At 37.7% G+C, this 243,549-nt stretch overlaps 8 protein-coding genes and 1 long non-coding RNA gene across 11 annotated transcripts; 4 read left to right on the top strand and 5 right to left on the bottom strand.

Annotated features, from left to right (window-relative positions):
* Window positions 1–5,679: 5,679 nt before the first annotated feature.
* Window positions 5,680–20,828, bottom strand: LOC139151335 (zinc finger protein 569-like). The gene is made up of 2 exons (XM_070724039.1): window positions 20,691–20,828; window positions 5,680–7,045 (listed from the first exon to the last, which is right to left on the bottom strand). Exons 1-2 carry the CDS (start codon window positions 20,715–20,717, stop codon window positions 5,816–5,818), a joined length of 1,257 nt encoding a protein of 418 aa, XP_070580140.1. The 5' UTR covers window positions 20,718–20,828; the 3' UTR covers window positions 5,680–5,815.
* A 515-nt stretch (window positions 20,829–21,343) lies between these two features.
* LOC139151337 (gamma-glutamyl hydrolase-like) lies at window positions 21,344–28,602 on the top strand. The gene is made up of 8 exons (XM_070724041.1): window positions 21,344–21,527; window positions 21,630–21,792; window positions 22,839–22,923; window positions 23,518–23,656; window positions 23,821–23,933; window positions 24,531–24,621; window positions 24,856–24,999; window positions 26,410–28,602. Exons 1-8 carry the CDS (start codon window positions 21,458–21,460, stop codon window positions 26,544–26,546), a joined length of 942 nt encoding a protein of 313 aa, XP_070580142.1. The 5' UTR covers window positions 21,344–21,457; the 3' UTR covers window positions 26,547–28,602.
* A 2,708-nt stretch (window positions 28,603–31,310) lies between these two features.
* On the bottom strand, window positions 31,311–52,007 carry LOC139151336 (nuclear pore complex protein Nup85-like). Its single transcript, XM_070724040.1, has 19 exons — window positions 51,960–52,007; window positions 46,551–46,668; window positions 45,248–45,364; window positions 44,079–44,139; window positions 42,408–42,478; window positions 41,827–41,940; window positions 41,298–41,419; window positions 40,814–40,900; window positions 39,635–39,799; window positions 38,738–38,869; window positions 38,113–38,216; window positions 37,444–37,527; window positions 37,023–37,088; window positions 36,767–36,817; window positions 36,164–36,264; window positions 35,294–35,512; window positions 34,806–34,905; window positions 34,353–34,512; window positions 31,311–33,949 (listed from the first exon to the last, which is right to left on the bottom strand). The coding sequence occupies exons 1-19, from the start codon at window positions 51,993–51,995 to the stop codon at window positions 33,848–33,850; spliced, it is 2,010 nt and encodes a 669-aa protein (XP_070580141.1). The 5' UTR covers window positions 51,996–52,007; the 3' UTR covers window positions 31,311–33,847.
* A 4,541-nt stretch (window positions 52,008–56,548) lies between these two features.
* On the top strand, window positions 56,549–81,631 carry LOC139151338 (uncharacterized). Its single transcript, XM_070724043.1, has 5 exons — window positions 56,549–56,716; window positions 62,257–62,536; window positions 63,919–64,104; window positions 73,621–73,773; window positions 76,300–81,631. The coding sequence occupies exons 1-5, from the start codon at window positions 56,711–56,713 to the stop codon at window positions 76,449–76,451; spliced, it is 777 nt and encodes a 258-aa protein (XP_070580144.1). The 5' UTR covers window positions 56,549–56,710; the 3' UTR covers window positions 76,452–81,631.
* Window positions 81,632–85,675: 4,044 nt separating this feature from the next.
* LOC139151339 (uncharacterized) lies at window positions 85,676–95,890 on the bottom strand. Its single transcript, XM_070724044.1, has 6 exons — window positions 95,759–95,890; window positions 92,170–92,365; window positions 91,212–91,349; window positions 89,907–90,164; window positions 89,132–89,311; window positions 85,676–88,810 (listed from the first exon to the last, which is right to left on the bottom strand). The coding sequence occupies exons 1-6, from the start codon at window positions 95,759–95,761 to the stop codon at window positions 88,734–88,736; spliced, it is 852 nt and encodes a 283-aa protein (XP_070580145.1). The 5' UTR covers window positions 95,762–95,890; the 3' UTR covers window positions 85,676–88,733.
* A 9,518-nt stretch (window positions 95,891–105,408) lies between these two features.
* Window positions 105,409–114,731, top strand: LOC139151340 (uncharacterized). Its single transcript, XM_070724045.1, has 5 exons — window positions 105,409–105,526; window positions 109,491–109,719; window positions 110,456–110,644; window positions 111,573–111,701; window positions 112,208–114,731. The coding sequence occupies exons 1-5, from the start codon at window positions 105,518–105,520 to the stop codon at window positions 112,348–112,350; spliced, it is 699 nt and encodes a 232-aa protein (XP_070580146.1). The 5' UTR covers window positions 105,409–105,517; the 3' UTR covers window positions 112,351–114,731.
* A 6,124-nt stretch (window positions 114,732–120,855) lies between these two features.
* LOC139151342 (uncharacterized) lies at window positions 120,856–190,421 on the bottom strand. Of its 2 annotated transcripts, XR_011556403.1 has the most exons (4): window positions 184,340–184,460; window positions 165,169–165,398; window positions 139,919–140,276; window positions 120,856–121,313 (listed from the first exon to the last, which is right to left on the bottom strand). It is a non-coding gene; the product is annotated as an uncharacterized lncRNA (long non-coding RNA). The 2 variants fall into 2 exon arrangements; XR_011556404.1 differs by lacking the exons at window positions 165,169–165,398; window positions 184,340–184,460 and adding an exon at window positions 190,023–190,421.
* Window positions 179,372–183,152, bottom strand: LOC139151341 (uncharacterized). Its single transcript, XM_070724046.1, has 2 exons — window positions 181,709–183,152; window positions 179,372–180,234 (listed from the first exon to the last, which is right to left on the bottom strand). The coding sequence occupies exons 1-2, from the start codon at window positions 182,421–182,423 to the stop codon at window positions 179,918–179,920; spliced, it is 1,032 nt and encodes a 343-aa protein (XP_070580147.1). The 5' UTR covers window positions 182,424–183,152; the 3' UTR covers window positions 179,372–179,917.
* Window positions 190,422–219,911: 29,490 nt separating the features above from the next.
* On the top strand, window positions 219,912–234,120 carry LOC139151343 (uncharacterized). Of its 2 annotated transcripts, none has more exons than XM_070724047.1 (5): window positions 219,912–220,111; window positions 224,699–225,002; window positions 226,437–226,625; window positions 228,041–228,238; window positions 228,578–234,120. In XM_070724047.1, the coding sequence occupies exons 2-5, from the start codon at window positions 224,699–224,701 to the stop codon at window positions 228,658–228,660; spliced, it is 774 nt and encodes a 257-aa protein (XP_070580148.1). In that variant the 5' UTR covers window positions 219,912–220,111; the 3' UTR covers window positions 228,661–234,120. The 2 variants fall into 2 exon arrangements, with proteins under 2 accessions (XP_070580148.1, XP_070580149.1); XM_070724048.1 differs by having other exon boundaries at window positions 219,953–220,134.
* Window positions 234,121–243,549: the final 9,429 nt, after the last annotated feature.

The following is a 243,549-nucleotide window of genomic DNA, read 5'->3' on the forward strand; positions in this document are numbered from 1 at the left end:
AATACTTGAAACAACAACTCTAGACATCTCTGAGAAATTCGCATGACCCAATGCATGGACATAAAATACTGGAAACAACATGGCTGACACATGACCATATTGAATTGTAACACAAAACAAATTGACCTGCATATACATGATATATGGAGTATTCCTTGTACCAAGTTTGAATGAAATTCCCCTGGGCATCTTTGATTCTGAATCGTATTACAAAAAAAATTGACATGCTTATTTATGATATAGGTAATAATTCTTTTACCAAGTTTGAATGAAACTGCTGCAGGCATCTCTTAGAAATTAGCATGAACAGACCCATGGATGGACAAACACACACAAACATGACAAAGACTATAAGTTCCCCTGGACATACGTGTAAGATGAACAAGACACTTGTAAGGACAGTAGATACATTCAGCGACAAAAAGCGCTCTGTAGGGTTCAAATAGAAACTATGCACAATCTCTAGTGGACTGTACCCCAGTATATGGTTCTCATGGGAATCCTACGTACTCTCACACAGTTAGTGAGGCTTAGCCCACAATTCTCCATGATCCGTACACACGGAGATCACTCACTGAACTGAAGCAAATTTCTTCTGTACACAGAACAACTTGGTCCATATTTCAAAATTCTGGCAACATAGTTTTGATAATCATAATTTTCTGATTTCTCACTGTGAATAATGAGAAGAATAACCCCTTTTCTGCGGAGGAGATAGCAATTTTGTAATTTTGTTGACATAGATTTTTGACAGCCATTGACAATATTTCCAAGGAAACTAAGGGAATAAGTTGCATCTGTGTTGGCAAAAGAAAGGGTATTGATTTTTTTTAATGTTCACAACAAAGGAAATTTGCATGTCTGACAGGTGCTATGATGAGACCATCTTAGTTGCTGATAACTTTACCTTGACAAGTTTACTATAGGTAAGCGGACGAGTCGGAGGCGGTTTATGGAATTTAACGGTACAGTTTGCCAGTAAAACTCCGAGGCCCACAGGGCCGAGGAGTTTTATAGCAAACTGTACCGTTAAATTCCGTAAACCGCCGACTACGAGTTCGCTTACCGTGTTATACCACGAATTTGCCGAGTTTTAGAGCCTTGTTTGCACGCCGAGTGTTTTTATTTGTAATTTTAGAGCAGTGCAAGTTGAAACTTTGGCAGGAAAACATTGACGCGTTTTGACACCTTGTTGAACGAAACTATAAAAACATAGGGCCAAAGTCCCTGAAGCTACTATAGACATGGATACAAAATTAAGTATTTCCTGTCTGTATGAAATTATCTCACTAAGGTCATCCTAGGGACCTGTAAACCAAATATTAAAGCTGTCTGACCAGTGGTTTTGAAAAAACAAGCGACTCAACAGTTGACAGAGCTCTGCTGTGTTATGTAGAGAATAAGCTTTTGTGACACATGTATTGATGAAGAAGGTGGATATCTTTGATAGCTCATTTCAGGATGGCCTGACCAAAAATGGAAAAAATTCCGTAAAAATACAGATTTGCTTATTTCATCACACTATATTAGTCTACAGTAGCTAATAAACGAGAGTTAATTACATTCTAATTAAAGTAAACAAGACTTGCTTAAATCAAGATTTACGTCATAAAAAAACAGCATATCTGTCAGGTTATAAAGAATCTTGAGGTGAATATCTTTTAATATCAGTATTTTCATCCTATTAACCAAGCACATTTTAACTTTCAAATTAACATTGTAAGTAAATTCTGTTGAATAAGTTGAGACTGTACGTACTCAGAGAAAGCACACTCAAGAGACAAATGTTTGAAACTTAAGAAGTTCAAGGTCATCAAAAGCATTATAAGGAATCATGTTACACTTTCATTGCACTGTTTACACAGATTGCATAATTGCTATAAATAGCACATGAGGAATCTTACAGCCCAGCTTTACCATAAAAACCCTATCACTTTGACCACTCTTTTAATTGACCACTCTATTTTTTTCCTCAAAAAGTAATCTTATTTTATCCTTACCAAGTCAACCATAAATGGAAATTAGAACTTTCTCTATCTCTATTTATTTGACCACCCTATCATGACAAACTATTTTGAGCAATTTCTTTTAGATAACATAAATGGTGGTTCAGAATATATCAAAGTTAGGATTCAGGAAAGTTGCCTTTACATGTTTTAATCCTCCAAGATGGTAAGCATTTCACTATGAACTGTCAAAAAAAGTTGAACTTTCTGATAATTCCACACTAAAATTATATTGGCTTTGATGATTTCCTAATTAATTCAATTATTTAAAATCATATTAATTATTTTTTCTGGGTGAATTGATAGGGTTTATACAGTACAACAATACAGTGTAAGTCAAATTTTGACCAAAAATGACAAAAAAATTCCTTAAAAATACACATTTGCATATTTCATCACAATTTGAACAAATCTAAGTTGGGTTATCCCTAGGGACCTGTAAACCAAATAACAAAGCTGACCAGCGGTTATGAAGAAGAAGATTTTTTACCAAAAACACCTTTTTTGGCATTAATTTGCCTATTTTCAACAATATCAAAAAATTAAAAAAAACAGTTTCTCAAAATCATATTTTTCATCTACACAACAAATATCAAATCAGTAAGTACTGCGGTTCTCAAGATATTTGAGTGGACGGACGCCTCACAAACGGACATACATACATACATACATACATACATACATACAGACTGACGCCGGACGCCGGACGGATACCCATCCCAATAGCTTCTATAGACTATAGTCTATAGTAGCTAAAAATAACCCATGATTGGATAAAACAAAGTTGACATGTGTTGCTATTGTAGTGCGATGACGTGGGTTGAGCACCTGGTTTGATTTGAATCACAGGCGCTTGGCACATTGCTTGGATAATAATCGTATTTAATATGTAGAATGTCTATATTGAACCTGATTATTCAATAAAAGAATCACCCTACGCGATATTAGTGTAGGCCTATAGGCCTACACGTTGACTGGCATTGTACCTATGGCTGCCTGGCTCGGGCACGGCGAACGCACTGCATAATCATCAATGTGTAGAATGTCTACATGACTTCATTATTTATTAAAGAATAACGGTACATGATATTACTGTACATGTCGGCTAGCTTAACCGAGCGGCTGTAGAGCTCTGCGGGGCTTTGGCCCGGCTTTGGCCTGTTGTCCACTGCTGCACAGACAGGAAGTCAAGGCGTGAAAGTAATTCACAGCCCGATTTCATAAATCAGCGAAATTCACGAACTCTGAGCGTTCCCGGTGATAAAAACTGGTCAACGGTCAGATGGTTGCATAAACAATCGATCGACTGGCCTCTTTTGCCTAAAATCATACCTTACCCTATGCTACTGGCGAGAAATCGTTCTGAAATCGGCTGGGCACACCAACCCAGCGCCGGCCATTTTGAATAAGCTGCATGCAATGTATGCGCCAGTGCATACAACCCTTGGCAGATGACGTCATTGCTCTTCTCTCATTGGACGCGTACATTGAATGCAGCTCATTCAAAATGGCCGGCGCTGGGTTGGTGTGCCCAGCCAATTTCAGGACGATTTCTCGCCAGTAGCATAGGGTAAGGTGTGATTTTAGGCAAAAGAGGCCAGTCGATCGATTGTTTATGCAACCATCTGACCGTTGACCAGTTTTTATCACCGGAAACGCTCAGAGTTCGTGAATTTCGCTGATTTATGAAATCGGGCTGTGAATTACTTTCACGCCTTGACTTCCTGTCTGTGCAGCAGTAGACAACAGGCCAAAGCCGAGCCAAAGCCCTGCAGAGCTCTACAGCCGCTCGGTTAAGCAAGCTGACATGTACAGTAATATCACGCACCGTTATTCTTTAATAAATAATGAAGTCATGTAGACATTCTACACATTGATGATTATGCAGTGCGTTCGCCGGGCCCGAGCCTGGCAGCCATAGGTACAACTGCAATGCAAGTCAACATGTAGGCCTATAGGCCTACACTAATATCACGTACGGGTGATTCTTTTATTGAATAATCAAGTCGTATATAGACATTCTACATATTAAATACGATTATTATCCCAGCAATGTGCCAAGCGCCTGTGATTTGAATTGTATGAATTATGTTTGATTGATTGGTTGGTTGAATGAAGTGAAAAGGTGTTTGCAGATCGACGTTAGAGCCACGCTTTTCTCATTTGAGTCGAAAACTTTGAGCAGCATACACGCAATTGTCGAGTCGCTCTTCTTATTTCGATATGGCGGATGAAGTACAAATGAAAGCTGTATCCGGTGCACTTCAACTGCCAAAGATGGAAAAGAAAAGTTCCCCTGTCACGCCAGTGCTAACGACCACAATCGGAAGACCAAGCTACACAGCCACACCAGAGAAAGGCGCAACAGAAGCTGCAAGTACGAAAAACAATATGTCTAGATCCACAATGACTGTGGTACTGCGTGTGTGTTTGCCTGTAGCTAAATTTAACTTTAACAAAGGCGACTGAAATCTCCACATTCAGTGTTTGATAACTGACTTTGAAGTCTTAAATTTCAGAATCAATACCGTTATTTCACGGTGACCTGTAATTGATTTTAAGATGCACAGTCGTGCAAAATTAATTCAGTCCGGTGATTCTTTTAAAGTGTCTTTACTCTGTACTTGATGGTGAAATACATTACTTCTGGTAAATGTCTCGCATTTGGGTTTTTTTAACTTGTCGCCACGTGACTTTCTTTTGTTTAAAAAGTGTCCATTTTACAAGTTCTTTTGTTTAAAAGTGTCCGATTTACTAGTAAACTGGACAGTTTTTAACAAAAGAACTGTCCGATTTACTAGTAAATCGGACACTTTTAAACAAAAGAACTTGTAAATCGGACACTTTTTAAACAAAAGAAAGCCAGGTGGTAATAATAAAATATTCGGTTATGGAAATTAGAAGGCATGGTTAGAACAATGGGCACGAGGCGGAGAGTGGTATAACAATTTTTAGCACCTTCATACATCGACTTTTTATTAAATTTACTCTTGAATTTTAAACATAACCAATAATTTTGGAACATAGTTTTAACAAATAATCCTTAAATTAAATTCTAAGTTTCAAATTGTTCAGAACCTGATAAAATTGAAGAAGCCTTTAGCAAATAATGTCCGAGTGCACAAATCAAGGGGAATTGTGGGTAGCCTCACTTACTGTTTCTCAGTTATTATACGACTTGTCTAAGCTTTCTGTAAGAACCTTTATGCCACAGGGATCTTAGACAGAGCCTATAGGACCTAAGTGTAAGGTTCTAACAGTAACCCTACATTGATCTTACAGAGCTTGTACAACTTTCTTATAGGAACCCTATGCAGGCACTATACAGCTTGCGTAAGGTTCAAGTCCTGTACGAAACCTTACCATGTAGGTCCTTTGGAGATCCTACACAGGGCCTCAATGACCTGAAATGTAATATATTTCATATGGGAAACCTATAGAGATCCTTGAACTAGCATAGGGTTTATAGTTTTGTGTCTAAGTGTGGCATTTATCTAACATGTCCTCCGAGTGTTCCACAAAGCAAATGAGCCTTGTATACTTAGCTAAATGGCTTTTCTTTTGTATGTGTCCTGATGTGATTTTTGAGAGTTCCATTCCTTGCAAAACCGTTGCCACACACATTGCAAACAAAGGGCTTTTCATTTGTATGTATTCTGATGTGAAGGTTAAGACTTGTTTTCTTTGCAAAACCCTTGCCACACACTTCGCAGACAAATGGCTTTTCATTTGTATGAATCCTCAAGTGGATGTCAAGACTTGTTTTCACTGTAAAACTCTTTCCACACACTTTGCAGATAAATGGCTTTTCATGTATGAATCCTCATGTGACATGTAAGTCTTGTTGTCCTTGTAAAACTCTTGCCACACACTTTGCAGACAAACGGCTTTTCATTTGTATGCGTCCTGATGTGACGTGTAAGACTTGTTTTCACTGTAAAACTCTTGCCACACATTTTGCAGACAAACGGCTTTTCATTTGTATGTGTCCTGATGTGACGTTTGAGAGATCCACTCTGTGCAAAACAATTTCCACACACTTTGCAGACAAACGGCCTTTCGTTTGTATGTGTCCTGATGTGAACTGTAAGATTTACATTCTTAGTAAAACCCTTGCCACACACTTCGCAGACAAATGGCTTTTCATTTGTATGAATCCTCAAGTGGATGTCAAGACTTGTTTTCACTGTAAAACTCTTTCCACACACTTTGCAGATAAATGGCTTTTCATTTGTATGAATCCTCATGTGACATGTAAGTCTTGTTGTCCTTGTAAAACTCTTGCCACACACTTTGCAGACAAATGGCTTTTCATTTGTATGCGTCCTGATGTGACGTGTAAGACTTGTTTTCACTGTAAAACCCTTGCCACACATTTTGCAGACAAATGGCTTTTCATTTGTATGTGTCCTGATGTGACGTTCAAGATTAATTGTCCTTGTAAAACCCTTTCCACACACTTTGCAGACAAATGGCCTTTCGTTTGTATGAATCCTCATGTGAACTGTTAGATTTACATTCTGAATAAAACCCTTGCCACACATTTTGCAGACAAATGGCTTTTCATTTGTATGTGTCCTGATGTGACGTTTAAGATTTGTTGTCGTTGTAAAACTCTTGCAACACACTTTGCAGACAAATGGCCTTTCGTTAGTATGACTCCTCATGTGAACTGTGAGTTGTACATTCTTTGCAAAACCCTTGCCACATAGTTTGCAGACGAATGGCTTTTCATTTGTATGTGTCGTCATATGATTTTTGAGCGTTGCATTTTTTGTGAAACTCTTGCCACACATTTTGCAGATAAATGGTTTTTCATTTGTATGTGTCCTGATGTGACATTTGAGAGATCCACTCTGTGCAAAACCCTTTCCACACACTTTGCAGACAAATGGTTTTTCATTTGTATGTGTCCTGATGTGACATTTGAGAGATCCACTCTGTGCAAAACCCTTTCCACATCCTTCGCAGAAAAATAGCTTCCCTTCAGTATGTGTTGTCATGCCACTTGTTGAACTTTCCAAACTGCCTTGAGTATTCTGGAATAAATAACAGGCAATATTTAAGAAGTTTAATGCATGCAAGGTTTACAAGGATAAGAACAAGCGACCTAGCGGCAGACATAGCTCCGCTTTTGACACGTGTTGTTGAAGGTTGAAATCTTTGATAGCTCATTTCAATGGCCAGACAAAAAGTGGCAAAAATAACTGCAAAAATACACAATTGAAAATTTCATCATAAACTCAGACGTCACCTGAAAGTAAACTGCATATCAAATTTCAAAGCAATCGGACACGTGGTTACCAAAACCAGCACAAAATGCTTGAAAAATATATATTTGAACAAACTTAAGTGAGGTCACCCAAAGTGTACTGTATATCAAATTACTTCAAGTATAAATATATAACTATATACCAAAAAAACAGATCTCTAGCTCTATTGGCTTGACCAGAATGAGGTGTGTGCATAATTAATGAGGTAAAGTGTGTGTTGTCATAAGGTCTCCAATCCTACTAAATACAAAGGACATAGCACTTTTGGTTACTTATTTATTGACATAAACATATATTTTAGGTAAAAGGTCATCGAGGTCACATGACATTTGGTCAAAAAATTTCTCTCCTATAGTTATCCCTATATACCAAAAATCAGACATCCAGCTCTATTGGCTTGCTCAGAATGAGATATGTGCATAATTATTGAAGTACAGTATGTGTTTATGTGTCATAAGGTGTCCAATCACACCAAATATGAAGGGTGTAGCACTTGTGGTTACTGAGTTATGGACAAATATGTATATTTGAGGTCAAAGGTCACCGAGGTCACGTGACATTTGGTCAAAAAAATTGTATTGCTAAGTTATCCCTATATACCAAAAATCAGACCTCTAGCTCTATTGGCTCGCTCAAAATTAGATATGCACATAATTAATGAGGTACAATATGTGGCGTCATAAGGTGTCTCATCATACCATAAATGAAGGCTGTAGCACTTGTGGTTACTGAGTTATGGACAAATATGTATATTTGAGGTCAAAGGTCACCGAGGTCACATGACATTTGGTCAAAAAAATGAATTGTAATGTGCTAAGTTATTCCTATATACCAAAAATCAGACCTTTAGCTCTATTGGCTCGCTCAAAATTAGATATGTGCATAATTAATGAGGTAAAATATGTGGCGTCATAAGGTGTCCCATCATACCATACATGAAGGGTGTAGCACTTGTGGTTACTGAGTTATGGACAAATATGTATATTTGAGGTCAAAGGTCACCGAGGTCACATGACATTTGGTCAAAAAAAATGTATTGCTAAGTTATCCCTATATACCAAAAATCAGACCTTTAGCTCTATTGGCTCGCTCAAAATTAGATATGTGCATAATTAATGAGGTAAAATATGTGGCGTCATAAGGTGTCCCATCATACCATACATGAAGGCTGTAGCACTTGTGGTTACTGAGTTATGGACAAATGTGTATATTTATGGTCAAAGGTCACCGAGGTCACGTGACATTTGGTCAAAAAAATTGTATTGCTAAGTTATCCCTATATACCAAAAATCAGACCTCTAGCTCTATTGGCTCGCTCAAATTAGATATGTGCATAATTAATGAGGTACAATATGTGGCGTCATAAGGTGTCCCATCATACCATATATGAAGGGTGGTAGCACTTGTGGTCACTGAGTTATGGACAAATACAGTATGTATATTTGAGATCAAAGGTCATCAAGGTCACATGACATTTTGTCAAAATATCCGAGATATCTGAGTGAACGGATGGACTCACGGATGGACGAACAGACGACATGACCCAATCTATAAGCCCACTGGACTTTATCCCTGGGGACTAAAAATTGTGTCACTGCATCCTTTTTGCAATATGAATACGATGAGAAACTAAATTTTATTTTTCGTAGCCTTATACATGGGAATCTATGGAGATCTGCCTTATACATGGGAGTCTATGGACGTGTAAACTAAAAATATGCAAATTTCACCACGATTTGCCCAAATTTTGGAAAGGTCACTCCTATGCACTTCCATACCAAGTTTCAAATCAATCGGACTTGTGGTTTCAGAGAAGAAGATTTTTTGACCAAAAATGGGAGAAAATTACAAAAAATTCATGAAAAATAGCAAGTCCAAGATACTGACCCAAGATGTGCACAATCATTTCATGTCAGCCCAAAGTACTTACATGCTAATTTTTCATGTAATCTGCTCAGTGGTTATTGAGTTTTTTTCAATTTTGACTGTTTTTACATTTTTTCACTTAATTTGCATATTTTTGGCAATGACAACTTCATTTGAACAAAATCTCATCTACAGCCCATCATCCATGTACACACCAAATATCAAGATGAAATGTACAGCGGTTTTGGAGTTTTTGATGTTGACGGACAGACATACAGACATAACGACATACAGACATATCAGTCAGAAAAATGTAACAACTTAGCCGGCTATTGAACCACTCTTTTTTGGGAGTGGAGATTTAGCCGACTGGTTCTGTCTCTGGCCTCTCAGCTAGGCGACTGATGCCGTATGTTGTGGGTTCGAATCCGACTGAAAACTATCCGTATACATACATACAGACATTTTCCTAGCCTATAAGAATAGCTTCCATTGCCATATATACATATGGCTATGGGAGCTCAAAAATGTGTTGTTCACGTGTTGTTGAAGGTTGAAATCTTTGATAGCTCATTTCAATGGCCAGACAAAAAGTGGCAAAAATAACTGCAAAAATACACAATTGAAAATTTCATCATAAACTCAGACGTCACCTGAAAGTAAACTGCATATCAAATTTCAAAGCAATCGGACACGTGGTTACCAAAACCAGCACAAAATGCTTGAAAAATATATATTAAAATTTCACCACATGACGATTTGAACAAACTTAAGTGAGGTCACCCAAAGTGTACTGTATATCAAATTACTTCAAGTATAAATATATAACTATATACCAAAAAAACAGATCTCTAGCTCTATTGGCTTGACCAGAATGAGGTGTGTGCATAATTAATGAGGTAAAGTGTGTGTTGTCATAAGGTCTCCAATCCTACTAAATACAAAGGACATAGCACTTTTGGTTACTTATTTATTGACATAAACATATATTTTAGGTAAAAGGTCATCGAGGTCACATGACATTTGGTCAAAAATTTCTCTCCTATAGTTATCCCTATATACCAAAAATCAGACATCCAGCTCTATTGGCTTGCTCAGAATGAGATATGTGCATAATTATTGAAGTACAGTATGTGGTGTCATAAGGTGTCCAATCATACCAAATATGAAGGGTGTAGCACTTGTGGTTACTGAGTTATGGACAAATATGTATATTTGAGGTCAAAGGTCACCGAGGTCACGTGACATTTGGTCAAAAAAATTGTATTGCTAAGTTATCCCTATATACCAAAAATCAGACCTCTAGCTCTATTGGCTCGCTCAAAATTAGATATGCACATAATTAATGAGGTAAAATATGAGGCGTCATAAGGTGTCTCATCATACCATAAATGAAGGCTGTAGCACTTGTGGTTACTGAGTTATGGACAAATATGTATATTTGAGGTCAAAGGTCACCGAGGTCACATGACATTTGGTCAAAAAAAATGTATTGCTAAGTTATCCCTATATACCAAAAATCAGACCTTTAGCTCTATTGGCTCGCTCAAAATTAGATATGTGCATAATTAATGAGGTAAAATATGTGGCGTCATAAGGTGTCCCATCATACCCTACATGAAGGCTGTAGCAATTGTGGTTACTGAGTTATGGACAAATATGTATATTTGAGGTCAAAGGTCACCGAGGTCACATGACATTTGGTCAAAAAAAATGTATTGCTAAGTTATCCCTATATACCAAAAATCAGACCTTTAGCTCTATTGGCTTGCTCAAAATTAGATATGTGCATAATTAATGAGGTAAAATATGTGGCGTCATAAGGTGTCCCATCATACCATACATGAAGGCTGTAGCACTTGTGGTTACTGAGTTATGGACAAATATGTATATTTGAGGTCAAAGGTCACCGAGGTCACGTGACATTTGGTCAAAAAAATTGTATTGCTAAGTTATCCCTATATACCAAAAATCAGACCTCTAGCTCTATTGGCTCGCTCAAAATTAGATATGTGCATAATTAATGAGGTACAATATGTGGCGTCATAAGGTGTCCCATCATACCATATATGAAGGGTGGTAGCACTTGTGGTCACTGAGTTATGGACAAATACAGTATGTATATTTGAGATCAAAGGTCATCAAGGTCACATGACATTTTGTCAAAATATCCGAGATATCTGAGTGAACGGATGGACTCACGGATGGACGAACAGACGGACATGACCCAATCTATAAGCCCACTGGACTTTATCCCTGGGGACTAAAAATTGTGTCACTGCATCCTTTTTGCAATATGAATACGATGAGAAACTAAATTTTTATTTTTCGTGGCCTTATACATGGGAATCTATGGAGATCTGCCTTATACATGGGAGTCTATGGACGTGTAAACTAAAAATATGCAAATTTCACCACGATTTGCCCAAATTTTGGAAAGGTCACTCCTATGCACTTCCATACCAAGTTTCAAATCAATCGGACTTGTGGTTTCAGAGAAGAAGATTTTTTGACCAAAAATGGGAGAAAATTACAAAAAAATTCATGAAAAATAGCAAGTCCAAGATACTGACCCAAGATGTGCACAATCATTTCATGTCAGCCCAAAGTACTTACATGCTAATTTTTCATGTAATCTGCTCAGTGGTTATTGAGTTTTTTTCAATTTGACTGTTTTTACATTTTTTCACTTAATTTGCATATTTTTGGCAATGACAACTTCATTTGAACAAAATCTCATCTACAGCCCATCATCCATGTACACACCAAATATCAAGATGAAATGTACAGCGGTTTTGGAGTTTTTGATGTTGACGGACAGACATACAGACATAACGACATACAGACATATCAGTCAGAAAAATGTAACAACTTAGCCGGCTATTGAACCACTCTTTTTTGGGAGTGGAGATTTAGCCGACTGGTTCTGTCTCTGGCCTCTCAGCTAGGCGACTGATGCCGTATGTTGTGGGTTCGAATCCGACTGAAAACTATCCGTATACATACATACAGACATTTTCCTAGCCTATAAGAATAGCTTCCATTGCCATATATACATATGGCTATGGGAGCTCAAAAATGATGGGGTCATCTGTCAGTCACCATGCTTAATTTTCAAAATTTTCTCATTCTCACCATAAAATAACACAAAAAACTTTGAACAGTAAAGACACTAGTTTTAATGAAAAAAGTGTGACTGAATGGAATTATATATTTTCTGTCAAATTTGCCATTATTACACCCGCAATTTTAGAGATTAAAACGTTTATTTTGTGGACAATTTTAAACTACCAGTATTGTCAATTTTGAGTAGCATCTAAGTCATATATGTCTCATACTTTTGAAAAAATGTTTTTTAGTAGGTTCACTGTGCTCAGTTTTTTAGTAGGTCACTGTGCTCAGTTTTTCGTAATCACAAATGGGCCAATCGCATATATATATATATATATATATATATATATATATATATATATATATATATATATACACAAAATGTATACAATGTGCCCTCCCGGTTATGACCATAATGGCTTTATGGCAACCTCTGAACTTGGGCACAGAGAGTATTTTATATATATATATATATATATATATATATATATATATATATATATATATATATATATATATATATATATATATAAACAGATTACTTCAAGTACAAAGTAATGAAATCTATTATGTTCGATTCATGTTTCATGCATCTTGCAATCCTCAGATAGAGTGGATTGCAAGATGCATGAAACTTAAGTAATAGATTTCATTACTTTGTACTTGAAATAATTTGTTTATTTATAATGCTCTGCTTTTGCATTGAGCACTGTAATTTCTAACGAGGACATCTGTACACTTCAATATATATATATATATATATATATATATATATATATATATATATATTATATATATGTGTGTGTGTGTGTGTGTGTGTGTGTGTGTGCATGTGTGTATACATTTATTTGTCTGCTTATTTATTCAACGTTCTTGAGTTTTTGTTTATCTATTTGTTTGTATATTTGTTTATGATTTATTTTATATATTTGTATGCTGGTTTGTATGTTTGTTTATTTTTTGTTTCTTATTTTGTATGCATGCTTGTTTGTTTTTTTCCTGGCTAACCTGTGGTTGTACAGCAAGTGAGTCTGTTGCAACCTGTGGCTCACAGATTGCTTGTAATTGCAACCACTAATTTGATTTTGACAAGGTCCAGAGTCTGATTTGTTTGAGTATTTTATTGGGACCTCAGGCCCTGCTGTGAAGCAGTCTCCACAGTAGTCTCGGTGACCCAGACTCTCCTGCTTGCACTTGCATGAAGTTTGTGAGGGTGGATTGATTATTAGCATTTATCTAGATGCTGACATCATTGATGACAAAACGGCCTATAACCCCTGAATTGTGCTGTATGTGCAGCCAATTGTGTGACAATTGTGACGCGCCAATTTTGAATCTATGCAAATCAGATATGTTGCCGGTTGAGTGGGAATGCTCTGAAAATGGCCTGAACTCTCAAGGATGCATCATTTCTTTATGGATGTTGGACGGCTAAGGGTCTAAAACCAGGGCAGTATCAACTTGCCCCAGTGCAGTACAAATTTTAAAAATCGACAAGTAGCAAAGAAGAAATCATGAGCTATTTGAAGGCCTGTGCACTGCTTGGAATTGGATGGTCTGAGTCGGCCCCTTTCTATTATTTACTGTTTAGAGAGTCTGCGGAAGCAGTACTGTGACCGCGCATCAAGTTACTCAGGAATACTGTTGCAGTGTAACTACATTGACCATATTTCTGAGGGCTAGAGCTGAGTGAATTTGGCATGATTATCATTTAGGATTTGAGTGCTGTAGGGTACTTTGAAGGTATTTAGTAATGACAGAAATATTAAGTTTTTATCAAGATATTAGTAATCATAAAGCTATTAATAATTGTCTGTAATCTGATCATTCAAGATTCGAGTGCAGTAGGGTACTTACAAGTATACAATAATCACAGAAATAATTTATATTTATCATAAGTATTCATATTCATAAATTTATTAATTTTTTCAACTCTTGTTATGCCTGGTAATGCCTAATGACCCTGTGGGTCACCGAGACTATCTCCACAGCAGTCCCAATCAAGTATATAATAGGTATGTACACAGTCGTTACGTCAGGGAAGAGAGTGAACCTCCTCCTCAATGAATCACCATTCTCGCGGGCCAGAGCATAATATCTCCGCTTCACGGACCTACGTAAAAATCAAACCCTCTGCTGGGTAGCGCCAGGCTGTTGCCGCAAATAAAGGGGCACATGGTTTACGACGATATCAATCACATGGGGACGCGAGTGACGTAATTTTTCTCAGCCGGAGCCATTTCCAGTCATCTGCGACCTACCCTACCTGTGATCTACTCTTCCACTCATGAATAATTAATTAGATTTATGCAAATATTGCTACTTATGCATGACAGCGAGTTCTATTCAGACTACACTGCCTATTTCAAAATGGAGTCTGGTGAATACGAAAATGTAATGGGAGAAAGGTGGTTTTTACGATCACTCAATCACAGGGAGGTTATTACGGATGTGATGAACTTCTTGCCCATGTTTAGTAACCTTTCCAATGTTAGAAAGGAGAAGAATTCTATTATTTTAGGCCGTGGCGCCTGTCAATAGACAGAATCCGGCTATTGACAGGCGCCTGTCAATAGACAACTTGAAAGTTGGCTATTGTCACGCGGGAGGTTTTTCGTCAAAATTCACCATATTTAGGCCTAAGCCTAATAAAAACTGTCCAATGCTTGTTAGAATGCTTGATAAAGCCTTTGTACACTCAATTATGGACAAAGTCGCTGCAATCTTGAGTAATTGTAGACTTTACCGTGTACGATATGTTGCACCAACGCCGCGCCTGTCAATAGCCAGGATGTGGCTATTGACACGCGGGAGGTTTTTCGCCAAAATACACCATATTTAAGCCTATATAACTGTGCAATACTTGTTAGATTGCTTGATAAAGCCTTTTGTACACTTAATTATGAATAAAGTCGTAATTTTGAGTAATTGTAGAAGTTTACCACGTACGATTGCACCTTGCAACGCCGCGCCTGTCAATAGGCTATTGACATGCGGGACTCGCTGTCCAAATTTTAATGGATTTTTTTATCGAAACGAATATAGATGGCAATGGGAGTATAGACGGCAATGTGAGTGTAGATGGCAATGAAAGTATAGATGACAATGGGAAATAGATGACCTGCATAAGAGACGACGTCAAAAGTTCAAAAATTTCTGATCCAAGTACACCCAAACGCCCACCTCCATTGAACCTTAATGATGAATATCAATAATCAGAGGTTCCCATTTAATCTTCACTGTGATAATTCCAATCATACTCAAAACATTACCAGGACAGAAAGTTGCAAATAACGACAATGTTCTAATGAAAAAAAACCATTTCTTTCTGTTAAACATAGGGCCAAAGTCCCTGAAGCTACTATAGACATGGATACAAAATTAAGTATTTCCTGACTGTATGAAATTATCTCACTAAGGTCATCCTACGGACAAGTAAACTAAATATTAAAGCTGTCTGACCAGCGGTTTTGAAAGAACAAGCAACTCAACAGTTGACAGAGCTCTGTTGAGTTATGTAGAGAATAACCTTTTGTGACACATGTATTGATGAAGAAGGTGGATATCTTTGATTAACATTGTGAGTTCTGTTTAATAAGTTGAGACTGTACATACTCAGAGAAAGCACACTGAAGAGACAAATGTTTGAAACTTAAGAAGTTCAAGGTCATCAAAAGCATTATAAGGAATCATGTTACACTTTCATTGCACTGTTTACACAGATTGCATAATTGCTATAAATAGCACATGAGGAATCTTTATACAGCCCAGCTTTACCATAAAAACCCTATCACTTTAACCACTCTTTTAATTGACCACTCTATTTTTTCCTCAAAAAGTAATTTTATTTTATCCTTACCAAGTCAACCATAAATGGAAATTAGAGCTTTCTCTATCTCTATCTCTATCTCTATTGACTATTTTGAGCAATTTCTTTTAGATAACATACAGGGCACAATAAATGACGGTTCAGAATATGTCAAAGTTGGGATTCAGGAAAGTTGCCTTTACATGTTTTAATCCTCCACGATGGTAAGCATTTCACTATGAACTGTCAAAAAAAGTTGAACTTTCTGATAATTCTACACTAAAATTATTTTGGCTTTGATTTTTTCCTAATTAATTCAATTATTTAAAATCATATTAATTTTTTTTCTGGGTGAATGATAGGGTTTATACAGTACAAGAATTACATACAATGTAAGTCAAATTTTGACCAAAAATGACAAAAAAATTCTTAAAAATACAGATTTGCATATTTCATCACAATTTGAACAAGTCTAAGTTGGGTTACCCCTAGGGACCTGTATACCAAATAACAAAGCTGTCTGACCAGCGGTTATGAAGAAGAAGATTTTTACCAAAAACACCTTTTTGGCATTAATTTGCCTATTTTCAACAATATCAAAAAATTAAAAAAACAGTTTCTCAAAATCGTATTTTTCATCTACACAACAAATATCAAATCAGTAAGTACTGCGGTTCTCAAGATATTTGAGTGGACGGACGCCTCACAAACGGACATACATACATACATACATACATACATACATACATACATACATACATACATACACAGACTGACGACGGACGCCGGACGGATACCCATCCCAATAGCTTCTATAGACTATAGTCTATAGTAGCTAAAAGCTTATCAGTCCCTGTAATATAAGCAGCTCAATATATAAATGTCTTTCAGACAAATTCAAACAAGAATATTTTTGCAGGATGAAACTTTTTGGTTAAACCCCCTCACCACAAAACCCTCCCCACCCCAAACTTAAAGAATTCGGATTTTTATCTTTTGACGTGGTCTCGAAGGGAAGTGTTATGGTTACCAGGCTCATGCTATACCTGCGAACTACACTTCCCCCTGCCCGGCGACCATTAACACTGGCTAAAGAGCTGTGACCCCGGGGCTGTGACGCCTGTGACTATTATGTCGTGAGGTTTTTGGCATCGATAACCAACCCCTAATTATTGTTTTAGAATGGCTTAGTATTGACTGGAGTCTATAAATTGAACGAAATCAGCAGAATGTATTTGGGAAGCGTAGATCACAAGGGAAGTATAGATCGCAGAGGTATCGGCGAGGTAAACTTCCTGCGACCAACACTGCATGGCTTCCCCTTGGCGATGGATGTGAATTTTATGTTGCAGGGTTTGTGGTATCGAAATTTTTTTGATCCTGTATAATTGTTTTCAAACGTTCAGTATTAAGTTTGAATTATCAATCGAACAAAACAATAAAATGCATCTGGGAAGCGTTGATCGCAAAGGGAAGTTTAGATCGCTAGGGAAGTATAGATCGCAGAATTACCTGCCAGCTATAGCCTACTTCCTGCAATCAACAATGGCTGCCATTGTGGTGATACTAGTTAGTGAATCGTGTGTTGCGATCTTTGTGGCATCGAGATCGATCAACGGTCACGGATAATTGTTTTGGTGTGATTTAGTATTAAATCGAATTATAAATTGAACGGTAATAATAAAATACGTTGGAGAAGCGCAGATATAGCAGAGGGAAAGTATAGATCGCTGGGGAAGTATAGATCACAGAGTTACCTGCGAGCTATACTTCCTGGGATCAACACTGGCTGCCATGTGCATGCCAGTGTGGTGATGCCAACGAATCGTATGTTGCGATGCTAATGGCATCGAGGTCAATCAACGATCTCGGATAATTGTTAATCGAATATATAAACTGAGCGGTAATAATAAAATACGTTGGAGAAGCCTAGAGACAAAGGGAAGTATAGATCGCAAGGGAAGGATAGATCGCAGAATTACCTGCGAGCTATAGGCCTACTTCCTGCGATCAACACTGGCTGCGGTTGTGGTGATGCTAGTGAATGGTATTTTGCGAGGTTTGTGCGATCAACATCGATCAATGATCCCGGATAATTATGTAGTATGATTTAGAGTTACCTTGCGATCTATACTTCCTGCGATCAACACTACTGGCTGCCATGTGCATGCCATTGCGGTGATCCCAATGAATCGTATGTTGCGAGGCCCGGCGGTGGCAGTCCCCGGGTTGGTGGGTACCCATGCTTGTTACCCAAGTTTGAAAAGTACCCCCTTTCCTAGAATATTTCTGAGAAAAACACCCCCTATTTGTGGCAAATCTGGGAGAAATTAGCTGTAAAAAACATACCCTTATTTTTGAAATCTAGGAGGTTAGTATGTTGACTTCCAGGGTTGACCCTGGAGGTTGACTTTGTATACATGTACATACATCACAAATGTTTGTCCTCACCTGATTTTAGTCACATTCATACACAATCATCTAGAGTGAGACTAGACCAGATTTAGTGTCCTATGGAGATTATGAAAGGACTACCCCTAATCTCGGAGGTTACGGTGAAAAAATACCCCTTTTCTCGATTTCACGGACCTAGAATCTCCGAGATGACTGAAGAAAAACACCCCCTTTTCCGTGAATTTGGTAACGCGCATGGGTACCCACCAACCCGGGGACTGCCACCACCGGGTTGCGAGGCTTGTGGCATCGAGGTCAATCAACGATCTCGGATAATTGTTAATCGAATATATAAACTGAGCGGCAATAATAAAATACGTTGGAGAAGCCTAGAGACAAAGGGAAGTATAGATCGCAAGGGAAGGATAGATCGCAGAGTTACCTGCGAGCTATACTTCCTGCGATCAACACTGGCTGCCGTTGTGGTGATGCTAGTGAATCGTATTTTGCGAGGCTTGTGACATCGATAATTGATCCATGATAATTTTCTTGTATGATTTAATATTCTATCTTATTTATCAACTGAATGGTAATAATAAAACACGTTGGAGAAGCATACATAGCAGAGGGAAGTATAGCTCACAGAGATACCTGCGAGCTAAACTTCCTGACACTACAATGGATCCCGGATAATTGTTTTGGTATGACTTGATATTACATCGAATTTATCAACTGAATAGTAATAATAAGATAGATTGGAGAAGCATAGATAGCGGAGGGAAGTATAGATCGCAAGGGAGGTATAGATCGCAGAGCAGAGTCACCCGCGAGCTATACTTCCTGCGATCAACACTGGCTGCTATTGTGATGATGACAGTGAATCGTATTTTGCGAGGTTTGTGCCATCGATAATCGGTCCTGGATAATTGTATTTTGTATGATATAATATTACATCAAATTTATCAATTGAACGGTAATAATAAAATATATTTGAGAAGCGTAGCTAGCAGATAGAAGTATAGATCCCAGTCACGTCACCTTATGATCATTGTTCCGCGATCAGACCGACACTGCCTTTAGATAGGCCGACTTCATTTATTGAAGTTAGATGTTGCGACATTCGCGGTACGTATCGAGGTGTGGCGGTTAGCTTGTGGCAATTCTTCTGTGAACCGAAAGAACAGATATGCGTGCTGTAAAGTAATTTGTTGGAGTAGCGTAGAAGGGAAGTATTGATCGCAGGTGTGTTTGACAGAAAACCATGCGATCTACCCAACTCTATCTTGTAGTAATTTGATCTATACTTGTAGGCCTACCGATTGGATGAATATTTATTTATTTGATTTATTAAAGTATGGATGCGTCGATATGCTTACATCTTCAACTTTGTCAGGACATTATTTATTCCATCATGAGTTTCTTACGTTCACATCGCAAGTAATGACAACCATCTCACGATGGCTAATTTCTTACACCAAATAGTAAACAATACACATGATAAAACATGAATATTAATAATACCGAAATAATACACAATCAGACCATACCACATGTACGAAACATTAAAAGACACTAATGAGAATTGTGGAGCAACCTTCCTCTATTTTACTCAGACATTAGTATAGAGTTTATGACACAATGCAAGGAAGTGATGGCTAGATGAATTTTTTTAAATATCCCATTTTGAAGATTTGCAGTCGTCAAAACAAAATTACTGGCTGCAAACAGATTACAGCGAAAACGGTGATTAGCGAAAAGCACGCAAAGTTTGGCGAATTTCTAGTTTGCTCCTAACGACGCTCGCGCTCGCTATAAGCTTACGGATCTGAAGTACAAAATGAAATATAAATCAGCTGAAGGCCTCCACCGGGGGCCTCCATTACATCATGCACCGTAAACGGACCGAATGTACGGCTACATTTGGTTCAAAATCTGCAATCGTGGAGCGTAGATCGCAAGGTAGCATAGCTCGCAAGTCAGCATAGATCGCAGTATATACCTGCGATCTATTCACCCATCTTTCACGGGCGTACAGGAAATTTGCATAAAACTGTACATTTTGCATAAACCTAATTAATTATTCATGAGTGGAAGAGTAGATCGCAGGTAGGGTAGGTCGCAGATCACCGGCCATCTCGCCATGGAGCTCGCGGCTAGACAGTGTGGCAAAGGCAAAAAGAACTCCGCCGCCAAAACGCTCCATTTAGAATATATGGCAATTCGTTAACTTACCAGCATAGTCTTTTTCTGTAAGTCCATGTTACCAGTAAAATCTCAATTTTGTAGCTCATTCTTGACTATTTTACATGGTTTTTGGTAGCCGGTAACAGACACTTCGTGTTCGTGTCGGCTACATGGACTATCAGACTAGAGTCCCTCGTAATCTCGAATCTCTTGAGTTTGTTTCACCTCTCTTTCACAGATCCGGTACACCAAGCCGATTAGTATTCACATGCACTGCTGGATGCTGATGTCTGTTTACTGACGCAGATTCTGTGGACTGTCTGCGTTTGTGCATAGACTGCACAGGTACAGAAACTACTCTACCTCATACCGTGCAGTGTCTAATGCTCGAAGCGCGCGCCAAAAACAATCAGAAATCTTCCTGTGTACGATTTATTGAGGGCGCTAGACTGGATGGGTGAGACGATCATTTCCTAGAAGACCTGGGTACAAAATTGCACAGGACAAAAACATTACCCCGGCAACGCGTTACCCTTATAGACAAGATCATCAGAAACTGTTTTACGTACAGTGGCAGGTTTAAATTAGCGTGCTATGGTGATAATAGAGAAAGCTAATAGTCTGCATATCAATAAATAATATTCGGAACACGATAACTATCCCTCCGGATTTTGGTTTCAACCGATCCATAAATAGCTACATCGGGATTTCCTTGAAACGTGTGACTGAAAGGTCGCTGGAGCGTATTCAAGAAGAAACATCACCTTCTGAACCCGTGTTCAGTCATTCGAAAGGGCAATTGTGCTACGACTAAAATGGATGAGAAATCGAAGACGATCTGTGATGGTCAAGATAAGCACACTTTGAACAATTCTCCTATTGTAGGTGAGTTTATGGTAAAACTAGTAGTCCATACCAACCAAGTTTGGAAAAAATTCAGGCGTGTTTGGTGACACTTACTGTACAATTTACCATTTCCTTTTCCAGGAATAGTGACGCAACTATCAGATGGAAAGAAGAAAGAACATGGCCAGGAGTTCATAGCAGCCTCTTATATCAAATTCATAGAAAGTGCTGGAGCGAGGGTAGTACCAATAGTCCTTCAACAATCTGAGGAGCATTATGAACAGATGTTCAACTCTATCAACGGGTATGTGAAATGACGCTGAAATCCCGGGCAACAAGGGCAGTATTGAAACCCAAAAATACCCAACTGGAAAGGCGTCATCCATAATTTTGCATTGATTCACCCTTGTGTTATCCACATCCCGTCACCGTGTGCATGTTCCTAGTTTGGAGCTGATCAATTGTAATCGAGAGCCTAGATATTAAATATTTTTTCTCTCTGTCTGATGTCATATGCCACAATCAGTGTTTGTTTGCTTGCTATCAAGAAACTTATTCCTAGTCCAAGGTCTTTACTCAATTCACAAGCTGTTCACATTGGTGAAACAAGAAAGCGTGCACCCACGCTAAAATAACACTGCCCCAATACAATAAAATGACCCATCCCGCACCATTTTACTGTTTTTTTACTTGAAATCTCATGGTTTCTTTAGATAGGGAAGTGGACATTTTAAATTTCTATTAGTGGGTAATGTTGCAGACACAGAAGAAATTCTCAGGAAAAGGGAAGTGAGAAATCATTTATTAGTAATATGGGAGTGGTACTCCATAGTTTAATGCATCACATATAACAGTTGATAACCAACAGAGTTATTGAGATATGTGTGTTTGATTTAGCTCAAGGTTGTTGGAAATACCCTTAAACCTGTCTTTTATGACTTAGCCCATGAAGCAACAAATAGCAGGCTAGGCAACAAGAATCTGCTTGTAAAATTGCAATTTTGCACAAAGTACGTTTGTGTGCTTTATTGTCTTAATATGCTGCCTTTTATATGACTTGTTGTTCCCATATAACCCTGATGAAGGCAGAAACTTTGGTCTATAGTCTGTTACAGAGATCCTTTACAGACTGGAATCAGGTTGTACAATATCGTGTTCCGGGACTCCTTTGCAACTTCACAATTGTAGTTTTAGAGACTCTCCTTGAACTGATATGCAAAAATAAGAAGTTTGATGAAGCATATAGATGACGGTCGAAAAGTCGCAAAGGTCATTTGGTGGTCAAACTCACATAGCGTACTGCAAAAATTAAGCCATCTTTTATAATGAATTGGGTAAATTATTTTTCAGTCTGCTATTACCCGGCGGAGATCCAGATTTATTGGAATCAGAAGTAGCCAGAGTGTCCAAGATATTTTACAAACTAGCAATCAAGGTAATGTTATCTGCAAATCACACTGCAAACATATCTCATAAGTACAACATGCCCTCCGCATGGGATAATCATCAGTGGCAGCAAACTTTGTATCAATACCGATATTAATTTTGTAACTGGAGTAGCCCAAAATCAAAATAAAATTGTGGACTGAATCTTCAATAAAATATTTGTACCTTTTTTGGGGGGGACGGGGTGAGGGCACGGACAGGGACTTCTTAGAGTAAAATGAAATCCATATAACTGGGTTTTCCTTCTCATTCTACATGTAAAAGACAACACTCCACCCTCTGAACAGTCAAATTGTAAAGGAATGCAAATAAGTTTTATTTCTACTCAAAGATAGCCTATCACTTGAAAACAATGAAAGAATTTATGGTTACATCTTCAAAGAAGATTGTTATTATACTGTAAAAATTGTTTGCAAAAACACCTTGAGTACAACGTGTGGATATATGCGCTATATAAGAATTATTATTATTAGTAGTAGTAGTACTATTATATTTACTGACAAAATTTGATTGATTCAAAAGTTGGATATTATATTATTTATATAGCTGGGCTGACATACTATTTTCCAATTTTTGTCTGCAGGCCAATGATGAAGGTGATGTGTTTCCTATATGGGGTACATGCTGGGGTTTTCAGTTCCTCATGTGTATTGCCTGCAATAAAGATATACTGGTCAGCACTCCAGACAGACGGTTGTCACGTAAACTCATCTTTCAGCCAGGTGACAGGACTCATCTTTTGCACTTCTTTGATTAAGTAACATAATTGTAACATTTCAGGATTTTCAATATCAATCTGCACAGTTGTGTTACTGACTTTCCATTCTTTTACTGTAATATGTTTTTTTAAATTCAAATATGATATGTACTCTTCTACCTTTGCTAGGTTACGAACAAAGCAAACTGTTCAGAATGAGTGTAGCATCTGAAGAAATTGTCAAAATTCTGTCTAAAGACGCCGTGGCATTTAACAATCACAAGGATGGTGTCACACCAGAGGTAAACAATTCATTTTTGTACAAAATCTTCTAGAAAATGGGAAGGAATATATAGAAAAGTGCCCAGAGCAAAATTTTCTCATTATGACAGAATCAAGCCACATCCTTGAGCAGGCAAAGGACATTACACTTTTGTTCTTGTTATCTGCCCCACTTGGGACTTATGGGTAAGGTCAGAAAATAGAACATAGGTCATTGCATTTTTTCTGACAAAATGATGAGAGGCAGTTAGTGGCAATGTTGATATTATTATTATAAATAGCCCCGAAAGTCTCATCATACATATTTGAATCACACTGGATGTATTTCATAATGAAACAGCAATGACATCGTACAACTACTTATTGTTGACAAAGTACAATTGCAATGCACTCACATTTTAGCTGACAAAACTGCTGACAAGTATTTGACATTCCAAGGAATATTTCCCCACCTTTCTGGCCTAAATGGTATTATTATTATGGAATTAAGTAGGTTACATGAAGGAAGATAAGAACCTGAAAATGGTATTTAATCCTGTAAGAGTTCTTGCAAGGGAAAAATATATTGTATCCCGTCAAGATGCAGTTTAAAGTTATAACATATAAAATATTTTCAGGTATTCAAGAAATATGGTCTAGAAGAATTTTACCAAATACTGACAACAAACCATGATGAGAATGGTGAGGAGTACATATCAATGCTGGAAGGTACAGTGGCTTTATCTGACCCCTAATTAATTATCATTGATCCCTTGAAGCGAACAAAGTGTGTTTCTGCGAAGAATGTACAATTTCACCTCATATGCAATAAATAATTCATATTGCAGTAAAGTTTATTTTATAGTGGACTAGAAGATATACTTGAACCTAAATTGATAAATTCATGTTCAATTCTAAAATTTTACCATAGGTGTTCATTGGTATTTTTTTGCCCTGTTACAGCACACAAGTATCCTTTCTATGGCAGCCAATGGCACCCAGAGGTCACCAGTTTTGAGTTTTCATCAAGATTTGGTCCTCATCTCAAGCACTCTTTGAATGCAGTCCGGGCATCACAGTACATGGCAAATTTCTTTGTCAATGAAGGTGGGTACATATGGTCCAACCAAAAGACTCTTTTGTTTACTGTATCAAACTGTGTGGAATGAGATCTTGTGGTTCTAGGACAATTACCCCTACATCGACACTCGCCCTAACCCTAAGCATACACCTGGCCCAAGTGGTGGCTGGGAAGTATCCAGGGGGATGGGGGGGCGTGACAGTCCAGGGGTGACTGTCCTGATACCAATCTGCTGATGTGCAGCGTTGAATAAGCTCTTTCTCTGATTGGGGGTGACAGTCCAGGGGGTGACTGTCCTGATACCAATCTGCTGATGTGCAGCGTTGAATAAGCTCTTTCTCTGATTGGGGGTGACAGTCCAGGGGGTGACTGTCCTGATACCAGTCTGCTGATGTGCAGCGTTGAATAAGCTCTTTCTCTGATTGGTCCATTGTCACTATTCACAGCGACATAGGGAGTCTATTTGTATTGTTTTAATTATATTGGTAAGATTCAGCTATCCAATTGGATAACAGCTTATTCAATGCTGCACATTAGCCCATACCAGTCTTGTGTGGCTGAGGTGTGAGCGTGAATGTTGTTTCAGAACACATGACAAAATTGGACTGCACAAAAATCACAGGTGCACATACAAAAACTCTATGTCTTGCAAAGTTTGATTTTTTCACATGGCTGACTGCTGACATGACCAGCACTGAATATGTACGCCTTACAAGATCTCAAAATTAGCCAGCTACAACTCACTGGAAATACAGATTGGTCTGTCATGATGAAACATGAAAGAAACAGGCCAATCACTGCAAGACCGAGTTTTACACTGTGTGCAGCCTTTATTACCACCCATTGATAGGTGGCAAAAATTATCCAATTGTCTTGTTGGGTTTAACAGAACTTAGCAAAGACTTACTCCAAGTCTATGGGCATATATATATCAAAACCAAGTGAATTGAATGAACAAACTGCAGAAGACTATATCGTGTTTATGATAGGTTGTTGCAAAGATCATTGGGTGAACGCGTAGGCCCGCAGTCGCTAGTAACTGCTGCTGAAAAAGGCCAAGCAACACGGTATTAGGGGGATGGGGAAGGGTGGAGTCTACAGCTAACCCTTAGTTCTGGTATTTGAACCATTTTTTTTACAGGCATAAACTGATAGGTCTGATATGGAATGGCCGTATTCAGATACTTACAAGCAGTGTTATCTCATCCAATGATTGCGTCTCTCATTTTGCAAAGGAGAGAATCAATAGATATTTACTTTTCAAGAAAGTACCATGATTTAGAGCGTGAGTCTTGATATGTAGGAAGATGCATGTATTCTGAGTTGAAGTCTAGCGTGACTCATTTCACTGACTTGGCATACAATATTTGGAAGAGTAAGACGTGAAAAAAATGTGCACAATTTACGGCATATTTTTCCCTTTTTGCACTTGGTAGCCCGGAAGAATCATCACTGTTTCAAAGACGAAGGAGAAGAAAGAGCAGCTTTGATCTACAACCATACACCTGTGTACACTGGTGACTTTGTCGGATATGCACAATGTTACTTCTTCAAGACTCCATCAACATTGTGAGACATCTACCAGAACAAGAAGCCAAAGTATTTGGACGTGTGAAAGTTTACATTAAGACAATGTTAGGAGTAGCTTTAGTAGTGCTTTGAACTGGAGCTGATCAGAAGACCATCAACTGATGGACACATTACACAAAGGATTATAGTTTAAAATTTGCCTACTGACTTTCAAAGCTATTCAAAAACAAAGACTCCTGCAGACACAAGTTAGCCTCTCACGCATGCTCCTCATAGAAAACCTTTCACACCAACAACTCACAAACACATCACACATGTCTTTTTCCAGATGCCACACCTTAATTGTAGACTCACGACCACAGGATATCAGAGAATATCCAAATTTGCAACCTTTTAGAAGGGGAATTGAAAACTTACCTGTTCAACAGAGCATACAGTGTGGTGAAAGTCATTAAGCTCTACCAAGTAAAACTTTTTGCTTTGGATTCTGGAACTATATAAACCACGTTGATTAATCAACTAATTAATTGTCTTCTCACAACCATATACAAGATTCAAGATTTCAGTCTAGAACTGTTGAAAAATCATGTGCTGTCTGTCAGATCTAGAAACTGGTAGTTTTGCTTGTTGCCATGACACAAGTTTTAGCTAAGCTGAACATAGAGAGCACATCTCAAGACAATAAAAAATATACTAGCCGTATAAATCTCAAGATCAAGAGGAATCAGTCATCTTGAAGCAGGCGTCTATTCATATCTACTCTGCTTAATATTTGTCAATATTTGCAGATCATAACTTCAGTAAGTATCTTTGATAGATCCTACACATTGTATATTTTACATGGTTTTTAATGACAGAAAAACATCGTCTCAGTATTATGAGGTTATTTTGAAAACACTGTAAGGATATTAGCCAAATTTATCAAATGACCTGCAACAGAGAGCAATATAAAGCAATGATGTCATGACGTCAGAGGGCATAATTTGCAGTATTTTTGTCATAGCATTATTGTTACACAGCGAACACATGATTTTGGTGTCTGATAGTCATGTAATAGCTATTTTCATATAGCACCTCAACAAACTTTCCTCAGGTTTGTTAAAAACCTGTATGTAACACATATTTCAGATAAACATCTGACAGCACGCGAACTACATACAGTGTGCTCAAAGCAAATCTTGGCAACTGTCCAAAGAGTCCATGAAACCATCCAAAGTGAACCAAAGACTGCAAAAAATGTTGTGCTCTGGGTGCCGACAAATGGTAGAAAGTTACACAGAACTGCTGCTTCTTTCACAATCAAAATTCTGTTTTCTTGATGGCAGATATAATAATAATAATAATAATAATCATAATCATCATGTATTTGTCTTTTGAATATTGAAATACCAATTCTGGACAGCAACTTTGGCGACAATGGAAGATCATGTATTCTGCAGGATTTACTCTGAATTTTTCAACAGAAATCTTGGAATCTGCTGATTTTGATGAAGTCTGATTAAACTTTGGTCTCAATCATTTACATATTGAAATAATTTTTAAGATGGAAGTTAGGTGCAATAGCTTAGAGACTGAACTGTTGTGGATCAAAACCATATACTGTAGTTTTAACACTTTGAGTGCTGTAACTTTTCCCACCAAAATTTTCCTGCAACATTGTAACAATTTTTATGAAATTTTCTTAAATTTTTTGATAATTTTGAACCAAATGCACATCACATTTCATTGGCTACAGTTTTACATCAAAATTTTGGCAAAAATCTGAAAAATTGACATATTTTGTGAAGGTGACAAAAATAGACTTTGGTGCTCGGAGGGTTAAATCGCAGGTCACAGAGAGTAGCTGGTTCTACATTTCAGTGTCACACTAACATGAAGGAAAAGTCCACTTTGTTCATGAGTTACCTCCTTCATTTCCATAACCAACACAGAGTGATGCATCAACTATGGCAACATTATTAATGGTAACATTGCTGAACTATCAATGTCAAGTTGCCAATATTTGACCATCGAACTCATAAAGTAATGGGAGAATGATAAAACAAGCTCAGTGTATATGGACAGAGACATACAAATAAAAAGAACTTACGCACCAAAAATTAAGTTTTTATGATCTCTTTATTGTGTGGGAACTAGTGAACTGAAGGTTTAAATGTTTTTACTCTTACTTGGCTGCTTGTATTTCAGTGTGCAAATTAACACAAATGTGAAAAACATTCTACTGGATAACTGTGCAACTCAGGGCACTTTTGAACTTGAGTCTTTTATTCAACTAAAATTTGGCTAAAATGTGCTAAATACAACCATTTTCAGTTTTAGATAGCGAAGCTGCCGCAGTGAACTGCAATAAAACTGCTTACACTAATTAGTTTCAGCTGTAGCTGTGGCCACTTTGGTGTTGAATAAGGCTACTTGATACAGACAAAAAGTCTGCTTGTACAAAGGCAAAACTAGCTCTGTCTGAGGCTCGGGTTGTAAATGAGAGTTTACGATTGGCACCCTGTGTTCAAGATTAAGATACAATGAAACATTACCATGCACTGGTCCATGTACAAATCTTTTTTATTTCAACTTCCCCAGACAAACTGTCTGCATGGGACATACATAGCCCTGCGTACGATGCTGTGTGTTCCGCTACAGCTAATCGCCCCGCTCACCACAGCCCTGCAAAGACCCGTACGTAGGGTTGGTGACTTCAAATCCATTTTGGGACTTGACGTAAAAAGCCAAATTACTGCCGAAATTCAGCGTTCTTGGGGCCAAGTCATATCCCTGCCTACCTCAGCTACTCGATCGCTTCCAAAAATGCCAGTCTTTTATTCACTTCTCGTAAATAACCGTCGATGTCGGCAACTCTCGCTAGCCCTGCGTACGATGCTGTGTGTAGGCCGCTACAGCTAACACACAGCATTGTACGCAGGGCTAGGGACATTTGACTTTGCCAGCTGGATACAGCTGAAACTGATTAGTGTGAGCAGTTTTATTGCAGTTCACTGCAGTGGCTTTGCTATCTATTACTGAAAATGGTTGTATTGCATCAGGTGCTTATTGGTCAAAGAAAAAGCAACATTTCATCTACCTTATCCTTTGAATTGGCAGCGTATATATCTCTATACTGTATATTGCATTATTGGATGCACCACCGACCTACCTAGTTGAGTCAAGGTCGTACACACTGCTGTCCATGAGAAGGTACATCTTTGAACTTGCAAAATGTTGGGGCCGACTCGCAGCGATTTCGAAGCTGTTGTCCAATTGGTTGGCAGAATCGTACCGTTATAATGAAATAATACAAATAAACTCCCTAAGTTGCTGTGAATAGTGACAATCGACCAATCAGATATAACCTTGCAAACACGCTGCGAGTCAGCCAAAATGTTGAGACTACTATCACTCATAATGAATTTTTTCTCAATGTATAAAAATATACAAAAATATGTTGGGACTATAATATTTCAGTTCTTGGTAAAATTTAACTCCAAGTGGCTCTTATTTTGTTACTCTTAAATGTTTTACAACATAGCTGAAATGGAAATAATGCTGAAACTGATATTTATTTAATAAGTAATATACTCTTTTGATCATTAAAAATGATATCCATAAATTGGCCGTGTTAAATGCCAGTGGTCATAGCATAGATGAAAGTATACTATCCCTGACTTTACTGTGTAAGCAAAACAAATGCACCCCATTTGTCTTTACAGAAGGTTGGAATATTTGGTTGACCTTTGATTAAACTCATAACTGTTGTCAAACTGTGCATGCAGGGTATTATTTTGTGTCATTCAAATAAAATCTGGTATGAACATTTGATAGTTTGACAGTTCTCCCAGGTATTTCAAAATGATGGATTTGGTAAAACAAAACTAAACATGTCAAAGTAAAGGATCAAAGAATGTACAGATCTGAAGATACCTTTCATTATTGCAAAAGAAAAACAAATTACGGCTTCTTTGAAATGCCATGACAACACTTTTATTACACGTACTGGATTGGTATGAAGTCACTGCCTACTGCACTCACCCATACCTGACAGTACAGCCCCTGTGACTTGTAGTCACACAAAATAAGAAAGTTATTTTGAAATTTTGTTGTTTACTTGATGAGCACCAGTTGGATTCTGCAGTACTGATTACAAGAACATGTTCAAAATCACAAATGTGACTATACTGCACATTCACTATGTTCTGAAAGGATCGCAACTCCACACAAACTGTCAAGGATAATATTTTCAGATTCAGCATTACTTCAGATTAGCAGTCACACAATCATGGCATAACATTGGCACTCAACAACCTCCTCTATCATACCACTTGTTATTCAGAAAATTCAATTTTTATGGAACAAACTTTAACCTTCATATCACTCTAGCCAAAATGTCAATGTCATACAGGAGATTTTTAATTCCATTTGTTCACTATGCACCAAACAAAGGAAATGTGTAATAAATCGATGACATATAAACTTCAACAAGTTTTAAAAGGAATGTTCATGAGCAGAGTACCACCTTTTCCATTTATTTTGTGATGAACACCACATATTTCATTCGGACCATAAAAGTATACTCTGGTGGTCTACATGGCCCACCATACTGGAATATCAATTTTGCACTCTGATTACTGTTTTCTGGTTCTGATAAGGGAGTGATCATAGTTCTAGACTGAAAGATCCATCGCTTGAGGGCGCTCTCCACGTTGCAGGGGGAACTGCAGCGAGTGCCCTTGAAGGACGATCTTTCAGCCTTTAAACGGTCAGTGGAGTGACTGGGTCTACCATAGTACTTGTCTTGTTATTACAACTATAAAGGTAAAAGATAGTATCACTTTCATCAACACATTCAGACATAATGTCAAGTAAATTAAACTTTAACATATTCCATATTGATGCACCATTGTTTTCGAAACAAACTCTCATTATAACACATGGTTGAAATAATTCAAAAGCTCACCATGAAGATAACATCACTCATATTTCAAGAAACACTTATGCAAATGATTTGCCACAAAACTATGCCATCAGGAATTTAACATTGCCTAAAAAATATACAAAATATAGTTTTGTGGGTTTTTTCAGTCGTCTCCATATTGTCATATTGGTTCCCAGACACTTCGCACCAAAACCACTTCGCACCATACCATCTCCCCCATACCATTTCGCACCAAAACCACTTTGCCCCAAAAGTCACGTTGCCCCAAAGCATTTCGCCCCCAAAACAATGCAACTTTGCCCCAAACTTATCGCCAAACCGGTAAAGCTGAAAATAACCAACTACTGCCATCGAAGTTTTCATCACCTTTTTCTATCATCCCAGGACTAAAATCTTGAAATTGTACACATTTTGAGAAAATGACATTGTGCAATTCCGTGCACGGCACCTGAGTTGTAGCATTGAGTAGTTTGCGTATTTCCTTTTTCTTATTCTACCGTTTATGGTTTCATGCAACAATAAATGCTTCGTGGTGGCAAAAATGTCCTGACACGTTAATGCTTCCAAGTGGCAGGTAAAAAAATGTTAGGATACGTCACGGCATCGTTATTTTAGGACGAGTTGATGGTACTATACTTTGGGCGAAGTGGTTTTAGTATGAGGTGGTACTTGGGGCGAAGTGGCGTTTGACGAGATAGCACTTGGGATGAGGTGGTTTGGTACGAAATGGTTTTGGGATGAAGTTGTGTGGGGCGAACTGGTTCTGGTGCGAAGTGTCCGAACCCTGTCATATTATTTCAGCTGTGGTTGGAAGTACCTTCTGGAGAAAAAATACAAAACTGGTAATGCGTTGTTTAATGCCCTGCCAAAATAGTGTTGTTGGAAATGGTAAAAACAAACTATTTGCATACTCTTTCTCTATCAAGTACAAAGTGTAAAAATGTTGTCATTACAAGAGGACAATATTTCAGTTTTCCTTTTGTTTTTCTTTCTTGATATTTGCCCATTACAGACATTAGAATGTTCTATGTCAGCACCAAACAAATGGAATATCCATAGATTTTACGAGGTAGATGGATAATTGAATGTAGTTGGATTGTTCTATATAGCTTGGCTACAACTTCAGGGAATGCAGTAGCGTGGGGTAAGGGTCTGACCTTGAAGTGGACCAAGGTCAACAGATAGAATTCCTGTTCAATTACAATTCCATTGTTTGCATTGATATAGATTATCCACCAAAATAATAGTGTGTGCATTTCCCATAGAGTCAAACAATAGCATCTCTTGGTTTAACAACAAATTGCATTATGAGATGATTTTTGTCCAAAAAATATTTCATCTTGAGCGTGGCAATCCGAGGGAAAGATGTGAATCTTTTCCATTTGCTTACTGTATATGGGGAATTAGAGCCAGGAATTATTCGGAAAACTCAGCAATAATTTCTCTATGGAGTTAAGCATTGGATCAAAGTACATTATCCTACGCAGACTGGTGACTCCAGTTGACAAAACTAAACCCAACATTCTCAAAGCCCATTTATGTTTTTGTACCACACAGAAATGAATTCAGACAGCTGTGACTTAACGTGTTCGACAGCTTATGAGTACCAGGTCTGTGGAAGCTATTTTGAACAAATATAGGGGAGATTATACTGCTTCACAGCCTAGCTTTGCTTTTGTTAAACAACATGGTATGAAAATAAGGTTTCTCATAGTTCGGGATACTCTATCTCTTGAACAAAGTATGCAATGAACCACAGTAATATTTATTATTATACACCTACGTCTGTAACCTATGGAGTTTCATCGTACAGTAAGTTTCAGTATCAGGAGACGCGGAGTCCAATAACTTTAGGTGTTATTGGACGCTATTTGACCTTTGACCTCGACTAACCTTCACGTCAAAATGGGGAAAAAGAAGAGAATATTTTACATTTTTTATAAGAATATATACTTCTTAGCATTCAGTACTTCACAAATTAAATCATGGTCAGTCCAAAACATGTGAATTCGAGTGAAATTATGCCGCTGACGTACAATTTCTACCACGTGCACTGCACAGCGTAGGTTGAAATTTCGTTCTAGGCGCTTAGCGCATTCCCAGTGCAGTCTGCTCGCGGTCGCTCAGTACAGTGCGGGACGGGCATCCAAAAGACTCATCAATTTCAACTTTTTCTTGTAAAGTTGGACTAGAAAGGTGTATAATAATAAGGTTATTCCCAAAATACCGGGATTTATGTCCTCGTACATCGTACGCTTCGGTATTGTCCTCGACGCTACAGGTCTCGGACAATAACCTCCGCTGCACGATGTACTCGGACATAAATCCCGGTACTTTGGGAATAACCTTATAATATCAAAGTTGCTCAGTTCATATATATATCATGGAACTCTTGTTGTGCGGTCACATCGTCCAAACTACACATCTTCTGTACCTTCGTCCAGTATGGCACGGGAGAGGTTTCTTGCCAGAGCCAATCGCAACAGATCTGTCTTCTCTTGGTCAGCTTCAAGTTGTCCCTTGAAACCAAAGGATGTAGAAACAAAACATTCTATTTGAATTTGATCTTAACCAGTGTGACCCTGCGGTCAAAGTTAAACATTTCATTTCATTTCTATTTGTAGTTACAACCTGTGTGTGACTGGCTGCATCTGTAGAATTCTTGATGATGTTCATTGCACATATTATCTGATGATATAAGTAACTTACTATGTCATCAGAAATAAATTGTTTAATAACTCCAGTTGTAGGTGGGTTTCAGCACCCAAAAAGAAAGAAGATTCTGAAATTGAGCATCTTTTGTCAAACATAAATAAGCGTCCAGGACTGAACGTTGTTGAAAAGAGGGACAAGAATGACAAGAAACACTTGCTAACTTTGTAGCAGAACACTTGTTTGTGTGATGGTTTCTTCTTTCCTCACCTGAGTTCTGTTATTATCTCTGTCAAGGTATTCATTAGATTGGAATGATAAGGTGATTTCGTCCAGGCAGTGCATTAACTCGTAAGTCTGTTGTGAACTGAATACAACTTCATCTAACTCTAACAGTGGCAGTGAGTCTGTCAGCAAAGTCAGCCAGAATCTGCAGAGATCACAATATGAAACAGCATTTCAGTGATTGGCCAGGGTGCAGCTAAGAAGATTCAATTCAATGATAGGGGTGAGAAGGCCTCAGATGCAAGAGACTTGGGTGAAATATTACGGCTCCTCCAATTTTGTATTCTCAATGTTCATATTTGTTTGATTTTTGAAATATCATACCTATTTTACATATCACAGTGGCTCCCCAACTCTTATTATGTGAACCTTATCAAAAAGATATGGCTGATTCTTGTAGAACTGTCATTTTTAAAATTCAGTTTAAAAATGGCTTACTTTTGTGGAGCTAATTTGGCAGTCAGCAAGGAAAGTAACAAATTTGCTGCATCTTTGAATTCTCCTCGCTCGTACAATTTGTGAAACTCTCTGTACTTTCCTGTTGAGAAATTAGAGAAATAATAATTGTGGATTTGTTTTGACAAAGAAAGCAATAAATTCAGCATTAGATAGCATACTTGTTTTAAGAGCTAATGTTCTGTAAAGTCTAGACAATTTGATGCAATTTTAAGTTGATTAGAAGCCTTCTATATCTACAGCATGAATATGATATCGAATATTGGAAATGATATTGCTGGGAATGATCATGACATGAATATGCAAAGTAGTCTATTTTAGGAAAATGCATCAGTGCTATTGAACAGAAGGACCTTTTTAAACTTATACTGATATATACAAGCAAACCATGACAGTTTTAATGATAACACAAATTTCATGTCAGGCTTTCCAGTTAAGAAAAACTTGATTTTAAACCTTGTGCAACTTACCTAAAAATGTCAGTCTGTCACTTAGCAACATGGCTGGTCCCAGGTTATCGATCAAATCTAAGTTACTGAAACCTCCTTTGCTGCTATACTCTGAAAGAAACTTCTCTGATAAAAACGTTGCGAATGCCCTATCTTTTGAACGTATGCACCATGACAGCGCCGATCCAAGGCGGCCATTTTGTAACGCCTTCATTCCCATTTCTTTGCAAATGCCATGAGCTGTGAAAGACACGGAAAGAGGATTTTAAGATGAGCTTAAACATACAGACAGACGAGGGACACTAGACGGCTATTACCCCTTCAGGTTCTTTTGCCATAGGCAACAGGGAGCTAAAAATATCAATCATTTGTTCAAAAAATAGTATCTCCTGTGGGGAAAAGACAGTCATTTCTTGTACACATTTAAGGCTCATTGGCTTTAACCTTTGATGCATGCAGTATATTTATTCTGTTTGTAAAATACACTCCCTTGTTCTACTCCTAAAGACATGTCAAAAGTGCCTCGTGTTCATCTTATAAACATAGCATGTCATAGCCTACATGCTTGTAATGTCAAATGTTATTGTATTTCACTGGACCAGAATTAATTTGTCAAAACTAGCATTTCATACTGTACACAATAAATACATCATGTTGGCAATTGCTAATATTTATTCTATTCTCACATAATTTAGAGAGAAGAATAGGGACTCGTCTTACAGAACAAACAAGTTGAAAATTTTCATTAAAATACAGAGTTACTAACTGTCCCTCTGAATAGTACAATCATGTGTTTTATACATTTTACAAATTTTTACGACAAATGGACCAGTATTGTTTCCTCGTCACAAAAACCCAAAACTACAGATATATAATATCAGATTTACTTACCTTGTGATTCCATTGCCCTCTTTTCACATAGTCTAAGTACTTTTAATGCCTTCTTTTCTGACTGCAATGGTATTCTCTCAATGTACAACTCAAGATAGTATCTGAAATGTCGGCAATCAACAAATGTAAGTCCATATATGTAACGATTCAGTTTCAGTTCAAACTGACAGAAAAGTTACTCAGTTGACATTGACTTATACAATGTAGACACAAAATACCGCAACAGCAAAGTTGACACACTTGTGGTTCTTTGCCTAGTCTAAGTACCTTTTTTGTCTGGCTACATGTTTACTCTACTTCACGGTTCGGAGGAAGTAAAAATTACAAGTCTTGCAACAATTACGCTGGATGATTCATATGATGAGTTCAAAGGCATGGCTTATGTATGCAGTTCCTACGATAGGGATTTACACTGAGAAAAACCCTTGAAGATATTGACAATTTAAGTTCTAGGGAAGAAGGTATGCTGAAGTGTTTATGTAAAACTTAATCATATAAGTGATGCGGTATAGAGTTTACAAATACAATAACAAGCTATGACACTTTCAGTCTTGCTGTGTTAAAATCTATGGAGACAATCAAGCAAAGACATTACTTTCTTACCTTCCCATGTCAGGACAGTGGTCAAGATAATCAGCACCAATTTGCCATAAACTGCAAATGTGAAAAAAAAGAGTTTAACTTCAGGAAAACTGAGTTTTGACATCACAGAATATCAGCTTACTGGAGCCACTTTCTCTGTGGATGTTATGCTTGTATCAGATGTCCATAGTATGGATATTTATTTCCATTACAATTTCAGGATACTTCTCTTATATTTGGCTAGATTTTGCTTTTTTTAAACTCTGTGATGACTTACCTATCATGCGTCATTAGACTGGCAGCATACTCTAACAGCAGAAATTCTCTCAGCTTGGATCCAAAACTGGTGTGGGTGGGGAAAAAATGAGACTTTAATCTGGTGATATTTTGGGATTGTTCAGACAAAAAAATATGCAGGGGTAAAATTTGGGTACAAAATTTAAGGCTTGTTGCTTTTGCAAACATATTGTTCAATGACTGAAAACAGCAAAATGTAGAGTTTTGAAAAATACTTTGCATCTCAGAAAAAAATTGTTAGATTACAGAATATTCCTCAAAGATTTGCACATCCTCATGACATCCCCTTCCAGGATCTGAAGGTCTTATTACTTCAATCAATTCATAGTATAGCTTGGCAAGTGATTTCTTGTGACACTATAACACAACATTTAAGGTCAAATGATAACACTTTGACTTACTTGACATTGTGAGACTCGAGTCTTCCACAGTGATGGAGTAGATCCGTCAGATGTGCCACAAACCACCAATTATTCAAATTGGAACTGGGGAAGAATTAAAAGTTCAGTGTTCTTTCAGCATGTCTCAGAATATATATTACTAAAGTGATGGTTCAGATTGCCTACAATGTAGGTATTTAACCAGTATTTAAGGAGTTTATTGCATGATATCACAAGTTCAATGTGTGGATGATGAACTTGGAAGCACGGCATTCCAAGTACAGTTAGTTTTCCCAGACTGATGTACTATGCTATGTCACATGTATGATGCATGGCTACCATTCAAATGGCACACAATCCAGAAAATATAGGCAACTAAACATAAAATATTGCATATACTTCAGTGTGACTGTAGTGTAGACTTTGCAGAATCTGACAACACCAACTACATGCCAGACAACATATTAAGGTTGAGTAATTTACAGTGGGTGAAACAGCCCTGAACACTAGCAGACAAAATCTAGCTAATAACCAGCAATTTTGCTGGCAGCTGGGTACAAATAATCACAAAGAACACTGATTTGTTTGCCTCTTTCACCACTTCTACTGTTTTCAATAGCACAGTGGGATCTACACACACAGAATTGGGTGTTAACTGGTTCTGTTCAACATTTGTTTGTGATGTCTTACCTGCTTTCCCTGATAACTTGATGCACATCAAACTCCAGTGCTGCCAGTAAGATGTTATCCAGGGTTGTCAGGTGACTGTTACCGCCATATGCATCAATGCATTCCTGAGAAGAAAGAGTCAATCAATTGATAAGTGACTCAAAAGATATACTAAATGGTAAACCCCTGCGAGTGAAAGATTATCAGTAACCTGCACTTTCAATGGTGTGGAAAGACTTCCATGACGTTTACAAGAATTTGACTGTATAATTCTTTTTAACCAAGATGAACCTTATTGCAAAATCTCTTCTGTGCTAAAGAATGCCCTGAAACTGCTAAATTCAAGTTCAAAACAGCCAACAATGGTGAAAGCAATTTTAATATTTCAAACTCAATGTTCATATTCAAACTGTTGATGAAGAGCTACCTGCATGTGACTTTGCAGTTGACCTTCAGTGTAAACATGGTAAAACACGGAGATCATCCAAGGCAAGGATCTTGCATTGGATGATGGGAAGAATGACTCCGAATACATTATGATTAATAACAACCTCGGTCACTGTGCACACACACACTTTAGTTTAAATTTGAAAAAGGATTAAAACAAAAGATAATTTGAATTCATTAGTTATTTTCCTTTTCTTACCTGAGTATGGTAGTGAAGATCAATAGTTTTCACGGTGGGGTTGCTGTATAATAGCTTTGCAACTAGCATCATGTACCAGGTCTCTGTTAAATCTCGCAACTCTAAAAAGACACTATTGTCTCCTGCAAGAATCTGGAAAATAAAAATAGGACAACAATTTCAGTTTAGGCTTAAAACAAGTATATGCAGCATTAAATGTAAAAGTGAAATCTGTTTCATCCTTCTTGTGTTGCAAATGTATCTCAACAAATTACTAACTTGGTGGTTTTGACAACTTCGCAATCTTGTTCAAGTTTCAAGAAAATCTACAAAGCTGCTTGTTTTGAAAGAGGAATTGGCATCCTGGTTTCACCTGTTTATTAAGAGTTTAAAGGCATGAAAGATTTAATCAACTTTCCTTTAAAAACAGCTGACAAACTAAATTCAAGCACACAGAATGGTGTCTTGGATGAAATAAAGAAAGTCAATGCTGTTAAACTTATTGTATGTATATCCCATATAAAACCATCCCAACTTGACATTCAAGACTCTAAACAATAATTATTTTGGCTTTTTCAGTGCTTGAAGGCTACTAGATTGGTAAACTTTAATGTTTAAAGCAAATGGATGGATGCTTGAATGTTATTTCCTAGATATCCACAGAAATTTATTTTAAAGAGGTGTGTTGTTTATCAAGTTTATTTGAACAAATTGAAAAACTGGAAGCAACTTTCTATGAAAAAAGTACAACTATGTAAATAGTAAATGTCAACAAACAATAATACAATAATAAGGGACTGAAGGATGCCTCTATAAGGTACTGATAAATCTAGATTTTTTCACCTGCAAAGGGCACACATAGATCCAAAATAATCAGATTGCATGTTTTACAATGCGACAAGTGGAAAATACACTCACCCGACAGATTGTTTCTAAGTTTTTGTGAGAGCCGACTTCTTCCAGGAACTGTTGACACTGGTCTTGCCAGTGTCTCCACTTCATGTCAAACTCTGGTACAGATTGTCGGCCAATGACAGAAAACATTGGCATCTTCCTGAGTAATTCATCCATCTTGGCATAAACCTATTAGAGAAACGTAAGAAAACTCAGTTTTGATTATTTTTTTGCAAAGCCGACAGATACAAGGTTTCACACTAATGGCAGAAGAAATTCAAATGCCTTGTCACACTTTTGTTATGAGAAGTACAATTCAGGAATTTCAATTATATTTGGAGCTTATTGTTTACAACTTCAAGGGGCTTTGTCATATATCTCACAATATTCATACTCAAATGTATACTGATATTGCTAATTCAAAGTTTTAAACAGTGAACTCTGAACGTTTTTCCAAAAGTTAAACTTTGGTTTAATTTGTTTTAAATTGACAGAAGCCAGCTATTCAAGTTAAAATAACCCTATGCAACTCTTCCCAAGTCAAGATATGATCATAACTTCAAAATGTCAAGGTTTGGAACCTGATTGGCAACTGCTTTGAAAAGTGTACTAACCATTTGGCACAAGACCACTAATTAATTTCCTATAGGGCACAACAGTAGCATTGAGCTCAATTTTCCTATTTTAAAGCATTCAGCAGCACGAATCCTCATGACCGGTGTTAACTTAATGTCAGCTTGACAACTAATGAATTTTTCGTGGGCAAGTCCACAGAAATTTTGAGATGGCGATGAAAATAGCGCCCTCAGTGGTGTTTTTGATAAAATTCAGGCTTATTGTTATGATTTCTATGGCCCCTAGAACTCCCCATATTACCATAGAATGCTTCAGCCATTATTCACAACAGTCTGCATTTTGATTCAAGCAGAAAAATATCTTAACAAAAATACTTCACGTTTAAGTTCAAACTAAACAGCATCCATGCAGGTATCAAAACTTCAAGGTCTGCACTATTTTTCTTCTGAACTATCTTCGCGGGTAACGAACCTGCAACGAACCATTTCTATCAATGTATTGTAATTCTGTCCTCTCCATCCCCTCCCCAGGTATACCAATAGTCCCAACCAAATCATTGAAAACAGTGTTGACTGTACTAAGTCATAGTCATGAATGGGTAAGACTTTCTCAAATAGGGTTACTTACGCCATGGATGTCATGTTGTTGATCTGGATGCAACGACAGCATCTGTCTAGCCTCATCTATTCTTCCTTTAAGTACAAAAGTATAAATCTGTGGAGGTAAGAATACGCAACCTTTGACCTCTGACCTACCATGACAAACAAATCTGACAACTGTAACATCATGCCATAATTTGTCTGTTGTGACACTACAAATGAAAATGTGAAAATGACTGACGTCTTCTCTTCACCTTAAAGTTATTGTTAACCTTCCAAAAATTCATTTATTTTGTTAACTTGTTGCTACAGGATGGAACCTTGAAATACCCTACACACTAACAAATAAGCATAGATAATGTTTAAAATACTGGTAACTTGAAAATACTCAGTATAATAGAATCTTCATGTACTAATTTCATTAAATTTATTGGAGAAGACATGCCAATGATAACCTGGAGTTCATTGCCAAAGATTTGCAATTGGCTTTATAGATCCTGGCATCTACTTACTGCTGGCCAGTAACTCTCATGATGTTCAGGGTCAGGTGCTGACATCACTTCCTGTGCCAGGTCATCTGCTTGCCGAAAATGCCAAATTGCCCAATCCAGTAGTTGAGTCAACACCACACCACCTGTTGGGTAGAAAGGGTACATGGATGACATCAGTGGATGTGCTTGCATGGGCACTGATGAGTCTGAAGAGAAAACTACTCATCCAGCCAGATGAGGAGCATTTTGGAATGAAGGTAGAGTGTGCCTTGGGGACAGATATTTGGGCTTAATTCTACTCTGATCAACCACTTTTTGGGGCTCATTTTCTAGCTCTCGGTGTGAGAAAAGTTGTAACTGTCTTAGTTTTTGAAAATCGAAAATCAAAAGTTTTCTTGAGGAAAGTTTGTGGAAAAGTTTGAGTCTTTCAATTTCAGGTGTCAACTACTATGTGTTATTGGCAGAGGTCTTGAAAAAGTATTTAGAAGTTATGAGTGCATCAAGAGTTCAGTTTACAGAGTTTTCTAGAACACAATTCACAGTGTCCTACCTGGCAATGTTTCCACAAAGAGTATCTCACACAAACTCCAAATCAGTTCAATCATGGTAAAGGTCTGACACTGGGCGTTGTACTCTTCTTGTGTTTCTTCATCTTCTTCTACAGCTGAAAGGGAAGAGATATGTTGATAGTCAGTGTTATTCTAACCTTGATAAGATTTAAACTCTGCAAGAAATATCTCACTAAATAGCACAGTGGATAGAAAAAGAATTAGATTACACATGAAGAGATCAATCAGTGGTGCTTTTTCTTTCTTTCGATACTTTCATCATCCTGGTTTTTTTGTTACAGTTCATTAATGATATATTCACAGAATTTGTTTTTGAAATTTTTTCCTCGTTATATGTTTACAAAATCAGATATCAGGCTCCCCTTTTTGTATTATTTTCTACCATGAGATTTTTTACAACATCAACATGTAAGCACAAAAAAATCATTCTCTAGATGTTTGCATTATTAAGATAGACACTGAATACTTTTGATGGACTGCCGCAGCTGCCATAAATGAAAAATACCATTACACTAACACTTTAATTTCCCTATATTTCATGAACTGTAAATGAAGTAATTACCTCCTTTCTGTTGCAGCTCTAGAAGACATGCTCTTAAAACAGAGCGATAATTTCGGCTGAACTTCACCAACCTGATGAAAATTGAAATACACATATCAGTACCTGTGTTAGAGAGATACCACCAAATTCTTTCACTCCTCATTAAGTTGACATTTCATGAAGGCCACCTATTCCATTAATCCTTTACTTCCTAAATAATATTGCTAATCAAACATCATTTCAACATTGGCTAATACATATTTCTTGATAAAAATTTTCTTTGTGTGACCACAGACAAGGAGAAAAACAGACTAGAAACAGGTATTGTTCAAGGTGTGAAGCGGTTGCTTAATCCATTCCATGGATGCCTTGGCACAGGTAGCCCTCAACTCTATTTTCCGAAAATTTCCTAACATGCACCCTTTGGCAGTTTCCATATTTTCGCCAATTTTTAAGTGAAAATATTTTCAGGAAAGTTTGTGTTGTTGTTGTCGTTGAGAGCTGAGCGAGAGTGGCGTGCCTGGCCAAAATGGGAAAAAGTTTGAGCTTCAGGGAGGCTAGTTTAACGATTTTCGAAATTCCTCTCACATTTTTATGAATATATAATAAGTGTGTTTGAACCAAATTTGAAATTTTTATCGACACTATCAGATTTTCCTGAATGGTTTACGATCAGTCATATCATCTCCTACAAGTTCATCATAGGAGGAAGTGTCTATGAAACTGCAGGTGTGTTATGTTTGATTGGCGTGAAGCAGTGTTTCGGCCCTGAGAACAATGCATAGTAACATGATTGTGACAGGCAGTACAATACCACTGACTTGTGTAAAAGGAAAGGCCCAGTGCATTGCCTATGATTTAACAGATCGGTTGTTTACTCTTCTCCCCAAGGTAAATTCTTGGCACATTGGGTGTTTGTTTGCGAGTCAATACTATTTTATTCACATCTGAAAATAAAAGTGATTGTATTTTTCTGTCAGCATGACATCAGTTCACAGTTCGTCTACAGCTTGATATTCTTCTGAAAAGGACAGATCAAAATAATTGCCAAAGCTACATGTATTGTCTGAAAAGTTGGGCCGAGTCGAGTTTGTCTTCAAGCTCGTCACAACGCACTCATCCATGTTTGTTTGTGTTTGTATCGAAATATGGCACCATGCACAGGACTGTGGGAAATCACGTCCTACTTTCGCATAATCTCGTGTAATTATTAATTACATATGAAGTCTCCGAGAAGTCTGACATTTGTGAAGCTCATTTTAAATGATACGAACGGGCCATAGTTTATTGAGATGACCATGACATCAAATGGCGTGCCGCATTTCTAGTCTATTTTTTCTCCTTGTCTGTGGTTTGACGGTAAACAAGGACCTAATACAACTCAACATAATAGCTTGGGAACATTTGATTATAAAACACACTGTTGCTATTGTGGTTTTCAAGAAAGGCCGCAATGTTTACTTCCTACATTTGTGCAATTTTTCAGTTTGTTGTGACTGGCTTCACATTTTGAACCCTTTCACCACAATGGTTTAACCCAGGTGTATTGTTAATGGTATCAATGATGATTGTGGACCTGTTTACAGAGAATTGGGGTGAACAGGTTAAAATTGACTATAGAAACATGATTATGATACTTATTGCACCTGAATGAAACACTCATTTGTTCTTTGACAAGAAAAGCAAACTCACTGTGGTTTTCTGACTGTTTCAGACGTCTCAGGTTTGTGACTTTGTAATGACATAAAAATATCTGAAAGAAGAAAATGAAAGACACTGTATTTTCCAGTAATGGAAACTCAAGTACATATGGAGAGGACTGATCATATACTGCAGTATGATCAATAGCATAGTATAATTCGATTCATCCATTGAAGTAATGATAACATGATCACTAAACACACAGGTCATAAACATTCATATTTTGCAGAAAAATTTTACAATTACACTGTACTATCAGTAGCATTCCTTTACTACTGATGCAGTGTTGCTGGTATGCATGTTTCCATGGAAATGCTTGTTGGTCTTATCAGGTTTCTTAAGGGTAGTTCGCACCTCGAAAGTGAAACACTTGACTTTTGCTCAAACTTTACCCAATGAAACTTTCAACCATTATCTTACCTACTTGCAAATAAAAATCTGGGGTCACCGTGCAAAGTTTGGTACTAAAGAAACTTATTACTGAACATTTACCAATATTTGAAATTTAAAATGGCCACCATTGTTGTGTTAATTCTATGAAGAAAGATAAACTTTTCACATTTGAAAAACCTAGGATGGTAAAATTTTTTCTTACTGAGTAGCTTTAAAATGAGTCCCTACAAGTGGTCGATCAGAAAAGAACTCTAAAAATTTTACAGTCCTAATAGCTGTCCCCGAGGCATATTCTACTTAAAAGTTTATTCTATTTTTCTTGGACGACTGATGCAGGAAATACTTATTTGGGACATTATTCATGTTCCTCACACATGAGTGGTCAATAATATTCCTTTTTGCAGTGATACCTCCTTAGTATTCAAACAAAACTGGAAAATTTCTCAAGTACTCGCATAACAAAAAATCTGAATATAAAACAATGAGTGAATAATATGTTCATCTGTAAACTCTATAGTACCGGTACTTTCTATTACTTTTACTTGCATGCTATAAGAGTACTATACTGCCTACAGATAACAAAATATCAAAACTTATATTTGCCAGAAAATGGCGATTCCATGCGCTGACAAATTTTACAGAGGTACATGTATGTTACCATATACCATGATATTTTACATTGCATATTTGCCTATGCTTGAATATTTAAAATGATAAACTGTGGTGAAGAGGAAACTGAACCTGGATCTCTTATTTGTAACACTCACTGTGCGATTCATTGACGAGTTTCCTTGTGCTGGGACTATGCATCTCAACGTCCCACTTGGCAGTATAAACACCTGGCGGTCCATTTAGAGGAATTCTGTTCTCATCATGTAAGTCAACTAATGAACAAAAGGGTATAGAACATGCAGTTATATTATCTTTTGGCATCCAGACACAGGCAAGAGGTTTGAAGTGCAAAATTAAAGGATGAAATAATTTTCATATTTGCACGCAAATTTAGTCTCTCCCAGATGCTTGGCTCATTGCTAAGTCCATGGTCTTTGAAATATAACAGTTTGAATACATTGTGCTGTAGTCTCAGAACAGATGGATACTCAGTACACAGTTCCTTCATTTAACATAGTAAACCATAGACCCTCGTTTTTTTGAGGGTCTATGAGTAAACCGACCTTTGTTATTTCCATTTGCAGGTTTGTTGTATTAAGACTCTTGACTTAGCAATGTGTTGAACGCCTCTTGCCCAATTTGAAACTTAATTTGCCACCCTCTAGGAATTTTGACAAACTGCTGAACTTTTGAAAAATAAACTTTAATGTAGTAACACACCGTCTTTATGGGATATAGACACTTCACAACAAAACCAGGTGGTCCCACACAAGAAATCCTGTGAACTAATTTGTCCCACACCACTTTGCCCAAGTACCACCTAACACAAAAATCATTTTGCCTTGAGTACCACACCAACTTGTCGCAAAACCCCCATGGGTCACAGTGTAATATTTTTATATGTAACTTGGATTCATTACTGTGTCAAGACAATTTGGCTACCATGAAACTTTTGTCCTTAAAAAAACCATGTTTATAGGTACATGCAGAATAATGTAAATATGCTGGCAAAACCGCCTTCACATGTACAATTGTAGCCTCCACAAGCGTGGGGAAAGTGTCTAGCTATGGAAATGCTATCTCCTTGGCATGGCTGCAAAATTCAATTGTGCAATGTCATTTTCTCGAAGTGTGTCCACTCTAAAGACTTTTCAATGTAATAGGTGATGAAATCTTTCTGGGTATTGGGGGTTATTTTCAGCTTTTCCTGATAGCGACAGTTTGGGGTGAAGTTGAGTTGTTTTAGGGGTGAAGTGACAACTTGGAGCAAAATGGTTTTGGTACAAGGTTGATTTGGTACCAGGTGGTTTTGAAGCGAAATGGTATAGGACAAGTTGGTATGGTGTGAAGTGGTTTTGGTGCGAAGAGTCTGTGAAAAGTTTTTGTCACACTTAAAATCAAATGTACAAAAACAAATTGAAGAACAAAGGAGACAAGAATGAAACAAACACACTATACCTGTTTCTGTTGGTTTTCCACCGTCATAAACATGGTGAACTGACACTTGATTTCCTAGTCCCCATTTTGACAATAAACAAGTCTTACTTCCCACAGGTAGCGAAGGATCTGAAATGACCTGTGTGGTACAAGGACATGCAAACTGATGATCACCTTTCTCCCACTTACACTATTATACAACTTTGTACATGGACAAGATTTGAAGATGTCAGATTTTGTTAGAACTTCATAGTTGGTGCAAGGAGGTAAATGAGAGACTTCCAGAGCTTCTGGCAAGATTCCCTTTTATTCTTTACATGGAACATACAGTGTACGATAGAAAGTGGATGGCTCCACTGTCTATGTATGGAGGTAGTTTCACTTGGAGGTAGCACAAAGGTCTGTGTGCTACCGCCATGCTTCTATGCACCTCCTTGTTCATTGAGGTAGAATAGGCCCCAGGGACAGATAGTTGGACTCTCAAATTTTTGCAATTTTTTTCTGATCTGCCTCAGGGGGGGGGGGCTAATTTTAAAGCCCTTGGATTAAAAAAAACTTTTTGCTGTCTAGGTTTTTGAAAATCTAAAGTTGTATGATCCCCATAGAGTTCGAGAAGTTCACCACACTGATTTTTTTCAAGTGCCACCATTGTGTCTGGTTATACAGGAAATGCCAGCTACAGAAAGGGGGTCGAGAGAAAGAAATTACATTTCAGCTGCCACAGCATTTTATTTTAAGAAGGAAGAACCTGTGACAACAGCGTTTGTAGTGGTACCACCCTGATAGCATGGGTTCAATGGCGAATCCCAGCTAAGCACCCTTGCGCACAGAGATTCCTTGGGCATAACAGATTAGTTTTCGAAATTAAGTAATTTGTTTATTTTCACTGTCTTTTGCGGAACATTTGAAAAGACACAAAATCATGATACTTTTCAAAACACCAAAATGAACATCAAATCATTATTATCACCAATTATCTGGTGATAATGGATGATGGGAATTGTCACATGTGCCCTGCTGACAGTGTTATTGTATAATAATTAGCCATCATGCAGTCAAGCATAAATGCACACTCTTTGACAATGGAGAAGAAGTACACCACCCATTCCGAGCTACCATTAACCCTTTGAGCGCTAACGTCAATTTTTCTCCCCTTTACAAAATATACCCTAGTCAATTTTTCTCAGATTTTTGCCAAAGTTTTGATAAAAAATAGTGACAATGTCACTGTTTGCTCCCATATAGTAATCAAAACAAGCCAACAATTGTATGAAACATGGACATACATACAGACAGACTTACATACACAGACTGGCACAGAGTGATGACATTGGCCCTCAAGTGTGCCTTGGCTCATGGAGAGTGATAAAGATATAACAAACAGCTGAATGTAATGATAAAATAGTTAAATACAGGCCTACAGGCACTCAGGGTGAATATGTTACAGCAGTTTGATTAGTTTCTTTTCCTTTTCTACTTCTGTGATAATTTTTAAGAAGATCAATCTGCAAGGCAGTTTATGTATTGACAAATAGTCATCTTTTACAAGCACACAGCAAACTGTTCTTGATTTTTCATTTACAATATTTGACATAGACTGAAATACATAACATCATCACATGCAACCAATGTTTACATTTTGCCCATACACCAGATACATGGAAAGATTTCAACATACAATCATTAACTCAGAAACCCTACAGGGAAAAGTAAACATTGTTTTCTTCCAGTACAACTGGTGCATCCACATCTGGAACAACTTACAAACTTAACCAATTACACAAGGATGATGACACAAGAGATAAAGTTAAGAAATTTAACTGAGGTGAACTTGACTATTCCTTTCAAATCCTTACCTAACTTGACATCTTAAACTAAGATACACTGCATGGTTTATTACATGCAAAAATACATCAGGGGTGGACCATTTGATAAAGGGGGTACATTATCTTTTTTATTCGATCCATTATACATTCTTTTTTCCAACTCTCCCACCTTTTTTATTGACATTTGTTTGGAATTTTTTTCAAAATCTGCCAGGACCCCCCAGGATATCAAATGATCCACCCCTCATCTTTGCATGAGATATACAATGACCAGATGGCAGGAAGTGTGTCAACTATTTACAACCTTGATACTCTTAAACATTGGAAAAATTTTGGAATATATTTGTTGGAAACCAAACCTGCTAAAATCACCTCAGCTATGTTTTCTAATGATTTTTTACCGCATTTCAACACCAAATACAGTTTACCATATCAAATGCTTACTAAATCACAACATTACATACTCTTAGTTCCAGTAGGTATAAAATTACCCCCCAAAAAATCTTAAAAATACAAAATGAAAGATGTCCCTATAAAATTGAGTTTCGCAAAGTTGCCCCAAAAATTCAAAATTCCAGATTTCAACCTAATTTCAATATATAATATTAACACAAACCCTATGAACCTGTTTACTAAATATCAAAGCAATCAGACGGGTAAATTTTGAGAAACAAATTTTTTGACCAAAAATGAGAAAATTGCCCCTCAAATACAAAATTGCAGATTTCATCCTAATTTCAATATATCTTATTAACATAAACCCTAGGAACCTGTACACTAAATATCAAAGCTACCATATCAATAGTTTTGGGGAAAAAAAATTTGACCAAAAAAGGCAAAAATTGCCCCACAAATAAAAAAATTGCCAGTTTCAACCTAACTTCAATACATTATATCTAGATAAATCTTAGATACCTGTATACCAAATATCAAAGCTATCAGATCAGTAGTTTTTGGATAAAAAAATTTTTGACCAAAACTTGGGAAAATTGCCCCAAAATTACAAATATGATAATATCAATACAATTTGTACAAACTTGACTGAGGTCATCCTGAGGAACATGAATATTAACTTTCAGAGCAATCAGACGAGCAATTTCAGAGAACAAGATTTTTTGACTAAAAACAGAAAAAAATACCCTAAAAATACAAACATCCAAATTTCACCCAAATTTGTGCACACATAATTTAGAATACCTAAAGGAATCTGCATACTAAGTTTCAACCCAATCTGACCAATGCTTACTGAGTTTTAGCCATTTGCAGGATTTTTCCTTTTTCCCCCTCATTTGCATATTTTTGGCACTGACACATTCATTTGAACAAATTCACATCTCCATCCCTGGGTGCACCTGTACACCAAATACTAAGACGGCAGCCATTGCGGTTTAGGAGTTTTTGATCTGGATGGACTAACAGACATACATTTTCACAAAAATGACGAGAAATGGCAGTACGAGACTCTATGAGTAAAAATACATTTATGTCATTGGTTTTGACCATAAGTGAGTGCGTGTAAAAGAAGTCCTGGAAGCAAACTGGGACTGGTCCTGGAGGCAAACTAGAAGCGGTCCTGGAGTGCATTTTCGAGAAACAAATTTTTTGACCAAAAATGGCAAAAATTGCCCAAAAAATACAAAACTGCAGATTTCATCATAATTTCAATATATCAGAGTAAAATAACCCCTATGTACTAAATATGAAACCTATCAGACGAGTGCTTTTTGAGAAACAAATTTTTTGACTAAAAATGGCAAAAATTGCTGCAAAAATAAAAAATTGTAGATTTCATCATAATTTGAATAAATCACATTTTGATCATCCCTATGAACCTGTAAACCAAATATCAAAGCTGTCAGACAAGCGGTTTTGGTGAAATAAATTTTTGACCTAATATGACAAAAATTGCCTAATAAATGCACAATTGAATATTTCAGCACAATTTGAACAAATTTGAAATACATGTAGGTCATCCCTAGGGACCTATATCCCAATATCAAAGCTGTCTGACCTGCAGTTTTGAAGAAGATTTTCAAAGATCTTTTGACCACAAATGACAAAAATTGCCTTCAAAATACAAATTCGCGTATTTCATTGCAATTTGAACAGGGACCTGTTTACCCAATATTAAAGCTGTCTGACCAGCTGTTCAGATTTTTGCCCCAAAATAGCCAAGTTAGCCTCTAAATTACAATTTTGCATATACCACAGACAACGGGTGACAGACCAGAGACGATGCCACACATCCACTTATAATAATTTAAGCTTCACGTTGTTGACAGCAAAGCTAACTAGTATCTGTACTGTGAATGGAAAGAGTTCCTTAAGCCCCCATCCCTCCCCCACCCCAAAATTTTTTTCTTAAGTAGGATATATACAACACTTTTATTCTAACCCTAACCCTAATTCTAAACCCTTCCATAAGTTTTATTTGATGTGCTTCTTCCAAGGAAAGTCCGTGATTAAAGTGCTTTCTAGGTATGAAGGGCCTAAAGGAACTCTTGCCCTGTAATTTTAGTGTAGAGCACTGTCGATGTCATCACATGTTGAATGAATCTAGCTTTGCATGGCAGGGCTGTATGTTATCGGCGTTATAATATACGACCTCCCACGCCGGTAACACACAGCCCTGCCTAGCTGCAAAATTGTAGCTCTACGGTGAGGCGGTCGGTGAGTTTTGGTTTTTGCGATATCGCTCACCAGTAGAGCTACATAGCATACATAATAAGCCACACATGGCGCGGCATTTTCATGTAAAATCCCACGTATTTACTGCATTTGGTCGTACCGATTTATCACTACTGAAGACTAAACACTATACTACACTAACCTTGTCGTTTATGGGGTTTGGTATTAGCACAGACACGTCGATCGCGTTCCATAAACATTGAGCGTGTTTCTGAGAGCCGCCATTACCGGAAGTTGGTAATGGCGGCTCCAAGAAATGTTTTTTGAACGCGATCGACGTATTTGAACAAATACCAAACCCCATACACGACAAGGTTAGTGTAGTATAGTGTTTAATCTTCAGTAGTGATAAATCAGTATGACCAAATGCAGTAAATATGTGGGATTTTACATCAAAATGCCGTGCCATGTGCAGCGTGCTTATTTTGTATGCTTCAGGGCCTTCGGCACTGTAGCTCTACTGGTGAGTGAGGTCGCAAAAACCAAAACTCACCGACCGCCTCACCGTAGAGCTACAATTTTGCAGCTATTTAAGCCCTGCCATGCCATTTGAATCATGGAGGTACAAGCAGAACTCCATCATATTGGGATATTGGACCGAGTTTGTTTTGCACTCAGTCCATGGTTGACAAAGTTGTTTTGGGGCAGACTTGAACTTGGACCGAATTGGTTCCTCAGTCTCAGCATGCATCCCCAGTCCGAGTTGGATTTTGTTGGGCAGAGTTGACTGCAGCATGCTGCTTTGCCAGGACATTGAGCGTTTTTGTTTCAAAATTAAACTAAATGTTTACAACTTGCAACTCAAGCATGGTTCTCTCTGGGAAAGATACGCAGTTTTCGAGTGAACTAAATTTATTCCTTATGATGCGAAAAAATACTCGAAGAAATATATATCAAATGCCAACTGTGTACCTACCGCTACATTAACACTCCGTTCGCGGTCTTCCGCCATCTTACAGAATAACCTATGACCTACCTTACTGGCGTAAAGTTGGCGTCATCCTCATCTTCAACTTAATCGCTGATGCTGAAAATGACGCTGCTCAGCACTCGCCAGCGTCAGCTTCAGCCACAGGCGACCCAGACGTATTGAGCTTGTACCAAATTGCGGCCAGTCATGACCATTTTTTCCAAAATTTACTGCAGCCAATGTATTTCGATGGCGGGAGAGAGCCAGCAGTTTGTTTATTTCTTGAAACATTTCCGGAGAGCTTCTTCCCTTCCCCTTTTAGTAACTTTTCCTATCCTTCGCAATGTTCATAAACATAACCAACCCATAAAATCCCTGATAAGTTCACGGATTAGCATAATTATTTGTGTTGACTAATTACTTAGGGTTTCGAGACCACGAGTCCGAAACCCTCCAGTAATCGTCCTGTTTATTACTATAATTAGGGTTTCGAAACCCTCTTGTAATCGTTCTGGTATTTATTATTATTGTTCTCCAAACTGTTTCGCCACTCTTTCGAACACCGTTGTTCCAATTCAGTTCGTATTTGGCATATGGGTAAAACTCAAAATCCATATTTTTAGTTAGTTACCTTGGCGACAGGTCACATGACACGACTGCCATCTTGCTTTGAAAATTTCAAATTCACCTCATTTGCATAAAAAGAAACGAATCGAAATTCCGCGAGGTCTTTATGTAGACCATAAAACTAGGCTCCTTCGTGCCAAAAATCAAGGTCACAGGCCCTGCCGATTTGAGAGGATTTTCAAAGCATTGTTTTCACATTTTTCTATGACCTTTGACCTTCCTTATTCCTCTGTAGTTAAGCTGTTGCTATATCTCATTCTGGGCCTTTGTAACAGTCCCTGAGAACAGGTGTTTTTAGAACAAAGTCAAGTATGCGACCAAATCGGAAACCTTATTTCGCGGTTGCCCTTGACCTTTGACCTTCATATATTACTAAGCTTATTATTTATGCGCATATCTAATTCTGGGCTTGGAAATTGAGGTAGATGTCTGATTTTCGGTATACAGGGATACCATGGGAACAAAGATTTTCGACAAAATGTCACATGATTTGACACTTCCTGTACCTCATTAATTATGCACATATCTAATTCTGGGCGAGCCAATAGAGGTAGAGGTGTGATTTTTGGTATATACGGTAGGGATAACTATGGGATACATTTTTTTTGTACAAAATGTCATGTTACCTCGATGACCTTTGACCTCGATTTCACAAATTTACTCACAGCCTTTCATCTTTTTGCATGTATTTCTCTTATCTGTGCATCAAATTGTCTCAAAACCCGCTCATTGCTGCTTTGCAGCTATATTTACAAGATGTGTTTATGAGAGATAAATGTTCTTGTAATGAGGTGTAAGATAAAAAAGAGTCAAGAGGCTAGGTTAGGTTATATAATCATTTATTTTATTTACTCTGATCAGTCAGAGCATGAAGAAAAGGAGAGGAACTGATAGAGAAAAGTGAGAAAACTCAATACGTCTGTGCTTCAGCGTCACGTCGATGTGACTCTACCCGATTACAGGTAAGTGATGAAATTCGCGTAAACCTTGAAGAAAAACAGCTGTATTCTTTCACAATTTTCTATTGAATATGTATAGGATAAAGCCCGAGTACAAGGGCTCTTCTGGTATATATATAAGTCCAACCCAACGATAAAATGTCGAGGCCGCAGGCCGAGACATTTTATCGTAGGGTTGGACTTTATATACCAGAAGAGCCCGAGTACGAGGGTTTTATCCGACTTAAAAACTATTGCCCCTAACTGATATATTTTCGTTTTCAATGTGTTTACGTCAACCGTCCCCTTGTCAATGTAACATGTTTAGGATATGAATTAAAACTTTTATTTGTGAAATAGCCTTCCAATGTAATGGAACATCCTATAAATGCCCTAGGGCACATTAGTTTAAATGCCCTAGGGCACATTAGTTTATATTTGTACCACAGCAGATTTTGTGTTGCAGCTTGTTTCCGCTGTGTTACCAAATTTGAATATTAAAACGTACCAGATGTCTACAGAATATGACATGTTCACTTTTGATTGGACAGTACTTTACTAGGGCGCTGTCATTCGTTTTCTGGAATTTGGTGACCAAGGCTTCACGAGTAGATAAAACACCCTGAATTGAGCAACAGTAGATAGTTTTTAAGTAAAATTTGTTCGCTTGTAATATTTTATTGGAAGAATATCTCATAGAGACACATTTTAGTAGTGTTTGTAATTTTCAGTAGATGATCTGTGGCAGTGTTTGTTGGTGTCTTGTCAGGGATGGACCATTTGATATTCTGGGGGGCTTAGAAGATTGACCCTGGAGCATTATTTTGTTTTTCTCCCTGCTTTACCTTGAAATATCTTTTTTGACTGTGGGAATTCTGGTATCATTTTTCACTTCGAATGCCCCTCTCAGAGAAATCTTTTTTTTTCGAACGCAAGTGTGCTTGCTGTTCTTTTTATTAGATGTTTTTCTTCATATGACATGGCAAAACCGAAAGAGGAAATAAATGTAAAGCAGCACAAAGTTTACTGTACATGGAGCTATAGGTAAACAACAGTTGCTTCAGAATGCTGGAATGTTTGAAATAAAATGGAAGCATCTTTTGCTACAGCAAGTTACTGATGGAGACAAAAAAGAATTCATCGAGGTCTCAATCTGTAAAATACGATGAGTAGGCTAAAAGCATATGACACAAACTGGCTGAGGATTCAAAGACTACAAATGCATAGAAATGACATAATTAATCCAATTACCAAGAGGATGGTTAGGAGGGGTGTCTCCTCCTGATACAGGAAATGTTGAATTTTACTAAAATGGGGTTACATAGTAGCAGCCATTTTGAGTGTGTTTAACAGTGTTGGTGAAGACAAAATATATTAGACATAATAAATGATTTTTCATTTTTGCCTCATCAACACAAGTGAATATCCTAATAGGAAAACATTCAATTTTTCACTTCTTTTTGCAAAAAAATGCAAAAATGCCAGGAAATCAAATGCGGTTTCTGCATATCAATAAGCTGCAGAAGTGTTTGGGACTTGTTTCAAAAGTTTATGTGACACATAATTCAGCATGTTACTATTCACTTTGGAATGCAGCTTCTTCTTGGATATTAAAAGGTGTGTCCTGTAACATTCTTTGAAAGACAAAATAAATAATAAATGAAAGATAGTATTAAGACATCGGTAAGTAGGTCTATTTTCTGGCAAATTCTTGCACCCTTGCCCAACCCATGTAACACTTGTCACATTGCATTTTGTGCTTAAAGTTGGTAGAAATTGAGAAAGGGTAGTTCTAGAAACATTCAATATTGGGGTGAGTGCCGGGACCACTTTATGTTCAACAAATGCTTTTGTCGACAAATCATGAATAACCTGGCACATCATTGTAAACAACAACAATGGACACAGGATACCCAGGTGCATTTTGGCACAATAAATGGATAAAGCTACTCAAATTGAAACAATATGTACATGTAAAACAACGACAAAACTGAGAGTTCAACTATTAATCAAATCACGGCAATGTTGAAGTGAAATGTAATTAATTTAATCATATAAGGGAAACAGTCATCCAAAGTGCGCATTTGCGATTTTCTTGTTTACAAACAATGTATTTTGTGCACGATATCTAGATGCACCTCCTTAACATAGCTGCAACATTTAATTTATACAATTTAGATTATGACTGAGATATATTTTACCTTTCATCAGTTACCATCGTACCTTGGATACAGTGTTGTAATTGGTCATATGGGTCCCATACGACCTTTAAGCGCACTTCTGACGACTAAATCCCTTTAAATCATAAATTGAATTAAATTAAATCATAAAATATTAAGAAATGTTTTGAAAATGTCATGTTCAAAAGGGTTCGGGGGAAAAAAGAAAATATTTTATAGCATGCCGACATTGAAAGATATTATAAAAATGGTTTCCCAGAAGGACACGCCAAAAAAATAGAGATTTATAAAATGGGGTCTTCAGGAGGGCTCGCTGAAAATTTTAAGCAAAGACCTACAGTATCTGTCCGTGCACTATTTTTTACTTCTTATCTCTTGGCAATAATTTTTAATTTTTCTGCCATCCTTGGCAAGATTTTTTTTTATTTCAAAGGCAACCCCTCGGATTCTCCCCCCCCCAATCTTCCAAGTTCCCCGCAATATTCAATGGTCCAACCCTTAATTCATACCGTAGGAACATCCGAATACTGACGTTAAAAAAAAACAACTAGGATTTTCACTCTGGTTTTAGTTACACTTATCATTCCATAGGACACAGTCGGGAATTTGCATGGTCTGACGCATCGTCCGCTCGCACGGCTCGTTAGCCAGACAGGAGTCTTCCACTAACTGATTTCGGGAAGCATCCAGCTGCCCGACAGCGGGCCTTGGCAAGCGAAGATGGGTCTGAAGCCGGTGAAGCTGACGCTCGCGTTGCAGCTTCATACTCAGAATCATGTTCGCCTAACCCCTGAAGCTGAGGATGACGCTATTTCCACTCATCTCGAAGGATGTAAAAATAGAAAATAGTGCGCGGGACTTTCCAAATGCAAAGTCGTCATGACGTCTATGCACCATCTTTCGGGAAAATCCCGGATTGCGCACATAGGAATTAAAACTGGCGTAAATTTCATTTGGAACAGGGGTTTTAAGTCTGCAACTGAAACATATCCGATAATATATCCTTTCAATCATGAAGGTAAGCTATCCAGATGACTTCAGCATTCCACAGCGTGTGGAGGGGTAGCAGAGTCAGAAAAATGCAACAACATAGCTCGGTTATTGAACCGATCTTTTTGAGATTGGGGATTTTACCGAGCGGTTTTGTCTGTGGCTTCTCCGCTATAAGTGACTAGTAGCTGCAGTACAGTAGCTCGAGCTTTTGCCTTGGTATTTGCAATTGGGTCTGACGGCAAGTCGCCGTCCGACCCAAATACCCAGGCAAAACCTCTAGCTGCGCTGTACGGCAGCTAGGTGACTAGGTGCCGTACATGATTGTGACTTCGAATCGGATTGAAACCACCGTATTTAGCTTCCATCCACTAGTCATTTCGTCTCACCATCAATAGACAGTAGCACACTATACCAAAAGGGGATTTTCTTCCGATCAGGAGAAAAATTGACCTCCTCAGTTAGGAGAATGTCTCGATGTGGCGACTTCTTTTGATACATGTTTAATATTTCTGCGTAATAGACATTTGCGCGTTTAGCAGATATAGAAAAGTGTACTACTTCACCAAATTTGAGGGTGGGTTTACCCATGTTCTGAAAAAGTTCATCATTGCTTTCTTTACATATGTCCACATTTATTCAATAATAGTCAAATTTTACTCTTCGCAGAGCTTTATCGAAATTTAGATTGAGTGATCATAGTTTAAATATTGAATTGGGTAGGAAAAGTAAGCCAAAATTGCCTTTGAAAGATAGACTTTGTCTCAGATGTGATAGCAACGAAATAGATGATGAGTTTCATTTATTATTCTCATGTAAAAAGTTTATCACTGAACGAGTTTTATTGTTACAGGAAAGTGGAATAAATTGCTCCACTTTTTCCGGTGTCACACAAAAAGAAACGGCCCTTAAAAGGGTTATGGAGTATAATTTTGAAGAACACTGATTTGTGCTGACCCTCCAGTAGCCTTCCCACTGTTAAACAGTTTGCTTATTATACAACTTGGATACTTTGTTGTCCTCTCGAAAGTGTTCAGTTTTCTACTTTGTCCAATTTTGGAATGTACCGTACCACACTCTCTGCTAGTGTGAGTTGAGTATAATAAAGATTGATTGATTGATTGAATAGTGAAGGCATACAGCACTCATATGAAAATTAGGTGTATTTCCGCAGTTGGGAACAACTCCATTTGTACTTTTGAACGTCAAAGTCATGTCCCGGAATTCATTCATCAACACTTTGAAACTCTTACACATTTTGGACAAAGTCTCCTGATCGGGAGAAATCTGTCATATTTTAGTGAAAAACTGTCATCAAATTGCGGTATCAATATACCGGTACATGTAACAATACATTTCTAGGTGTTTTGGTCTAGTGTGCCTTGCCGACGGTAGACATCTTTTTGTTTTACGTCCATGGTCCCACAGTCGCCTGCGCCTGACAATCTTAGCTGAAATGAATAATTGTAGCATATGGTCTGTGAGCAGGCTTTTCTGCTGTGTTGGCTGTAGTGAGCGGCCAACACGGCAGAAAAAGGAGCACGGCCCTTTGCTACAATTATTGCAGCTTCAGAAGAATGACAGTTAACTCGCACCTTTTCCATCTTGCCCAGAATAAACTCACCCTCGCCCCATTGTTTGAGATGCACTTGTAGTAATAATATATCTGGTGTTATAGATTACACATACCGTACCTTGTGTTGTAAATTTTTACGGAGTGTCTGTTGACAAGTGCCTGTTTACAGGCACTTGTCAATAGACAAAATTTGGCTATTGACATGTGGGACATTTTTCGCCATAAGGCACACCAGTCCACATTTTAGCAAAATAGACTAAAATAAACTAAAACTAAAATAAACTGCTCTTCTTCCCCATAAATGAAGGACAGATTGTTCTGCCATGTAAAAATGACAAAGCAAGTTCACAGGGCTGTCAATGTTTTTCAGAATAGTAGGGTACAAGTGAAAGAACAGGAGGGTACAGCCTTGTGCGGAGCGAAGCGTAGCAAGGCGTGCGCGCAAGCGCACGAGGGTGGAGGCAAGGAGGGGGTAGTCCCCCCTCCTGAAGCTGAAGCTTTTCTAATTATTCATCTTCAATTGTTGGCCTGTGGTGGCACTTTTGAGGGCAATTTACTGTCAAGTTTATTATAACTGAAGTATAAAAAGTAACATGAAATGAATCTTGTAAAATAAATTAAAACAGAAGTATTACAGAGTTTTTGTTTATTGATACACCAGGTTATTATTATTTGCATACGTAAAAGTAAAAAGTAACATGAAATTGAATCTTGTGAAATAAATTAAAACAGAAGTATTACAGAGTTTATGTTTATTGATACACCAGGTTATTATTATTTGCATACGAATTCTGTTAAATTACAACCTGCTTAATAAAGATCATAATCTGAACCATAATCAGAATCACTGGAGTACTCATCTAAGCCCAAGGCTTGTATGGCAGTACCAGCTGACAATACCTCAATATTGCCATTCTCAGGCTGATGAAACAGTAGCTTCAGAAACTACATCTGCAAAAACTATTTCTTCAGATGTAGCTTTAGAAACTACACCTGCAGAAACTATTTCTTAAGAAACAACATCTGCAGAAAGTAATTCAATAATTGTAATACGTTCCCATTCAAAAACAGCTAATCGTATTAGAATTTAAAAAAATCTTGTCCCCACTGCAAAACTGATGTCATAACGTCACGACAAAAAACTTCCGATCTACGTCTGGTTGATACTGCTGTAATTTTATTTTGTCTGTTTCAAGTCCTCTCTCAGAGTTACCGGCTATGAATTTCCGGTGTGAAAATTTACAAATGTAATGGGGTAAATACGAGACCATTACCAGAGACAATTTGAGTAGACGCTACGTCATACAAACAATTACAATACTCAAGTTTACATCCGCAAATGAAATTGCGTGGCTTTGTTGTCCGTCGGCCTCTCAATCGACAAGATTGAGAATATGTTGATTTATTTACGTAGTAAATCCTTGCGCGTGAAAGTTAACGATCAAATCTTTTCTCCTGGTGACTGTCATAGTATCTATTCTGATATCCCTCACAGTAGTCAGAGTTTTGTCGAAACCCTCGCCGGCCAAGTGGGTAGGCTCACTACATGCATGTTATATCCATGCTATTCAAAACATCGTTTACCGCTGCACGTAGGTGCAAGATACCGCAAAAGTATATTGTCAAGCCTAGTTAAATTTTGTGATTGCTCTAAACATTAAAAAATGTTGGTCTTGGTAAATGATTTTGAAGGATCCGAATACCTATATTTGCTTTTGAGGAAAGATTTCGGATGTCGGAAAATATATATTTATCAATCTTCAATACTCGCGCCTTCGAAACAACCACAGTACACAGCATGTACTACCGTATGAATACATTTCATAGAATGGCGGCTTGGTGCAAACAAATTCAGTGGTAGTCAAAACTCACTAAAAATTATGTCAATCCCCACAAAGTTTTTTTTTGCGCTGAGTAAACGATTCTTACTGATTGTAAAGAGTGTTCACGATCTGCAAACGGGAAAACAAATCAAAAATTCCAGTCGCTAAATACACGTAATGCTATGGCATTTTGCTCAGACGCGGCGTGAAATCTACATTGCATGCTATACCATTGATGGATTGAACCCCCGATCACTGAAATTCCTCAGGAAAATAAAATGATTTACCAATATGACATTACTTTTATATCCAGAGCTAGTGTAAGCCTCTCGGGGTCTTTTTTGGACCCATAAATCCAACGTGGCTGTTGACTTTCGTAGCCATATCGATCGTGTACGTCCGAAAACCAATCAGAACACGTAAAGCTTTTTGACAGTACCGATTGAAACCAATCAGAAATCGGTTACCAACGAGCCTTAGGGGCTGCGCCTCTGTAGCACAGCGCAGCCAACGGTAGAATTGGGACAGGAAAGAATTCATAACGTGTGTAAAGATCATTATTGCAGGCCTTGAATAGGGAAAACAGGCGGCGGCAAGACCTGTGTCAGACGGCGATTTGCCGCCGGTGACCGGCTATAATTGACAGCCCTGAGTTCAAATACATCAAATTCAACATTTTGAATGCATTAGTGAAAGCTGTCATTCCCTGGGTGTTATACATGTATATGGTACCATATCACCCAAGCCACAGCATTAGCCAAGGTTTAGTTCATGTTCTGCACCTGCATTTTGGCTGATTGTTGTTGTCGATTTCAAGTATCTTGAGTCATGAATATTGTATCTGACAGACCACAAGGAGACTGTGATCAGATGTTATTTGGAGTTGATGACGACTCAGGACGAGGTACTAGTAAAAATTACAAAATGTTCTTGGGCGAGTTGGAATCAAGAGAGTTGGTTCAGGGCGGTTTGGAAAAGTTGCAAGGTAGAACTGGTACCTGCTGCGGACAACCCCTGCTTTCTCTGTCACAGGGGATGTCCGGTGTACATCTAACTCACAGAAGTGACAATCGACCAATCAGCAGGGTTTCTGCTCTGAATGACTTGGAAAAGTCACTGGCAGGCTACAGGACTGCAGGAACTTGTTGATAGTTGATAGTACAATGATACTATTGATACATGTAGGCAAATGGCAAACCTGCATGTGTTACTGTATAGTTTGAGCAAGCTAACAGGCTGTGGAACTTCGAAGGTTTGCTTTATTCGAGAGGAAAGCCATTATTATACAAACACTGCAAATCTGATAAAGGACAACGAGAAATTTGTAGAACGAGAGAAAAATGGGGAAGGAAAAAAAAATGCAGCAGCACCTTTTCAAAGTTTTCAGGTTGCACTTGGTCATAACAAAACAGGTCAGGTGACACATGAGACTTTCAACACAGCTTCTCTGATGTCTCTATCTTTACTTTTCAATTTGCATCCTTTAAATAGTCCTGTCTCAGCCATGAGTATAAAATGTTTACACACTTTCAACTATTTCCCTTTATATTTAAGCTGCTTTGCCACAAGTGAACTTTAAATTTCAAGTGAGTTTCTAATTAATTGACGTTATATATAGGATTATTATTATTATTATTATTATTATTATTATTATTTACTTACTTAGCTTGCTGTGTACATGACCAAGAATTACTTCAACTTATCCGCTTTTTGTGCATTCTTACTGATTTTATCTTTTATTAATGCATAATATAGAGTGATTTTCAAGCAGTTGCTCATAGATATTTGATGTAGACTCTTAGTAAGGCCTGTGTCAGGTGTCAGATTTATTTGCAAGGAAATTTACTGACTAGATTACGATGGAAAACAAAAGGCTATGACACCTTAATCCTCCAACAGACTTGGTTCCTGGGATCAAGTCCCATACCTTTATTAATCAATCATTGTTCATCAGTCACAATAGGAAATTGTGTCCTTGACCTCAGTACTTCTAGCTTATGTAATGATAGTGTTGGATAATGGTAATTTCATTCACTCTTGCCACAACAGCATGAACTTTTGCATGAACCATTGATACATGATGCTCACAAGCTGAGATTTGCATCACATAGCTTTTAGTATTTCTGTTTGCTTGTTTCCTCATATTGTAATTTCATTAATTCTCTGCAGATGATAGCTCTAAATCGTGTGTTCCTGGTAGCACTAGCTGTCATAACATCTTCTTATTGGATGGAAGTGAACTCGAAACCAATATCACAGATATATGGTGTAGAGAACAAAGCAGACGGTGTTGATGATGCTGCAGAATCTTCTGTTGACTTGCAACCAGAAATTGGTCCGTGTAAGTCTGCAAAAGACTGTAAGTCAAACCAAACCTGCGATCCAAATGGAATGTGCCTACCATGCTCATACTGGGATGGAAGCAAAGACATTCCTCCTGATTGTATAGGTATGTACAAAGTCATACAAGTAATCCATTCATGTTGGTATAGATTTGATGAGTTGTTGAAGGTAGTAGTATCTATAGGTAAATTTTGTAGGATTCCAAAGTTTATGTTACAGGAATTCCCCTTGATACACTCAATTGATACAATCATATTAAGGGGAGACATGTATTAGAAATTTTACTTAGCGGTACCTATGTTCTTGAACCAAACATAATTTAGCCAAACTTTGTATTCTCAGAGGTAAGCATGGACCTGTCAGAGGTTAAGGCCAAGAAAAATAAAAAGTTTATTTCTCATCCCAGGCATATTGCAAAAATGATGTGGTGAGGCAGGTTTTTTTTCTTCTCAATTTTTGTTTATTCTTTAACTAACAAGAACCTGCAAAAAACATGAAAACAACAAAGGAATGCATGCAGAGAGAGGAGGACTTTGGGCTTCTCAAGTTGAAAGAAATTCATATTTTAAAGCTGAATCTGGTTATATAACCCCATGGTTAATTTTTCAGATTTTTAAGACTCGAGGCCCAATATGCAAATACACTCTGAGATGTTACAAAACAATGTACAAATTTCACAGCTCAGCGCTTGAAAGCAAAATTTGGTTGTACAAACAAATTTCAATATTCTGATGATATGATTACAAACCTTGTAATACACTTACGCCTTTGTGCATCAGGGAAGGGGGCTTTCCTTGAGATATTTGAGCTGGTTAGTTTGTCATAGGAGCCATTTGCTCATTAGCATATGGAGCCATTTGCTCATTAGCACATGGGGCCAATAGATTTGTAGTAGATCAGGTGTATACCCATGAACTCTGTCAACATTTTCCGTCTCAGTTCTGTCTGTCAAGGTAGAATTTGCCACAGGAAGAGCACTATGGGAACTCTCAAAGTTTTACAATATTTGCTGATGTGACGTGCGCCGCTCATTTTGACTCATTTTAAAGTTGGTGGAATAAAATGAGGTTTCCACCACCGCGTTGTAAAATGGAAAAATTAAATCTTCCCTATGGAGTTAACACAAATAAGGACAAGCCATTTCTGATTTCAAATGCATTCAAGAAATTTATTTCCCAAGTGCTAAAATTTGCTTGGGGATCACTACTTACTCTAAATTATGAAAGAGAATGAATGGTTACAGTAAAAGTTTCCTTCACGAAAATATGAGCAGCGGTCACTGTTTATAACTTTCAGTCTCAAAGCACATACAACCTTAATCAAGGTAGGAGGAACGCTTTGTTGGCTGTTTTTTCAACATAATTGTAGGTTTATGTTGAATATCGGCAACTTCTCAAATGTCTTAATTAATGTCAAAAGACTGTCCCCTGATGTGTGTTTATTCATATTGACTTTACGTTTGTCTTCTCGTGAAATTCCTGCTACCAGGTGTTATAATCATATCAAAACCTGTATCAAGCGGTGAAGACGGCTCAAATGAGGATCTAAAAGTATTTCGATGCACACAGGAATCAGATTGTGATATTGGAAAATGGTGTTTGCCAGGGCAATGGACCTGTGAAAGTTGTGAAACCCTACAATCCTCTCCAACTGAATACAAAAAGGAATGCAGCCGTAAGTTTCATATTTTAATTACCTCTAGAACATGTTCCTGAAATGTAGAATATATGCATGTATGTTCTGGGCTGGTATTTTGGATGCTACTGCTATTAGACCAGTAATTCACTTTAATACTAAGGGCTAGTTACAGATGAAGATAGTTTGGGCAAAAAACAGTGCTGTCTTTCTAGCTTTGATATCTGTGTTGATGCTTGTGTGCAGTGAACTTAGCAACTGGTTTGGAACATTTTTGAATGTTTTAAAGGTGGGGATGTAGCTGAGTGGTTTTGACTGTGTCTTCATTAGCCGACTTGGTTCTGTACTGAATTACAAAGATCATTGTCTGCTTGAATCAAAATTCAGACTGTTCTGAAAGATTGCTATAGCATTCTGTATAGTGAGTTACTGTTTAAGGCCCATGAAAATCATAGCAATGTGCATGAATTTCCACAAAACACAATTGAAGGTGCTGCTTTCATCACTGACTTAAAATTTCAATGGATTTGCCAACACAGAACTTTTATCAGTATTAAATCGAGCTTACATTGATCTAACACCGATCAACAGGATTTGTTCTGCTAAATGTTATAAAATAGGAAAAGTTAGCTCAACGCTACTTTTTTGGCTCATGGGAAAGTAATTGTTGGTCTTGAGTCTGCTACCATTTGTAGTATTAAAGTAGAATTTGCTTAGTTTGACTATGATAATAATAATAATAATAATAAAATAATAATATTCAGAGATTATTAATTGAAGAATTAATTTGTAATAATTATTCAAAGAAGAGTAAGGTCATTTCAAAATTTCTTAATGACTGGAATTGATATTGTTATACTCCTTTTTGTTATGAAACAAAGAGTATATTATTTGAAAAAAATAAAATAATAATAAAATAGTTCTTATCAGCGCATTATACATAAAGTCTCTATGCGCTTTACAAAACCAGGTAAAATATACGTACATAAAAACTTTAACAAAATCAGTTCAGTATAAATAAATTAAAAAAAAACCAAAAAAACATTAAGAATTGGTAAAAAGAAAAGTTTAAGGCTGAGTTTTAAAAGATCCAATTGATACAGCGGATCTGATTTTAAAAGGAACAGAGTTCCATAATTTTGGACCTGCCACAGAAAGCACGTTCACCATAAGCAGAGGTTGCAAAACGCGGAATATTTAATGTAGCATTGTGGTTGGATCGCAAAATTCGTGATACATTTTTTAAAGACAGGAGTGAAGTGATGTACGATGGATATGAATTTTTTCAAGCCTTGTAGACAGTAAGTAGAATTTTATAGTCTATGCGCTTCGTCACAGGTGTTGAACCAGTTAGTGGAGATCTCGTAATACAGGAGAAATATGATCATATTTCCTACCCCTGACGACAAGTCGAGCGGCTGTATTCTGGACTCGTTGTAGTTTTTGCAATTTTGGAAGCCCATACAGAACAGCATTGCAGTAGAACTGATGAACTGAATGGTGAGAAAGAACTATTTTCTTTGATGAATCAAAATTTAACCATTAGTTAGTAGCTGAAGGCCTTTTTTTAGGTCAAGCTAGTGTACTGAGGAGCAGCATGAATGAACTTTTGGCTCTCCACTGAACTCATGATATCATTTATTTACCGCAAGTTGTCGTATATTACCTGGACTGATATGTATGAACAGCAATGAGAAATGTATCATTTAATTTCACTGCATCAGGCTTTAATAAAAGCTCCATTGACCAATGACTTACAATTTTTAGCTCACATTTGGTTTTACCAATGTGAGTTTATCGTATAGGCTGAAGTGGATGGCGTCTGTATGTATGTGTGTATGTATGTATGTACCGTATTCCTCCGATTCTAAGACCCCCTTTTCAGAACCAAAGATGACGAAAAAGATATAGGGGTCTAATAAACGGATGTCACCGCGAAATCGAACGTCGAAGTTAATTTATGCTAATTTATGCAATGTTATGCAAATTTTTTATGCCAATGATTTTTTGATTCACGCTACAGACAACTCATACTTTATGATATCGGCTCATGGCCATGCTGTGTAGATACTGGCAGTCGAATCTGTACCAGTATAAATTAATGGAGATCCACAAGTCTTGAAATATAACGTATTGCCATACCTTCTTTTACTAAACAATACGATAGCAATAAATCTTTGTATTTCGTGAATAGATAATCACCACGAAACTTTGTACAACAAGTACGTTCCTCAGCAGCAGCTAGCTCCCCATACATAGCATGGCCACAAAGGTCAGACAATGAGTGAAGGGAAAGTCCCTGAAGTTCCGCTGGCTGTGATTGGTCAATTTACGCAATAGGTCAAAGGTGTCAGTGCATGAGGTCAAGGTAAAATTCTGTTCAGTGGGATGGTGTCCGTCTGATGTTTTCTATGTACGATTTTCATTTACTGTACTCCTTAAAATAAACGACCAATTACACGTCGTGAGTTTTATTATTTTGCTCCTAGTTTCAAAAAGTCTATTAAACCGTATCTCGAAACGATCTTACGAACAGGCAGGCTCGAACAGGTAAAGTGTTGAGGCTTCGGCTGGCCGAGACGAAAGATTGCTGCGCCAATCTGCTTTATATTTGATGTGTTGAATTTTTGGCAAACACCCTGAAGTTTTTTTATTACTTGTATCGATGACCGAAATGTCTCCTGCTGTGGAATTCAGTCATCTATGATCAACTGTTCGGAATATGGTACGATCAGCACGTTTTTGTTCTAACTGTAAGTGTATAGGGCCGTTTAAAGCGCAGTGGTCGTCGCGCTGCGCATCCTCCTGAGGGGGTCCCCCTCTGTTGTAAACAAATCCAAGAACGCCGCACATGTTACGGGTTGATTTTAATGTTTGCGATATTGCCGCTTGTTAAAATGGCGGCTGATCTGTCACAAGCATACCAACTATCCAAATGTAACACGCAATAAAAGGTCAATTAATCTAAGTTAAATATCTGCTGAATATTGAACAATGATTGCACGCTGGATTGAGATCACATTTGCTCATGATTTTCTTGAATCAGTTGAATGGGGCTCGGCTACTGTTATCGCTCGAGCCATAGAGCTAGACATACGCATGTATACGCCAACAGACTATCAACGACCGGGCTCTAGTTTTCGACATCGCGAGCAAGGACGAGAGCTTTCATTTCAAGATGCCCGACAGGAGTACAAAGACAACAACCCAAACTACAGAAATCTATAGCTCGCAGAGCAATGCCCGCTGCAGCAAGAAGCATCTCCGCATCTGTTCCGTTCCGTGGTCTGTATGAACGTGCGTGTCAAACCGGGTATATGACGCGCTACACTCGGCTGTGGAGAATCCAACTCAACTACTAAGTTTACCCCGTTTGGGGGTGCAAACGAGAATTCCGAGTACAGGTATCAAGTCAAGCGAAGGACCTTTCATAGGTCTTCTTGTTATGTGGTGGGGTTATCTCACTTGAAAGAGGATTCAGACCTACGCGGCAATCAGTAGGTACAACAACGAAGTTTGCCCAGCACCGGTTGGCCTACACCAGCTAGCGGTTGGATCACTGCCATGACCGTGCACAGGACCGGGGCACAGGATCTCTCGATACGTCTATGCACGGTGTAGCCGTGCAATTTCCCTGCCAAATGCCGCGAAAACCCGCTCGTTTTGTTTGTTGTTTCCTGTCATTTTACTATTTCTTACCACGTAATACTAGGAGAAGTAAGACATGGTGATCAACAGTTGGTTGTGGGCCAAGTCGTAGCGGGCCGGTACGTTGTGGGACCGGATTCTCTATATCTTTGTACGTCAACGTGGTGACCGTCTCCCAACAACATTTCACGTGTCCTGCTCTGGCTTGCCGATCAGGGTCTTGAGTGTAATTTTTGTGTCAGGCATTGTGCTTGTTGCTGGTCTACATATATAGGCAATGTTGATCATTTTAGTTATGTATTTTCACTGTACTGTACATAGCATTGTGTACAACCAGCGTGATCGCACGCGATCAAAGCTTTTTGTTCACTGTGTCTGCGTGCAGTAAACTCAGCGACATAATGTGCCTAGTGTAGTGTCTCAATGTTCGTATCTCTACACGAGTTTATAGATAGAAATACACCATTGAAGTTCGTTTCCGATCTTAATATTTTACTATTGCATGATGTTGAATCTTACAAAGGCCTTAACAAAGTGGGGGACTGCTCCCATCTCACTCCTATTGAAGTTGAGAAGACTTATGTTTACAAAAATTTATGTTTATCAACAAAAAAAAAACACGCACGCGCAGCGCGACGACCACTGCGCTTTAAGCTTATGAAGTTGGTATTTTTCCCTTGCAAGACTTCGAAAGCGTGCATAATCTTGAAAATCTGTTACACTATCGTTCTACTCATTGCTGGGACTAGTTCAGGAAAGGCACACACATAAATGCCGTTCCTTCATTACATGAGAAAAACTACAAAATTGATGAAACATAAATGGAAGAATTCAAAAAATTTTCAGTTCATGCGCGGAAGAAACTTTGGATATCGCGTTTCGTTTGTCAACACGATAATTGCCCTCTTCATCTAAGTCAAACCAGTCGAAGTCGATAACGTCGTCATTAAGTCTTTTTGAAAGATTTTACGATGCCAATGATATTTCTATTTTCACTGGTTGCTTATACGGTAAAGTTGAACGTAAGAGAAAACTTGCAGCGCTTCACAATGATCACAAAAGAAAACTTACGTGATAGAAATCTGTTGAAAAAAACTTTTTATACTTCAATGGTAAATTTGAACGTAGAGAAAACGTGCGGCTGACTCGCAGCGTGTTTGCAAGGTTATATCTGATTGGTCGATTGTCACTATTCACAGCCACTTAGGGAGTCTATTTGTATTGTTTTCATTATATTGGTAAGATTCAGCCACCCAATTGGATAACAGCTTCGAAATCGCTGCGAGTCGGCCCAAAACGTGCAGCTATTCACAATGATCACAAAAGATACCTTACCTGATAGAAAACTGTTGAAAAAATCTTTATAAGCACACCATTTAAAGAGCAACTTTTTCATGTGCCGTAGTCTTTTGCCTCAGTAGTATGAAAACAAAAGTTGAGCGAAGCAAGTTCAAAGCTCGTGTCATTCACACGTCCCAAATTTTCTCTTGATAACGGCAACAAAAGGATTTCCCGACATCGTCACAAGATCCTATAAAAATGCGTCGATTTATCGTAGACTTTTTTTCCGAAAAGTCATAAGACAGTGCACGGTCGTCATGGGCAAGAAAAAAAAGTAATTATTAAAAACATTCGCGCTGTCGGCATGCCTAACTACCGTCGCAATCAGCTAGAACTAGGTTTGCCGTATGAACTTCGCCGAGATGCAGACAACATACACGATCGAAATGCTGTAGCCGTTGTTCAAGATAGTTGCAAAGTTGAAAGTTTGAAGCGAGATGCAGCACTCATACCGGGCACGGTTACTTTCGAATATCATCGATCGTGACTTGTCAGTCAACAAAAAATACTACTTGAAGGCAAAGAAGAAAGCATTCATCCATTCTCAAAGAGTTGGCATGGCAGAGAAATGTCACGTCCGTGTTTTGGCAAATAATGCGGCTGTACCTCTGCTAAAGCAATCAGTCCGAGGTACTGTTTTCACCGTACATATTCACTAAAACAGACCAAATCATGCCGCTGACCAAAAAAATGAAACGGCCCTTTTAAGGGCCACAACAGTCTCCAAAAAGAGAACTACTGATACCCAACTTTTTTGTGTTTGTATGAGTGTAAATTGTGTTTGTTTGATCGTGATGAAATGAGCGAATCGTACTTGATCGACAAGTCCAAAAACCCGACTATCCTAAATGTTCATTCATGGTAGCCAAATTGCATCGAAATGTTCGATTCGTACATAATCAGATGTTGAAAAATCTGCTTATTTTGATGGTAGCAAAAGACGACATTGTACTAGATCGAGGCGCTAAAAAATCAAACTCTTTTATATTGTTCATTTAGGTAGTGAAATCCAAGTGTAGTTTTATCGCCAGGAAATGATAGAACTGTTCCCGATTGACATGTTCCAAACCCCAACAATAGTGTGCGTGTGTGTGTGAGGTTTGATACTTCACTTTGACACTTGTTTGTGACTTTGATAAGCAGCGTAGGTGTTGTGGATATTCTGGTCTCATTACATGACAATGGCTCTATTGTTCCAGTCAAAATTCGGGTGTACCCCCCTGGGGGTCTTATAAACGAACTAACAGCTAATTACGAATTGATAAAATAATCCTGGGGGTCTTATAAACGGGCGGGGTCTTAGAATCGGAGGAATACGGTATGTATGTATGTATGTATGTATGTATGTACAGTATGTCCGTCAACATCAAAAACACGCAAACCGCTGCACGTTTCAGCTTGGTATTTGGTGTGTGGATGCATCCTGGGCTATAGATGGGATTTTGTTCAAATGAAGTCTGCATTGCCAAAATTATGCAAATGAGCTTACAAAATGTGAAAATGGTTAAGAATTAATAACTCAAGAACCGCTTTTTTGATTGCTTTGAAAATTTGTGTGCAAGTACCTTAGGTTAACCTTATACATTTTTATGAATATTGTGAAGATACCCGTAATTTTGTATTTTTGCTGAATTTTTTTGTGATTTTTCTCATTTTCAGTAAAAATTCTTCTTCTCTGAAACCGCCGGCCCAATCGCTCTCAAATTTGGGTTGTCTCTTTGCAAGGGTGTTACTCTTCTAATTTGTTGAAATTATGACAAAATTGGGGAAAATTACTATTTTGTGCAATTTTGTCATTTTTGGTAAAAAAATCTTAGACAGTGTTTCCTTTTTAAAACCCCTGGACAGACAGCTTTCATATTTCGTACACAGACGTACAGAGATAACAATAGTTAGATATGTGGAAATTGTCCTGAAATATAAAAAATTGTATTTTTAAGACAATATTGTCATTTTTGGTCAAGAAAACTTTATCTCAACATTACTTGTTTGATAGCTTTGTAATTTGGTATAAAGTCCCTTGTTTGATAGCTTTGTAATTTGGTATAAAGTCCCGAAAGATGTTATTAGATAAATTTTCTGCTCAAAGTGTTGGGAAACCCCAAAATTTGTATATTTTAGGTACTTTTCTCAGTTTATGACCTTAAATGACCTATACTAACCCAGGATATGTTGTGAGACAATTTTGAAGGCTGTGAACATAATTTTGTCATATTTGATACCAATTTGTAGGAAAATTTGATCCAGAAAACAAAGCTGAGGTGATTTTTAGCTCCGCTGTCAGCGACGCGGAGCTTATCAAATAGGTTGATTTTCCGTCGTCGTCCGTCGTCGTCGTCGTCCGTCGTCGTCGTCCGTCAACAATTGCCTTCTCCTCTGAAACCACAAGTCCAATTGCTTTGAAATTTTATATGCAGCTCACTTGGGGTGACCTCACTTAAGTTTCTTCAATTCGTAGTGAAATTTGCATATTTGTATTTTTGGGCATTTTTTGGTGTTTTTGGTAAAAAAAATCTTCTTCTCTGAAACCGCTTGTCTGATTGCTTTTAAATTTGATATGCAGTTTAGTTTAGGGTGACTTCAGTCAGATTTTTTCAAATTGTGGTGAATTGAATTTGTATTTGCATTTTTGTATTTTTAAGGCAATTTTTGTCATTTTTGGTAAAATTATCTTTAAAAATCTTCTCCTTCAAAACTACCAGTCAGATATCTTTGATATTTGGTACATATGTCCCTAGAGATGATCTTTTTCAGATTTGTTCAAATTGTGCAGAAATATGCAAATTTGCATTTTTAAGGCAATTTTTGCCATTTTTGGTCAAAAAATGTATTTCTCAAAAAGTACTGGTCTGATAGTTTTGAAATTTGGCATACAGGTTTCTATAGATGAACTAAGTAATATATATTAAATTTCTGATGAAATCTGTAATTTTGTATTTTTGGGGCAATTTTTGCCATTTTTGGTCAAAAAATGTGTATTTCCAAAAGTACTCATCTGATAGCTTTGAAACTTGGTATACAGGTTCCTACAGATGAACAAAATGATATTTATTGAAATTATGATGAAATCTGCAATTTTGTATTTTTGGGGCAATTTTTGCCACTTTTGGTCAAAAAATGTGTATTTCCAAAACTACTCATCTGATAGCTTTGCGATTTGGTATACTGGTTTCTACAGATCACCTTAATGATATTTATTGAAATTATGATGAAATCTGCAATTTTGTAATTTTGGGGCAATTTTTGCCATTTTTGGTCAAAAAATGTGTTTCTCAAAAAGTACTGAACTGATAGCTTTGAAATTTGGTATACAGGTTTCTACAGATGAGCTAAGTAATATATATTGAATTTCTGATGAAATCTGTAATTTTGTATTTTAGGGGCAATTTTTGCCAATTTTGGTCAAAAAATGTGTACCGGTATTTCCAAAACTACTCACCTGATAGCTTTGAAATTTGGTATAGAGGTTTCTATAGATGAACTAAGTAATATTTTTTGAAATTATGATGAAATCTGCAATTTTGAATTTTTGGGTCAATTTTTTCCATTTTTGGTTAAAAAATGTGTTTCTCAAAAAGTACTGTTCAACAGCTTTGAAATTTGGTATATAGGTTTCTATAGATGAACTAAATTTGATCTTTTGAAATTATGATGAAATCTGCAAATTTTATTTTTGGGGGCAATTGTTGCCATTTTTGGTCAGAAAATTTTATTCTCCAAAAAAAATACTCATCAGATAGCTTTGGTTGACATGTTCTTAGGGATGATCCAATGTGATATATTCAAAGTATGATTAGATCTTCAATTGTGTATTTTTGCAGCTATTTTTACACTTTTTTCTGGCCACTGCATCGAGCTATCAAAGATTTCCACCCTTCTTCATCAACATGTCTCAAAAATAGTTATTCTCTACATAAACACAGCGGAGCTATATCGGCCGCTAGGTCGCTTGTTTTCATTTAGGACCAATTTTTGCAACTTTTCTTTGTAAGACATACAAAAACTGATGAGAAATTTGGATCCAGGATAATTCCAGATGTTGTAATCACCACCCACAGTGGAAGGCATTTCACTATCTGTAACTAACTTAAGTGCTGTTTACATTAGAATGATAACACTCATGGCATTAATTAAATATCTCCAAGGTTGTAAATGTACTTCCTGTCATTTGGTCTTATGTAATACCAAGGGGTGGAACATTTGATATGCAGGAGGGGGTAGGGTTTAGAAGATCAATGATGTAGCATTACTTTTATACCAGATCCCTTGTGCATTTTTTGCCCACTCCCACCTTTTCTTTTTATCAAGCCTTCTCTGTTTTTGTTGTTGACATTTGCTTATGTATTTAGGATCTGCTTCTCCCATTGCTATAGAAGTTGATATGCATGTTCCTAAAGATAACCTCCAGTACCTAAGTTGGAGACCTTATTTGCTTTTGTCATTCTTGTTTTTCCTGGTTTAAATATTTCTCGAATGGACCAATTCAAACCGAATGTGAGCACATAGTGTCCTTGACGGTATTTTTTATTCGTGTCAGTATTTTGTGTTGTATTGTACATGTTCCAGGTTACATAAATTATCAAGAACAGGAGAAGAAGAAGAAGCTGCTGCGTAGAACAATTGCAATTTCTGTGGGCACTGCCTTACTACTGATTGGCTTATTCACTGCTGCTGTTTGCTATTTTGTTTGGAGAAGGCGCAGAACCAGACAGCACCCCTGTGAGTATAATTGTAGATGTTTCAAATGGTATTCAAGATACAGAGCTGCTTTCACATGGCACTACCAGTATCATGTGACCTATTTGTAATAATACCATTCAAGGGGGCGCTGCACCCAACACAGCGTATTTTGCTCAAAAATCACCTTTTTGCAAATATTCATTCAATTAATTAATTTGTTAACCCAAGATTAAAAATTGGCTGGGTTCACCTTTTAACTTGTCAAGCAGTCGTATGTTTCGTGATAAAGAAGTGTTAATTTATGCGAATGTATTCAAATCACAATTTCCTGGCTTCTTTTTCCTCCCAATTTCAAAATTTCCAAGAATTTAACTCCACTCTGGCTGGGTCAAATTTTCTGAAATTTTCACATTATATTCTTTGAATACTATATAACAAAAGACTATTTTGTTTGGCAATAAAGTTATATTTTGAATAAGAGGCATTTTAATGTTGCTAATCATGATTTTAATCACTTTTTTGAGTGTTGATCTTTCAACCCTTGCCATTTTAGAATGAGGATAGATAATGCAAAATAAAATAGCTGTTTTTTTTCTACATATACTCTTCTTTTAAGTGAAATATTACAGTTCAGAAATTGGCGTCACGTTTTTGACTTAAATTAATTATCATTGATACCAAAATTGAGGTTTTTTATGCCAACTATACACCCACTTCATCTTTTGAGTAATATACTGCTACCAATTTTAATCAGAGCTCTTAGGGGCATTGGTCATACCTAGGTTAGGTTATGCTAATTTGTTATTAGCCTATTTGCATATTTAATGAATTTCTGTAATTAAGCCATACCGATATATCCAAGCAGATTACACCTACCGGATTTTTCTGAGAGTACGCTCAGGGCCGTTAAACAGAAAATGGCTACATTTTCTGCTTCACACCGTAGCAAAATAACGGCCCAGGGCCGTAATTCGGTAAAAATTTACCGCCAATTAACTAAAAAATAAAGGAGTTATTTTATCACTGTTGATCACAAAACCAAAAATAAATGACGGTAGAACGCTGCAAAACATCCACTCATTTTTTTCTCGAGAGTTTTGTTTTCTTTTTCGTCATTGTGCGCTACAAATTCTAAAAGATCCATCTTCAACAAAAAGGACACAATGTTGCGATTTTCTGATGCATCATACAATAACAAACTGACACTCATGCACTCATTCACGCACGCATAAAACTAAACTGAACCCAAGATACGATCAAGATTTCTTTTATTTGTATATCAACACAAATTGCAATAATAATTATACACATCTCTTTGGAAAATAAAATCACACATGGAAAAATAAATTACGAGTCAGGTAAAAATAACGCATGGATAATCAACGCACAACCGTGACAACACAAGGTCCCATTGTGCTAAGTTTCGGAAGACAATATGACAGCTAGGACTAAAATCTACAAGTGTTCCTCACAATGACTAGCATATCGCCACTACCAAAATTCTTCGAAATCGCTCTCGTCAGAGTCCGACAAAAAAAACCCTCATCGCCGATTCGAACTCCTCTGGGCTGTCTGTACTGCTTACGCTGCCGTCAAGGTCATCGCTGCACTGGTCGACGTCTTGCCCCCCACTCAGCACACTCTGGAGTTTAGTGTTCAACAGATCGACTTCTATGTTGCGTCCCATGCAGCCGACACCACAACATTCGAAGGCTCGCTGAAAATCCACACAGGTCTTCACCTTTTCTGTGGCACGGTGGACAAAACCAAACGGCGTCTCCCAAGAAGGCCGGCGTCGATAGCCCTTGACAGTGTACTCTTTCGGGCCCGTGGTAAACCATGCACTCCATTCCTGTCGTAGAGCAGCTTTGAAGGGGATGTTCACGCTGACATCGACTGGTTGCAAGTAGCTTGTCGTCCTTGCGGGAATAAACTTGACCGCCGTCTTGTACCTTTCGTCCAGTAGCTTCAGATTCGCTTGGTCTTTGTGAGAAGTTGCTTCGTCGAGGAGTAGTGAGGGCGCTGCTGGAAAAACGATCTCTGTCGCACGCGGTAGACTTTCTCGATCCACTCCCGCATAAGACTTGTTGGATACATCAGTTGCTGGCAGTTTGGTGTCATGATATGCTCATTAGTGACTTATTTAAATATTTAATGACTTTCTGTAATAAGACGATATGTCAAAACTGAATCAGCTGAAAATTTATTGAACTTCTGGGGTACATGATTTATACTTTGACTCAGTTATGCTCAAAGGGTGAAAAGTGTGGCATACCATAGCTGGCTCACGTGCGTATCTAGTGAATTTGTCTGATAAGGCCGTATGTCAAGGCCGAATGCACAAAAATTGATCGCATTTCCAGGATACATTGATCACACTTCGGCCATGTGATTAGGACATGATGGAAAAAGTGGATCACATGAAAATGGGAAGAAATTATGGCTAAGAAAGGTCAAAGTGAAATACTTCCAAGTGATAGAGTCACATGCTAACCACGCTGGCTATTCCATTTTATGAAATTTAATGGCTACAGCTCACTATTTGCATATATCTTTTAAACACAGTTCCTGTGAGAGAAAACGGCGGTGGTGGTGCACCAACAGAACTTGAAAGACTCCAGGAAAACCCTAATGATGCTAGAGAAGAAGACTCTAAAGAAGAAGCCTATGGGATAGCAGTTGCCGACCAAACTGTAGGCTGTTCAGCAACCACCTGATAAAGAAATCCGCAGAAGTGTCCCAGCCTACAACTTTTGTTTTTTGTACTACAAATTATCTGATAACAACCATGCCAGCACTCCCTACTCTCAGAATCCCCTTTTGAAAAAAGTGAAGCATAATAAGTTAATTGCATGGTTATTATCAGATCTTTCTCTTTGAATTTATAAAAAAAAAATGCGCAGAGTGTACACGAATCTCTTACATGTTTCCATACCTGCTTCACGTAATCACAGATTGTTTCCTTGGAGAAAAAATCTGAACTCATTTTATCATCAACTCATATTTCAAATAGGTATGTACGTTTTACATTCCATGTATGAAAAACCACCAACAAAATGCTAGGTCCGGAGAGTCTGGCCTGGAAATATATGAGAGAATCATATACACTCACAATATATATACTCAGAGAAAAAATGTCTACAAATGCTATAGAAAACTCGGGCCCTACGCTTGCAAGGCAAATGGCAGACTTGTTCATGTCCATTGCAGTCGGAATGCGTTACTAATGTCTTCTCTCATTCAATGAAACAAGATAATTCTGAGGTTTTGCTCTTCATCTCTGTAGGAAAAATTATAGAAACCTTGTTTACTAAACCTTGTTTATTATAGACATTGCACCGATCGTACAAACTGCCATATCGGTTTCCAGGCTTGCTTCATCTTCATTTTATAAACAATCAGTAGAATAACCTTCACTTCAGTATCTTTGTTGAAAGTTTCATATTGTCACACAGCTGTCTGAAAATTATTTGTTTCCAGTTCCCCCATAGTTCAATGTAATTAAAGCTTATTTGTTTTCATAAAGCTAAAGCTTCCTTATGAAACAGTCAGAATTCATGAAGTGTTAATATTATAGCTTACACATATGGCATAGAGAGCGATTGTAGTGCACAGCATAGTCTTTTTACCACTGAATGTTATTAATATGGTACTACCTTACTTCCAGACTGTCCCTTCAATGAAAGTCAGCTATACATTCATAATTACGGTAGTGTTTAGCCTCACAATTTTCTTGTTTCATTGAATGAAGTCTTGCAACAAAGCATTTTCTGCTTTGACTCGAATTGTAACACAACAGAGTCCGTCAAAAGTACATCATGTACTTTGCATTTAGGAGGCTGCTCATTGTCGCTGGTCACATGAGATAACGTCTACATCTCTTCTTGTAGAGGGTGACTAGGCATGAGTAGCTCTTGGTGATTTTGGTTGCACAACCATTGATACAATCTAGCTGTTGATATGTGATTGCCTCTTTTCATTTCGTTCACATTTTGAGATGACAGATATCAAGATTACATCCTCATCGCTGAATCTCTTCAGCGTTGGATTAATTTGCTATCTACAACACCAAGCTTGATGAAATGAAATGAAGCAAGTATATGTCAATGGTCAGATTGTATTTGAGTATTTCTATTTCTCTTAGGGCATTCACTTTCTTAATAATGTGTCATTCATCTCAGTACCAGTGTCTCGAATCTGTATTCTGGGTTTATACTACAGTTGTTCTACAAAAGTACTAGAATGAAAAACGTTTCTTCATATAATTTTGACTTCAAATAGTTCATAAACAGCTGTTCTTTTTTTTTTTTATAGTGCATCATATGATCAAATTGAACTGTAGAGCCAAATTCATGTTTACTGAATCTATGCTTCAGACTAGTATGTACAGAAATTTTGTCGCGTTTCAATGTCTAAAATGCCTTATGTTTACTTCATTAACCAAGTGCATGCTGCAATGTACTGTGTAGACAATTTTAGGTAAATTGCATCATACCGTTTGCTAATGATTGAATATTCTGTCAGTCAAACAAAATGATAACACCAGGTACAACCATGTAAGGAACATCACTGACACACAACAACATTAATATAGAAAAGTTTGTCATACGTGTCAATGTGTATTCGTAAATATTTTGTTTGTCAATGTACACACAATGCATAATTTATTCCTAACCTTTCATGCTTGTTAGTAAATGCTGCTAGCTTTTCTTACTCTAAAGCGCATTCCGTCTGACATGGACATTGAGTGATGCTGTGAAATTTATATATCTTCTTGAAAGACATGATACTGTTGTGTGCTTGTTTCTTTTTTGCTTTGAGATGTGATCAAACTTCTGACATTCTCTTTGTTATTTGAAAGGATTGGACTGCAAATTTCATCTTGACGCCTGCTTACAACCTATTGACACGGTTGATTTTGTCCACTCTTTCATTTTGCATCATGTTCATATACATTCCTGTATTCAAAAAGATACAATTTCTGGTGACATAATTTTCAAAACAAATGCCCCGCAATAATTGATATTCCTTCCAGGAAAGTCTTCAGAAGCAAAACTTCCATGAAAAGATTGATTTTTAGATTATGAATTCACCATGGTAACAGATTGTCTTTTTTTATACAAATGATTGGAAGGCTACTATAATCATGGCTTTGATAATTCAAGTTTTTCTTTTATCATTCCCAAATTGAACTGATTGAGTGAAAGGCGAATTGTTTTCTGTATACTGACTGAATGAAATCTTTCAGTGTTATCTATCAGTCATTGAAATTTCCATATGAAGGCAAATTTTAAAAATGTAAAATTTCTCAAATTGAATCTAAAAAAATGGCATTTCAGATAGGTGTAGTTCACCACTTAAAATTGTTAACTCTTCAGTCTTCATTGCCAATCATGTCACTTATAGATTTCCAACGTTTGGAACATCTGCCATTTGCCGCTTTCTTCTCAGTCAGTTACATTGAACCAAAGGTCACAACATCCTGGTACTCTACTTTCCAGCCACCTGTTGATTTTCTTCGTACCACCAATGTAGACTGGAAGTCCATTTCCTGAGATAGGGTACAGCCCTGCCCCAATTGACAGATCTGCCAGTCTACCCACCATGCTAATTTGCAGGGCTCTTTTATGTATTATATTAAATATCTGAATGGGAAACCTAATTCACAATCATCAACCATTACTATATATAAAAACTGGAGCTGTGACTTTGGTACAATAGTGACTGACGCAAACTTTACCTTGCTAGTTTAATTTTAGATGTACATTGAAAATGTCTCTTGAAATACAGTGCTTTTTTTTAAATTGTGCAAATTGCTACTTAATACCATGATCTCAAGCAACCCATTGTGATCCACTATTCCCGGGAGTGGGTAATGCATGTAATTTTTAAGTTTGCATGTAACCAAAGCCAAATACTGAGAATTATACCAACTTTTTGAAGAGAAATGGAAAGTGAATCACAGAAGGTTGATGAAGATCAAAGTGTTTGCTCAACCCAAAGTAATGTGTTTTAGATAATGATTGGTAACCCTCAAAGAGGGTACCAGGAACTAACTCTTACACAGGGAACATATGAGGACCTAAACACATTTCATCAAACTGGTTCTCCATGCAAGACAACCTCAAACATATTACTTGGTAGTGCTGATGTATATATTATGTCTTTAACTGGTAGTGATGATACACCTATATGATGGGACACTTCTTATCTTCTGACAACAACATATTATACAAATTTGCTTACAATGAGTAGATATTTATTGGGTTGAGCAAAACAAAATGCTATTTACAATATACAAACAGACATTTACACATTGTTAAATAGGCAGTGTAAATATTTCTAAATATTTTTATATCCAGCAAACAGCCAACTTTTCTCGAATATTCAACTTTTGAATTCAGTCGCTTCATAGTGATTACTGTAAGTTAATTGTTTCCTTTACATATAGAACACCAAGATTATCTCACAATAGACCATGATAGCAAACAGACCCTTCCTAACAATGAATTCTCTGCAAGCAACTGTAACCCATCAAAGTGTTTACTTTGTCAAAGCCCAGTTAATGGCGAATTCTTCGAGTTGATTTTGTAATCCCTGTGTACATAAGGATAATGTGGCAATAAGTTTGAATACCCTAAAAATTAGTTTTTACCCTCCCCTGTACAAGGCTGTCATGCTTCCACTCAAAATTTGCACAAAATATTTTCAAGATAATGAACTTGACAAGGGTATGTTGGATTTCGTTTGTCCCTTTGGTAGTTTTGCTACAGACATTTATAGGTGTTTGACTATAAGAATTAATCACCAGTTTAAAAATTGTTACATCATAGAAAACAATCAACAACCCTCAAACAAAAGCCACAGATATATTTTGCAAGATTAATACAACAGCTTTTGATCATGCAAATTTTGGCAGGAAACAATGCCACAGTGTTTATACATGGAAGGGTAGACACTGATTTATAAAGGTTCAAATTTACTGTCATGTGATCCTTGTGAACACAATGATTACAAAATAGAAATCAACACATTCACAAATATCTCAACCATCTGAAAATTTAATTAATGGTTACATGCTTGGTTGTTTGCAAAGAGTTCATTGTTTTGAAGGGCCCAACACCTATGCCTGAACCTTAAAACCAAACAACCACATGTAGGGTCATCGCTTTGTCAGTGTTTACCTTAAATAAGGGGGAATTGGCATGACTGGTTTTGTCTGTGCATGTCTCATAAGTTTTGTAATTTAGGAAAGGTGTTTGACGAAATTGGCACCATGCAACATCTTTAGGTAGAATATGCCTCAGGGACAGATATCTGACTCTCAAATTTTTACAATTCTTTTCTAATCTACCATTTTTGTAGGGACTCATTTTAAAGCTCTTGAAGTAAGAAAAAATTTCTCCTTTTTTTCAAAATTCAAAAATTTTTTTCCCCTCCGAGTTAACGCATATGGTAGCCATTTTGAATTTCAAATATCAGTAAATTTCAGGTAATTTGTTTCTCTGGTACCAAAATTTGCATGGTGACCCCTGGTTTTTATTCTTGATTTAGTATGAGAATGGTTGAAAGTTTCATTGAGGAAAGTTTTGAGCAAGAGTCTTTCACTTTTGAGGCACATACTACCGTAAAATCTGGACTTGACTGAAAAACTTCAAGAAATGTATTTAAAATAAAAAGTGTCATTTGCATGGCTGCAAGCCATACTCTCAGTGTACTTATACCTCCTACTCTTACTGTATTGCTTACTATGTTTGACATTACTTTCAAATGTTGTTTTATGTATTACATCACCTTCATGCTCGATTTTATTTTTTAATCCAAGACTGAATTCATCAGCTGAATGTGATCCTGTTTCCTCTGCTAAGCAACTGAAATAAAATTTGAGTTTGCTGCATATTGAGTGATTTGCCTTCAGTCTTTTCATCGCTACCATCCATCCCGAATTGTGGAATCGGAGAAGTGGAAATCATTGTATTATGCTCGTCCTGGATTTTCCTGAACGGGGACAGGCAACTTTCATAAACTTGGTATCAGATTAAGCTCACAGTACTCCTACTGTATACAGACAATATCCACACATCAAAGAGAAAATGAGTCGCACACATCTATTGAAAGCTCTAAATTTTTTTATTTCTGTGTAAATATGCAGAACATGAGCAAATTGCATGGTAAGGCTAAATCTGACATCAGTGAAAGGCACAAATAACTATCAGCATGTTGTAACAAGATGTACCCACAAGATCATCACAAAATAGCATTTCAACACCTCGTAGTACACTGATACATTCCTTTGCACCTCATTAAACATTGTAGTCCTTTTCCATTCTAAAAGCCTTACCCTGGAATTTACACCTTGATGAAGTTTCATATGAGTACTACTCTAGTGGAAGATGTACAAAGAACATGGAAGGGAACAGATTTCCCATTACGTTACTGATACTTGAACAAAAAATGAAAAAAGACAAGTCATCGTTGATGACACAGTCCCCACTTGTTAATGGGTATTTTGATTACAGGTCCTCAGAGAGGATAGAGTCCTCTTCATTAGGTCTGTGATAAAAATACTTTTGAATGAATTCATACATGTCTGAGGTATGGTTCAGAACATGAAAAAATCGTGACAAAATGGTCGCACAGTGGCCATATTGGATCGCATCACAAAACAAATTGATGTGCATAGCTATGACATTGGTCGATGTCCTTGTACCAACTTTGAATAAAATCGGTTGAAACATGCGGATATGCCTGAGAAATGGCTCTGTACATGAAAAAATTGTAATAAAATGGCCGCCTGGCGGCCATATTGGATCGTATTACAAAACAGATTGACGTGCATATGTATGACATAGGTCAATGTCCTTGTACCAACTTTGAATAAAATCGGTTGGAACATGCCTGAGTAATGGCTCTGTACATGAAAAAATCGTAATAAAATGGCCGCCTGGCGGCCATATTGGATCGTATCACAAAACAAATTGACGTGCATATCTATGACGATGGTCAATGTCCTTGTACCAACTTTGAATAAAATCGGTTGAAACATGCCTGAGTTATGGCTCTGTACATGAAAAAATCGTAATAAAATGGCCGCCTGGCGGCCATATTGGATCGTATCACAAAACAAATTGACGTGCATCTGTATGACATATGAAGTAATCCTTGTACCAGGTTTGAATGAAATCGCTCCACGCATCTCTGAGATATCTGCGTGAACGCACGCACGCACGCACGCACGGACATGACCAAACCTATAAGTCCCCCCGGACGGTGTCCGTGGGGACTAAAAATGAAAAAAGACAAATTATCATTCAAAACAATATTTACAAGCAATTTAGTCTGCTCATGATTGAACACCCTAGATACACATTTTGACACCTTTCAGTATTTTTTCTCATTCTGGATGAACTACTGGTAGTACACTGTGTCAGTCTTATACTCCTTTAGCATGATGAAATAGCCAGTATTTGGTTAATGTGAGATTTAATGCCGAACAGAACTTCAGTTGTCAATGATATGCACATGATGAATACACAGACTGCACTGAAACCAAATAGTAGGCTTTTTTCACATGCCATCGACAACAGACAAAGAAAATGTCAAAGGGTATTACATTGAAAGAATCTGTTAGATATTGCAGATATATCAAGGCTTTAGGTATCAATGGATATGTTTAAAACATCAATTTCATGTCACAGTAATAGTTTTTGTGAGTTAAAATTTAAATGTAAAAGTTAAAATTCTGAGTTGTGCCAAACAGCAGATAGGTAATTGGCACTTTCAAACAAATTGCAGCACAAATGAAATACATGAATTTCTAATATGTCAGTAAAAACAAAATATTTGCTAAATATGCAAAATTTTACCAGTGTTAGACATGATACAAAATTAGCCAAACTAAAAGAATCTATAAAGAAGAGATTCGAATGTTCAAAATGCAGATATATATAATAATACAATAAATGCAAATCACATATGATATCAATTTTGCATTCACACTGCCATGGAAATTACAAGTGTATTTCATCCTGTAACTTCTAAAAGATAGAGTGCATCTTGGGGACAAATATTCAGACTCAAAAACTTTTACAATATTTCTGGGGGCTCATTTTGAAGCTGCTATGGAGTAAATAAAATTTTCATCCACTTGTTTCGTGAAAATCAGAAATTTTACTATCACCCCGTAGAGATAACATGTACAGGGATGGCTGCCATTTTGAATTCCAAATATTGGTAAATATTAATTCATTTTCCTAGTACCAAAATTTGATTTCGAAAGGGAATGGTTGAAAGTTTGCTTGAAGAAAGTTAAATCAGAAGTCTAACTTTCATTTTAGAGGAGTGACGTACCTTTAATTTGCATGTGCAGTGTCAATGAATTTGTGACTATAAAATTGCTTATCAATCAACCTTTGACATTTCAAAATTCAAGCTTGAATTGATCACATTGACAGCAATACAGGTTCTTGAAATCACATGTTTCACTTAATAAATTCTATGAATAATGCAAAATGTGCGTGAATCAAAGTTTATCTTCCTATAAGTATTTGTCACAATATTGTGGTTGTTATGTGGTTGTTAATGATCATATTGAAGTACATGGTTCACGGATTTGTTCTGAATCAAAGATTTTGCAAATTACCTATATGCCAGACAACATACCACAATTAAATGCAATATATGTAACCATTTAAATCTACTAAAGTCACAAACTTTTCTGAATGAAACACACCTGAAAAGACTCTGTTCTTGGTGGATATTTGAATTTCAAGAGCATTTTCTCATGAAATTCAATATTATAGAAATAACGTGACACTCTGACCCTCTGACCATTCACATTTATTTATGGGCAAGGGTGAGAGGAAAGCCAAAATTTAACAGGTGAGACCTGCCATTAGAGAGCCCGTTAATTTTGGCTTTCCTCTCGCCCGAGCCCATAAACATTAATGGTCAGGGCAGAGTCTGTTATTTCCATGATCAACAAACCAATGAAAACTGTCAAAATTTACAAAAATTTCCAAGTGACACACAACTGGGCCCCAGAACTTGTGCAATATGTGATGCACTGTCATACGCACTGTAAAAATTTGCAAATCTGGAGATTTTTTGGAAAATGTGTCTAAATTTTGCCCATGAGGGCTTCATTTTGTTTCGTGATTGATTATGATCATTGTACAAATCACAATTAAATTTATGATTTAGCAGTACAGTTATGATGTTAATATTATTATTCATATTCACAGGCATGTAAACAATCTATTACTGTGTATTTGTGGTCAGTCACGTGGTTCAGCTCGACCAATTAAAATGCAATGGACAGGGCCCGGTAATATAATGATAATTATACCAGACCAAATGTTATCTCATATGATAGAAACTATGAACTTGCATTAAAAATAAAAAGTTATCTCATTTGGGTACATACTAAGGATTCTATTACAATATGTATACTACTTCATTTACATTCATCAACCCAGTCAGCACAAACTGAATCTACAAAATATGCTTAATTTTCTTGTGGTACTGTCAGAAAGGCATAATTTGAGATCAGTTAGATAAAAAGATTAGCAATTAATTCCACTTTTTTGTCAGACATGATTTACCAAAGGTTCACCTTTCATGCTATTTAAACACAGTAATTTAAGTTTTTTGAACCATGTGACAGGAAATCGTTAGACTATGCCATGGTGCCAAAGGGTCTCAACACAAGATCTTACAAGAAGGATCATTGGCTGAAACAATATGGTCTGCATCAATGTCAAATCACAGTTGTAAAACCGTTACCTTTTCACCATAATCATGGTTTGGCCAAAACCTTATGTCAATGATCAGTGTAGGCTGGTTTACTTAGGAAATGGAGGTGAACATATTAAAACTAGCACTTTCTTTCACAAAGTAAAAAAAAAAATTACACAAATAATAAAAACAGAGATCATCCATCAGCAATTAAAACAGTACTTTATCTTCTAATTCTACACTCTCCTATACTTACAAAAAGAGCTATTTTGGCAAATTCAAACTTAGGCCAATTGCTTGACTATTTGTAGGGTTGGCCCTAAGAGAAATCAGTTTTATCATCATAACTTCATATTTTAAGACATTACAATCTCAATGCAACCTCAAAGAATCCATTACAATTGAAATCAATTAAAAGATATATAATTCCTATGTCACTATAACATAGAGTATTTTATGGACCTTTCAGTATACAAGTATATTGAGGAATTAATAGCTATAATGATCAAGTCAGATATACTAAGTTCTCATGAAGATTACAGATATAAAAAAGCAATTTTCATGTACAATACAATCTCCACATTGAATTCATCTCATTTCAATTGATATAAGAAGTGACACATTCACACAACCTTGGGTAAAGTTGCCATCTTTTGACAAAAGATCATGTACATAAACTCAGGCAGTGTTTTACATCAACACTGCTACCTCATGACTTACTTTCATGCCATCAGTTTACTTAAATAACACTCATACAAATCCAGAATACATGAATGATAGGAGATCTAAGCTAAGCAAGCAAATATCACAAATTTACTTATATGGTTAAGGTGGCACCGTCTGTATGTAGATCAAGACTTTAAATTGCACCTTATTCGGTTCCATCATTTTCATTGTGCTATTTAAAGAAATTTAATGATCATCATTCAGTGCTTAGGCCACATGAGGACTTAACTTCATTTCATTGACAACCTACTCTATGTAAATAACATACAACCTAAGGATCCTTATAGTTACAATTGCAAATCAATGTACAAAAGATGGCAATTTCGCCCTATCATTTTCTTTCTAATTCTAAAAGTCAATCAACAGGTTGTTCATACAAAATAACAATTACATTGTACAACAGATGTACAGCATAACATTGATTCCAACAATAACTATCACTAACTGGCAAATAACCAGTTTAAATAGTGATTACTCGATAGATTACCCGATACAAACACACAGTCACGTATGGTCTTACTGAAATATTAAGGATATATACTGGAGGAATTAAAATAGGTGATAACAGGTTATCATAGTATGTAAAACAATGCAAAATAGTGAGTTTGAAGTGACTGTGTGTCTGCAGTACTGCTAACTGCAACTTTGGCAGCTTTTTGCATTAAATCGTGTTTTGAGCTTGGTAATTTAAAAGTAGAGGGCCATCAGAACTGCACTCAAAGGTTGTATTGCGACCCATACAAACAATATAAACACTTTATCAAAGGTATGTTAGTGATTGATAAACGTAATAATGTGCATCATAAAATTTAAAAATTGCAACTATGTTGACAAAATGCACGTATGCATCTATACATAAAGTATGCAATACATTGTTTGTAAACAGGAAAGTTGTATAGGTGCAGTCCCGATGACTCCCATAATTTTAAGTATCTATTTCCCTCTCTTTACATCAAATTTCAGCATAATTCGATGATAATCTAGATAAACACACAACCTATATCACAGATCTAGCATCATGGACTCAGTGTTTCAAATTTGTTGAAGTTATTTTGAAACCATCTAATTTATGAAATTCCATACTGAGCAGAGATAACATAGAAATACATTATTATTACCATCTACCCACTGAGTTCTTGTGAATCACACCCAACAGACTCTTCTGTTGACGAGTGTATCAGAAACGACATTAATACATTTAGAAATGGGGTAGATTTTTTTTACCTATATTAAGGGTGTCTGATTTAGACATTCATGTAGTGTAACCATCAAATCAATGCTGAAATTTGCTGAAACATTATCAGCAGATTCTATGAAATATGATTTAATGCTGAAATCTGTTAAGGAACGTCTGATGAAGTAATATGACTAATTATGTTAGAAGTTAGTCATTCAGATATAAATTATCATATTGTAAGTACAACTCATCAGCAAGTCTGGATATTATATGCCATGACTCTGATAAGACAGTGAAGATGACAAATACAATTTATCACAACACAGATTTTCCATGTGAATCAGGTGAGTATAACGATGGTAACAAGGCAAGCATTGTAAAGGATGTTTCTTTGAAATATCTTTCTTAAGGAGACATTCTGTTTAACAAAACCATCTTTTCTACAATTGCCAGAAACCATAACACTAGAACTTAAAATGTTCTTCAGATATTGGGCAGATGCGATGAGAAACATGCAGCTGTATACCTCAAAGCAGGTCCTTATGTCCTGCTACCTTAACTGTGTGCAATCAATAACCAATCATCCATTGTTAAATATTACTAGATAACTAACAAACAAAAGATTTGTTTCTCATCCTTGTCCAGGTTTATCTGGACTCAGATTACATATGTATCGCACATTTTTCTGCAGGGCAAATATATGAAAATGATAGCATTGCAACAGCACATCACCCACCTCAGAAATGAAAATGTCTCAAAGATCTTACATGTACAGTTTATAGTTCAGAAAAATCACTTTTGTTTTGGGCTGATTGCTGTGCATTAAAATTCTGCTTTATTGACACATATCAAGGGGTAGCGGAGGGTAAATGTACCCTACATGTGCCATGATAATTTGGTCTAGATTATATGGATATGCTCTTTGTAATCTGAATAATTAATGAGCACAACCAACTACCACTGTATCATGCTTATGGACCCCTTTAAAATCATTGAAAATTGCAATCAAGATTTTTGGATTAAAGACTGCAGCTTCACAATGTTTTTGTATTAAACAGATACAGAATGAGAAACACTTCTTTTGTTTGATACAACATGTTTGGATGATCTTATCTGTCATTTTGACAGAATAAAAGTCCAGCGGTTCATCCACAGTTCCTCCATCCCGGGATTTTGTAAATGTACCTAATATCTATGCAAAGGGAGTAGTTGCCATTTTCACTTGCATTTGTCAAATCGAGTTATAGTAAAAATCCATAGAGATTATATAAATCACCTATTTCAAAGCAGGACTTTCTAAGGCCTGGGATGGAGGAATCGTGCATTTAAAAGTATTGATTGCAAAACACAGTTAAATTCTCTAGTCTGCCACTTTTTTATCATTATCTTCTTCTTCTACTTGGACGACTATTGGTTCATCCATTGTTTCTTTTTCTTCTGTGAAAAGTAAAAAGGAAAGGCAAAATGATCCCTATATAATTTTTTAATCACTTTCTGCAACATGTACGTGAACTACTTTACACTGAACAGTTACATTAAAATTCAAAATATCTAGAATTAGCAACAAAAGGTTGATGTTTTTGAAAAAGAGAATATTAAAATGACCGTTATATTCAATACAATGTACTCAGATCAAACAATGGCTTGCTGTTTTGATGATATTCATTAAGATATTTGCAAACTTTCAGTTCACTGAAGTATGGAATTAAACATAGTGAGCATAATTATGGTAGTGCATACATTCAACTAAATACTCACTTGTGGTTTCTTGTATGCCATCGGGAAGGCTTTCAGGATCAGGACCCGGGACATCAATCTTGCTAACATCAGTGGCTAAACGGCTAGTAGTTTTATTGCCATCACTTTCCACTATGACAACCTTGGGGTCATTGCTAACTGTGTTAACATTGCTGTACATGATGGTATATGGACCATTGCCTTGAATAAAGGCGGAGAAAATGGTTTAATTCCATCTGTGCAGCCATTCTTTATCCATACCCTTAGTTGCTAAAGCTCATCAAATATGCTAATTATAGCAACTAACTCCCTGGTCTCCTCTTAATATCAGACGTTACTCTTATATTTTTGTATGATCAATAGTAGCAGCAAGTCTCATTCAATTTTGTGCATCCCGTCTGTTCTTGATTTATAAACATATTTCTGAAATAATTCTTCAAATTAGCGTAAACTATGATAAATGAATAAATTCTTATTCCAGATTGAGAAATGTTGTTGACAGACAGAGAGACAGAGAGAAGGAGAGATAGACAAACAGACAGACATCTGTACAATAATAGGTAATACATTTGAACATGCTAGCAAAACAGTATGAATCATTTCATTGAGTAATGTACAGTAACTGTATGGCACTTAATTAGCACTTGACGACAAAGTAACTGTCGCTTAAAATCGCCATCAAATCAAACTGTAGGTAGGAGGGATCATTATACTGTAATGTGGGAAATATTATATACTGGTATGAGCTAAAAAGGTGTCTGAAAGGGAAGAGACTACAGCCTCTTGGTAATTTTACCTTTTTTCTTCCTGAGTCTGACAATAACTGTTATCCCAGTTATTGTTGATAATACAATTATGACTGAGGCTGCTATAAGTACCACATTCCCACTCTTTGAGTCGTCTCTATGTTGACCATATACATCTGAATGAGTTTGTTTCGGCAATTCCATTGTCATATCTGCACTTGACTGATAAGTGACATGTGCTCCTACATCATTCTTTGCAGTATAATCATCCACATGGATTGCCTTGGTTACTTTTGTACTAGTGTAGCCTATAAAAAAATGTTATAAGCGTAAGATTTTGTCTCTTGCACTATTGACTGTGGCAGAGAGAGTTTGGGTTTAATAACGGTGATATCAGGTACTTGGAGTTGGGAAAAGAGAAGCATGGAGGGTTTGAAGGGATATATTTAACAAACTGTAGTGGGCGCCTTTCATGTCGTACTCTTGCATTAAAATTGCCAGCCAAGATATCTGCTAATTCCACTCACAGTCAATGACACGGGATGATTATCAAGAGGGGTCCATTAACATCTGTCAACTTCTCCTTACAAACAATGGCTAGAGTTTGAAAAAGTGAGATTCTTGTGATCTATTCATTCATTCAGATAGTTACTAGCGAGTAGAGAAAATGAGACTCCTGTAGCTTCATTATGAAAACCTTAATGGAGCTATACTAGCCCCTACAAGGTCATTTCTCATATTGAAAATACTAGTACTTTTAAACCACCTCTATTGATGCCATCAGATGGACAATCTATGGGCAGCCTATAGAATAGGTTCTATCATGAAAAGGGAGCTAATATAAGGAAGGAGAAAGTAATTATGAAGCATTGCATTATCTGACAAAATATGCTTACTTATGTAACAGAACACAACTGATGAAAGCAAATATGTTTGTGATTCAGGATTCGACATATATGTAATTGAGGAAGTTGGCAACCAATATTTTCAACAGCATAAGCAAACATTTGTACATAATATGTTAATTCTTATGGATTTGAAATAGTAATGATATATGTCAATAATCTTCTTTACTCAATTAAAGTTATGTGAGTTGCCACCTCTTCATCTTGTTATTACCTTTAACCAATATTAATAAAATCACTTTGATGAACTATAAATGGGCCATTAGATTTCAGTAAGGTGGACTGAGTAAGAACACGCACATTTTTTACTTCAAGATTTAACAAATATTCCACTTTTTGTGAGATAATGTCATGTTGAAATATTTTTTCAAAAACAGCAAGATTGCAAAACATTGCTCTTTCACTTGTTCTTGATCACCCATTCCAGTGCCAAAAGGGTTTATTAATTACCTCCACATCTGTCTTTGTATTCATCAAGTACATCCAAAAGAGTATCACAGTGGACACACTTCATTTCAAAGCACCAAAATCCATACCCGCACTCTCTATCATCCCTGCACCCTCCATAAGTGGCTGTTAACTGATCCTCTATATGGAAATGGATCAAAAGGTCACATTTATTAATTTTTTTATTTGTCCTTCACAATATGACATTGCCAAAGAGAAGTTGAAGGTTAAATTTCTAAAAGCTTACTACATTCCACAATAAAATTCATCATTAATGTTGAGATTCAACATTATGTACATGAGGCATAGATCTGTTGAATTGTTTCTTAAGCTGGAAAAGAAATTATCTAAAGTGCTTGTTTTGGTTTCCGTAAGAAACCATGCAATGGATTTCTACCATTATGAGCAGATTGATTCATAAAATTTCACATACTTTTGTTAGTATTGTATTGTATTGTATTGTATTGTATTGTATTGGTCTGTAAATTGCTGTTTGTTTCAGTAAATTGTGTTTGCTAACCTGTCAATCAGAATAATGTTATGATAGAGACTCTTAACAATAACATGATGCAAAATTTCTCACTATTAGGTGAATTTAGTCCAATTTTTTCTGAGTTCAGCAAGTTGAATATTGAATTGAGTACGATGATGTACCGAAGGTGAGGTACAACAATTTAATGGGTATGATCATTAGGTTATTGATGAACATGACTTGAGATAAACTGATAAACTCGCAATTGTATGTTCAAATTATGCTTTTGAATGAGAAGGCAAGAAAGGGTCATATCTTGAGAATCATAGAGTGCATGTGATTGTAAAATTTGGATCATCAAAGGAAAATATAGAGCTATCGAATCTTGAATAAATTTAGTATCAAGATAAAAAGTTTGTATTTTCCCCAGGAGTCTATAAAAGTAACAATTGATTTGCGGTCAATGAAATGAGGCGGCATCATACCAACCTTTACACTTCGTCGGAGAATCAGCTTTTGAGAAGGCACTGCATTTCTCACATGTTCCAGCTCCTTTGAGGCAGAATTGTCCTGTTATACACTGGAAATCACTAGTGCATTTTCCAGTTCCTGAGAACTGTTGCTGTGCACAAGTATGTGTACTTGTACACAATAAAAAAACAAGTGCACAGCTTTTCACCGATACCTAATGAAATAAATTATGCACAAGACAGAATATGAGAATGCAGGTTAATTACTTCACCAAGAAATGAAGAATATAAGTCATTTGATTTATAGAGTTACAACAATTTTGTTGCACATACTATTTCACAATATAGTAAGGATTTCATAACAAAGAAACCAGATGAGTTCCATTTCAAAATTACAATGACCAAAATGACCCCTTTTATTAATATGTTGTGGTAAAATACAGCTTTTTTAAAATGTAAGCTGCCTTATGAATCGGTATATTGTGTGTTTCACTCTATATGTATTATCTTGCCAATAAAAGTACAATCAATTGTTTGACTAATATAATATGGTGGCATTACTCTTTAGTACCACATTTGTTTCAAAGCAACATTTCTCACCAAAGATGACATGAAAACCCTATATATTTTCAAAAAACAGAGAATCTATGTGGTATATGGTGGCAATGATGAAGGAGTACATATAATAGGGATAAAAAAAACATTTTGTTATTAATAATAAAAAGTTGTTTTTACATTACAAAATTTATGTCTCATTTGAAACAAGAGTTTACATGGAAAAAACAATAGTTTTATTTTGCATTATCTTTTTTTTCTGATAAAGTGGGGGAAGAGTCGAAAGACTGACATGACAAAAATAGTGAAGATCATGATAAAATAAAATTGAGATGACTCTTATTCCAAATGTTAGCATCATATTATATACACCAAAAGAATGAAGTGTGAAAATTTCACTAAATTTTGATACACCCAGAGTACTCGTATATTTCTTTTCAAATGTTGAGAACAAGTGAAAAAGGGGTTCTATTATTTTGACTCACACCTAAGAACAACTTGCTGCCCCAGCCATAAAACTGAATGGTATCTTAAAATGCACATGATAAATCAGCAGGCAGAGGGCAATTGGTGAAATTTGGAGTTCCTTCAAAATTTGTTCTGCATATCAAGGGTCAAACCATAATCACCTGTTTTCTAAAATTCCGCTCTGTGTCTACGTGGCCCACAGACATGTGTATATATGCCTGAGATGATGTACACACATCTATGGGGCACGTAGGCGCAGAGTGGAATTTTAAAAAACAGGTGACTGTGGTCAATCCTGTCTTTTTATAGGTTTTTTCATTTGATGTTGGGTGTCCATCTATAACTCATACATTACGTTCAAGAAAATGGACAAAAACCTTGTGTGCTCCATTCTAACAAGAGTGAAACTTTGCTATTGAAGTCAAGATGAACAGCTTCTAGTCATAGAGGAAACCCTCAATCCCGGAGATTTACCACTACCATCATATACCAACTTATCTTTCAAAACTTCAAATAAATTAGTGTTTTCAATTGCATGATAGGATATTGATTTAAAGGTTCTAAAGGTCACTGAATCCACCAGACGTATATGACCATAATTTGTTTACACAAATCTAGGTTTTTCAAAACAAAATTAAGTAGTGAATTAGAGGTTTATTGTGAAATATGTTAATCTATTACTTTGAGTTCACACTAGAAATAGGCTAATTATTATTGGTGAAATCATGAAACGGCAGAAATGGCATAAAGTGAAAAGAAGAAATAAACTGAAAAATAAATTCATAAATTAATAAAGAAGTAAAGGCACAAAAATATATAGAATGAAATAAATCCAACAAACATCAAAACAGAAGGTCGATTTGATGTATTACTCACGCCACTCAATCCTCATTGTCCTGTCAGTGTTACTACAGTGCCCCTATGTGGGTAAGGACAGGGGGAGAAATTAAAGGGAGGGGGGTGGTATTTTTCAAAATGATGCTGCGCAGTGACCCTTCAAGTGTTGATAAGAAAGAAGTGAACCTCCCCAGTTTTCATGTGCAACAAACAGTGACCTTCCCCTACGTGTCACAGTCCACATAAATAATATTTAGACCCTTTCTCTTGCGGCCATCTCAGATTTTAACCCAAAAATTGACCTAATTTTTATAAAAATTGATCATTCAAAATTCTGTACATTAACTTTGTAGACCATATGACTAGGTGGCTACATTGCAAATATCAAGGTTTTAAGTCATGCAAATATTGAGAAGATTTTTAAAGTATTATTTTGTCAGAATTTTCCATGACCCTTTGACTTGCCTATACCTCTGCAGCAAAGCTATGGCTATATCTTATCCTATACACAGTCCAAGAGGGCTGGTGTCTATTGAACAATGTAGGGGACAAAATTGCACAAGTAAATTTCAAGGTTGCCAGTGACCTTTCATCATACATATATACATAATTATAGGCTAGCCGATAGAGCTAGAGTTCTATTTTTTGGTGGACAGATGATTTTGCTGGTTTTCTGTCATGTGGCCTGATAACCTTTGACCTCGATTTCCCCATTATGCCAGGAAATCAGTAACTTCAAGAGCTACAGGCTTTAAATTTGGAGGGATGAGGGACCTAATGGCTTCACATCCTGAACCTCATTAATTATGATCAAATAAAATATTAATGATGTTGAATGTGACACACAGGGGTGGGTCATTGTTTGTTGTGCATGGAAATAGGAGAGAGCCACGTTTTTCTTGTAAACACTTTTTAAGGGTCGCTAGTTTACATGCAGAGTCATTTTGAAACACACCAGCCCTCCCTCCCGGTAATTTCTGTCCAGTTCCTTATTTCGCAATCTCGCCATTGCGCTATTTCGCCGATTATAACTAGCCCTAAAAATACGAAGTTTCATAGGAGCTGCGTACATGAAGTGAACTCGCTGAGATCAAATAATTAAACAAGTTCTGACGCCAAAGCAGTTCTTTTTTAATGTCCCGTCAACTTCGCTGAATTCCTGTTGCCAATAATAGAATTGTATGTTTATATGAAACATTTTTTCTGATGACTTTAGCAGTAATATTCACGTTACCGAGTGGAAATTAGCGAAGGGTAGTTGTATCTTCCTTCTACCTCCTTGCTGTGCATGAGTGCTATAATTTCACCCCTACCAGGATGTCACTGCTTATCGGAATGTTCATCGAAGAGAGACGGAAATCGTTGAAATTGCATAGGCCTAAGGTAGCGCATTTTAAGGTGATAGATACATCATCCTGTCGAGTGCAACATATACAAAAAACAGTTTACGTCGAAGAACTTCACTCGTATTGTCATCAACCCAATTTAGAAAGAAAGATCAACTTTACAACGTCGATTATTACTACTGGAGAAGCCCTCGATAATTTAACTCACGGAGCTGAGATTAATTTGTCTTTTTAACCTCCAGCTCCAGGCAGCGCGACTGGTCAACATAACAACGGTGCGCATTCATTGTTTGCCTTGCTGAACGGGAACACTTTTTGGCATAGCTTAAATAAGCTTCACAACATCCATAAAAGTACCACTGTATTTGAATTCTTCCGACCCAATCATAGCCCTGAACTTACCATGGTCGAGCTGTGACGTAATTTGCTCTTGAATTGAAGACCGTGCGGGTGAGGTGCGTTTCATCTATTGCGGAATTAACTACTGCGTCACACTTGTGCGTCACACTCGTTGTACGTTGCTGTGTACACATGTGACGAAAGCTAATCTAATGATTGGCTGGTGATGGGGAACTTCCCCGTTACAAAATCGTATGAGAATAATTTGAACTGTTACTAGATGTACAGTTATTAATGCCAGAAAATATGCTATCAATCCGTTGCAAAACGTGTCCAACGGTTTTCCTTTAGGCCTAACCTCATACTTAATGTAAAATGGGATAATGACACTTTTTTATGTTTTCCATTAACGTTATCGAAAGATAATTAGTCTAGAAGCCCGTTTTCATAACATAACTACTCATTCCGAAAAGGTTATAACAAAACGAGGGTACCCCTCTCACCAAACGGGGCATCTAATTGCGTCCATTCGTTTCATCGTGATTGCCGATGTGATTTATCATAATTACACCTCACTCATTCAGCGTGCACTGCCATTGGTTAAACACGACTCACGTGACATGAAAAAGAACGTAATAATGCCCTCTGCGAACGTGATGATGTCCTCTGCGAACGTGATGATGTCCTCTGATATTACATGATGACGTCATTTTACTTACTGCGCCTCCTTTCGGCGCATAACAAATTGTCGTTCGCTTGTTTGTAATACTTGCAGTCACAGTCCCTCTAGAGGGACTGTGTTGCAGTCTAGTCGGCAACTATGGCTGCAAAACGTCATGCAGAGCTGTCACCGGCACAGTTAGACGATATTTTGATGCTAGTAAACAGCAAACGAACGAAAATCAGCGACTATTAGCCTATATGCAAGCAACAAATTTGGATATACGCCACACAGGACATCGGCAAACTTTCAGCGGCAACCCTCAGTAGACTCAGCACTGACAACATTTGCGGCTGAGATCCGGACCCCGGGTCCGGACTCAGAAAGGCGAACTGTACTTGAAGAAGTCTTCGTGTTTTTGTGTCTTTGCATGTTTGCTTGTTCGGTGTAATAAAAATAATAACACATGAGAGCTTGGGCAATATCACGATTTTTTGCCTGCCTTCGGGCTGGTAGTCATGATCGAAATAGGCCTACTGATGATGCCCGAGCCGTAGGCGAGGGCATCATCAATATTTCGATCATGACCACCATCCCTTGGGAAGGCAATAAATCGTGATATTGCCCAAGCTCTCATGTGTTATTATTTAATTAGACACTCCAGTTAATGCACTGTCGCACCTGCGGCAAGTACACGTCACTGTCAATGTCAAGACAGATGAGGGCGCTATTTAAATACAGAAGATATCAGTTCGTATTTTTTATGATCTTTGTTATCAAACAGCTAATTATTTGTTTTTTCAGACAAGACGCATTGTAATTTTTAATGCATTCACTGTTATGTAGATTTGTTTTATTTGTGACTATGTTGAAATAAATTTATCTTTTCAAAAAAAAAAAGTTCGTATTTTTTGGCAATCGACCGTGTTCTTTGTCAGGTTTTGATATATAAAGACGTAAAGGTATTTTGTTTCTGTGTGTCCTCAGCTGGAAACAATGTTAAGAGAAACAAACAGTAAGCTTACACGGTGTACTTGGCGAAACATTTATGGCAATACCGGAAAATAGAAAAATGTAAAATTCTCGGTGAAGTCGCATGTTTCGGCCATATCCTCGTGGTGCAGTGAGGAAATGCGCTTCATGACACGAAATTTCTGACTAGGCTATTGTCAACTTGCTTATCTGGCGAAGCAAACATATGACGTCACCACTCACTAGCCTGTCGTGTGAGGTCACTGATCAATAACATTGGCGGGCCGGACAAAGTCTGACATAGTGACAGTACGGCAAACTCTAAAGTCCAGGCAAAGTAAAGCTTAGGCAAACAAACTCATTAAGTCAGCAATCAAAATAAACTCATGTCCGCCCACAGGGAACTCCGACTGAATAACAGTAAACAAGTAAATAAAAATAAAAAATAGAAAACGGTAAAAAAATAGATAGAATAAACAAAGACAAACAAGTTAAAAAACAAGTTAACCAAAACAAACAAGCAAACATACAAACGACTGACGGATCAATTATTTTTCATTTGTACTTGTTTACTGTTATTCAGTCAGAGTCCCCGTGGTCCGCACTCACGCAGCGTTCCAGAAAAAAGTTCTTATCCTTATCGCACTGAGCAACAACGAGCGTATATAAAGTCGCGCTCCGATTTCCTCTGGCCAGCCACGGTCCCTCCACCCCGTGGGCAAGCAATAGTCTAAGGGATTGGTCAGTTTCTTCAGCCGGGAGGGGGGTTGATCCGTGGAGGTCACCTTGTTTTTGACTCTGATGATGGGGTCACCATGTTTTCGAAATGCTCAATTTGGGGGGGGGGGTGTCAGTTTGGTTTTTAAGTAAGACACAGGCTAATAATTGCATAAAATTCATCATACAAGCCATGAGTTGCATCATTCAGTAATAACTATAAATATATATATCCCATGGTATTTTTCTCTGTTTGACGTCATCGTATACGAGTGTTTTTCGCCGCAAAAAAATGGTTCCGCGAAAAACACGAGTTTAAAACCGCCGGTTTAACATTATGATCAATGCTGCGGCGGCAGTTAGGGAGCTTTCAGTAATTACAGGGGGCTGGGCCGGGGGAATTTCGCGCACACCTGTACCGTAAAATGTGACCCTCCCCCCTATCCTCCTGTCTAAAATGTGACCCTCCCCTTGTCCGATATTCTAAAACTTGACCCTCCCCCCCCAACCACTGCGGTATTCTCCCCAGGAATAACTAAAAGAGTATCGGCTAATTTACATAACAATTGGTTGAATTGTTATGTTAGGGACAAATTACAGAGGGGAGGGCTGGAATTTTTGGACGGACAGTTGCAATTTATCACGCAAGAATTTTTGAAGAGATATGGTATTTCATACATTTAAGGGAGGGTCACCATATTTTGTGCAACTACAAGAAGGCAAGATGTAGGTGATTTAGTGCTTCATCCAAAAATATCAAATCATAATACATGGAGTCTATCAGGCAAATTATTGACAATTTACCCCCACAAAAAATGCTATATCTGTATTTCATATGTGTTTGATAATGTATTTAAATGTACTTTGCTTAAATAGGGAAGTAAAATGTGCATTTGTGTACAAGAAATTGATTTCTGAATTTCATCTGAAAAGTTGGTTCACTATCCATGGTGTCTATGATGAAATTATGAATAGTTTTTTCCAATACGAAAATAGGTAAATCTTTGCATTTGTGTACTCTTGATTATTCACATTATTGTTCTTGATTAGACTAGAGTGGTTACAAGTCAATGGTTGCGCAAGAAATTTGATTTTGGAATTTCACCAAAATGTCGATTCACTATGCATAGCGGTCTATGATGAAACTATGAATAATTTTTTTCAGTACAAAATTAGATAAATATGTGCATTTATGTATGCTTGATTATTTAGATTATTGTACTTGATTAGACTAGAGTGGTTACAAGCCCATGATTGTGCAAGAAATTTGATTTTGGAATTTCACTGAAATGTCGATTCACTATGCATAGCAGTCTATGATGAAATTATGAATAATTTTTTTTCAGTACAAAATTAGATAAATCTGTGCATTTATGTATGCTTGATTATTTAGATTATTGTTCTTGATTAGACTAGAGTGGTTACAAGTCTATGGTTGGGTAAGAAATTTGATTTTGGAATTTCACTTAAATGTCAATTTAATATGCATAGCTGTCTATAATGTGTACGTATTTTGTTAGTGATTTCCTGTTCAGGGAATATGACATGGACAATCAAGTTTAGACCATAAAATCAGCTTCAGTCAAAAGTGACCCTCCCCCAAGATAGGTTTATAAAAAGTGACCCTCCCCCTTGAACTGTTTTCTAAAAAGTGACCCTCCCCCCCATTCCCCCGCCCCGTGTAATTACTGAAGGCTCCCTTAACGAGTCGAGCCGAGGAAGAGAAGAGCGTTCATCATTTCTGACAGCAATGACGATACTCCGGACTTGAGACACATTAGAAGAAATGCTGCGACGAGTTCACAAGGTTATCAGTGCATGTAGAGGTGCAAGCTATTGTTTTGTCCATGCATATCGTGCATCACGTTTCCTGTATAGTACCTTATATTTTTAACTGTTTTTGTACTTCCGTCGCTCTCGCATCTGAGCTTAGAAAGACTCGTTGCTCGTAGCTTTACCGATTGAGTCAGAGCCGAACACTGTTCTTCATTATTTTTAAACAAGCTCATTTTATTCGTAAAATATTAAACATACAATTGATAATATTAGAGGTTATTTAAGAAATAAAACACACCCAGCGACGGTATACCACGAGATTTTGACCAGTTCACGACATATATGCACGATGCTATTATATCATAACAATATATTGAAATTCTGGCGTGGAACGTCAAAATGGATTTTGCTCAAGCTGAGAGCTCGCGTGTATGCCAGCCGTGGTATATCGCCAATATACCATGGTTCTTTTCGCGTCTCGACCAATCAGATCGCTGTATTTGCGCCATCAATATACTGGTATGATATAATTGCGTAAAACATAATTGGTAATTTTGAAAATTTTATGTAACCTTTGCAAAGCAGAAATCTTTGAATGATGTTCGAATATTGACAAAAATAACCCGTCCTCCGTAGTCGAGGCTGAGTGTCGCGACGTCCCTGTTGCACGTCCTATACTCTTATGAATGAATTTTCATTCAAACTGATGTTACAGTAAGTACCAAATAAATACCTCGCATCAAAAATCCATAGTCTTGCCTATTTCCGCTTGATTAGCACTGGAAAAGCCCTACGAGAAACGCAGATAATCCACAAGAGCAGCTTCGGCGTGCCCCATGTTATCCTCGACATGTACAGCTGAGCGCGGTCGTACCCCCCTCGCCTATACGGCTCGGGATACCCGACCCAAAATGAACCAACGATTTTTATGAGCACGCTTCACGACCAGTCGTACGACCGTTATCAGTCGTGAACTCCTGCACAATGCTATGCGCCTTGTGTGAAGAGATCATGTTTAAAAATACCCGGATGTGGGATTGATACTGACCGAAAAAAAGTTTATTCATATGTCGAGCTTCTCTGCATCCCGGAGTTGTACGGATAGATCGAGATGGATAGATCGTTGGGTCGTTGCGATGCACATGGGTTGAACTAAAGAATTTTTTTAAAGTTTGCAATCACTAGCGTCATGGGTTCGTGGCGATAAATGTCGGGAGAAAATAAAATATGCTAAATGATATTTAAACAACATGTAGAGGTTCTCTGTATCCCTTTGTCGTACGATAGCTCGTGGGGTTATTGCTGTGCAAATGGATAGAAATAAAGTGTTTTTTTTTCAAAATTTTCCCTTCGACACCTGTCGTGGGGTCGTGGTGTTACTAATCGTTTTTCCTCCTCATAGTAGTAACGTTCCGTTCACCCTTTTACTATTCGTTCTTTCATGGGGAGTTTATATGTTGAACTCGCCTTGGCTGCCGAGAGGTACCTGGGGATCTTCAGTGTATTGACTACACGAGACGTTTAGAGTTCGTTGGTACTACATAGACTTTATTTCTCTGTAGACAAGCTTGACAGTTGCCATCGCCCAAGATACGCTTCTCCCATAGTCTAAATGCCTTGGGTCCGCCGTGTTCCCCTCTCAATGTTCCAATCTCTCCGCGCAACTCTCTCTCTATTCCAATCTCCTCGAGCAACTCTCTCTCTCTATTCCAATCTAATCTTACTTGTATTGTTTTAGAATGGGATTTTAAACGTTATCTTTAAGGCGTGGCTTGGATCATACGATAGACATGAATTAAAGATAAAATGATACATCCAATCATAAACGTCAGTGTCACAATTAATATTCAAACGTCACTGTGACACATGTTCTTGTTTTCGTCCTGACTTCCGTAAACACCCTCGTAAAATGGAATTAGCGTTATTGTGCGTTTGTCTAAAAATATGGTTTGTATGCATATCGACTTATAATTGAGATCTTGTTGTTTTAATTAACCATTTTACTGGTGTCGATGACCGCTAGGTTCATTAACCTTTGTCTGAGATAAAATATCTCTGTAACAGTGGCCATGCATGTCAGGACATAGCCTAATAAGGTAGTTTCTCAAAGTTATTCTTTAGCACTGGTCGCAAGGTCGTGGCCATGCAAACTGAGAGAAAATAAAGTAGTTTTTCAAAGTTTTTCCTTCATCCCTGGTCGTGGGGTCGTGGCCAAGGTTGTCGGGAGAAAATAAAGTTTTTCAAAGTTTTCCAATTACGACCGGTCGTGGAGTCGTGGCCATGCAAACTGAGAGAAAACAAAGTTTTCTTTTTCAATTTTTTTCTTTCGCAGCCGGTCTTGGGGTCATGGCCAATGCAAACTGAGAGAAAAGAATGTATTTTTCAAAGTTTTTCAATTTCCACCGGTCGTTTGCATGGTCGTGGCCAAGGTTGTCTGGAGAAAATGAAGAAGTTTTTCAAAGTTTTTCTATTACGACCGGTCGTGGGCGTGGCGATGCATGTTGAGCGAAAATAAAGTAGTTTCTCAAAGTTTTTCCTTCACGGCCGGTCGTGGAGTCGTGGCGATGCATGTTGGGAGATAATAAAGTATTATTTCAAAGTTTTTCCTTCGAAACCGGTCGTGGAGTCGTGGCGATGGACATGGACAGGAAATGAAATATATTTTCAAAGTTTTTCATTCACGAACGGTCGTGGGGTCGTGGCGATGCATGTTGGAGAAAGTAAAGGAGTTTTTCAAAGTTTGTCCTTCACGACCGGTCGTGGAGTCGTGGCGATGCATGTCGGGAGAAAATAAAGTAGTTTTTCAAAGTTTTTCCTTCGAAACCGGTCGTGGAGTCGTGGCAAGTATGTCGGGAGAAAATAAAGTAGTTTTTCAAAGTTTTTCCACATATACGGCTCGGAGGGATACGGCCTCTACACGGGGAATCACTCGTCCGCCACGCAGCCACACTCGTTCGGAATACGGGGGGATTATATAATATATATATATAGAGAGAGAGAGAGAGAGAGAGAGTCAGGAAGTACCGCTACCCTGCACTCCATCTACAAACAGGCTTTTATTTCTCATCTTACCTGATTTTAACAAAGACACACAAAACTAGTCAGGGAGTAATGCAATTGTTCTGATGTTTGCTTATGTTGTGTAGGGTATAGTGAGTAGACAAGAAAAAGGGTGAAAAAATGTAATTGTTCCATCTCATTTTTTTAGAAACATCTGCACGAAATATGCTATGAGTGTATGCAGTTCACACTGCTATTATAAGAAAAAGTTAAGCCCTCAAACATGTATGGAGCTGTTTTCTGCAGTGTAGGGTTCTAAAACATTCCTGTGTGAGTGACTTTTCAATTGCTAGGGGAAAATGTGAGTTACCGATCACATAATGAGGGTACTTTATGAAATATTTATCAAGAGAGCAAAAAAAGAACGTCTGAATCAGCAGTTTTTTCTGGTTTTTGGTACATAAGGAATAATCTTGCGATTGTATCTTGAAATCTAGCACAATGACAGTATTTTATCAAGAGAATTTTCAAAAGGCTATTGACAAAGGTTGAGACGACCCAAACTAGCCAAAATTAGCCAAACCAGCATAAACCACCAAAAACGACCCATATCATCAAGTAAACGACCTAAAACAAACATTCTAGGTATTCAGGGATACAATAAAACTCCACCTTCTGGAGAAACCGTCGACAGAATTGCGGGCAGCCATGTTGTTGGTACTATCAATTACCAAGTTGTGGGGCTCATTTCGATGACACAACTGAAAACGAAAATAACTTCAGCATCGTAACTGGGCTCACCGAAGGAGGGCGCTTTTTCAAACTTTGTGCAGTGCAGTGCTAGTGGGGCATAATTGACGAATTTTCGAAAACATGTGGTCTCCAGACTCTCATTCACCGGCCAATAATGTGCAGGTGAGTGAAAAAAAGGTTAAGTTCTACGATTTTAGTGTTTAACTATGTTTTGGAAGATTTTGCGCTTTTTTTTTGCTCCAAGAGAGACTCTTTAATGATTTTCCATCAATGCCATCTATTCTGTCAGAACTTACCGGAAGTCATCCAACTGTGTTGTCTTGTTGAGAGAACAACCAAACGTTATGTGACACCATCAGAATGATATTTCAAGACAATTCTCTTGACTTGACAGAGTACTCGTTGTAGTTTTCTGAATCTCATCGGAAATTGTTTCTCGAACTTTTTTTTTGGGGGGGGGGGGAGGGTGTTACATATTGGAAATGTTTTCATGCAGTAACCAACATGACCAATGACTCATGTGTAGGTTTGAAGGTAATTGTACCGAATCTGACATTTTCAGTGGTTACATGCCGAATCCACCTGCAAAAGAAAGTTCACAGAAGTTTTACGTTGTAAAAGCAGTAACAATCTTGCACAGCGCCCTCTATTGAAGAAACAAACCGAACCCCTTAACTCGTTGATGGCATGTATAGGAATTTGCAATGATCGAAAATGCCGGCTGGTTTTCGCCGTTTTTGGGGCGGTTTCTCCAGAAATCTGAGACATATTTCATCCCTGTGCTTATTTTAGGTCGTTTACTTGATGATATGGGTCGTTTATGGTGGTTTATGGTGGTTTGGCTAATTTTGGCTAGTTTGGGTCGTCTCAACCTTTGTCAATAGCATTTTCAAAATGACTTCACATCCAAAGTCTTTTGTTAAAGTTTCGAAATTGATAAAGTGTTGAACTATTTGTTTTTTTGCATGCGTACCAGGCAAAATAATGGAATAATTGAATAACTGTCACACGTGAATGATTTTATATAATCTCCCTTTTTTGCATACTAAACCCCCTTCCTGTACGTCATTTTTGAGTGATCCCGCCTCCCCATTCCTCCGACCCTCCCCGGCCGTAAATAATGGCAGCTCTCCATGGTGATTAAAGCATGCCAAATATTGAGAGCAGAAATAATAGTTTGGTCGCAAAGTAATCTCCGAATTAGCTTGGTTCAAGTCTGTGATTTGTGAATGTTTGAGTGGAGTGAACGCAATGATTTGTATTCTGCTTTCATGTGAAACGCGTGCGTGAGTGGACGCGATGAGTAGGGTGAACGCGATAAGTGGAGTGAACGCTATACAGCGGAGTTTCACCCGGAATCACAGTGAATCACAGTGAATCCGGCAGAAACTAACTCACTACTGCGCAGACTCAAACGTGACGCATTCAATCGCTGGGAAAACCTGGCGTGAGCTGCCAAATTCCGGATAGGTTTTGTACGAAATAGGAGAGACACAAGAGAAACTATTAGAAATAATTTTATTTTTTTAAAATTCACCGACTTGAACCAAGTCTATCTCCGAAAATCAGCTTTTGCGAGTGTCTCTTCATTTATGTGTCATATTAATGTTCATTAAACTTCAGTCTGAAGTTGACAACTGTGTGACAATACTGCAAAAGAATGGACACACTAAACAACTAAAAACATTAACACAGCCCTTGGGGTTCAGTAGTTTCAGAAAGATACAGGTTGGCTCTCTTAGGACACTCAATGATTTTCAAAAGTACCAAGATCTTCAGGTATGCACCACGTGTACTTAAAGCGATGACAACATTCATTTGCACACGTTCCCATATGTCACATGTCATGATATATAATACTGTACTGTAAAGGTGACAACACCATCGTTTTCGGCACGCTTGATCAAGTTTCCTTCCCAAGCAGTAATTCAAAGCAAAAACAAATGTTAAAGGTAAGACAATTTAGCCTTCAGATTATGAATTGCTTTAAAAATTGGACTTTTCGACATTTTTCTTTTTGAAAGTCATATACATGTAGTGACTGTAGATTCGCAGGACCAGAAGTGTAATGGCAGAAAGAATTAGGCCTATACATATAGAAAACTAAACATGTTTGGCAGTGAACCTGACAGAGGGTCAGTGAATCAACTTTGTTAGAATTGCAGATCGCAACATTGTGTGTAATTAGCCGGGAAAAGTTAACGGAGACACAATGGAAAGCAACAATCTTTTGTGACGCAGAAAGAAATAGTTGCCACTCTGGGACTTTGTCCTCTTGCGTTATGGCCATCACAAAAGTGAACAATTGTTTACAATTTTTGTTAATGACTAACAACGCCTCATGACCCCATGTTAGGTGACGTAAAAACAACTCAAAACTGTAACAAGGCCAATTCATAAATCTTTCTTTTTATGTATTGACTTCTATGTGTAAGCATGCAGTGTACCTATTGAAGAGATATTTCTCAAGTGTCCCCAAAGTCCGTATAACTTCAGATATTGTGAGAAATACACGCGTAAAGATCACCTCTTTAAATAACAAGGCACAACACCATCGTATATTAACGTGAACGAAATCATACTGGATGCCCACATATCTTAAATCGACATACTAGTAGGTATTCAATATGCGTTGACATTAATACTGCGCAGTAATTGCCGAAATCGACTTCGTCTTTTAATTTGCGTACGGGAAAGTGAATGAATATAAGATGGTTGGCGGCTATCTAGCTTCGATGGGACTTCAGCTTTCTTCGATGAAGGCGTTGTCGTTAATATGGAACGGTATTGAGTTCTTCACTTTCACAATGAAAAAACGTTTCGCTATTATTTACATCGAAATTCAACTGGCCAGGTGAAGCTTTTAATTAAAAACAAACAATTTAAGGGAAACTATAATTCGAGAAAACCTGATATACACACAATATACAAGTAACGTTTTTGTTTAATAATAATAATAATAATGGTTTATTTCCTTTTCGAAAATGTGTGAAAAAGCACACTCACAAAGACAGTTACATGGAGAAAGTGTTGATATGTGTAGGAAAAACGAGAGTGAAAAATAGTTGTCTTGCAACTAATCGGGTCACTCCCGAATACCTGGTAATTTGACACATTCACTGTATGGGCTGAAATTTATCAATGAATTACATGGAAAATGCGGATCAAAAATTTGCAGCAGTAACTATGGAGGCGTGAAAGCTCTCAGGAAGACAAAAAAGATACACAGCATAAACTTGATAAAAGAAACCGTTTCCAAGTTTCAAATTCACACAAAGGGAATTTATGGAAATAAAAACCAAGGATTAATGTACATCAATGACCAGTGAGACTATTCTGAAGATAATTTTTGTATTCCACTTTAAAGCGATATCTATTGTGTATTTCTCTTATTTCAATGGGTATAGCATTCCAGACTTTCGTTGCAGCATATTTTACAGTAAATTCACCTGCCTTATGTCTAATTTTTGGTATGGCTAGATCGTTACGAACACTTTGTCTTGTACTATATCTATGTTGAATCGGGACAAAAAAGTCTTTAAAAGTATCTGGTAGTCTGTGGTTTAAAACATCATGTACAAAAATTGCAAGCTGTAGTTTATGTTGCTTGAAAACATCTAAAATACCAAGTTTCTTAAAAAGTGGGGACGAGTTTGCGTTATAATCGCTGAAGGTCATTATACGGACCATCTTTTTCTGAACCAGGAAAATATCATTCAAATAAGTAGGATAAGTATTTCCCCACACTTCAAGGCCATACATTATGTGGGGTAAAACAAAGGAATTGTATAACAATACAAGTGTAAATAGCGGTACTACATGACGTAATTTCAGGAACACACCTGTTAACTTACTGATTTTCATTCTTACTTGTACAATGTGATGTTTCCATGATAAATTACTGTCTATAGTTACCCCTACAAAGATGCACTGTCTACTCTTTCTAAAATTTCATTTTCATTCTTAGTGAACCTTCACATATACAATCTTTTCTATTACTTTTTATAATTGCATATTTAGTCTTTTTAGAGTTTATAGTCAGCCTGTTAGCATCGCACCAATCAGTCACAGCAGATAAATTGTTAGTAACCACATTCAAATCAAGTTTACAGGATTTTTGTATGGTGTGAAAAAGATTTGAATCATCGGCGTACAGTCTAAAATCAAGAACATCAGATGAACAAGGAAAATCATTAATATAAATAAGAAATAAAGTAGGCCCTAGGATCGATCCTTGGGGAACGCCACAAGAAATATGTTTTTTACGAGAATGTACGCCATCGATGCTGACAAACTGACTTCTGGAGGACAAGTAATTTTGTATCCATCGCAAAGGTAAGCCTCTGACACCATAGTACTCTAACTTAGACAGCAAAATATCATGATTTATGGTGTCAAAGGCTTTTGAAAAGTCTATAAAAATACCAGTTGTAATATTACCTTTGTCGATTTCTTCCAAAAGATGTTGAGACAAGTTAACTAACGATAATTTTGTGCTGTAATTTTTCCGAAAACCATATTGGTGTTCATATAAACGTTATTCTGATCAAAAAGTAAAGCATCTGTTTGTTAACAATTTTTTCAAAAATTTTGCTGAACACTGGTAATATTGAAACCGGTCTGTAATTACTCACATCATCTGCATCACCTTTTTTGTAAATTGGAATCACCCTTGCAACTTTTAAATCATTTGGGAATTCACCAGTTGAAAATGACAAATTTATGATATGACAGAGTGGTTTGGAAATTACAGAAATTGCATCTTTTACAAGTCTCACACTTATGTAGTCATGACCAGTCGCCCTGTGGATATCAAGAGATGCAACAGTATTGACAACATCACTTTCAGTTACAGGATAAAGAAAAAAGGAAAGCTGAACTGGACTGTGCATATTAGAAGTGAAGTTTGAGTCAGCAGTAACATCTATTTTACTGGCAAGATTTTCACCAATTTGAACAAAGAAATTATTAAAATGTTCTGCTATATCATTCAACTGTGTAGATGTTACTGTATGACATCCAGAATTATCGGTGATTTGATTTGGTACTTTAAGTTTCTTACAAGTCTGTTTGCCCAAAATATCATTGATAACCCCCCACATTTCTTTCGTGTTACTCTTGTTTACCATTAGAAGATTTGCATAATAACACTTTTGGCTCTCCTTAAAATATTTGTCAAAGTATTTCTATATTTCTTATAATTACTCAAGAAAGGTTCTTTAAACTTATTCTTAATTAACTTGACATACAATTTGTGTTTCATACCTATTGACTTACGAATTTCCCTTGTAATCCAGGGTTTGTTCTTACTTTTCTTATTTTTACCCATGGGCTTGAGTGGTGCATGTTTTGAAATGATGCTACAAAATTTGACACAGAAACATTGATATGCAGAATTAACATCCTCATGGCAAAAAACGTCATCCCAAGATTCCATTTCAAGGTCCCTTATGAAATCATTTTCTTAAAATTTGAGAAATCTCTTGAGAGGGAATGACTTGACTCAGAAGATGATGATGTACAAGTATTTTCAAAAATAAGAAAAACTGGAAAATGGTCTGAGATGTCTGCAAAAATTACAACAGCGTCAATATGACTGCTATAGATATTCGTGTAAATATGGTCAATTATGGTTTCAGAAGTTGAGGTAACACGAGTTGGGTGTCTAATAACTTGTACATAGTTTAAACATGAAAGAGTATCTGAGAGTTTATGTGCAGTATTGGAAAATTGATTGATATCGATATTAAAGTCCCCTACTAAAACACAAACCTTGATATTTATGATTAATTTCATAAAAAATATTTTCAAGACCGTCAATGAACATAGCTGTTTCATCATCTGGTGGTCTGTAAACAACACCAACAATGTATCGCTTGCTATTGTGTAACGTTTTTGTTTATTTTAATCTTTCAGCCTACGTATATTTTCGCCGGAGTACTTGTTCTCTGCGCTGTTTTTAGGTCCAACGGCGAAATGCATGGTGAAATTCATAAACAGAAGCCTATCAACGGTGATGGGCCATGCCAGAAAGATGCAGACTGTGAAAACCCTGATTTACCTGCCTGTATAGCGGGATTGTGTGTCCCATGCTCTGCTTGGGAAGGGATTAGACACGAAGACGTTCCCTCTGTGTGTAAACAGAGTAAGTGTTGACCACTGACTTCCTACCTTCTCCATGAAACTTCCTCGCAATGCCAAAGCAAAACACGGACGATAGTTCAGTGGCGCGGTGACGAAAATTTATGACGATTCTCATGCTCGCCATTTTTGACCGCGAGAGGGGGTAACATCATGCAGCTGTGCACGGATACTATTTTGCAGACCTATTGTTTGTTGATTGTGTAATACTTTTACGAATGATAGCCCCCATTGCAGTGGTTTCTTGTCCTCTTCACTACGACATTTCATATCGAAGACATTTTCAAGTAAATGAACCTTTTCCACATCTAACCGTAATACGGTATTAATTGTGATTTGAACAAAAATCAAAGACAGAATCGATAAACCCGTATTGTGCGCATTTTGCCTGAATGTCTTCACGTCATAAAAAAAATTAAGTCTATAAATCTGAAAATTTTACACCTTGGTGTACATGATGAAAAGATATTTGTATATTTCAGTGTGATGGAATAATATTATTTTCTCAAGCACAAAGTGTATATATATGTTTTGTGAAAATCACACACCAACTTTATTTACTTACTCTTTTTGTTCAGATATTGAACTTTTTTGATCGCTTGATGACCAGTTGCAAACAGTTGCAAATCGACTTCTCTTTTTTGAAGCAAATGTGGTTGTCTTCGCGCATTACACAAATCTCCATCGTCACAAGAATATTTTAAGTGGCAAATAGTAACATGAACATTTTCATTTTACAGGTCCACCAAAGGACATCAACCATCTAAACGATGAGCAGACATCACCGATCCCCAAATACAAAGCCCTCTGTCGGTCAGAGGCCGACTGCGCACTTGGTAAATGGTGCCTGCGCAGTGAAGGCTATTGTCAGGACTGCGCTACCCTGACTTCAGACAACCTTAAAGACGTATACAAACGAGAGTGCAAACGTAAGGTTTTTTGCATAATCATATTTATGAATATGTTTTGAAGAACGCTTACACTACACTACAGCATTTTTACAGTTAGCTTATAAAAACCAAAGACCAGCATTGGCTTTTCGTCTCTTGAATTTTAATATTTTTAATAACAATCAACCAAGGAATCCCCTTTGAAGTTACAAATTATTCCCTAACCCAAACCACCAATGCTTTTATTCATGCAACGGAAACTATGAACACCATGACGTTTGGAAATTAAAAGAACATTTATATTATATATGAATAAAAGGCGAGATGAATATTTGGGCCTAGGCTTCTGTAAGAATTCATACGCCTTTACCCGCCACACACATAATGGGAGGGCACTGTATTGTGGGATGTTCTCGTAATCTGCATTATACAGGCACGTATTTCGAGCAAGATATTTCTTTCACTTTTGCTAACGTGGTTCATATCATCTTTGTTTATTATCCGGATTATTGCAGTTTCAACACAACCCTGGTATTGATTTGCTGTACGTATACATGCGATTTCTATGAAGAAAATGATCTACCAATATATCGAGGCAATTGATTTTCAAATACATATCATAGTTATCTCATTTTAGAGTAGAATGCGCTTCGAAAGTGAGAGACTTTAAAACTTTTGCTCAAACTTTCCTCAATGAAACTTTCAACCATTCTGTTCCTAAATCAAGAATAAAAATAATGGGTCACCCGCAAATATTGTTACCAGAGAAACAGATTGCCTGATGTGTACCGATATTTGAAATTCAAAATGGCCAACATCCCTGCTTTAACTCTATGGAGTAAATAAATTTGAAACTATCAGTCCCTGACGCCTTCTACCTTAATCATGTTTGAGACTCACTTTACATAGTGATTACATTGATATTTTGCTCGGTGTCACTGATTTATGTAAATTCTCCACCACTTAGGTTTCATAGAATCCCTGGAAAGCAAAGCTAGCCATTATCATTTGATAATTGGTTGTGCCGTTGGTGGCAGCTGTCTGTTAGTACTGGCACTGATGATAACTATCGTCGCCTTGAGACATAATAAGAAAGGTAATGTATATGTTGTACTGATGTTGTGAGTAATTTGCAGTCGACTTAGTTGGATAAGAACGCAAAGTCCAGAGTTATACGATGGGAATTTATGACTTATGAGACTCACAAACTGTTACATTCAGGTGTTGCACAGGCGGAGTTACATCCACGGGCGCCCCGTAAGGCGAGCGCCTACTGTAGTATGGTAAATAATACCAAAGGCGCTCAACTTTCCGAGCATATGTGGATGCATCTAGCTTCCCTCTTGCTTAAATGATTTCCGGATTAGGCTACCAATGATTTAGTCATACTTCTGAACGTATGCATGCATGTATGCGTTCAGAAGTATGCATGTTTGCATGTGTAGTGTATATATATATATATATATATATATATTATAAAGATGTCAATACATGAACATTCGCTTGTTTGATGCGTCTTCATGTGATAAGGATACACAAAACCTGAAAACAATGTACATACTAATGTTAGTTTTAATACTCTAACGCATTCTCTCCCTGTAGGCAAAGTTCCTCGAGGACCAATTGCGTGTGAGACGGGATGCACTCCGGAAGGCAGTACGCAAGGCATTGATGCACTGGACAATGAATCTCGCGAGAAACTCGTTCATGGTGACGCTGTTGTACCTGGTGAAAACAGAAATTAAAATAATTCGCGTACTACAATCAGGAGCACAAACGTCAATTCTTAAGGCAGAAGTACAGTTTGCAAAAGGATAACAGTTTTATGTTAACCTGAAAAATTGATGGCTAAATTTATAACGTTCTTGAGGTTTTTATTTCTTTGTCAGTGGCAGCATATTTTAATAACAGGATACTCGTGTTAACGCTATGATCTAGTAATGACCTGGAGCACATGGACTTCCAGGCATTGATGACACCTTAAGGGGCAAGTGGCTGTAAGTGTTGATAATATCTTCACTGTTTTTGTTATGTATGTCAAATGCTAGTTCATGTTCTACTCCCCAAAGCATTCCCATATACTTATTATTTAGATTGCCATTGCGTCTTCTCGTATAGATTGCGCTGTCATTGTTTACATTTGAATTGTAGTCTAAACAGAATTCCCTTGTTAATAACAGCAATGCAGATTACACTTGTACAAGTGGAGCTGACAAACTGAATACTGTTTTTCTAAACACGTTTTTGGGAGTAGAAAAAGATACTGTAGTTGATACTAAAGACAAAAATAGTGAAAAACTCATCAAAAGCCACAGCTACTGGTTCTTTATTGGTGACCGTATCGGGAAACAAACGCTTATCTCCATGTTTGAAGCCTTAATGGCCGATATTACAGGATGAGTCATATGTATAATATTGACCATTCTAATTGTGTACACACAGTGTCAATTTTTTATTGTACTTTTATCTTTTATAGTATCCAGTTTGAAGTGTAATATTTCATGTAAATATAGGAGAAAAATTATCGTTTCAGGGGGAGTGTTGTGTATATAGGACGATAAATCTTATCGTCCTATATAAGACTTGTATATTCGGGAGGTCATTTTCATATGATCTTATTCACTACCGTTGCCTCCCTGGGTCGAACTAATAGCTAAATGACATAATTATCATATTTTAAGAAACGATGTTTTTAATCAGTGTATAAGGCCTACAGTTGTTGAAACTTTAATGACAACCGCAAAGTTAACCCTGATCGTTCACTTTTCTCCGTTACATATTGTCAAGATTCGGAGACCTGTAGAACAGTAAAAGCAAAAGACAAGTTTAATTTTCATGTAAATTTATACTAGTCAGTTGGGTAGTTATTGCATCACCTAAATATGAGGTACCTGTCGATTCTTGGTGTGTTTAGTCACTTTAGGTTATTTCCTTTCATGTTATTAGTTATTTCCAAAATATTTCCAAGGAGCACACTGCAATTATATTATTTGTGATATAGACTAAGACACATGGATTTACCTATGAATGGTCTATCTAGAAAGCATATTATCGTAGGCACAAGTTCAACCCAAAAGCTGCAACCGACAGCATTTTCAGTAAGCTTGTTTCTGTGTCATAACCAGTTCATGAATTGAAGTGGATGGACAAGTCAAATGTCTGGGCAAGTTTGCCAGGTTTAGCATTACATTTAATGCGAAAGGGGTAAAGTGCACATTTATCAAGGCACAGTCATTTTGAATACATCATTTTGAAATGATTTCCAGTGTTCGGGGTTATTTAATCTACTACAATGGTGAAAGATTGAAAATGATTGCCCCAGTCAACCCCTTGATAGAATGTGAAGCATTGACGCATATGAGCATGAAAATGTGAGAGTCTTGAAAGTATTGAACTCATTGACAGTGAACTCTGGCGTATGAAATTGGCAAAAGATCTGTTTTTGACTGAAAAGACACAAGATCAATTTCCTGGTGACTTTTTCTCAAAATAAAGAGACTTTTAGAGAACTGGAAAACTAAGGATGCTGTTAAGATGTTAGTTGGAGGTCGAAAACTATGTATAACATGTATGCATTACAAGACAAGACAAGACTAGTAAAATGTGAAATGTAAAACACTAGAAAGGTTCATAAAAGCTAAAAACAAGCCTGGTTGCAGTCTTTTCATTTATGTTATCTTCTTTTTAGCTGGGATTGGACGAGTAACTTTGTGAGCCTTACCATTACAACAGTCACTTGAATTTGCATTTGCTTCAAAGCTATCAGGATGCGACAATGTGACTTGGGAGGATGCAATGTAATCTTTAAGTAACGCATTATGTAATTTTAAAATTACACATCGGGATGTATAACATCGTAATGGACAAGGACACAGGATGGACGAACGTGTAAATTTCATGTAAGTGTACCTTCGTAGACAGCGTACTAACGTTTTGATTGATGTCAAATAAGTAAGAAAATCAAGGAGAGTTTTGAGAGTCAAAACGACAGCATCTCATCCAATGCCATAAGCTGCACATAACTGAAAAATTAATACATCATTAGAGAAAGTAAGACACTTAACTCTGACACATTCATTCGAGATTGCTTTGTATAAATCTGAATAAAAAATGTATTCTATGACTAGTCTATTGTTGGAAGTGATTTATTTTTTTCGGTGTCATTTTGTTTGACTGGAAACATCTTTCTTCAAGAGAGCAATAAATAATAAAAGTTATTAAATAAATATTTGAAGGTAATAGGGCAAAAACTCAACATTAAAAAAAAAGCGATAGTAGTGAAAGTTATCGTCAAAATACAAATATTGTAAACAATCACTTATCCGAACGGCCTTTTTAAACAACGATGTGAAAACATTAATAATAAATTTTTAGTCTTTGATTGTAGTTCTGAATGTTTATGTAGTCCAATGCATTTATAGCTTTATTTGAGGGTAATGTAATTTATCTTCCTTATAATTATATTTAAGCGTATTATCGGCCAGGATTACCGAATTAGTCTCTAAAATTGAACGCTTACATGTCAATAAAAGCACATCGCAACCTCTTTGGGAACTCTGAGCTGTTCCTGTTTCTAAATTCGGAATGTCGAGAAGTTAGCTTTGTAGCACAGAGCAACTTTTGAACACTCCGCGAAAAACACAATTCAACAATAACAATTACATTTATAGTAAAATAGTTCTGGTCGTGGATTATCATTTATTTGACATTAATGGTGATTGGATTCAGTTTTAATTGTCCATGAAAAAAATGTGACGATATGCGTGAAAGCATGTCAGCAGCCGAAGTAGAATTCTATGGTACTTGAATGGAAAAATCAGTAAGAAATGATGCTGTCAGTAGCAAATACATGTTGATTCAAGTGTCTAATATTAACATGAATACTTAAATGTCAAAACTGATGATATCATGTAACACACCATAATCGTATGGCAAATTTGCCGATAAGTATTCACATTTGTGGGTAATATATTTGAGCCGCATTCGTCGAAGATGAAGCCATCATATTTATATGCTAATTCGGCTTTAAGGTTAAACTTAATTAATGTATGCTTGAATTATCGTATACACTATCGACAAAGTTTTTGATCAGAAGTATCTAACCTCGTATTTTTACCAACGTAAGTATTACCCGACGATGGAAAAATAATCGCAATCATACCCATGAATAATCCGATAACACTAGGTCTAGCTTCGTGATACAATAGTTATAAACATAGACACACAACAGCATAGAACAGACAGTGGAGCAATGGTTCACACAACAAAGTCAAATTCATGAAAGAAAAGATATATAGACCTCTATGACACCTATACTTGAAATTCCAATTTGGAATTGCCAATCTGTATATTCCAATTATTCCAACTTCGGGGACCATTCAATTCAAGTTTTGAACCATTCCAAGGAATAATTCCATTTCTCGTCGGATAGTGTGATGGTGGGGCTTACTTTGCGTGCAGATGTACCGTTATAGGAAGATTCGTCCTGGCCATTTTTTGCAAAATCATCTACCTGAACAGACGGTAAATGCAATTGCCTCCGTTTATATCTAAATACACTTCTTTATTTCGAGTTTCACAATCGTCTAGCCCTACTCTAGGAAGTCAAAACTCAGTGGAAGCCGGGTGATTCAAAGAGCAAATGCATGCCTTGTAAAGGTACTGTACGCTCTCTGGCTAGGGTGGAGGCAACGACCTCAGCATAATTAGGTACAGATGATCATGGACAGTCGAAGCGAAAAACAAAAAAGTGTAAGCCCTACATGCCTTACGTAATTTGACTCAAATATCAATTCGAGAAAAATGTGCGTATTACTTAAGAGGCAACTGGAAATACCTTTTATACGGCTCTTGGTTACTCTGTAGATCTCAAAAGGGTCGACTTCACGTAATTGTTTGCATTTAGGTCAAAGAAAAACAATAAATGTGCTTCCGGTGCCTCGACCCATCCTATTTTATAGACGAAACGTCATCTTTTCCGTATTTCAGACATCGATAAAATTCACATTTTTTTTTCATGTTAACTTCAAGTCATGATCACAGCAAACGAAAATGAATAAAAACCTAAAAAAATCCCAACATATCTACTCAATTCCTCGTGGCAGTATTATGTTAAAAGTGACCCGCGCATTTGTTATTTCGGCTGTATCATTCAATAAATGTTATTGTTAAGGGACGTTCGATAATTACAGGAGACACATCTAGAACTTTTATACCCAAATTATCAAGAAAACGACAAAGTTAAAGTGACGTTAGTCCTGTAAGTTAGTTGATGATCATAACCTATTTGACTTTCAGATCGATGTAAGACCGGTGCCACATGTGGGGCAGGATGCGCTTACTATTTTTGAAACACCTGAAATCACTTCTTGGTGTTTTTGCCAGAGGTCCATATATCTCTTTTCACGAATTTGACTTTGTTGTGTGTACCGGTGCTTTGCTGTCTGCTATGTCCTGTTTTGTGTCTATGTTTATTACAATTGACAATGTGTTAAGAATTTTGACCTTGTATTACTGGATTATGGATGAGTGTGATTGTGATTATTCTGGTCTTGTTTCAGTTCTCCTTTGCGGAAAAGAAGCTGTAATTTACGAAGTCAATACAAAGTCAATATTTGTTGCCTTTTGTTCAGTAATATCAACCATATGCCTTCTACACTCTGGACCATTTTATCTCAATTTTCCTCTGTAGAGATCCACCATGATGGTAAGGAGTCAAAGATATGATGCAATTGCCTTTGTTAAGCCACAGGGGCTCATAACTGGCTATATAAGTCAATATTACAGCGTTTTTCTTTCTTTTTCAATGTTACAAATAAACTAGCTGAGCCTGAAGAGCACAACACTTGTGTAGCTGTCTTTTGTGTAGCTTGTATTGGCATGTATAGTGCGCCCTCAATAGGGAGTGTGAGCATATGTAAATGTGACCTTTAGTTCCGTGACCTCTAGCCATTCCTACTTCCTGTCCTCGCTATGCTTACTGTACTAATTAGTACAGTAAACACAGCGACGTCAGTAAACACAGCGACGTCTGTACGCATGGCCCCATATGGACAGGGAAGTGGGCATGGCCAGAGGTCACGGAACCAAAGGTCGCATTTACATATGATCACACTCCCTATTGGGGGCGCACTATACATGCCAATACAAGCTACACAAAAGACAGCTACACAAGTGTTGTGCTCTTCAGGCTCAGCTAGTTTATTTGTAACATTGAAAAAGAAAGAAAAACGCTGTAATATTGACTTATATAGCCACTTGTGAGCCCCTGTGGTTAAGCCTGTTGAAAGGCAAATAGTGAATTTTAGTCCCAGTCTTTTCGCTGCATGTTCATTGAAAGGGGCACTTTCTATCCCATTTATCATAATTAGGGGGCAAATTTGACATTTTGACATGTTGATGTCGATGTTTCCCTCCTAGGAAGCACTTCCCCGATATCATTACGATCGTCAACCAGTTCAGTTGCGTCGTCTATATGAAGCACCCGTGCTAACATCGACATCATGGTGTTTGTAAGCTTGTGATGTGCTCGGCTGCTCTCCATCTACTGTCGATTTGTCACACACTGGTTTTCCTATTCAGAACTTGACGTATTTGGTCCTAACTTTGGGGTAAATCCATGCAAATATGCTCCGGCCGATTGGGTCAATTTTTCACGAAAAAATTCCTAAACATGGGTTTGCTTTTTATCCCCCAAAACCCTAATCGTTGGTCAATAACAAAGCAAATGTCCCATGCTTCAGGGAAACCGTCATGTGCAACAGAATAAAGGTGATATTCCCTAACTTAACAGTGGGCCATATTTTCGGAATATACATGAGTTGATGTTTTCAGACTTGCTATTGGCCGGCACATCCCCGTATGAATATACAGGAGCAGGCCTACCCCTCCTGGGCGCCGATCAAACGATTGTATTTTATTGTGATCGAGATCGATCGTTTAAACCTAGAATTGTCCATAATTTCATCATTGATGATTTTTTTGCTTTCAAACTTAAATTACATGAACATCAAAATGCACTTGTATCCGTGGAGACTAAACAGCAAATTCGTCGTTGGCTGTTCTTTTCGATGCGTACACTCTGCGTCATGCACGTCACCGAAGCTGAATGATAGGCGATATTTTGTCGTTTCCGAGGGAATATAATGCCTAGACACAACAGCAAATTCACAGGTCCTTACACTATGCGCTTGGGATACCCTGAAATATGTGGACATCTTTGTTTACTGTGTTTTGTGTTCAGTAACTTTTCAAGGCAGACAATGGCTCGAAATGCGCAATTTGCGCAATTGTGCAGTCGAGAGAAAACCCTGTAGTCCCCGCCAAAATTCATATGTAGGTAATATATATGTATGCTATGTTGACAAACTGAAGTCTGGACATATCAGTCAATAATGTACGGAATAAAAATCATGAAAAATTTGTCAAAATATACAGATACCGAGCCTACCAAAAATGATAAAAACGGACTTTCATGGAGCAAAACATGGATTCATCAACACTGAACTGGTAACAGTTTAATAACACAGTGAAGTGTTTTGTTTAATGCTGTTATCTTCCATAAGGATATACATATATACATGTATTTTTAATAACACAGGCCTTACCTGAGAAAAGCCATGCTGATTACTGCATTTCATTGTGTGATGACGTCAATGAACTATCATTTCAAAGATTGTTGGCACACAGGATGAAATGGAAAACGGCCGATACATTTTAACTTTAGCTCGACTTCCTGCTCTGGAAATGGGAATGAAGCGGGGGCGTTTCAAATTTATGGAATTTTTTTAGAGGTTATTACACTAAGTTTGGTTGATACCGCGTCGTAGTCGAGTGATAATGTGTCCGTATTTTGACGAGCTGCGCAGTTGGGCTTTGGTTATGACTGTTTTCTTAACAGTCCTAAGGACGTTGCGAATTAGCGACGAAGTCAGCTGAAATCGACCTTGCTTGCCATCGCTGTACTCATAAAAAGTTGGTTGTGCTGTTGGGCCATTGCACTTCAAGGGAGGGTTTATGGTACACTTTTAGAGCGAACAATTTAAATACAGGTTTTCACTATTTGAAGAACGTGTATGTTTCAGTTTAGTATGCCGGTAGATTAAAGATAGGCTGGAGTTGTAAAATTAGTGTCTTTTCGTGTTTTGAAACAACCTCATCCCTTCGCGAAAGTTATGAGGCCCGCCAAAATCGGGTCAAAACACTCGCGTATGCCATGAACTGAATGCAAACAACAAAATTTTGACCATAATTATCAATGATTTTTCGGGGTGTCTTCAGTTCAATTTGCCAAGCTGCTTTATGTCTATGAACTACCAGCAAAGCCGTTCTTTCCTAACACTATCAATACCAACAAGGATAGAAAATTGGTTGTCAATTGTGGTTGACATGGCTAGCATTGCAATTCTACTTCAGGTCAAACTTAATATTATTAAATACTGGCTTCTTGCTGAAGAAGCTTTCCTGGAGCAAATGGTAAACGATACTAACAATATATCCTGGTTTAACTGTCTAACTGCTTTAATTAAAGAAAATGGAATGAACTGTCTCCTTGATAAAGCTCCATCACTTAAACACCACAAAGTTATAGCTGTATTAATGAAAACAACTTTAACTAACAAATATGAGGTCTTTTGGGAAAATTTGATCACTGATGAAAATAGTAAACTAAAAATATGTGTCAAAATACGAACATCATTTAAGATTAGAACCCTACTTAACACAGTTACAAGGTGAGAAAAGAAAATTACTCACCAAACTTCGCATAAGCAATCATGATCTAGCAATTGAAAAGGGAGACACACTGTTCCAAAAACCCCAATTACTGAAAGATACTGCAATCAGTGTAACACTAACAATATTGAAGATGAAATTCACTTTTTTAGCCTGTCAGAAATACAAAGTTCAAAGAAAAAAACTCTTTCAGTAAAATTAAATAAAGAACTACCTAGTTATATTTATTATTAGATTCCATTATTATACTGTATTACTTTATCTTTATGGGAGAAAAGTTTCAACTAACTTTTATATATATACTTTATTGCCTAAAATGTGATGTACATCCCATATTTACAAGCAAGCAACAGATAATACTAATAATTAATAATAATAATAATAATAATAATATTATTATTATTATTATTATTATTATTATTATTTATTATATATATATATATATATATATATATATATATATATATATATATATATATATATATATATATATATATATATATATATATAATCCATACGGTATCCTGCTGTGTCCTAACTGAGAAACGGAATCCAACACTTCCATTTATACGGAATAGTTATTGAAAAAGTCCTGTAATATGTGAAAGGGTAATGATGTTTCAGTAAACGTTCATGGTTATTTGGGATTCTGGCTTTCATCCCAAGGAAATCGATCTTCTTCGTCGGTAAAACCCAAGAGCTTGGGAAGTCCAGTGTTTTCTCGTAGGCCCGGTCTATAAATGTCTGTTCATTTAATATTCGTTTTGAGAACGCCCTTCGTAACACTTTCTGTTGTGTTCCGTCGTGTTCTCCGTCGTACAGTTTCCATCGATGGAGATCGATCGTTAGGTTTTTGTACCAAACGATGATACTGTTAGAATTGATTCCCTTTTCCGACAGACGTTTCATGAAAATGCCGAGTTTGTAGGTGCCCCCTTCGGGTGTTATTCGGCTGATGTCGGCATCTCCATCATGCCTGTAGGGTGAAATGATACCATATGCTTAGACGGGTTGTAGTACACATGTTTACATTCAATTGTAAAAATACACATTCGTGGTAATGTGATTTGAGCTGCTCTTCCCAACGATAATACCGTTGCTATCACCGACATTTAAAGAGCAGTTCTTTTTGTATACTTTGCTTCGATAATGCTTTAAAATCCATGGCTTACAATTATGTGACTTGTTTTCGGTACAGAGACAGGGCTGGTAAAATGAACACAGACTCGCTTTAATCTTAGATTCATGGACAACACTGGGAAATGTAGACAGACTCATTTTAGATTCAGAGTCACCACTTTCAAGAGGAAGACAGACTCGTTTTCGATTTAGACAGGCAGGAAAACTCTCTCTCTCTCTCTCTCTCTCTCTCTCTCTCTCTCTCTCTCTCTCTCTCTCTCTCTCTCTCTCTCCCCTTGTTTTCGAACAATTTACAAACTATTCCGTAAACGGGACGAGTCCAGGAAAACTTTTAAACCTTGTCAACTTTTGTCGTCCACTGTGGTATGCATATGTATTATATGTCGTTGGAATCGTAGCCCTGCCATCGTTAGTGTGGTGGACGGTCTGTGATCGCAAACGTACAATCATAAGTAGTAAGATATTATTGACCTCCAGGACAAAATAAGAATTTTACACCCATTTTATTCATTTATCTACATGAAGCGAAGGAAAAATTAACCATCCATGTAACTAAAGTGTGACCCTGACCTATATACGAACTCACGCACGCGCAACAGTGCATTGTCCTGAACTAAGCGGGGAAATTCCCTGCTGAGCATGTTTATACACGTTCCGAAGGTGTACGGGAAATTCCGTGTGAGTCATCACCATCAAACTAGCCTATATAAAGGACCCCGTTGTCAGTCCGGCCGGCCGGTCGCGGAGTCTAGCTGATGTTGAACACGAAGTTCCTATCGGTGCGAACTAACTTTCATATCCATTCAATCCATAATATCGTAGATATCGCTCCAGCGGCGGACTAAATCCTTCTTGTTTTTGAATTTCTAGCGCCTGATGAAATATGTCCTGAATAAGTTCTGACCCCGGGGCCTCCTCGTTCCGAAGGGTTGCACCTTTTTCTTGTATTTGTGTAAGCAGCTGTTTATATTGAACATAATAATGTTTATATTTCTCTCGTCTCTTTGCTACACCCGTTTTTCCTTGTATTACATCAATAACAACACCTGGTATAGGAGTTAAAGCTAAAAGAACCGGAACTGTCGGAATTGCTGCTATTACAGCAGAGCTTACAAGAATTCCTTTAGTAATATTAAGAGCCATATCAATTCGACCCATTAATTTATAACTTCGTCGATATGCAGCACTTGTTCTTTCTATATAATCAGCCAATTGTTCAACGCTTTCAACAACTGAGATGTGCATTTTTTACTGTATATGTAAGGGGGATAAAAAATAATTGTAGTAATATAGAAAGACAATATGGCAGAAGGAGGAGAAGATATACCATTCCAGGATTTCGTTAATACAAATTTGAATGACGATGATGCTACTGCTGAAACATCTTTTATCGGCGATAATGTCCTTGCAGAAGCTGATTCTTCCCAGGCCGTCTCAAGCGACAGACCCGCAGGTGAGTCGTTGTATAGACAGAGAGAAGAACTTACAGATATAACGGCTAACCAATACTTAGATAGTAATAGGATTACTGATGCGCATAAACGAGAATTAATGCATACGAATACTAGTATTAGGGATGGAGAGCTGTATTATCGAGAAGCCAGGCTGACATCAAATAAAGGCACGAAGTCTTTAATGCCCTCCTCAATAAAAGGTAAGGGAGCTGCAGAATTTAAAAAGATATATTAGGAATAGATCCAGATCTTGTATCAGAATTGACTGATAATGAAGTGAAAATGTTATTGAAAAGGCAGGCCGATAAACTAAAACCCTACGACATTGGACGACTCAGAGATAGAATAACAGATTTACGAGTAAATTTTAGCGATAATGCCGATGAAATACGTACTATCGAAAATAAAATCGATGAATGGAATAATGAAAACCCTGAATATAGAGCTATTAATGATGAATTAAAGATTGCGAATATGCGTATTAGCGACCCTTAACAATGAAAAAAAGAAAATAACGCTAGAGAAAAGAGAAGCTGAAAAACAGTTAAAGGAAATTCCTGAAGATCACACCCAAGGAAAAGAAAAAGCCAAGAAACTACTAGCTGAACTCATAACAAGAGAAGCTAAAGTTGACAATCGAATTGAATACGAACATGGTAAGATTAGCGAGGCACGTGAAGTCTGGCTACGACTAGGTCTCTTCGTGATGTAATTTCTGATCCAGAATTATCACTGAGACTGAAGCTGACAGAATTATTTAAACGAAATGGTATAACAATCGCTGCAATACTGACTGCCCTTGGAATGACAATATCAACAATTGCCCTGGCTGTAACTAGAGGAGGAGGAGGGGGAGGAGCGGGAGCAGGAGGAGCAGGAGCAGGAACTGGTGGGTCTGGTTCAGGTCCGCCCAAAGTATATACAAAAGCGAAGAAATTGTAAAGCAATTTGGTGAATGGTTAAAAACATTGGCTGCAAAAAGTGCTGCTGCAATACCCGGTCTAATCGGTTCCCTCGTCAGTTTTTCTATTAAAAACAGCAGGATCGGTGGTCGGATTTGTCGGAGAACAGCTATGGATATTTTTAACTGGTTTAACATTAGTCATTATAAATAAAATTATGTATTAATATATGACACCCCTACGGCATCGACATGTTTGGTGAAAAGAATATTGCAAAGTTTCTTTCTAAAAATAAAGACCTGTTTGGTTTCTCCGTCGAATTGGAATGGTGCAAACTCCGACGAGTAAATCGACATATACTTCGAGCAAATCCAGGTGTCCGACTCAAAGATGATAATCTTTATCATAACATTTTAGCTTTCGTGAAGGAATGTCAAAAGACTAACTTCTTTAAGCGACTAGAATTCATAGCTGTATTCCAGGATACTGAGGATGACCAAGAGGCTCATCATCTCCAAGAATATTGGGTTCTTCGATTGATTCGCGACACAGGCAATCGATTTATCTTTCAGTCAGACGGAAATATTTACGTAAAGATGTGATTTTTCCTTCTAAGTTACTATATACACGAAGTGAAACGTAAGATGTGATTTATTTTCTTTTTTTTCTTCTACTATATACATTACACGAAAATGGGGTACGATAGAACATTATCACCGACTTTCACCAACCGAATACCGAATGGAACAAAGTCAGAAAGAACTCATCACGTGATTGCTCATAATCCAAGTGAGGCAGATCCAGGCCAGACACTTATAATACGATGTCCGAAGTTAGAAAGCGGAGTACTCTTAGTTCCAGATACTTTCGACCTGGTTTTTGATCTCGAAGTAACGGGAGGTGGAACTACCCGTGTAGTACAAAATGTTGCAAAAAATTTGGTGGAGCGTATGAAACTCACATTTGAGGGTCAGACACTTTTCGATTTGAATAAATATAACCTTATTGAATGTTATCGCGATCTCTTCAAACATAAAAAGGAGAGAACGAACATGACACTGTACGGAATTCAGAACGAAAATCTAAGAAAATTAAGAAGCGGTTCGACCGATGGAGATGCCGCCGTCGTGGGCGATAATTTACTTTTCGACACATATAAAACAAAATATGCTATTCGTCTCACTCACCCCCTCATAACAGGCCATGGAGTTGCATATCCATCAGCGTTAGGGAGTCATATTGAATGGGAAATTACGTTGGCACCCGCCCCCCAATTACTTGTCAGTAATCAGTTTATTACAACCAATTATAAATTAAAAAACATTCAAATGGAATACGAAACAATTTCTGACCTCGATCTCGCGAGGTCAACTGCTGGTTATTACAACAGTGGAAAAAGTTACCTTTACGAGCATATACATTATTTTAGAAAAATCCAATTCAAAGAATCGGACACGGTTATCAATGAAAATATAAATGTACCACGACGTAGCATTAGAGGTATCGCTATAATCTTCACTAAAAATCAGAATCAGTCAGAACTAAACAGTGAACTTTTCATTAACCCCTCCATTGAATCTGTGTCTGTAATGATTGAAGGCATTGCAAATAAAGTGTTCGCTCAGAAGATGATACCAAGACAATTTTGGCGAGAGGTGCGACGGTATTTTGCTGAAGATAAAGATTGGTGTGAAATTGATATAGATGAGGCCGATTATTTGAAGAATAAATTCTGTCTGTTTATCGATCTGCGTAGTTTTAAAGATATTGAGTTTCATGGAAATGGTTTAAAGTAATGAACACAAAGGACGGAATTCAACTTGAGATCCTGAAGAAAGATACCGCGTGGGGTGGCGATGACGCTCACAATGATAATATATTTGCCCACATTTATGTTATCAGTGATGCCCTAGTCTCTATTGAAAATAGTAGATTAATGTCTTTACAATTTTAAAACCGTAACCATGACCCGTCGTCCGTCCTATCGGCCATGTTTCTGCCAGCCATTCGCCTGTGTCTGGATTGTATAACTGCACACGTTTGATATCATTTGGCGCCATCATGATTTTACTGCGCTTTTCACTACGGATTTCTCCAGCCTTTTTCCGTACAAACTGTACAAATTGTGCCGGCTCCGGCTTCTTCCCAGTTTCAAATAGATCTTTATAATCTTCAAAGTTCAAATGTTTTCTAACACAAACATCTTTCACCCCTTTATTTTTTTTCGTCTCGGAAACGGGAGTTCGAAAAGCATACACTTTCGAGCGTATGCCAACAAAATCAAGAATAGGTTCACCATTCAACTCATCTTTAAATTTACCTATCACTTTTTTATTAATCTTCGGAAAGTTGGGTCCGCTCATCCCACTAGTATCATATATAGACTTCTCACCATTCTTTTCAACATCTTCTCGGACTATATCATTGAAAGTTACGTCCGGGTCCGGGAGGGGCACACTGTAAACAAAACTGTCAGTATCCATGTAGGCTAATCGTATTCCAGGGAACTGGGCCCGAAAGTAATTGTAATGCGTCTCATACATAAGCAGCTTAGAAAGTTCCAGTACTGCGGCGCCGATGAAAACTGGTTTTACATATCTATGCTCATCCGTTTTCAGTTCCAGTAGGCACTGTCGCAGGAATCGCCATCCTCTTCGGAAGTTATGAAAGTTATATGTTTCATCTTTGGATTATACTTCTGAATCTTTTTACGGCCGGAACCGCGGTCCGAAACAAATCTAAAATCTCTGTACTTTCGAACATCTTCTATTGTCTTACCGAACATTGCATTATTCATCAGCTTATAGAAATTCTTTTCGAAATCTGTCCTCCCCTTTGTCCTCATTTTAGTGTTAAAGTCAATATATTTCGCGAGACATGGAGCTTCATCGAAAGCAAGCACCCGATAAATCTTTTTCAATCTCATTCCCATCCGAAGATAGAATTCCAGCAACTTGTAGTGTAAGACATAGGACTCTCTATCCATCACACTTGTAATCAGTCGACCGCCCTGCCTCGGAAATTCATAGTGATGCGGCGCTAATGGCAAATCGCTGTGTTCTTCATGTAATTCGGCTGGGTATTCTAAGTCTACTTCTAGAAAACTTGGTGGAAAGGTGGAACCAGGTCCCCACCCTCCGGCTCCGCCCCCCGCTCCCCCCTCGGCGGCCCATTCCTCCCACTCTTCCATCGTCATCCAATGAAGTCCGCCCGTAGGCATTGGTTGACTCATTGCCCAGCCGTAGAGATTGTTTGCATCGAGATATTTTATTTCGGTCACCGGTTTCTCCGGATCGTAATTCCCGTAAGCAGGATGATTTGTCTGTAAATAATGAATATTACACTGGCTGATGCCGCCTCGAATTCCCCGTTGTACGAAAGTCATCTGCTCAGCATCTTGAATGAGTTTAAACTTATTACCCGTGTAAAGTAACATAGCATCCCATGTCAAGCCAGGCGCTGACATATAGTGGGCTGGATCTAACTTGTACGCTTCTAAACATGTGTCACGGAAATTTTCAAATATATTTGCAAGAAGTAGAACGTCAGTCTCACAATAGAATTCCATATAATCACGAATCGTCTTACATCCAACTACGTTCCATACTCTTAATGCATGTTCGTAATCAGACTCAGAAATCCCCTCTTCCGTCAATTCGCTATAAAATTCCCCCCTCTCCGGGAGCTGGTTCTCTCCCAGTCTGTCAACCGAGTCTAAATATTCGTAGGGGAAGAAACCTTTCGCCCTTTGAATGTCCGGGTACGAAAGTGGCGCCGCCGTCCACCCGTGGGGCTCCGGCACAGTTTTTGCCAACTTCGCCAATGACCCCATCATCAGCTGAGCACTGTCCATAAACTTTATAGAAAAGTGGCGTCTCTTTATCTCCATCTCCCCATCGACAACAATTGAGGCGTGAAAAATAAATGTTTTCGAGAGGCCCATAATTCCACCATTGCCCGTCTTAGCTATGATTTTAGGCTCTGGTCCCCCTCCGGCGTCGATTTCATGTAATTCTTTCAAAATAAAAGAACCATCGTATCCCTTGAGGTTGTGAAAGTAGATAGGAATGGTTCTCAACGGGCGGCACTTTTCACAATAAAAAGTATCATCACCGTCTCGGTATCCTGCCGGCTCTCCACATGCAATACAGACTGGATTGCCGTAATTAGAAGGATCTTTCATTGGTTTTATTTTCAAATAATACGATTTCGAATAATTCTCAGCCCGTTCTTTCATATCCTTCAGAAAGTCTGTAACACAGGAGAGCCCCGTGAATGTTCTTTTACCATAAACAGTGGGTGGTCGCCCCGTTCCGAAGGCGCCCCACCGTTCCACCATAACATACGAAAGACAAATTGGAATGTGTCGGCCAGTTCCCCGCTCAATAATTGCTTCAGTATCTGCGTAGACGACGTAGGGGGCGGGGACCTTCTTCCGATGTCCTTCGAATTGACATACTTCCTTAGGAAAACCTGGCTGGGCAGTGTCTGTTCCACAATAATTCTCATGTTCTTCCAACTCTCCTGTTGACGCAAATCCTTTTCCACAAACCGTACAAATACACTTCCGTCTGTGCACATTCTTACGATTATTATTAGAATTAAGAAGGCGATTTTCCGCAGTAATTGGTACGAAATGGTTCCGTGAGGCGCCGACTATTAGTAAAATCTTCGCTGTCTGGACGGTTCCGGGACGGGTTCCACCTTCCCCTATCGGAACCGTTCCGTGAGGGGTTCTGTTAGGGGCTCCGTAAAACACAGTTATACCGGACGGATCGGGATCGGACTCGTAGATCTGAAATACTTTGAGTCTGATGCCCGGATTTTGTTGCTCAAAACGCTCGAAAATAGTATCATCGGCGGGTGTTGGAAATGGAATGCCGTCCCAACAGTAATCGGCTATAAATGGAGAGTACGTATTCCAATTTTTTCTGGTATTACCAGCCTTCTTTTTACGAAACTCGGGGTCGGCTAACTTTAAACTTGCTACGACGGCATACTGGAAGCAGTCCTCGGCGCCTCTGAGTAGGACCAGATCGCTCACACATTTCTTATTTTTCAACCATTCCGGCAGTTGGGGGCCGGGGCCAGCCCCAAGTAGTAATTCTACCAGTCTTACTTTAAAATTAAGTATCTCCTCGAGAACTAGACCAGAGCCCTCAACAGCTTCAGTTTTATCAAGCCATTCTTTGTAGTCTTTTACTAATTGTTCTTTCACTGCCGCCCCTCCCTTATCTTTTGTGTATATACCCCATTATAGTTAACATAGTGTGTACGATTTTGCACACTTTGATCTTTTGGATTTTTGAATTTGACTTCCTTTCTGTAAAAACACGGTACATCTTTCTTTCTTTGGCCATACCTTCGATATCAATCTGCGCGATATCCTCGACTCGCTTGACTTCGTAGGAAAAATCTTTTTCTATAACTACATCTTTGAATGCTCTCCGTAAGCGACGTTTTTTTATGCTGTAATGCACAGTAAGTCTCCTTGGAATAAACTGCGGCGGCACCTTCTCCCATTTCTTCACCAATTCTTCTCTAAGATCATTGAAATCTATCCATGGTTTTTTACCGAAGGGATTTTCTAGAGTAAAACCTTTACCTGAAGAATCTGTTAAATCTGTGTGAGTCATGGTATACAGATAATTCTGAGTGTCTAGCCCTCTATTTAAATCGAGGTCAAGTATATCGGCCAATTGGTTTATCTTATATTCATTCACGATTGGATCCATTGTACTGTCCTATATATATCATAAATAAATTTATTAAAAGAAAATATCTATTCTAATTCATCAAAATCCACTATAATATTTTTGTCAGCATTTATTTGTTTATATATCTCACCTAATCTTTCTAAGTCGACTAGTTTCTTCCGCATCTTGAATTTCGGTTTATTAGGCGCAGCACAAAATATTAATCTCTCAACAGTGAAAGAAAGGGCACGTTTATTTAAGCGCGGTTTAAATGCTAAGAATTCTATCTTACTACCTTCTTTCGGATATTACGAGGTACAATAGCAGGATTTTCTCGGACTGGCAATGGGCTCACTGCTTTAAAACCGCAGTCAATTTCTTGAACCATATCAATACATGTATCGAAATCGTGAGCCCCTCCCCCTCTTTTAAACCGAAATTTAAAATACGCAACTGGCTGAGGCCCCTCGCTCCCTCGTTTCTGATACACTTTAGATGGATTGTAAAATCTGCAGGTCGTTCCGATAGGATTCCCTTCGGTGACGGTTCCGATAGTATTCTTGGAGTGAGCGGCCAGGCTTGCAGCATAACTTTTAGCAGTGCTTGCATCGAAACTTTCACCTAGGGTACGGAATACTATTAAATCGGTAAACTTTTGAAGACTCGGTTGCCAACGGACACACACCCCATCACATGTAGCTGGATCTTTAGAACCATATTTAGGTCCGATGTTGAAAACTACTTCTAGCTCACTGTCTATGTATATGAAAGGATCTACATATTCACCAAATACTAATTTGCCTCCATCATCAATTTTGATGTTTTCCCGGTTTCAAGTATTTTTATTGCAGTTGAAATAGAAAGGATTGTCATTGTCTTATCGTATATATCTTAATAAAAAAATTTTTTAAAAAATTTCTATGATATAGTATCCCCAAAATGTCATACATATTCATAAATGGACCAACTGGAAGTGGTAAGAGTTACGATGCAATAAATTTGGATCCGTGTCACGTACCAGAATTTGGCACTAGTTTTTTCCAGCAACATTGCCGACTTTTATAATGGGCGCCACGTTTCGATTGCCGATTTTCAGAAACAGTTTATAGAACATACTCTTAATTTACAATATCAGGCTTGGGTGAGGGAGGAGTGGGAGGGGTGTTCCCCTTCAGAACACTACATTATTTGTGACTCTTCCATAATTCAACATCTGACTTTTTCTCGAATCCGGGGCGTTTCCGTGGCAACGGAAGAAAAAAAGATTGTTTCTAGAGCATTTGACCATTTACCCAGTTTCATTATCATATTCAAAGATATGCCTTGGGATTATTGCAGGCGGAATGTGTTGACTCGAGCCAGGTCGTACGAAATAACCGTACCGCCTTAAAAGAACTAGAAGAGATTCACAACAAGTTCAAACAGACTTTCTTAGAAATTTGCCACGACTACAGACTTCCATATTTGGTAATTCGGAACGCTCTTACCCCCCTCGTTCTCAAGAATATACTTAATCCAACAATTGATACCGAGACAGTCGGACCAGTAGAATATCCACGAGCTTTTGACTTTGGAATTGCATGGAGCGGCGGCAGCCAAGGATTTTTAATAGACGGTTTCAAGGAGGAGGAACTTGAAAAGCGTACTTCCCACCTGGTCAAGAACAACTAGAACAACCTCGAGTCTCACTCAAGAACCTACACAAACTTCTTAATGCTTGTGAATCTGTGCACGCTTATAATGCTCCGTTTGACCTACGAGCACTTGACATTATGAAACCCTACGGTTCTGAAAGGTACTTTGAAGTTACTTGTCTATGGCTCATGTCAGTTGTGTACATTATACTTCAACCAGAACTTATCGATAAAGCTGAAAAAGGGGGACTCGAAAGAACGGACTGTGGTAACATGCACAGTCGCTTTGAAGATCTTGCAAACTTAATATGTTCAGGAACCTCCCTGTACCACCTCATCCACATACTGCCGAAAAAGATGCAATAAGTGAACATTACTTACGACAGTACATGATAAATACTTGGCCAGGTGGTTGGAAGAATAATGGTAAGTTGTCACTTTCTTCTTTCAAGAAATTAAGACTTCCTCCATGGTACTTATTGAGTAACTTTCGTAAATACTTACGTTAGTACTTACGTAGTACTTACGTAGTACTTACGTAGTACTTGACAAGTACCAGCACAGGAACGTTACGTAGTTCTAATAACATTTTCCTCTGGCTCCCAACTATTGAAACTTTCTGGATAACCTTTCCATTTTATCAGATAATATTTCTTTCCTCTAATTTTTTCGTCTTCAAAATTCGTTCTACTCTGTACAGCTCGTCGCTCCCCGTTCCGAAAGGGCGCTCTGAAGTTCATCGGAATAGAAAGTGCCGAGTATTTCCTCTCCATTCAGGTCTTTTATTTTGTAAACTGGTGCGTTCCCAAGCCAGCTGCGTACACAACTTTTGAAACCACGAAAATCTCCTCTGTCCAATTTGGTAAATATCCTTTCTTGAAAGTGGTCTTGTATTTTGTAATTCGGACTCGTTCTCCCGGCTTGAATTCAGGGTTGGCTTCCCCGGCTGCCAACTCAGGACCGAATAGTGTATAAAATGCCTGCCAATCGTTCTCCTCTGTTACGTCCCTGGGTTTCATTTTGATACTTCCGTGTACGGTGTTATTGTAATTCTCAAGAAGGTGGGGTAGAATAGAAAGCCATTCACGTGTCTGTCTGTATGTAAAGTATTTCCACATCATCGTCTTGAGGGTCCGATTAAAACGTTCAACGACGCTAGCTTTTTTGTCACTGTAGGTGTGAAACCAATGAATGCCTGACTCCTGGAGCCACCCCTGCATTTTCTGATTAGTAAATTCCCGCCCCTCATCTGTCTGAAGTTTGTCGGGTCTTCTCCCAGATTTCTTAATCACATCTTGTAGTGCCTTCAGAGTGTCATCAGCCGTTTTTGACTGTATCGGCCTGGCCCATGCATATTTGCTGAGCACATCGATTACTGTTAGCATGTATCGAATGTTTTTATTCTCTTTTGCGAATGATGAAGGGAATTCCACGAGATCCGCTTCCCATTGAGCGTCTATCGATGTTACAAAAACGCGCCTCCCGCCCGAACCACCCCCGCGAGTACGAGGTACCGGTTTATGTAGATTATAAGTTAGCTGAGTTTTTAACCACTCCTGCACCTCTTTCTTGGTCACTTTCAGTCCGCTGGCCCGTGCTGCGTCATATAATTTTTGTACACCTCCAAAACCAGTTTTCGGGTTGTAATATAATTCTCTAAGAGTACCTTCGGGATTCCTATCGGTAGAGCCTTCAGCTTCCATAATTGCTATATTATACGAATAATTTTATGTCGTACGGATTCCGTAAACGAAATACTAGTTTACTGAATGGCCTACTTTTCAATTGCTTGATTAGGCCCACGGCTTCCCGTTCTGACACCTCCATTCCATATTCTTTTATAATAGTTTTGTTGTCTATCTTGTTCGGTGTGTAAAATAGTACTAACATCTGTATGTTTTCCCTGAATGGTTTACTAATACTAGTATATTGTTGAGTCAGAACCCAGACAGATAATCCGTCGTGCCTTGCGCTGAAACCAAGTTGGACTAAAACGTTACTGCGCTTCTTCATATCTTTGGACGAGGCGCAGTCATCGAGGATTATTAAAGTGTTCGTGCCGGCCCATTCTTTATGCACGTAGGTTAATGTATCATCCACTGCATCGAGTCCGACTGGAAATATAAACACATTATCATCGGTGAAAATGAATCTTCTATTATACGCTTTATTATTCATGAATGTTGGGCAAATGAATATCACATATTCGAATTTCCTTAAGTACGGACCGGTGAGGAGGTCCAACATAAATTCTGTTTTGCCAGAATATGTCGGTCCAGTTATAATCATGTTGAATGGTGGGGTTACGTATATTGACATTTCCTCTGGATCTATATACTGTAAATTAATGAATCTCTTCTAGTTCTTTTAAGTTACTGGTTCGAGTTAGATGAAACCCAGTCACATCGACAGCATCTGAATGAACTATATAGTTAGTGACTTTATTCCAGTACCTACAATAGTAATGAATATTGCTAAAGATAACAAACCAATTTTACCATATTCGTGAATAGGGTCTACGCTGGTCGTAGATGCTGCCCGTTCCGGGGAGGGGAGGGGAGGGGACCGAATCCGAGTCGTGTCATTGTGAGGTGACTCTCCGGGCTCGTCTTGCCACTTCACAGGATCTCCCCCCTCCTCCCCTCCTCCTTCCATCTCATGTATAGCACTTTCTCGAACTTCCGTGTTTATATCACCATTCACCCCGAAGGACATAGATTCTGTTGCGTATTGCAATTCATTATTATAACCTGAGATCGCCGGGCCCGAAAGGATGACCATCTCAGACGGTAATAGAAGTAAATTGGGTGAGACTGCCATATCAAGTTTGACACCAGTATTCATTATTGTGTCTTGATATCGCCTATAACTGATTACTTTGTCGGTATTACGAATTTCATCTTCGAGGAGAACGCCGAATTCTTTTCGGACTTGCTCTGCGCTGCCAGTATCGCCCACTATGGTACTACGAATATTTGCTTGTGCGCCAAGTATGCAATATACGTAGGCTTCAAGACTTTCGTTGAGGCGAGCGAGACCGGCCTTTGTTAGTCCCGAGTCTCCCTTCAGAGGAATGAAACTATTATATTGTCCCTCTGATCCATCATTTCGAAAGAAATAGTAGTGTGGTCGGTCTTTGTCGGACAGTACATGTTTTTTCTTTCCAAAAATTGTATGTGTATAGAAAACGCCTCCGTCGGCGGAGAGGAAAAAGTCATGACCGTTGTATATCGCTTTTGGCTGTCGAACAGGCCCACGATTAGTGTAATATTCATATCCATAACCAAGACCTTTATTTTGACCTTTTCGATATCGAAAGTCGGACTTCGTTGGACTTATATTTCCAAATTCTGTACATAGAAGTTCATATTGGACGAGATTGTACGGATTGTCGCCCGCTTTGAAGGTGGGGGTATCGTCTGGAAGTGCAACGCCCATTTCATGAAGATACGACGTATTGTAAAATATACATGGAAACGGCAGAATGATCGTATTTGCGGAGGAAATTTCCCTTCGGAACCGAAGAGATGGGTGAATGATATACCACAACCAGTAGTGCTGCACCATACAGCGAAATTCAGTTGCTGGTCCCAGTATTTCATGTTTGGTCCGCCCAGCCAGACATTACTTTCTTTCGCTGATCGATGAGTGATTACGTTATCTTTAAATATATCCCGTGGATGAAAAGTAAATTTATCTGTCGGCGTTACATATATTTCTAAGTCCATGAGAATAGGTTTTATTCCCCCGTCCGGTTTGGAAGGAATATCAGCATGCTGTACTGTCGGTACGCTCGTCTTATTCAATTGAAAAGCAACTGGGAATAGGTCTGTACTCATTATTCGTGTTTCTATATACAGATAGATTTAAATGGAGGAGAATTTTCCCGGAATCCCTGTCGGAACGATTTCTTTAGGGGTACTAACATTCCAGACTATGTTAATACTTTATTTCGGATTCAGGTTTAAACGAATTTTTTATTTTTTACTAAGAATAGATAACATACTGCAAACAATGGAGAATTTAATAAAGTCATCGCAGCGGAAATATGGCAGCGCCCTACCGGAACGGTTCCGAAGGGGCTTCGGCGCCTTCGGACAATAATCAATCCATAATAGAGACAAAACGTGAAAAAATACTCTGTGTCATCGCAAGTGGTCAAAGCAAGTTATTTTTTGGTAAGGAGATTACAGTTGCTGACGTAGAAAAAATGGAAAGATGAAACGGTGGTTAAAGCCTTCAAAATGTACGAAGCGAAATACAGTTCTCTTATAAGTGATACCATCACTCAAAGTTTCATAGATCTAGGAGCCCGTGCAATTAGTCAGGTAGTTCCAATCGATGATCGAGATAACTATGCCACTGATCTTAAAAAGGATTTTATTCTAAACAGTGAAATAAAACGATTATCAGGGCGGATAGCGTACACGTGGGGGCCCCTGATTGCTCTAATTTCCACCGGTTTAATTACGGGTAAACATTTAAATTTTAAAAAAATCGGGTTTAATATAGTACCTGAAATAAATGGATTCAACTTCGCCGACTCAGCAAACGGCTCCGCCAGGGACTCCGTCAGAAGCCCCGCCGACGGGGCCCACACCGCAAACAACTCCGTCAGGGACGACCTTCCTACGCCACAGCGCAACATAGAGAAAGTGACGTTACCGACGAAGCATCCAGGGAGAGTTGCTGCGGGCAAGAAATTAGCGGAATGGAACAGGCAAAACAAGGAGAAGAAACTAAAAGCAATGAAGGGGGAGGGAGGGGATAGCGATGCGGTAGCGACAAACTGTATAAGCCTACCGCCTACAATGAAAGAACAGTGTGATAATAATTCACGCTGGTATAATAAATGTTATCTTGTTTTAGGAATTGTGGGAGTTTCATTGACTGCATTAGGACTATATTGGGGGCGTGCTCGACATATTTGTCCCATTCGGAAAGATCCTCCCCAGAAAGCGAAAAAAACACAGAGCACGTAGCAGCTCCCTCCGGAACAGTTCCGACAGGGGAGGGGGAGGGGGGGGGAGGGGGAGGGAGAGGTTTCCAGCTCCTCTACATTGTATGAGATGGATTAACTCCCCATATTTTTATTTTTATTTTTTTATTTTATATACTAGTCAGCAATCATGGATATTAAAACAGTTGTAAACACAATGTACGATGGTATTGTAATCGCAGGACTTGCGATGGGATATCTTATGATCTCCAGCAAATTTCTGAAAATTGATATGGGCGATCCAAGTCGACCAAATTTAACTCGATTGGCAAAATTAGGCGGTGCTACTGCTGCTGCGGTTGCGACCAAAGATCTCCTTGAACAGAAAAATATTATTCCTGCAGAACCTTATACTGTGTAATGGGCACCTTCGGAATAATAATAATAATATTCATCGAACACTTATACTTAGTAATATATACATACAACGTACAACAATGATCATTTGGATTGAAAGTCAAACAGGTGAACCTGTTACTGTTAATTTTTACCCTTGTATTGACACGACACAGTTTACGAAGATAAGACTGCTAGAGTGCGGACTATATAATTCATGGCATAACATAACATCGACGAATAATGTAATAAAATATCAAGAAGGTGACCAACCGAAGAAGACTAAATCAATACGTCCAGGTAACTACAATATCGATACGTTAAACAAAGCAATCGGGTTGAAGCAAAAAATTAATTTTGAAAAACATCTGCCGACAAACCATGTTTATCTAACTTTGGCTAAAGATATTAAAGTCTATTTCAATGCCACAGGTAGCTTCGCCAACGTAGTCGGTTTTTCAGATAAACCTGAGGACAACCCAGTTATAAAAAGTACTATTAGTCCGAAGAAAGTGGATTTCTTAACAGTCACTAAATATATAGTTCATTCAGATGTAGTAGATGTTACTGGAAATTATGTTTCATTTGGTTCGGGTGCCTCCGGAGGATACATACAGGGAAAGTATCGAACTGTTTACAAATACTTCCCATCCGGGATACGAGAGAAATAAGTGAAAAGGTTACTTACGATTTTAAAAACGGAGCAATTTCTATGCCATTAAGAAAAGGGGGAGATTACATGAATTCAATGCGTATCTGGATAACAGATCAGGATGGAAACATGATCGATTTCAATAACTGGCCAATTAGCTTTTGTATTGAATTGCTGTAGTCGTTCTGAAGCGTTCCGAAGGAGCCCCCTACCGGTGTAACCCTATCGGAAGATAAACCATCCCACGACTAATCCTCCAGCAATATAGATCATCTCATATTTCTTTTGCTCAGGGCTGGGTTGATAATAATCTGAGAATTGAACTGGACTTGACGTAGAGTTGCTTTGCACCGCTTCTGCTTCTTCCAGGATTTCTGCATCTGTATCTCTTAATTCTGCCGCAGCATGCGCATCCTTTGCTTGATTTTCTCTTTCCCAGTCAGCCTGTAGTAATCTTTTTTCTGACCAGACGTTGCGATCATGTTCAAATTTTTCTAATGCTTTATCATGTCGAACTTTCTCTTCAATAAGAGCCTCACCATTCCCAGAAAGCTTTTGTCCGATAATATTTCCTCCTGTAAATGCCGTTGCATTTAATACAGCACCGAGAACTGTCATTCCTATAGCTGAAGCCATGGTTGTGTATATTACAAGGTATTATTTTAATTTTCACTGTATATAGGTCCCTACGGAGTATGTCTGATCCAAGTGGCTTCGGTCTAGGTACAATTCGTATGCAAAATCTTGAGCTTGAAGATCTGAGTGATGTTAAAGTTAACAATAATACTAAGATGGCTGCTAATCATAATAAGGATTACGTCCTTCGTTATAAAGACCGCGAAAAATATTTCGTTTTAGCCAATGCCGCGGCGCCACCCCACGAGCATGCTGTAGAATTTTCCGAACTTAAAGACATTGATGAAACTGTAATTGACGCCACAAAGGCTTCGAATGATCCTACTCCTTTTGCTCTGACATGGGATGGGGATAGTCAGAAATTCATGCCTTATAATGTGCCGCGTAACATCTTAGATATATTGGATAGTGAAATTGCAGGAGGTGTTGCTGAACCACCAGGAACTCCGAATGTGATTTATTTTGATAGCAATGTAAACAAATATAAATTGTTAGATTTTCGTAGTTGGCTTACTCCTATGAATCCATACATTGCACTTCTTGGTATACCGATTCACCTTAAAATTAGTCCTCTTAATACAATAATGAAGGCAGATAATACACTAAGAAGGTGGATAAACGAGGGTGAGAATTATTGCTCGTATACAGCTAGCGGAGTTCCAGTTAGATTATTTGGGACACAACTTTAAAGAAACTGGGTCTTAAAAGTGTCGGTGATGAGGCAGCTGAATTAACTTTACAGACTGTAAATCAACAGATGACTGATAATATGAAAATACTTCAACATGGTACAGTTCTCATTAGATGTGTAAAGTTAGCTACTGGAGACGAGTTTGACGATTTGGTTGGATATTATGCTATGAAAACAGATAACAGAACAACTTGTGATATTATCATAAGTATTGATAAAGATCGGGGAGGGGAAATGAGTATTGAATGTTTTGTTGGTGGGAATAGAATAGAGAACGACTTAGGAACTACATTTGTACGTAGAGATAAAAGAGTGAACACTTTAGATATCAGTACCATTCATCTGAAACGTCTCATATTATTTGAAGTAATGGTCTTCCGTCATATTTTAAGTTCAGAGGAAATTACTAAAATTTTATCTATCGGGTGAACAAGTTCGCACCGATAGGAACTTAGTGTTCAACATCAGCTAGACTCCGCGACCGGTCGGCCGGACTGACAACGGGTGTAAAAGTCCCTTTATATAGGCTAGTTTGATGGTGATGACTCACGCGGAATTTCCCGTACACCTTCGGAACGTGTATAAACATGCTCAGCAGGGAATTTCCCCGCTTAGTTCAGGACAATGCACTGTTGCGCGTGCGTGAGTTCGTATATAGGTCAGGGTCACACTTTAGTTACATGGATGGTTAATTTTTCCTTCGCTTCATGTAGATAAATGAATAAAATGGTGTAAAAATTCTTATTTTGTCCTGGAGGTCAATAATATCTTACTACTGTCATAATCAATCATAATCTTTATTTCTTATATAGCGCATTACATATTTAAATATCTCAATGCGCTTTACATTAAAAACAAAGAAATAAGTGACAAATAAAACAGTAAATTTTAAATGTTCAATAAAAGTAACTGCTGGTAAAACTAAAGAAATGGGTAAAAAAGATCAACAAATAAACTCAGGTATAAAATTACTTAAAGGGTATAAAACTCATGTATAAAATGACTTAAACAGGTAAGTTTTTAACCCGACTTTAAAATCGAGTGACTGAGATGCACGAAGGTGCGACGGCAAAGAATTCCACAGACGAGGCGCACATATTGAAAACGCCCTATCACCATAGTAAGCTGTGCGGCCGATGGGTTGGTGTCACTTAATTTCCCCATTTGAAAATGAACGCAATGTATGACTAGTACTACGTCTAATCAAAAGCTCATGAAGGTAAGATGGTACATGACTACAGAGAACTTTGAAAGTAATACAAAGAATTTTAAATTGGATACGTTGTTCACAGGGAGCCAATGTAGGTCACGAAGAATGGGAGTAATGTGATCACATTTTCTCTTCTTGGTAACAAGTCGAGCTGCCGAAATTTGAACGTATATCATTCTACAACGCCAAGGCTACAAACTTTAGTTCCTGTAACATTTCTTTGAACATTACCTTAAGATATCACCTGTCCTTACTGCTCCCAATAGCGTCCCGAAGTCCAACCAGTAGGTAACGTTCATGTCTTCATAAATATTTATTATATTGCGAACCATGTAGCGCAAGTCGTCACGTTGTTCAGAGGATAAATAACAAGGCTGGTTGTAAGCGCCACTCGCATGTGGAATGATCACGAAGTGCAGAACTGCTAATGTAGAAAAGATTAATCCCATCCATACTAAAGCAACTTTCCACCGTGAACATTTACGAGCGACGAAAAGTAAGATTTTCTTCATATTTCAGTCTAAGCTGAACTCTTCATCAAAGTGAGCGCTTAACGCCTCGATAACGTTGCAGTCGATAACGTTGCGGCCTGTGAGAAAGTACAGAAGAAAATGCACATCATCAATGTCTGTGTTTTTGGTGTGTCCCTTTAATGTATTAAAATATCACGTTTTGAAAGTGTCTTATAAAATTGTTTCTACAGTGAATGTCCATATTATTATTGTTATCATTGATATTATTATTTTTTTCACTTTATTTCTTGAAGAAGGTAGTCTGAGAGTTACAAAATATTGTAATTTACATCAAAGCCCTCAAAGTAAAAATATATACAAACAAAAATATAAAAGTTGACTTTAGTCAAGATAAAATACGAACATTAACACTAACTTATGAAACCTAATCGAGTGAAGAACCTTCATTCTTAACCTTAGCATGTATAAAACTACATAACTGTGCTTTGAACTCTGACAAACTATCGGTATTCCTTACAGATGAAGGAATACTATTCCAAAGTTTGCAGCACTGTGCAGCATTTTTCATCGTGCTTCAGGGAGTAGAACAAGAAAATGAAGTGGATACACAAAAACAAATCACCCCCAAAATTAGCCAAACGTTACAGCTTAAAACTGACAACGCAACACATACCAAAGTTGAATCCATTCAAGTGTCCAAACATAAACCTTGATTTTTTCAAGTCCCCCGTCAATTCTTCCCCCAGGTGTTTGTGAATGCAGCCTAAAACGCTTTACTTCGGGGAAACCCTGGAAAATCGGTTCACATTATTATGCTCCATGCCATATGTAACATGGCAGGGAGTATATGTATAATTATTTTATCTGCGAGTGAGCATGAATACATGTCGGGCAAAGGAATTGATACGCAAACAGTTGTTACTGACCGAGATCATCTACCAATAACCTTTTGATATTAGTTCCCATCACAGTCCCTCGTGATTTATTCAGCTCTGTGACTATTCGCCCCTTAGACGTGTGTACATATGCGAGAAAATAAACGCAACTTGGGTTTTTCTCGCATATGTACACACGTCTATGGGGCGAATAGTCCCAGAGCTGAATAGAACACGAGTGACTGTGGTTCCCATTGTAAAGTGTCGCATGTGATTTCAATGTACGTAGTTGAAAATGGTGATTACTGCGCCGCTGTTGGTATTCGAACGAAATTAAATCACGGTCGTCCCCGGGCACGTCATGATAGAATACATCATACTGTAAATTGACGGTTGATTCTAGTGTATTGCCAGACAAGTATGCTCGTACGCCCAAACTCGGCAGTGGCTATACGTGATTCAAATGTTGAATTTCGTTCTGAAACCCAGTCGGGAAACGTGAAGGTCAACCTTCTCTAAATGAGACCAAACTACAGGTAAGTACATAAAGAAAACTAGCACGTGTAAGCTTCAGTTACCTTCACAATTAACTCGAACCTTTTCTTATACAATGCAAGATCCGAGGACATGAATATTCCACATTGATTAAGGGTAATTGGCATAGAATTTAAATACCGAAACAATGCTCATTAATGTAATCTGCATATTTGAATATCATTATACCTCGCATCTTGCACTAACTCTAACCTTTTCTAGACCAGCCCCTTAGAGAAATATAAACACATTTGTGTATTTATTTATTTATTTACTTATTTTTTTTATTTTACATTAAAGGATTACCAATTTGCAGATTCAAATCGAGTTAGAATCACCCAAATTGGATGTAATCTCCAATGGAGTCCAATACACAAAATTAAAATCCAATAAGAAAACAATTCTTGGCAGAAAAGAACATTGGCTGCTTTCAAAAGTAAATCGGTTGAAGAAATTAGATCAACACTAAGGTAGAACGTGCCTCGGGGACGGATATTTGGACTCTCTAACTTTTACAATTCTTTTCTGATCTACCACTTGTTGGGGTTCATTTTAAAGCTCTTGGTGTAAGAAAAATTTAACCGTCTTAGTTTTTCGAAAATCAAACATTTTATTTTTCTCCGTAGAGTTTAAACACGGGTGACAGCCATTTTGAATTTCAGATATGTGTAGCGATCTTGGGCAATTTGTTTCTCTAGTACAAATATTTGCACGGTGACCACAAATTTTTATTGGGGAATTTGGAAGAGGATAGTTGAAAGATTCCTTGAAATTTGAACAAAAGTTTAAGTCTTTCATTTCCGAGGCGCATACCACCTTAAGAAGAACTCCCAGTGCCCCCTTCTCTGCCTTCTATACTCTCTCTTCATCATATTTGATGGAGTATTTCTCGACATATCACACGAATTATGAGAGTTCATGAAATATGCACATTACCATTTAATTGACATAGTTCTACTAAATGTCTTTGTGCTCCATAACAGTACTGAGAGTTCAACATCTTTGCTACCAGCTTTCATTCAATTTGCTGCAGTATTTCTAGACATATCACACTAATCCGAAAAGGTCATCAAATATGCAAATTAGGCATTACTTGACATGAGACTGCTTAAATATTTTTGTACACTCTTACAGTACGGAGAGTTCTACATCTGTACTAAGTTTCATTAATTTTGATGCAGTATTTCTGGACATAGTACACTTATTAGGAAATTCAGCAAATAAGCAGGTAATTGACATGATACCTTTAAATATCTTTTCAATTATTACACCTCTGTGATATCAATATCTGTACCAAATTTCAGTAATTCTTGAAATATCAAGTATGATTCTAGTGTCTTTACTCATTCACTTTGGGACTAATTTCGGATTCGGATTTAGAGAATGCAAGCATGAATTTCAGACACCAAAGGTTATTTTGGATTCGATTCCGATTCAGAGGATGTAGCTTTGAATATCCGAAAAAACTGAATCCTAGAGGAGAATGTTAGTTTGATTTTATTCAAGACGCCGACCTTTATTGGGTTCATAGCGGCTTTCTAACTTTGTGATTTCCTTTGCCAGATAATATTTGCTCTACCGAGCAATTTTTCTAGTCTGGTTGTTTGCATTACCCATTATGTGATAGATTGCACTTCAATTGCTGTTGTTTAATGAGTGGTGGCAAAAATTTTTATTTATACCACTCCGAGAAAAGACAACATCCTAGTATGCCTGAAGTCTCGTTTAACAGAAGTCAATATCTTCGATAACTCTGTTGTTGAACATTTTGAAGACCCTGCGATTAAACTAGCTTTGTACGGTGTTTTGTGCAGTGTTGGTACCTAGTATATGCAAGGCAAATTATTTTGGCCATCCTTGGTTGCAATATTATAATTATCCATGAATGACTTAAGGTTAACCAAAATTTCGGTTTTGTTGAACATTGATCGTCTGTAAGTGGAGTTCGTGGAGGTCTTAGTAACACCATGTTCGTGACATTCAAAGTAATATTTCTTACAGATAAATACAATGGTATTGGTAGCTTCATCAGCTGGGACGACAACATATTTGTCATGGCTACCACCCAAACGCTCAATCCAGATCTTTATAATATGGAATAAGATCTTCTGCAAATATGTGATTAAGTCGACAAATGTGGTAACAGACTATTTTCCTCACAGATTTGACCCATTCTGACAGTGTGTCAGGCTCTACATCCTCCCTTTTAGCCCATTTCCTGGCATAGTCCTGAACAGAGTCCATAATGATCTTAAAATAATGGTTCCAGTTGATCCTGCCAGGTTCTCTGAACTTGGGTCCACAAAGATAATGTATTGCGAAGGTGGTGATGCTCAACCAAGTTCATGTCACCAGTGATGCCATAGCCAACCGGAGTATATTTGAAAGAAGATGTAGAACAGTTACAGAATATTGATGTCTGAAGGAATTCGTCAATTTTAAGTGCCACAATGCCTTATTAGTAATTGAATATTTTATTGGAGATTGTCTTGGTGTACCGATATGACAGAATAGGTACAGACTGGTTCTTCAAGTATACAGGTATATTTGATGTAACCTTAACACGTACGATTGGAACTATAATTGGACGGTGAAGTAATGTCGGTTTAATCTGCAAGTGTAAGCTCATCTGCTTTTCTTTTTTATATAAGTTATACACTTGTTTTTATGAGTAATTTGTAATATTGCAACATTCAGCTATTGGACACCTAACACTTTTTCGAGAAACTTGAAACATATGAAGATCCAATTATCCCAAATTAGTTCCAATCGTGTTCCTTATTGTTGTGAAGTATATAGCTGATATTAATGACATCAATTCCTTTGTTTGTAAATGGAAGATGTATGAAATGACGATGTTCATCAGTCACAGGTTCGGTACAAACAGACTTATACAATCTGTACAGTGCAATATCAGCAATAATAATAACCAGTCTGTACGGTTGTGTGTTCGGATCTGTCAAAGACAATCCCAATGCATAGGCATGCAACCTTCTCAAGTCCTTGATGGAAAGAGCAAATAACGAAGTACGAATGTGACGGAGGCTTCTGTAATAATGGAAGCATTTCATGAAATTTGTGATGGCAATTGAAGGTTGATGTATTTAATTCGTGTGCAGATTGCCATACCACTACAAACGCGATTGTGCAGTACCTTTGCCAAACCTTGGGCCAGTATTAAATGAAGCTTCGAATCAAGGCTTCGCACAATGGCTTGCTGTGATGGCTGTGACGAGTGATATCATGCTGAGTATGAAGATATACCAAGTTCTGTCTTCGATGACAAGGGAGTTCCTTGGTCTTGTAGACTGTATACTGAGAAGTGTTAATTAGAGATGTAACCTTATAGACTTAGCCAGTAAAACACTGATACAAAACATTGATAGCAAAAACCACATGGAAGACTTTAGTGATTTATATATTATATATATATATATATATATATATATATATATATATATATATATATATATATATATATATATATATATATATACACACACAGAGATTGAGATTAGAGATTTATGTAATATTAAAGAATCCATATATTTATCTATAGAACTGCTTATTATTATTGTTATATGATATATGAAGTATATTTTGCGATGTGGTCACATTTTAGTTTTGTCGCGCAAAACTTTGTTTGTGTACATGTATGTGCATGTATTGCATTGGTTCCAGTATGTCTCTATGTATTGTACATATGTGTATGTTTGTGCGCATGCGTGTTTGTCATTGTGTCAATCCCTATGTCTGGTAACTTGCCTCGTTGGGGTTGCTTGAGTACCTCTATGACCTATTGACCTGTGTTAGTATGACTAATACGCAACAAAGGTTAAGCGGTAGAGCTGAAACTAAAGCCAGTCTGTGTAAAAGTGAGCATAATACATAGTAGTCACAGGTTTATTCATTCTCTGTTATTCTTATTTGTTTCAGAAAACTATCGCAGAGCTGTATGAGCAGCCAAGTCTCCAGCAGTTTCTATTAAGTACATACTAATGGTAGATAGAATCACAAGAAAGTCATCATTATCAATAAAAGATCAGGGTCGGCAGTCAGTTCTCTTTTCTCCTTGTTGAAATTCTGTACTTTAGGTATCACAAACTGTGAGCTTCAGAAATAAGTATAACTGTGTTGTTGGCGGTCCTCATTTATCAACCGCTGGAAAGATTCCTCACAAACTAGGCTATTTTATGTGTTAGGCTTATTCTTCTGAATAATTACTTACAACATTGGCACTATGATTTCTCACTCCAAAATAAACCTTGAGTATCATATCTAAATCTGTAAAGAAAGAACAGTCTTTCTTATTTGGTATTGAGAGTCCCACGCAAAGGACTTCACATTGTCACCAAGCTATGCATCAGGAACCAGTTGAAATATATTTATTTTGATTACAATAATGTTCATGAGAATAATGTCACAAAATGCCACAAATTTTTCATATGAAATTGTCTTTTCTTTAAAGTCAAATACTGTGAGTTTTAAAATAAGATGTGCATTGAGATGTTTCCTTAGTCCTACAAATCAAGTCAAAACTATCAATCGACATGATTCCCCAAGTTATTCGAAGCTATTTACCTATCTAACAAAGTGAGTGTATTCCTGTTTTATTCATTGTCAATCACACATACTATTTCAATACTTACCATTGCTAATGTACAGGTATTATAGACGAGCGAATGACTTCAAAAATATGGCCTTTGTGAACACAAAGGAAGTGGAAAGTCCTCCGACTACATTACAAATTTAGTCTACAACTAACCATCCCTTAAGCACCATATTTAAAGAGATAGTACACACAAATAGGATATTAATTTGTTGAATGGCCATGTCACATATTTTTAAGCACAACATACCGATCAATATCTCTTCCTTTTTAGCTCCACTGTCAGCAATGCAGAGCTTATCAAATAAGTCTTATGTTGATTGTCCGTTGTTGTCGTCTGTCCGTCCGTCCGTCGTTCATCAACAAGCACCTTCTCTAACACCACACGTCCGATTGCTTTGAAATTTGATATGCAGTTCACTTGGGGTGATCTCGGTTAGACAAGTTCAATAGAAGTGAAATTTGCACTATTTTTAAGGCAATGTTTGTTTTTTTGTCAAAAAATCTTCAATTCTACTGGTCAGAGAGCTTTGGTATTTTGGATATAGGTCCCTAGGTATGACTTTTTCAAATTTGTTCAAATTGTGCAGAAATATCCAAATTTGTATTTTCAGGCAAGTTTTGTCAAAAGTTTATTTCACCAAAACCGCTCACCTGATAATTGGTATACAGGTTCATAGGGATGATCAAAATGTGCTATATTCAATTATGTTGAAATCTGCAATTTTGTATTTTAAGGACAACTTTTGCGATTTTTGATCAAAAAAATTGTTGCTCAAAAGCTACTCATCTGATACCTTTGATATTAGGTGTACGGGTTCCTACAGAATAACTAAAGGTGATGTACGGAAATTATGATGTGGCACTATGGAACTTCAAAATGATGACTATAAAGAAGCTATTATGAAAGAAGTTTTTAGATTTCTATGTAGAATATATGTTGTTAAGAATAACCACGCTAAGTTTAGATGAATTTGGAGGCCGACTGGCGAAAAACGGGAGGGATGTCAATAGCCAAATAGAAGACCAGTTGGCTGTGGTGTCAATGGCAAGGAGAAGCCGTATATGGCTATAGCGCTGTTCACAGTTACAGGTTTGTTACCCGTACTAACATAGACATCCTGATGTTTGTCAGCTTGTGATGTGCTCGGCTGCACCCTATCTCCTCTGTCGATTTATCAACCACAAGTTTCAGAATTTGACGCATTTGTTCCCTTGACACGATTTGGTCCGAATTTGGTGGTTTAAATCCATGAAAATATGCGCCGATCAAACGATTGCGTTGCATCGCGATATGCGTGCCTACACAATGCTAAAGCTAGAATTTTCCCAAATTCCATCATGGATAAACACAGTACGCTACACTGTGCGCTTGGGTCACTCTCATATATCAGTATATGTAGACGTCTTTGTTTGCTGTCTTTTGTGTGCGATTTCCGCGCTGTCAGTAACTTTGTCAGGGCGGACGATGGCTTGAAATGCGCAATTTGTGAAATAGCGCAGTCGATAGAAAACCCTGATCAATAGCGAAATAGAGAGGGCCGGTTGGCTATTGACACCCATTGGTACGTGTAGGCCACCTGCAGTAGCACTATGATGGGACTGCAAAATTACAATCAAAGAAGCTATTTCGAAAGAAGTGTTTTGGATTTCTGTGAAGAATATATGTTGTCAAGAATCACTAAGCTACATGGATCGACTTTGGAGGCGAACTAGCGAAAAAAACGGGAGGGGGTGTCATGTTTCTATAATTTGCACCGGTTACTGTAAATCTTCATTTTAGTAATTCGCCAAATTTCAACATTTCGCCACTTGGGTTGAATTCCCACGATTTACCGGAGGTGTAATTCTTCAAAATTGGCGGCAAATTTACATTTTCAAGTCTCTTCTGTTTAAATTCAATGGCAACGTCATTCCAGGCACCCGCATGTCTCTGTACTTTTATTAACTCCCGGCCCTGGTACCAACTATTTCCGATCGATCAAACGCATCACCAATCGAAGGAAGGAAGACACCACGTACAGGGCGAAGACTGCACTTTAAGAAAACTGTATTTTCATTTTCTGATGTTGTTGCACATTTTTAGAGACACCGGGATGTATCTGAAAGCTGAGGACAGCTTTCTTAGTGAAACAGAACGATGTCATATCTCTATCATTTCCTTATGCTGGTATGAAGCCATTCTCATGTTTCCCTCATTTCCAATGCCCGCAACCTTGAACGTGAGAAAAATTCCTCACATTCCCCTCCTTTACCTCCAAAATAATAGAACAAAAGACCTGTCGACACATATGCGGCACAAAGATACCAGTATGAAGATTTGATAGCCGGGTATTACACGTTCACACACCCAGTAGCCTATGATCGGAATTCAAGACATTTCTCATCTATCAGCTAAATTATTCAAAAAAGTGTTTAAAAAGAGTGAAAGAAAGACTGGAAGGAGAATTCCGGGAGGCACTACGCTGGCGTGTAGATCTGGGTATGACCCCGTAGTTAGAGTAGTCTTAGTTTTTGACTTAGTTTATTGTTTAGTTTAGTTAGGGGCATCCTGGTGTCTCTCCCTTAGCAGTAAAATTGCCAACCACCGCATATCTTCGTCTCCGTGTGAGTATATGTTTCCCCAGTATTTCCCAGCTTAAGTTCCCGTGTACCTCGAAGCTAAGCCAAGCGAGTAAGATTCCCCGACGACCAAGAGATCTGCCTAGACGTTCCCCACGACCTTCCTTTTTTTTATTTTGATAAGGGTATCAATAACCAAATAGAGGACCAGTTGGCTGTGGTGTCAATAGCCAGGAGAAGCCGTATACGGCTATTGCCCTGTTAACGGATACAGATTTGTTACTGAATATAGCTGTACGTGCGCGACATCGAACAACGCTGCTTGAAATGCGGACAAATTTTATTAATGTTACATGCATGGCTGTTTTTGCAGCTTGTACTCTGAGTCGTGAATACGGCTTTTAGTATTCATTGTTACACTAACAGTCGCCTACTAAGATGTGTTTTCGTCGTTCTTGCACGCGTTATTTTCAAAAGCGTAATCTAAAAATGCGGACAAACATTAATTTTTGCATATTAATGAGAGAAAGATGACGTAAACCGTGAATAGCCCTATTGACAACCGACTAGGCCGCACCAGTAATCAGGCTTTGGATAAAACAAAGGAACGCGTCAAACATTATAAATTATAGTATATTATAAACATATAGACAAGATATGTGCAATGACGGTTCCAAGGTTGGCTATTTATTCTTACCTTCATCAAGAATCGTCTGCTGTGATGCCAAAGTAGACAATGTACCAATAAGTCTCTGGGCTGTGTCTTTTTTATATGACACATGAAGCGGTGACCATATATTTTTCGCTCACCCTGTCCCTATGGCAAAATTTAAATATCAAAAGTCTGCTGGGTATGTGGTTGTTTTTAGAACACTCATACGCAATGCAACTACTTGCATAGCCATACTATCTAAGTTTTACCGAACTAGTGATAAAATTAACAGCAATTACTTTTGATTCCACAATTTTTACCAACGTCTTTACTCACAGAGCGAAACCATATTTTGAAGACGAACATCATTTTTCAATGATGATTCTACAAATACCTAAAGCCCAGTAACTCGGTGGTTATTGGCCTCTGTCTTGTCTTGATAATGTATGAATCACAGTATAGGAGCTGGGTGCGTTGAGGAAATAAATGGGACTAAAGATTTCACCAGCTTACGATGTGCTTGTGGCCCCTATTGTTTTAGACTCATTCCTTGCCCAATGGTGCGCTCAGCGCAGTTCGCGCGGACACAAAAACTGCCAGAAGCAGTCACCTAACAATCGACCTTTTTCCGGTTATCCCACAATGCATTGCTGCGGCAGTGTCAAATACCGTATTCATACTGAAAACAACAAAAACATACTGATTTTGTGTTGTACAACGAAGTGTTCTATAAAAATGACACGAATATACAATGCCAAAAAATGCCTCTTGTATTTTATATTCATTGCCGACGAAAATATATAGTTCAGTGTGAAACCTGCAATAGTGTTCTATGAGTAACATACCCTGCGTATACCCCACGGCTGAATAGTTCTGTGACTGTATAATGCACACTTCGTATACCGTATACCCTAGCGCCCACTGAATAATGGAACCGGTAAAAGAACTATTCAAAAGCAAAACAAACCAAACGCCGGTGATCGTCTGATGTGGAGCGCGAGTGTGCATGTTCAACCAGGACTCTGTGTTAAAAATTTTGCTGTTAAAGACAAGTGCAGTGATCTGTATTTTGCGAGGTCAGTCACCAACTATTAAGATGCAGGAGGCGGTAAGTGTTTTACATGCGGCCTTGCTCCTAAGTTCAACGAAGTAAAGTTGAATCTTAGGGTATTCAGTAGCCATTAATGATAATAAAGAAATATGAAAATCATTATTGTACTTGGGCCTCAGCCCAAGTACATTTGTTTTCATTCCGTGGGAAAAAACTCTGTAAGGGACTGGACACAAATTACAGGGGGGGGGTGGGCCGGTGTTTTTTGGGGGTGGGTCGCCATTTTTCGCGCAAGCATTTTTGAAGGGTCATAAAATTTTGTGCAAGCCTATGGGGGAGGGTCACCTTTTTTCATGCATCAAAGCTGAAATTGCATGTGCACGTTATGGAATACTGAAAAAAGAAAAAATACCTCCTGGCACTTTCATTTTCTGCCATTACCATTTTCGGCGCGCCCTTCGGGCGCAAATTTCAGGTATAATAAACAATGTGTTGATGGTCCAAGCAGCCACATTGATTTAAGTTGTCATGATTTCTACTTATTCAACACTATTGTGCATAACTGTCCCCTATAATGACTCTTTCAATAACAATTTGGGAAATTACTTATTTGACATCATTCTCCATTGACAATACATTGGGTATAGGTCGGTGTCAAACGTTCATGTCGCTGTATGTACATTTTTTAATTTTTTGAGGACATTGACAGAATACAAACTGTTCAGAATAGTGCATAGTGTCATCAATAACAACTGGAAGCTTCAGGTCCAACAACTTTTGAATAACAATTTAGGATCAGATAACCTATGAGTTATTTGTAGTTTCCTCATAGCCTACAATGTATAGTGAATCAACATTTTGGTGAAATTCCAAAATCAAATTTCTTGCACAACCATTGACTTGAAACCACTCTAGTCTAATCATGAATATTAATACTAATGATTAGGTGTACATAAATGCACAGGTTTACCAAGTTTTGTATTGGAAAAAAATTATTCATAGTTTCATCATAGACTGCCATGTATAGTGAATGGACATTTCAGTGAAATTCCAAAATCAAATTTCTTGCACACCCATTGACTTGAAACTACTCTAGTCTAATCATGAACATTAATACCAATAATCAAGTGTACATAAATGCACAGATTTTCCTATTTTTGTATTGGAAAAAAATTATTCATAGTTTCATCATAGACTGCCATGTATAGTGAATCAACATTTCAGTGAAATTCCAAAATCAAATTTCTTGCACAACCATTGACTTGAAACCACTCTAGTCTAATCATGAACAGTAGTACCAATAATTGAGTGTACATAAATGCACAGATTTTCCTATTTTTGTATTGGAAAAAAATTATTCATAGTTTCATCATAGACTGCCATGTATAGTGAATGGACATTTCAGTGAAATTCCAAAATCAAATTTCTTGCACACCCATTGACTTGAAACTACTCTAGTCTAATCATGAACATTAATACCAATAATCAAGTGTACATAAATGCACAGATTTTCCTATTTTTGTATTGGAAAAAAATTATTCATAGTTTCATCATAGACTGCCATGTATAGTGAATCGACATTTAAGTGATATGCCAAAATCAAATTTCTTGCACAACCATTGACTTGAAACCACTCTAGTCTAATCATGAACATTAGTACCAATAATTGAGTGTACATAAATGCACAGATTTACCTATTTTTGTATTGGAAAAAAATTATTCATAGTTTCATCATAGACTGCCATGTATAGTGAATCGACATTTCGGTGAAATTTCAAAATCAAATTTCTTGCACACACATGGACTTGTAACCACTCTAGTCTAATCAAGAACATAAATATCAATAATCAAGCATACATAAATACACAGATTTGCCAACTTTTGTATTTAAAAAAAATTATTCATAGTTTCTTCATAGACTACAATGTATAATGGATCCACATTTCATGCGAAATTCCAAAAACAAAGTTATTGTACACAGATGCACGTGTTACCACCCTCTTCTAATCAAGCACAATTATGTCAATTATTCAGGGTCATATATACACAAACAGTGCATATTTTAATTCTGAAAATTGTTTTTTACAGTTTTGTCATAGACTCCCATGTATAGTGGATCAACATTTTATGCGAAATTCCAAAAACAAAGTTATTGTACACAGATGCACATTTACCACCTTCTTCTAATCAAGCACAATTATGTCAATTATTCAGGGTCCATATATGCACAAATAGTGCAAATTTTTAATTCTGAAAATTTTTTGACAGTTTTGTCATAGACTCCCATGTATAGTTTTGTCATAGACTCCCATGTATAGTGGATCAACATTTTGAGAGAAATTCCAAAATCAAATATCTTGTTCACATGTGCACTTGTAAACAACCCATGCTAATCAAGTATATCTATATCAGTTATTAAACATCTGTATATGAACAGATATAGCTAGTTTTATACTGGAAAATACACGTTCGTAGTTTTCGTATAGTCGACTACATGTATAGTGAATCAACATTATCGATAAAATCTAAAAATTACATTTTTTGTACAGGCATGCACTTTTTACCTGCCACTTCAAGCAAAGTACATTTACATGAATTATCACACACATATGATTTGATATTTTTTGGACAACGCGTTATATCGGCCACATTTTGCCTTCCTTTCGGGAGGGCGACTTAAAAAGTATAGCAAGTCAGAAGGGGGTCTTTAACACATTGCGGGTTTTTTGGGGTGGTATTGAGTAACAGGGGAGGGTCACTTATTTTCATGCACGGATAAGGGGTAGGGGAGGGTCACTAATTTTTGTGCATGAACTTTTGAAGGGTCACTATTTTTTACGCAGCGGTTTTTCGAAAAACACCGGCCCACCCCCCCCTGTAATTTATGTCCAGTCCCTAAGGTATAACCATTTCTGGCTGAGACCAGGGAGAGCAAAATGTCTTGGCTTCATCTTTCTTGGCATAATAAATGGCGTAATGATGTTAACTGAATGGAAGTGCTGCTCTCAGCCAGTCTTGAATAAGTGAGATGTGAATATTAATGCTTCTCTATCTGAGTTTTTGCCAAAAATCTTCTGAATATAATCAAAATGTGCATCGAAATGCAACAATTAATGCACCCTCCGTTTCCTAGGCGATGGCACGACCCTTGCTACACCCACTGAACGAGCCAAAGTGGGAGGGGTAATTTCAGTTTGGTCGAACAAGAGGGCTCGAGACCAGAATTTAACATTTAAACTTGAAACATGTTTCATCGCTGACAGATATGGACCAGTGTTAATCAAAGCAAAAGTGTAAAAAGGAAAGGTTTTATATCCCGGACACAATGAAAAACATTACGACTGGAAACTGCACCCCCAGTTGAGATAGTAATGCCCACAGCGATGGAGAACACGTATCCTTGAGCTGAGAAAACCAGACCATCATTTCGAAATAGAGCTGCAGATTCGAGAAGCTCGTTCAAAATAGCTAGGTACACCCCACACGAGTTTGAGGGCAAATTTCGCCTCCTTCATATAGAAATCGTACGTTTGTTTTTCCAGGAGAACACACCATTTGACACAAAATTTGCATGTAAAGGGGTCGCCAGTAAGCACGTGGTCAAATCTGGCATAAGAAACAATATGAAATGTTGGGTAAAGCCAGTCCAAAATAAACTGATTTGAACTTTTGTGTTTTGTAATTTATACCACTGCAGTAACATTACCTTTTTTGGACAACATCACACAATGTAATACGTTTTGAAACTGAATACTCCGACGTATTCTGTGTCTCCTTTGCTAAAAAATACGGTATTCCGATTACCATGTAAGGAGATGATGACGTCAAGACAGATTTGTAGTGCGTTTGGTCCTGGATGGTGCACGAAGTTTTGTCAAGGTAGCTTGTGTATTTATTTTCTAAATGGGAGAGATTAGGGTCGATCTAAACGAAGGCCGAAGAATGTTATGATACTCTAAGCGAGCTGAACTCTAACGCGAATGGTTGGATAATTTGGAGGATGTCTAGAATGATCTCGTCTCATTAAGATTATTTGGCGGTCAGTATTGAATTTCAACTGCGTCACAAGTTTGCGAAATGAATATTCCGTCGAACGGTCAACGAACGATATTTTAGAAATCTGGAGACATGGCACATCGCATTTTTATTTTAGTATTTTATATTTTACAAAAGATTTAAGAAGCAATGATTTTGTCAAAAATTCTGAAAAAAATATAGGAAGATTTGATCGGGAACACATTTTCACTTGGGGTCAACTAGCCCTGCGTACGATGCTGTGTGTTCCGCTACAGCTAATCGCCCCGCTCACCACAGCCCTGCAAAGACCGTGAACCTTACGTAGGGTCGGTGACTTCAAATCCATTTTGGGATTTGACGTAAAAAGCCAAATTACTGCCGAAATTCAGCGTTCTTGGGCCCAAGTCGTATCCCAGCCTACCTCAGCTACTCGATCGCTTCCAAAAATGACAGTCTTTTATTCACTTCTCGTAAATAACCGTCGATGTCGGCAACTCTCTCGCTAGCCCTGCGTACGATGCTGTGTGTTAGCTGTAGCACATAGCATCGTACGCAGGGCTAGGGTCAACATGGGGTCGCAGCCATGTTGCCTCAAAACTTATTTCTGTCTGCACTCTAAACTCAAAAATGTCGGATATGAACCTGAAAAATCTATGCAATTTTGTCAAACTTCGGCGAAATTTCAGCCTATAGACAAAATTTCATCTAGGTATTAGGTAAATTTACTGAAATTTGATCGACAAATAATCCTGAGCTTGAACGTGACAGCTCGCCTTCTCCGGGAAGTCAAGTATCCAGCTGCCCATACACAGTTGCCAGGTTTATGAGATTGTTTTCAAGCGACGGCGGCAGACCGTACGGGGCTCTGGATATGAACCTACCGCCGGTGTAGCTGTGCAGTGTAATAACTGTTGCGTTGTTTTTAGTGCCCCGGACGAAGTCCTGGGGGAGTTATAGGTTTGGTCATGTCAGTCCGTCCGTCCGTCCGTTCACGCAGATATCTCAGACATGCCCTGGTCAATTTCTTTCAAACTTTGCACAAGAATAGTACCCGACCCCATACAGATGCACGTCGATTTGTTTCACAATGCGATCGAATTTGGCCGTGTTAGAGGACTTTTTAGTTTACACCTCCATAGACTCCCATGTATAAGGCAGTTCTCCATAGACTCCCATGTATAAGGCCAAGAAAAATAAAAATTTAGTTTCTCATCGTATTCATATTGCCTAAAGGATGCAGTGACACAGTTTTTTGTCCCCACGGATAAAGTCCAGGGGGCTTATAGATTGGGTCATATCCGTCCGTGAGTCCATCAGTGAGTCCATCGGTTCACGCAGATATCTCAGACCTCTTTGACAAAATATCATGTGACCTTGGTGACCTTTGACCTCAAATATACATTATTGTCCATAACTCAGTAACCACAAGTGCTAAACCTTTCATATTTGGTGTGATGGGACACCTTATGACGCCACATATTGTACCTCATTAATTATGCGCATATCTAATTTTTAGCGAGCCAATAGAGCTAGAGGTCTGATTTTTGGTATATAGGGATATGATTTGTTTGACAAAACGTCACGTGACCTCAATGACCTTTGACCTCAAATATACATATTTGTCCACAACTCAGTAACCACTAGTGCTACACCCTTCATATTTGGTATGATAGGACACCTTATGACACCATATATTGTACCTCATTAATTATGCGCATATCTTATTTTGAGCGAGCCAATAGAGCTAGAGGTCTGATTTTTGGTATATAGGAATAACTTAGCAATACAATTATTATGACAAAATGTGACGTGACCTCTATGACCTTTGACCTCAAATATATATGTATTTGTCCACAACTCAGTAACCACAAGTGCTACATCCTTCATATTTGGTATGATAAGACACCTTATGACACCACATATTGTACCTCATTAATTATGCGCATATCTAATTTTGAGCGAGCCAATAGAGCTAGAGGTCTGATTTTTGGTGTATAGGAATAACTTAGCAATACAATTATTTTGACAAAATGTCACGTGACCTCAATGACCTTTGACCTCAAATATATACATTTGTCCACAACTCAGTAACCACAAGTGCTACACCCTTCATATTTGGTATGATGGGACACCTTATGACACCACATATTGTACCTCATTAATTATGCGCATGTCTAATTCTGAGCAAGCCAATAGAGCTGGATGTCCGATTTTTGGTATATAGGGATAACTATAGGGTAGAAATCTAAATATGCCCATCTAAATATTAGACATCTACCATCGAGAACAAAAAAAAATTGCTGTAATTTGAATATTTAAGGAGTTTAAGCAATTTCCACTATAAATAAAGAACCCCTGCCTCAAACTCCACAAAAGTTGCTAGACATATTTTGCTGTTGTCATGCCATTGCTTCGTTTAATAACCAGTTAATCAAATGCCTAATTGACAGGAGGAAATTCAAGACCATATTTGAATAGTAGTATATATTGTCCTCAAAATTACTCTATCACGGCCCAAGTACTCATTGCCTTCAGCAATACTGCCTTGTTATTATTATTATTAGGGGCCCAAGCCGACCGGCTGGGACCCTATTGTTATTGCTCAAGTTCTACTACTTCCTCTTCTTCCTCTTTTTCTTCTTCTTCTGCCGATTCTTTGTCGACCTAGATCCCTTAAACGGCTGAACAAAAACTTCTCAAATTTGCAGGGCAAGTAGGTATGAATTAGTACTCGTGCACCTGACCCTTGAAATTTTGATTGGTCACGTGACCTGGCGGCCATATTGGATTTTCCAAAAACCTAAAAATGGCTTGTCCAGAAGACCTAGGGGTCTAGTCGATTTGAAATTTTTTGTATAGTAAGCATGACCTAAGGTCTTTAGAATTTGCAAATAAAATCGCATGCGGTCACGTGACCTTGGCCGCCATATTGGATTTTCTGAAATAGTCATTTAATCTTTAAAAATCTTCTTCTCCAGAACCGAAACATCGATTAAGCTCAAATTTTACTCATGCCATCCTTACAGTGATCTCTTTCAAGTTTGCAAAAGACATTTTGATTGGTCACGTGGTTTGGCCGCCATATTGGATTTTTTGAAATCACAATTTAATCTTTAAAAATCTTCTTCTCCAGAACAGATTCACCAATTGAACTAAAATTTAATAAATGTCATCTACAGTGTTATCTATTTCAAGTTTGCGAAAAGCGTTTCTATTGGTCACGTGGTTTGGCCGCCATATGGGATTGCGCAGAAAATCGTAATTTAATCTTTAAAAATCTTCTTCTCCAGAACCAAAACACTGATTAAGCTGGAATTTTACTCATGTCATGCTTACAGTGATCTCTTTCAAGTTTGCAAAAGGCATTTCGATCGGTCACGTGGTTTGGCCGCCATATTTGATTTTGTGAAATCACAATTTAATCTTTAAAAATCTTCTTCTCCAGAACCAAAACACTGATTAATATGAAATTTTACTCATGTCACCCTTACAGTGATATCTTTCAAGTTTGCAAAAAGCTTCTACATCTATCATCGATAGTGTGATCTCTTTCAAGTGTGCGAAAGGCATTTGGATCGGTCTCATGGTTTTGCCGCCATATTGGATTTTGTGAAAAATCCTAATTTAATCTTTAAAAATCTTCTCCTCCAGAACAAATACACTGATTGAACTAAAATTTTACACTTATTTTACCTAGTGGTAGTCCTTTAAGTTTGCGAAAGGCATTTTGATCAGTCAAGTAATTTGGCCGCCATATTGGATTTTGTGTAAATCACAATTTAATCTTAAAAATCTTCTTCTTCAGAACCAATACACACATTCAACTGAAATTTTACTCATATCTTTCAAAGTACGAGCACTTTCAAGTTTGCGAAAGGCATTTGGATCGGTTAAGTCGCCCCAATGTTCATAAGGCTGCAGTTTAAAACCTAGTCAGTCAGAAGATCGATTAGTGATGTATGTTATATTGTACACTTGAAAGTCAAAGACGGCACGACAGATTGCAATGCCCCCTGTCAAATTCAGCTAGCAGTCACACGAACCCTAATCTCGGCCCCTTGTGTAAGGCGACTTTTGCGACCAGCTTTTGTACGCCAGGTGACCTTGTCGAGTATACTGCGACGAGAGTACTTAGAGGAGTGTGCCACTAGCTTTAAGGGTGGCCGACCGGTGCGATCGACTGAATGGCACAATTACTGGGGTCTATGCACAGCTGATATGTGAGTGTCAAGGACCAAAAATGAAGCTATTCGGGTATTTTTATATGTAGGTGTCTGAATGCACGCTCACTTCTTCATCATGATAAAAAAAGACAGATACATGACATTGCAAGGTGTGGTGATTTGTTTATGTTTCTCTATCTGACATGCATGGAGTGGCCCTGGTGTGTTGTGTAACTGAGAGCATGTAGCTGATTAAAAATGTAAACAAGACCACATCAAGTCCAGCCGTTAATGTCGTAAAAATCGCTGATACATATCTATTGAAACAGCACCTTGTTACAGTAAATTTACCAATGATTTTGACGATGAGATACAGCTGGATATTGATACACTACCTAATTAGGCTTGTCAGTTTGCTGGCGAATTTACCCTTTTAGTGGTCAACTTTACAACTTTGCGCCAACAGACAGACTAAAACAGCAGGTGACGCAGCAAGATGTCTGTAAACTAATTTACTATGTAGTATGTTTATATCTTTACAGCAGCTATCAGTTTCAATGGTGACACACACAGAGACTGGTTGCCAAGTTTTACAAGCAGTTCAAATTCACGGAGAGGTGGTAAAAGAACGAACTTACTGCAAATTTAGACTCAGAGGACAGTGTTCTTTGTAGTTGAATATCAATAAAGTTCATGACTTCAAAAATAATAGAGTGATGTGTAAAATGAACAAACTTTACTTTGAACTGCTTGTAAAACTTGGCAACCAGTCTCTGTGTGTGTCACCATTGAAACTGATAGCTGCTGTAAACATAGTAAATTAGTTTACAGACATCTTGCTGCGTCACCTGCTGTTTTGGTCTGTCTGATGTTGGCGCAAAGTTGTAATAGTTGACCACTAAAAGGGTAAATTCGCGAGCAAACTGACAAACCTGATTAGGTAGTGTATCAATATCCAGCTGTATCTCATCGTCAAAATCATTGGTAAATGTACTGTAAATGAAGTTCTGCAGCTTGATCGAATTTCGCTGTAATTGCTTTGTGCAGTTGCATGCCCGGTCTAAGAGATCGCCGAAATTTACCCGATATTATCAGGGATTGGGGGACTCTGATATCGATACTGGACAATAGTAGAATGACTTGCCCTGTGCTTCGGTACGCCAGATCTGTGAAATCGTCGATATTTAATTGGATGTTTATCGGCAATTTGGGGACTCTGATATCGATAGTACACAATACTAGAATGACTTGCCCTGTGCCTCGGCACGCACGGTCTGTGAGGTCGCCGATATTTACTAGATATTTATTGGCGATTTGGGGACTCAAATATCGATACTAGACGATGCTAGATTCTGTCAAATCCCGGTTAAATATCCTATATATATCGTGACCTTGCATTTCTGGTCAAACCCGACTTCCAAGGACTGACTCTAACTTCGATACCGAACGATACTACATTCTGTCGAATCGCGGGTTTATATCCAATATCGGAGAAGTTGGACGCTCTTGCCATTGTTCTAGGTCTAAATAGGTGCGACCTGGCATCTTATGTTTGTTTGCACAACTTATTATAGTGGAAACACTCAGTAAACATCCACTTCCTTCGGCGTCTTTGCCTGCTTTGTTTTGTGCGCGACTTCCGCGCTGTCAGTAACTTTACCAGGGCAGGCAATGGCTCGGAAATGCGCGATTTGCGCAATCGCGCAGGCGAGAGAAAACCATGTCCACCATCGTAAATTATGCCGGTTCCATCACTGTTACTAATGAATCAAAAATAATCCTTATATCAGCCATATTATCGAAATGTTTTATCATTTAATTGTCTACTCTTTGAACAAAATAATTTGTCGCTTTGTCGTACGTCGGCCGATGACTGACGGCAGACTTCTTTGGCATGCAACCAACATAGTGGGTTGATAGCGTTGGAATTTGACAAAAGCTTAAATGAGCATGCCAAAAAGTTTACAAGAGCCCCCCAACCTTCCCCGATCCCCCCCCCCCCCCCCCCCCCCCGTGTTTTATAGTCCGGTCATTGTACGCTTTCGGTAGTTTCGAGACATCCGAACAATGCAAATGCATTACAAATGCACGGTACGATGCGCCTAGAGTTGATTGAAGTCGGTGAAATGTTAAAATTAAAATAATTTTTAAAATCGTAGTTTCTTCGGTGTCTCTCTTATATCCATGCATACCTATTTGGAATTAGGCAGCGCAGGCTAGGTTTCCTAGCAATGGAATGCGTTAACTGAGTCTGTGCAGTACTGAGTTAGTTTCAGTCGGGGATTCGATATATATCGGACATTTCACCACCTTACATGTACATGTTTTCATAAAACCGACTTCATGGACTGACTGTAATTTCGATACTAAACGATACTAGATTTTGTCAAATCGCGGGTAAATATCCGATATATATCGGAAATTTCACCGCCTTACTGTTCTGGTAAAACCCGACTTAATTCCAGCATGCTATTTTTTACATCCATGATTCCAGGGACTGACTCTAACCTTGATACTAGGCGATACTGAATTCTGTCAAATTACGGGTAAATATCCGATATATATCGGATATTTCACCACCCTATAGATCTAGCCGAGCCAATCTAACTTCGATATTGTATAATCTAGTAGCCGTAAATATTGGATATCATATAAAAAGTGCAATGTCGCGGTGTCTAACTCCTTCGTGTAGCGCTCATCCCGCCCGCTATCGCGTTCACCACACTCAGGTGTCTCACATCGCCTTCACCCCACTAAAGCATTCACAAATCACAGTTTACGATGCAGCTAGAAGGCAGCTCCATTTTCATACCAGTTCAAAAGTAAAATACTCATAGACTTGAGATATTTGTGCATGTTAGACTTTCGATACATTCGCTTTACGCTTGAATTTAGCATGGAGCTTTAATAATATTATATCACTACATAATTTTCTAACTTTCTTCCTGTCGCTTTGAATGGTGTCATTTTGACCAAACTTGGCGAATAAAATCCTGACATAATACCATTTAGTTTACACTTTTAATAAAAGGGTGTTTGGCTGTAGGTGACTGTGTGATTATGGATAATTGCGCTTTCCACCACGCGCATCTCCAACTACTATTGCGGAAAGTCTACCGTGAATTTGGAAAGTTAGGTAACGGCAAAAGCATACGACTTATTTTACAAAGTAGAGCGAGTAAGGCACTCCTGAACGGCGAAATGTTGGTGGTGTATTGCTGGCAACAAGACAATATCTTTACTGACGTTAGGAACTTGTGTTGATTGGCTTCCGTAGAGATGAATTCGCGAGATTTTTCAGTGTATTGTGACGTGATATCGGAAACAGATTTTCAGAGAAGGCGCTCGCTCGTCTGCCGAGTCAACGTACTTCTGCATTCATATCGTGCAAATACGCAATTTTTGTTGCGATATTTGAGCATTAAACTTGATCGTCAGTGAAACAAAAAGATGGTTCTCAATATCAAAACATTATGTATTTCATATTTTAGGGTTCTGTTTAAGTAATAGACATGAACATTTGGATTTATGATCCATGATTTCCGCGATCCGTGGCATGATTCAAGCTGGCCGTGAATACGCACTGATTTTTTTTGTGATGACCCCTGACCCAAGTGTCATCGATACGTTGTGCGCGCTGTCCGAGCATCGCTTGCTAAAATTCATGGAGCTACCAAAGCTCCATGCTAAATTCAAGCGTAAAGCGAATGTATAGAAAGTCTAACATGCACAAATATCTCAAGTCTATGAGTATTTTACTTTTGAACAGGTATGAAAATGGATATCTAATTCGTTTGAAAAACTGGTGTGATGAAGCAGGTTTCGTGCTGTTAAAGCGCGACATGTATAGCGATTGCAGGTTTGTTACCAAGGCTGCGTTCACAAAAAAAAAAAAACGGTTAGGGGGGCTGGAGAAATTCGGGAACGGTGATTTGAAAATTTTGAGGGTAGTAGAGAGGGAACTTGAAATATTGCCCCACCTGTAGGGGCACTTGAAAATGTTTGGTTTCGTTTTATGTTTTACATTTTCCGATTCCAAGTTTTTGTAGGTAATTAAATGAACAATGAATACCATTTTTATGTCATTCAAATGTTGTAATGTCAGTAATAATTTAACAGAATCTACAACCATTTTGTCACATTCCATGACTTTTAACTATCTAAACATTTGTGATTTGTCGTATAAAAATCAGACTTGAGCCTAGTAACAGGAGGGGGGGCACAAGCTCCAACCGTTGATGATTTTTGCAATATTTCTATCCAATATATCAACTACAGTTTCTTGCTGTCTCCCTACAGCATGCTCAAACACACAATGTTCAGTTTCTCGACAAAGCCAGTATACATAAATATGTATATGGTGTTAGTTTAATTAGAGTCCAGACTGACAGTCAGTTGTCAGCATTGGTGCATGTTACACATACACTGGCTGTGCTAGCAAGCTGAATACTGGACAGTTCAACATGCTGTAGAGAGTAGAACACGAACGCAGTTGTATAAACTGAACATAAATATTGTCAAAATTATCAAAGATAATACCGCTACTGCCTATGGGCAACTGTCACTATCAGATACTGCCCTGTTACTGGTACAGTAGTGTCACTGTTACTGCATACGTGAGCAGTGACAGAGAGAGCTCTGACTCTAATGTACATGGTAGTTGAAGAATAGTGTGTGTCAAATGACGCTCATGACAGTGAAACATTATACCTAAACAAGATCAGGCCAGAAAGCAGTACAAGGAATAACACATGGAAAAATTTTTGAATTCTGGCATATGAGAATAATCAAATATTACAAACAAAAGATGGAGTCACCATGCTTGATTTTCTAAATTTTCACATTCTTGTCATAAAATTATACAAAGGTAAAACTTTGAACACTAAAGATGAAATGAAAAAATATATGACTAAATGGAATTACAACAAAATTGCAATTATTACACTCAAATTTCAGAGATGAATACATTAATTTGATGGAATATTTCAGCCTTCCAGTATTGTCAATTTTGAGTAGCATCTAATTCATATATGTCTTGTCCTTTTGAAAGACATTTTTGGTCGCTCACCGTGCTCAGTTTCAGACTCCACATTTGATTTTGCGCAAATCGCAATTTATCTCTAAAATCTTATTCTCCAGAACCACAACACTGATGGCAATGAAATTCCACTTTTGTCATTCTTAGTGAGAGCTCTTTCAAGTTTGTGAAAGGCAATTTGATCGGTCACGTTGTTTTGCCGCCATATTGTATTTTGCATAAAACATATGATTACGATTGAAACAGACAGTAAATATGAGATGATGTTCAAAATTCTTCTTTACAAGGACTTGACTGTTTTCAAGCTGAAATTTTGCACATAATAAAATCACTGCACAAACTGGAAACCATGTTAATCGCTTGGGCCCCGCCAACGCTGCTTGCAGCTTTAATTTATTATTGTTGTTGTTGTTGTTGTTGTTGTTGTTGTTACAAAGAAATATGGAAAATATGAAAATTATTATTGTTGTTGTTGTTGTTCTTGTTATTTTCATCATTATCATCATTATCATTATGAAGCACCATTGGCAATGTTGAATTCCTACTAAAAGTTCGCCAGCCTAGCGAAAATTTATCTGGTAGATAGAGTACTAGCGAAAAGTACTCTATTTGGTAAATACAGTACAACAATATATCATATTTTCCATATTTCTTTAACAATTTTCATATTTTCCACATTTCTTAATAATAATGATAATAATAAATAATAGTAATAATAATTTTCATATTTCTTTATTACTGAATACCTATGGTTTAATTTAAAAAGAGATAATGATAAATTCCGATTATCATTGACAAATATAAATGTTGCTGAAGGAATAAATATACTGTCGCAACTGTAGCAGGAAGGTGTACAGGCTTTTTGAGTCTGTCATCTGCATAAGAAGTCAAATTGCACAAAATGTCATCTAAAGAATAGCTGAAAAATCTTCAGCATTTAACACTGCAAAGAAACATTTAAAATGCATTCCTCCTGGCCACGGTCCGACACCAACAAAAATACCATCACCGTTACATGTAAATGCACATAGTGCAAGAAGGGCCTTATAGTTTGATTAGTGTGAAATGTCATCACCCAACAGAGGAGCGATGAAAAGGAGCAGGGAGGGTGACACCACCTTATTGGTGATTCATCAAACCTAGCCCCCAGCACCATCTTAATTTCAAACTGAATGTGGGTCAGTCAACATCCCCCCAAAATTGAGAGGGGGCTGGGAGCCTTAATTGCAGCAGGGAGGGTAAATGGACCACCGTTATACGCGAATCGCCAAACCTAGCCCCCAGCGCCATCTTGATCTGAAAGTGGTTCAACACATGGGGGGGGGGGGGGGGGGGGCATGCAGGTGAAGGCCAATGCAGGCAGACGGAGAGCCCTTGGAAAGGCCCACAACCCTCTTCGGCCCTTCCCTTGTAATTCGAATACCCATTGAGAGAAATATGTGCAACTGATATACCCCCTTCTCTTGTAGTTTGAAAACCCATTAGAAAATATGTGCAAATGACATACCGCTAACTAACAGCATGGCCACTAGGATGATCTGATCAAAGAAATTGCAGAAATGCCTGACCCGGAGGGTCAGCAGCTTATCGACCTGGATATCGAGGTCCCCAGCCAGCCAGGCTCGCAGCCGCCGAGTGGAGGGCTGAGGTCCTTAGTGACGCCCAAGATGAGCGGCTTGAGGTCCTTTTGCGACACCAATGATGAGTTTGAAGTCGATGGTGCCACCTTGGTCTTCTCTACCTGGAGTGTGGAAAAAAGAGGATCTGCTTGACATCGGTGACAGAGAAATCGCTGATGGCATATTCACAGGCTGGTCGACTGGCCCTGGATGCTCGCATGACAGACAGAGAAATCGATGATGGCACATTCATTAGGGCTGGTCGACTGGCCCTTGATGGTCGCATGACAGACCAAAGGGCAGTATGCGCACGTCTACTTGCCACTCTCCCTAAGGGTTAGTTCATTCTGAAACTCAAGTTCCTGTGTGAGCAAAACAAAGGCCACTGGGTTGTGAAGACAAGTTTGACCCAGTCTGTACCGAGAGGAAAAGGGGCAGGACGCCATTGGGTCTCTCGGCTAACAAAGCCTAGTGTGCTAACAGGGATCGACGGTGTAAAGTAAAGAAAGCCTTTATTGAAGTCGTATCCCAATTGGGATCTTGATCATAAAGTACAATATTACAAAATCAATAACAAAAGAGTATATAATCCGTGGCAAAACGCGTCCAACAGTTATTCCTCTTTGACATAAAGAAATGAAAACAAGAAAACTGCTGTCGTATATTGTTTTTCTGCTTTTGTTGAATAAGTGAAAAGTAAATGTAAGTTCCTTTTTCATGTTTTTGCTTTTCTCTCCTGTATACCTATTAACGAAACAGGGAGCCCTACTTTCTGCCGAGTGGTCTAAGTGCGTCCATTCATTTTATTAACTTTACAACAAAACGCAACATTGAGAGTTGCAGAGATATTTAAGCTTCTTTTTATAATGCGCGTTCTCATTGGGGCGTGCTTATCAACTCAAGAGTTCGTTATATATCGTGGACGAGTTTGTTATTGTTCTTGGTGGATAGGTTTGTGCATAATTATTCTTAGTTTCGGTGCTTTTCTTTTATAATAATGTTAAATTGCCAAGGCAACCTTTCCTGGAAGCTCTGATTCAGTGATGCCGAAGCAATTGCACAAAGCGCCCTCTTAAGGAAATAATAGGAAAATGCACTATTTTCTAATTTGTCCGAAAAATTTCATTTTAATGAAGATATACAGGCAATATTCATACTGTATAATACATACTCAATATACAGCCACATTGTACAGTTTAATCACAGTCCCTCTATCCACATAGAGGGACTGTGGTTTAATCATAATTCAATAACAAATAGGGCATTAAATGACTCGAAATAGTAGAAAATATAGTAGAAATTGTACAGTTACGACCTGTCCCTCGAACTCAAAACCAAATCCGAAACCGATTCTATGTTCGGTGTCGTGTAAAATCACTACTACCTATGTTTGTCTGCATCGCTTTTGGCGGGAACTTGGCGCGTGGTCTTCCATCTGGCAACATGTAACTTAGTTTAAGTCGGATTAAGGGAGAGTCGCAGTCAACGGGAAGGTATCAACACAAAACTAAATCATTTTACTTATTCTATTTGCCGTAAATCCTGTAACTCAGAGCGAATTGCTTTTGGTGGAATATTTCGACTGAATCACTCAGCCTTCATCAGCTGTTGTGTCATTGGGAAGAGTGCGATGACGTAACAGGTGAACTGATTCAGTCGAAAGATTCTACCGAAAGCAATTCGCTCTGAGTTACGAAAATTACGGCAAACAGAATATGATTCCAGAGCAAGAAAACTATCTTTTTAGTTGTATTTTACTGATTTATACTGAAAGTAGCTACATTTCATTGTTTGCACTGTCGAGTATGACAACTGTTGGTATTAAATGAATCAGAGCTTCCACGAAAGGTTGCCATGGCAATTTAACATCATTATAAAAGAAATGCATCGCAACTACAAATAATTATGCACAAACATACCCACTATGAACAATGCCAATTTCGTCCACGTTATATAACTAACTCTTGAGTTGATAAGTACGCCCAATGAGGACGCACGTTACAAAAAGAAGCTAAAATATGTCTGCAACTCTCAATTTTGCGTTTTGTTGTAACATTCGTAAAATGAATGGACGCACTTAGACCACGCTGTAGAAAGTAGGGCTCCCTGTTTCGTTAATACGTATACAGGAGAGAAAAGCAAAAACATAGAAAAGGAACTTACATGTACTTTTCACTTCTTCAGCAAAAGCCAAAAACACTATATTATAGCAGTTTTCTTGTTTTCATTTCTTTGTATCGAAAATAAATAACTGTTGGACGCGTTTTGCCACGGATTATATATATATATATATATATATATATATATATATATATATATATATATATATATATATATAATATATATATATATATACATAACCGGGAGGGCACATATATATATATATATATATATATATATATATATATATATATATATATATATATATATATATATATATATATATATATATATATATATAGATTTAATCCGTGGCACATTGCGTCCACGTCACTTTCGTTTTCAAGTCATGAAGTCAATTGATAAAATTCGCAGCTTTTAACTTCATTCTTATTTGAGTTTTCGATAACTGATACCAAAAAGATCACATTTTTCGTTTTATATTGTTAGCAGTATAATGATTTTTAACAAAAATGGGACCTCATGATTCTGCTAGTGACTGCAAAATGCGTCCAATGGTCTTCTTTGTCACTATGCAATAAATCATACATAGATATAATGAAAAACATCCGTTTTTCTTTTTTCCGTTTTCATGTCTCCATGCACTGATGTTCGACGTTAAAACACTATATATCCCTTTTTCATTTTTCGTTTTCACGTTTTTGTCAACTGATGTCCAACATTACAAAACTATATACTACATTTAGCGTTGGTTTTATGTTTTATCTTTTTACGATTTTCTTTCCTTTATGGCATGTCAAACTTGTTGTCCAAGTTGCCTTTTAGGGGAGGACCATTTGATATGGGGGAGGGTGAAGATTCGAGAGGGGCCATATTTTCCCCCTGCCAGTCTCACTGGATATTATTTGTTTTCCTTACATGATTCTGGCATTTTATTTTTGGCATTCCTTCTTTCAAGGAATATTTTGTTTTATTTGCGGCCTTGCAGCAGAACACATGTATCTTACATTCGATCAGAAGTGGGCCTGGAAAAATGTACATATGTAAAAACTTTACATAAAAAACAGGATTTAAAATTCAGTTGTAAATGTTGTGACCATGGCATAACTTGAAAAATTTATTGAGCCCCAAAAATTCAAAAGTTCTGCACCAAGGGAATCTGATTTGTTTTTCTTCCATTAGTTTACCATTTGAGTAGTGGAATGAGAATAGTGCCGCCTGGCAAATTTGCATTATGATAGAAACAATAGTTTAAAGTTTAGATCTTAACAAAGCATCGTTTTGTGAATATTTTCAAGTTATAGCTAACTATTAAAGCGGATACATATGAAAGATTAGTGATTATAGGATAAAACCAGATTTTAATTACACCTAAAGACTTTTTGAGGATTTAGGAAATCTAGGGGTTCATGCCTGTATAACAATGAAATGTTGAAACACCTAGTATTCATTGTGTAAATACAGCCTGTACACGTCAAACTGCCTTGCTTTTGTTGTCAATTATAAAGTCTGGACGAAACTTCAGTTGTAAACAATAATAATACACTTACACGTATGCATGCTGTGTTGAGTAGTTCATTACTTGGCATTTTAATCTGCTGTTAGTAGGGAGTTGTACACATGGTAGTTGATGTTACTAACCACAGTAAAACAGTAAACAATTCATCAAATGTGAAGCGGAAACAAGGACCCAACTACTCCAAAAAATCATTTGATTTTAAATGTCCGTCACTTTACTTGTCAAAGCTATCTGTTTGTTTACTTCACAATCATGCAAAGGCCCAACATTATTTATTAGTCACCAAATATTTAGCAAACAATATGCATGCATCTATTGAGAGCGCACAATTCTGAATAAATGAACATATCGAAAGGCCAAGTTGTTTATACTACATATACAGTCCCTTTTCATATTGTGTAGATCTGTTTGGAGCACTGAAAATTGAACTCAAGTTCACCTGTGCATAAGAAATTTACTAGTCTGGCGTTGGCGGCGCTCTACCAGATGTAGACAACACGAATGTCGGGCCGGGGGGGGGGGGGGGTGCCGGTGCTCGAATGACGGCATTATTCAAGACGTTCGCGGCTTTTATTCCATAAACAAACGCATTGATACTATTTTAAGCAGTAATTCTAATTAACAAAGAAAAAAGATACTGAAGAAAATAATTTGTTCATGCCCGCAACCCGCAAATTAGCGCATCCGGACGCATCTTGCTGCATGCAAACACTTCTTGTGCCATAATTAAATATTGTGAGTTCAGGATGAAAGGGTCAGTAGCAGCCACTTTTGATATTTTTTTCAATAGCTTTTACTACTCCCAAAAGCATGTTAAAACACTCAGCTTCTAGCTTGTCAACAGAAACTTTATATTTTGTATTGATGTTGATGTCAGGCGAATTTAAGTCTGGACTGAAAATGCAAGCGTCATCAAACAAGTTTTACACACATACAGAATGTGTTGAAGAGTTTTAATACCGACTGTGTCAGACAGCACGAAACTAGTCTGTACACACAACAAAATACCGCCAAAATATCAAAAGTTACAACTACTTTTCATTTCAGCAAAAAAAAAAAAAAAACGAAAATAAAAAAAAAGTCGCGTCACCGCACCATTTTTTTTGAAGACACTTAGGATGGGAAACAAACTATTTTTTTGGCCTTAGTTTGCCATCTTTTTTGTTTCTCAAGCCATCCTTGGCAGGAAAATTTTTCACTTTATATGCTGAAAATATTTTTCCCAAAATCTTCCAGCCCACCCCCAGAATATCAAATGGTCGGCCCCTTACATCACAAAGCATTCATGATTGACATCGACATCGGGTGCTCGAGAATTTTCCCATGGCACATGCAAATAAAATCTAAAATATGAGTCTTGAGTCTTCAGAGTCGCGGAACAAAATGTATCAAATAATCACACATTTTCTACCATAGCTTGATTAAACAGAGAAGCGTCCCAAGGCCTGTTAAACATTTTTTTTCACTTATAATTTCCCCACTAATGCAAATGCGCAGGTTTACGAGAATGGTTCTTTCACAATGTCTTATTTTCGTTTGTGTACCAGTATTTTTACTGCCTTTAAGTATGTTTAATAATGCATCTTTGTATATGTCCAGCTGTGTTAGAATTTTGTGGGTGATAATTGGGCCATAAAATTGACACAATTTGTTCCGCACCCTTTTACGGAAGAGACTTTCTTAATATTCTCGATTTAATTTTGTATAGCTCATGAGAACACTCCCGAGCGCAACCGATTTCCAAGCCCGTGCTTTTGTTATGTAAATTGACTCTTTAGATTGTTGCAAAAATTTATTCTATGTTCGCCGATGGGAAAACATATACACTGGGAATTGGATCCGGAACACGTACTTAAACATGTGCGAATGACAGGAAAGGGTAAGAGAACGCATACGCATGCAAATGAGCTATTGTTACGTTAGTGTCGGCCAATGAGTGACTGTTACTGGTGAAATTGAATATGCAGATAAGGGTCTACCAGGACTACTTTCGTCCAATCCACACTAGAGTCTGCCGCGGCTGAAGACGTATCGTCATGGATGGGGTAAGATACATCCTCAAATACGGTGGTGACCAAAAATCTTTCCCTAAGGAAGGCCTCACGGCAACAAATGTTGCCAGGGTGTATAGGCTGAAAAGGGAAAGTGTCTATCTTGAAGACGCAGCCAATGTGCTGCTGTACTTCCCTGACGAAAACGGCAAGTTTTCTGAACTACAACCGGGCGTGATATATAATGTCTACGGCGACGGGCTCGAGAGTTCAAACATGCAGCCTGGAGTGTCGTATCAATTTCAAAACGGTAAGCGACGTAGTGTAAAATTTGACATATTGTGCATTTTCAAGAAATAAAATCGGCTAATTTTCATTTTCAAAATGGCACAGGATTATGAAATTTTAGGCTTAGGCTTATGGACAAAAAAAACATAGTATATTTCCTGTAAAATTTAAAGCCTTCGAAAAATAGGGTAGGTTGGTTCCGGGTCGGCGATTTTTTAAATTTTATTTTTTGTTTGCGAAACCCCGAATAGGAAAAAAACTCTTGAATTTTGTACAGTTTGCCCCCAAAATATTTAACAATGGAGAGTATAGGGTCGGCGGCTTACTGGAAACACATGTACAAATTTTATTTGTTTAATTCAAACTTTTTTTGCCAGAGACTTGGTGTCGCATTCTTGATTATGTGTGTACGTTTCTTTTGATCGAAAAAATATCACGTTTTACTAGGCTTACTTTTCAATTTTGCTTGTCATTTCTTAATCGCTGAAGACGTACGTACAGACAACGAGTAATTTAACGCATAAAAATCTCGACTCCATACTAGCAATTTTCTTCTACCTCCATGGTTGACCGCAGCTTCCGTACGTGAATGAATGTGAGCGCGATCGCGATACGTAAAGTTGTTCACTTGACTGTATAGGCCGATGTACGAATATTGATAACGTGTTGCGTATATCGCAACTGATTCCGATCGGTACCGAACACTATAGGACCAAAATCAAAATGGCGTCACACTCACAGCCAAGTTGTAGCTGTCAGATGCGTTAAAAACACTCAAAAACGTTCGGCTTTTAAGTAAATGTAGGACTTTGTCCGATAGGTAGCTAAGCGAAAGGGTACAGAACGTAGGAATTTCATTTGATACGCATGCATTGTCAAATTTCCTACGTGAAGCTGGCTTTAAAATTATCTTACCCCTTCACTGCCAAACACCCCCTCCCCCCCCCCCCCCCCCCCCCCCCCCCCCCCCCCCCCCCCCCCCCCCCCCCCCCCCCCCCCCCCCCCCCCCCCCCCCCCGCCGCCCCACCGCCTGTCCAGGTCACATTGATTTCTATTGTTTTGATAAAGCAGCGTTTATGTTTATCCAACAGGACCAAGTTTCTTTGGGAACACAGTCCGGGATGGTTTTAGTCAACATGCAACTTGCCAGCCGCAGTCGTCAATGACGTCACCTCATCCTGCTCGTACGTCGTCACCTAATCCATGGTCCAAACCAAGGCCAATAAATGTACCACCACCAGGCGTCAGCTTCAAGGTACAAAAGAAAAACCCGATCTATAGGAAATCTATCATGGTAGTTGAACTCAAGGAGGCACAAAAGTACTCACAGAGAACTCGGGAAATTTATCCGCTGGTGTTGACACTAACGGATAACGACTGCACAGTGGAAGGCGTACAGAACAAGATCTATGAGGAGACAGGGATAGAAATGAAGTTGTTGGATACCAACAATTTTCCCATTTACAATGGACCATCTACTGCAGGTAAGTCAACATTGCAGGGTACAGCTTTAAGAATCGTTGGTAGAAAACAGCCTCTTTCAAACTACAAGGTATCTGACTAATAATTTGATAGGAGCACCTATCAACCATATGCCAATTGGAAAGCTTAAATATTTAGCTACACAACTGTCTATGACATATCCATTGTTTACACGAGGAATCAAGGATCACTTGACAGGAAATTCAAATACCCTTTCAAAAATTGGCTAGATTCCTGTGATATTTCCGGTCGAATTTTAGACTTATTCTAAATCGCTGAAAAAAAAACATTCTGTCATAACAATTGACTAAGGCCCTGCAAAAGAGGCATGTTTTTCAAGCAAAATACAACTTCTTTCAACCACATAAATTTCAGTCAGATACCTTAGAGTGTTGATGTGGAAGCAGGGAAAAATATGTTTTTGAAAGGGTTTTTGAACTTTGTCACATACTCCTTGTGTAAATAATGACACAAAAATGGGTCCAGGTGGGTTGCCAAATATTAGCTTCAAACTATATATAGTTTGTATGGATTCTTGGCAGCATTTGTCAGATAATTCTTTTTTTCAAAGTAGCTGTATAATTGCCCATCAAGCGCCCTCAACCACACTGTCACAATTATCACACAGCACACCGAATACGTGTGCCCATCTCAGCCACATATAGACCAATCAGTCTTTGTTGCCAGTCACAAGATAAAAATCAATGATGGTGCTGATTTGCACATGTAAGGATTTCTGTGTGTGAGCTTGTATGTGGGGGAGGGAGGGGGCAATGTCAAATGGTCTTAAATTATTGTGTTAGTTTAGCCTGTTGAACAGGTTTTATTTCTCTCCCTCAGTTAAAGGGAAAGGTCACTAAGGCTGATTTTGTCATGTGCGTCTCCTTTCGGTTTGGTTCGTACAGGAAAGTGGATAATGTATACAAGTAGAAGTTAGCATGTTTGTCAAAACAATTGTCTCTCTGCAGATTGACTTGTAAATATAGGTCTGCTCTTTGTTTTGGTTTGTTTTAGATCCTATGTTTTGGAAAACGCTAGAAAGATAAAGGCAATAGAGGCATCACAATTTGAGGAGTTAAGATCCGGCGTAAAACGGAAAAGGACCTCAAGTAGATATAATGATGAAGATGAATGCTCTAGTGTAAGTATTTTACCCATGTTTGCCACTTAAAACCTTGACCGCTTTCAAAATTGATCCTTGATAGGGAACTGCCCCTTTCATTGTTTATGCTACTTTTTATGCTAGTGAGACAGGGATTCTCAGAAAGTAGATTAGTTCGCTCATGGTAGATACAGAGATGTGGTTTCGAAATATGACTTGTCTGTTTCTCAAATGATCATAGAGTGACAGTATTCATGGCCTTGACTTACAACAGTATTAAATTTGGTGGTTTAGCCAAATTACACTTAATATGTCAATTTTGGCCAATCTTGATGGGTGTAGCATGCCAGCAGGGTACGCTTTTCCATTGCAGACACCTGGTACCACCACTGAAACTGGTTCAAGATGGTCCTATTTTACATTGTGTAATTGTCATTTTCTATTTGTTTCTTGGACCTGGTGATTCATTACACCTTGTATGATAGCAATTATCGGACCTGTTTTGATGTCATATTTTACATAAGGATTTTAGCAAATGCAATATTCACTAGATTGCTGCAACAATCACTACACAGTAATGTTGATAATGTGAGACTGCAAGGTTTTTGTACATTTGTTGATCCCAAGATTCCAATAAAGCCCAAGATGAATTTTTATTTGCCAGCCAAGAAAAGTTGTACACCTAATGAAACTGATCTTATTCTTTACAGGATACCTTAGCACAGATCAGGAATAGCCTTCAATGTATCGTGTGCTTGATGGAGGTAACTTTCCCAGTTTACATATGCCATGGATGTAATATGATTACCGGTTGTTATGTATGTGTAATACGATGCACCAGCTGCCCTCACTGTCGCCATGACATCAATGAAGCAATGGGCCCAGTACGAGGCATGGACAGCCTAGCAGATGCTCTACAGTTTAAACGTTCGTCTGATAGAGACATTGCCGAGTCCGCGTCAAAGCGATCAAACAATGAGGAAGGAAACTCTTCACCTGAGTTAGGGCTGCCAAATACACCAGAACAGGCAACTGATGAGGATGTAATAATTAGTGACTAGTGTGCCAGAGAGACTTTTTCGTACAGGGGTCTGCTGCCGGAGTTCAAAACATTGACTGATGTTTAAGGTCCAAAAGTAACCTGTTTTTTTTTGTGTGTGTGTTTTTTTGTTTTGTTTTTGTTTTTGTTTTTTTTGAGGGGGGTCATTGTACGTTTTTCTGCTGTTTCTACTGTTTTTCTGAAACATTTTGGCATTTCAAGTGTATTTGAGCCGTGTTCTGGCTTTCTTCAGATGGAACATTGACCCATGGTTACTATGGTTAGGATATTTCAAGAAAAATAGACCCATCTTGGCAAACATATATCTGTATTCCTTTCTATGGGGGCGTACACCCCTTGGGAGTGGGGGAGAGACATAGTTTGCCAGCTTGTAGCAATGTAGACCATGATTTTAGTAAACAATAAAAGTTTCTAATAAACGAACAATTTTGTGTTTACTTTTAACCAAATGAATACCAAATGGTCAGCCCTTGTTGTTGATCAATGAATTTTGGTCTGCACTTTAATCAGAAATTGCAGCTGATACACCACACTAAGGGGGGGGGGACAATTTGATATGGGAGGGATCTCGAAGATTGATGAGGAAGCGGATTTTTTAACCCTGATCAACAGGTCTTAATTTTCCCACTCCCTTCAGGCCTTTTATTGTCAGGCCTTCTCTGGCCGATTTTTTTTCATGGACATTTGCTGGGAATTTTTTTTTTCAAAAATCTAACAGAATCCCCCCAGGATATCAAATGGTCCACCCCTAAACCTAAATTTCATGATGTACCGTTAAAACCCTATTAATTCAACCCTCTTTTAATTCATCAACCCGTTTTCTGGAAAACATTTAATTTCCGCTTTTATTTTAACCATATGAAGAACTGAACGCTGCTTTTGTCTCCTAATTTGACCACTTTGTCATCTTTGTACCTAGATACATTTTGTATCTTACCCAATTATAACTTTCAACTCTGATAGATACAAATAAAGTAGAACACAAAAAAAAAATTTGAATCTCAAAAGTGAATAAACAGACACCAGTATCTTGTCAGTCACTGCAAGATTTGCATTTTTACAATTTAAAAATACTATATTTGACTGTCAGCAAAATTGAATTTAAATAATTGAACTACTAGTATTTCAATTTTTTTTCTGGTTGAATTATGAAGGTTTTTACTGTACTTGGAGTGTTATCGGAAACTATTTGGGTTACCTTAAGTGTGGTAGACTCTGTTAGAAGACCAAGGGTCACTGAATTAATCATTTCTTCCATGTGCTTAGCATTTGTCATTTGAACACTTGCACTACATGCAATTTTTATCACATGATCAGCCAGTCGGCTTCGATTTAAAACAGACCAATCAAAATTCACATTGCTTCTACATACCAAATTTCAAGGTAGGTGACCCTGTCTGTGTCAGTTTAGATTTTTCAAACATTATTTTTTATATTTCGTAACCTTTGACCAACGTATCACATTAGTTCAGCTGTGGACATGGGTATCCAGTCAAATGTTGTAGAGGTATAGTTTTTGTTGAAAATTGAAGAGTACGGGATTAAGTTAAGACCCAACTTTCGTGGATTCACCCTGACCTTTTAACCCAATTACCAAATCTAAAGAGCCAGAGGTCTATTGTCTGGAGTCCTGCACCATTATTCTGGTCCCCGACCTATTTCTACCGTTGGCTGTAAGTGCGCAGCCAACGGTAGAAATGGGTCATGGACCAGACTAACAAAACGTGAACACGCAGCCAGCGGTAGAAGTGTGGCAGGGGGCCAGGCTACAACATACAGGTCTGGTTTTGTTGGATATGGATCGGTAATTTACACAAAGTTACCTTATGACCTCACTAATTATGCTCGTCAAAACAGCTAGAAGCCTGATTTTTTTGGACTTTGAGCATTATTGTGACCAAATTTACACCCCAACTTCAGCGGTATCCCATGTCAGGGATGGGTACGCCAAATTCGTCATTTTACAACGCTCTAATTTTAGATCGGCTAAATAGGTTATGATTGAACATTTATATATAGCATTTCGATTTCTCTTTATTGTTTCCGACTTTCAAGAACCCATTTGATCTGTATGACCTACATCCGTTCGAAAACATCAAGTGACTGGTTTTAATCAAATATGAACAGAAAAACTACGTATTTTTCGATTTGAGTTTTCAGTTGAAGGTATCATGAGAAATGGTGCTTCGACACCAACTGATCAGTATTCTGTCAACATATATTTGACCAACTTTGGTCAAAAGTACACGACTTCTGAAGAAAAGACAAAAGTTTGAATGATGCGTTGGATTACACCGTTTTGGACAGGTGCCATTATAACTGAGTTCCTTGAGAATTTTACAACAGAGTGATTTTTGTTGAATATACATCCAATCCATTGGTATTTGTTGAAACCATTCTGTTTATTGCATGGTTTCTAATGTCACAAAAAATCTGATGGATTTCCATTGCCCGTACATCTTGCCTCAGGTCTGTGTATATATATATATATATATTATATATATATAAACTCACCATTGAAACTGATAGCTGCTGATAAGACATAAACATACTAAGTAATAAATTGGTTTCCAGACACCTTACTGTGCGACTTGTTGTTTTAGTCTGTCAGATGTTGACTAGTTTCAGCGAACTTTCCCATTTTTGTTCATTTCAAGGGAATCTCTTTTAAAGCCAGTTTTCATGGAAACGACCGCAGTGACCTCTATTTTTCAAAATAGGAAGTGGTCAGTTCATAGACAAAGACTAGAGTTTAAAGGGACATTAGCTGTGACATCAGGGCAATTTTTCGGAGTTTCCTTTTCTGTCACGTGTGTCAACAACGATTTTCTTGCTCTATTCCCCACAGCTTGCTAGAATACTCCAGAAGCTATAACTTTTGCTAGTTTTCAGTAGTTTTATTTTGTGTGTCCATTGCAATCTTTTTTTCTACTCCCCTAATGTGTGATGAAATGTCCATTAGCGATAGCTTATCAGTACGGTCGCAGCCCAGGTGTACAGTCAGTATTTTGTTATTATTGAAAATTGAATTCAAGTCAGCACTAGAATTCATTAGTCAAGAATAACAAAAGTCATTTACACTAACATAGTACTTTGCGAAATAGAATATTGAGTATTCTAGCAAGCTGTAGGGAATAGAACATGAAACTGCTGTTGACACATGTGACAGAAAAGGAAACTCTGAAAAATTTGCCTAAAGTTACAGCTTATCTCCCTTTAAGGTAGCATGTACCGCGAAATTAAAATACTTAGTACTTAAACTTTTGCCCAAACTTTCCTCAAGGAAACCTTAAACCACCTCCTTTCTGAATCAAGAATAAAAATCAGGGGTCACCGCGCAAATGGTGGTACTAGAGAACGATGTTAAGGTAGCGAGTAACCCAGGATGCCAATTTTTGACAAAATTTCGTTTTTCACATAATTCGACGGCTTCGATACCTATCTCAATAATGGCGATAGCCTCTTCTTCAAAAGTATTTCGAAACATTACTGAACGAAAATGTCGGCACTTTGCAAAACACATTGTTTTCCTATGGCTTCGTTTTTGAACGTGACCTTTCACTTGACCTTTCTCGACTTTGTAATGGGCGCATTTTAAAAACTTCAAAAGAGTTTAACTCATAAACTCGCCAGTAGAATTATATCAAATTTTCACAGGCAATGCTCCAGATATCGTACTCTAAAACGGTATTTTGTTTGGTCGATAAAACACCCAGATCGGCAACAAGAGCCGAAACAATTGAATAAGTTATTAACTTATGCGTTTTTGTGAAAACGATATTTTAGAAGTTTATTAATCGACAACGAGAGAAAATAGCGAAAAACAAAAATACCGTTTTTCTTTACGTAAGCTCTACTTTTGAGATAAAAACCTTGCAAATCGGACAACGCCTGACAAAGTTAAATTCTTTTGTACCACACAATACCGAAAATGGCGGGTTTTTTATGAAAAATTGATTTTTATTTCCGGTATACAAAGCTTGTATAAAATAAGAAAGTTCAGATACTCAGCTTTCTGTAAATATATGGTATGTTGGGGTTTAGCGGCCTCCATTTATATGTAATGTACGTTTGAAAAAAATGCTGCAGCCTGGGTTACTCGCTACCTTAACTCATTTTTGAAAATCAAAATGGCCGCCAACACACAAACTCTATGGATTTCAATTGAATTTTCGATTTTCACAAAAGTAAGCCGGTGAAAACTTTATTTATTCAATGAGATTTAAAATGAACTCCCGCAAGGGGTAGACCAAACAAGTACTTTCAAAGTTTGAGAGTCCGAATACCTGTGGACTGTGACCACTTCCTATTTTGACTTACAGATTGATATATATGGTGAGTGCCACTTATGGGGCAGTGTGTTTACCCTTTTGAAATACCGGACATTACTTCTTGGATGTTTACCGGTGGTCCATTGTCTTTCTTCTGGTCTGTTATGTGTTTGACGTACGATTTTTTTATTACGGTCGGGTATGATTGCTATAACTTCTCAAAATGCAAGTTTGGAAAAAAAAACTACAGGGCCTAACCAAAAGTATGCCAATTAGAAATTTATTTGAACACAGCAATAAAGACAAACATACTTGAAAATAATTCAACTGTAGATGTTATGAGTAGAAAATGTATTCTCTACATTTTTGCTGAGGTGACATATTTCTGGAAGTTTCTATCTAGGAACCTAAATATATACTTTTGCGTGTAGCATTTCAAACAAAAAATTATATTGTATGTTAAGCACATTTAAAAGGGGTGCAGTTTGTAATCGGTGGCAGAAAAGGTGTGTATCACGACTACTTTGAACCCTAACGCTGATAAGATTGACAAGTTATACTGAATATATTATTTTTTACGGCATTCTCTGATTCGTGCATCAAAGTTAACAGTAAAAATCAATATCGAAATCAATTTTGTTAACCACGGCATGAACGGATTGATTTCGCACATAAAGTTAATTACATAATCAAAAGTATAGTCCTATGAGTAGAGTGTTTTCTGCACATTAGTGTATGTGCTCTATTGGGCAGAAAATACTGTTTGTGAATGTAGCCTTTTACTACTGAAATCACAATCGACTTTAATTTTGCAAATACTCTGTGATTCCAATAAATGTGTGTATGGCGACTTCGAATGGATGCGTATTGCCATTTATCACGTTGTTGTACATATCCTCAAAGCTTAAGCAGTGCTGTTTGAATCGTTGCTCCCGTTCTACACATAGCTGAACAATCCCCGCCAATGGGTCATATCCAAACTGTCTAGGTCTTCGCAATTGACCTCCTTCGGCTTGATACCATTCCATCGCGGTCTCGGTGTCGGGTAGTTGTCCTTCTGGAATAGCACCAGTATTCTTTGTGAGCCTTGCCACATCATTTGGTATTCTGCTTTCAACATCTGTGGAATAAATCTCAATGATGAAAGAGACGTACATGTTTCCGTGTAGAGTTGGTTCTGGCTTTGCGCTATTAAATCGTTCGATCTGATTGATATCTGATATAGACATTTATCCTGTGTGGTTTAGTGTATTTTTGTATTTCAAACAGTCGCCATCACTTCATGTGAACTTGTTCCAGACACAGTCATGTTCTACCGCAGCGATCTACTAAACCACTCAGAAAGTCTCATTCAGTGATAGCAAGCGAAACTGGTGTTTATAGAATAACAAAGCCAACTATTAAACAGCGTCGGAGTGATTAATAGATTTATTAATATAATCACAGGACCAATATTTTCATTTCTCCTGGTATACCAGTACAGTTCCTTTGCAGAAGTTTGTGAAAATGGTTGTATTGTAGGCATATGAGATTTTTTCCTATGCCAACATCACTTTGCTTTGATTCCTCTTATCAACGAGTAAGATACTTTTTATAATTGTGTCATCAGTACATTAACACATGCATCAGCAGTCACCCCTTTAAAGACCATGTTTGTAGGTTTTACGGATCAAAGGCATATTTTGGACAATTGTGGCCGCCAAACACCCGCTCCGCCATTCAACGGCCAGTACCAATTCTCGGACACACAGCGGAAATGCTGAGTTTACAGTTGTTTATGTAATAATTTAAAAAAAAAAACATTTTAAGTTTTCATTGCATAGTGGGAAATGTCGACTGTCATCTTTGTAACATGATTTTCAGAAATTGAAGGCGTAAGTTGAGGAAACGAGAGCATAACAATTAAAATGCGTGTATTTGATTTCCTTCAGTGTCGCGTTTTACGGTCGCTACAATAATAGTCAGTGTATCTCTTGATGGTTTTTGAAATCGTGAAAGGAAAGTTGTTGAAAACTCATCATTATTACTCGACGATTATTCTTCTCTGTAACGGTGTCGATAATTTTAAAATTGTATCAACAAATAAGCGGCGAATGACGAAGATACAACATTTTGCATTTTTTTCAATTCACGGACTACACGCTTTACGTACGGCCAATGAAATTTAGGAACCTCAACTACCATCTTCGTTTGAAAATACCTTTCTCAATTGAAAGAAATATTAAATTTGACCAGAAAAGTTGTTCTGTTGGAACGTAGACAAGCTGCAGAGATGTGTTTGACTTTTGGACGAAGTTTTGCTTCGTTTGCGTCCGTTAATTTTCATCTCCCGCTCATTGAAATTTGAAAATATGAACTTGATGATATATTCTGAATGTAGATAGTGTTGTTTGAGATTAGAAAAGTCAGCGGATTACTGACACCTATTTTACGCGAGTAGCCATTTTTGCTGAAGCGTCCGTGTATTGGCGGAACGGGTGTAGTTGCACGAAAACTAGTGACCCTCCAAAATGCATAGGGAATGAGAAATGCCGCGGCCCTCCACCCTTGTTAATTCTGCAAAGGCCCAATAGGATTTAAAAGCAGTCACTTACCTTCGATTGGGTGGGCATTCCAGCCACGGATAAATCTTACTATTCCAACATCAGCCAAAGTCAAGGTCAAATACGAAACGCAGAATCTGTGTATAGGATTGGTCATATCGAATACAAGTCGCTGATGCATATCATTTAGAGCGGCCTTGATAGGATAGCTCACTCGCTGGTTTATTTCTGGCCACTTCCTCTCGGCTGGCAAATTTTCCGTTGATGGCGTTTGAACATAAGGGGGGCAGCCTTGGTATCGCCTGTGTTGCTGTATTTGTGGATGTTGTTGTATGAATAAAGTAAGGAAGAATTCACGTCCATGGTCTACCCGCACCATGTCCCATATCCCGTAACTTAAAACGACCCTTCTGAATTCTTCGTAAATTATCAAGTTGTTTTTTACGGGCATCGATGCATATCCGACAATTTTACGGCTACATCCATCCGAGAACAACACGATCGTGGCACCATAAAATACAAGTTTCTCGTTCTGATCCACATGTAATTTGTGTCCGAAGTATGGGGCAAAATACGCCACTGGATTGATCGTTCTGACTGTGTCTTGGCGCCGCCTGTTATGGTTGTATGGATCACTACGTTTCAAGGACTGCATAATACGCCTTCTTCCAATCCCATAGCCTTTACTTCTCAAATAGCCTAACATCATTTTCCTTCCATAAGTTGGTCCAACTTCATTGATGCCAGCAGTGACAATTGTGTCCATTCTTCATCGCCGATCTTGCGTATATCATTTTTCTCACAGAACCGTCTAACAGATCTCTTCGAAAAACCACTTCGATTGGGAAATTCCCTCTGTAGAATGGCACTGATTTGCTGGTGAGATAGATTTTTTATCTGCACTAGCTCACGTATGTAACCAGGGTCTATCTCATCCATTGTTACTCTACAACGTACGTCTCTGCCAAATAAATACCGAGACTTCAGATTTGAAGCAAACCGTTGATTCCTATTGGCTGTTTATAATTAAGGCGGGAAGGTAATCTCATTATAAACCTGCGTATGCGTAATAAAGGAACTTATATATATGTAAAAGGCAATTTGAACAACAAGTTTGATATGCCATGAAGGAAAGTAAAATCGTAAACAGATAAAACCTAAAACCAACGTATACAGTGTTGTAATGTCGGACATCAGTGCACGAAAGCAAGAAAACGAAAAATGAAAAAGGCATGTTTTTCGTTAAATCTGTATATGAAATATTGCATAGAGACAAAGAAAACCGGTGGACGCATTTTGCAGTCACTAGCAGAATCATGAGGTCCCATTTTTGTTAAAAATCATTATACTGCTAACAATATAAAACGAAAAATGTGATCTTTTTGGTATCAGTTATCGAAAACTCAAATAAGAATGAAGTTAAAAGCTGCGAATTTTATCAATTGACTTCATGACTTGAAAACGAAAGTGACGTGGACGCAATGTGCCACGGATTAAATCTATATATATATATATATATGAAACTGTAGGAATTCAGGTGATCCCCAGTGGAGCGTGGAATGGGGTGAAGATAGAAGAAACTTGGGTTGAAACACACTACCACACCTGGTTGTTAGGTTCCAAACGTATTTATTATACCTCAAACACAACGTTTCGCTCTAAATTAAGCTCTAAATTTAGAGCGAAACGTTGTGTTTGAGGTATAATAAATACGTTTGGAACCTAACAACCAGGTGTGGTAGTGTGTTTCAACCCAAGTTTCTTATATATATATATATATATATATATATATATATATATATATATATATATATATATATATATATATATATATATATATATATATTATATGTATGTATATATACATGTGTGTGTGTGTGTGTATGTGTGTGTGTGTGTGTGTGTAATGCGGAGTTCGACTGTCATTTAATTAGCCAGCAGACACTACCCGGACCCTGGTTCGTATTACCCAATCAACAAACAAAAGGAAAGAATGATTATCGTACAATTTGCGTTGCAGTTTATGTTGAGGTTTATTTCACTACACACTAATAATGATTTCTTAAAGTTTACAATTATTAGCCGGCAATATTGTTTAAGCAGAACAGCATCTAGACACGCCTCTATCCAAGTTCATATCATTTACACGTGTTGTATTGACAGACACTGTCCAGAATTGTTTCAGAGTTCAGAGTCCCCGTCGATCCTATTGCTACGGTTACGAATTCCTTGAGTAACTGCTTCCAGTTCGAGTGGGAAGCTGATACACAAAACGTCCTCCATACAGTTCTCCTTTGGGATTAACTCGATAGCAGTCCAAACGCTTCCGTTAATGGGTTGGTATGTCGGGAAACTAGAAGTTTATAAGCCAGGCAAAGGAAAGAGCACACTTAGCTGGATCTTAATCCATGGCATGGCAATGCCATTCTAGTCACTATGTCAAGACGAACAAATTCATTTTCTTGTCAAACTATTGGTATTCAAAAATCAAAACAAAAAAGTACAAAGCTACTAAACAAATCGATCTAATAGTGTAGGAGCTTGAGATTCAGAATGGCTCACAGTCCAATTGGGAAAGCCCATGGCCTCTCCAATCTGCCTCACAATGGGTGTGGTCTCAAACTTTAAAAAATACACCATGAAAACACGTTAGAAATCCAGCATTGCAACAAATGTGAAAACCTACCTAGCAGTTCATAAGCCATGCAAAAGACCAACCACGTCGTCCTGGTTACTGGCAAGAAGAACTAATTCCCTTAGACCTAGAGTCTCTGCACGCGCAAGCACCACTCCACGCAGTGTCTGTCTGCTTGCAGTGCATTGTGGGAGATAACGGCAATCAAGGAATTCCATCTGATTACTCAACTGCCTGATGGGATGGAAGATCAAATCACGTGACTTACTTCGTAACCGGGGTGTTATATATATATATATATATATATATATATATATATATATATATATATATATATATATATATATATATATATATTATATATATATATATATATATATATATATATATATATAAGAAACTGTAGGAATTCAGGTGATCCCCAGTGGAGCGTGGAATGGGGTGAAGATAGAAGAAACTTGGGTTGAAACACACTACCACACCTGGTTGTTAGGTTCCAAACGTATTTATTATACCTCAAACACAACGTTTCGCTCTAAATTTAGAGCTTCTTCAGGTGTTTTCTCGAGGTTGTGAGTACGGTCAAAACAAACCAATACCAATACAATCCGTGGCAAAACGCGTCCAACAGTTATTTATTTTCGATACAAAGAAATGAAAACAAGAAAACTGCTATCATATACTGTTTTTCAGCTTTTGTTGAATGAGTGAAAAGTACATGTAAGTTCCTTTTTTATGTTTTTGCTTTTCTCTCCTGTATACGTATTAACGAAACAGGGAGCCCTACTTTCTACAGCGTGGTCTAAGTGCGTCCATTCATTTTACGAATTTTACAACAAAACGCAAATTGAGAGTTGCAGAGATATTTTAGCTTCTTTTTGTAACGTGCGTCCTCATGGGCGTACTTATCAACTCAAGAGTTTGTTATATAACGTGGACGAGTTTGATATTGTTCATAGTGGGTAGGTTTGTGCATAATTATTTGTAGTTTCGATGCATTTCTTTTATAATAATGTTAAATTGCCATGGAAACCTTTCGTTGAAGCTCTGATTCAGTTATTGTATACGGCTACCTTCTTGGCAAATGCTAATACCAACAGTTGTCATACTCGACAGTGCAAACAATGAAGCTACTTTCAGTATAAATCAGTAAAATACAACTAAAAAAATTGTTGCATTGATCTGGAATCATATTCTATTTGCCGTAATTTCCGTAACTCAGAGCAAATTGCTTTCGGTAGAATCTTTCGGAGTCGACTGAATCAGTGGACCTGTTACATTATCGCACGCTTCCCAATGACACAACAGCTGATGAAGGCTGTGTGATTCAGTCGAATATTCCACCAAAAGCAATTCGCTCTGAGTTACAGTAATTACGGCAAATAGAATAAGTAAAATGATTTAGTTTTGTGTTGATACCTTCCGTTGACTGCGACTCTCCCCTTAATCCGACTTAAACTAAGTTACATGTTGCCAGATGGAAGAACACATGCCAAGTTTCCCGCCAAAAGCGATGCAGACAAACATAGGTAGAAGTGATTTTACACGACACCGAACATAGAACTAGTTTCGGATTTGGTTTTGAGTTCGAGGGATAGGTCGTAACTGTACAATCCTACTATATTTTCTACTATTTCGAGTCATTTAATGCCCTATTTGTTATTGAAATATGATTAAACCACAGTCCCTCTATGTGGATAGAGGGACTGTGATTAAACTGTACAACGTGGCTGCATATTGAGTATGTATTATACAGTATGAATATTGCCTGTATATCTTCATTAAAATGAAATTTTTCGGACAAATTAGAAAATAGTGCATTTTCCTATAATTTCCTTAAGAGGGCGCTTTGTGCAATTGCTTTGGCATCACTGAATCAGAGCTTCCAGGAAAGGTTGCCATGGCAATTTAACATTATTATAAAAGAAATGCATCGAAACTATGAATAATTATGCACAAACCTATCCACCATGAACAATAACAAACTCGTCCACGATATATAACGAACTCTTGAGTTGATAAGTATGCCCCAATGAGGACGCGCTTTAATACAAGAAGCTAAAATATCTCTGCAACTCTCAATTTTGCGTTTTGTTGTAAAATTCGTAAAATGAATGGACGCACTTAGACCACTCGGTAGAAAGTAGGGCTCCCTGTTTTGTTAATACGTATACAGGAGAGAGAAAGCAAAAATATGAAAAAGGAACTTACATTTACTTTTCACTTATTCAACAAAAGCCGAAAAACAGTATATTATAGCAGTTTTCTTGTTTTCATTTCTTTGTATCGAAAATAAATAATTGTTGGACGCGTTTGCCACGGATTCAATACCAATAGTTTTGACCGTACTCACAACCTCGAGAAAACACCTGAAGAAGCTCTAAATTTAGAGCGAAACGTTGTGTTTGAGGTATAATAAATACGTTTGGAACCTAACAACCAGGTGTGGTAGTGTGTTTCAACCCAAGTTTCTTCTATATATATATATATATATATATTATATATATATATATATATATATATATATATATATATATATATATATATATATATATATATATATATATATATATATATATTTGTATATATAAATATAAATATCTATATATGAGATCAGGATATTACATGTTCATCACTATTTTACTTTTTTCAGTTTGTCTTCTCTGATTTTAAAACATATATTTATGTGTTTTTCCAATTCACACATAATGATGATTTTTCTGTTCTTGAAAAATGTTTATAAGGTCTTGTGTGTCTCTGAATACGTTTTCACAAATACTTAGCTTACTGAAAAAAATTAGTTCTAACGTCTGTGTAGCCTTTGCAGTGAAAAAACAGAAATGTATCTCATCTTCTACTTGTTTGTTTTGACAAATTGGACATTCTCTGTCTAGAACATTAAAGTTTCTATATTTATCCATTTCTACGTGTAACATGTGTGCACTAATACGTAACTTACACAGAGCTGATCTATGATCTTTTTTTATGACATGAAGATAGATTTCGAGAGAAAAGTCTTTTTTCAACTCTCTGTAAGTGCGGAGTTTATTTTTATGGTGCCCTTGTCTGGTATCATCATTTATCAATTCAAATGCACATTTTCAAGTAATGTTTATCTTTTTCATTGAAATCTGTTTAAACTGTTTGTCATTTTCCATTTTTACACTGAGTCTCATGGAATGTCCGATATTTAAGAGCAACAATGATTGTTTAAATCCTGACACCCAATTATCTGTATGTGCATTGTCCAGTTGACAGTCCAAATCATATGCCTCACGAGTCAGTGTAGTATCTCGTTTCTTACTTCTTTTACAAATTTATTTTGTAAGCCATATTTTACCATATGTGTTATGCTTGAAACAAGCAGAGGATATCTACCAAGTTCCATTAAGTATCCTATGTTGGATTCTTTGTTATTAACTTGACGTATGTGCTTGCAGAATTTAATGTCCATTGGGTTTGTTAAGTTTGTGAGTACGGTTTTTGCATTTGTGCATATGTCCGCAGTCCATACTTCTGTACACTGTATAGCAGAATAGGTTTTAGCATGGCATCAAACATTTGTAAATGAACCTTAATTGGAATACTTGATTCAGCAAAACGCAACTGTCCCAATTTTAAACGTGCCTTCATAGCTCTGTTTTTCAATTATTTTGTGCTCTATTTAGTTTTCCTGTAAAGTTTAACTTTATGGCAAGGTAAGTATATGTTGATACATTTTCCAACTCATTACCATGTATAGTAAATTCAAATTTGTTTTAAATTTTCCCAGATTTGTTGCAAACCATGATTTTTTGATGCCTAAGACGAAGACGAAGAAAATGGCGTCATATATCCCGAAATTAAATATGAAATTAATTTACGAGCTGTTGTCAACCCATCTCTTTTTATTTCTTTACGTTTGCGTCAACTGTCATTGCCAGTACACGTCGATCAACGTACGTGCGGTGTTGTGATAAGAAAAAAATACATTGAAATAGATTTGTATCGCGAAATGTCGAGAAATACCTGTATTTTAGGATAAATAGACTTCAGCAAGTCCAGCAATAATCGAGACTGGCTCGATCGGTTTAATTTGTTACTGTGCATTTGTCACTGTGCGATCCAGTTTTAGTGGTACGTAGTTTGCACCGCTCCTCATTCAATACAACTTCGTTCTGTAGATCTCTCAAAAAACTTTCACAGAACTATTTCGGGGAGGGGGCAATTAAGGTTCCAAGACAAGAAATTTGACCTTTTTGGTCTAACAATTCTCTAACGGTTAATAAGCGCAGAACCCCCGTAAAGTATACATTTTCTGAAAGCCTAGATATACGAGAACATTTTGGTAACCACAGTGTCACCATTGTTTGCATAACTATCACGTGACAAGGTAATTTGCATAACCTTTCAAAAATATGTTTTCCCTATGTTTTGTCTCAATACTTCAAAATATCTGACTAAAATTTGCTGGAATGCAAGCTGTCACAATGCTCTTCCAAAGAGTGTCTCAGATTTTTTATATCTTGCTTAGTTTTTTTGGAGCACAATTTTAAAGAAATCAACTACGGTTAAATTCACTGCTCTGGAAGTTTTTCTGGCATAAAAACTGTTTAAGAAGTTTTAAAAAAATTCCGAGACACACTTTTTAAGACCCTTAGAACAGCTTGCACTCACACAAATTTCAGCCGCATATCTCAAAGCATTGAAACAAAACATAGGGAAAACCGATTTTTGAAAGGTTATGCAAATTACCTGTCACGTGATAGTTATGTAAACAATGGTGACACTATGGTTACCAAAATGTTCCCCTATATCTAGGCTTTCCGAAAATATACAATTTAGGGGGGTTCTGAGCTTATTAATCACTAGAGAATTGTTAGTTTAAAATGGTCAATTTCTTGTCTTGGAACCTTAAGCCGCAATCCGTAGATGACTACTTTTTTCAACAAAAACTCTGAATAGAAATGTAGCAACTGTCAACTTTCGATGGATTTTTCTCGGCAAAAGAACAAAACTGAAAAGTATATGCGCATTAAATCCCAATGTTTGTCGATCGCCCAGGTCGAACGCTAATAGTCTGTTCCAGCCATCTTTGCTTGCTATTTAGATCTGGCTGAAAATGGACACCTTTATAAAAAAAGGATAATCCAGTTCAAGCTTGATGAAATCGATGCTTCGATCTACTTTCCAAAGGATGATTTCCAGAAACGATCTACCAGCGGGCTTAGCATCGCCCATGCTACTAAAAGCGAATATTCCCTACGCACTTTATAAACGCATGTAACATTTTGTAGTTACGCGTTGTTTGGTTTTCCTTTATCACCTATATTTTGACAAGTTATGCAGAGATTATGATTGTTTCAATTGGAAGTGGTGTGACAACACTAAAACTGCTTGGATTGTAGTAAATTCATGGGATATTTTGACAGATCAAGCTAACATCAGCAGACACATTGGCAGCGCTGTGCAATGAAAGGGAACGCACTGAAACCATTGAATATCGTAGCTCAATGGCAATGCTCATTCAATTGTGTATTTCGGAGTCACAGCCTTTGACGCCATAGCTTTGTGAACACTGAACGAGTACACGTTGAATTCGATCGCGTACACAAAAATGTCTTGAAAGAAAGGTCAGTCGCGAAATGCGACTAACCTAAATCCTTTAGTCGCAATATCGTAAAATTCGGTCGCCTATGCGACTAAAAAGAGTTGCAAAGACGCTTCCAAAGTTGGAATATTCATTCTTACCTTCGTCAAGAATCGTCTGCTGTGATGCCAAGGTAGACAATTTACCAATAACTTTCTGGGTCTTTTTACACAAAGCACCAAGCGGCCAAGATATTTGTCTCTGACCTTGTCGTTATTGCCAAATACGGTGTCTTCAATCGGGGTTCGAACCCACAACATACGGCATCCAGTCAGAAGCAACAGAAGCGCTCGACGGCCATATCCCTACTCTCAAAAGGAGTGGTTTAATAACCGGGCTAAAGTGAGGTTAAAATTTAAATAACAGAGTCTGCAAGGTGGAGTACACGTAGGTTGGGTTGTTTTTTAGGACACTCATTCACAACGCAGATACTAGTCTGACAGAGACCCTGCGATTCGCGTTCTTACCTGTTGGAACACGCGCGCGCCCTTCAGAGACGCGACGCGAATCCCAGGGTCTGGACGTTCTTGCAAGCGACCCGGCGGTCGGATTTCTGCCTGATCCGGGTACTTTATAGAACTCCACACATCCGTTAATCAAAACAAAAATGACAAGTAGCATAGCCAAATAAAACGAAAAATGATAAATAAAAACATACCACGTATATAAGTCTACCAGCTACCAGTATATATTCTCTCCGCCCAGTTAGATAGGTGTTTCTCTTGACGACACTACCCTTATGAATATTCATACCCTTGCAAACAAGAACTGACAGTCGCTGTGTCTGGCAGCGCGTGCTCACAGCTGCACAGCGTAGCCTTCGAATGCAGGCCCACCGTGGGCGCGCACAAAACAAGGCACAGCGAATGTGGAGAGTCTACGCTACGGAAGCTTATTAGCAAACGAAAATGAAAAAAAAACTCGCAAACGAAATGAAAAAAAAAACAAACTCGCAAACGAAAATGAAAAAAAAACCTCGCAAACGAAAATGAAAAAAAAAACTTGCAAACGAAATGAAAGAAAAAACTCGCAAACGAAAATGAAAAAAAAAACTCGCAAACGAAAATGAAAAAAAAAAAACTCGCAAACGAAATTTTAAAAAATAGCACAACATGGCCCTAATAAACTTCCGTACTACGCAGATACTTGCATAGCCATAATATCTTAACCTTTACCGTACTATTGACAAAATGAACAGTTATTACTTTTGAGACCACTGTTACAGGCTAAATTTTCTTTGGCTTATTGATATTGTTTTTGTAATTTCGGAATCTGTACAAAGGTCAATGAACGAGACGGCTGAACTTTCCAAGTCTGTGTAAGGGTTAATGATCATTACAAATTTTCCTTCATCTTGGTTAAAACTCCGTTGTCAGGGACATTCAATGTATTTGCGTCAGTGATACCTAAGTATCAAGGATACAGGTAGAAACTTGTACTAGTGACATCTATTGTCAAGGCAGTAGAGTGAATTCGTATCATCAATACCAGACAGGACCCTGGGACGATTACATAAGGGAAATGTTGTATAACGATGATGTCACTTATGCAGATTATGTAAAATTTTATATGATCAATGTCCTATCAGAGAAAGTTTAGTAATGTATTTCTTGAAGGGAAGAATATTTTAATTACTTGAACCAATCAAGAAATACTAGTCGATTAGCGATTGGAGGTTTAACTAATTTAATCTTCTTAGGATGCTACAATTTCTTTTAAAAAAAGGGATAATCACCCACTATCGTCAGTGGGAGATAGCTGGGCATTCTGATGTGTAAACTTTACACTTCGGTAATAAACCACCATCATTGATATCCAACAACTATGTGAGTCTCTACTCTGTCAAAGATCTCGAAGGTACCTCTCAGCAGTGAGTACGCTCCCGAGACCGGCGAGATAAGACTATAACACTTGGTGGAGATATCCGACGGGTAACAAGCAAGCTCACATCGTGAAGTATATGACAACTCATTATGGAAGACACTATCTGACGATGGCCGACCAAAAAACCGGCAGCCGACTACGATGACGACGACCAATATCCGTTAACGACAAAATGGTGCTCGGAAATCGACTACGAGATATAAGAATCCGGTAAGAACTGATTCTGTGAAACATGACAGACACTGAAAACTCTACAAATAACTTAAGGGAGGAGACGACGTTCGAAAAATGCCAACTTCGAGGAACGACTAAGAACAACCAAGAACACCGATGATGTGGCCACGAAATGGGATAACTAATCAGCATGAACCGGACGGCGAAGACCGATCGGACCGTCACGCGCACATCATCGGCCTCTTCAGTGAAGACATTCGTGAGTAACGTATCGACGTTCGAAGCATCAATCAAGGACTCTATGCATGATATAACTGACTAACTTTCGATGAACTCTAAGCAAACGATTCGCACGAAGACTCATCACGTATAGTGTATTTCACGGTTATGGTTCAATTATTGAAATGCCTTCGATCTTTCTTTGATAGAACAGTTAGTGTGTAATAACTTACAAGGTAAGAGATATCATTTCCGGCGTTTAGCCGATTGTAATACATGTATGATTGGAATTCATGACAGATTATCTTTGCTTTACGTTATCAAAGAGCGCTTTCTATCGTATAGCAAATTTACAAACGTTTTTGACTTTTGAAGCATGAGAAATTTCGATATTAAGTCATGCGTTGAAGGATTCAACTGTATACACATTATGAGGCCGGTTTAGCAGCATGAATGTTTGTGTGTAGTGTAATCCTACCTGCTGAATTAACCTGGATTTCTTTGGTTGTAATTCGCCAATTACTTTTATAATTCATATGTTTAATGTTTTATGGAATTCAGATGTGAAACGTATTTCTGTAATTGATTCATTGCCTGTGTAAACGGTACTTGAAAAAAGAATAATGTCTTGGTATTTTTGAGTTTATTTAGAAGCCGAGTTTAAGAGATTTAAAGGGAATTTTATACAGTCACGAGTAAAAGTGACTCTTTGTGTACGAAGTTATGGAGAAACTTCATGTAAGAGAAGATTTTATATGTGTTATTTTTTATTTTGAGGATGCACTTGTTGAAGCATCGACGTACAGCAGCTAAGACATTATTGATTTGAGTCTTGTTTATACAGAAAACGATGTGTATTGTGAGTGGTAATTATTTGATGGTTTAATGAATACTTACCTCGAGAAATTATTTTGTATTGAATTTGCTATTTTGCGTTCAGTAAGTAGCTTTCCAAAAAGGGGGAAGAGAGAAATTGAGAACTTTTCGCCCCCGCAAGAAGGAGGAGCACGAGGTTAAAAGGACGGGAATAGTTTAAGCTGTCATTCTCTGAAACTATGAATTGAGAAATCGGCGATAAAACCCAATCTGCCTCCAATAACGATTTTATTTTTGTGACTGTAGTTGATAACGTTTTGATAAGCCGGTATCGAAATGGTAAATGACATGTATTTGGTAAAGTGAAAGGGTTGTTCCATAAAGAAAATACATGGAAATATGCTGAGAACCTGAAAGATACTTTTGTCGGAACTTCTTAAGAGACATCCTGTAAAAATAGCAGACAAACCCGTAATAGCCAGGTATGTTAGACAAGTTAACTTTACCTTGGGTGGCCTCTGAACTGTGGTCAGGTGAATGAGTGAAAAGAAGTTGACTTCGCGTGAATCGTTGTGGGTTTATTTGTGAAAATAGAGCGCTTCAGTTTGACCGAGTGTATGGATGCAATGAAGTAGTAAAGTAAACGTGGACAACTGGGATTAATAAGAATTTTACACCCCATTTTATTCATTTATCTACATGAAGCGAAGGAAAATTAACCATCCATGTAACTAAAGTATAACCCTGACCTATATACGAACTCACGCACGCGCAGCAGTGCATTGTCCTGTACTAAGCGGGCCTGCTGAACATGTTTATACACGTTCCGAAGGTGTACGGGAAATTCCGTGTGAGTCATCACCATCAAACTAGCCTATATAAAGGAGCCCCGTTGTCAGTCCGGCCGGCCGGTTGCGGAGTCTAGCTGATGTTGAACACGAAGTTCCTATCGGGGCGAACTTGTTCACCTGATAGATAAAATTTTAGTAATTTCCTCTGAACTTAAAATGTGACGGAAGACCATTACTTCAAATAATATGAGACGTTTCAGATGAATGGTACTGATATCTAAAGTGTTCACTCTTTTATCTCTACGTACAAATGTAGTTCCTAAGTCGTTCTCTATTCTATTCCCACCAACAAAACATTCAATACTCATTTCCCCTCCCCGATCTTTATCAATACTTATGATAATATCACAAGTTGTTCTGTTATCTGTTTTCATAGCATAATATCCAACAAATCGTCAAATTCATCTCCAGTAGCTAACTTTACACATCTAATGAGAACTGTACCATGTTGAAGTATTTTCATATTATCAGTCATCTGTTGATTTACTGTCTGTAAAGTGAGAACAGCTGCCTCATCACCGACACTTTTAAGACCCAGTTTCTTTAAAGTTGTGTCCCAAAATAATCTAACTGGAACTCCGCTAGCTGTATACGAGCAATAATTCTCCCCCTCGTTTATCCACCTTCTTAGTGTATTATCTGCCTTCATTATTGTATTAAGAGGACTAATTTTAAGATGAATTGGTATACAAGAAGTGCAATGTATGGATTTGTAGGAGTAAGCCAACTACGAAAATCTAACAATTTATATTTGTTTACATTGCTATCAAAATAAATCACATTCGGAGTTCCTGGTGGTTCAGCAACACCTCCTGCAATTTCACTATCCAATATATCTAAGATGTTACGCGGCACATTATAAGGCATGAATTTCTGACTATCCCCATCCCATGTCAGAGCAAAAGGAGTAGGATCATTCGAAGCCTTTGTGGCGTCAATTACAGTTTCATCAATGTCTTTAAGTTCGGAAAATTCTACAGCATGTTCGTGGGGTGGCGCCGCGGCATTGGCTAAAACGAAATATTTTTCGCGGTCTTTATAACGAAGGACGTAATCCTTATTATGATTAGCAGCCATTTTAGTATTATTGTTAACTTTAACATCACTCAGATCTTCAAGCTCAAGATTTTGCATACGAATTGTACCTAGACCGAAGCCACTTGGATCAGACATAATTATGTTATATACAGTGAAAATTAAAATAATACCTTGTAATATACACAACCATGGCTTCAGCAATAGGAATGACAGTTCTCGGTGCTGTATTAAATGCAACGGCATTCACAGGAGGAAATATTATCGGACAAAAGCTTTCTGGGAATGGTGAGGCTCTTATTGAAGAGAAAGTTCGACATGATAAAGCATTAGAAAAATTTGAACATGATCGCAACGTCTGGTCAGAAAAAGATTACTACAGGCTGACTGGGAAAGAGAAAATCAGCAAAGGATGCGCATGCTGCGGCAGAATTAAGAGATACAGATGCAGAAATCCTGGAAGAAGCAGAAGCGGTGCAAAGCAACTCTACGTCAAGTCCAGTTCAATTCTCAGATTATTATCAACCCAGCCCTGAGCAAAGAAATATGAGATGATCTATATTGCTGGAGGATTAGTCGTGGGATGGTTTATGTTACACCGGTAGGGGGCTCCTTCGGAACGCTTCAGAACGACTACAGCAATTCAATACAAAAGCTAATTGGCCAGTTATTGAAATCGATCATGTTCCCATCCTGATCTGTTATCCAGATACGCATTGAATTCATGTAATCTCCCCTTTTCTCAATGGCATAGAAATTGCTCCGTTTTTAAAATCGTAAGTAACCTTTTCACTTATTTCTCTCGTATCCCGGATGGGAAGTATTTGTAAACAGTTCGATACTTTCCCCTGTATGTATCCTCCGGAGGCACCCGAACCAAATGAAACATAATTTCCAGTAACATCGACTACATCTGAATGAACTATATATTTAGTGACTGTTAAGAAATCCACTTTCTTCGGACTCATAGTACTTTTTATAACTGGGTTGTTCTCAGGTTTATCTGAAAAGCCGACGACGTTGGCGAAGCTACCTGTGGCATTGAAATAGACTTTAATATCTTTAGCCAAAGTTAGATAAACATGGTTTGTCGGCAGATGTTTTTCAAAATTAATTTTTTGCTTCAACCCGATTGCTTTGTTTAACGTATCGATATTGTAGTTACCTGGACGTATTGATTTAGTCTTCTTCGGTTGGTCACCTTCTTGATATTTTATTACATTATTCGTCGATGTTATGTTATGCCATGAATTATATAGTCCGCACTCTAGCAGTCTTATCTTCGTAAACTGTGTCGTGTCAATGCAAGGGTAAAAATTAACAGTGACTGGTTCACCTGTTTGGCTTTCAATCCAAATGATCATTGTTGTGCGCTGTATATATTACTAAGTATAAATGTTCGATGAATATTATTATTATTCCGAAGGTGCCCATTACGAAGTATAAGGTTCTGCAGGAATAATATTTTTCTGTTCAAGGAGATCTTTGGTTGCTACCGCGGCAGCAGTCGCACCGCCTAATTTTGCCAATCGAGTCAAATTTGGACGACTTGGATCGCCAACCTCTATTTTCAGAAATTTGCTGGAGATCATAAGATATCCCATCGCAAGTCCTGCGATTACAATACCATCGTACATTGTGTTTACAACTGTTTTAATATCCATGATTGCTGACTAGTATATAAAATAAAAAATAAAAATAAAAAATATGGGGAGTTAATCCATCTCATACAATGTAGAGGAGCTGGAAACCTCTCCCTCCCCCTCCCCCTCCCCTCCCGTCGGAACTGTTCTGGAGGGAGCCGCTACTGGCTCTGTTTTTTCCGCTTTCTTATTTGGGGAGGATCTTTCCGATCTGGACTCGATCGATTAACGGGACAGGGGTATGCCGAGCACGCCCCCAATATAGCCCTAATGCAGTCAATGAAACTCCCACAATTCCTAAAACAAGATAACATTTATTATACCAGCGTGAATTATTATCACACTGTTCTTTCATTGTAGGCGGTAGGTCTGCTACCGCATCGATCCCCTCCCCCCCCTCCCCCTTCATTGCTTTTAGTTTCTTCTCCCTGTTTTGCCTGTTCCATTCCGCTAATTTCTTGCCCGCAGCAACTCTCCCTGGATGCTTCGTCGGTAACGACACTTTCTCTATGTTGCGCTGTGTCGGAATCGTTTCCGTTTGCGGTGTGGGCTCCGTCGGCGGGGCTTCTGACGGAGTCGTTTGCTGAGTCGGCGAAGTTGAATCCATTTATTTCAGGTACTATATTAAACCCGATTTTTTTAAAATTTAAATGTTTACCCGTAATTAAACCGGTGGAAATTAGAGCAATCAGGGGCCCCCACGTGTAAGCTATCCGTCCTGATAATCGTTTTATTCACTGTTTAGAATAAAATCCTTTTTAAGATCAGTGGCATAGTTATCTCGATCATCGATTGGAACTACCTGACTTATTGCACGGGCTCCTAGATCTATGAAACTTTGAGTGATGGTATCACTTATAAGAGAACTGTATTTCGCTTCATAGACTTTAAAGGCTCGTGTTATGAATTCATCTTTCCAAGTTTCCACTTCTCTAACTGTAAACTCCTTACCAAAAATAACTTACTTTGACCACTTGCGATGACACAGAGTATTTTTTCACGTTTTGTCTCTATTATGGATTGATTATTGTCCGAAGGCGCCGAAGCCCCTTCGGAATGCGCTGTCATATTTGCCGCTGCCGATGACTTTATTAAATTCTCCATTGTTTGCAGTATGTTATCTATTCTTAGTAAAAATAAAAATTCGTTTAAACCTGAATCCGAAATAAAGTATTAACATAGTCTGGAATGTTAGTATCGTTGCGATAGGGATTCCGACAGGGATTCCGGGAAAATTCTCCTCCATTTAAATCTATATGTATATAGAAACACGAATAATGAGTACAGACTTATTCCCAGTTGCTTTTCAATTGAATAAGACGAGCGTACGACAGTACAGCATGCTGATACCCCCCTTCCAAACCGGACGGGGGAATAAAACCTATTCTCATGGACTTAGAAATATATGTAACGCCGACAGATAAATTTACTTTCCATCCTCGGGATGTGTTCAAAGATAACGTAATCACTCATCGATCAGCGAAAGAAAGTAATGTCTGGCTGGGCAGTCCGCATATGAAATATTGGGACCAGCAACTGAATTTCGCTGTATGGTGCAGCACTACTGGTTGTGGTATATCATTCGCCCATCTCTTTGATAAGAAATTTCCGCCACAAATACGATCATTCTGCCGTTTCCATGTATATTTTACAATACGTCGTATTCTTCATGAAATGGGCGTTGCACTTCCAGACGATACCCCCACCTTCAAGCGGGCGACAATCCGTACAATCTCGTCCAATATGAACTTCTATGTACTGAATTTGGAAATATAAGCCCAACGAAGTCCGACTTTCGATATCGAAAAGGTCAAAATAAGGGTCTTGGTTATGGATATGAATATTACACTAATCGTGGCCCTGTTCGACAGCCAAAAGCTATATACAACGGTCATGACTTTTTCCTCTCCGCCGACGGAGGCGTTTTCTATACACATACCATTTTTGGAAAGAAAAAACATGTACTGCCCGACAAAGACAGACCACACTATTATTTCTTCCGAAATGATGGATCGGAGGGACAATACAATAGTTTCATTCCTCTGAAGGGAGACTCGGGACTAACAAAGGCCGGTCTCGCCCGCCTCAATGAAAGCCTTGAAGCCTACGTATATTGCATACTTGGCGCACAAGCAAATATTCGTAGTACCATAGTGGGTGATACTGGCAGTGCAGAGCAAGTCCGAAAAGAATTCGGCGTTCTCCTCGAAGATGAAATTCGTAATACCGACAAAGTAATTAGTTATAGGCGATATCAAGACACAATAATGAATACTGGTGTCAAACTTGATATGGCAGTTTCACCCAATTTACTTCTCTTACCGTCTGAGATGGTCATTCTTTCGGGCCCGGCAATCTCGGGTTATAATAATGAATTGCAATACGCTACAGAATCTATGTCCTTCGGGTGAACGGTGATATAAACACGGAAGTTCGAGAAAGTGCTGTACACGAGATGGAGGGGGGAGATCCTGTGAAGTGGCAGGACGAGCCCGGAGAGTCACCTCACAATGACACGACTCGGGGCCTCCCCTCCCCTCCCCAGAACGGGCAGCAGCCGTGACCAGCGTAGACCCTATTCACGAATATGGTAAAATTGGTTTGTTATCTTTAGCAATATTCATTACTATTGTAGGTACTGGAATAAAGTCACTAACTATATAGTTCATTCAGATGCTGTCGATGTGACTGGGTTTCATCTAACTCGAACCAGTAACTTAAAAGAACTAGAAGAGATTCATTAATTTACAGTATATAGATCCAGAGGAAATGTCAATATACGTAACCCCACCATTCAACATGATTATAACTGGACCGACATATTCTGGCAAAACAGAATTTATGTTGGACCTCCTCACCGGTCCGTACTTAAGGAAATTCGAATATGTGATATTCATTTGCCCAACATTCATGAATAATAAAGCGTATAATAGAAGATTCATTTTCACCGATGATAATGTGTTTATATTTCCAGTCGGACTCGATGCAGTGGATGATACATTAACCTACGTGCATAAAGAATGGGCCGGAACGAACACTTTAATAGTACTCGACGACTGCGCCTCGTCCAAAGATATGAAGAAGCGCAGTAACGTTTTAGTCCAACTTGGTTTCAGCGCAAGACATGACGGATTATCTGTCTGGGTTCTGACTCAACAATATACTAGTATTAGTAAACCATTTAGGGAAAACATACAGATGTTAGTACTATTTTACACACCGAACAAGATAGACAACAAAACTATTATAAAGAATATGGAATGGAGGTGTCAGAACGGGAAGCCGTGGGCCTAATCAAGCAATTGAAAAGTAGGCCATTCAGTAAACTAGTATTTCGTTTACGGAATCCGTACGACATAAAATTATTCGTATAATATAGCAATTATGGAGCCCGAGTCTGACGAAGACTCTTAGAGAATTATATTACAACCCGAAAACTGGTTTTGGAGGTGTACAAAAATTGTATGACGCAGCACGGGCCAGCGGACTCCACGTTACTAAGAAAGAGGTGCAGGAGTGGTTAAAAACTCAGCTAACCTATAATCTACATAAACCGGTACCTCGTTCTCGCGGGGGTGGTTCGGGCGGGCGGCGCGTTTTTGTAACATCGATAGACTCACAGTGGCAAGCGGATCTCGTGGAATTCCCTCCCCCGTTCGCAAAAGAGAACCGTAACATTCGATACATGCTAACAGTAATCGATGTGCTCAGTAAATACGCATGGGCCAGGCCGATACAGTCAAAAACGGCTGATGATACGTTACAGGCACTACAAGACGTGATTAAGAAATCCGGGAGAAGGCCCGACAAACTTCAGACAGATGAGGGGCGGGAATTTACGAACCGAAAAATGCAGGGGTGGCTCCAGGAGGTGGGAATTCACTGGTTTCACACCTACAGTGACAAAAAAGCTAGCGTCGTTGAACGTTTTAATCGAACCCTCAAGACGATGATGTGGAAATACTTTACATATAAACAGACACGAGAATGGCTTTCTATTCTACCAGAACTTCTTGAGAATTACAATAACACCGTACACGGAAGTATCAAAATGAAACCCAGGGACGTAACAGAGGAGAACGATTGGCAGGCATTTTATACACTATTCGGTCCTGAGTTGGCAGCCGGGGGAGCCAACCCTGAATTCAAGCCGGGAGAACGGGTTCGAATTACAAAATACAAGACCACTTTTAAGAAAGGATATTTACCAAATTGGACAGAGGAGATTTTCGTGGTTTCAAAAGTTGTGTACGCAGCTGGACTAGGAACGCCACCAGTTTACAAAATAAAAGATCTGAATGGAGAGGAAATACTTGGCACTTTCTACTCCGATGAACTTCAGAGCGCACCTTCAGAACGTGGTGCTGACGAGCTGTACAGAGTAGAACGAATTTTGAAGACGAAAAAAATTAGAGGAAAGAAATATTATCTGATAAAATGGAAAGGTTATCCAGAAAGTTTCAATAGTTGGGAGCCGGAGGAAAATGTTATTAGTACTACGTAAGTACTTCGTAAGTTCCTGTCCATGGTACTTGTCAAGTACTACGTAAGTTCCTGTGCTGGTACTTGTCAAGTACTACGTAAGTACTAACGTAAGTATTTACGAAAGTTATTCAATAAGTACCATGGAAAAAGTCTTAATTTCTTGAAAGCCGAAAGTGTCAGTTTACCACCCCACTTCCACCCCCACCTGGCCAAGTATTTATCATGTACTGTCGTAAGTAATGTTCACTTACTGCATCTTTTTCGGCAGTATGTGGATGAGGTGGGGGCCCCTCGGTTCCTGAACATATTAAGTTTGCAAGATCTTCAAAACGACTTCTCATGTTACCACAGTCCGTTCTTTCGAGTCCCCCTTTTTCAGCTTTATCGATAAGTTCTGGTTGAAGTATAATGTACACAACTGACATAAGCCATAGACAAGTAACTTCAAAGTCCGGTGTTACAGAACCGTAGGGTTTCATAATGTCAAGTGCTCGTAGGTCAAACGAAGCATTATAAGCACACACAGATTCACAAGCGTTAAGAAGTTTGTGTAGGTTCTTTAGTGAGACTCGAGGTTGTTCTAGTTGTTCTTGACCAGGTGGGAAGTACGCTTTTTCAAGTTCCTCCTCCTTGAAACCGTCTATTAAAAATCCCTGGCTGCCGCTATCGCGTGAGCTGCCCCATGCAATTCCAAAGTCAAAAGCTCGTGGATATTCTACTGGTCCGACTGTCTCGGTATCAATTGTTGGATTAAGTATATTCTTGAGAACGAGGGGGGTAAGAGCGTTCCGAATTACCAAACATGGAAGTCTGTAGTCGTGGCAAATTTCTAAGAAAGTCTGTTTGAACTTGTTGTGAATCTCTTCTAGTTCTTCTAAGGCGGCTATTTCGTACGACCTGCTCGAGTCAACACATTCCGCCTGCAATAATCCCAAGGCATATCTTTGAATATGATAATGAAACTGGGTAAATGGTCAAATGCTCTAGAAACAATCTTTTTTTCTTCCCACTCCGTGGAAACGCCCCGGATTCGAGAAAAAGTCAGATGTTGAATTATGGAAGAGTCACAAATAATGTATTGTTCTGAAGGGAGGGCCTCCTCCTCCCTCCTCCTCCCAGCCTGACATTGTAAACTAAGCGTATGTTCTATAAACTGGTTCTGAAAATCGGCAATCGAAACGTGGGTGACACGCCCATTATAAAAGTCGGCAATGTTGCTGGAAAAACTAGTGTCAAATTCTGGTACGTGATACGGATCCAAATTTACTGCAACTCGTAACTCTTACCACTTCCAGTTGGTCCATTTATGAATATGTATGACATTTTTGGGATACTATATCATAGAAATTTTTTTTAAATTTTTTTTATTAAGATATATACGATAAGACAATGACAATCCTTTCTATTTCAGATGCAATAAAAATACTTGAAACCGGAGAAAACATCAAAATTGATGATGGAGGTAAATTAGTATTTGGTGAATATGTAGATCCTTTCATATACGTAGACAGTGAGCTAGAAGTAGTTTTCAACATCGGACCTAAATATGGTTCGGGAGGAGATCCAGCTACATGTGATGGGGTGTGTGTCCGTTGGCAACCGAGTCTTCAAAAGTTTACTGATTTAATAATATTCCGTACCCTAGGTGAAAGTTTCGATGCAAGCACTGCTAAAAGTTATGCTGCAAGCCTGGCCGCTCACTCCAAGAATCCTATCGGAACGAATTCCTGCGGATTTTACAATCCATCTAAAGTGTATCAGAAGCGAGGGAGCGAGGGGCCTCAGCCAGTGGCGTATTTTAAATTTCAGTTTAAAAGAGGGAGAGGGAGAGGGAGAAATCACGATTTCGCTACATGTATTGATATGGTTCAAGAAATTGACTGCGGTTTTAAAACAGTGAGCCCGTTACTACCAGTCCGAGAAAATCCTGCTATTGTACCTCGTAATATCCGAAAAGGTAGTAAGATAGAATTCTTAGCATTTAAACCGCGCTTAAGTAAGCGTGCTCTTTCTTTCACTGTTGAGAGATTAATATTTTGTGCTGCGCCTAATAAACCAGAAATTCAAGATGTGGAAGAACTAGTCGACTTAGAAAGATTAGGCGAGATATATAAACAAATAAATGCTGCCAAAATATTATAGTGGATTTTGATGACCTATCATAGAATAATTATTTTTTCATTTTAAAAAATTTTAGGATAGTATATATCATAAAGATGGCCAGTTTACATACAGCATTCAAGGGAGCAGTTTTACAAAAAAAATTTCCTGAAGTCAAGCGAGTCAAGGATATCGGGGAGCTGGTGGATATTGAAGGTATGGTCAAAGAAACGGAACGAAAGATGTACTCTGTTTATACCGAAATGGAAGTCAAATTATCGGATCCGAAAACTGGTAATACACAATCGCGTTCATTGTATGTTAAATTAAATGATACATACACAAAAGATGTAAGAGGATCAGGATTGGATGTGGGGCAACAATTAATAGATCGCTACGATCGTATGCTTGATACAATTGAAAATGTTGAGGGTTCTGGTCTCGTTCTCGAGGAGATACTTAATTTTGAAGTAATTCTAGTAGAAGTTTTACTCGGGGCTGGCCCGGGGGCTGGGATTCAACTTCCCAGATGGTTAAAAAATAAGCATTGTGTTAGCGATCTGGTGCTACCTTCGGGCAGCGAGAACTGTTTTCAATACGCCATCGTAGCAAGTTTAAAGTTGGCCGACCCCGAGTTTCGTGAAAAGAAATGTGGTCAGGTAAGGAGAAAATGGAATACGTACGCCCCATTTATGGCTGACTACTGTTGGGAAGGTATTCCCACGCCCACGCCCGCCGATCTGACTGTATTCAGGCGCTTCGAGCAGCAAAATCCAGGCATCAAACTTCAAGTATTTCAGATCTACGAAAATGATCCCGCTCCCCCGTCCGGCATAAATGTGTTATATAGTAGCTGTAGCGGAGCCCCTGACGGAACGGAAGGCGGAGCCCATTCCGAAGGTGAAGCCGATAGGAATCAAATAGCAAATATCTTACTGATAGTTGGCGAAGACGGCGGCCGTTCTCACTTCATACCAATTACTGCGTTAAATCGCCTTCGTAATTCTCGTACTAATCGAAAGAATGAGCGCAGAAGGAAGTGTATTTGCCTGGTTTGTAAAAGAGGTTTTAAGTCAACAGAAGAATTAGAAATACATCAGGTGTACTGTGGAACAGACGACGCCCAGCCAGTTTTTCCTAAGGAAGTGTGTCAATTCGAAGGACATCGGAAGAAGGTCCCCGCCCCCTACGTCGTCTATGCAGATACTGAGGCAATTATTGAGAAGGGGACTGGCCGGCACATTCCAATTTGTCTTTCGTATGTTATGGTGGAACGGGGGTGGGGGGGACCTTCGGAACGAGGCCCGGGCCGACCCACTGTTTATGGTAAAAGAACATTCACAGGTCTCTCCTGTGTTACAGAATTTCTAAAGGATATGAAAGAACGGGCCGAGTATTATTCTAAATCGTATTATTGGAAAATAATACCGATGAGGGATCCTTCTAATTACCGGCGCGACGGATGTGATCCAGTCTGTATTGCATGTGGAGAGCCGGCAGGATACCGAGTAGTGAAGGAGGAGGCGACTTTTTATTGCGAGGGATGTCGACCGTCGAGAACCATTCCTATCTACTTTCACAACCTCAAGGGATACGATGGTTCTTTTATTTTGAAAAAGTTACATGAAATCGTTACCGAAGGAGATGATGGGGGTTCCGGACCAGAGCCTAAAATTATAGCTAAGACGAGCAATGGAGGAATTATGGGTCTCTCGAAAACATTTATTTTTCACGCCTCAATTGTTGTTGCCGGAGGGAAGAGGAGATAAAGAGACGTTTCTTTTCTATAAAGTTTATGGACAGTGCTCAGCTGATGATGGGGTCATTGGCGAAGTTGGCAAAAACTGTGCCGGAGACCAGGGTGGACGGCGGCCCCACTTTCGTACCCGGACATTCAAAGGGCGAAAGGTTTCTTCCCCTACGAATATTTAGACTCGGTTGACAGACTGGAAGAGGAGGAGCTCCCGGAGAGGGGGGAATTTTATAGCGAATTGACGGAAGAGGGGATTTCAGAGTCTGATTACGAACATGCATTAAGAGTATGGGACGAAGTTGGATGTAAAACGATTCGTGATTATATGGAATTCTATTGTGAGACTGACGTTCTACTTCTTGCAAATATATTTGAAAATTTTCGTGACACATGTTTAGAAGCATATAAGTTAGATCCGGCCCACTATATGTCGGCGCCCGGCTTGACATGGGATGCTATGTTACTTTACACAGGTAATAAATTTGGGCTCATTCAAGATGCTGAGCAGATGAATTTCGTACAGAGGGGGATTCGAGGCGGTATCAGCCAGTGTAATATTCATTATTTACAGACAAATCATCCGGCCGTCGCCGGCGGAGCTGGCGGGAATTACGATCCAGAGAAGCCAGTGACCGAAATAAAATATCTCGATGCAAACAATCTCTACGGCTGGGCAATGAGTCAGGCAATGCCTACGGGCGGACTTCATTGGATGACGATGGAAGAGTGGGACGAATGGTATGCCCGAGACGGCGGAGCGGGGGGCGGAGCCGGAGCGTGGGGACCTGGCGCCACCTTTCCACCAAGTTTTCTAGAAGTAGACTTAGAATACCCAGCCGAATTACATGAAGAACACAGCGATTTGCCATTAGCACCGCATCACTATGAATTTCCGAGGCAGGGCGGTCGACTGATTACAAGTGTGATGGATAGAGAGTCCTATGTCTTACACTACAAGTTGCTGGAATTCTATCTTCGGATGGGAATGAGATTGAAAAAGATTTATCGGGTGCTTGCTTTCGATGAAGCTCCATGTCTCGCGAAATATATTGACTTTAACACTAAAATGAGGGCAAAGGGGAGGACAGATTTCGAAAAGAATTTCTATAAGCTGATGAATAATGCAATGTTCGGTAAGACAATAGAAGATGTTCGAAAGTACAGAGACTTTAAATTTGTTTCGGACTGGAACGGCACGGATAGTGGACGTAAAAAGATTCAGAAGTATAATCCAAAGATGAAACATATAACTTTCATAACTTCCGAAGAGGATGGTGATTCCTGCGACAGTGCCCTACTGGAACTGAAAACGGATGAGCATAGATATGTAAAACCAGTTTTCATCGGCGCCGCAGTACTGGAACTTTCTAAGCTGCTTATGTATGAGACGCATTACAATTACTTTCGGGTCCAGTTCCCTGGAATACGATTAGCCTACATGGATACTGACAGTTTTGTTTACAGTGTGCCAATACCCTCCCCGGACCCGGACGTAACTTTCAATGATATAGTCCGAGAAGATGTTGAAAAGAATGGTGAGAAGTCTATATATGATACTAGTGGGATGAGTGGACCCAACTTTCCGAAGATTAATAAAAAAGTGATAGGTAAATTTAAAGATGAGTTGAATGGTGAACCTATTCTTGATTTTGTTGGCATACGCTCGAAAGTGTATGCTTTTCGAACTCCCGTTTCCGAGACGAAAAAAAATAAAGGGGTGAAAGATGTTTGTGTTAGAAAACATTTGAACTTTGAAGATTATAAAGATCTGTTTGAAACTGGGAAGAAGCCGGAGCCGGCACAGTTTGTACAGTTTGTACGGAAAAAGGCTGGAGAAATCCGTAGTGAAAAGCGTAGTAAAATCATGATGGCGCCAAATGATATCAAACGTGTGCAGTTATACAATCCAGACACGGGCGAATGGCTGGCAGAAACATGGCCGATAGGACGGACGACGGGTCATGGTTAATATTGTAAAGACATTAATCTACTATTTTCAACAGTGACCTGGGCATCACTGATAACATAAATGTGGGCAAATATATTATCATTGTGAGCGTCATCGCCAACCCACGCGGTATCTTTCTTCAGGATCTCAAGTTGAATTCCGTCCTTTGTGTTCATTACTTTTAAACCATTTCCATGAAACTCAATATCTTTAAAACTACGCAGATCGATAAACAGACAGAATTTATTCTTCAAATAATCGGCTTCATCTATGTCAATTTCACACCAATCTTTATCTTCAGCAAAATACCGTCGCACCTCTCGCCAAAATTGTCTTGGTATCATCTTCTGAGCGTACACTTTATTTGCAATGCCTTCGATTGATACAGACACAGATTCAATGGAGGGGTTAATGAAAAGTTCACTGTTCAGTTCTGCCTGATTCTGATTTTTAGTGAAGAGTATAGCGATACCTCTAATGCTACGTCGTGGTACATTTATATTTTCATTGATAACCGTGTCCGATTCTTTGAATGGGATTGTTCTAAAATAATGTATATGCTCGTAAAGGTAACTTTTTCCACCGTTGTAATAACCAGCAGTTGACCTCGCGAGATTGAGGTCAGAAATTGTCTCGTATTCCATTTGAATGTTTTTTAATTTATAATTGGTTGTAATAAACTGATTACTGACAAGTAATTGGGGGGCGGGTGCCAACGTAATTTCCCATTCAATATGACTCCCTAACGCTTTTGGATATGCAACTCCATGACCTGTCACGAGGGGGTGAGTGAGACGAATAGCATATTTTGTTTTATATGTGTCGAAAAGTAACTTATCGCCCACGACGGCGGCATCTGCATCGGTCGAACCGCTTCTTAATTTTCTTAGATTTTCGTTCTGAATTCCGTACAGTGTCATGTTAGTTCTCTCCTTTTTATGTTTGAAGAGATCACGATAACATTCAATAAGGTTATATTTATTCAAATCGAAAAGTGTCTGACCCTCAAATGTGAGTTTCATACGCTCCACCAAATTTTTGCAACATTTTGTACTACACGGGTAGTTCCACCTCCCGTTACTTCGAGATCAAAAACCAGGTCGAAAGTGTTAGGAACTAAGAGTACTCCGCTTTCTAACTTCGGACATCGTATGATAAGTGTCTGGCCTGGATCTGCCTCACTTGGATTATGAGCAATCACATGATGAGTTCTTTCTGACTTCGTTCCATTCGGTATTCGGTTGGTGAAAGTCGGTGATAATGTTCTATCGTACCCCATTTTTCGTGTAATGTATATAGTAGAAGAAAAAAAAGAAATTACATGTTATAAAGAAAATTAATCACATCTTAAGTTTCACTTCGTGTATATAATGACTTAGAAGAAAAAATTCAAATCACATCTTTACGTAAATATTTCCGTCTGCCTGAAAGATAAATCGATTGCCTGTGTCGCGAATCAATCGAAGAACCCAATATTCTTGGAGATGATGAGCCTCTTGGTCATCCTCAGTATCCTGGAATACAGCTATGAATTCTAGTCGCTTAAAGAAGTTAGTCTTTTGACATTCCTTCACGAAAGCTAAAATGTTATGATAAAGATTATCATCTTTGAGTCGGACACCTGGATTTGCTCGAAGGATATGTCGATTTACTCGTCGGAGTTTGCACCATTCCAATTCGACAGAGAAACCAAACAGGTCTTTATTTTTGGAAAGAAACTTTGCAATATTCTTTTCACCAAACATGTTGATGCCGTAGGGAGTGTGATATATTAATACATAATTTTATTTATAATGACTAATGTTAATCCAGTTAAAAATATCCATAGCTGTTCTCCAACAAATCCGACCACCGATCCTGCTGTTTTTAAAAGAAAACTGACAAGGGAACCGATTAAACCTGGTATTGCAGCAGCACTTTTTGCGGCCAAGGTTTTTAACCATTCACCAAATTGCTTTACAATTTCTTTCGCTTTTGTATATACTTTGGGCGGACCTGAACCAGACCCGCCAGTTCCTGCTCCCGCTCCTCCTCCTCCTCCTCTAGTCACAGCCAGGGCAATTGTTGATATTGTCATTCCAAGGGCAGTCAGTATTGCAGCGATTGTTATACCATTTCGTTTAAATAATTCTGTCAGCTTCAGTCTCAGTGATAATTCTGGATCGGAAATTACATCACGAAGAGACCTAGTCGACGCCAGTCTTTCACGTGCCCCACTGATCATATCATGTTGTACTTCAATTCGATTATTAATTTTAGCTAGTCTTGTTCTGAGTTCAGGTGTAAGTTCTGTCTGCTCTGACATAATTTTATCTCTTTCACTGTAAAGCTCATCAAGACGCATATTTGCCATCTTTAATTCATCAACAAAAGCTCTATATTCGGGGTTTAGATTGTTCCATTGGTCGATTTTATTTTCAAAAGCTTGTATTTTATCTGCATTACCAGAAGCATCTTGTCGTAAGAATGTCAGTTCATCTTTGTATATACCCATGTCTTCTGGCGTCATCTTCTCAGCCGGTATTTTATCGTTTTTCACATCTTCAGAATACAATGTTGAACTTACAAATTCGGGCTCTGCGCTAGAGTGATATTCGACTCCACTCCATGTGTATACTTTATTTATAAATTCAGAACCTCCTGCCTTCTTTTTTAATGAGGTTTTCTCTAAAAATCTACTTCCTTTATCTGTTGTAACTCTGATTTCTTTATAATACAGATCATTACCAATAATCTTAGCATTTATAATCAATTCGTTTCGTGCATACGGATTAGTAATCTTATATTTGTCTAAGAGTCGTTCAGCCATTTGCTTTGTAATTTCTACTCTCTGTTTAATTAAATTATCCACCTGTGGGCTATCCACTGAAGGATCTGGGTTTGCAAAAGTATCATCGGCAAAAGATGCTTCAGCAGCAGTAACATCGTCATCATTCAAATATGATTCATCGAAATCCTGGAGTGGTATATCTTCTCCTCCTTCTGCCATATTGTATTTCTATATTACTACAATTATTTTTTATCACCCCTTACATATACAGTAAAAATGCACATCTCAGTTGTTGAAAGCGTTGAACAATTGGCTGATTACATAGAAAGAACAAGTGCTGCATATCGACGAAGTTATAAATTAATGGGTCGAATTGATATGGCTCTCAATATTACTAAGGGAATTCTTGTAAGTTCTGCTGTCATAGCGGCAATTCCGACAGTTCCGGTACTGTTAGCCTTAACTCCTATACCTGGCGTCGTTATTGATGTGATACAAGGGAAAACTGGTGTAGCAAAGAGACGAGAGAAATATAAACATTATTATGTTCAATATAAACAGCTGCTTACACAAATACAAGAAAAAGGCGCAACCCTTCGGAACGAGGAGGCTCCGGGGTCAGAACTTATTCAGGACATATTTCATCAGGCGCTAGAAATTCAAAAACAAGAAGGATTTAGTCCGCCGCTGGAGCGATATCTACGATATTATGGATTGAATGGATATGAAAGTTAGTTCGCACGATAGGAACTTCGTGTTCAACATCAGCTAGACTCCGCAACCGGCCGGCCGGACTGACAACGGGGTCCTTTATATAGGCTAGTTTGATGGTGATGACTCACACGGAATTCCCGTACACCTTCGGAACGTGTATAAACATGTTCAGCAGGCCCGCTTAGTACAGGACAATGCACTGCTGCGCGTGCGTGAGTTCGTATATAGGTCAGGGTTATACTTTAGTTACATGGATGGTTAATTTTTCCTTCGCTTCATGTAGATAAATGAATAAAATGGGGTGTAAAATTCTTATTAATCCCAGTTGTCCACGTTTACTTTACTACTAATGACCCAATTCCTTGACCCTGCGAGTTACATAACACTTCTTGTTGTTTGGATTCAGTTAGCAATACCTCGACTGTTTGCAATCAGGGTATTGACTTCAAGGTGTTACCGTTGACTCAGGTCAGACATAGGCTCGCCTATTGTTAGTTAAATTAAGTTCAACCTTGGAAATATTATATCAGATTCAGAAGTTGTTTTTTCCCTTTCGAAATTGTTAGTTAAATTAAGTTCAACCTTGGAAATATTATATCAGTTTCAGTAGTTGTTTTTTTTCCCTTTCGAAATGGATGAAAGTCTTGAACCGAATGCCTCGATTGAATTACTTCCTCGACCCCTTCATTAAGAAAGAATAGGGAAATAACTTCAGTCTCCTAAGTTACTTTATTACTTTCACGATATATATTCAGTCTTATTCTATATGTATGTATACCATCTATATTTTAGCCTTGACATGTATTTTATCGGTTTTATTATTTTTGAATTATGTTGTATGTTAACAAAACACTTTGTCGATTATGTATTTTTTATCGCATTTATTCACTTTATCTAATAATATTTACTTGTATGTTAAATTGTTTTAGTATACTCGAATGCGGGACGCATTCCTTGAAATGAGGGGAGTGTTACAGACTAAATTTTCTTTGGCTTATTGATATTGTTTTTGTAATTTCGGAATCTGTACAAAGGTCAATGAACGAGACGGCTGAACTTTCCAAGTCTGTGTAAGGGTTAATGATCATTACGAATTTTCCTTCATCTTGGTTAAAACTCCGTTGTCAGGGACATTCAATGTATTTGCGTCAGTGATACCTAAGTATCAAGGATACAGGTAGAAACTTGTACTAGTGACATCTATTGTCAAGGCAGTAGAGTGAATTCGTATCATCAATACCAGACAGGACCCTGGGACGATTACATAAGGGAAATGTTGTATAACGATGATGTCACTTATGCAGATTATGTAAAATTTTATATGATCAATGTCCTATCAGAGAAAGTTTAGTAATGTATTTCTTGAAGGGAAGAATATTTTAATTACTTGAACCAATCAAGAAATACTAGTCGATTAGCGATTGGAGGTTTAACTAATTTAATCTTCTTAGGATGCTACAATTTCTTTTAAAAAAAGGGATAATCACCCACTATCGTCAGTGGGAGATAGCTGGGCATTCTGATGTGTAAACTTTACACTTCGGTAATAAACCACCATCATTGATATCCAACAACTATGTGAGTCTCTACTCTGTCAAAGATCTCGAAGGTACCTCTCAGCAGTGAGTACGCTCCCCAGACCGGCGAGATAAGACTATAACACTACAATTTTCGTCAAAAACTTAAATAACAACGCAAAACCATATTTCGAAGACGATCATTTTTCAATGATGACTCTGTAAAAGTCTAAGGCCCAGTTCTCAAGGTTAGCCAGGGTCAAGAACCATGTGATTGGCCTCTGTCTTGTCCTGATAATGTAAGAATCACAGAAGGACCTAGGTACATTGAGAAAATAAATAGGAATAAAGTTTTCACCGGCTTTTTTATGTGCTTATGTCCCCATAGCTTCTTCTTCAATATCCTTTTGCCGACCTCGAAGTAAGTACTTCGCTTATATCTGACCTACTTTCTAATATCTCAGTAACTACAGTAACTACCTGGACTACAGGCTTGGTTCTTATTTGATATTCACCTATAAAGACCAAATAATTTCTCTTAATTTTGCGATGACCTTGACTGACCTTTGACTTACCTTTTTGGCGGGGGAGGGGACTGGAGGAATCGCGATTCAAATATCATTTTTTTCAGATCCCCTCTCAGTACCCTAAAATATTTTCAAGTCCCTCCGTCTATATGATCAACAATTTTCAAGTCCCCCCACCAATTATCATATACCCACATACTTACTAGGGACGCACGCACAGAAAAAACGTATATTGGGCAGTTCTACTCGCTGATGTTCGACACTACCTATTATTAGGAGTTAGTACAGCCATATTCCTATAAGGCAAGTTCTTACATTGATTCATTTTTAAACTCATAAATGGATTTATCAGTCTAAGCCGACTTGAGTTAATCCAACTCTGGCCAGGTCAATGGCACCAGCTGCTGAATAGCACACAAAATGACGATCATGAGAGAGTATGCAAATTGTATAATTCCATTTGGTCACACATTTTTCATTTTAACTAATGTCTTCACTGTTCAAAGTTTTACTCTTGTGTTATTTTACAACGAGAATGTGAAAATTAAGAAAATCAAGCATAGTGACCCCATCGTTTTTCTTTAATATTTGATTATTCTCATATGCCAGAATTTAAAAATCCCGGATAACTTTCAAGTTTCCTGGTCTTCCATATCATGTGTTGCTCTCTGGTCTGATCTTACCTAAATGTATATTTCACTGTCATGAGCGTCATTTGACCCAAAGTCTTCTTCAACTACATCAGAGTCAGAGCTATCGCTGCCACTGCCGATATGCAGTGACAGTGACACTGCAGTAGCAAGGCAGAAGCTGTATTAACTTTGATTATTTTGACAATTTTTTTTGTTCAGTTTATACTACTGTGTTCTTGTTCTACTCACAGCATGTTGAACTTCCCAGCATTCAGCTTGCCAACACAGTCTACATTTGTATTATTGACAAATGACTTTCAGTATTTACTCTATTTCAATTATTATGCAATACATATTTATATATACAGGCTTTGTAGACAAACTGAATATTGTGTGTTTCATCACACTGTAGGGAGACAGCAAGAAACTGTGTTTGGTATATTGCATAGAAATATTGAAAAACGTATCAACAGTTGTAGCTTCTGCCCCGTTACTAGGGCCACTTTTTTAGGTTTTTTAATGAAAAATCATACATATTTAGATTTTTTCGAGATAAAAGTCATGAAATGGGATTTTGTTTAATTATTACTAACATTAGAGCAATTGGATGACATTAAAATGTTATTCGTTTTTCATTGAATTACCTGACAAACCTTGCCATTGGAAAATATAAAGGTAAAAGGGAACCAAAAACTTTCCAGGTCCCCCTCTGAGGAAATGCAAAACTTTCAAGTTCCCCCTCCTCTACCCCCAAAAGTTTCGAATCCCCCAGTCCTCCAGCCCTTCACCGCCTTTTTGTTAACGCAGCCTAACATTTTCACTTAAATGGTTGATATTTTTAGCCTCTTGTATCGTTCAATGAATTTGTAACGAATCCAGTTCAATATAGATTTGTTAATCAGGTGCCGCAAACTGGTAAATTTCATGAATTTCGCAATAATATCACAAAACGTGTTTTGAAGGCTGATATACCGATTGTTCTTATTTTTGACCTTGACCTAAAATTTGGAGGGAAACTGGAGCTGTTCGTAACTACCCCCCCCCCTGGCATACACGGAAAATGTGCCCTCCCACTGAATTTTGATGCCCACTGCCCTCAAGTAGTCTGCCCGCTCCCCACAACAATGCAAGCTCCCCACTGCCCTCTTCCCGTTACTGAAATTCCCCATTGGCAACTAGATGCCCTTTAGGCAACCCAGAATTACGCAAAACTGTGCGAGCAGCTATCAGTATACCTTGGAACATTGCTCCCCTCTAAGTTAGGCTCAAGATCTCCCCTCAAGTTCTATCAACCACGCCGCTTTCCCCTCCCTCTACGTATTTTTCGGTGCCCACTGTCAAAAAATTTCTCCCAGCCCACTGAAAAATTGAAAAATATGAAATTTCTTCCCGCCCACAGTAAATATCGATATTTTCTCCCCGCCCGCTGATTAGTTTTGAAAGTTGCCCGCCACTGAAAACTTCGCACGAACACCTTTTTGCACGATCAGCTTAGTTGGCGGCACCTGGTTTATTGATAACGTCTATGGCGAAGGCCTTTATAAAATGGCAAAAATACATATCCATATTAATATACATGAATCAGGTGATGGTAACAGAATATTTGAGCGCTGCAAACTTTACCAATGTGGAAATTCTCTTCTCGATTCCCGGGTAGTTAGATGCATCACTGTAAATGAGATATACAGAGCATGCGCAATATGGGAGGGTGCCTTGAGGAAATTCCGTAATGCTATATTTAGCCTGTATCAGGAGGTACTTATTGTACTACCGAAACAGAAAGTACAGTAAGTTATAAATGAAATTTTGTGTTACCAAAATAAAATTTTGTCGTGCTCCGGCTATGTAGACCTGAGGTTTGTGTGATCTGAGCATCAGCCCGGCGTTTGTCATCATCGAGAATTTAGAATTCAGAGACTGGAGTTGTGATTTTCGGAGAGCACAGCAGTTAGCAGTGTAGGAGCTGTAGTTGCAAGGCGATTGCCCAGCGATTGTCTACAAGTTCTTTCGACACTGACAGTGGCACGGTACTCCTAAGTCTCAGAAGCCTAGTTTGATAATAGTGATCCCTTGTAATTCTGGCGACTCGGAGCAAGTTTGACAAGATACGAAAGTGTACGGTATGAGAGAATATTACAATTTATTTGATTATGCCCAATTTTTTATCACGATAGAACTTCACTACAGTCGTTTCAGCCAAGACAGGTCGTGTATCCACAGGTCCAGTAGGCATAATTTGTGATGATTTTTTCCTATTATTATCATAAAAAATAATTATGAATATTGATAAATTATTAATATGAATGTTACAGAATATTTAAACTTTTTTACACACAATGTCGTCTACTTTGTGTAAATGCTGTCTGGAAACTCCATTGTTGTGATAATTATGATTATTAATAAATTATGATTATGATTAATAAAGTCATATTTTACACATTGTAATGTGCTTATATGAACAACCCTCTGGAAACCCTTATATAGTTTCACAATCTATGCCAAAATATACAAGTGACACCATTGCCCAGGTTCAGTCTACGGCGAGAGTTACCATTGCCCAGGTTCAGTCTACGGCGAGAGTTACGGTACTACACAGTGTATATAAATAAGCTCATTATATACACTGTGTAGTAACTCTCGCCGTAGACTGAACCTGGGCAATGGTAACTCTCGCCGTAGACTGAACCTAGGCAATGGTGTCACTTGTATATTTTGGCATAGATTGTGAAACTGTATAAGGGTTTCCAGAGGGTTGTTCATATAAGCACATTACAATGTGTAAAATATGACTTTATTAATCATAATCATAATTTATTAGGCCCCTAATAATCATAATTATCACAACAATGGAGTTTCCAGACAGCATTTACACAAAGTAGACGACATTGTGTGTAAAAATGTTTTAATATTCTGTAACATTCATATTAATAATTTATTAATATTCATAATTATTTTTTATGACAATAATACGAAAAAATCATCACAAATTATGCCTACTGGACCTGTGGTGTATCTAGCACAATTGTCGCCCTGCGTATATGTGCGTTCACGGCATTGAATCGGTGAATAACAACGCTTTAGGTTGTATGCTCAGGGGGCCCTTTTCTCCGGTCCACCTCTGTTTCTTTGTCGCAGGCGAGGAGGCAGATGTCCTTTGACTCCGGATCAAGGCAAAAGCCCTTGGACAAAAGTTGTCGTTGATTCTGTGAAACCCCCAAAGCCAAGGTCGAAGGTCTGACATATAATGATTCACACAACTTTTCATGCGTGTTTGGGTAAATCATTTAATCTTATACTGTCCCACTCACACACTTCACCGTCCAAAGTGGGTGTAATTTCGGTACGTGAGAATTGAAATGATAGTCACAAAAATATAAACACCATCCTAAGTCACCGTGAAAAGATAGCTAATCAAACTGTTCTTGTCGTAGTTCTTAAGTAGCTGTAATTTATGACAACTTCTTCGCTATTTTTGTTCAGTCTGCATTATAAATAACTCGGCCGCTCAGTAAAAGTGTAAATAAAAAAATAAATAAAAATAAAAACTTAACTTTCTTGTATGTACTCTCCTAACCTTTTAACCCCCTCCCCATTTTTCTCATTAGAGATCCAACTGTAATATAGAAAACAATAAACTCGGATCAAACCATGATGATGAAAGGGTAGACAGATGTGTTGCAATGCACAGTGTTAAGCTTGTTAAAATAGCCTGAATATGTATAGGCTGCGGGTGAATTTTTAGTTCAGACCCCCAAAAATATGAGTCGGCAATAATACAACATCTTTATATGTGTATGTTCTGTTGCGATACAGTCGTCGGAGCTGCGCTCAAAGGTCGTATGGGACCCATACGACCTATGTTAACACTGTATCCAAGGTACGATGGTGCTTGACAAAAGTTAAAACATGTCTGTCATAATCTACATATAGTAATTTAAATTTAAATAAATATAATTTAATTGTGCATTTAGATATCGCGCAGGAAATACATTGTTTGTAAACAAGGAACTTGCACAGGTGCAGTTCCGACGACTGTTTCCCTTAAAGATATAAGCTTACAGGATGAAAGTTACGAAAATAAATTGTCAAACGTTACAGCTACTGACCCTTATTCAAGAACTTTTGGAATTTTAGATTTTTATAAACTTCACAAATTTCTTATGGGGATATTTATTTTTGATTTGTAGCACTTTATTATGAAATGGCAGATCATTGTTATGACACAAGACATAAACTTGCAGCGAATCTATCTTTACCTAGAATGCAAACCTCTTTGGGTCAATTTGCAATTTCGTACATGGTGCCAAGTTATGGAACAATTTACCGAAACTGTTAAAATGGGTACACCACGATACCAGTCCATAAAAATTATTAAAACTGTGATTATTTCAAGACTAGTTGTGAGAAAGTTTAATTCTAAAACATTTCACGCGCGCTACAGTGGATGGTATAAAGTGATAGGACCTGACTCGATTAGCATACAGCTATTTTTCTGGTTCCATATTAGCCTTTTGCCTATTTTAGGTTTTGTAATACTGCACTTGTAAGTGAAAGATATCAAAAAGCAATGAAATGGATGAATGAAAACATTGTATTGAGAAACGCTGGAGAGTTGCTTTGCGGTCAATGACATCATGACGTCACCACAGAAAACTGATTTGGAGACATCAGGTTGGTCACTTACAAAGTCCTAATTGACCGATATACGATACGGTATACAATCATATGTATAAGTCTGGTTAGTAGAAGCCCGTATTTTTCATTTTGCAATGCGAGTTTACTTTTTCAGTGTGCTAATGCTATGCCTACACACATACTTTGGAATGTTTAGTGAGAGGTAGAACTTGAAGAAAAACATCCAATACTTTTGCGTGGGCGCACGCACGGTGACGTATTGGTAGAATGGGCAATGTGGTGGTCTGAGTTTGCTGTGCTATTTATGACTTAATCCTAGATATGGGTGTAAAAAGAGTCTTCGCTGCTACTAACTCTGCGTGGTAGGGCTGTGTTTTACAGGGCAGAGCTACCTCCCTCCAAGCTATGATCAAACATATAGCCTGTGATGTCGACTTTGACCTTAAAAACAGATTAATACCAACAGCTATAAATATACCATGGGGGTTTTCCGCCGGGGTTTTCCGCAGCTTCCCATCATACTACGCGTTTCGGAAATGACGTATAAATTTGCATAAGTGTGGACCATTTGATATTTTGAGGGGGGTGTTGGAAGATTGACTCTGGAGCATTATATTTTGTTTCCTGCCTGCTTCACCTGGCATTATTTTTTTTCAACTCTGTGAATTCTGGCGTCTTTTTTCACTTCCCTTTTCGAGGAATCTTTTCCCCCGTGCATGCACGCACTGAAATGCCAATATTTCCAAGCCTTTTTTATAAGATACTTTTCTTCATATGACATGACAATACTGAATGAGGAAAGAAAGTAGCAAAAGTTTACATGGAAATATAGGCAAACAACATCTCAGATTGCTTGAAAATTGGAATGAAAATAGAAGCATCTTTTACTACAGCCAGACTAAATACTGATGGAGACAAGAGGTCATCAAGGTCTCAATCTTAAGAAACAACTACAACTATCAGTGATTAGGTTTGTTCTTGGTAAAGTTTGAAGTGGGCAAAAAGCAGGTGGCACAAACTGACTAAGGATTTGAAAGACTGAAAATAGAGGTTACGTCGTAGAATATTGAAATGACACAATTAATCCAATTACTTAGGGTGGTTAAGAGGGAGTCCGTCCTGAGTCTGTTTATAACAGAGTTCATCAGACTCAAATATAGTAGACATGAAATGATTTCCCATTATTACCTTGTCAATAAAGACAAGTGAATATCCCGATAGGTAACATTAGCAAAAATGTGCAAATTTATGCAAAGAAATAAACATGCTGTTTCTGCATATTTTAGGCAAAACAGAAGTGCTTGGAATTTCTAAGGTTTCAAAAGTTTATGTAGTACATTGTTTCAAATTTAGGGTATGGATATTCATTTTGGAATGCAGCTTCTATTTGGATATTGACAGGTGTGTCCAGTAACATACTTTAAATATACAAAATATATCATAAAATGCATGTATCATGAAGACAGTTACAAGTACGTCTATTTCATGGCAAATTCTTGCACCCTTCTCCAACCCTCGTCACACCACGTCGCAAATGCTGTACTGAAAGTTGTTAGAAATTGCCCAAGAGAAGTTTCAGTAACATTCAATATGGAGGTGGGTGCCACTTATGTAGAACAAATTCTCTTGTTTACAAGTCATGATGCCAGGCAAATCATTGAAAAGAACAACAATGGACACCAGCGCAGGCTATGCGGACAACTGAGCTTAATTGAATATTCAAGATATTTGCAGGTGTAAGGATGAGAGACTGTAGCATAGGCACAGTATGAATAACATGAATAATGCTATACTCGTTTCAAATACTGGACATGTAGGCCTATTAAAAACAACAGCAAAAGTGTGACTTAAAATATTAATCAAATCAGGGCATTAGGGCCTAATGAAATTAAGTGTAATGAATTCAGATGTTATGAAAAGGTTGTGACCAAAGGATGCGCTGAAAAATGAAAGACGTTACGCCACGATCACATTGATTGAAAGATATTATAAAAATAGTGTGGCGCACTGAAAGAGTAAAGATGTAATAAAATGGCGCGTGCCGAAAATGTTAAGTAAAAACTTAAATTCACTGTCCGTGCATATTTTTTACAAAATATCGACTCGCAATTTTTTTAAATTTTTACTGCCATCCTTGGCTGGAATTTTTCTGCAAAGGCAACCTCTCAGAATCTGTTTTTCCCCGAAATCTTCCGAGGCCCCTCCCCCAGGATATCAAATGGTACAATCCTTTAAACCACCTGATGAAGGTGAAGGGGAATCCCCCTGAGTCGAACATTCTGGAAGCAAGTTTCTGCGATTGCGAAAGCGAAATTTCTCTGTCAGTTTAACATTGTTGCGGTAATACAAAGCGGTGTGGAGTCCCAATCCGACGGCTGAATCATCTTCGTAATTTGAAGCAGACTTTGGCGGGAGTACGGGTGCGACTGTGAATGAATTGAACGTTCGGACAGCTGCAAATCTGAGCAGGGAAGCGTTGGGTTGGAGGTACGTCAGCTTTCACCATAGAGGTAAAAAAAATCAAATACTTACGTTACATGTAAACAGTCAGCCCGTCTGCTGTGTGATAGTTCGAAAAGTTTTGAACCTCATAGGCCTACTACAAGGTTGAGCATTGGTGGATTTCACAGCATGCATGTTGTGAAAGGATGTTTAATATATTAAACATATACTAGCCTACTACTAGGCCTATTGATTTCAATTATGCCGGCCAGGGTCATTAAAGCTTTAATATATCCGGTGTATTGCATCCCAACATGGACGGCTGTGTACTGTGATGTCAACTGTTGCTACTTTCAGATGTAGTGAACTAATGGTCTGTAGACCTTTCCGAATGAGTCCACAGAACATATGAGTTATCACTGCATATCATTGAAAGCAGCACAGCCCGGTTCAGGCTTGTAGGTTGTACCGACATGTTCTTCTTTCCCTCACGATGAAATAATGAAGACTACTAGGGTTGTCTGTATGGCGCGGCGGCTTATTTATTCTTTTTTTGTCGGCGATCACCGCACAGTGATCTCACGGTGTATGAAGCGCTTCACAACCTTTTTTGACAACTCATTTACCTTCGAATGCAGTCCCGTATGTAGTTGACGTTTGGGATCGTCATCCTTTGCAGTCCATTTGCGTCTGGTGCATTTTCTGGTTCAGGACTGAGATTCACAATTTAGCTCTAATCTAACTATCGAATGATGGAATTTGGTTTTTCTCCATACGGTGTCAGTGAAATAAATGTAGAGACATTTGTTTGTAAGTAGAGTGTGGACGTGGGTTAGCGTTTACAAATATGTCAGGTGAGGGCGACGTTGAAAACAGGCTTGGTTGAAAAAACCGGATATCAATGATGTTATCATAGCCAACTTCAATGGCTACCGTATGATATGGCCATAGGCACCTATGACATACTTATATTATCGCTATGAAATTAACGCATTAATGTGCTTCCCTAATCATTTTATACTAATTTGTATGCTGTAGAAATTATCCCTTAAGATCAGCAGCAGTCCAAGTTGTGTTGGGTTTGTGCAAAGTCATACACGATTGGTTGCATAGGCCTAATATTTACACAATATATACATGTACATGATTGGTTGCACATATAATATATCTCTCAGTCATCATCTGATACGACCTGGAAGAATTTTAAGTTTCTAGGAGGTCTGTCTGTCTGTCTGTATGTAGATATCCATACCCATAATTTATGTGCAGGCATACTGAGCCAGTGGCTATGATGTATACTTTGTAGCCTTTTTAGAAAAAATCTTGTTGCCCTGATTAGTCTACTATTCTTGTCAAAGTAGTATAGTAGATTTTGGTTATGGAAGCTATAATTATAGGCTAGAAAAATGTCTGTCTGTATATGTAAGCTTGTATGTATGTATGCAGGTTGGTAGGTAGGTAAGGTAGGTGCTATATTTTTATGTATTATGTATCCACATCAAGAGTTTGAGAACCACAACACACCTATTGTCTGAGTAATTGGTGTGAAGGTGCATCATACGGTGGATATGAACATGCTTGTGATGAAAATATGTGAATGAATTACCAATTGCACTAACCATGTAAATTTTATTATCTTATGAGGATACGTAAATTACAAAATTTTCATAGCAGTTTCTTCAAATTTATATCCAATTAAGCTTATGAATTCCTTCTTTTTTTCTTTAATGTTTGAGAAAAGAAAATGTTTTCTTTAATAGAAAGAGTTTACTGTGTTATTTGAAATTTGGTACACATTCAAATCATAATGAAACCAACATTGTAATAATTTTAAGAATATTTTGGTGTAATATTTGGAAAAACTTTTTTACCAGATCTACTCCCCCCTTTTTACATTGGGCACGAAGGTTCCTTAACTTTTCACAAGACTCCCCTCCTGAAATTCTGCATGAAGTTTCCTTGGCGTGGAAATACTTATTAAGATCATGTTAAAATTAACAGAATGTTTTCATAATTTCATTACATTTTCTTATTTTGGTGATATTATACATGAATTTTAATTGCATAATAACATGGTGATTTAATGAGCATTTTGATATTTGGTGTGAAAGTGTAAGTAAAAAAATCATTCCAAAACAATGTTGAAGGTCAATTTTCCAGGTAGATTTTGTTTCCCCATAATTTTATAAAGGTTAAGCAGTATAAAGGTTGTGAAATCTCATATTATACATTTCCTACCATCTGGCCTTTGTATCTCTTTAAGTAAACAAGTGTCTGTGTCTGTATCGCACAACTTCCTACACACAATTAACAAGTACTATAGTTGAAGATGCAGACTTGGGTAGAGAGTTACCATTATTTTTCCACAGTAAAAGAATTGAAGTCGATCTGAAAGTTAATTACCACACTCGTATGACTGGTTTGGCAAGTTGTTCCAGAAGTTGCTGCTTCAGTTTCATTTGTTAGTGAATGTGCAGATAGAACCGAAACTGTTTACATTTATCAACAGGGTTTCTAAGCTTGCATTTTTCTGTCTCTGGGATGCATAATCAGTGTAGAAAATCATGTCATTTGTTTGGATATCCAACTGATTTCTGCAAAACTTGAGAATCACTGCATGTACAACTGTTGTATTTGGTTTGAAGATCCATCCTAATGTAAGTCAAAGATGGAGTTTGGTTCAAATTAACATGATAATTCTCTAATATATGTAAAAGTGAATATGGATGTTGTAAAAATGGCCAAGATAAACAATGCTTCAAGTTTGTAGGTATTTAAAGTAGAAATGATGTTATTTTTTGACAACTTAGGCTTGAGGCCCAAACATTGTTGTATGTTGCCATATTATGTGTGTGTATGTGTGTGTGTGTATTGCTATTACAATCTCATTTGCATATTTAATGAATTCTGTAATTAGCCTCTACATCAATACTGAGTTCACCAAGTTTGATCGAACCTCTGCTATTGATTGATCATTCTTAATGTTAGTTGTGGTAAAAGTTTGATGAGCATGACATTCTAATTATCAGCTCATTTGCATATTTCATTTTGTTAAGAGTTTGCAAGTAGATCATTTGCATATGTAATTATTTTCTGTAATTTGGCTATATATTTGGCTATATATTGAGTACACCTATTTTGACTGGACTTTCCCCATTGATTGATCTGTGTTAGTTGAAATAAAATTTTGATTGGCATGACATTCTAATTAATAGCTCATTTGCATATTTAATGAAACTGTAAAAAGGCCATATATCAAAACTAAATGCATTGGATTTGATTAAATTTTTGAGGTGCATTGGTTATACTCAGATATAATATTATAAATACTAAAAGTTTGATGACCATGAAGTACTGATTGACAGCTTATTTGCATATTAAATGAAATTCTGTAATCAGGCTATATTTCTTTAAATCTACTGAATTTAATCAGAGTTCTAAGCTATAGCAGCAATACTTACTTAAAGTCTTGCTGGAAGTTGATGATATTATAATCATTGTGAGCTCTATTATACATTCACCTGAATGACTTTTCTTATTACATTAGGGAAAGACTGCATTAACTTGCATGGTACCTGAAACCTGGGTCCTTTTAAAATGCCAGTCCCCATCAGCTTTCAAATTTATTGTACAGGTTCATAGGCCTGACTGCTTTCTGTTTTGTGCAAAATAATATGAAATTTGCACAATATTTTCTTATATTTAGTGATAATAGTCAATATATATGTGTTTCACTTATGTCCATGTTTGATTTTTGGTGCCATGGACTGCAGTTAGAAGAAAAAAAATTAAAAAAACTTGTTGCTTGTTCTTTCATCATTGCAGCCACATAAGATGGAGGGCCATATAGTCTTACTTTGATCCATGAATTTTATCGCTTTTCTTATTTTAGGTAAACTAGTTAAACTGAATAGGGAATTAGATGAAATTTTATCGGCCGGTTCTTTCAAGTTTTGTTACATATTATATCTACTATTATGATTTAAATTAAATTTGTGATATCACAACTTTGTGAATATTGAATTGTTATTTTGAGAGCTGTTTGTAGCTTGTAAGTTTGTTTGGTGTCTGGCTTGAATGAATGCACCATGTATGCGTGGAACCTACATACCAGTAATGACTGTTTAAATTCTTGTTGTCCAAATTCAGTTTGCTAATGAGAGACAAGGCTAGGTACTTTTGAACAGATGGAAACAAAATTAGCAGTGTTATTGTTTTCTGAAAACATTTTTCTGAATCTTGATCAAAAAATTTGTTTTAAGAAAAGACACGCTTATGGCTTCAAATTTGATGTTTCCGACTATGTTTTCATGTTTGCTTTCTGAATTATTACAAAACTACCCTCATATGTAGCTTGACTTTGCCCTGAAAAGATATACAGTCCAGGTTCTCTCAAAGATACTGACCATTATGATACTGATTTTCTTTGATCTAGACACAGTTTATTAAAATCAATATCAGTAGATTGTGATCAAAGCAGTAGACCAGTGTCATTGACACTACCGGTATTTTTGGATCGGTGGATACATACGTAATTAGCCATATTGAATCTCACATCTGTGACTTTATTCAGCGAGAAAAAATGCAAATCTTCCCAAAATTATATTTATATTTGTACTTTCTTGGTTTCAGATGACTATTGTACAGGGACTGGTGGTATTGTTAACTTTAGGCGTGACTGTCTGTGGTGGCAGCTCACTTCCTAAAGCTCCTGAATTGAACGTTAAGGATGAGGGAATAGAGGCTCCCGCCTCAGCTGATGGATTGCTTGGTCGAGTTGTGAGGAGTGACCAGGAAAGAAACCGTGGAATCACTCCGTGTCAGTCTGATGCAGACTGTGGAGATGTAACAACTGTGTGTTTTACTCACACTGGAACATGCGAAAGCTGTGTGGTTTTTGAAGTTAATGCTCCATCATTGCCACAAAGATGTAGAGGTGGGCAGATGATACTGTGACTCAGTGTGATATTCATAATTTCTTGATCTCTATATGTATTCCAGGTGTTTTGTTTAACCCTTTGAACCCGGCTCAGACATAAATGTCTGATGACGTCATAGAGTACCAGGGGGTCAGAGTGCAAAGGGTTAATTCAGTAGTAAAATTAAGTACTACTCAAGTTCAACCAGTGCAACACGTCATGCCCTTCTTCCGATTTACAAACTTTTACAAGTACAGGACCATCCATTTCTGAGAGAGAGTGACATTTTATCTAAAATAAGACAAAATTGAAACAGCCATTTCATCTGAAATGGCCCTCTGAAATCACAAAGTTGCAACAATCAGTTTTCTCAGAAGCAACAGGATAAGCAAGTTGCCATAACTTGATTGGTTTTGATAGATATCTTTGAAGGCTCTTTGTTGCAAAAATTACACTAGAAGTGCAGAGTAGGGTGAATAGCTCTGCCTTCAAATAGAACATTTCTTTTCTCACCTGTCACAGGGAAGTATCTCAGGTAGATTAATGTTGCACATTTTTCAATGTGTTTTATTTCCAAGCTTTTGCAAGGATGATGTCAGCGGGCACGCGGCTGTCTATAGGACTGCCCAAAGTTTAAAAAATTTAAAAATAATTTTTAAGGAAATAATTTTCATATGTAATGTATAGATTGCATCGGGAACTTGCATGCTAAGAGATCGGGTTTTGTCACAGGCAAATTAGATATTATTTGTGTTGATTTTTCCAGTTATGGTCAAAAATTGATTATGAGTATTGATCAATTATTTATATGAATGTTACAGAATAATCTTGCTTTTTTAGAAAAATGTCGTCTATTTTGTGTAAATACCCTCTGGAAACATTGATGTTAAAATTATGATTAATGAATTATGACTATGATTAATGAATAATATTTTACAACGAAAGTTACTACACAGTGCATACACTTTGCAGTAACTTTCGCTGTAGACTTAACATGGGTAATGTCGTCATTTGTATATTTTGGCATAGAATGTGAACTAAATAAGGATTTCCAGAGGGTTGTTTATATAAGCAGATTACATTGTGTAAAATACGATTTTATTAATCATAATTTATTAATAAATCATAATTATAACAACAGTTACGTTTCCAGAAGGTATTCACACAAAATAGACGACATTGTTTGTAAACAAGCAAGAATATTTTATTATTCTATAACATTCATATAAATAATTGATCAATATTCATAATTTATTTTTGATCATAACTTGAAAAATCAACACAAATAATGTCTAATTAGCCTGTGTATCAGCTGGCATGCATTGATCACATCCCCAGTGTAAGTTGACTTTGACTACTCAAGCAGAAGAATTTATAGACATCCAAAAGGTATGTAAAGTTTAATTCTTCTCATTCAATGGTCATTGCCATGCATTTTCTATATCTTACAGACTATTTTGACAGCAGGAATGAACCACACGATGTAGGTGACACTTCAGGAAACAAGGAAGGCAGACGCTGTTATCAGGAGACTGACTGCAAACTGGGAAGGTTTTGTGTTGAAGATACGGGAACTTGTGAAAATTGTACAGAACTGCAATCAGCGCACAACAAAGATCCTTATGAGAAATACTGTGCTGGTAAGCATGTTTTCCAATCCAATACATTTGGACGCTGGGTTAATCCTGAAAAGGTTGTTTATAGAGACTGCATGTGACCTGATATTACAAAGATGATATCAGTATTGGTGTCAGTTATAAATGCTTACATAGGATCATTGTCACAAAGGTGTAGGAATACCCCTATCAATTGCCAGTAAATATTGATAGTATTTTAATCATCATTACAACATGTCTTTAGTTTCTACTTTAATTTCAAGGCAACTTTTAACCACTTTCTTTCAAAATCAAGAATAAAAAATTGGGGGTCACCTTTCAAATTGTGGTACCTGGAGAGAAACATATTACCTAAGATTTACCAATTTGACATTCAAAATGGCAGCCAAACCAGTGTCAACGCTGTGGAGAAAAATAAAATGACTTGTTCAATTTCTAGAAAACTAGAGAGAGGAAAAGTTTCTTACTCCAAGAGCTTTATGATGAGCTCCCACAAGGACTAGACCAGAAAAGTATTTGAAAAATGCATCCCTGAGGCACAATTGTACCTTTAATGATACTGACCTTATTACATTGGTGACTCTTCATTCTCAGTCAGCATCTGTCTTTGTCTGACTTGTACTTCTTCTCTAAACCTGCTTGTCAGAAAATTTTATATTTTGAAAATAGGTCATCAGGGTGTAACATCACTCAGATTTGTTCAAATGGTGATAATATCTATACATGTAAATTTGGTCAACCGATTTTTTCAATTTCAGTCAAAAGTCTGCTGAAACAAGCCATCAGATGTGGTGTTTATCCAATGCTAGGAATGCAGTGCATAACCTTTTTCTTGTTTGTTGAAATGGTGATGCAAATTTGGATTATGTATATTTGTGTGTGTAATATTCTTATTGCATCAAAACATCTTTTAAACCTTGTAGCTTGTACATTCCAAGGTATACACCAATTTAAATATGAAATTCATCTAAATTTGCATAAGATAAATAAAATAAATGTTTTTTAGCCGATTCTCTGTTTTCGATAAAACTCAATCATTTGTGTTTGTGTGATTATCCAAATTTTGTATTTTTATTAAAAAAAGCACAAAAACAACTGTTCTATTTGTCTCCATATTTGATTTTTAACGCCTGTGTACTGATCCCATTATTTTCCCAACCCAAACTGTAGTGACTTCTTATGTCATGTGGTTGTTATATATTAAAGAGAGATGACATGAATTGAAAACGATAACATGGAATCAGATAATGTTTGATATTGCTTTCCGTGAAAAATTCCAGTGAAGCTGTGTTTATTAATCTTTACAGGTAAGTATTATCTCCTTCACTGTTTCTATTGTCATATTATTGGCTCACCAGGTAGGTTACTGAATCATAGCTGAAAGACGAAAACTAATAAAAATCATGCTGTATACCAGTTTTGCTGTATTTAATTAACAGCATGGATAAAATATCAAGAAGAAGAAGAGGCAAGAAAAGCCGAAGACGCAAAGACAAGCTTGAAGGAAACAGAAGATGCAAAGAAGAAGAAAGTAATGTATGGTTTCATTTTTAGTGCATTGGCCTTGACTCTGGTACTTCTGTGTGGATTATTGTGGTATTGCAAGCGACAGCGTCAAAAACAGCAAAATGACAATGGTATGTGCATATTTCTGTTGCAATTTACATAATCTAAACATTTTCAGCATCCTGTACTTATAATAACTTTGCGTGGAAGATTTCATTAATTGAGACAAATTGCACAAAAAAAGGAAGTATAGGATTTTTCTGAAAAGTACTTCAGTTGTAATTTATTTCCTTCCAGCTGGCCTTGGCGTATTTATTATGTAAACAATTTGAAAAACAGTTCCGAGACCTCAGTTTGAACAAAGTATTGACAGAGTCATGAATATACTACACAATGTACAAAAGAACATACCGGTAGTACCGATAGCGGCTATGAAACTTTTTAATACATGTACATTGATCAACTTGCAGGCAACAGAGAGGATGAGGATACCAATGGTCCATTCATTGCTCATCCAGAAGATGAAGACAATGTTGCGACAGAAACAGTGTAACAGTGTAACCTGTTTTAGTAATTTGGGTGCCCTGGCATTGAGCCATATTTTTATTTAAATAATTGATAAGCCACTTGTTCAAGTGGAGGATCCACTCCATGTTGGCTGATTTAATTCTCATAATCTGAGATTGTTTCAACTTGATATCGTGTATTTTAATGTACAATTTCAAGTCAAAGCAAAAATTTAATACTATTTAAAATTTTTGCTTTGAAATAGTGTATTTAAATGTACAATTAAAATCTAAATACAAATTTTTATACAAATTTTAATACTGCTTGGCAGTACTACAGCCCACTAGATCTTGTATTTGTATATATTTGTACGTAGTTTTACCGATACTTCATATTTTGTACCAGTAGTAAAGATAGCCTCTCAAAATTTTAACTTCCGTCTTTTGATAGACTGAAAGATATCCCTCACTCGAGGACCTCCCTACGCTCCACTCTTCTTACAGCGCCCTCGAGCCAAGGATCTTCCAGTCTAGTCTTTTGACAGCCATTTTTAATTAACAAAGCAGAATCAAATCTAATATCTTCCAAATCCTGATGTACATAATACCAAAATGAGTTTTGTAAAAACGATTATGCAACAATACTGTAAAAGACAGTGAAAATTCCAAGTTTTTCAAAGTGTGTACAAATAATGTTTCAAATTTGCTACGTAATCATTATTTGGAATTGATAAAACCAGAGTTGATTGTACAGTTATACATGCAAGCAACTATAAGCATTTGATCAACTACATACTGTCTAATAATTGATGGGTAAAACTCAGCCAAATTGTACAAATACGGGGTGGAATTTTTTGTACAGTCTCTTATCGTTATGGTATTATTTATCTCTTTGATAACTTTTTTGAATTTCAGGTTTCAGCTATTAACACAGTAACTTTTGACAATATTTCGGTATTTTTCAAATATCAAGCGGTGTTTCTTGGTCTACTCCTAAAAGAATGCTGGAACACCTTGTATTTGGCTTTGCAACATTAGACTGTAGGCAGAAGACCAGAAATTTACTTCTGGGTTCATTTGGAACCCACAAATGTATTTGACCTTTGAGGATTGATATCTGCATTCAAATATTGTGCTTGTTTGGTTTGAACTTTTATGTAAAGTATTTTTGTGAAGATATTAATCTCCTGCTTGAACCAAAATGTGGACTGCCACTTCAAATTTGCTCAAAATCCCCTGAAATTTTACAGAGTGATACTTGACATACTCCTTCACAGTCCCACGCGTGGATTTGGTCAGCTGTGAAACAAACACTGTGTTTTGAAATGGCAATTGAATGTTACTTTGTAATTTCGCACAATTTTTAATCCTATTCCTGCTATATCTCAACAACTATGGAGAATTTTCTAAAATGTATGCTGATATAGCCTTAGTTATCTTGGGGGTATGTGTCTCCAATTCTGCTGAAATTCATTTTAACAGATGGAAAAATTGGCTGACTTTAAAGCTTTTAAACGATTAAATGATTTTCACATGCAATAGTGCGCATTTGGAACACTGTCAGCCCTAGCAATTGCACACACGTTGAATCCTTCGCTATCCCCATAAGTAAGGTATCAAATTAAAGCCATAAGTTGATCATGAATTTTACTTAATAGGTCCTAGCCCACTTGATTGAAGCAATATGTGACACAGCTTGTAGACCTTAATCTCTTCGTGCCCTTTTTGCTCTGTCCCATTATTGAATATTTTAAAACTTTTTTTACCTTATATAAATCAATGATTCAGTTTCAACCTCACACCATGCCTATTACAGGTGGTTTTAAATAATCCACAATATAAGTGCCGGCATGCCAATCAATACCTGCTGCAGGTCTGTTGACAAGCCAAATAGTGGGCATTTAAAAATACTCCAGGGAGTAGACTGAGAAACTTACTGCTCATAGACCCTAGAGTAGATCTCAATCATTCTAGGGTCCATGATTCTGCAGAATGAAATACTGGAAAAGCAGCTTCAATTAATGACCTTTCTCTATTGTTGTTTTACCTGCTGAAATAGTTAGAAGCAACTTGTAATATCTTCAAGTATTAAGTACAGATTTCAATCATGGAGGTACAAGCATAGATCTCTTTCATATTTATCTCCTGTTGCCATTTGCCAATACAGGCTTTTTAGAATTTTATATGCAGTACCTTTTGAAACCAAGCAAGAAAGAGTAATATGTCAAAGAAAAACAAGTTTTGGCAAGTCCCTTTTATATTTTGTAATATTTTTTGAAGCATGTATATGAATTATGAAGGATTTTTACCCAGAAGTTATATCTTGTGTCATTGAAAGTTGGAGCTCACAGCAGAGTTAAAGAACTCCAGAGGAGAGCCATGAAAATGTGAGTGACAAGATATGGGAACGTTATTCCAAGTGTCCGGTTGAAATACAGTCATTGCCGTACTTAAGTGTACATGTATGCTCATATGCAGCATACTGGGAGATGTAGTTTCTCCTGAGGAATTGTGGAACAGTTGACTGTGGATTATTTTAAAAGTACTTACGCTGGCATCATCAGTGTGTAGTAAATCATTTCCCCATCTTCTTGCTGGCAGGTGCATCGTCAAGTACTAAAGGCTGCAGGGACTTGATCCCCGGGATCAAGTTTGTTTTAGTCACTAAGAGGATTATTGGGTGTCACAACCTTTTGTTTTCCATTGAAATTATTATCTAATAAGTAGCTTTCCCTGCCAGACAATCTGATGCTGGAACAGGCTTTTAATAATTCCACAGATTCTTGATTCCTCAATTCCCAAAACAAGATTTGGGTGACTTGAGTCTCCCACTTCTTTTCAGGATGTATTTCCTAACTCTAACAGCCCTGGCACATCATGCCTATTCCAATGTACACTTCTGATAGATGTGTATACTTGTAATGAGGGTATGTGAAGCTGTGTCAGAATCAGTGGCTGTTTTCTTTTAATAAATAATGTTGTTCATAAATGGTCACGAGCCATTATTAATGACTTTTCTCAACCGGACATAAATATGGCAGAAGCAAAAAACCCTCTGGTACATTCTTTCTGATGGCATATTCTGAATAGCCTAAAAACATCATTCCTGTATCACACAAGCAGGTTAGAAGGTCAGCTAGGTTCTGTCACTATTTCATGTGTTCTCTAAATTGTAAAATTGTATGTAAGGGCTCAAGAGTTCAATTACAATTTAATTGATGACACATGACAAAAACTCTTGGAGGGATAATTGTTTGGCCTGGTATATATCCCAACTTTTGCAAATTATGGGTGAATCATTTCTGAAGAAAACTTGATTTGCCCACTTTTAAAATAACATTTTTTGATATGTAATTTTATCATATTTGGTTTCAAAAACTAGCAAGTTTGAAAGTTGAAATGTATTTCTTGCCAGGTAAACTTTTGCTGCAGGGTGTCATGCATGCAGGGTTTCTTCACACACAGCACAAGTACAGCTCAAAAGTTTCGCAGAAGTTGGATTTGATCATGTTTTGCTAGTGTACACTATTTTCAAAGTTTTCATATTGTGCTCTCAGCTGTTTTTGACCATTTAATTAGTGCGCATGGGCTACTTGCATAGAAGATTCAAGAATTTTTTATCAGGGTTTTAAAAGAACAGAAGAATGTTAACCTTTCTTGGTCAACAAATATTTGCGAAAAATAATTTACAAAATGTGAACTGGCCATTTCGACTCTAAACCTTGATGTTAAACAAAAGATTTTTTTCTGCATTTTGTCTACCCTACTAAAAAACTGTCACTGACACCTTTTGTTACTCTCATAAAGAAGTTGATGGACCAAGAAGGGTTGAATTTCTAAAAGGGGGGGAGGGAGGGTTAAGAAATCTGCTCAACCCAGTGGTAAGTCTGAGATGTAGCAAATTAGTAAAATTTACAAAATTCTGAAATACAGTGTATTTACAAACTTCACTATACATGGTATTGAGCTTTGGTAGCTGCCATATAACTCTTATGGTGACCGCAGGGTCCATACACTTTTGGAAAGTCCATAAATTTTAAATCCTCCTGGAAAAGTCCTGGAAAAGCCCAATTGACAGTGAAATTGTGTCCTGGAAAGACCTTGTAAATTGATAAACCACCTACAATTTTCAAAAATGACATGATCAGTTGTAATAATGTAAATGATGTGGAAAATGATTATGTATATTCTAAAAATATTATCTGGAAAATGTTTTTTTTTTACCTCAAAAAGTCCTTGAAAGATTGTTGAATTGTTGTTAAATGATGGCCCCTGTGTGTATCATGTACACCAAACTTATTGATTAACCCGTTGCTTAGTATCGGCTGCATAGCTGCACGGGCAGTGACTGGATATCGAAAGTGTTGTGAGGTGACAATATCATTATGGAGCTCAAATGATATTCACAACATTCAAAATATATAATTATAAAAAGAACTGATAGGCCAGGTAGAGCTTTTTTGATGAAATTTATGGGTGTCCAAAGATGACTATGATTATTAAAATGATAATTTGAACTGACGATTATATGTTAAATTCAAAACACATTAATAACAAATTTAAGTTTATGAGTTTAGTGTGCGACTTTGGTGTATGAGATAACTTGCTCCCACTTTTAAAACTGAAATTTACAGAACTTACACATTTACACGTTTTTCCTTTTCGGTCAATTCGGTAAAGCTCAAGTGGAAAGTTGAGCAAACGTCAGGATAATGACGCTTTTACATCTCAGACATACTGTTAAGTGACATCTCCTCATGATACCTTAAGATAATGGGTGAAGAAAAGAAAACAAATCTCAGAAAAAAAATATATCACAACGAGCAAATTAAACTGCAGTACCATGGAATAATTCTTGGCAATACCTTTTTGGCAAACAATTTAATTTTGGACAGAACAGATAGGTTTGTACACTTTCTACACACACATCTTAAGGTGTCAACATTTGTAAATATATAGACCTATGTATTATAGTTACATTATCCAAGAAAATTAGTTCCATGATTGAACCAAAGGAAAATCTTATCAGGAGAGTCGTATGTCACAATTTATGTACCTATTATAACACCTACCATACCACCAGGAGGGACTGCACAATATTCATGATATATCTACAGAGTATGGCATGGAAGGTAAAGGTCTGACATTCAGCAGGGTTCAGTGATGAGTCATACAGTTTCATATATATAGTTAAAAGTCCAGGACACCATCATGCATATTCAAGACAAACCAGTTTTGTTAAAGTCAGTCTTTCCTTGTATTTGTATTATAGTTTTCACAATATAGCTGCTGTGCTGTAGCCTGTAGTGTTTTTTTAATGCGTCTATGTTTGTGTCGAGGGAGAATTATATCAGGGAAAGTGTGGGCTACATAGTACAGTAGCTATAATGTTGATTTGTCACTTAATGGGTTGAGCAGTTTTCTATTACATAAAATATATCTTAAAGTGCATAAAGCACTGGCTTGCTAAAAAAAAAGTTCAATAAAGCAAAATTTTTGATGCTGAATCAGCAAAGTCTCATTATTTAATCTTGAAAGTAACTGAAAGAGTTGGTCTAAGTTGGTTGGTGTATTAGCATGTGTACAGTTGCATGGTGAGAAGCATGCATATATCTCAATATACATCTGTCAGCATATATATATATATATATATATATATATATATATATATAGATATACATACATACATATATATATATATATATATATATATATATATATATAGTAGAAACTAAATTGAAAAACACACAACTACATCTGAGTGTCTCTGCACAGCAAATTTTTGGGGCTTGAAAAAATGACCCATGTAGGACTTGAACCCACGTCCCCCGAATTCAGTTCGGATGCTCTACCAACTGAGCTAACGGATCAGTTCAGTTGGTTTGACGTGCGCCGTCCTGTTGGTCCTTTTTCTTCCCCGAATGAGACCTCAGATTTACACTGGTTATTCTCTCGAAAGAGTTGTTTTAAGGAACCGCAAATATGTAACTAGAAACGTGATAATGAAATATGACGGTTCCCCAGTGTTGTTTAGCGTTGGAATTTCAAGTTATATATATATATATATTATTATATATATATATGGCATATTTGAATATCTGAAGCAAATTTCTGAATGTTCTGTAGAATATTTTTTAGCTCCCATAGCCATATGTATATATGGCAATGGAAGCTATTCTTATAGGCTAGGGAAATGTCTGTATGTATGTATGTCTGTATGTCTGTATGTCTGTGTGTCTGTATGTCTGTATGTCTGTCCGTCAACATCAAAAACTCCAAAACCGCTGTACATTTCATCTTGATATTTGGTGTGTACATGGATGATGGGCTGTAGATGAGATTTTGTTCAAATGAAGTTGTCATTGCCAAAAATATGCAAATTAAGTGAAAAAATGTAAAACAGTCAAAATTGAAAAAACTCAATAACCACTGAGCAGATTACATGAAAAATTAGCATGTAAGTACTTTGGGCTGACATGACATGATTGTGCACATCTTGGGTCAGTATCTTGGACTTGCTATTTTTTATGATTTTTTTTGTAATTTTTCTCCCATTTTTGGTCAAAAAATCTCCTGCTCTAAAACCACAAGTCCGATTGATTTGAAACTTGGTATGGAAGTGCATAGGAGTGACCTTTCCCAAATTTGGGCAAATCGTGGTGAAATTTGCATATTTTTAGTTTACACGTCCATAGACTCCCATGTATAAGGGAGATCTCCATAGACTCCCATGTTTAAGGCCACGAAAAATAAAATTTAGTTTCTCATCGTATTCATATTGCAAAAAGGATGCAGTGACACAATTTTTAGTCCCCACAGATGAAGTCCAGTGAGCTTATAGATTGGGTCATGTCCGTCTGTTCGTCCATCCGTGAGTCCATCCGTTCACACAGATATCTCGGATATTTTGACAAAATGTCATGTGACCTTGATGACCTTTGATCTCAAATATACATATTTGTCCATAACTCAGTAACCACAAGTGCTACCACCCTTCATATATGGTATGATGGGACAGCTTATGACGCCACATATTGTACCTCATTAATTATGCACATATCTAATTTTGAGCGAGCCAATAGAGCTGGAGGTCTGATTTTGGTATATAGGGATAACATAGCAAAACAATTTTTTTGACAAAATGTCACGTGACCTCGGTGACCTTTGACCTCAAATATACATATTTGTCCATAACTCAGTAACCACAAGTGCTACAACCTTCATGTATGGTATGATGGGACACCTTATGACGCCACATATTGTACCTCATTAATTATGCGCATATCTAATTTTGAGCGAGCCAATAGAGCTAGAGGTCTGATTTTTGGTATATAGGGATAACTTAGCAATACAATTTTTTTGACAAAATGTCACGTGACCTCGGTGACCTTTGACCTCAAATATACATATTTGTCCATAACTCAGTAACCACAAGTGCTACAGCCTTCATGTATGGTATGATGGGACACCTTATGACGCCACATATTGTACCTCATTAATTATGCACATATCTAATTTTGAGCGAGCCAATAGAGCTAGAGGTCTGATTTTTGGTATATAGGGATAACTTAGCAAAACAATTTTTTTGACAAAATGTCACGTGACCTCGGTGACCTTTGACCTCAAATATACATATTTGTCCATAACTCAGTAACCACAAGTGCTACAGCCTTCATGTATGGTATGATGGGACACCTTATGACGCCACATATTGTACCTCATTAATTATGCACATATCTAATTTTGAGCGAGCCAATAGAGCTAGAGGTCTGATTTTTGGTATATAGCGATAACTTAGCAAAACAATTTTTTTGACAAAATGTCACGTGACCTCGGTGACCTTTGACCTCAAATATACATATTTGTCCATAACTCAGTAACCACAAGTGCTACAGCCTTCATGTATGGTATGATGGGACACCTTATGACACCACATATTGTACCTCATTAATTATGCACATATCTCATTCTGAGCGAGCCAATAGAGCTAGAGGTCTGATTTTGGTATACAGGGATAACTTAGCAAAACAATTTTTTGACAAAATGTCACATGACCTCGGTGACCTTTGACCTCAAATATACATATTTTCCATAACTCAGTAACCACAAGTGCTACAGCCTTCATGTATGGTATGATGGGACAGCTTATGACACCACATATTGTACCTCATTAATTATGCACATATCTAATTTTGAGCGAGCCAATAGAGCTAGAGGTCTGATTTTTGGTATATAGGGATAACTTAGCAAAACAATTTTTTTGACAAAATGTCACGTGACCTCGGTGACCTTTGACCTCAAATATACATATTTTCCATAACTCGGTAACCACAAGTGCTACACCCTTCATGTTTGGTATGATTGGACACCTTATGACGCCACATACTGTACCTCAATAATTATGTGCATATCTCATTCTGAGCGAGCCAATAGAGCTGGATGTCTGATTTTTGGTATATAGGGATAACTATAGGAGAGAAATTTTTTGACCAAATGTCATGTGACCTCGATGACCTTTTACCTAAAATATATATTTATGTCAATAAATAAGTAACCACAAGTGCTATGTCCTTTGTATTTAGTAGGATGGGAGACCTTATGACAACACACGCTTTACCTCATCAATTATGTACACATCTAATTCTGGGCAAGCGAATAGAGCTAGAGATCTGATTTTTTGGCATATAGGGATTAATTAGCAATATAATTTTTTTTTTCAAAATGTCATGTGACCTCAATGACCTTTGACCTTGATTATACATATATATGCATATTTCAGTAACCACAAGTTCTATACCCTCCAATTTTGATAGGATATTAGACCTTAAGATGTCACATCTTGTACCTCATTTATAATGCGCATATGTATTTCTTGGCTGGCCAATACTGCTAGAGGTCTGATCTTTTTTCCCGATTTAGAACCATAACTTAGACATGCTCATGTGTTTCAAATTGGGAACAACGACATAGACCTATGTGCCCATAGATCTCAACATATACACTCCAGTGATACTTCTTAATGACCACATTTTCCTGCCCATCAAGACTAATACTCCTATTACAAGTGGGGACTATGTCATTGTAAATGACTTGTTGAGTTAATGGTTGTATTACAGTATTCGATATATCTAATTCTGTATTTTTTCCATTTTATATTCTGAATAATTACATTAAACATATTTCACTGTCTCCAGTACATTTCATTTAAGTATTTTCACTTCATGCACTTTATCCCTTTCACACATGTTCAAATATCTGACCAGAGAACAAACACTAAATAGTCCAGGATGGGAGCTACAGTGTCATTGACGCTATTTTTTGAGATGGGAAAGTCCAACCTGTGATCATTGGTATACATCAGTGCCGGCTGTAACTGCTTGCGCACTTTTGCCCGAGTATTATCATTTCACCATAGCTCAATTGACAAAGCAAATGTTTTGCTTGACCGAAACGGGCAAAAATTTCCCAAAAATGTGTGTAAAAGTATACCAGCACTACAAGTACTTGCAAATGCTTTCTCAACATGAATGCCACATTGTAGTCTCACCAATTTTTTTAGTGGACACTTCGACAAGTTTTTCTTTAAAATTTTGTACAAACCTTAAAAGAAAACTAGAAAGCATTTGCAAGCAAATGCGAAGTTCCAGAGACCAGAGCAGCGGAAGAAACAAGAGAATGTGTGACAGAATAGTGCAGAATGAAAGAGTGCTTTGGATTTTAATATTCAAGCACGTACCTATAGTTAGGGCTGCTAGCAGTAAACATAATACAACTAAAAGCGAGGCAGTCCACAGATTACAAATGACTACATGTACGGTAAAAACGCAACAGATACATACGGCGGCGACAACGCACGGAAATGTATATCAGACGACATTCTCGCGAGCCAGAGCAATAATTTTCGCTCCCGGTGGTGGCAGTCTCTGGATGGGTGGGTACCCACGCTCGTTAGCAGAGTTTGAAATGTACCCCTTTTCCCAGCATTTTTCTCTGAAAAACACCCCCTTTTTTGGGAAAATCTGGGAGAAAATCACTGCGAAAAACATCCCCTTTTTTCCGATATCTGGGAGATTTTACCTAAATGTTTGCCAAGACATTTGAATACCATAATTTACCAATTTCAAAGTAAGTGTGCTGACTTACAATCACCTTCACGATTGTGATGTACGGTTCTCCCGGGACGGTTCTGGATCATGGCTTGGGGGACCGCTGCTGGGTTTTATCGAGTGAGAAAGCGTCTTGGGAGAAGAACCAGACCTATTCTCGGAGGGTGATCTGAAAAAGTACCCCTTTTCTCGATTTCACGGACCTAGATGTCTCCGTGATGTCCGACAAAAATCACCACCTTTTCCGCGAAATTTCTAACGAGCGTGCGTACTCGGCTGCTCCGAGACTGCCACCACCAGGTTTTCGCTCCGCTGACCTACGCAAAAATCAATCGCTTGACGGGTAGCGCTGAGTTGTTGCCGTAAAGAGGCACGTAGTTTACGACGATGATCAGACGAGAGGAAACATCGGACGCATCGGATCATGGGATCTATTTTTTACATCCATGATCGGACCTAGGCCGTTGAAATTGAAAACCGAGGCCACATGCATTGTCATTTGATTAAAAGCACAGACTAAAACGATTTTCATTGCAATGTCGCTGTTTTCACAAGATACTGACCGTTTGATCTTGGAAAGTTGAGCTGCTTTAACGTGCAGCCAACGCATGCCCTTGCGATGCGGTGACAGGGCTGAGCCGGCGTTAAACGGCCTCGCAGACTGATATAGGAAAAACCGCTGGTGGCTCCTCAGAAATACGGCGGGCAGTTTCTCCGCCAAAACAGCCGATTTTGAATCAAAATTTTGCATTGATCTTCGTTTTCGAGCACACCCACCTCGCCTAGGTACACGATGTGCCCAGCCGCGCTTGTAAACTTGCGGAAAGCATATTTTCGCTCTCTATGCGAGCGAAATCCGCCGCCATTGTTCCTATCTCATGAGCATTCGGGCGAAACAGTATAGCGCCACGTACGGCGAGTATTTAGAGAAAAATAAAATCAAAAGCAACAAAAAACAAAGCAAAAGAAAGCTAGAATTATTAATAGCTGAACGCATTATGATAGTCGAGCAATGGAGGATAACAAATAAATAAATAAACACGCAAGAAATCCCGTAAAACCACAGGCGTACGGAATGTTTCCTAGATCGTCGTCGGATGGGAAGTGACTGACACTGCTAGCTGTGGAAACGCAGCTATCTGTTGGCGGGGTTGCGTGCGTCTTTATGTGGGTCAAAGGTCAACCCCGTGGCGGGGTTGACCTTTGACCCACATAAAGACGCACGCAACCCCGCCAACAGATAGCTGCGTTTCCACAGCTATGACACTGCATGCACCGTGAGGCCGAAGGCCGAACCTCGGTACTGTATAACAATATACAGTATATAACAATAACAATAACAATATATAACTGTATTGTTATACAGTACCGAGGTTCGGCCTTCGGCCTCACGGTGCATGCAGTGTCAGTCACTTCCCATCCGACGACGATCTAGGAAACATTCCGTACGCCTGTGCGTAAAACCCGTCCGAGCTGAGCGATGACGTCATAAGCGTGTCGCAATGCATTCTGGGTAATTAAGGGAAAATTTGTGTAATGCATGTTCTATGATACTAATACCGCAAATAGAGAAAGAAAGAAAGAAAGAAAGAAGGAAAGTGAGCAAAGACTAACAGTTCCAGAGCTGGTCTCTGGAACTAATAAGTTGATTTAATGGAATGATGCTGTAAGTTTGAAGACAGTTTGTCATAAAGGAATTAATTTTATGTGAAAATAATGGAATGTACGTTTCCTAAATTTTGTAGCAAAACAATTTTACACTGAAAAGGCCACACCATTAGTGTGGCTAATGTTGATAAGAAAACTCAAAGCAGTATATATGATGTTGAATATGCACTCTGCATGCTAGCTTTATTTGCCCAGCCAACCAATCCTTTACATGAACTTAAGAAGAATAAACAAATGTGTTTATCAGATGCAACCATGAACACACTTGTCAGTGTCCCTGCCCTGATGGCCAGACAACCAAAACATCTGACCGGTGGCACTGCACTCAACAGAACAGGATCACTGACACACAAGCTTTACCTGACAGTGAAACTGTCCACTTTTTTGTTTGTGAGAAGTATAAATAACAGATGTTTACACTGCAACAAAACTAATAAATGTCCCTGCCTGGAGTAGAAAACTATAAGAAGGTACTGTTGTCAGCTGTGTTGCAACAGATTATATTTTCTGCCTCTTAAAAGTTGGCTCTGAGATCTGACAATTTTCTAAAGACTCTCTATTATAAGAGGACATGGACAGATGGCTATTTCAAATACAAAATGTTCATGGTAATATTCACAAAATTGGAAAGTACTGGAAAAGGATGCCCATACTGATCTACTTGGTCATAAGTGTGTTATTCTGACACCGATGTGTATCTATGTCCTCTTTGAAAAAGTACAAATTATCTCATTGGTTGAGCTTTGAAATTGCATCTGATGCCGTAGCTTTGTCTTGGCACATCTTGGGCAAGAGTGAGAGGAACAGTAGAAAGGGGACAGGAGAGTATTTGGAACAAATGATGTTGTACAAAGGATATACAATGTGGTGAGATTAAATGCTGGGGTACAAATATGGTCAGTGAAACATTACAGTATGAATCCTATCAATTTGTTGCAACACACAGCAGACTACACTATGTACACAGAAGTTCACATCAGAGCTCTATGCAATGGGACAGGACTTTCACTAACACAATCTCATTTCATCGTTCATTGCACACAAACTTGATGTTTTCATATTAGAAAACATGCTATTCTAAAAATCTTAACCTGATTGACTTAAAACATTAACTCGTACTCTGGTTACCGATATTCTCATGGCAGTTTTCAAAACATGAAAGTCTATGTCTGTCCCTTAACATGAATAACGATTACTGAAGACAAAAGATGAAATGCACATACCAAGGAATAACATTGTATTGCTCACGTCGTTAGCTCAGAGCAATGGGGATGCAACTCATTTACAGCAAAAAGTGTGTTTTTTGTATTTTATCCATGGACTTGAAATGCATCGTTCAAGAAGCTGCAACATTTTTTACACATCCAAGATAAAAGTGTAATATCAGTGTTCGGAATTCAACCAGTGTGAATCAGAAGTAACTGTAACATTTTTATCAAGACTATTTTGCTCTTGTCCTAAATATGCTGAAAATATGAGTTATATCCCTGTTTGCCCTGAGCTATTGACATATCCCAAGATGCATATGGCAGTAAACAAACTGAAATATTATTCAGTCAACAAGTCAAGACATTCCATTAGTTTACAACAAACAAAGCTCTTTTGATATAAAGTGGCAATAAAACCCGAAAGCAACTGTTTTGGAGCTCACATAATTATGACTCTTAAACCTTGGAACTGAATGATGGATGACAAGCTTTTTCTATGAATGTTGTATAATAGTATTACCTGTACATTTTTGTAATCCGATTGAATCATCTGTCTGACCAATCTCTGAAATGAACATCTGGTTTCAACACCAACAATGTTGGTGAAAAAATTCTGAATATGGGACGGGTTTCTTGAATGCACCTATGTACCATGACATTTCTGGAAGTGAACACGACAGTTCCAGAAATCTGCATCTGGTTATTATAATACAAGTGGAGAAACTTCTTTGTATGTGAAGTAGAAAAGATGTGCAGGAACATTTCCCCAGTGAGCGATCACATGGTAGTGATTCAAGATAAACACCACAGGGAAATGAACAGAAGGAAATGACTCTGGATGAGATTCTTTATAAAATGTTACAGAAACTTGGGTTGTTTTCTCATGTCTTTGTCAATGCTAAACAAATGCTGAACATGAAATACTGTACAATCTCTTCTACAAAGGTTTGATTTCAAAGAGGTAACAGACTAACAAACCCAATAAGTAGGGAATGGTGTTGTTCAGCTCCAACTGCTGCCTGTGTTGTGCTGCCCATGTGAAACTGGAACAGTAACATGCATTTGGAGCATCGCTGCAGTTCCATTTTCCTCAGGAGCAAGCCTGTGAAAGTCTAAATTATTAGTTTCCCTACTTACAAGTACATATACAGTGTGTGTATATGGTCAAGTGGATTTCTACACAAAGACATAATATTTATCTCTACACAGAATATTGTTAAGTCACTTGACAGATTCCACAAATTTGAAACCAATCACTTGGAATGCCATTTTCACACGCATGCATGCAAAACGATACTTATGAACAGTTTGATTTTCGCAAGCTGAAGCAATGTCTTCTATAGCGACAAAGTCAGCATGTTTTGAATCGACTGAATAACATGTGACAATCGCATTCAGTACTTCACTTATAAAGATATAACCACTGTATAGAGCACATACCATTGATGAACCATGTTCAGCTGTTCCTAAAGGAGTACGTACAGAAATTTCATCTTTAATAGGGCCGTTTTTTTATACCCATGCAAAGCTGATTTTCCATTCTCTATTTCCATGGCTGAATTTTCTAGAATCCTTTGGTGCCAGTGTCATATTTCATTAAATTTTAGGTGTAACTTTTCATTTTAATTTTAATTTTTTTAATTTCTGCTTGCAAAAATGTAGCCAAACTTTAAAGGTGCAGGGCGCTTCAAGATTCATGGCCAAAGTTCTGTCAAAACTGCAGAAACTGTGCAGTTCACTGGTTTATCCAAAAACAGCAAATTTTGCGTACACTTACATGCATATGATTGGTGTGGAAATTTTTACTGTTAAATAGAGCAGAAATCAAACATTTCATGTGGAAGGCTGTTGAAGACTAGACATCACCGAGATGATGTTGAAAGCTACACTATCAATAAACTTTTATGAAAAACATTTCAACATTGTGAAGACATGTTTTCAGTGCTACCCCCAA

The sequence above is a fragment of the Ptychodera flava genome, chromosome 15, assembly GCF_041260155.1.
Source record: "Ptychodera flava strain L36383 chromosome 15, AS_Pfla_20210202, whole genome shotgun sequence".
NCBI classification, from domain to species: domain Eukaryota; kingdom Metazoa; phylum Hemichordata; class Enteropneusta; family Ptychoderidae; genus Ptychodera; species Ptychodera flava.

What these genes read in the sequence shown, in the direction of transcription:
- LOC139151339 (XM_070724044.1), bottom strand. An exon ending in CAGACTCAGGAAGAAAAAAG is followed by an intron (nt 89,312 to 89,906) that starts GTAAAATTACCA and finishes CCTTTATTCAAG; the next exon opens with GCAATGGTCCATATACCATC. An exon ending in TGGCATACAAGAAACCACAA is followed by an intron (nt 88,811 to 89,131) that starts GTGAGTATTTAG and finishes TACTTTTCACAG; the next exon opens with AAGAAAAAGAAACAATGGAT.
- LOC139151341 (XM_070724046.1), bottom strand. Translation starts at nt 182,423, where the DNA reads ATGGACACAATTGTCACTGCTGGCATCAATGAAGTTGGACCAACTTAT. An exon ending in GAATGCCCACCCAATCGAAG is followed by an intron (nt 180,235 to 181,708) that starts GTAAGTGACTGC and finishes TTTATTCCACAG; the next exon opens with ATGTTGAAAGCAGAATACCA.
- LOC139151337 (XM_070724041.1), top strand. Translation starts at nt 21,458, where the DNA reads ATGGATGAGAAATCGAAGACGATCTGTGATGGTCAAGATAAGCACACT. An exon ending in GAACAATTCTCCTATTGTAG is followed by an intron (nt 21,528 to 21,629) that starts GTGAGTTTATGG and finishes TTCCTTTTCCAG; the next exon opens with GAATAGTGACGCAACTATCA. An exon ending in TTTACAAACTAGCAATCAAG is followed by an intron (nt 22,924 to 23,517) that starts GTAATGTTATCT and finishes TTTTGTCTGCAG; the next exon opens with GCCAATGATGAAGGTGATGT.
- LOC139151340 (XM_070724045.1), top strand. An exon ending in ATACAAACGAGAGTGCAAAC is followed by an intron (nt 110,645 to 111,572) that starts GTAAGGTTTTTT and finishes TCCACCACTTAG; the next exon opens with GTTTCATAGAATCCCTGGAA. An exon ending in CTTGAGACATAATAAGAAAG is followed by an intron (nt 111,702 to 112,207) that starts GTAATGTATATG and finishes CTCTCCCTGTAG; the next exon opens with GCAAAGTTCCTCGAGGACCA.
- LOC139151335 (XM_070724039.1), bottom strand. Translation starts at nt 20,717, where the DNA reads ATGGACTTACAGAAAAAGACTATGCTG. An exon ending in TACAGAAAAAGACTATGCTG is followed by an intron (nt 7,046 to 20,690) that starts GTAAGTTAACGA and finishes TATTTATTCCAG; the next exon opens with AATACTCAAGGCAGTTTGGA.
- LOC139151343 (XM_070724047.1), top strand. Translation starts at nt 224,699, where the DNA reads ATGACTATTGTACAGGGACTGGTGGTATTGTTAACTTTAGGCGTGACT. An exon ending in ATTGCCACAAAGATGTAGAG is followed by an intron (nt 225,003 to 226,436) that starts GTGGGCAGATGA and finishes TATATCTTACAG; the next exon opens with ACTATTTTGACAGCAGGAAT. An exon ending in TTATGAGAAATACTGTGCTG is followed by an intron (nt 226,626 to 228,040) that starts GTAAGCATGTTT and finishes TTTAATTAACAG; the next exon opens with CATGGATAAAATATCAAGAA.
- LOC139151336 (XM_070724040.1), bottom strand. Translation starts at nt 51,995, where the DNA reads ATGGCGGAAGACCGCGAACGGAGTGTTAATGTAGCG. An exon ending in CACTGTCCTGACATGGGAAG is followed by an intron (nt 36,265 to 36,766) that starts GTAAGAAAGTAA and finishes CCGACATTTCAG; the next exon opens with ATACTATCTTGAGTTGTACA. An exon ending in GAGATAATAACAGAACTCAG is followed by an intron (nt 33,950 to 34,352) that starts GTGAGGAAAGAA and finishes TTTGGTTTCAAG; the next exon opens with GGACAACTTGAAGCTGACCA.
- LOC139151338 (XM_070724043.1), top strand. An exon ending in ATACAAAAAGGAATGCAGCC is followed by an intron (nt 64,105 to 73,620) that starts GTAAGTTTCATA and finishes TACATGTTCCAG; the next exon opens with GTTACATAAATTATCAAGAA. An exon ending in CAGAACCAGACAGCACCCCT is followed by an intron (nt 73,774 to 76,299) that starts GTGAGTATAATT and finishes TTTTAAACACAG; the next exon opens with TTCCTGTGAGAGAAAACGGC.